General features: G+C 39.0%; 11 protein-coding genes across 22 annotated transcripts; 9 read left to right on the forward strand and 2 right to left on the reverse strand.

Moving 5' to 3' along the window:
* Positions 1-3,846: 3,846 nt before the first annotated feature.
* Positions 3,847-12,205, forward strand: atp6v0b (ATPase H+ transporting V0 subunit b). Of its 3 annotated transcripts, none has more exons than XR_010666351.1 (9): positions 3,847-4,108; positions 4,927-4,975; positions 6,128-6,211; positions 7,199-7,276; positions 7,941-8,010; positions 9,270-9,321; positions 9,721-9,911; positions 10,116-10,206; positions 11,993-12,205. XR_010666351.1 is itself a non-coding variant. In XM_020635233.3 (9 exons), the coding sequence occupies exons 1-8, from the start codon at positions 4,024-4,026 to the stop codon at positions 10,140-10,142; spliced, it is 636 nt and encodes a 211-aa protein (XP_020490889.1). In that variant the 5' UTR covers positions 3,847-4,023; the 3' UTR covers positions 10,143-10,145; positions 11,993-12,205. The 3 variants fall into 3 exon arrangements, 2 of the variants coding, with proteins under 2 accessions (XP_020490889.1, XP_020490888.1); XM_020635233.3 differs by having other exon boundaries at positions 10,116-10,145; XM_020635232.3 differs by having other exon boundaries at positions 3,848-4,108; positions 10,116-12,205.
* A 1,854-nt stretch (positions 12,206-14,059) lies between these two features.
* On the forward strand, positions 14,060-181,941 carry b4galt2 (UDP-Gal:betaGlcNAc beta 1,4- galactosyltransferase, polypeptide 2). The gene is made up of 8 exons (XM_020635224.3): positions 14,060-14,510; positions 35,399-36,438; positions 94,603-94,721; positions 96,547-96,663; positions 142,689-142,876; positions 148,350-148,472; positions 166,435-166,539; positions 176,886-181,941. The coding sequence occupies exons 2-8, from the start codon at positions 36,027-36,029 to the stop codon at positions 177,034-177,036; spliced, it is 1,215 nt and encodes a 404-aa protein (XP_020490880.1). The 5' UTR covers positions 14,060-14,510; positions 35,399-36,026; the 3' UTR covers positions 177,037-181,941.
* A 329-nt stretch (positions 181,942-182,270) lies between these two features.
* On the reverse strand, positions 182,271-186,833 carry zgc:113531 (uncharacterized protein LOC541359 homolog). Its single transcript, XM_020635244.3, has 3 exons — positions 186,263-186,833; positions 185,092-185,221; positions 182,271-184,926 (listed from the first exon to the last, which is right to left on the reverse strand). The coding sequence occupies exons 1-3, from the start codon at positions 186,656-186,658 to the stop codon at positions 184,736-184,738; spliced, it is 717 nt and encodes a 238-aa protein (XP_020490900.1). The 5' UTR covers positions 186,659-186,833; the 3' UTR covers positions 182,271-184,735.
* A 411-nt stretch (positions 186,834-187,244) lies between these two features.
* ccdc24 (coiled-coil domain containing 24) lies at positions 187,245-207,528 on the forward strand. Its single transcript, XM_065954436.1, has 9 exons — positions 187,245-187,250; positions 188,470-188,631; positions 193,498-193,682; positions 198,571-198,687; positions 198,815-198,919; positions 200,140-200,194; positions 204,687-204,744; positions 205,182-205,299; positions 205,731-207,528. Exons 1-9 carry the CDS (start codon positions 187,245-187,247, stop codon positions 206,605-206,607), a joined length of 1,683 nt encoding a protein of 560 aa, XP_065810508.1. The 3' UTR covers positions 206,608-207,528.
* Positions 207,529-208,048: 520 nt separating this feature from the next.
* Positions 208,049-229,721, forward strand: LOC109985007 (uncharacterized). Its single transcript, XM_020635213.3, has 25 exons — positions 208,049-208,068; positions 208,972-209,101; positions 209,235-209,402; positions 209,587-209,724; positions 211,648-211,799; positions 212,015-212,118; positions 212,215-212,404; positions 214,593-214,724; positions 214,824-214,967; positions 215,094-215,229; positions 217,648-217,798; positions 219,687-219,829; positions 220,215-220,326; positions 220,435-220,498; positions 221,949-222,152; positions 222,248-222,393; positions 222,542-222,660; positions 223,651-223,772; positions 223,899-223,996; positions 224,770-224,906; positions 225,693-225,817; positions 226,998-227,143; positions 228,735-228,837; positions 228,971-229,107; positions 229,238-229,721. Exons 2-25 carry the CDS (start codon positions 208,972-208,974, stop codon positions 229,350-229,352), a joined length of 3,216 nt encoding a protein of 1,071 aa, XP_020490869.2. The 5' UTR covers positions 208,049-208,068; the 3' UTR covers positions 229,353-229,721.
* Positions 229,722-236,161: 6,440 nt separating this feature from the next.
* Positions 236,162-253,122, forward strand: LOC136179075 (uncharacterized). Its single transcript, XM_065954222.1, has 25 exons — positions 236,162-236,186; positions 237,254-237,383; positions 237,655-237,822; positions 237,999-238,136; positions 238,727-238,878; positions 239,094-239,197; positions 239,294-239,483; positions 240,233-240,364; positions 240,462-240,605; positions 240,700-240,835; positions 241,679-241,829; positions 242,069-242,211; positions 242,572-242,683; positions 242,785-242,848; positions 245,320-245,523; positions 245,712-245,857; positions 246,012-246,130; positions 247,070-247,191; positions 247,317-247,414; positions 247,625-247,758; positions 249,308-249,432; positions 249,889-250,034; positions 250,570-250,672; positions 251,430-251,566; positions 251,697-253,122. The coding sequence occupies exons 2-25, from the start codon at positions 237,254-237,256 to the stop codon at positions 251,809-251,811; spliced, it is 3,213 nt and encodes a 1,070-aa protein (XP_065810294.1). The 5' UTR covers positions 236,162-236,186; the 3' UTR covers positions 251,812-253,122.
* Positions 253,123-253,725: 603 nt separating this feature from the next.
* LOC109985039 (protein THEM6) lies at positions 253,726-256,498 on the forward strand. 2 transcript variants are annotated; one of them, XM_020635265.3, is made up of 3 exons: positions 253,726-253,844; positions 255,559-256,066; positions 256,160-256,498. In XM_020635265.3, the coding sequence occupies exons 2-3, from the start codon at positions 255,563-255,565 to the stop codon at positions 256,265-256,267; spliced, it is 612 nt and encodes a 203-aa protein (XP_020490921.1). In that variant the 5' UTR covers positions 253,726-253,844; positions 255,559-255,562; the 3' UTR covers positions 256,268-256,498. The 2 variants fall into 2 exon arrangements, with proteins under 2 accessions (XP_020490921.1, XP_065810308.1); XM_065954236.1 differs by having other exon boundaries at positions 255,563-256,066.
* Positions 256,499-257,115: 617 nt separating this feature from the next.
* On the forward strand, positions 257,116-260,588 carry LOC109985015 (protein THEM6). Its single transcript, XM_020635225.3, has 3 exons — positions 257,116-257,239; positions 258,456-258,960; positions 259,281-260,588. Exons 2-3 carry the CDS (start codon positions 258,460-258,462, stop codon positions 259,386-259,388), a joined length of 609 nt encoding a protein of 202 aa, XP_020490881.1. The 5' UTR covers positions 257,116-257,239; positions 258,456-258,459; the 3' UTR covers positions 259,389-260,588.
* Positions 260,589-261,709: 1,121 nt separating this feature from the next.
* ftr67 (finTRIM family, member 67) lies at positions 261,710-267,963 on the forward strand. Its single transcript, XM_020635174.3, has 7 exons — positions 261,710-262,394; positions 263,429-263,524; positions 265,255-265,488; positions 265,589-265,748; positions 265,834-265,935; positions 266,636-266,734; positions 267,449-267,963. The coding sequence occupies exons 1-7, from the start codon at positions 261,807-261,809 to the stop codon at positions 267,514-267,516; spliced, it is 1,347 nt and encodes a 448-aa protein (XP_020490830.1). The 5' UTR covers positions 261,710-261,806; the 3' UTR covers positions 267,517-267,963.
* A 117-nt stretch (positions 267,964-268,080) lies between these two features.
* Positions 268,081-274,579, forward strand: LOC109984983 (E3 ubiquitin/ISG15 ligase TRIM25). Its single transcript, XM_020635168.3, has 7 exons — positions 268,081-268,807; positions 270,265-270,351; positions 270,468-270,701; positions 272,341-272,500; positions 272,604-272,654; positions 273,101-273,160; positions 273,244-274,579. Exons 1-7 carry the CDS (start codon positions 268,223-268,225, stop codon positions 273,771-273,773), a joined length of 1,707 nt encoding a protein of 568 aa, XP_020490824.2. The 5' UTR covers positions 268,081-268,222; the 3' UTR covers positions 273,774-274,579.
* Positions 273,862-284,068, reverse strand: eef1da (eukaryotic translation elongation factor 1 delta a (guanine nucleotide exchange protein)). Of its 9 annotated transcripts, XM_065954230.1 has the most exons (11): positions 283,913-283,996; positions 283,431-283,452; positions 282,743-282,778; positions 281,487-282,107; positions 280,343-280,466; positions 277,111-277,167; positions 276,120-276,198; positions 275,943-276,037; positions 275,311-275,511; positions 274,808-275,002; positions 273,862-273,991 (listed from the first exon to the last, which is right to left on the reverse strand). In XM_065954230.1, exons 4-11 carry the CDS (start codon positions 282,074-282,076, stop codon positions 273,953-273,955), a joined length of 1,380 nt encoding a protein of 459 aa, XP_065810302.1. In that variant the 5' UTR covers positions 282,077-282,107; positions 282,743-282,778; positions 283,431-283,452; positions 283,913-283,996; the 3' UTR covers positions 273,862-273,952. The 9 variants fall into 9 exon arrangements, with proteins under 9 accessions (XP_065810302.1, XP_065810301.1, XP_020490827.1 ...); XM_065954229.1 differs by lacking the exon at positions 282,743-282,778 and having other exon boundaries at positions 283,913-284,047; XM_020635171.3 differs by lacking the exon at positions 281,487-282,107 and having other exon boundaries at positions 283,913-283,993.
* Positions 284,069-288,358: the final 4,290 nt, after the last annotated feature.

The raw sequence follows: 288,358 nt of genomic DNA on the forward strand, positions 1-288,358 counted from the left end.
GTGAAAACAGACAGAGGAGACACATGTGAGAACACAACGTGCCTACTCATAATCCGAGGTGAAAGGCTACGTTTAGAGGACTGGGATAGTAGTGTTTATAAATGACTTGCTCATTGGTCACCAGTTGTTTTTTTTTCTTCAGCCTCCTCGTCTGGAAATGGAATGGGAAAGGAGAGAGAGAAGGGGACATATTCTTTCAAAATCCAGCTAATAGTCAGTATCCTCATGGAGCTCTGAACCCAGCTGTGAAAATCTTTAAAAAGTGATGGTATAAACATCATTTTAATTCATTGATTGATATACTTTATTAACCCCTGAGGGAAATTCTGGTTTACACTCTGTTATTAAGAGACACGCTTCTGCACACATAGACCCGAAATACACACACATGCACAAACAGGATCTGTGGACATGCAATACTGGAGAGATGTCAGAGCGTTGCTGCTACACACTGCTGCACAGATATGTGGGGGTTCTGTGCCTTGCTCAGGGCACCTCCGCGGTACCCGGGAAGTGCCCTGGCACCTCTCCAGCTGCCAGACCAACTTCCGTATTTTGGTCAGCAGCGGGGTTTGAACTGGCAGCCCTCCGGTTGGTTCTCAATCCAAGTCCCTACAGATTGAGCTACTGCTGCCTCATATTGTATAACCTGGGGCTGTGACACACGGGTGCACCTCATCCCGTACATGACTGTTTTCAAATATACAGGCTGTGTGTGCTGTTTCCATGGCAATGTTTATATTCTTCTTCTGCATTTGTACCATTTGTAAAGAATAAGACCTGACTTGGTTTAGGGCTATTTATCAGAACGCTATGTGTACGTAAACAGACTCCCTGCGTTTACCTCAACAGACGCTGAAATTAGATCTAATAAAACAGCAGAGTTGAACAGATTGATTCTTTGAAATTCAGCAGAAGCTTATGTGAGCACAGTTGATTAAGCCTGTAAGCAATGCAAAAACATTTCTTTCTGCTTATTCCTGCCTATTATTGGGACTCAATGTACTTTTGTGAAGACAGTTAATTTGTTTGGTTGGAGGTGGCTGGATGCGGTATATGTGTGGAGAAGCATATTAGGGAGCTTACGGATGCACACAGCACCATTTGTAAAGAATAACACCTCACTTGGTTTAGGGCTATTTATCAGAATGCTATATGTACGTAAACACATTCATTGATCCAAAGACCTAGAAGCTGTTGATGTGGCCTTGCATGACCTTGTGATCTAGCACAATAGAAAGTTATTTTTAAGCAGCATGCATTGATGTGAGTGCTGACAGAGTTAGTTAGGAAATAAGACTAATGTTCTGGCTTTATGTAATGTTCAGTCAGGCCTACACATTCATAGTAAGGTTTATGTGGTTGTGAAAAGGTGCCACTTTGTTTGCAGTTTTGTTGGAGGAATCATATAAGTTTGAGCAGTCATTCAGATTATTTACTCTCCAACAAGGGGACATTCGTTTTGCACCAGGAGAACACAGAAGACAACGCATACAAGGAACACATCAACAGTAAAATCAAATTATTAGAATTTTTTTAATCAGACAACACAATATCAAAGTCAAGTTTATATTATGGACATGGGCGAGATAACACTTCAAAATAAAAGTGTCTATAATGAAGAAGTGTTTACTACTTTTGGGAATAGTGTCACTTGTGGTTAAAAACTTTCTACTCCCCCAAAGCCTCTTGGAGCTTTTTATGGCACATGCAGTCCTTCCCAGCATTTTTTCAGCTGCAGCCAACAGCTGTTTTATAACTAAATGAAAATAAATGAATAAAGCTTTGATAAACTGACTGTAAACTACCTGCCAAGCACCACTCAAAACAAAGAATAAGTTAACAAACACAGTAGATAGTAATCGTTTTTGTCTTTTGAATTTGGAGGTAATTGGTTTTTCAAAAAGAGCAAAAGCAACACAAATATATAATATAAAATATATGCCGTCCTCTTTTTAAAGGTATTTGTTGGGCTGTTTTTGCCTTCATTTGAAAGACAGCTGAAGAGAGACAGGGACTGTTGGGAGGAGAGAGTGGGCGATGACATGCAACAAAGGGCTGAGGTCGGACTCGGCCGCTGTGACAAGGAATAGCCTCCGCACATGAGGCACGCAAAATAACCGGCTATCCGGCGTCCCAAATATAACCCATCTTTCATGAAGTGTGCTCTAAAATGAGTTACAAGCATGTTCAGCTAGTTATATATACAGTATCAAATGAGCAATACATCTAAGTAGCATATCATTAGCTAGCAACATGTTGTTGGACAACAGGTTTAGCAAAATATCATACATGCAGGGGTGAGAAAAATCTAATAATACTCGAGACTATAATGTTTTTGGATTACAAAATAGGCTACTGAATATATGGTATTCTAAACCGGTGTTAAAAAGCTGACTTCTGCACCTTCAGAGGCTTCAAGGTCTTGCTTAGTTATATCTGAACAATGAACTCCACAGATTGCTGAGGGTTTAGAATTTAGGATTGTGAAACTGTCCTTGTAGTTAAAAGGCACTTACATAAAGAGTATCATAAAATAAATGAAGTGTTGAAGTCAGATATCTGGTCGGAAGCTTTATGCTATCTGTTTCACAACAAAGACTGTGTGCTGTTTTGTATGTTGTCAATCTTTCATTTCTCCTTAAATACAAGTATGACCTGATATCCTGTGTTAAAAAAGATGGCACCTTTATTTTCTTATAAACATAAATGTATCCTTCAAGTAATAGCCTGCACACTTAGTTGATTTAAATGATTTCCTGATATATACCTGTCACAAATTGTAGTTTGAACATTCATTTGCAGTTTAGTGAGGAATATTAACTGGAAAACAAAAGTTATAAAAGGACGCCCCCTGGTGGATCTTCACTTCATTCACATATTTCCTGTAATACCACTTGATAACATCCACATGCAATGTAAATGTAAGAAAACTTCAAATCTCTGGGTTATGAAAGAGATTTCCGAAAAAAATGGGGGCGATGTCCAAACACAGTCACGATACAATGTTGGGTTATTTTTCAGACTTTCAAAATTTTGAAAATTTACCCTTAGAATTTTATGAAGGGTTTTAAATAGCCTTAGTACTAAAGGTAAGGTCTTATTGTAAAATTTTGAAATTTTACCCTTAGAATTTGATGAAGGTTTTAAATGAAGGTCTTATTGTAAAATTTTGGCTCTAAAATATATTTAGCTTTTACTAAAATAAATGAGGCTGTATTTGTGTGCATGTGCAACTTCGCTGACATGATAAAAAAAACAAAAAAACACGTTTTTTTATTGTGTAGATTTGTATCAACTGTGTAACATAGACTGTAAATAAACAGTATTTATTAATGACTTGTAAAGAATATTGGAAAACGATATTGTATTTGGTTGTTGAGATGTTTTACAAAAACATTTGTGGGGTAAAAATCTGTGATTGCATTAAAAGTCAGCAAAGTGATAGTAGCCTACCTGTGTGTTGAAACTGGTTTGACAGTTTGACTTTATCAACAGTGTGGTCTCCTGTCATTATACTGGAGTCGTGACTCAAACACCACTACGTCAGTGACATCTAGCGTCTAAAGTGTGCACTGTAGGTTGTTGAACGCAGCCTACTAGGACGCATTCGAGTACATTTCTCCTGTTTCTAAGAGGCCTTTAACCTATTTACTTTCTGTGTAAAGTCCAATGTCAGTCCTAAATCGTGTAAGAGTTACTACCTGTGACTTCACAAGGAGAATAAACCAGCGTTTTAGTCAACGCCACTCATGCAATAGATACAATACAATACAATAGTTTCAACAAGGTTGAGGAAATATATAACCGAACGCAGCCCCCGAGTTCCCCGGTCACATGCTCGTCAAGCCTGATCAGCTGACATCCTCCAGCTTCCCCCTCTTGGTGTTTCTTCATCTCCTCCATCGACCGACTGCGTTTCTTTTAACAGCATTATTTTCGTTATCTTGGCATCACTGGCGTCAAATATTAGATTTGAGCCAAAGAAATCTGTGTGATCCAGCAGGTTAGGCCGACAGGTAGATGCTTCTCGAGTGTATGATGAACGGACACGCTATTCTGTACACGGGGGTCACTTTGGCCTTCTGGAGTACCATACTAATCGTCGGTAAGATTCCAGTTTCCTTAATAATGGTCAGAATATTGTAAATAATGCTTGAAATCACCCATCACACAGACTCATGCAGCGGTGACCACGTCGTCAGTGATTCTCTCTTCTGGTGTTTGACAGATATGATCGGGACTAAATCATGGGACCAAAAGCTGATGCGGCTGTTTCCATTTTGTTTGCTATCCATTAATGCTAAGAAGCTCCTGTGTCGGAAGACACTGTTTTTAATGCAGTTTAGCAATTTGCACTTCCACAAAGTAAAATTTGTTTTGCTGTTTCTTGAGCATCATTTGTAATATGTATCTTAAGACCAACGACCTGGTCTAGTATCCAAGCCAGCAGTTCTCCAGCTGATATTAAGCTAATACTGTAGCTCTCCAGCTAAGCGCCTGCTGCAGTAAATGACTCTGGTGTCAGATGTTGGACATTGCTTTTTACGGTTCACGTTGGACTAGTCTCAGATATTCTTCGGTGGGAGATGTTTGAGGGAAATTGGTTGCCCCTCTCTCAGTTTAGAAATCAAATCATTCTGCAGAGCTAAGGTTAGCCATTTAGCTGTTAATGTCACTGAAAGATCCCAAACAGGAACTGCAGCAGTTTTCACGTGAGAGTGAGCGATCACACTAATGTGAGAACTTCTTTCCATGACTGTAGCACATATGTGTGACACTGTGTCACCCATGGGTCATTTATGAGGGAAGAGTTTATTAATGCTGTAACATACTGTGCATGCAAACAGGCTGTGTTAGACCATCAAAGCTTACTTCGGCCCTCCTCCACTTTCATATCTAATTTCTGTGTTTTTGTCTGCACAGGTATCTGCTATACTATATTTGACCTTGGATTCCGCTTTGATGTGGCATGGTAAGCAATCTTAGTATTCAAGTACTGTCATAAGGTCAATAAACACAATGGGAAACATTGGCAACATACTAGCACCCACTAAATCTGTTAAAGTCTGTCTGGTTAAAAGTTACATTTACATGTTGTTTTGTACTTGGATCAATGTAGAGCTGCTTAACTAGTGGAAAATATGTTCTACTGCCAACATTTTATTTCCGTTATTATTATAATCCTTTTTTGTTTTATGTTTGAATGTTTAACTTAAGGCAGTATGAATTTGTAACAAACGTTTTCTTATTGGCACGATATCAATAATATTAGACCATCACCAATAGGTTAATTAATATTGTAAATATCGAAAGGTAATTGTCCTATTTTGAAGTCAGTACATTTGTTTGGATAGAGCCATGAGCCTTCCTTAAAATGTTGTGTTGCCGAAAAGGAGATGTTGAAATTTGGGGCTTTTAGAATAAAGGATTTTGCTGAACATCGTTATTGTAACCAAATATCTTCCCAAGGATGAACAATTTTGAAACAATCACTGTCCTGCTTTGCATCAAATACTAGTTGTAGTCTATCGAAAAGAGCTCAGTGCTGGAAGGTGTTGCCTTTGATATAGTTGCTGTGGTTATAGTGCCTTGCTCTTTGAGAGGCTGTCTTCACATGACTGTTCAAAGTCAACTATTTTTATTTTATGCAAGAGTCAAAGGGATACAAAATGTATACATTTGCTTCACTGACTGATCTCAAAATTCAAAAACAAGATATGAATTTGATACAATGAGTGATGTAGTGCAGTTGTATTGTGGATTGACCTTTAAGGTAATTTAATCGCTGCAATCAACAGTGGAAGAGGGGCATATTTGAACTGAATCTGCATCTGGTTTGACAAAAACATTTGATTAGAGAAGCCGATTTTAATCTGTTTCATTGGTCTTTACCTAATGCATGTTTAAAACTATTCTTCTTAATGTTTCCAACACAGGAATTATGCAGTGTCCCAGTCTTTATATTTAAACTTTAAGCTGTCTACAAAAGCAAAACAAAAAGAACACAACAAGCAAATGAAGAAAGTCCTCTTTGCCATGTGAACAGACAAACTGATGTTTCTGCCTGTTAATATCACTCCTTCCCCCATAAAGTGTAGTCTTCAGCTGTACTTCTTCTTTTCAGGTTCCTGACAGAGACTTCTCCCTTTATGTGGGCCAGTCTGGGCATTGGCTTGGCCATCTCTCTGTCTGTGGTGGGAGCTGCCTGGTGAGTTCTTATTGTAAATGTGGTTCCCATGGTGATGGGTGTATGTGACTCCCTAAAGTGTGTTTCTATTTCATAGACCAACTTCCTGCTTTTTACAACTCTTAATGTGTGTTGGTCATGTGGAAATGTGGAACTGTTAGATGTTAGCCAAACAGAAACCTCTCTTAAATATAATTAAATCAGAAGCCACGATGTGAGCGACATCATAGCATATTGTAAAACAACAAAGACACAGTGTGTAAACAAAAACAAGCTAGTCAGCCCATTCCAAACTGACTTAGTGTGATTTTATGCTTGGTTGGAAATACTTATTCATATTTTAGATAGAGCAAAGTATGGCCCCTTAAGAGTGTGCCAAATGTCCCAACTTAGTCGTTTTGCTTGTGGAAAAGGTTAGAGTAAAAATAGTAGAAGACAGGACATGCACTAAATGTGGGAAATTCTTAATGTCACCATATGAACAGCAATCAAAGATCTCCCTCTAAATTCATTTTTTAACAACCAGAATTGGAAAGAAAAAGATCTAAATAAATTAGAGCCAGTTAAACTTCACATCCAGCAAAAAGTGGAGGGGACTAGGCTCACATATGTTTGATTTATTCAGTGATGGAATACATACAAACACATTAAAAAGGAACATCACATCTTTAAGGTATATGTTGTAATTATTTCCATTAATACATTGATTTTAATTTTCAGTTATGCTCCTGTAGGCTGCCTTTTGTTTTGCATCCTGTTGGATATTTATTCTTTAAGTTGTATCCATTTACTAGATTTAACTTGAGGGTGTTTGGTTGCTTTAAACTCATTTATCAGTTTATTATGATAATTGAATGATGTATTTAAAATCTCCGTCTGTTCGCAAAAATAATGAGTATTTCAAGCTAAAATTCACTGGAACTATTTTCTTCTTCTTAAACTTTTTAATCAGCAAATAGTTTGTTGTCACATGTTTATGTTTGTGCTGCTTGTTATTTTGCTTTCCAGGGGGATCTACATCACTGGCTCGAGCATCATTGGTGGTGGTGTTAAGGCTCCACGAATCAAAACCAAGAATCTGGTCAGGTAGGCTTATTCAGGTTTTTTTTTTTTAATCAAATCCTTGACTTTCCATCCATCCTTTCCATCCATCCTTCTTTCACGACTCCTTCCTGAAACCTGTTGGCTCATTATTATCCTCAGATAGTGAAATGAAATCCCTCTGCAGGTTGAGTTACTACACAGAATGTTTGTAATGGTGTTCACCTAGGGGGAATGTATAAGCAGTTCAAAACTAGATAGTAAATACTTCTTAAATGAGAACTTCAGCTTTAAGTGTTTTTAGTGTCAGGTCATACACTTTATAGGTAGAAAGCTTCACGGGGGGGGGGGGGGGGTCAGGTGTTAGGTGTTGCTAGAAAAAAGAGCACAAACACTTGACCTGTATGCCACACTACGGCAGATAAGGTAACGCAGAGTGTTCTGAGTCAATCTCTGTGTGGACAATGTTGGAATCTCACATAAAGATATTAGACTGTCTTATTTCACAAGACGTTCGAGAGTGAAGCCAAGACAAGCGCCTCAATTAATAAATTAGCTTGTCTGCGTAGCCCCTGAGTAGCTTTAAGTTTGGGCTTAGCTGCTTTAGTTATATTAGGTCCCCAGTAGCACTTTGTGGCAACATAGAAGAAAAAGCTGCCAATTTAAAACCCAATCTTTTAACGTTTTCTTTTTTTATGTCTCCCTCTAGCATCATCTTCTGTGAAGCTGTTGCAATTTATGGAATCATCATGGCTATTGTAATCAGCAACATGGCTGAGGTAAGCAGTGAGCATCTTTTGTTGATCATGATCCAGAAAAACGTGCAGATATCCATTTCACCTTTAAACAGGAGCACTGTACAGTAAGGCTGGGTATTTCCCACAACCCCACGATATGATACATATCACGATACGGAGGCCACGATACGATGCATATCGTGATATACGTCCAACACAGAATTCACTACAACAGCTGTTCTTTATTGTTGAGAATAGTAGCAGAGGCATGTTAAAGAGCTCATATTATGCCCTTGTTGGGGTTCGTATATTTAATCTATGTACCTACTTTTGTACGTTCACAATAGCTAAAGTCTGAAAAAAGTGTCTGTTTTCATGTACTGCTCCTCCTTGCTCCCTCTACGCTCTGAGTCCGTCAGCTACACTCTGCTGAGCCCACACTGTGAGACCCCACGTGGGCCAAGTCTGCTCTGATTGGTCTGCCGATCCGCTCTGTCGTTATTGGTCAGTTGCTCAGCACGGTTCTCGGAAATGTCCCGCCCCTTTTACCATATTGGGAATGCAGCCACTGGCTCCGTCCGAGGGGAGCATAAACATTAGCACCTTAGCACTACCGCAGGCTACGGCATATCGGGGGCGTGCTACAAAAGTTAACGGGCGTGCAACATGAACTGCTGGGCTTGCCACAACGAGCCAATGGGCTTAGATCAGTGATCTCACACTGACAATGACGTCGGACTGACACATTTTTATCGAGGGGGGCTAGAACCAAGCGTTACATGCGGCTAATGCTACAGCTAACAGGAGGAGGTAGGAGAAGCCGCGTTTCCGCGGACTTTGAATTTCTGCAAATAGATGTGTCTAAACATGCACAGGATACATGCAAAACACACTTAAGAGCATATAAAACCAGAAAAAGCATAATATGGGACCTTTAAGGATCCTACAACTTGAAACACTTCAATTCAGGTCCTCAGAATTACATTAAAAAATTTTAATCCCAAAGATATGGTGTGATTGTGAACTGCACCATAGGGCAACTGTCTTTACTGTCATGACAGATTTGCAGCCATATCGGTTCTGAAACATCTGCAGAGATATACTGTATGTATTTGCTAGGAGCACATGACGATATATTGCCGTATCGATTGTTTGAGCACAACCCTACTGTACAGTGAACAGCACAATCGTACATTAGAGTCTTATTCATATGGGACGAATATAGTTTAATATTGTTATATGAACAACAACAGAGCACAAGGGTGGTTATTTGGTTCTAAATATAATCTTTCATTTCATAGAGATTCACCGGAACGACCCCTGAGACCATCGGAGCAAGGAACTACCAAGCTGGTGAGACATTTGAAGAAAGCTTGTGCCCATTCCAAAGCGTGTGAAATGAATGTAGACAATCTTAACATTTTCTCTTCAAATGGTCTGGTGTAAGGGTAAACGTTTGAAACATTTTAGGTACTTTCTGTATTAAATCTATATTTGTATAAAATATTTATTGCTAATAAAATATACAAAATCAACTCAGATATGACAGAGTCCAATTTTAGACCCCAACTGTAATCCACCCTCAGAGAAAGATATCACCTACAAAGAGACTTTTTCCATGTTAGTGTTTTTAGATACTCCCAACACTTGACTAGTTTCCAAACGGACTGGGAAGTCAGATCTTTGTTTCCAGTTCTGCTGTGGATGACTCACCCTGGAGGTCTGACTCATTTGAATTTCTGCCTTGTCTAGGTTACTCCATGTTTGGAGCTGGTCTGACTGTGGGCTTTTCCAACCTCTTCTGTGGCATCTGCGTGGGCATCGTGGGTAGCGGAGCAGCTCTGGCAGACGCTCAGAACGCCAGCCTCTTCGTGAAGATCCTCATCGTGGAGATCTTTGGCAGTGCAATCGGCCTGTTTGGTGTCATCGTAGCCATTCTGCAGGTGAATCACTCAAGCTGATTTCTTTATGGCTTTTCCCTTTTCTCCTTAAGCCGTTTAGAAATGACTTTAGTCTTGAGATATGTCATTGCATAGATAACTTTAAACACAACAGTCGAAATGGATCTCTGCTGTGCACATGTGATGATTTTGTCCGTTTGTCTTCCTGATATTCTGTCGTGACTGGTTTCTATTTGTCTCCCGCAGACGTCAAAAGTAAAGATGGGCGACTAGAAGGTGCATCCACACTCTGACAAGATGAAAAGACACTGCTGGAAAAAATAAGATGGATTATTGTGTAAATACATCGTAAATTATTTAAATGTCTCTATTTGCCTGGGATTGTTTTTAGCCATTATTCATGCAAGAGTGGTTCCCTTACACCCTGCTGTCTTGTCTTGAGCGATACATTAATGTTGAATAAGAAAACTGGGAGGAAACAATCACCAGATGCCAGTGTTTTTCCATGCGATGTGTTTGCCTCAACAACAGATCAGCTTGATGTTTCAGAGCTGAATTGCTTTCCAGTTTTAGGGATACCGTCGCCTCATTGAAGTTGGGGACAGTTTTTTTCTGACATTTCATGTTTCCGACCACTCTTGGATAAATAATGAGTTAAAAACCTCACTAGACTATTTGAAAATATTTGTTCGTGTGTGTGTATGCTGGATATGTGATCTTTTTGTTTTCTTTTTTTTTCTTTCCTGTGAAGCATGAGGGTGTTTATTATTATAGCCTGGTCTGTCATTTTATCTGTTGTTTTTTGTTAATGTGCTTCGCTAATAAGCAAGTGGTCCTTAAGCCACACACTGTGGCCCAGACACAGTACTCATCAGACCTCCTAATGTAGAATCAGACGAGAAGTGTGACGTTTAGAATTAAAGTACTGAAGTGAAATAGTTATTGAGGTCCCTGGACAGTCGGCCGTGTTTTTTATTTAGGAGGAAGTGATGTCAGATCAGAGCTGAACCTCTGAGCTGAATACGTCATCCTGTCAATCATTGACCTTCCTCACAAAAATCTTATGGAACTAAGACATCAACATTTACCCTCCTGTGCAGCCACTCCTCCTTAATGTGTTTTCTTTTTCTAGTTTTAGACGTCTATTCTGGTTGTGATCAACTTTTCAAGTATTAACTTGACAAGAAAAGTGCATCATTAAGTTGGAAGCATCAAAAAAGTTGTTGATACCCAAAATCATTAGTTTGAGAGGATTTTATGTCGAGAGAGCGATCTTAGCATGAAGCTTTCTAGTTAGGAAAGCTGATGTGTTTTTAATGTAGCTTACATGAACAAATAAAGTATGGAGGATTCAATATGATAAGGCCATAGGCTTTCATTGGCTTAGATTGGATGTTTTCTCAGGTGGCTTCTAAACTCAACATAGAGATATACAAACAGCTTTATCTAAACAATATCATCTTATTTAAATATCAACAATAATCCCACTCTACACACTTCACATCTCCTTATTGGCTCATTGAAATGTATTTTTTGAATGTACATCTTTACATGTTAGCTGTGTTTCCACATGATTTTTTTCACATTCCTATAGAGAAGCTTAATGTGTGTTAAAAGCGGAGTCAGTGTTTTTTTTGTTGTTGTAAAGAGTACATTTTAAAATGACACAATAGACTCCAAAAAATCACGACAAAGCCATCCTTACATGTTTGACATTGTAGTTCTCATGTACTTTTTAGCACCTGGTAGCTATAAAGAGTTCCAGCTGTTTACATGTGATGCTGATTTGTAAATCTGGCTTAATTCAGTATTTTTCAGACTGTTTAATAAGGACGCTGGGCACTGATTCAAGAAGCTCGTATTGAAACATATAAGTTGACACTTTTTGTTTACTGAATCATTCCACACGGTAGGATGACAGACCATGGCAGATTGTGAATTGTCTAAAGTCTTTCCTGTATTTTTTTCTTCTGACCCTCTCGTGAAGTTGTGAATGAGTGTAAACATTGAATCTAAACTTGGGGGAACTGGATTGTCTTAAATGGACCCAGACCTGGTCTCCCAAAGGTGTCTGAGTAGCGTCTTTGCCCTGATGATGTTTTTTTTTTTGTGTGTTTAATCAGAGACGCTTCTCCCATGATTCCTTTGGTCAACCAGGCTGTGAACAATCCCTGGGCTTTCAGTGACTGTAGTTGGTACCGTGTGTGCATTATGTTGATGTGATGGTGATAAGAAAGTATCTCATTGTTTTGACATTGTGTATAATAATGACAAAAACAGATCCTCACTCCTGGCTTCATAAATGTCATTGAGAAAATAAAACTGTCCAATCAAGATCTTGCAATTTGTTCTTCATAATATTCAGGTAATTGTTTTGCCCCGTTTGTACTGCTCTTTGAAATGTATGCGCCCATGCCTACTTGTAGTGTTCAAATGCTTCCACTAGAGGGAGCAAAAATCCACAACATTTGACTCATGATGAAACAGGTGCTGGACACTGAGAAAGGGATTGTTAATATATGTTTACTGATGAAGCTGTAAACGCCTATAAGGAAAACGTTATAGCGTCAGTGCAGTATTATTTAAATCTTTATCTGCAGTATGAGACATTTTATTATGCTTATAAAAAACATGCAATTATTCATTTGACAGTAAACAATCACATCAAGTCATTAAAACTTTGCGTATATCATTGTGATGCAAGGAGGTTTACAACCATTTTCATTTGACTTTATTTCAGATTCCAAATTAAAAATATAGTCAACTTAATGTCTTCATTAAAGGCTTAATATGCAATTTTTTGATCCAGCAGTTGTCACCCTTGAGCACCAGCATGAAACCAAAACAATTTGCGCTGCATTGTTGTGTTAGCATGCTAATGCTAGCGATCTTTATAAGCTCGTATCTTCAAACTGCATGTAAATTTTTCACGAAATGACCGTGATCTAGTGCTTACATGACATTCAATTAAGCAGTGAGTACAGTATGTTATTATTCTTCTTTTCTCTAGTCCCTCAATTAAACAACTTTTATATGCGAGGGGAGTAGTCAGCCGGCTGTCCGGGCGATGTAAACAAAGTGAAGCTACGGCTAGAAAAGCTTGGAAAACATCACAGACAGCAGGACTCGGGTGTTACACCCATTGTAGACAGTCATTACTCACAGAGTTATTTTCAGAGGATATACTTGATTTCTATAATATTTAAATGTGAAAATCACATATAAAGCCTTTAAGTGGAACATTTCAAATCAAGGCTTATAAAGCATATAACCGTATGGGAATATTACCATGATTTAAGAATAAATCAATGGCGTAAAAGTGTCTTATTCTTCCACAAACTTAATGCTCAATTGTTAACGTATTCATTATAGCGCCTGTGAGAAACCTTTGGTTTGGGTTGACTTTGACGCCAGCTGTGGACAGAGTCCTCCTATCTCTCTGATCTAGTGTAATAAATGTTTTCTAATAAATCAGAATCAGAAACAGAAGTACTTAATTAACCCCAGGGGAAAATTTTGTTGTTACAGTGGCTCTTGAACACAACATAGTAGGGGGAATATAGAAATACATGTTAAGAATATAAACACAAAATATAAATATAAATAATACAATAAGAAATATGTACTACGTCTTATTGTCAAATATATCACCCACAGTGAATCTTTACTGTGGAAAATGTCAACAAAGACCTTTTCAACAGTGTATTCTCTTCTTCTCATACATACAGGGGTTGAAACATAAAAATGACTCTTTAGAAATAATCTTGTCGCTTATGGTCTTGTTTGCTTTTGTAGGTCATATATCAGTGTTTAAATAAACACATTTCATAACCAGCTTAAATTCCTCACAGGAGCTTTTTTAGGGGGAAATCATGCATCCCTTATAATATGGGCGTTATAGGCAAAAAAAAAACGACAACATTAGGGAAAAACTTTATTTGAGGTGAAACAAACAAGTTTTTTTTGTTCATTTAGACATTTTTAGCATATTTCTCAGATAATTTGACAAGTTCCTGTATGAATATATTTAATTATTCTTTTGTTAATATTATTTATCCTCTTGTGTCCGCATGTTGATGCCAGAGAAATGTAGGTTATCATATTACCAGACCGCCCTGTATCAGATGAGCTGAATAAAAAGAAGCGCATTTTTTTTTTTGGACAGACCGGGCTTCCGTAGGCAGCAGGAGCGAAAGGGACCTGCTCGCTGCCACAGCCTCAGAGCATCCTTTTCTTTGCTGTCCTATATCCTCCCCAAAAACACAGCGGAATGACGGAAAATCATGAGGATAGCATAGCTGTACCCACCGGATTTTCGATTAAATATCGACACGGGCTACGTTAGCCGCTTGGCTAGCGTAGTGCTGCATAACATGAGGCTGTTTTCCTGATGAAGCGCACAGAAAATAGCCTGAGAAGAACATAGTTACCCCTTGGAGAGCAAGCTGGGCTGAGCCTCAAGCTTTTACTGTTTTATTTATGCTTTTTTTTTCTTTTTTTTTAAAACAAATTTGCTCCTGAATTTGGTGCAGCTCAACGCTCTCGAGTTTAGTTTTTATCGTAATCTTAATTCTCGGCTGATGTTGCTGTAATCAGTGGGAGCTCCGGGTAAAGAAGATGCACACATAAGAAGTGGACAAGGTAGGTGCTCTGTCTGCTTTCTGGGGCGCATTGTTTCATTCAGCATCGCATGCATGCTCGCTTTTGTTTCCATCCAGTCTCCAAACATTTATCCTGCAGCCCCCCCCCCCCCCTTTTTTTTTTGCTTGTATTTGAACTGTTAATATTATAGTTAATGTGAGAGAATGCACTGCGCCCTACCCCCGTTTGTTATCATTGCACATTTCCTCAAACTAGCAGCATCTTTACAACCCGCCATACTTGGCTCCACTCAGCCTCCCTTGCACTGCTCTTCTCCACTAAATGAACCATCCCAGCATTGAGACTGCCAGGATGAATATTCTACCATGCATTTTTGCCTCAATTTGGAGCTGTTCAAATCCACTTTGTGCCACAGCACAAACCTGCTGGCTCCATACCCCCCCCCCCCCCCCCCCCCCCCAATTTTAAGGAAAGTATACACAGTGCACACAGACTACAGCCTCTCTTATCTCATGGTGTGACTAAAGCCAGGGTTACACTGGCTGAATAAAGGAGAAAGGAAGAAGAAGAGGAGGAGGCTTCTTCATCGTGACGCTTAACCTAACCAGGCGTTTACACAGAAGCTCTGTACCTAGACTGTAATTTAATCTGACATCTCTCTCATAAATGACACAGTATCTCTTTAGGGCTCCTGCTGTAGAGGCTATAGCAGCAAGTGGAGTGGAAGTATCTCACTTTTTTTTGTTGCTCTAACTAAGTTGTCCAGTGCAGACTTCGAGGCCTTTGGCGTCGTTGGTGTCATCATGATTAAGTGTTCTTTTATTGTACAAACATTTCATCTTGTTATTTTGAGCCATTGTTTTATATTCAGAGCTATTCAGTGAGGTTTGAATTGTAATTCAAGCTGAGTGCACTGGTTGTGGAGTTGCCCAAGATCTTCCAAGTTGGACGATATGCAACATACTTTAATTTTGTAATTCTTGATCTACCTGCTGATTACTTTATAGATTATTTCTATGTGTTACATTTTCTACAAGCCGAAATGGATGTGATCTAAATGCTTGCTTCGTCCAACCAAGTGTCCAGATTCCTAGATATATACTTTCCTATCACAAATCACAAAAGAAAAGCAGAAAATAATCATCATTTAGAAGCTCAATTAAGTGATTGTTTGGTTTTTTTACCCAAACATTGACTAAGGAGATGGATAACATACAAAAAATTGTTGAAATAGTAAATAACTTTTTACATAAATTAATTTAAATATTTCTTCTTTTTTTTTTTCAATACAACCTGAAGAAGGTTGTTTCCACTCATCACAACAATCTCAACTTTAGGACCGGTTGTGTCATTTTTCAGGAGCTTTTATGTCATTGTCTCCATCAGATAATGTCTGCAGTTTCCATTATGCACTGACACAACATTTTCACTAAAAATAGTTTTAACTCCTTCGAGTAGAAAATACAGGTGTCCTGGTGTTGGTAATGCTGGCTCACTGTTATGCTGTTGTGAATTAATTAAATGCTTAAATAGAACAGAGAGCAATGTTGATTTTATTATTGATACCTACCTCTCCCATGGCAATTCAACAACGGTCCAAAAGACCAAATTGATGTATTTTAGTGACTTAGTGAGACACTTGAAAAATCCAAAACAAACAAGCTACTGTCCCTCGAGTGGCCAATGTTTTGTTGAGGTCGTTTATTTTCGATCACTGAAGCATGAGCCAGTATCACTTGTATCTTAGGTCAGATAAGTTCACTCAGGTGCATGAGGATACAGCAGAGACATCTTCTGGCCATCTGCTGTGGAAACCTGTTTTATCTGTTATCTGACCTGAGGCTTATCAGAGAGGTGTCTGTGGCATCAGACGTGAAATTACAGAGGTGGCAGATTGTTTATTCACTTCTGCTGTATCAGCTTTTTTCATATATTTTTTTCATATATTTGTGTAAATGAAAGCTGATTTTGCTGTATCACACATTTATAGTTCTAGCTGTTCATAACTTCTGAACTTCTTTGTACGTTGCTTGCTGGAAAATAATAACCAAGTGCCAAAGCAAGTCATCAAACCATTTACTAATGATATGATTGTGTTTTTTAATGTAAATCCCTGCAGTTAAGAACGAGTGGAGAGCATATACGATCAAGCTAACAACCGGTGGTGCTTACAGTTAGACAGAGATCATTAGCATTGAATGATTAGCATGTTGCATAATGTAGGTACTATATAGCCTAATCAAATCATTCATTGTTGACAAAATGATAAAACTGCATTTTTGATCAAGCGTGGGCTTTCACTCTTTCACTCTTCAATCCACACAGTCCACACTATTAGCAAGCTAAAGCTAGCTTTTAGGTCAGGTCAGTTTGCTAACTATGCAACATTTACAGCATTTACTCGTTGTGAATATAAAGTAGCAGTTTGTCGAAGTAAATACTAGCTTGTATAATTCAATGTGTGTACACTTCGTGGTGTGTAATTTTCCATTTAGTTAAAACTATATATAATATCACAAAAGCTGGTGTCCTCATGGCTCTGTATTGTTAGAGACTCTTTCAGGAGTACATATTCCTTAGAAGAGACTTCTTCCAGTGGTATTTCATTAAGCCTTCATCGTCTCTTTGTGTTGCTCCATAACCTTTGACTAAGATGTAAATCATTATAATCAAATATTTTGACTTCTTTAGTTCGACTATAGCTTGTTGTTTCATGGCCTCTTCAGTTGTTACCATAGACTAGGGATGGGTACGAGTACTCAGGTGCAACAGTACCATGTACTATGGCAACAACTGCTTTACGCCGTCTACGGTTACTCTCAACACATTACTGCATTACTTTACATTAGAATAAACAGTAAAAAAATATAAAACCAGCGAGTACCCTAATGTTAAAGTAATGCGACTACTCGAACATTTAGATTACTGTAAGTGCCCATCTCTACCATAGACTGAATAAAACATGAATAGTCTCAGTGATCCCACAAACTGGTTTCTGAGGCAGAGATTTGAAGCCCATCGATGGTGATGCCATATTGTTATTGCAGTCTGAAACTGACTTAGAAGTGGAGCATAGGCAAGTCCCTATCCTCCTGGCAATCAGCTACAACGTGCAAGTCAACCACGCTCTTAACTAGCATACATGCTAGTTCTCAACACCTGTCCACAGGTGGCTTTTGAAAGGAAACAATTAAATATAGTAAGAAAAGCAACAAGACAGGCAGAAACAATAAAGAGAGAATGAATAAATGATACAGAAGTGATAGAAGAGCAGCAATATATTCAAAGTCAAATATACAGATGAACTGTAGAGCAAAGGTCGCAGGATCAGACAATAAACCAGTCACAAGCTATTCATGTGAGCACTTTTCTTTTGATTTTAGCAATTATATGTATGCATAACTATTCGCCTTATAATAAAACCGACATGTTTTCAAAAAAAGTCCCCCATCGCCATTCAGACCCAACCCCTTTTTTGAAATAGGCTGTAAAAATGTTTTTTTAATGTGTCACAAAATTGGCATTTTAACATGAGTGTTAATGGGACTTGCGGGGGTTTTCCAGGAAGCCTCAATTAGACACTTGAGGAAGTGCAGTTTTTTTCCACTTTCACACTGTTTTAATTTTTCCAACATCAGAGGTTGCGCTTTAGTCTGTACCCCTCTGCTTGGACTTGCACAATGAAAACGTACGCATATTGCTTTAGATGAATCTACCTCCATCTTTGATGAAGCTCAGTGGAGTCAAAACATTGAAGAGCAAATAGCATGCTTCACATTGGTTTCCTCAGATTCTGTGTGTTGCAGGTACTGAATGTTAGAGATGCAGCCGCTGCTACAGACTCATCTGATTGCTCTTTCGTGTTGGGATTTGTTGTCATGGGAACAGTGTGTGTTAAAGTGTCTTTTGTTCTCTACATCTGTTCACTTTATTCTTTCCTTATAGGCTCTTAAGTAAGAGTCAGACCACAAGCTAGATTTCGCTACTGTAGTATTCTACTCCTTTCTATTTATATTCCGCTTTATTGAAGAGATACAGTATCTGTGCCAACTCTGCAACCTATTCGTCAGTGTTCAGATAAGGGAGGTTCCTAGCATGTGGTCAATTGAACAAAAATACTAGTCTAAAGGTAAGAAACCACCCAGAAAAGTGGGCTCAGTGTAGTTCCATTTATCTGTGGGTAAACAGTGTTATTTGGCTTGCACTGCTAGAACCAGTACATATGGTGTGCATGGCCGTGCTAAATGTGGCTAAGCATTGCTCTGGTCTGGTGGATATGCAAGTTTAACCTGAGACCGCCTACACACCGTTTTTTATCTAGCTAGCTTTTTATTTAGCTACGGTTTCAGAACATAATTTGACCAGCATTAAGAGCCTCTAAATTAAAATATGTGTAATTAGTTTGACCGACGAGTAATTCTGGTGCCTGCTAGCAAGGGTGACTGAATGTCTTTCCCCGAGCCATTGAAGTCCACCTTGCTGCCTCTGTAGCTCTGCTTCCAGGATCTCTTTCTGCTCAGTTTCCTTCCATGTCTCCACTTTCACTAGCTTACAAAACGCTGAAAATGCCCCTCACTCCCATGGGGGGGAGACAGTGATGTTTCAAGAAATGCTTTGACATTCGGGGCTGGTTGCCTGGCAACCTCGCTGTAATGACAAGACTCCCAAGACGTTGCTGGTTAAAGCTAGTAAAATAACAACTCAAAACCAGAAACTGTGGTTTTTACCATTTTGTTTTGCACAGGAAAAATCTAATAAAAGTGATGTTACTTGTTAAGTAGGTAGCTGATCAGGGTTCTTCTCGAGATATTTTGTGTCTTATTTTGAAATCCTGATTATTAAAATTATAAATCAAAAGAGCTACCCTTCAGTCTCACCATGGGGAAACATTTCTTGTTTTATTTTTTTCAGCTAAAAGAAGAAACACTGCTATTTAATACTTCCAGCAGTGCACTCAATAGAATTACAAAAATATCACCCAAGGACACAGGTTGATTAACTCAACATCCATTGAAAGCATAATTGGACGGCAGTGGCCTCAAGCCTAATGTCCCACTGATGTATTAAGCCAACACAAAAAAGACACTCATTTAAATAAACTGTCTTTAAAACCCCCTCACCAAATCCTCATCTTGCTCCCTCTACCCACAATCCTTCTCCCAGCGCTTCAGCCTTCCTTCCGCTGGAGCACTTCATTTATTTCTTTGCTCCGGTGCCAAATGAGCAGCTGGATCAGAGAGAGAGAGAGGAAGAGAGGAAGAGAGGAAGAGAGAGAGAGAGGAAGAGAGAGAGGAAGAGAGAGAGGGAGAGAGAGAGAGAGAGAGAGAGAGAGAGAGAGAGAGAGAGAGAGAGAGAGAGAGAGAGAGAGAGAGAGAGAGAGAGAGAGAGAGAGAGAGAGAGAGAGAGAGAGAGAGAGAGAGAGAGAGAGAGAGAGAGAGAGAGAGAGAGAGAGAGAGAGAGAGAGAAATAAGATGTAGAGATGAGGATGTTTCAAATGTAGACTGTGGATTAAAGACGGGACTTTGTTTTATTTGCATAAGGCGAGCGCAAGCTACATGCTGAGAAACGGCGGACACAACACCGGAGGAGGATTCCTCGAATGACTTTCTGCATCTGACTAAACGAGATAATGCGTTCCCAGCGCCATCACACACCAAACATCCATGCTGAGATGTTTTTCTTCTTCTTTTTTTTTTTTTTGTTTCTTGTCAAATTTGTCTGAAAAGCAAATGTACCCAAAAGAAAGTGGGACCTTCAAAAGTAAGCAGTGCACTTGTTCTTGGAGAAGAAGAAGCCGAGAGAGGAGCAGTGAGGCACTGTGATATCAGACTTTTAAAACAGTCCAACCTCCTTCAGATCAGAGAAGGCTCAGAGGCAATTTAATATCCGCATGGGCAGAGCTGAATAGAGCAGGGTTGAGCACAGAGAACAACAGAGTTTTTTTTTTTCTGATTAGCTCTGCTTTTTACTCTCTTCTTCTTCTTCTTCTTCTTCTTCTTGTGTTCTGCTCAGCTCTTTTCATGTTGGCTCTTTTCTTTTCTGCTCTGTTCTGTTTTTAGCTTCACGTCTTTGTAGCTTCAGGAAAACGTACACACACACACACACACACACACACACACACACACACACACACACACACACACAAAGTCCACCGGCTTTAACGGTAACATGAACCTGTCAAAACGAATCTGATTAAAGTACTAATATTCCAATATCTCATTCAATATTCCTCACACAATCAAGTTTTCTCTTTAGTGAACAGAAAATGAAGACTTCAGGTCCGTTATAAATCATAGCCATTTTTCTCTGACAGGTGCACAGTCAGGCAACTGTAACTAGCTTTTGGAGAGATGGCAATTAAAGGCGCAGGGATTCATGTTCCCCTCAGGCTGAATGTAAATTAATAAAAACCCTAACTTGTGACTTTCCCCTCAGACTCAGCTGTACTTTTTTTGTATTATTCTAATTAGCAACTGTTATCAAGCTAATACTCCAAACCATCAGCGGTATATACAAATTAACAAAGTGTTCACATTTCTGGCTATTGTACAAAAATGAAGCCAAATTTGGCCGGTGGAGCAGCGGTGTTGATGTCCCTCCCCTTCCACTTATCCAAACACACATTTAACGTACCAATAAAGATCCCTCCAGTGGGAACATTCTACAGCAGAACTGATTGTTGTGTCGATTTGAAGCAGAGACTCATGGATATGGAAAGTTCAATGACTCTTGTGTTAGTGTTGGTTACATTTACTCTCACAATTCCTCCACTTCTCTGCTAATATGGTACACAGTGCTGCTTTAAGCTTGCAAGACACTTTGGGTTTTTTGGCCCGATTTTGTGTCTGATTTGCCTCATCCTTATTTGTTTTTATTCCGACGCCACATTTGGTCAAGAAGGTTTCTGTCAGATCTTGTGTCTGTTCAATCGTTAATACAAACGGCAGGTGTGTGGTCTCCTGGTCTGGTCGAGTTATCTAGTGTGTGTGCATTCTGAGGATTATAATATAAAACTCTCCCACTTAGAATGGGTTAAGATTTGGAAATGGTCCAGTGTGTGGCAAGCTTTAACCACATTTGTTAACACACGTCTCAGTCATGGTGTTAGACCTTGATTGTATAGACCTTTCAACATTAAATAACTAAAACCAATCTAATCAGAAACACTTTAGCATAAATCATCATAATAAGAACTAAGACATAAACTACGTATGTAAGATGTATTTGATGTGTATTTAATTTTCCAGTTAGACCCATGACCCGTCTGTTAACACAGAGGAGGCCAGCTTTATGACCTTTTACTGCAACCAGTCACCAGGGGGAATCAAGACATTTAGGTTTCACTTTTGGGAAGCTGTCATGTCGTTCATCTTTTCATACAGTCTATGCTCTAAACTGCACATAAGGAAAAGGTTTCTAACCTTTGGGAAAGTATTGCACCTATTTCATCATCGATGCTGAGAAATAAGAAAACCCTTTTGATCTATATGACAGAATAGTTCTGTTTTAATGTTTTTCCAGACTTGTGGATATTATTTAGCTACAGGTGATTACATTCTGTTTTGGTGAAAACAACAACCACTGACTTATGCTTACATCTCTCTGGGTGGTAAGGACAGAAGGATTTGGTAAACCACTTCCTGCAGCTTTCATTTTGAGATTTTGATTTTAAAAAAACAATACGTTTTCGGGCCCTAATAGAGACATGGATGGAGTTATTTCTGTCCTTTCTGTTTTTACAGAGAATGACAGTGGTGGACATAGGAGGTCACAGTCACTGTTATTTTTTTGCTCCACTACTTCCTTGATGTTTCTTACTTTCCATTATTCCTCCTCTCTTACAATGGCTGTTTGTGTACTTATATTTTGGTTTCAAATTAATTTGTTAATTTATTCCTATTTAGTGCATTGTCATCAACAAACATCCATCAGCAAGTCACACGCAGTAAAACTCATGAATATCTGTCAGTATAAACCTGGCTCAGCAGAAACAGGGTCGTCCCACTCCTACCTTCGGGCAGAACAGACACATGACTACGGTGTGACCATCTGACAGCAAGCGTAGACGTTTCTTATCGATCATGTAATCTACACTTTGTGTTGTCACAGTCATCTCGTGGGACAAATCAAAGGTTATCGTGGGAAGACTTTGTGCCTCAGGCTACTCTTTGACATTCCCCAAAGGTTCTTTCTGTGGCTTTGCTTCCCTCCTCTCCAGTCTGCCTGTCCATCCATCAGACAGATCAACAATATGAGATGTGGTGCAAACTAAGCTAGCGGATAGCTGCTCTTCTGCTGTACAGAGCGAAGCAGTAAGGCTAAGTCTTTCCAGTATGTTTTAAACCTGCAAGATTTCATTGATTTCTGATATACTCTATTTTCTGGATGAATGTAGAAGACATTTTTGATTAAGACAGTTACTAGTAGGAAAATGTTAAAAATAGATTTGAATTCAGACTAACAGCTACTCATACAAAACACAGTCATCAGTAAATAATCACATTTGCTAAGTTTGAACCAGTCAAAGTGTCTGGCAATTATCAACTAGACTTAAATGATTGTTTAATTTCCTAATTCTTATATTAGTGATGGCAAAGTAACCTCAGCCCTCAGAACACAACACAAACACGATGCAGAATGGAGGAATAATAAAATATGATATTGTTGTCCAGTTTGTACTTGATAAATGTCAATATAGAAATCCTCTAAGGCTACTCCTGTCCTGACCTTTGATCTATTAAAACAAATCCACTACATACAGACCCCCATCACTGAACAATCTTCAATCTGATCTGGGCAGCAGTTATCAAATGAACTTCTTAAACGGATAATATGTAGATTGTATTACAGTGTTTCCATTAAAAAATCCAAATTAATAAAAAATAGACTAAACCCATTTTTTTGTTGTTGAGTTAGTACTCATTAGTACTCATTACCTCAAATATTTCCAACAGTCAACAAAGCCAGAGAAATCTTTGGTTTTACAGTAGTAACGGGACGTGTCTTGTCAAGACGGCCGCCATGACAGACAGAATGTATGTCGTTGCCGTGGTAACACCAGGTTGCGTCAAAGACCGCTACGTGAGGAAGTGGGAATTGCTACTGAAAGCTGCCGTGCTGTTGTTGTTGTTGTATGTCCTTCTGTGATAAAAACTTAATGTGAAATAAATTTGGATGCATCGTCGGTAAACATTCTCTCGCTCAGGTCTGCGCTGCCCGTTCGTCTTTACTACGGTCACGCTAAGTTCGTTTTCACCGGGAGGGAGTAGCAGAGAGAATTCCCATGATTCCCCGCCAACCCCAACGTCATCTTTTGTTCTTGTATTGATTGAGAGCCCCCTGGCTGCGGACACTACATATTGTATCTTTAAATTAAAGTGTTAATGATGTTTAAATGCAACCTGAAATCCATAGAACAGCTTTGAAAACAGAAGTCTTTTCACTCACTTTAACAATCCTGTCAATATCTGCTCTACTTAACAGATATTGTTCTACGTCGTATGGTTGTTTTGTGTTCTGTTGTTTCATCAGTCAAAGGAAGGGTCACTGACATTTCTCTTTAAGAGTTAAGGATGAATTGCTGAATCCAGTCAGTTGACAAACACTGAAAGGTCAGTGTGTTTGGCTGGAGTGGAGTTGAGCGGCTGATTCATTCATGATGAGACTGAAACTCACTCACTGGAAGAAAAAAAAAAAAAAGGCCTGCCATCACTGCGGCACTGGTGCATTATGGGTCATGACTGACATACAGTATGGATCCTCATATAGATTTGGCCTTTCATGGGTCTATTGTTGTATATCAGCCTTGGGCGCCATGTTTCACTGAACTGGAGACATGGAAGTTGTTCAGACATTAAGCATATATATTTCTTTTGCAATTAACATCTCACGATATCTTCCATACTTAGGCCCTTGATTTCCATAATGTGACATTTTTATATCTGCTGTTTTGTCAGGCCATCAATGCAAGTATCCATTACCCCAAAATATAGTTTTAGATGCCAAAAAAAACCCTTAAAATATACAGATTTAGTGACTTAAAAACTTGTGAATATTTGCAATTAAATATGATAAACAGTTAATCAGTTGTTAGTTATTATTTCTGATGAATCATCTTTTTGTTGCTTGATTGATTAAGTGATTCTAAAAGTAATTGTTGCACCTTTCTATGCAGACAGAGAACGAGGCAGCCATACTGTTTTACATGTTAAACGTTGGGCTTAGGTTTCAGTATAAGATGAGATTTAATCATTTCCCCCCAGAGTCCATCCTGAAGCCCAGACAGTGGAATATGACAGGAGGTCATTTTCTTAACTCCTGCACAACATGTTGTATTGTAACCATCATGGCCTGCTTCTTACTGACGTGACCCAGATCCTTCCTAATGACATTGTGTGCTCTGTCTTTGTCACTGGGTTTCCATCCTTTCTCTCCCTCCCCCCCTTCTCTCTTCATTCTTTATTTTTTTTTATCATATTCCTCTTTCATTTGTGCTCCCAGCCAGAGATATAATCTTAAGAGCAGACAGGTCTTGTAGCTGTGAATGATTTCTTTATTTTTAAACGTATGATAGCCTCCAGTATGAAATCTGTAAATAAAGATAACTTAAAAAAAAAAAAGTGAGATTTTATTCTGCATGCTCTTTATAAAGCGACCTCGTTTTGTCTGCTGTAAATGTAGATTTTGCAACATTTCCTAAAACATTAGAAACAAATGGTGAACTGAAGCCAAGCTGTGGTTGACTTCTGTCCTTCCCACTGTGCTCTGGTTTGTTTGTGGGAGATGAACTTGCCTACAGCTAGATGTGCTGGCGCACTGAGAGAGCTCTGAGGCTTCATACTATCAAGTGTAGCATGGTTAATGCATTTTTGATAAGGCCGGGAGGGCTCTGGGCCCTGGGCTCGGGAGGCGAAGAGTGAGTGAGTGAGAGAGAGAGAGAGAGAGAGAGAGAGAGAGGAGTGAAAAAGGAAGAAGTGAGACAAGAGCTTTACTGGATGTGATCTTCATCTATTGCCTTTCCAGTCAAAATCATTTTTAATGATTTTACTAATACGTTCTTAACTTTCCAGTTACTTTTTCACTTGAAACACGAGGAAATATGATTTATTTACATAATGTTTATAGGCATATTAACCCATGTTGTTGTTCAGTGTTTCCTCCTTATACTCCCCCGGAGAAAAGAGAAACATTAGCATTGATGTGGAGAAGTGTTTCTGGCCAACAGGCAAATGTATTACTGATATTCACTCCCCATTTAAGCTTAGTTCCTACTTGCTAACAAGTTAAATGTCAAGCTCTTTTTCCGCTTAATGGTCCTAAAAAGCTCATAACTTGTTGCTAGCTGTGTGGAGCTTTTTGAATCGGAACAACTAGCAGCTGTTACCTAAAAATATAAATTTGTGCTTGTAGCAAAACAGTATAGTGATAGGCTGAGAAACAGCATTCCAACATGTTGAAAGAAACACATTGATATTTCTTACACAGACTCTTCCATAAGAGGGAAGCTATTGACAGCTACTGCTTAGCTTAGCTTAGCAAAGCGACTGAATACGAGGTAAACAGCTAATCTGGCTCTTTTCAAAGCTCTTAAACTCACAAAAAAATATATAAGACATTTTGTTAAATCTGTTTACTAACCAAAACTGTGAAAACAACATTTCTGAGTTTTTTTCCGAGACTTTATGTGTTTGTCATTTCTTTTACCTGACTCCAGGAAGTTTCTGTAACTTTCCAAGTGAGATGTTTAAGCTTCATTTTGACAGGATAGACATTTCAGAGTTACACATTTAATGTGCTATGACATTTTCTTCTGGCCTGATACTGATTTGGATGCCTTTGCTTGAGAATTGGCAGACTTATCTAATGCATCTACATATTGTAAGAACAGTACTGGTTGCTGCTAGCTTTGACAAACTAGAATTTCTGCTGCAGTGCATTGTTGTTATTTGTTATTGTCACATGATATTTTAACTCAAACCAGTAGATTTATTTTGGGTTTGATACATAATGAAAGTCCAATCTCTGCGATGACTTGTGTTTACTCAGAGGCCATTAAAACTCCTTTATCCTTCATGTGCATTTTTATTAAAGAACTAATGATGACATGCAGACTTGGCTGCTAATACAGCTGTGCATTGTCACTTGTCTCACAATTCTATTTGATTCTGATGATCCTGCCTCCCTTTTCTATATTACTGCACAGGGCTACGTTTCATCAATAAAGACGTGCAGTCAAGATAAATAGGAACTCTCTTTTTATTCATTTAGAAAGTCCTGTAGAAGTCAATGTCAACATAATTGTCTTTACATTCTTAACAAAAATAGATAAATGATAACTGGAAAATCTACAAGCAACGCCAGTAATCAATAATGTTCTGCCACTGCATCGACGCAGAATTGTCCAAGTCTGCTTCCCAATGCATTGTGTAGACACATTTCATTATAACACCCCTAGCTGCTAACTCTTCTTAGGACTGTTACTACATTTCTTACTTTACATGTTTTTACACAATTCACCCCATTTTTTAAAGCTGATTTAAAGACGGATCATTGTGAATGGCCAAAAAGGTGTCTTAACAGTAAGACCAAAAGAAGGTTTCCACATGAGTAAAATTGGGAGTCTGTTGTCTGTTGTCTTCCAGGTCAGTTGCTAAAGATGCGTATATAAACTAAACAAACACGTTTTTTTGCCTGAGGGCTCTGGTTAGAACATCTGCTGGCGAACCACACAGAGCTAAAGACTCAGGATGTAGAGGCGGGTGTGTCGATGTAGAGGGGTGTGTAGATGTGAGTAAATGGACAATGACTGTGTGTTTGTGTGCAGCGTAGTGCTGCTGGGAAAGGACGGACTTCTGCTCTGTTTGTATTAAACCTGATTACAAATGATCAATGATGATGTCACTGACGGGAAAATCAAGGCCTGCCTAATGCAGTCTCAAATCGTCAGCTTATTATTACACATGCTCAGCTCTCTGATGTTAAATGGATAGAAGTACAGTGTTTGGAGGAGGGGGTCCTGAATTATACTACTGTATTACTTTAAACAAGCCGTCTTTAGTGTCCCACTCCTCATCCTTCATTTGGAGACATGTACTTCGGAAGGGACTGGCATTGAAGTGTGTTAATGTGCTTTCGATCTACTGTGGTGCTTGAGCATCACACTGGACTTTTTAAACTGGGACCTTTTGGAGGTAATTAATAATCAGTATTCAAAAAGGGCTACATTTGGATGGTGAGTTGCTGGGGACTTAGTATGTCGACTTACAGTTACAGACCTCGCTAGTCGGTTAAACATGTTATTAATATTTTTACATGTAGGCCGTGGTTGCCAGGCAAATGTTATCCCCAAATTGCAACGCAGACAGCTGGGACTGTAGCCATAGACTGACATGCTCTCCCTGTTCTAAAACCAGGATGTAAACAAGTACAGTGAACAGATAGCATCTCATAGGAGCAATGTATGTGTTGGCTTTCTCAGATTAAACTTTCATATCTACCGGAACAGCTGTAGCCACATTTTGCACAGGCATGTGCCAGTCTTCAGTCCTCCCTCACTGGCGGCGCTAGCACTACTAACGTTAGCCAGACTCGGCAAACCAAATTACATCGTTACTCGATTGAACTTGAAATATGTGTAGAAGATGAAATTATTTTTGAATGAAGTGACTTTAAAGCAAAATTGGACTTTAATCTTTGGCTCTAGGAAATAGTGATAGACCCTTTTCATTATTTTCAGACATTTTTATGATCCATCAATAAAATAATAAAAGATAACATTTCAAAAATGAAAACGATCGCTTGACTGACCACGGCGCAGAATTCAATTTGAAATAATTGATGTTCTTCTTTTATGTTCCTGTCTTTATTGGGAATGGCTTTCGCTTCGGAAGTCAGATTCGCTTGTTTTAAAACGAGAGGCGAAACAGATGGGCACAGTGAAAGCAGACAGTGAAGAGAAAAACAGACAAACTTCTGAGCACTGTGACTCAAAGTGGAAGTTTTCATGTGCACTTCAAGATTCCTCAAACCTCACTGACAGTCACTGACATTTACTGAATCTGAGCTCTGCATGCAGACCGACTCGGACTGAACTTGAGGAACAAAAGGTTGCCGGATAAAATTCCCTCGGCTTGTTTTTTACCCTGCAGATACTGTTGCTTTAGCTGATCTCAGTCCACTAATGTGCCTGTGGAGATGACCAGTGGAGGATAAAAACGTCTCCAGAGCAGCACTTGAGGCTCTAACTTAAAGTTTAAAAATGTCTGACCAATGAAACACACACAAGGATCATTTCTATTTATTGCTGTACATAAAGACTCTGCATTGCAATTGTTGATGGTTAAAATAGTTTATATGACTGCATACAAGTTTTTTGTTTTTTTTCTCAGTTGTCCCTCAAATGAAAAGCCCCAGCTCAGTCACGGACCAGCTCTCCTTTCAGCATATGTTCGGCCTGCACTCGATGAATTATGCACCCTCGCAAATTACCAGTCTGGCCACCCGTCTGGCAAGCGATTAAAATTTTAACATACAGATGTTGTAGGCATTCTGCAAGCTTTAGTTGGCACTTTAACAGAATGTACATTTGATATGAGTTTGTGTGTGTGTGTGTGTGTGTGTGTGTGTGTGTGTGTGCAGCATCCATTACATTTATCTGACAAGAGAAGAAATTATGAAACAAGTGCAGTATCTTAATGAGTGTCTTTTAGTGTTTCATCTCCCCCCTATATGCTCCAGCTTCAGGCCTTGTTTGACTGACTGCACTTAGCGATGGGCATTGGCCAATTCATTTGCACACACACTCATGCACACACACACACACACACACACTCTATGTAACTGTCACTGTACATGTGTTATCCTTCCGTCTTACAATCTTGTTCTTGTATATCTGCTGTAGTGTTTCAGTGCTTAAAGGAACATTCAGTTCTTCTTAGGTCAGGAACTCAGATACTGTACGCTGTTGTTTGGCTCTGTCTGAGTCACATCTGTAAGTTTATGTACATGAACAATTCTCGAGCAAAGCCAGAACCACAGTACTACAACTAAGCCCTTGCACTGTTAATTAAAATGTAAATTTACAAAGCTGCACCTTAAAGGATAAACGTGGCTACGAAATTAAAAAGTTTAACAATCAGAAGAGCGTGTTTTATTCTTAAAGCAACCGTTACAACTTTTTAGATTCACGAGGAAAGAAGCTATTTAGCACATGCTCATCCTTTTCTTCTTTCAGTCGTGTATTCTAATGAGCGGCGTTTACATTATATGAATATTTATATTTGGCATTTGTATTTGATCATATTTACATGTATTAACACATGACATAAAAGGTTAAGATGCAACATTTCAATAAAAATATATGAATTCCTAAAAAGTAGAGTGAAGTCAAACTCCCTCTGGGTTTGTTGTTCTTAGCCCTGTGTTCACTCAGCTTGTTTATGCATGTCATTTAGGTTGTGTGTGTGTTTGAACCCCTCCCTTCCTAGCTGTTAGTTCTGCCCTCACTTTGTGGAAAAGAGAAGGCCCTGCCTCAGGGAAGATGTTTGAATGCGCAGAGTATCTTTGTAAGAGTACAACTGAAGGATGACCAACAGACTTTCCTGAAGAAAAAAGAAAATATTGAATCTAGTTTTCAGATGTTTATCAGCACTTGTCTGCCTCTCTCTGTCTCCCAGACACCTGCTGGTGAAACAGGAAGTGAGGTGTTTAGACAGGAGGGGAGGGGAGGGGAGGGGAGGGGATCTGAGGGATGAAGGTGTGTCCAAAGCAAGCGTTTGTTTTGGTCTGAAAATCCACTCTGAAAATTTCACAGTGAGCCTTTAAGGAGACCCAGTGTTTTTCCCCTTAAGCTCAAGATATCTCAAAAGTGAAAGTGAACTTTTTGATTGACCATTCTCATTGTTCCACCAGACAATGATAAAAACAGTCAGTCTCTATTTAAATGGAAACAGGTCATCTGATGCCCTTACAGCTAGGGATGTGTGCGTGATTAGTTGCTTCAACAAATACATTCTGCACCCTGGCTGTTCGGCACCGGAAGTCAGTTCAACTAATTATTCATATTTTGATCAATTCTGGCCTGCTGTGCTGGTGAAAGGTTATGTTTTAATTTAACACAGCTGTCCTCTACGAGCCAGGGGCTGTAGCTCCAAATAATTACTACTGCCATAATGCTCCACTACCCAGATGCACAGTCAACAGTTAACAAATTCTACATTGTTTCCTGCAGAGAGAAGGAGGGAGAGAGAGAGAGAGAGAGAGAGAGAGAGAGAGAGAAAATCCCCTTCCTTCCTGTCAAAGATGATTTCAACAAACCAGAAAAGGTGTCAAAGAGTTGTCATTTCTTTGACAACACATTTCAAAGAACGAATACTAAATTGCACATGTTAAGTGTCAGTAGTACCCAGGTGAGACGGGGAGAAAAGTTCCTGGCACTTACAAATGTGTCTGTCAATGCATTTCCCCTTCTGACTGCAGTATTGGGATTGTTGTATAAGTGTCGGATGGATTTAGCATTGAACTGCACTTTACATATGTTTGAATCTGTGTATGTAAAAGTTAAAAAGGACAAGTAGGTGTTTTGATTTTGAGTTCACGGAGATGATTTGACTTGCAGTTTTTCAAGAAAGAACACACATGAAAGAAAACATAAACATGTGTGATGTGCAAATCATTTGTTTCCATCTTTGAATTATCTTTCGACGTAGGTATGAATGCACATATTTGTCATAGCTGTTGAAAATGGTAATTAAAGGTGTTGCATGGATGTGACGCACCTCTTGATCCCACCAGCTCACTGTGACTACATCATCTTTCACAATCCCTCTCTCGCCGTATTATAATTAATCCCCAGCCCGTTGAACAATGAGTTAGCACGGTTGTTAACCTCTGTGAGGGAAGCTGCACTTTCTGCAGCTTTACCCTGAGATTAGTGAGGCCTGCGCTGGGGGAACACTGAAATCCTTACAAATTACAAAGACTGGCCTCCTGGGGACACGTGTCTATTTCAAATTTGAAGAAACTAGAATGCTTGATTGTGTCCTTGACTTAGTGAAGTTATACCTTCTACACTACAACTTTTTTACCATTATATTATTGTGCTATATTGTAATCTGCCTCTGATTTTCCTTTTTTTTCCCCTCGTTCAGAAACAGCTGCTAACTAAACGCTGATGGAAACAGGCAGCTGTAAACCGCTACACATATTTCCAGCATTTCTCTTGTGGTTTCCTTGGCAGACATGATATGATAGGGGGCTGTTATGAAATTTATTGCTGTTGTTAAAGAGGGAGTTACAGTGATCCTTGAATAAACTGGTTACATAAAAGGCTCTGTTTCTCTCTCTGTCACAGAGGCCATCTCTCTCTCTCTCTCGCCCTTTTCTTTCCTCCCTCCTTTGGTCATTCTCTCCATCTCTTAAAAGCTTCAGAGATTTCATAGACTCCTTCCTGACTCTGTTATATCTCCCTGGGTGACATTTGCATACTAAGTTGAGAGTGAACACTCTGCACTGCCTTGGATACAATCCCTGAGAGACGTCCCAGAGAGAGACAGAACTTTAAGGGACACAGGAGAAAGTGGACGAGTTAAAGAAAGAGATTTCTTTCAACCTGTTTTTACCGTCTTCATCGTGGTTTGCTGAACTTTTGTGACTGCTGGAATTGTTGTGTTTGAAAGAAGAGGAAAAGTCAGACAAACAAAATGTCAGCAAATACGAAAGCAGAGAAAAAGAAGTTGATTTAAGCTTTTTGGACAAGGCCAGCTGAAGCTATTTTGGGGCCCTGGGGTAGATTAGACTTTGGTGCCCCCTTAACACCCTTACTATACAAGTAGTACCCAACTCGTAGTGAAAGGTAATAGTTGAACATGTCTCCAAGGTAAACCACAAAATATCACACAATTATATCCACTTAAAGGTAAAGCAGCATTTGTTCTGTTTTCGTTAGGACATCTTTTTATTTATTTTTTTTTCTCGGGGGCTACCCTGGGGCGGTTTCCATGGCATCATCCCCTTGGCGAGCTTTTTGACAAACAAAAACAAACAAACTATTTTGATGCTGTTTGATGCATTCTGGTAACCTTGATGACAAATGAAAAGTACACATATTAGTCATCATTGAAAATCTGAAATATATACCTCGTATACGTGTTTACTGTAGAACTTCTAAGTGAAAAGACCAGAGTTGGAGACAAAATGAAATGTGGAAACGTGATTGTACTATTAAAATAGAAACACACATCTTTAGATATACAGTTCAGGCAGTGTGGTGCTGCGCTGTCCATCTCTTCATCTGCTGCTCTGTCTCTCTTCAGTCCTTCCTCGTCCGTCCGTCTGGACACAAAAGTATGCTGTAGGATCAGAAGTAGAGACAACCTCTCTTTCTAAGACACACTAGAGGCTTACATTCATCATTCATCCACCTTTTAATCATTCAGAATAGAACACAGTGTCTTTTAACAACCTCTGCGTCTGGTTATCTTGACCAAAGTAAGTTTTCCATCATTATCTGGTTCTCTTTCTTCTATATTTACACTGCGGTTTATTCAGCAGTGCCACAAACACCTGTTGGACACAGAGGGGAAGCCCACTCACCCTTGGGCTCTGTAGTTGAAGCAGAAAATAAGGCGGGACTCCTCTGTCTGTCTTACTGATTATCTGTCTGACTGCCTCCCTCTCTCCCCACATGCTTGAAAAAAAAGAAAAATCACCCCTGATACATTACAGACCAGCCTGTTCAGTCGCTGAAGAGCAGCACTGCTGGGAAATAAATCCTGACCTGCACAAGCATTATGCTGCCGCTGGCGTGCGGTGTCAGGGTCCTTCGGTCAGCAGAAATCTATCTCATTAAGCAGCAAGATGCACACACATCTACAAGCACGCCATTCATTCTCCAGCAAAACACACACACACGCACACACCATTGAGCCTCAGTCTTGGCAGTCTTGGCTTTTCTGCCCTCAGACAAAAGACCGGCATGGCAAGAGGTAGACAACTTTCTGAACAGACAGCAGCCATCAGCTCGGTTAACAAACACATGTTTCAATTTGCTTCTTTTTGCCTCCACCTGCCCCAAGACACAACAGAGACACTCACCTAATCAGTCCAGAACTGATCTGAATTCATGCATCATTTGCCTCACTGAGGTTCGATATCACTGAATTGTTTAAACAATAATAGGACGGGGTACATTATGTACATTTCTGTACTTCAAGAAATATTAGTTTAACTCAATATGTTATCAAGATTAACAAAACATCACCAGGTGTTTGTGGCTATCCAGCTTTTAACAGGTGACCTGTATGACTGGATTTGTGAGTGTTTTGTTTTGTTGAGTTGTGAAATGTATCTTTTAAAATGTTTCGTGCAATGTTCAAACCCAGAGAAACATGTGATTTCTCTTTAGGTAACCTTGCATTTAATTTAGTCCCATCTTCTGGTGACGCCAAATTGATGCACCAAAGAAAGAGGAGGGAAGGGAAGGTGGGCGCAGTTTCTTTAGAAAGACAACAAAGGGGCGCTGTCGGTGCGCGCGCCCCATGTATGGAGGCTGTAGTCCTCAAAGCGGGCGGCCCAGGTTCGAATCCAGCCTGTTCCTCCTTTCCTGCATGTCATTCCCTACTCTCTCTCTCCCTGATTTCCGACTCTATCCACTGTTCTATCGCTCCATTAAAGGCACAAAAAGCCCAAAAAATAAACCTTAGAAAGACATCAAAATGAATTAATGGGAACAAACATGAAGAAACGTTGGTAAATGTAAATACCTGGTAGGGCTGGTGAATTAATCTAGTTTCAGTTTCAATTGTGATTTTGTCTTCCCACGATCATGAAAACAAGACATAATCGAGCAGCTCTACTACCTGCTCAGTAACCTAGATTTCTGCCTGAGGCAGACATTTATTGCAAATGTTGGTAATCAACCAATTTGTTACCCAACTTTATTGAAGACATTTTTCTAAAACAATCAGCCATCTAGTATGTTTAAGAGTATCAGATATGTTTACACAAAAAGACCAGAAAAAGCAGATTGGGATTTTTTTTGCACAACTTTACCAAACACCAAGGTGCATGACGAGTTTTTGACCTCCACAAAAAGACCAGAAATTAGGTGTCAGCTTGAAGTTAAAGAGAGAGGAAAGCTTCTGGCTGATGGAACGGCCACGTTGCAGAAATTTTTATCATCGTCTAATGTTGGCAAAAGTCTGAGAGATTTGGTGCCATTGAAGGAAATCTGATCTATGCCCATACCTCATCAAACAATCAATGTGTAATTTCCTGCATTCAACACTTAGCTCTCCGCCTTTTTTTCATCTGACTGTTTCTTTTCATCAGAAATACTCGTGGCGGTTTATGGCTCGTATTGTCGACTTCAACCTCATATGCTTCTTCTTCTTCTTTCATTGATTGGAACGCCATAAAACTACAATAAGCGTAGCCTGTGGGAAATCTCTAAGTGCCCCTTCCTTCTCTCCTTTGCTCGTATGTTTGCTGCATTGTGTATTCCCTGCTGCCCGCTCATTCCATCATAAACGCTTTTTAAACCACTTGACTGGAAAATTGACTCGCTATGTCAATTCAGCTGCACAGCCCGAGTCAAAGCTTTTTGTTTGCCTGTTGATGCTTTTGTTGTTGATTCTGTTTCTGTCAGATTCTCCCGGGTATTTCTCTTTCTACCCAGAGTGAACTTCTGCATATATTTAGTCGCTGTTCAACCAGGCATAACGAATAATAACAGGGTCACGGATTACTCTTAAATTTTCAGGGAAAGATCAATAAAGTTGTGTTTGGTTTTTATGCAGCTGTCATTGATGACTCTTCACCTGCATTGGTTTAAGTAAACAGTTAAAAACATTCACAAAACGCCCAACCTTTTAGGTCAGTATGTGATGAATGAATGTCATTAAGTAGCTTTCTCTTTCATTTTCCTTCAGGTGCCTGAGACTTTCTTGGTTCAAGACTACCAGCAAAGAGATTATCAACCAACAAACACAGCCAGTCTGTCTGACCTGATGACATAATAAGAGGACGCCTGGACTGAAACGCCAGCTGACCCTCTGCTCTATACTGATGAATGTCTGTCTATGGGCAGCCTCCAGTTGCGCTCCGTCACTTGCACTATGTATTAATTGGAGGCTTTGAGTGTCAGTCTTTGGATTAACAGGACTGGCTTCTAACGCTGGGATTCTACATGACTGCAGAAGAATCTTTAATCAGAGAATAATTCATCACACCTGAAATCTGGGCTTTTTCTTTTTTTGGTTTTCATGAACTTATCATCAGTACTTTTTTGCAGTTTCTATACTTAAACTATTTCCTTGATTGATGTTAACATCACAAAGAGATTAGGGCTCGGGTATTTGAGTACTTTTGTCATGCTGGGAATCTGGGGAGGCGCCAGAAACAAGCAAAAAACTCCGACATTTGCTGACTGTGTAGCCTCCCTGTCCACATCAATGAGCCTATGATCTTTGCAGAAGTCAGATAGTCTCTCTCTCATCGAACCGTATGTCCTTATCAGAGATCTAACAGTACCTATCAAATGGCCGTCAGGATGAGCGCATGCCTGTAGCTGCGCCAGCGTCGTCGTGGCTGGCCGTCGCCGGACGGTCCTCTACCTCGGCCATGACCCGGCTGATGTTGGGCCGGACTCTGGAGCGCATCTGTAAAGGCGTCCTGCTGCTCTGCCTGCTCCACTTCCTCATCATGATGATCCTGTACTTCGACGTGTACACCCAGCGCTTCGACCTCTTCAGCCGCTTCAACAACGGCCGCAACGGATCCAGGAATAACATCAGCGGAGCAGCGGGAAACGGACATCACTTTTACTTTTACAACCTTTCCAGGCCCAACGCTACGTTAGCTAGCTACCTGGCCACCGGGGAGCAGCTGGTGCCGAGCACGCAGCCGGAGACGAACCAGACACCTTCGCCCAAACCGCTGCCACCCTGCCCTGAGATCCCACCCGGCCTTGGTGAGTGATGATGTTAAAGCTTGATCCTGTACTTTCACCACCATCTCCAGGTGCTATCATGACTCAGTCTTTAGATTTATTGATCTTTCTAGATCAGTAAAATGTCGACGTTGTGAATATAGAAGTATTTTGGGAAGGAACATTTAATTTCAAGATTCTATTTATTGTCGCTTCCATAAAATACTCTCCGCATAACATGGGAGTGAAATGTAATTTTCCTTAAATCAGGCACACTTAAAAAGCAGAGACACATAAAACCAGGACACCCATTCCTTCCCATTCAAATTGACAAAAATGTGAAGTGATTGGTTGATCCATTAGCTGTCTGGAGTCACAGCTTTGATGCGACTTACTGAAAACTGTACATATTTCTGGTATAAACAGCTCTGCTATCCTCTTGTTACTTTAATGTTAACATCCTAGAGAGCATCAACAAGGACTCCTCAGACTTGTAAGCACATGTGTTATGTCAGCTGATGAGGCCTCCTCCCTGGTAATGAGACGTGTGGACGTCGTGTTGCTGACTTCATCTTCTCTGTCCCTGCCTTGTACCCTTCACACTGAAGGCCAGCCAACAGTGTGCAGACATCAGGCCTGTGTCTTGTTGAAGCACTAATGGTGTGAGCAGATGTGAGGCTTCTCTGCTCTTTCTTTACCGTAATTGATCAGGGAAAGTGAATATCAGACTCTGCTTAAATGAGTTGTGATGCATTGGATTGGTTTTCCCATTGAAATATTTTTTGGCTCTTCTTTCATAAAAATAAAAACAAAAAAAAACATGGCAGCTATCATGCCTCTAATCTGTGCTGATTCAAAGCTCATTCAAGCTTTTAAAGTCATTTTTAAACTCCACAAGTTACTCTTCTATTTCAATCCCTTTCTATCGTGCCTTAATCCCCTTCGCTGACGCCCTATTTGCTTAATTGTTTACCCACTTTGCTCGTTGTATTTGTTGTTCTGATTGGAATGTACTGTACACCCGATAACGGAGGATTTGCATATCATCGATTAGTGTAATGAGTAGGTGAGACCTTGATCTGAGCTGCTAACTGGAGGTTCCTATTTTATATTCTGTAAATAGATGCGTCTCCAGTCTTACTCCAATTAGTGGGAGAGCAAACGTAGCCATCATTTTTTTTTTTTTTTTTTCCAGGTCGGCCTGCATCATAAAATAGATTTAACGTCAACGATTTACACTGTGGTGTTTCAACCTTATAGACTCGCAGAGGAGCTATTAGCAGAGATCCCTGCAGTCAGACACGTAAGCACAAGTCTGCAGAAACACACTCAACTGAACAGGTACAGACCACAGGCTTTAATTCCATTACTGTCTTTAGTTCAGTCATCTCTTAAACAAACACAGAAGCTGGACCACCAAAATGGAGCAGGGAGGGAGCTTATCTCTGAACTGTAGATGTTTCTGTAGGTCTATGTTACATTCTGAAGTTAAAGTGACTCATGGCTACTTGTTTTGCCTTCAAAGTTAAGTAATTAGCTGTAATCTGTATTACCTGCAGGAGCCCTTACTTTGCTTTAAAAAAAATTAAGTGAAGAAAAAATAGTAAAATGTGGTTGATTGCAGCGACATTTAGCTCGAAATGATCCACACATTCTCACTTTACATACATATGACATATTATTTTCCTTCATCTGCATACAAGTTCTAATTAACTTGCAGTGGCCGTACACACACAAAAACACAGAGAAACACCATGTTGGTGACGTGTTTACATTTGGTCTTGCATTTTATGGAAAAGTTGCATAACAATACTTCACGTGTTTAGGACCGTTACACACACACTTCAGTACAGAATCACACACACTTAGACACACGCAAACGACACACTTGTTTCCTTCAACCCATCAAATCAGCGGTTGATTGAGTCACACTAAGCAGGGGTTAACTGAATCTATAATGACATAGTGAACACACACACACACACACACACACACGCACACACTATAGAGCTCAGAAAGGATGTTAGCCTGTTAATAATCCAGGATCATGAATCTATCTTAACCAGTGAGGCCAAACAAACCTGCAGCAGTGTTTTTGAATTTAAAGGAACAGTTCAACTGTTTAAGGACTAAAAGTATTTGCCCTTTAGCCCAGAATTAGATGAGTGAATCCCTAACATTATCTGTGTGTGTTAAATGTAAGGCTATAGGGTCAGGAGCCAGTTAGTTTAAGATGAAGAGCACAACTTGTATTTTTTACACTGTCACATAAACTGACTGCTGTCTGTTGCTTCTTATACTTTGCTGACATCGGACTGATATCGATGTTCCTATCTTATTCTGGACAAGATGTTCCCAAACAATTCATAAAAAAGTAAAAACTTTGCCCCCCCCCCCCCCCCCAGTGAACTCCTTCCTCAGAGTTTTAAGTTAGCCGGCCTCACCCCGAGCTACCAAACTACTGTGTTGCATCGGATGTCATAATCCGACAGTCAAGAGATGACAGAAAGTGAGATGAGAGAGGAGTTTGGGAAAGACATGAAGCAAATATCTTTAGCTGGATGCAACCAGAGACTTTGGGTTCATGCACGGTATCTTTATAGCCTGCTGGATCCCCAGGAAGCGTGCACTTTGCCCTTTTCTGTAGTTTCATTCTGAAATTGTCCATGCAGTAATCAACTGTAAGAGGATGGCTCATGTTTGATCAGGCACAGCTCTGGCTCTCTAAAGACAGAGTTCCCTCGTCGTAGATGCTCTGATGCTTAAAGAGTAATGGCAAACAAATGTTCCGTCCACTTTCTTTTTGTCCGTCTGTCTGTCTTTCTTTCTCTCTGTCTTGAGTTCATTAAATAAAGGAGTTGTTCTCCCTCGTGTTCAGTATATAAACGCTGTCGTTGATATAATATCCGATTTATGTCCCTTTGTCAGCTAACACTCTGCAGCACTTTGTTGATGAAATGGAAATATGTTTCTTATTCTCCTCCACCTGTTCCATCTGTAAATGAGCTTTGTAAACTTAATCCCTCGCCGGCGCTGCTCTGGCACTGTCAACATATTCCTCTCTCTTTATTATTACGTTTTTTAACTGATTGCTTTCCCCGTTTGATAATGAGGTCTGTAACGTGCTCTGAAACGGCGAGGGGTAGATAAAGCTGTCAGCCTGATTTGTCTGAAGCCGAGGCTCGCTGATTCCATTATTTGGCCTGGAATTGGGCTGTCACTGAATCTGGATTTGGCATTCATACCGGGCACAGGTGTACTCTTGTAGCTTATCTCTGCCTTTTCTCTGTGATGGAGTGGCTGCCTGGAGGCTGTAATGAGCAGGAAGGCGGAGAAAGACTGAGCGAGTCTGTTTTTCATTCGCAGGTGCATAAAAGAGAGAGAGAGCGATAGAGAGAGAGCTCTAATAGGATGGTATTGTGATGGTTGGTTTGAAGTGAGACGGACAGGGAGGCGGGATGGAGCGAGGGACGGAGCAGCAGATGGAGAGGTGAGGGGTTGTGAGCGGGAAAAAAGGGGGAAAGACCTTGGATAGAGGTAGACACACACACATTGACAGAAAAAAAGAGAGAGAGAAGAGAGAGAGAGACATACAAACAAGCCCTTGGCTGTCCCAGAACACCAGCTGACAGGTGCAGCTTGTATGAGCGGCCAGCATCCACAGTTTATATCCTGGCTGCTGCGTGTGCGTGTGTGTGTGTGTGTGTGTGCGAGCCGGCATGTTGGATATGTAAATAGGCCGTTCATCAAAAAGATAACCTTGGCATTGAGCAGTTTTGCCCAAAGACATTTTTACCCTTTAAAAAACGGTTATTGTAAGATAGGAGTAAACAAAATGTTCCGTTTGCTTCCGTGTTTTTGGATTACTTTTATTCCTGTTTTTTTGTTTGTTTGTTTATTAAGATCCCCATTAGCCTCGGTGTTAAGGAGCTCCTCTTCCTTCGTTGACAAGATTTCATGAGTTAGATCACATGAAAACACATCCATGACGTTCATACTCACAGTACAATTAAACATATAATCATATAACCAGTACAACACAACAAACACAAACCTAAAAAAAGCTAATTTACTGAGTCTAATACAGCCTGTCCCAAACATAAGAGGGAAGGGAGGGAGGGAGTAGCAGAGAAAACCCCCATGGTTCCCCACTAGCCTCAACATCGTCTTTTGTTATTGTTTTGATTGAGAGCCCCCTGGCGGCAGATTTAACAGATAGTAAAATATCATCTGATATAATGTAGATGACTTACTAATCACATAAATGGTTGGGTCATGGTAACTCATCATTTATTGTGATATTTATTTTATTGTTGTGATTGGTGGAGGTTCTTTCACGGCCCACCTGCAGTACCCATATGACCCAACAGGGGGCCATGGCCAACACTTTGGGACGCGCTGGTCTAATTGTTGAATCATCCAATCATCTTTTCAGAATTTACGTTTTTGATGCATTAACAAATCATTCCTGACTTCTTTCTATTTCTTGACACATGACCTTCTGGAGCTACAGCTGCAGATACATTTCAGTCAAAGATTTTTTTACAGATGGAGTCCTTCTTTTGGTTTTCATGATGCCATTCATCACTTTCATTTCACTTGAACTTTCTTTGTTTTCTTCATTCGGTGACTCCGCTCGTGTTTGAAAACTGATGTGGGATCAGACACAAATTAAAAACAGGTGTTGCATGTCTTCCACACTGATAGGGGATGAGAGATTTAATATGTTCACTTCTCATTTGTGATTTTCTAATAAGCAATTTTCTGCTTGTAGCTATGAATTCTCAGACATCCACATGTGTGTGTGTGTGTGTTTGAATTCTTCTCAAGCCTGAACCTTATTATGTATTCATGCTATTAATCACTGATTCCTACACACACACAACAAGAATACACTTGAACACACACACACACACACGTACAAACAGCTCACTGGGAGGTTGAAAGCTATTTTCCAGGCCTTGTTTTAATTGGATGCTCTACAGGGGTTTTCCCAATCAAATGTGATTAGTAAGAATGAACTCTTCTTACTAAACTAGGGATGCTAGACACTGAGCAGGATGCACCTGAGCTCAATGCAAAAAAAAAAGAGCAGGGATATTATTATGTCTGAATAATAACAAATAATTATGTGCAAATATTCAATGTAAAAATCTACAAAGTCTGCATTTCATGCTCTCTCTTCTGTATTTACATGCTGTTAGGTGCTACACAGATGTCCTCTAAGCTGTCTAGAAAGCTGCTTTAAGACTTCATTCAGGAATAGTATTGCTTTATTGAACAGTTCTGATGTGGTTTAATCCGTGACTGAAGCTTTAATGAGGGCAGGAGGTCTGTAAAGGTCAGATACCTAAAATGTGACTGTGAGTTGTGAATGCAAACAAACAATTCCTGGAGTAGTTTGAGGGCATGAGGAAACAGCAGGGTTGAATAACTAAGACATCATTTAAACTACAGTGAGAATAGATTTTATTTGTCAAGTAAAACATGTAAACATTCTTAGACAACATGCACACCTTCCATCCTATCTGAGAGCACATGCATTTGTACATTTCTCACTTCTCCACAGCGTTGTCGTCGTGTTTTATTCATAGCCAGAGAGCAGCGTGAAAGGAACGACAAATCTCTCGTAGCCGTGAACTTTACACGTGTGTCGCCCTGAGGAGGAAAAAGCATCAGGAGAGCTTGTACCGTTTTAACATTTCAGCCTCCCTCCAAAAACCTGTTAATGCCTCTTTTCGAGCCGGGTGATATTCTGGGAGGCCGGCCCCCTCCTCAGAACCTTCACCTTCCCAAAACTCGGTGAACGGTGAATTTGTGGCACAGCATGCTTTATGACCTTTCTCCTAAGTTTTTAATAAAGGGCTTTAAAAGCAGCGCTGTGTTTGTTTAGAAGAATGTTCTGCGTTAGATCTGTGAGTGGAGTTCAAGGCACACAGGTAATATTTTTATTCAACTTTAAAAACTTGAAATACTTCAAATCTGATTGAACCAAAAGTAAAAAAACAGCTTGAAGACAGACAACGGATTGTTTGCTTTGAAGCTACCGTATGTAATTACAGATGGGCAATTAAAACAAGTCGGTGATTGATTTTTAAAAAGAGTTTTCATCTAAAATTCAGAAGAAGGTAACTCTGAAAATGTAATGGTGTGTGGATGAATGACTGCAGTTTTTAAATAACCTTCCAGACGGTGCCCCATTAAATTGTTATTTTGAAAGAGATCAGGATACAGGATGGCAACAAGCAGTTAGTTATGAACTAATGCGCTGATACTCATTGTGTATTACAAGCACTGTGTGGATGACACAAGTTACGTAACATTGTGTCGCACCTTTTATTTAATATTTCTCTTCTCTGGTGTCACAACGGGGCTGTCAAGACAGAATTGATTACAAGCAGCATGATTTTTAAGACTCCAGCTCATAAAAGGGGATAAAATAAACTGACCTGAGTCCATGCGAACGCTTTATGTTAAAGCAGGAAGAAGTGGGAACTTTTTCTAAGGGAGAATTCACAACGGTGTGAATTGAGCTATGGCCAGTCAGTCTTTCTTGCAGAAGATCAATCTCCTGTCACAGAAGGCTGTGGATCAGGAAGCAGAGCATGTCATCCACTGATCTCAGGTAGTGGTTTAACTCCTGTCCACATCTGGATTCAAATTAGCTCGACACTGAAACCCAGATGGTTGGTTGGCATCTTACATCAAAGCTCACTGCTAACGGTGTGTGTGTGTGTGTGTGTGTGTGTGTGTGTGTGTGTGTGTGTGTGTGTGTGTGTGTGTGTGTGTGTGTGTGTGTGTGTGTGTGTGTGTGTGTGTGTGTGTGTGTGTGTGTGTGTGTGTGTGTGTGTGTGTGTGTGTGTGTGTGTGTGTGTGTGTGTGTGTGTGTGTGTGTGTGTGTGTGTGTGTGTGTGTGTGTGTGTGAGAGATCAGGTTTCATCTGTAAAGATCAGATAAAAGGACAAACAATATGCAGTTCCTATAACAGGTATGCATTTTTAACCATTTCCATACTGTAGTCTACATACACATATACTCACATGCACAACAACACAAGAACATTTTATGTTGCCGAGGTATATGCACACAAGTTAAACATACAGCATACGCCATTATTATATATTTCTTTACTGATCTAGTGACCTTCTGCTCATTCAACATCTCTAATGATATAAAATTATATTATCAATTCCTCCAAGAGTTTTGTTCAAATATAATCATTCTCTGGATCAAGGAATGCCAACAACGTTACTCACTCACTGATATAATGCAGATATGAAAATAAGAAAGACAATCAGCCAAATATTGACCCCGAGTAAAGTAGCCAAACAGTCCTGCCTTGTGCCCGTGTTTCCTCACTTGTGTTTCCTGTTTATTGGCAAGAAACAGTCAGGTGAGAAAGCAAAAGAGAGCAGGTTTTTTTTCCCTCCACTGTTTTCAATCAAGCCAATAAACAAGGTAATCCCCTTCACAAACACATTGCTGTACACTCCCACACAGCGAGGAAGCTGACGCAGTCGCGACCGCCAAGGCAAAGGGCTCCTGACATTATAATGGCTGCCATAACTTCATTAAAATGGCCTTGCTCCCTCTCCTTACCGTTCCCATCCTTTAAGAGGGACAGTTCTGCTGTGTGTGTAAGTTTCCATCCACGTCTGGAGGCATAATTTACATTTTTTTTGTGGCCAATTATTTAGCCTGTCTTTTCATGAAACTGTGTGGATATTTTGGTTCTTGCCTTTTATTCTTTTAATAACTGAATGAAAACAGGCTTCTTTGCTGTTAGTGAAAAAGAAGCCAAAGTTTCCGCACTGAAAAAGGTGAGACAACATGTCCTTGACCGCCTCACGTTCCCGCCCGGGTGGCTGTGTCATTTAACAGTTCTACTGTATCATCTGTCCCAGCAGCCTCCCCATGTGTCCGTCATGAGTCCAAATTAGACCTTCACAAACACGCTGTGCTTTCAGGAAATGTGATTTGAGGCTAGAATGGACACCTTCAGGGCTCGTTTAGGAGTTGGTTATAGTCTGAGCTCAAGAGTTTGTGTCGTTATGGACAACGGAGCTGGTGTCTGAGTGTGTGGAGGAGGCTGTGTCCAATGCATTGGCCGCACATCATGTCCTGTGTGTGCTGCTAGACTGTCCTCCCAAGAAGAATGAAATATCCACTTGCAGTAGCTTCAGTTTTTATTATTATTTTTTTTTAGAAAGTGCCTGAATAGCGATATATTTTTCAATCCTCATGACAAAGTCCTCCAGTGGCTGTACAGATAAAGACTGGAGCAGAGGAGGGTGATGGATTGTCAAAAATATACTTGACAAGAGACTCCACTGTTTGTTTTAATCGTTTTTTTTTTTTTTGATGTTGTGCTTTATGTGGATGACTGCTAAAGGTTTGGGACAATCTTACAAAGTTTATTATATTATATTCTGCCTTTTCTCAAATCTCCTCCAACGTTAAAACAATCCTAGCTAATTTTAACCTAAACCATCAAGTAGAAAAAAGGTTGGAAACCACTGAGGGGACTTCCTGTAGTAGTTTGTAGATAATATTAGATTTTTGTGCAATAATTCCTGCACTCATACACTAGAGGTAAAACTAGTATAAAGAAAAATATATATTTTTAAAGTGTAGTATATTGAAATTGTTCCTAATACTATTATAAATAAAAATTGTTAATGTGGGGGAAAAAAACATTTCATGTAGAAAACTGTTTTTTTTGTTTTTTTAACCATCTTAGCTGCTCTGCTTCCAAATCCATTGTAGTGCTCAGAATGAGCCGTAGCTGATACAAAAACAAGTGTATCTTCATAATGACAGTGTATCAGCTGCTCCTACACATCCACATGTTTCTTCTGTTTTTCAGTGTGCATTCAGTCCTAAACATACAGCACAGTGTTTGGTGTGTCTGCACACACGTGGATGTGTTTACATCTGTTTCTGCGTGCGTGCGTGCGTGTTGGTAGCATGTTTGTCTGTCACACATTATTCTGTACACTGCATGTGTTTGTTGTCTCGATAAAACGCCCCATCTCATCGCAGCTCTCACACTTCACAGTGACTTTAAAGACGTGTGTGTGCGCTCTAACAAGCGGGCTCTCCAAATGATAAATGACCAAACACACTGCCTCCACACTGCTGTCAGCTGGCAGAACACACACACACACACACACACACACACACACACACACACACACACACACACACACACACACTCACACACACACACTCACACAGTGCACTCTCTCTGGCTATCTCACTCATTTCTTTCTCACCTACTTTAGTTTCATTTCCTCCCCTCGAGCTTGGATTTGTGTGTTTTTTTCACTCACACACACCGACAGATACTGACAATAAGAAAATAGAGGATTATGTGGAAACAGGAACGACTACTGTGGGCCCTGGGATGTAAAACACGACAACATTTTGAAGAAACAAATGCAAAAAAACACAACAGATAAGAGCATTTCACAAAACAAATAGAAATGATGGAAACACTGCTGCCGAATATGAAATGGGGTTGACATTTCCATACAGAGTACCCGGTGTGCAGTGAAGGTAACACTGTCTGAAACTCTTTTCAATTCATTCATGCAGTACCTCCTCCAGAATAGAAATAGATACATATTGGGTATAAACTTTTTAAATTTCCTAAATAAATATAAGAATTATAATGTCAAACCTGGAGCAGTTTCCCCTTGTAATGCCTTTCGTTGTGTTTTTGTTTGTGATGCTCTTAATTTGAAAAGGTAGAAGTGGGACGAGAGGGTTTAGAGCCCTTGTTGTTGAAAAAACAAAGTAGAACCCTGTCTCACAATAAGATTAAGCCAACGGTAGTGACACAGATGGTCTGATGGTTTGTGGAGAATTGGACAAACAAGCAACACTAAATAAAAAAAAAAGAAAGACAAAATGTGCTCTTTTATAATAACTCCCCGAGGGAGGGCAGGTGGGATTAAGTCAGTGGCTTCAAAGACACGGCCCTAATGAGTACACTCATTTATTCCTGTACATCAATCTGAGGTTTCCAATCAGAGCTTTTGTTTTGTGTCTTCATTTTTTAAGATGTTGTCTTTTTTTTGTTTGTTAATTTGTTTGTTTGAATGTCTTATGAGTTTTGTGTTTCATGTTTTATCTTTTTTTTCTCAGAAATGTTGCTTTCATTCCCGTCCTGTTGATATGCTTTCAGAATTTTGAGTCTCTGCACCTCAGGGCAGCCCTGAAACAAAAAGATTCAGATTTGTATGCTGGTACGTGTTGAACATAAAAATAATAATAATACAAACAAGATTGTTTTAGATTGAAAAGGCTTGTTTTCCTTTTAGCTCACTGAGTATTTGTATTTGTTGCAAGGAAGATTTGGTTCTCTTTTAGTGATGATTTATTATCTTTATTTGTCTGACTTATTGTTAGCTGCCTTCAAGCATGTGTACATTTGTGGCTTTGTCAAAAAGAATCTGTGTGTTTCTGTTCAGCTAACAATGGATGACATAAAAGTTATTTTAATGATGTCGTCAGGGGAATGATTGTTCGGCCTGTTAATGGAGGAGAGTCATCTGATGAAGAGAAGAATGGTGGCAGTATTAAATACAGTATGATTTGGTACTAGTTGTTGTGCACAGTTTGACTTTATGAGAAGAACTGTGAGGATTATCGGTGGAACGGAGGTCAGAGAGGTCAGCTGGCTCTCCCTAACTTCTGGGCTCCTTCCTGTTTTCTGAGTTGGTAAGGAGCTGTTGATTTGAACATTGCACTGACTGTCGGTCCCTAATGGGAACTCTGGGTAATTCAACATGACTTAAAAGATTTTCCCTGAAATAATGTAACTGGTTGCTTCCAGCAATTCAGTCAGTACTCTCGTGATGTGCATCAAGCGGTGATGCACGTAAATGGACAGTTCCCATCTTTTCTCCGTTTTACTGTAAATCTTTTCCACAAGTGATCCACAAGGGATCAACGCAATAAATGTTAATATCTATCTATCTATCTATCTATCTATCTATCTATCTATCTATCTATCTATCTATCTATCCATCTCTCAAGATCATACAGACAGAAAGATGTCAGCCGATTTATCTGTATTATCTTTTCTCTTCTCCTTATATCGATATCGGCCCACATGTTTCTCTTCTCCACTGAAACTTGTAGAAATATTCTGACACTACACCAGCCAGTGAGTGTCAGTCTAACAGATAAACACTGTATTCTTTAAAATATTGCAGCAGCTACCCTCTGATAAAGAAGATTAATTATAACTGACCTCTAGCCGCCATATTTAGTCTACGAAGTCTGTGCTGATGTTTAAGAGCTTTTTATGTTCATGTTGGAGCTGGGTGTTCCTGACTTTACTCATTGGGACAATAATGAGGGATGAGAATATCGCTTCAAGCAAGCAAAAAAGTAACCAAAATGTAATGTAGAAAGACACACAATAGATACTGAAGGTAATAAACTATTCAGCTGTTAAAGGATTTGTCGTGTGAGCACTTGTTTTTATCGCTTCAGTAATATTATTTTTATTTTGTGGGATCCAAAATGTTAGAATTTCTTAAGCACCAACTAAAGCACAGCTAGCAACGACAGCAAACCTTTACCTTTATACCGATACCTTTTATTTATGGCCTGTTTATCTTACTAATCTTGTGTTTTGATGAAGACTTAAAACGTTATTTGATTCATGTATTTGAAATAGGGACAGTGCACATTAATGTACTAAAAAATATAAAATATGCCAGATTAAAGCCATAAGATAATTTCCATCTGTAGTCCCCCAGGCAGGTTGATGGTGCACACATGTGCACAGAACCTCACAGGACAAACGACAACATGAACTGTACACTAGTTGACAAAGACAAATGCAGAATAAAACAAAAGGTGGCGATGGGATTTTGCTCAAAACCACCCAGGAATGAAGTGACCATCAAAGTTAAGCTGCTAAAGAGACGGGAGGTAAAGTTCTTAAAGTTTTAAAGTTGTGGTGATTTGCACAAAATTGTCACAATTACTTTTGCCACAGTAGAGTTTCCCTCTACTGGACATTTGAAAAAAGGGGCGTGTCCAGAGGGGTGGCATGGCCTCCTTTGAATTCTGTTTGGCCACATCCGAACCCCAGAATCCTTAACTGTGATTGGCTGATTGCCTTGTCAGGGGCAGTGCTTACTGTATACTCGTCTGTAGGGGCTTTGTTGCATTAGCTGCTAGGATGCTTTCTTTTATTAGTCAAGCTCATTTGGGAGAATGAAGAAGCTTAGGTATAGGTGACTTTATTTGTTCATAGAATAGATTTGTTTCACAGTGAGCGAGTCTGCTTCCTTTTAAGCTGACGGCACAAGACGTGACAGACAAAGTGTCGACAGTGCTCAAGACTAAAACGGTCACCCTTAGAAACACAACATACTGTAATAATGAGCCGTCAGTAGAGAGAATAAAGCTCAGCAGATTTAAATGTTGCCACTGTGTCGTGTTACTTTTTGAAGTTATACAATGCAGAATTGTTACATCCTTAGGAAACTTAAATGCTAATAGTTAAAGTAGATACAACTAGTGGAGAAAGAACGGGTTAAATAAATGTTTAGAACAAGTGTTTGCATGCACACATCCTTCTGCATAAGTCAGTACCTTAGTCGGGCCATCCGGGGCCAAAAGTCTAGATCTGCCCCCGAATAAAAAAGAAAGCATATCTGCCTCACCTGCAGATACACTGCAGCCATGGAATGACTTTATTTCTTTTTACATCGTCAGCCAAATTCTTTCATAAGCCCAACTAACGACCTCCCCCTGCATTAACTGTCCGTTGTGTTTGGTGCTAGTAAGCAAATGTTAGCATGCAAACACAGTAAAGATAGTAAACATCCTGCTCACTTTCCATCAGGATGTTTTATTTAATGTCAAAGCAGTTTTGCGTAGTACACAAAGTAAATCCTCAAAGAGCTGCCAGTACGGCTGTGGACTCTCTGTCTTGTTAAATTATGCTGCTTATCCTTTTTAATGTCAGAGGTTTGTTCGAGCGCTTTGACATGGAAATGTAGAGTGCTCACCCCTCTACATCCATCGCATCGGGTTGCCAGAGGCGCTGTATGACACATTACTACTCATACTGTAATATGCATATATATGCCTCTGCAAAAGGCACACACACACTCATGTATCACACACACATGTATATGTATAGTTTTATATAGGCACTAATGCTAACCTGGTTTGATTTGCATGCCCTTTAGAGCGGTCTCACTGCCCGAGCACCAGGAGGGAAGAAGGAACGCCTTCAAAAGTCTGAACTTGTGCTCAGATCAATCCCATCATGCCACGCAGCTGATCCCTCGGTGCTGTAAGGCCGTTACTGTAGTTTGGAGAGAGGATGAATGCTCTGAGTGGGCTGGTGTTTTGTCACGCTCACCAGCCTGTGAGGTTATCTTTTAATGTGTCTAAGTAGGTGGATCTCACTGTTTTCATGAGGGACTCGCCTTAGAACTAACGTTCATTCACAATGCTTTGCATATATTCATTAACCGTGCAGAGGACTGCTGCTGTATTATGCAGCAGCTGTGCAATGTAAAGCTCCCAGAGTAACAACCGAGGAATGTCCAGGTGGGTTACCTGCAGAAAATATCGGCCCTGCGAACATCTGCTGTGCACTGCTTACATAAGCCTGGGCGGGATAGATCTATATCTCCATTTAAAGGTCTATAACATCATATAAACTTAAGACGCACAGGAAAGTACATCATCATGTTAAAGAGATGAGAACTTTGATTAGAGGACCTAATACGACATAAAGTAAAGGAGCTGCAAGTGAGGCAGGTGTTGTCATTTGTTTTTATTGCTTCATAAAATTGGTTGGTTGGTTGGTTTTTATTCCATATGATTCACAATTTTTCATTTTTCAAAACAACATGAACATACAGGCTACACCAACATCTTAAAGGTCACATATTGAACTCCTTTTTAGCAAGTTTTAAGTAAGTCTCAACGGTCACCAAAACATGACTGTGGAGTTTCTTGCAGACACCTTTAAAGTCACTCCTTTATTCAGTGGAACTGTCACCTACGATTGTTTTCACCTGGATGCTTAAATGTAATCATTCACTATTTATTTAGCCTGTGGACAAAAGAAAAAGAAAAGAACAACCCATGTCCAAGGTTTGCGTTGAAATGTCAAGAAATATATCTTTGAACAATGGTGAACATGTATCATGACTATGATCATTTTTTCCCTAACTCAGTACGTTAATTGCCTAAAGGTAACCAGACTTTATTCATAAATGTAACAGGTTGGATAAGAAGGTGAACACTGACTAAAGATATTTTTTGTTGCTTTTGGGTACATTGTTTAGGTGTGCTTGTTTAATCATATACGCTAACCATGCCTTCTATAACACCTCTCCTTGCTGCCTCATGTAAAATATAGGGGATAATTGTTACATGTTAAGTAAACAATAACAGGCTTCTTTTATTTAGCTTGTTGCAGTTTTTTCTCCATCCTCAGTCACATCATGCTTTTCTTGTACATAATGCACAAAGCCACCACATCCCACCCCATTAAGAATAAGTGTGAACCCCTCAGCACATGAATAGTTAAGCCATGGCCAGGCACAGCAATACAACAATTTACCATGACAATTAAATGATGCATGCTGGAGCACTGTTTGAAGTGTTTCCAGATGAATGGCTGCCGTGGACCATCATGCCTGAAGGATTAGCATTGTGAGAGATTTGATGTGGATTAGTTAAAAGGATTATTACTAGTTTAGGTGCACCAGCCGACTACAAATGAGGGGTTTAGATATATTTGGTGTATGAATTGATCGGATGAACACTTGCTGCTGCATCAGGGGGAAAAAGGATCTACTAAAGAAATCACAATTGAATAGAAATGTCACCTCATCCTGTACTAACTCTATTTCGGTCATGTGGTGTTTCATTGTGTTACTACAACCCTACGTCAACTAACCCTAACCACTGTACTGAAGCTCCATTCATTTCTCCCCGGCCTTCATTACATCATTCTTTTTTGGCAAGTTGGCAACTTTTTCTTGCTTTGAAAGAATCCAGACATGGTCATCGTCAAGTATTTATTTAAAAAGTGTTACAATCAGGTAAAAGAAGCTGTGGTGGCCTAAGGGGATGGTTAGCTGATGGTTTGGCATGGCTATCACTTAAATCCAGCCTGAAATATCTCAGCTGGTGTTTTTGTTGTGCTTGTTTTAGCTGTCTTGTCAATCATTGTTGATTTGAAAAAGTGGAAGCTGGATCTGATTCTGAAATATTGTACTGTCATGACAGTTAGGTCAAATAATCATAAAGTCTGAAAAAAGTTGTAAAAATGATAACTATAATAAATGGTGTCCAGGCCACACACCTGCTAAACTATTGAGATTATTATCAGTCTCAGTGTTTGGTGTGAATGCTAATAAGATAAATTAGCATGCTGATCATGTTGAGTAATCAACTGTTAAACATCAACTTCAACAATCCAACAGGAACTTTTTCATAGTTCTAGGAACTGTTGGAACCCTTTTTTTATTCATTCTGCACCACCGAAACTATAAACTATTTTTGTTCCTAGAACCCCTTTAAGAGGAACCCTTTTTAGCTCCTGCTTCAGAGTAGGTACCATGGCGGTGTGAATGCAGACAGAATGTTGTGCAGTTTCTAAGGGAACTTCTTAGTGGATAGTTCCTCTTCAAAAAGTCCCCAGAACCGTTTGGTCCAAAAAAAAAACCTGAAAACAATTTCCCAATTAGCACCAGAAGCTCTAGAACTACGTGGACATTTAAAAACATGTATCTGTTACTTGATTGGATTTTACAAGTTAGAACCAGCTGAAAGGAGAACTGACATTGGCTGCAAAGGAGGACTATATGGGGACTGCAACATACTCAAAGAACACTGCAACAGCTGTTGTCATGGCAGCAAAACTGGGCTTATTTTTTCCTATGGGTTTTGTTGGAGCGCACAACTTTAAAACATTGCACAGTTCGTGAACCAGCCTCCTTAAAAATGTATTCTTCGTCAACCGCAAAACTGCACTTTTATGTTCAAGTTGCCGATGCATATATTTTTTTAACTTAACTGATCTCCATGTTGATGGAAGGCTGGTTTGTTAATTAATATATGAAAAAGAGACACATATTGTAAAAAACACCTGACATGTTTTTCAAGCCCATTACATCAGATAAACACGTCAAGACAAACAGTCGTGCTGTAGCAAAAATCAATCTCAACATATAAAAACAAAATCTCTGTAGAGTAGCTGTGATATGTGTCTGTGCTGCAAAGATCATCACGGCTACAGATTTGTGTCCATGTGCTGATTCTCCAAGACAACTGGGCTTGATACATGAGATCAGCGATCATATCGTAGCATTGGGCACTCCATCTCCCATGTTAAGGTGTAAGGAAGAGTAAAGACCTCTCAGGTTAATAATTCACCACAGAGGAATGGGAGATGGAGGAGGTAGAGATGGGGAAAAATTAGAACTGGGAGCAAAGAAATGAAAATGGGGACGTGAAAAGATAGGTGGAGGAGGGCTGGTTGGAGAGATGAGTGGATGATGAACAGATTGAAGATAGAGGAGGAGAGAGAGGAGTGGTGGCCGTGGGAAGAAGAAGGCAAAAAAACAAGAAGAAGAGGTTGGATTGAAGGAGAGTTTAGTATTCTAAAAGGAGCAGCGGGGAGTCTGTGCTCGAGCCACATCCTCTGTGGGAAGAATAGGTCCATTTAGAAGGCCAGGAGGACACACACACACTTTTTTTTAATGAAAAAGTAAAGACAGCGATAGATAAATAATTCTGCTGCACTCTTGATCTTCCTTTCTATTGTTTTCTAGTTAAACAGTTTCTGTCACTTTTCTCTCAGTTTTGAATATATTCATGTTTTACTTAACCTCTTCTGATGCCATGATTCATCAGGAGGCAAAATACTCGTGCTAACACCTCTGTTCAGGCTATTAGGTGACTCACACGACGCCCAGGCGAGAGAAAAAGGATGAAAAATTAGTTATTTAGTGGGGCCTTGCAAATATTTGGACAGAGAGGCCGTTGTTTGATGTGTCAGCCCCCGAACACTTTGAAAGTCTGAGATTTACTCAACAGGTCAACGGACGTCTGGCAAATTAGCTGGGTAGCGGCCAAAGTTGTTGTATGAGTCAAAGGCGGCGCAGGAGGTGAATAGACAGTTGACAGGTTTACTTGGGTTCATATAAGTGGGAGAGAAGGAGGAAGACGTTGGATTAAGACTAGTTCAGTTTGGTATCATAGGTTGTTACTCTGAAAATGTGTTGGATAATCTCAGCAAATAGATTTCCTGGTACTTTTGAAGACAAAACCATAGTTAATCGCATCAGTGAATATAAAATAATATATCAGATATATGTAGATATTTTATCTGTCCATTTATGGTTTTAAATGTTTGCTCTTTCTCATAAGATGTTGTCATTTGTCCAAACTGAGATTTAAGATGGATTTTGAAGACCATGTCCAGATTATACACAAAAGGTACTAAAAAGATTTCTGAGCATTCTTACTATCAGCTCTAATCATGTTGTGCAATGCTGTCATGCCATCATTTAAATAATACATTTTTGTCACAAAATAAAGAATGAAAAAGTGAAAGATGAATGAGGGTGCAGGGTGGGTAATCGTCCCTCCTCGTGACCTAATGTTCAGGTAAAAAAGCTGTGAAAGAGCCTTCTCAGATGCCCCTGTAGTAGATTCAAAAAAATGATGAAGTGTCCTCCAGGGTGCTCTTCCAGTGGACAAAGAGTGGTAACAAGCACTTTTTGTGCGCTGGTGCCCCACCCCATAGATCAGGTTCCCTTTTTATTATTTTGGCCCCTGCCCCTCAAACATTCTGAGTCCGCCAGTGGTCCAAATGTTCACTTTTATTAGTTTAATAGAGTCATTGTTTTGGATGCTTTTTTTATTTATTTTTTATCCCCAGGTATTTTAAATTTAGAAACGGTTAAGACATACACTGTTTTTGTGAAGCTGTGAGGGGCTCTTTAGGAAAAGGTCATGGAGTAGGGATGACCTGATACCATTCTGCAAAGTTGTTTCTGCACCATTACTGACCTCCTTTACCAGATTGCATATCATCTTTTTTTCACACAGTACATAAAGATGACTGAAATCAGTCGCATGTGGTGAGGTTCAACATATTCTGAGTTCTTGGAGAAAAAAGAGGAAGAGGAACTTGGAGAGCAAACGTTTGATTTGTGTATGATGATAATCAGAGCACTTTTAGCTTTCATTTACACTATAGCAGGGTGTGCAGTCTGAATTGATGTGTTGTTTTCAGCATAAAAGCAAATTACACTGTGGCAGTAAGGAGGCGATGGTTCAGATTGGTAATAAATGGTTGTGTAGTGATGATAAAGCCGACAAACAGTGAGCTACATAAAGTTAATGACACATTTTATTAGTCATTTAAAGTGATGCAGCCCTTTTTATTAAAGGATGATATTTTGTGGGGGGGGGGGGGGGGGGGGGGCTTGCATAGCCTTTTTTATTAATAGCCTCTCGTGTATATATTTATTTATGAGATATTTAGGAAAGAATGAGATCCCACACAGACATAAATGATTAAAATGCAGCAACATTTCTTGCTCTGCAGTGACTTACACCGCCGATAAACACCACTTTCTGCTCGATACCTCCACTTATCAAGTTCTTTTTTTTTAAGTCTTTTTATGTTTGAGTGTATCTTTGTAAGGATATAGCTGTGACTCCCCAGGATGCTAAATTACCAGGCTGCGCGCGGTGAGCATGATTAGCTGAAGCACATCAGATTGTGATTCATCAAACCTGCTTCCAGTCTGCGTGCTGCTGCTGCCGCCTAAGAGCCGAAAGGAGGACATGTAACGGTTCACGTGGCGTCCATGAAATGATCATCCATTAAAGAAACACCAGACACTTTCACCACTGGCACTTTATCATTACACAACCACAACTAAGCGCGTCAAACCAAAACATCAAACACGAGCATACCTGCACCTCTTTTTCACTTAAGTAGATTAGCCTGTCAACAGAAAATTTAATCTTTTAATTACCCATTTATCATTTTAACTTAGTCAAAGGTTGCAGCCTTTATTTTACTCACATCACTGTGACGTGAATACTTTTTGGGTTACGTGTAGGGCCCGACCGATATGAAATGTTTGGGGCCGATGTCGGTATAAGGGAGACAAAAAGTCTGATACCGATATATTGGTCGATATCTTTCTCACATCTATGACATACGCAGAGATAGATAGATATACACATTTATTGCTTGGCCACTCAAATGTGGATCAAACACTTGTGCAGTGACTTTCCAATTGAGTGACAATCTTGTCTCCATTATATATCTTTTCAACATGTACCTGCATCCCTGCTTGACGCTCAGGAGAGTGATAATGCTTGTTTTTATCCATACAGCGTATTCTGCTGGTGACAGCCACAAAGAGTACTGCTAGTGTAATACAATAAAACTCAAATGAAATGCTATTTGATAGGTAAATAACTTTAGATATATAGGAGTATATCTGCGATAAAATTAGCCGATACCGATAGTCACTGGATGAGCAAATAATTAATCGGCCGGGCTCTAGTTATGGACACCAAGATGCATATTTTTAAAAACAGCTATAGTCCTCCAGACAGATGGCCCATGTTATAGTCCAGTTCACGGCTCCTTTCCCACATGTCGGACTACTCTCGCTCACTGATTTACTTTATCCAGTGTATCCAATAAATGCATAACAGCCCCAAAATAAAAATAAAAATCAATAAATCATTCTCATACCACCTAAGGCGAAACAGTAGTTAGTTTGAATGAACACAAATGAAAACCTGAGTTTTTGTTGTCTTTGGCAGCCCCTGTGGTGATGTAGCTGTAATTGCAGTTGTGTTTTGCACCTCAGCCACTATAAATATTTTATCATAACAATAACAAAGACAGTGAAAAAATACACAGTTTTTCTTTCCCATTTTATTTCTTCACTTATATTTGTGGAGTTTTACACCTCACCAGTTGGAATAGAATTATTTGGCTCCCCGCTCAGCTCAATTACGCCAATGTGATGTGCACCCATAGCCACTCGAGTATTGGGATGCCTGTGGCTGCACACACAGAAGTGAGCTGAAGAGAGAGGTTGTTGTGTTCACCCTCACTTACCTTCTCTGGTGGCCATACCAGTCCACTGGTGTATGTGGTGGGGATTTTTCACTGGGAACGTAGCCCCCAACGCTCGGCTCTTCACTTTTAAATCAAACGCTTTTATCATTGCTAGAAAGTGACTTAACAGGCATTGTGTTATAATGTAAATCTTAAGATTATAACAATAAAACTGCTGTAATATTGTTCCCTGATGTTTATTTCATCATCAGCTGTAATCATCGTCAGAGAGAGAGAGAGAGGACTTCACAAGTGCCTTTACTGCACTGCCTCCTCACAGCGGCTCTTTATATAAGAGTACAGTCACTGCTTCTCTAGAGTGAAAGGCTCATTGACCGTGCTGTCAGTCACGCAAACACACACTAACACACACACACACACACACACACATCATCCTGCAGCAGCCTGATGTACTGTATGTTGTTGTCCGGAGGCACAAAACCACTCACATACTCCTAGACAAATACCAAACTAACATGCGCATTGTTGGCATATGTCATATTTACATATGCCCGCACGCACGCCCACACACAAACACACACACCCACACACACACAAACTTGCACCCTGCTTTCAGTTCACCTTCATTTAGAGAGATGTTTTGGAGCTGCTCACTTTCCAGACAAAAGTCGAAGCCCACAGAGACACACCTGAGACTGTTAACCCCTCACCTGACCGACGCTCAGTTCCAATTACATCTCCTCAATTTGGCTTCAATTACCTGTGAGGAGTCATGTAGGCCGTTAGTGAGACACAGGCTTCTTTTTCTCCCCAGACACACACTCACGCACACACACACACACACACACACACGCACTCACGCACACACATACTCATGCACAGTCTCTGGGAGATAAATCCACTGAACAATCTCTTGTGTCACAGTAGGATGCAGTTTCACAAGGTTTTTATAGAAAAGTTCTGTCTGTTGATTATAAAACTTGACATGTTTTGCTTTTTCCCCATTTACTTTAATTAGTTCCCATTTGGGCACTTAACTCTGGCACTTTTTTAAATTACAGCAGGAACGAGCAGCACTGTCTCGTCTTTTTCCGAACGCATGTGAAAGGTAGAGGAGCCGCATGTTTTACTAAGCTTAAATATTTACAGAAGCACCAGATTTAGCCATTTTCTGCTTCCAGAGACTTGTGACAATTCAAACTCTCTCGCCATCATATTATTCCACAAAAGAAAGATTCATGCCCCCCTGTTGTCACACATGGGCGACAAAATATGACACAAGCATAAAAAGTCTGCAATAAAACTCACTGATGTGGTTTCTTTTAGCTGCTGGCGCCCTGGCGAGTGGCACTCCTGCTGTTTATCATCACTGCTTGCCGCCTTTATCTCCCTCATTACTGATGTTTCTTCATGTCGCCTGAGTCTGTAGACTGTTATCTTCCACTAAATCATCTCCTCAGCTGTACATTCTGGCTTTTGACTGTGGCCTAAAGTGAACGAGTGCACCATATACAGCGCATGGCATGGCTTAATCCATGCTAGCAGCACGGCCCTCTGGATTGAAATGCCAATGTGTTGATCAACCACTTTGTTCCAGACTGGAATACATCACCAACTAAACTATCAGAGCTATTCATGTCCACCAGGATGATTTCAAACAGTGTTGCTAACCATTGTCAAAATGTTGTCCAGTACTTTCTTTGGAAAATATACTCCATATTTGTCTGCCTTTTTATATATTCATTATTCACATGACGGCCATTTAGCCCCACACTCACTACAGAATGCTCAAATGCTTTATGGCCAAAAGAATAATGTAGTGTTGCAGATAAAAAAAAAAAAACCTGTATAAACTCATGGAGAATGACACATTTTTATCATTAGTTTGTAGCTACTTTCTAGCAAAAGTTACAGCATGAAACATTACATGATAGCATTCAGAAGATGTAAACAGCTCGCTATTGGTTGTGTTGGCTAGAGTGTCGTAGCTAATGGGTTATCTAATGTTCTTGTGCTGGAAATATGGACCAATGTGCCTACAGATGTCCACTACCTGCTGTCTTTTCGATTGTCTGCTGATGATCAATCAAGTAGCAGTGAAATGATCCAAATGTGAAGATTCTATAGCAGCGTTTAAGCTGCCCATCCAGAGAGAAAAAAGCTGTCACTTGAGTTAATGACTAAAATGTCACAAATGTCAACAAAAGAGGACGAAGATGTAAAAAGAAAAAAACAATGTTTTTTTTTCTTAAATGGGGCGATAAGTACAAATGGTTCATCAAACAAATAACAGAGACATAAATGATCACATAATCAGTTTCTATAATGTTTCTCTGCTTCTGTAGTTGTCACCTGATGAGGCTCCGGGTTGTAATGAATGAATCAATAAAGCAGCTCTGCAAGTGAAACAACATATGCTCTCATGTCATCTTATCACACCTGACTTCCTAATGGGGGAAATGAAAACTGCCTCCGCCCTTCATTGCTCCAGGTTTGGAAAGAAGATCTGCACTGGCTGCTGCATTTCATCATGATGACATCATCTGATAGTACTTAGTATGGATGTGTCAGAGTGAATTAGAGGCCGCAGAACCAACCAGGGATGTCACAGATTAAAATCAGGAGGAAAGTGAGTTTCATGTGGCCTTCAGTGGCGCTCAAATCTGTGATCGGAAATGTGTCAGCATCAAGCGTTTAATCTCTTTCCATTTAGATACCATTGCTGTGCATACAAACACAGCTTGGCGACACACAGTTGTGTCACCATCTTACAATCCCCTGTCAGCTGTCAGAAAGTAGCTAGCTTGAGAGATTGCATCCCAACTGTCTCCTAAACCTCTTATGCCTTCTGTCCCCCTGCCGGCAAAATGCGGTTTCCCTCCTGCTGTGATTCATGCTTTTTTTTTCTCTCTCTCTCTCTTTTCTTGTTTTTTTTTGTTTTAAAGCCTTCATGTTCCCTGTGGATGATCAGCCGCTGTTGCCTGACAGTTGTGTCAGACATGTGCAACATTGTTTAATCTCAAATTAGCCTCTAACATGCTTGACAGCCGGGGGTTGTTGTTTTCGTTTTAAAATTTGCAGCATCCGGAACAGAGCAGGCTGGTTGGTGCACGAGGCAGCAGGTCCGGTCAGCCTGGCATTTGAGTTGATTAGAACTGATGAAGCTTAAAGCGTGCGATGCAGAAATAGCTTTCTAAAGCCTCGGATGACAGCAGAAACTTGAGTGAGATCTGACCTTTTTTCTTCAAGCTAAGAAAATATATTTGTACACTGTTGAGGCCACCATGTTATACAATGTGGAACATTCTCCTGAAACAGGAGGATCCATGTTTAGTCCCTTTTTAAATGATTGATACCAACTTTAGCAGATCTGTTGTGTCACTGGAAGAGGGACATGAGAGATTTCAAGGATAAAATTCACAATTTTGTTCATTTGAATTAATGTGAAGAACAGTTTCATCTTGAAAATGATGAAGATTGTGCATTACAGCTTTCCACAGCCAAAGCTTCATTCTACAAACTGAGTATTTAATTTATCTAACATCCTGAAACTCTTCACTTTAAACTGTAAAGAAGGCATAAAATCTTCTTCTGAGCATCTTCAATGAGCAAAATGTTGATATTCGCACTTGAAGAATTCACATTAAATGTCACATATTATATGAAATCCACTTTACCATGTTTTTTGAACACTAACATGTGTCCCTAATCAGAAAATGTGTGCTCAAACAGGCCGTTTGGAGACTTTCCCTTCATGACATCACAAAGGGCAGTAACCCCTCCCCCAGGTGAGTGACACTCCCACAGCTAGGTGTTAGTTCCGCGCTCTAAGTCTGCCTTCTCATTGTAAACAATTGAGCATGGAGCGAGAAAGCCAAAGCCACCCAGACTCTTCAGAAGAGGGGCATGGTCACAGATCACTTACATTTAAAGGTACAGACACAGAAACAGCCTGTTTTGAGCAGGACTGAAATAGAGGGGTTTATAGGCATGATCAAATACAGGATCAGAGTGCATTTTTACAAGACACGCCACAGACATGTTTTGTGGAGCTCTGAGACTTATTTAAACTTGTTAAAAAGTAGGATAATATGTGACCTTTAAATAATTATCCTGACAAACCATGTTTACTATGGTTTGTTTATCTGTGGCACTAATTAAGTTTGATCAGGATTATTTTACGCAAAGATTGCATTTCAAACTTGTTCTTTTGTTTTAACAAATGGATAGATAAATCAGAAGTCATTGATTATCTCACGTCAGGACTCGATTAATGCAGAGATGGCTCTCTTTAGAGTTCCTCCACAGCTCATCAGTTAAGACTTTATTTATGAGTAAACGTTACATTCACCGGGCATCTGTTAAACGAAGCACATTTAGAGGATTTGTTGGCTTCCTCCAGGCTCCCTGTTAGGCCCGTCTCTTCCAATGATCCTGTTAAAATTCAGCTGACTTGTGAGTGTGTGTGCGCGCGCTGAGGAGAACGCTGAGGAGAACGCTGAGGAGAAAAACAAGGTGCTTTGAAAAGGATCCATGAGAGATTTTATAGAGTGATTGTTACTTTTATTTGTCTTTTGCACTCTTCTTTTGAAAATCTAATTCTTTAGTGAAAACATTTCAACTTCTGTTTGGAACCAAAACTTAAAAAATATGTTCTGAGAAAGAAGTTTCACACAAAGCAAACAGTAATCATACCAAGCTGTGTGAAATAAACACAGGAGATGATTGGCATGGAAGTAATTGACAGAAAATGTGAAAACTGTCATTTTCAGACAATGTCTTGTGTATTTTTTTCACCGCTCCTTCTGTTTGTTTTGGCACAAAGTTCTTGAGTGTTTGTGTTGGTTTGCATATTTATTTGAGAGCTCAAAGCTGCGTTTGTTGGGTACACTCTCCTGTTTTTAGTACTTTAATCTAATTCAAAGAAGGAAGGAGATTTAAGAAGACACATAAACACCTACCCCACACACACACACACACACACACACACACACACACACACACTTGAAGATCTCACCTCTTAGCGCTGTGTTGCCAAAGCTTGTTAATTTCATCTTCAATTCAACAGTCAGGAGATAATTTCATTTAAAGGGCCAAACGTTAAACTTTTTTTCTTGCACTTCCCTGCACTGACTTTTTATTTACCTTCAGTGCACAATGTCTGCATTATTTCCTCCTATTATATCCTATTTTCTTTATTTTAAGGAGGATAAACTGGGTATAGGTCACATTTACTTTTGTATATACAGTTTAAGTGGCAGTAGCTCAATCTGTAGCGACTTGGGTCAGGAACTGAAGGGTCACAAGTTCAAGTCCCGGTGCAGACCAAGTCTGGAAATTGGTCTTGTAGCTTTAGAGGTGCTAGTTAACTTCCTGAGCACTGCTGAGGTCCCCTTGAGCAAGGTACCGAAACCCCACATCAATATTAATACCCACACTGATGCTGACCATGCGGTTTGCCTCAGTGAGTGGGAGACACTGGGTTAAGATATTGTCAGGCTTCAATTAGACTTAAGTGATTTACCTCATAACAGATGAAATGTTAGCCCATCAAGGTCAGAAATGTTCTTCACAACTGATTTCCTCGTCAGTCAAACAGAAATGTAAACCTGCCGAGGGACTACAGATGGAAGTTAGCCTAAGGTTACAATCTGGTATATTAACATGTTTATGTTCATTAAGGCTCTGTGTCCACCTAGTGTTTTTTTTTTTCTTTCAGTTGTTAACTGTGTTCATAGTGCAGTAGATTGAGAAGAGAAGGGTTAGGGTTTTTGCAGCAGAAATGAACATTTTTTACAGCCTGATACAAAAAACTGTATTGGGTCTGATTAGTTTTGTTTTGATGTTATGAATGATATGTGTTATCCATCGCTAGACGCGTAGCTGACATGTTGACAGGTGGGCTCGATGTCACGGTTCGCCAAGAGGCTTAAAACCCGCCTCAGCTTTAGCTCTCAGCCTGTCGTTAGATTGACTGAAAGTTAGGCTGAGACACAATTTCCAGCATGGCGGCTGCCAATGAGCCTCCAGCCTCCTGCTCTAAAAGATGGGTGATGTCACTCAGGCTTTGTCCATCAATATTTACAGTCTATGATTGTGATTTATTAATGTTTACTTCTCCTTATGATTTCTGTTTTTGACTGACTTTTGTTTGTACTTAATTACTTCCTTGCTGAATCCTTACAGTCACTATAGGGCTTTACACCTGAAGGGGACTTTATGTTCCTTTTGTGTATTTGCTGACAACCACTCAAGATGTTGTTCTTCCTCGTCTCAGTCTTAATGTTGAATCTGAAAGAAAAGGTCAGCGCTACAAGGATCAAGTCTGTTTCAGATATTCCACATTTATATTTCATGGCCTTGGCAACCATTTAAAAGGCACCATATTTCCCCCCACTGTTGTCATGGGTTTTTTTTTTTTCAGTGGTTTTTCACATATGGTCAGGTCTGTATTGTTTCACAGTGTGGGCAGCAGCAGAAGCTTAAGTGCTGATTTGTCACCTCATCCTACGTCTCTCATTGGGCTTTATATCTCCCGCTTTTGACAGAGGAGTTGGCAGGTTTATATTCACACATTATGCAAGTTAGAATCAGACCTGACAAACTGTTGTAAATCTTGTTTTTGTTTTATTTTAAGCCATAGTTTTTACATGCAAAGCGGGTTTTCTTCTAGGCACACATCCATCATCACACCTAAATGCAGCTTTTATGTAAGGCTTTTCTCTGATCTTAAAATAAAAATGCTGCAAATGAAAACCACTGTACTATGAAGTGTTTTTGAGAACATGCTGGTTCTACATAATACTCTAAAAAACCAAAGCGCTGTTGGTCTGAAAGGAGAAAGACTCCAAATGTGTTGCATTGGAGTGCCTGTTTTTCAGGCTATTGAGAGCAGATCCAGTATAGTACATTACCATGGTACCTGTATTTAGGTCATTGCTTTGAACTGTGGAATACCTTTATCTTTCTCTCTCTGTCTCACTCTGGCACATACACTCACGGGCACTGCATTGCGCTGTACAAAAAACGCTAACATGCATACACTTTCACATGTATTGGGTCCATGCCACAGGGGAAAAAAACTCCCCTGAAACGTCCCTGAACAATCAGTTTCTGCAGCAATCAGGAACGGCAGACTAGAAGAAGAGGCAATATGAAAGTGTTTCAATCATGGTTCAAAAGCTGCAACTTCTAACTTTCTCTTTTTGGCAAGCCTGTAAGTTCTGTAGCTTATCCGTAAGGAACGGATCGTGCCATAAATATCTGCTAAAAAAATAAAACACACATGGAGACACATATTTTGGTATGACATGTTCCTTCATCAAACATGGATGGTGTAGTGTTTTAGTTAGTTCTGTCCTGCTGCTGTATTATTATGTTGAAGTAGACTAACTGAGGTGTCTGTTAATGCCATGGTTGACTGTTGGATCTCTGGCTCATCCTGTCCACGTTGTGAAGAGTCATTGAGCAATACTCTGAACCAAATATTGCTGCAAATGTTCAAGTCAGTTCTTGCATGAAATCTCTGTCATTGTCAGTGTGTGAGCTTCCATTCCCTCTGTGAATATGAGGAAACATGTTAGAAATGTTCTGGAATAATTTCTTAGACAAAGGGGGTAGTTATTCACACATCACATAGGTGTAGGGCGGTGCAAAAACAGCAGACTGAGGAAGAAAACAACATGCTCATTAATAGCCCAGCTTGTGCATTTGTCACAAAAAGCTTAATTCCATCACAATCACAACGTTTCGACCAGAGGTCTTCATCAGGTGGTACATTTTGGTACACTTCAATGATATGATTTCTATCATCCCATCCCAGACTTGAATACTGGTCCATACTGAGCACCTGATCTGATACAGTGCAGAGAAAAAAAGAAAGTACACACTTTCTCCAAGCACCAAAATGTTTTTGTTTATTAGTGTCAAAACCTCAAACTGGTTCATTTTTTGGCTTATGTCCTGACGAAGACTCAGTTGAGTCGAAACAAGAAGACACTTCCCTGTTAATGAAGGATTTTTAAATTGAAACAGAACACCTCAAACTTTCAGTTAAGACTGCCTTTATTCACGACAAACTTTGTTTGTAGGGTTATGGTTAGATCTTTTATTTATTAGCTATTTGACTTCAGTCCCCTGTTCTTGAAGAGCGTATGATTCCTCCAGAATACTGGTTTTGTAAATGGCATTCACTGGCAAGAGAGAGACCTTAAACAGCGTTTTAGACAGTATTGAAAGATGAAACCGATTACGCTATCGATATCGGTACCAGAACAACTCTGGTTCTTTATAACTTTAGTCTACTAACCATTTTACATCAATTGTATATAACTCCAAGGCTAAAAACATTCCCATTGACATGCATGGTTCATTTAGCCTACTAAAAACTACAAAGTCCAGCTCTTTTTAATCACTGTTAGCACTGTTTATTTTTTACTAGTTTTTGAGAGATTTGCTGCCGCAGTAGAAACAAACAGACCGAGTGTCAAGAACAGGACAGGAATGACACATTTTTTTGTTGTGGTTGTTTTTGTTTACTTGCTTATAAGTCGTAAAGTTAAAAAGCTTTCTACACATGGGCAGTCGAAGCAGTCATTTATTTACACTGATAAGATCTCACCAGGAGCAGAGCACAACATTATGGGCTATTAAGTCATAATTGAATTGAATTTATGATATTTAACCGAGGCTGCAGACTGCAGGCTCAGACTTTTGGGTTTGGGACTTGCCGACACACGGGCCAAAGGCGTCTGGTTTGGAACCGATCCTGTTTTTCCTCCGCCCCAGTTGGGCAGAGATAGTGGATCAGCCTGGCAGCATTTGGACTGGGACTTCACCATCTGTGTGTTCAGAAGTGTTGTTCCTGTGCCACGACTCTGCTGTCAGAGGCGGCATGTTTCCTGCTCTGTTGTGTTTTTCTCTGTTGTGTTTGGTGATGCATGCTGTTCTCCTCTAATCCTTTATACAATCATTGTTAACATTTTCACATTCTTGATGAAATGTCTAATTGTTGGGCTGCACAATCAACCAATATGTAATTGAAATCACAAACTATGTTTGTGCAGTATCAATAGGCAGAATCTGATGGTTTTTAGATAAAACATGAGGAATGGACAGCCCAAAGTGTATCTCCCACCATGAGGATTAAAAGTTTTCTCAATGAAAACATCATACCCAATGTACAATTACTATTTCACATGTATCGTCACAATCATAACATTAGTCAAGATCTTATCAGAAGGCTTTTCCCCACATCCTGCAGCTCTGAAAGCTCATTTCCAGCTACAGCACTTTATTTAATTTATTTAATTATTTAATAATATTTATTTTTATAAGCACTTAAAGACACTCTACAAATTGTTAAAAAAACAGACAGACCAGCACAGTAAGGACAGACTAACAGACATTGCAACATTACACACAAATCATAAAGATAACAACAATAAAGGTAAAACAACAGAAAATAATTATACATTAAAAGCTTGTTTAAAGAGGTGAGTTTTGATAAGTGATTTGAAAGTAGGAGGGTCGGTGCAGTGTTGAATGTGTGTGGGGAGTGAGTTCCAGAGGGAGGGAGCAGCTATGGAGAAGGCTCTGGTCCCCCCAGGTTCAGTGCTTGGTTCTAAGAGGGGGAGATAGGAGGTTGGCTTTTGAAGAACAGAGGCTGCGTGCAGGAGTGTGAGGGTGAAGGAGAGCCGTGAGGTAGGAGGGGGCCTGGTGGTTAAGGGCTTTATGTGTGAGGAGAAGGATTTTGAATTGGATACGGTAAGGGACAGGGAGCCAGTGGAGATTTTGCAGGACAGGAGTGATGTGTTCACGTGTTCGGGTGTGGGTGAGGAGGCGTGCAGCAGAGTTTTGGATGTATTGAAGTTTATCAAGGACTTTGGATGATGTGCCGAAGAGGATGCTATTTGTCGTCTTGAGTGCTTCCATAATACGCTTTCGTTTGAAAGAAAGTTTGCAATAATTGGGTGATCTATTTAAAAAAAAAAAAAAAAAAAACGGAATGCCAAACCTTAACAGTTTCAGCTTCTTAAAAGTGACGGTTTGTAGTTTGTCCTTCTCATGAATGACAACAAACTTTATTGTTAGGGCGTTTTCTCATTAGGCACGATAGGTATGTTTTGTACCGTGCATGAGAACGATTGCTCCCCCCTCCCCCACCGGTCTAGGTTCACATTAGTAGCATTGTTCCGTGCTCGAGTACACTTGCGTATATACACAGTTTGATTCAGCAGGTGGCAGTATGAACATAGTTGATTTGCAAATCCGCCAGGAAGCAGAAATAAGATGAAGCAACCACGGCAACCACTCCCAGGATGAGTCCATCCCGCTAACTGTGGATGTTTTTCTTATTTCTGAGACGCTCTTCCTACTTCCACCTCTATCGTGCAGCTCAGAGGATGAATCGTGCCCATGCTGCGAGGATAAAAAGGTTTTTGAAGCAACAGGACCCATTTCGAATTACGTCATATAGCGGTCCACTTCCTTGTTTGAGCACGGTTACGTTCACATCTCCCTGGGACCGTACTCGAGTAGACATTAATCGTGTCTAAGACCACCTCTTCAAGCAGACTATGACACGGTACCCAAAGAACGGTACGTTTGTGTTCACACTGATCAAATGGACAGGACTTTGGGGCCAAGTCGGATCATGGGCCCCGATCCCAAATGTAAAACCACCCTTAGTCAGAAACTTAAATGAATGCTGGGGACATCACTCTGGTCTCTGACAAAATTGGGACTATGTTGTTTTCAAATCTGATCCTTGAAACCTCCCCACAACAGATCCAATACACAATAAGCCTCAGAAGTTGGCCAAAGAAGCAGAAAAATAGAAGATGACTTTTCCACCAACATTGCTGTCATCTATACAAAAACTTATGATAGTCAAGGTATCAGCCTCGTGTTTTAACGGGGTAAAAATATTATTCAGACCACAAGAATGCAACAAATTATGATAAATAGCCTTGCATTTGTATTGGGCTTTCATAGTAATGAAAGACTTTAAGGAGAACACACCAAATCGTCAAACAAAGCCCTTCTTCAGTGGCTTCATGCAAACAACATTTTGTATTATCCTGAAATACTTTCGATTATTATTTTTGGTTGAGGATTCAGCACCCATATCATTTCTTTAAAACATTTTTAGTGTGACAAACTGGTGGCATATACATGACGTATGAGGCACAGAAAAACAAAGAGAAGAGATCAGACGATACAAAACAGAAAACAGCGTAGGAGGACAGCAACGACAAAATGCAATCATAAAAAATTAAGATATAAGTTACCTGGTGTTTACTTTCTGGTTTTAGTCTTGTAAGACGATATTGAGGGTCTTTTTCTTTCAAACCATGGGCATGTAAGCATCTGATGCATTCATTTATTTCAATCTAAAAAAAAAAAAAAATGGAATGTGTTTTAAACTTTTCCAACTTTATGAAGATAGTTTTGTTTATGAAGATACTTCACAAATTATTAATAAGGTTTTAGCCTCGAGCTCCCGGGCATGAGCAGCCTTGGAACGCCTGGCGTGTGAGGCAGGAACGTGTGAGGGTACGGGGAAGGAAGGACAGGAAATAAACAAAGAAGATTGGAAATATAGAAAAGGAAGAAGGACAAACAGGAAGGGTTGTGAGTAAATGTTGGAGGCAGAGCAGAGACAGTAAAGGAAGAAACATGAGCGAGGGACAGAAAAGATGGGAAAGAAAAGCTTTAATTAAGGAGCGTTCAAAGACCTAAAGGAAGAAAGACTTTAGTGTTTCTGTCTCACCTTTGTGTCTTCAGTTGACTTAATTTCTGCTCTTTCTGCTCTTTTGTGTCGTGTGTGACAGTTATTTAGCCCCTTTGTGTTTGTACTTTATTTATCGTCGTAATGCTGTTTTCATGCTTTGTCGCCTTTTCTCTTTTAAAAAGCCGACGTATAATCTCAGTGAGCTGTTACGGAAAGGACTGGGAAAGACAATACAACCACAGAAATATACTTTGGTATGCACACAACATCTATTTACTGCTAGATATTTTAATGCATTTAAACGTATCTTCAGATTTTGACAGAAATACTCAATCATGTGTTCCAGTGGGAGCCTGGAGGACTCAAATCTACGAGTGGAAAACACTGAGTTCTGATGTTTTGTTTTTTTACCAGACTTCATTCAAATATGCATGAATATATATAATACAAAACTGCACAACATCATAACCCAATTTTATTGTGACAGGTTATTCAGACAGGGTTCTATAGGGGTGGGAATCGCAGGGTTACTCACAGTACAACTCTTGATATGAATAAAAATACTTAAAGACCACACAAGTCAGAAGGATGATATATAGCTGTGTCCATATGTTGTCCCAACCCTAGTGATTTCTCTGGTTATTTTCAGACATGCATACAGCGTCTATCTTACCAGACTTTTACATTTGAACAAATGTAGCAACAAAAGTATAGTGACCCTGGCCATTTGGAAAATGATCATCTAAATCATGCTGGTTCTGAAAGCGATCAATCCCCGCTGAGAGGAGGTGCAGTTTGTTTACTCCACCACAGACACACAGGGAACATAACAAAATGCTACCAGAGAGTTCAGTTGAATTTATTTTTGAAGCTGCAGAAATGTTTGATGAAATTCTATTTGAATACATGAAGCTCAGTCTGTGCTTTTTATTCATGAACAGTGTTCATTTACAATATCACAAGGCCAGATTTCCATTTATGACGGCTCACAGCCCAACAGACAGCTAGAAAAATGTCTCTCTTCCTCAGCGGATTGGTTTTGATATTGTAATAAAACTTGACCTCCAGAGAGCAGCTCTCCCATCACTGATCTGCATGAAGGGAGAAACATTAAAGCAGCACAGCAATTAAACACTTGAGCGTCTTTTTTTTTTTTTTTTTGACTGAAGCAGCATCACAAAGATGGACACCAGAGACTGTTCCTTCTTGCAGCGGGGACATGAAATCCCACAGCCAGATTTTCCCTGTGATAGAGCTGTCTCTTCTACCAGCATCTTTGGAAGGAAAGAAACGCTCGGTACGAAGCGGCTCAGAGACGGTATTTATCCTTTTACCAAATAGTTCTTAAACCAGGGTGTCAGGAAGCCATGGTGGCTTGTGGAGAAATCAATTTGCAGGACTTATGTTGCTGGCGAAAGTAAGTCTCCTTACATGCCATTTCTACAATACATGGTAATAAGACACCCAATATATTTTCACCTATTTTTTCACTAAACTATTCTGTTCTCTTATCTTCAGTTTGGACATTAAGACATGCAATATATGTATATTGTGTATGAATATTTTTGGGTCAAATTTCCTTCTAAATTATTCATATCTTCATCTCGATCATGCCTATAAAAAATCCTAAAAGATTCACACATATATTTAGGTTGGCCAGCTGTAAATGATTGTAAGGTAGGGCTGGGAGTCTTTCGGTATCTCACCATTCGATTTTGATTCTTTGGATCAGGACTCTCAAGTCCATCCACAAACTTCAACTGGTCCAGAATTCTGCCGCTCGCATCATCACCAGAACGCCCTCTGTTAATCACATCACCCCTGTCCTACAGCAGCTTCATTGGCTCCCGGTTAAACATCGCATCACCTTCAAAATTCTGCTTCTCACCTTCAAGGCCATCCACAACCTCGCTCCACTTTACCTCTCTGAACTCCTGCACATCAACATACCTACCCGCACTCTCAGGTCTTCTTCTTCCATTCAACTCACTGCACCACCTGCCTGCCTGTCCACCGTGGGGTCCAGGGCCTTCAGCCGCTCTGCCCCCAACCTCTGGAACTCCCTCCCACCACAAATCCGTAATATCGACACTCTCTCCATTTTCAAATCTCATCTCAAAACACATCTTTTTAAACTGGCATATTCAGTCTGATCATTCTCCACCTGTTCTCATAACTCCTTTACATCCTGTACATTTGTGTTTTTTAATGTTAATTTGTGTTGTTACTTTGTTGTTTTTTATCTCTGCTCTGTAAGGTGACCTTGAGAGTTTTGAAAGGCGCCTTTAAATAAAATGTATTATTATTATTATTATTATCATCACGATTCAATTCAGAATCTACTTTTGATTATAAACGATTCTGGACTCATGATTTAAAGTCTATTTTTGAATAAGTACATACTTCAGGATCTACTCCAGTCCTCTGTGAGACTGGCTGAATTTCTTTTGGCATTCTACAGAGTGAAAGAGCTAGCCTTTCAGAAAATTTCAGAAGATAAGATTTTAAATAAAACAAAATTTTCCCCCACCTCTATTGCAAGGCATTGCTTGTTTCGAAGGGTAAAATAGCTTTGGGAACCATTGCATTTTCTACTTCTGCTCTACTTAAAACTTGCTCATAAAAAGAGAGAAAAGTTAACGTGAAACTTTTAAAGGTGGTCAAAGAGCTCCAGCAACACTTGTAGTATGAAGATCATCTTTATTAACCTTACACGACCGACAAGTTTCAGCTTGTGACCCCGATGAAGGCCCACAAGCCGATACGTCTCAGTCTAATACAGTTGATCTTCGTACTGCAAGTGTGGCTGGAGCTTTTTGATCTCTTCAAGCCTTTCACTCTCCATGCACCTTAGTAGTTGGTGAAATTGTGACAGAAAACCATACTCTGTTTCTTTGTCTTTATTACAGGCGCCCTTTTTTGTTCTGTTGTAGAACAAATTGTTCTAGCAGCATCGGGTAAACCTTAAGTCACTCTTCTTTATTGTGTCATGAAAGGTGTTTTATGAGGAAGAATAACTTTCATTATCTCGCACTCAGACTTTATTTACAGCAACTTACAGCAACGTTCTTATTTTTATACTAAAATCCCAGCATGCATTTTACAGCTCCAAGCTGTCGCGACAGTTTTACTTGTTGCACTTAGCTCCTTTGAGAGAGAGCAACAGTCTTATAAGAAAACAGAAATATATATACATATATATATTTTTTTTTGTATGTGAATGCAAAGCCTTATAGCCCTCTGATGATGAGGTTGTGACAGTTTGTCTGATCTTCATCGTTAAAACTATCAACATAATAACAGATCTTTGTTCAATACAGTGCGAGAAAAAAATGTTTCAGTGTATTTAAGTGAAACTAAAAATATCCTGAAAGGAGAGACAGGCCTTTTCCAGCTCTTATTATTTGCTGGAAATTATGAAACGTTTCTTGGAACTGCTTAGCAACAGTTCAGCAACAGTTCCCTCCCTGCTGCACCCATGGGTCACAGGTGATGTTTACAAGAAAAGTACAAGAAACAAAATCTCCAACCTTGTTCTTTAGAGTCTATTTTTTCCTTTGCTGTACATTTTCCTTTCAGCTTCTCTCTCCTTTTTTATGTCCACACATTTTCACACAATCTATTGCTCTCTGCATAATTCCGCTGCTTGACGGTCTCATTTTCCACCCAACTGTCCATCCACCCATGCATATTTTTCTGCCCGTCCGTCATCTATGATTCAGCCTGCGTATGCCCATGTAGCTTATCAAGCCGCACAGAGCTCGGGCTATGCTAATGTGGCGCTTCTGCCGTCACAAACAGTCTGTATTCTGTGTTTGCACGGTTCAGCAGACAGAGACGGATGCCCCCTCTACCAACCCCTGCACATGTCTGGCATCTGTTCTCCTCAAACCGTACACTTGGGGTTGTGTTGTGTATTTTTCGTCGCATCAGTGGTTACATTTCCACACTGTATGCAGATGTTTCCCCGCTGATTGTTGATGCAGCGGTGAAATCCTCTCGGTTGTGTTTGTACTTTTCGATGAGCTGCAGAAGCTTTTATATCTGTGTCCTGCAAAAAGCCCTGTACTACTTTTCTCTTGACTTAGAAGCAGTAAGTGACCCAGTGCCCACATGCCGAAAAAGCTTTACAACAAACTACACATACTTGTACAAGACAACCAGAGATTGTGTGGATAAAACATTTTTGCAGCTTGATGTATTTCAGCAGAGGAAGTCTGTGGCAGGATGACATTTGAATATCGGCCCCATAACACCTGCGTCAGCGAATGTCTGGCAATACATCACATTCAAATACTGCTTCATACTCTGTTTTTTGCTTTCATGCATCTATAGCTGACATATTTTATTCTATCGAACAATGGAACGTCTTTTTCATTTAATCCCCAGCTGACCTGAGGCCTCTTGAGTCGGCAGAACGATAAAAACGACGCAAAATATGCAGAAAAACTATGACCCTAACTACTGGTGCGTTTGTTTCAAGCTGTCATTTCCTTTGATTAATGAAGTGCTTTTGGCTTGCACTAAATTCTTCTGAAATGTGATGTCCTTTTCCATCAATTTTACGTTGAAATAGCTTGCATGCATTCTAATGAAGTCAGTTTTTTCCACAAGTCCAAGATGCACTTTTAGTTTTTTTTAGCAAAATGCTAATTTGCAAAACCTGTCCAAGGGAGGCTTTTAGAAATAACTGATAGAAATAAAGACAAATAAAAAGAAGAGGAAAATGAAAACAATTCAGTTATAAATACAGTTCAGTTATGATTGCAACATGTTTAAAAATACAGTTACAAAGAGAATGCAGCAAAAATGATTTGATACCTTTGCCTGCATTTACAGAGCAAAGTATTGCATAGAGAACAGCACGAGACCATTTTAATGATTCACCAATATCGTGATCGAGTACAAGAAGAAACACAAGGAGGTAACGTCCCACATAGACAGACCCTCAAAATGCAGATCTGAATGCTGGTTTTGTGTAGTTCTTCAAGAGACCTGCAGGTCTTGTTGTTGATGAGAGGAGCGACTGCAGCTCGTAGCGTGGTGAGCAGAGAGTTGGGTTTTTTAAGAGATGTGCAGCTACTAAATCACCCTCCTCTCCTCCCAATATTTAACTTGTTTCTCACTCTCTGTCTCCCCCTCCCTCCTCTTGGTCTTCCTGTGAAAGCTTCATAGCTGCAGCACGATGATGATAAATATTTCAGACGCAGTCTCCAAATATATTCACAGTGATTTGATGCTTGATACAGGTTCAGTTATTTTTTAATACATCACTGAATGGCAGGTGAGAGCAGGGTGCAGGATATATAATGCAGATATACATTTAACCTGTCAGTCTGAATGGTAAAGAAGGGATGCAGTATAGATGAGCAAATAAGGACTCCATAGATTTATGAACTCTTTACGTACATTAAATCCTGGCGATGTCTGCAAAAAGAGAAGTCAGTTATGTCCTAAAGCTAAAGCTTAAATCTTTTGTCCTATTCCAACAATGCATCTGGTGACTACACAATAAAAGGTAAGCTTCTATTCATGAATCTACTCAGACCACAAAAAATCTCCTGCCTGCTGTTCTCACAACTTAACTCCGCCAAGCATGAGTAGCATAATTTATTCATTAAGATATTATATCTTTATTTAACCTCGGAGCACCACCTTAAAAAGTAAGGAAATTAATATTACCTGTAGTAATTAATTAATCAGTCAGTTTCATATCTTGAAGGAAGTAATTCTAGAGATGTTAAACCAGAAAAAACACAGACAAAGTTCTGAATTTTATGTGTAAAATTGAATAGGCTATAGAAATGGTAAGCTAAACAATAAAGTATATAGATGAAACAGGTGAAGAATATAATTCTTAGGATCGGGATAATACAATCATAACGTATGGTGACATTATATATTTAATAACGAGCTAAAGCGCGGTATTGTTTTGAATGACTTAATCAGCAAATTATCGAAGGAGAATAAGTTGATAAATGGATTTTGGGATTCTATTTGGATTTAAAGGAGCTCTGAATAGACATACTCACGACCTAATCTCTCAACACCCACTGCGGATCCAACGCTCCTACTGTGAGGTGGTTTCGATTGAACTCTGCCGACTGGTCCCGTTTCAGTCCCGACAAGTCGTCCTTTCCAGGGCTACCAGAGAGGTCCACGGGCCAGATTAGATGCCACAGCAGCTGGGTCGGAGTATGCAGCTTGGTCGGAGTATGGAATGGCAGTTCAGCCATCGTGGTTGTGTCGTCATCAGCTCCAAGTCGATCCAACAGGAAAAATATTAAAGAGTCTTTTGATGCTTCGATTTCCAATTTAAATGAACCTGATGGCCATCTCGATGAATCCAAATTAAAAGATTGGCGTTTAAAATTTTAGAGCAAAGACGTTTAAAAGCCTTGCTTGAGACAAAATAATTGAAGTTTCAAAATGTGCGCTCAGAATAAAAATTTAGCAGAGATTGGTCTCTCTACGGCGTAAAGTTAAGGTGATTCGAACTAAAGTCCGAAGAGAAGCGGAAGAAAAAGAACAAGAAGCAAGAACCAGAGATCTGAGCTGAGTCTGAACTTTTATCAGCTGCAAGAGAGGGGGGCTGCCCAAGGGTTACTCCCACTCTGACCGGAAGGTCAAGTTTACTCAATAAGATTAAGAATTAGAATCTAAAAATATATACGTCACCATACATTCATTTCAATATAATTTCTATCAGATTCATGTTGAGATGAAAATCACACCACCTGGGAACATCCTTAGTTAATCCCAGCCTGTAGGTGACATGTTATACAGTCAACATTCTTAATAAGATATATTAATAAAGTATGAAAAGAAATTGGTTTCTTTAAATAACACCTTCTATAGCTAATATCAAAGAGTATGCTTTATAACACGTCTAAATGTATAATTATGAAGGTTACGTATTCATGGATATTCTAACACTAGCTGGCAATAGCGCTCCACATGAAATTCCTATTAACACTATATTAACTCTTATTTGTTAACTAAACATCAGATTTTGAGTGTAAAAAGATGAATACAATACATTCAATGTGACGATTACGAATATCTAGTTGAAGAAAGACATAGATGTTCATTTGATGCAGAATTAAAAGCTCTGGTTTAATTCAGTTCTTCAGCAGTACTTCAATAGATGGTCAATTTCTACGACTTTGCAGAGACTGGTTTTGGTCACAGTTCATGTCTTTGGGGTCAATTTGTAGATAGCAGAGTGTTCTGTTTCCGCTTGGTTGTTTACTCCAGGCGTTGTAAATGTTTATAATATCCTGTCTTCCAGAGCCTGTCTGAGGGGGAGACTTAAATCATTAATCAGTTCCTTTGTTTCTTGGTAAAAAGTAACCGTTTCCAAAAACCCTTCCCCAACCATCACGTCTAAAATCAGAGCAAGTATCCGGCCACACAATTCTCCCTTCAGCACTGCCGGGACTGACGGCGCCAAACTGCAAACTCTTCCTGTGTTGATTTATTGTAAGATTATATTATTTTATTTTAACCATGATTTTTGGTTGGTTGGGGACTCTCGCTCTTTGTTAAGTAGTAGTAAAAAGATGTTAATCCACAGTCCTGAGTCCTGCAGTAAGAGGGGTTGTGATCCTTGGCTGCTAATATCGGCTACACGTGTTAGCATCTTTCTACTTTTTTTAACTTCTGATCTTTTTACAGTTGTAGTCTCATCTCATTCGTAGTCTCTGCATGCACATTTTTCCAGAATGAAAGCCTTGATAAACCTTCTTTACCCTTAAGGATTGACTAACACTTGTAGCTTCTACCATGGAGCCCGATAAAGAGCTTGACACAAAGTGAAAATCACACTTAATAATAATAATAATGATAATAATAATAAAAATACATTGTTTTTTTATAGCGCTAAAAACTCAATGACGCTTTGACAAAAACATAAAACAATAAAACGACAAGGACAGTACAATGAAGAGGTAATTTGGGCGAGGGGGGGGGAGAGTTAGTGGTTGTAGGCAGTGTTGAAGAGGTGAGTTTTGAGGGATTTCTTGAAGGAGGTGAGTGTGGGGGAGTCTCGGATGTTATTTGGGAGTGAGTCCCAGAGGGTGGGAGCAGCAATGGAGAAAGCCCTGTCCCCCCAGGACCGATAGTTAGGTTTGCATCTGCAGACCTGAGAGTGCGGGTGGGAGTGTGTCAGTGGAGCAGCTGAGACAGGTGGGGGGGGAGCCAGGTTGTGAAGGGCTTTGTCGGTGATGATGAGGAGCATTAAGTTGATACGCTGGGGGATGGGGAGCCAGTGGAGGTCATGAAGAACGTGGGTGATGTGGTCTCTGGTGCGGGGGTGAGTGAGGAGACGGGCAGCAGAGTTCTGAATGTGTTGGAGTTTCTTGAGTGAGTGTGATGGTGATCCGTAGAGGAGACTGTTGCAATAGTCTAATCTGAATTTAGGTGGCCACAAACATGGCTCCCAATGAATGCTGATGTTCATTAAGATGTGAACATATTGGTACATAAAAGGTGTTTGCTAACATGTTTGCTACAATAACTTTTAATGTGATAAAAATGAATTTTGGATGTGTAATCCATAGACTGTATAAAGCATGGACGTAGTCTCAGTGTCGTCACCCATTGGTTTCTGAAGCAAACTTTTGAAGCTCATCGATGGTGGTGGCCATGTTAGAAATGCAGTCCAAATCTTACTTACCTTAACCCATATAGTATGTGCCGATAAAGAAATGAGCGGTTCAGACCAAATTATTATTTTTAACCAGGCTGTAAACATGTTTATTTCTTAGGTGCAGTAAAGTCATTTCAGCTTCATTTTTCTTTACCGGAGGTTGCTGTGGCTTCGTTTAATCTCGATGTGCTGAACCCATGTGCTGAAAGAAAACATATTGCTGCCTATTACGCTGAAGAAGAATGTGAAGAAAAAGTAGACTTAAAAAGTAGTTTCATTTTTATGACCTTTTTCGTCTTTATGGATAAAATGAGGGGAAATGAGGGAGTGTGGGTAAGAGAGAGTGAGATTGTCGTCATCAAAAGATCGACAGTAACTCTTCTATTTCTACTGTTCCCAAAAAAATATATTTTATATCAATGGAAATGATTTCCAGCCACAAAATGTGACTTTATTTGTTGCCTCCATTCCTCCTCTGTCTGTATCCACACACGTGCATTGTCTTACCAAAATACCTTCCAGTATATAGCACTATGTTTGTCTAGACAGGTTCAGTGGGTGAGTAACATAACGGTATCATGGCAGCTGCAGCACGACTCAGCCAGGTATCCTCAGCAGAGAGGCCGAGAGGTAATGAAGACGGCAGAGAGGAGGCAGAGAGATCAAATTACTGTGAGAGTTGCTGATGATCAGGAGCTTTGTCCTCCTCTCCTGTCCTATCCGTTTCTCTCTCTCTTTATCTCTGCATGGCTGCAGATGAAAGAGCACGTTGAACAGAGGAGGAGAGGACAGCTGCTGATGGAGAGGAAACAAAAGAAGCCTTCTGTCCTCCTCCTCCTCTTTACATTCTCGCTCTATCTCTGTCTCCCTCGTTCTCCCTCTGTCCTGTGTATTCATTTCTCTCTCTCTCTCTCTCTCGTCTTCAGCAAACCCAACTTTTCTTGCTCTGCCTCACTCGATATCTTTCCCTGAGTTCATTATTCTCTTCAACTTTCCCCAGCATCTATTTCTCTTCCTTTCACCTCCTCCTCCATCTCCCCCTGTGTTCTCCTCTTCCCTTTCTTCTTTCAGGTCTTTCAGAGCACTCTGTTGAAATCCGATCTGTCACTGTGTCTTTGGAGACGGATAGAGTTTAGTTGCCAGGGGTTTTAACCTGACAGAAAAGCAAAACTGCAGTTACATCAGTTAAATCAGGTCTCATTTGAGCTGCTGCCAAGGGTCGTGTGTGTGTGTGTGTGTGTGTGTGTGTGTGTGTGTGTGTGTGTGTGTGTGTGTGTGTGTGTGTGTGTGTGTGTGTGTGTGTGTGTGTGTGTGTGTGTGTGTGTGTGTGTGTGTGTGTGTGTGTGTGTGTGTGTGTGTGTGTGTGTGTGTGTGTGTGTGTGTGTGTGTGTGTGTGTGTGTGTGTGTGTGTGTGTGTGTGTGTGGGCTCTATGCAATTTTGTCAATGTGGCTTCAACCTATATAATATTTGCCACATAATGTTCCTGAAAGACAGTTAATTAAAAAAGAGGATTTATTCCTGTAAGATCAGTTGAAAAATGCCTGATTAATACTTCATTTATTTCAAATCTTTGAGAAGAAAATTGTTTACATTTTGGTCTAATCGAAGCTCTTTCTTTTCTTGAGACGTATGAATGCCTTTTTGTAACTTCATTATCTTTAATTGCAGTGTTTTCCCTTCAGTTGGTCCTGTTAGAGTGCCCGGCTAGATTTCTTTCCTGCTACATTTTTTCTCTTGAATCAGTGACTGTTAAGAAAAAAGAACACCAAGAACACCAAGAACATGAGGTGAAAATACCCGATTTTCTTTTTTTATGCGTCTATAACTTGCCTCTGTGATTAAATTTGACAAAGTGAGTGTTTTGTCAAACATGAAAGAAATCTCACGCTGCTGTCTGCTCTCATGCCTTCTGATAGATATCATCATTTCGTCAGAACACACTTGCACACGCCATTGTGTGTGTGTGTGCGTGCTAGTATTTTCTCCTCACTTCTCACCTGCACACACAAGAGTTTACAGTAATGTGACTTAAAGGAAGATCCACATTATTAAAAAACAGAAAGACTCAAAATGGGCTGTCAGGTAGAATGCAGACGTCTTCAACAGCAGCTGCTGAGTGCTGATTTCAGCCCCAGCTCAAAGCATGAATCATTAACAAATGCAGGTATGCTGCAGCTGAATAACAGCAACACTGGAGTGTTTTCTCTGGACTGCACACCATGTTTCATCCCCGGTTTATAAATGGAGAGAGTAGAGCTCAGGTGTGGGGAATGTCTACACCAGCCTGTCAGGCTGCGAGCAGGACAAACACCAGCAGGCAGAGAGATGTAGAGCCTCTCTCTCTCTCTCTCTCTCTCTCTCTCTCTCTCTCTCTCTCTCTCTCTCTCTCTCTCTCTCTCTCTCTCTCTCTCTCTCTCTCTCTCTCTCTCTACCTCAGGGTATTTTCAGCTCACTCTGCCTGCTGGTATTTCTTTCTGTTTTTCTTACCTGCAATTGCTCTTTTATCCCAATTCCCAATTAGGTAGAATCCTGAAACTTTTTTTTGGTTTGATTTTTATCACTTTTTTTTTGCACCTGCCTAGAAACATTCTTTATATGTTACTGTATTGTTCAGTCAACCCAGTTGTTCACAAATTTGAATGAAAGTGTTTGTGATTGAAAAAGGAGAATATAAAGAGGCCGTTTAAGTGAAGCCACCCACAAAGAAAACACAGGTTAGCAAATACAGCCGGGCAAAATGTTGCATAAGTATCCCACTACCGTCTGGTCTGGATATCATCCTGTGAAATACAAGTAGAGCTGTAGATTAGAAAGGGCATGACTTCAGTTCATTTTTCATTCTTTGTTATGAACTGACATAAGGGCTGCTTCTTGATTTCAGACAAAATATGTGCACAAACATGTTTTCTTCACTCCACCTCTTTTGCCTATAATTCTATACTGTACATTTTAGTTTCCTGTATGGTTTACAGTAGAAGAAGAAGATTTGGATAGTTTTGTATTTGGCATCATGCCTGCCTGACAGTCGTACTACTGTAATATTTGAGTTTAGTAGGTTGCTTTAAAGCTTTAGTTCTCCATCTTTGTCTACAAGAGATGTGTTCAGGTACTGTTTGAAGTGTAGGTCACCCAGTTATAAAGCACCTCTAAGAGAAAAAATAGAATTGAAGCATAAAAATACGCTCTAGGTCCTTTTCATGGAGGGACTCTGGTTGGTTAAAATAGAGGTGTATCTGTTCTGCCAGATTCACATGAGATACACAACTGAAAAAAAGGAGGCTGGATCACCTTCTGTTTTCACATAAGAAATATAAGCCTTTAAAAAAGACAATCCATAGCTCAAAAAAACACTTTATTTCTAACTAGACAACTCCAAAAAGACAACAAGTATATTTAACTTTTGTATTGTCCACCCCGTAGTCTCAGACTCGATGTGAAATGACTTCACACAGTGCATACTAAAAACTGTCATTTCCTAACTATTGGCAGCAACACTCAGCTCTGCTTGTGTTTGAGAAGCTGTTTCGATGATAACGGAGCCCACACCGCTACTTTAAATGAAATGAAAATAAATAAATGAATATTAGCATGAAACCTTGGAAACCCGCTGCATACACAGCACAGCAAATACTTCATTTTTTTTCCTTTCATTTCTGCTATCATCTGTGAGCATACACCCATGACTCAGTGTGGCTCTTTATTATGGTGTAGCAGTTGGGAGTGAGTGAAGGTTTGTATTATTGAGCTGTTTCTGAATCTCTGCTGCTGCCACGATAGCGTCGTGTTTAAGACAGGAACGGATGACTCAGTTAAGTTTTTATTTTATTTTAAGATTCCCTTATTACGTTTAGTTACCAAAAAGTAACAATATAGCGCAGAATTGAAGAAAAAAACTAGCTGTCCTGTCTTGATGATATTGTATAAATGCAAGAATTTCTAATAGGGCTTTCACACTTGCAGAAAACTCCTCAAATACTCGTGATATTTGCTGGAGAAGCTGTATGTTTCACCTCGAGCAAATGGGAGAGGGGAGTGACATTTATTGTGACTGGAGTCAGTGCATTGTCTGCCCGTAAACAAATGATCTCCTTGCACGTAATTTAACGGCTGCATTATGTTTTCTATTCTCCAGCTTGTTCTTCTCTGCTCTCTTCTTATTATTGTGATTCCGTTGAACTGCACGTAGCATTGATATAAAGTAGGGATGGGAATCACCAGAGTCCCCACGATACGATATTATTGCAATACTCGAGACACGATACTACTGCGATTTTTAACTTTAACATGAATTCTTAACAATGCAACGTGTTCAACATGAATTGTGCAACCCCTTCAGCATTTCAAAATTAAAAAAGCACGTCTAAAATATCCTATTAAAAATATCGATACTTGGCTGCCATGAGACGATATAATCGCCACACAAAATATCGCGATACTATACTGTATCGATTTTTTACCCCACCTCTAATTTAAAGGCAGATATTCTCATTTTAGCATCGCATAGCAGACTCTGGTGCTTTGTCCGCTAATTCCGCATCGTTTATTTTTTACACCACGTCTTACCTTGGGAGACCCCGCCTCCTGTCTGACAGAGATAGTCTCCCACTGTGAGGTGTATTTGTATAAACCGCCAGGTCAGGAGGATATCTGGACTGCATATGTGAAAACGGCTCAGGATAGCCTGCAATTCTTTCCTCCTACAATCATAAAGGCATTTTTTCATTAAATACAACAAGCCCCTATGAAGCTCTTTAATAGTTCAAATGAAACTGTTTGCTGTAGTGCAGTAGTGTCTCATTTCTATTTAATTAAAGGTTACACCCGATTTAAGGATTTAGCTTCATTTTAAACATTTTTTAAAACTCTTTATTTCTTCCACAATTCTTATTCCAAGTTTAGTTTATCTCAATTCCTCTTTGTCTGTTTAAGATAGTTTACCTTGCTTTTATATCCATCCTCTTCAATCACTTTTACTCCTTTAGTTTTCATGTTCCCTGTTCTTTTGAGTCTCTTCTTCAGCTAGTCTAAAAAGCTCTTTGGAGGATATCGATAGTATTACGTCAGGTGTTAGCAATGTTTCCTACCTTCAATGAATGCCCCACCTTTATTTCAGCTTTTCCTTCTATATATAAACCTCAAGAAGCACTGTCTGTCAGGGCGTGTGTCTGATGTCCACATGAGTGTGTCAAGCTTTTTGCGCCCGCACATACACACGGATAGTTGGCAGTGTTTGGTTAGCCTTTAATGGTGACGGACAGAAGAAAGAATTTCCACGGAGAAAGGGAGAAAAGTAGATTAAAGCAGAGGAAGATGAAGACTGACGTGAACATGGGGACACTGATACTCTCAGATGGGCTTATGTGTGTCCCTGTAAAAGGTGTCTGTGCGTGTGCTGACACATGCAAATACACACATGATCGCCAAAGGGTGTCAAAGTACAGCCTTCAGAAATGTCAAATGTCAGATTCAGTTCAGCTGGAAATTTGTACTCAACATAGATCCTTAAAGAGTAACTTTTTTTTCCTTCTTCCTCTGAACCACTGCTAAGAGAAATCTTAATAGGTCAGACAAAAAAATACAGTTTTAATTTCACCCGGATTGATATAACTATCATAATGAGTACGGTCTAGACCTGCTCATTTTGTACACCGTGTTGAGTTTAAAAAAATGATGAATGGGCGCTATACAAATGATTGATTGATATTCAGTTCGAACCTGGAAAGAAGACTATAGAAAGGTTTGTAAGATCTAATTTAAAAGATTTAAATAAGTCTACCATTTCAACATTAACCAACATTAAGTCCTCATGAAATGAAAAATACATTTGCCTGGTTTGAAGCCAACGTTCCTTTGTTAAATGTTCATTTATCTGTGAAACATGTTTGAATAAAGTATTATGTGAGTGTTGTGAACACACATGTGTCTTAAACATCAACAAAGCAACCAATGCAAAAAATGGCTCAGCCTCAACATGATCCTGTTACCAGCAAACGTAACGGCTAACATCGATGACTTGTGAGTTTATCTTGAACCTTTTTTGCATTTCTTACATGAAGCGCCCTCTTTCTCTGTTTCTAGCCTGCTTCTTATCACTGTTCAATAGAGGCCAAATGCCAATAATAATCTTAACAATTATAAATTGACTTTCTGCTCGACAAGTTAGCGGCTAGTTGAACTGGTACTGTATCGTTATTATAGCTTACTATAGCATTTTTAGAGGACCTTCTCTCAGTCTAAGTACCTTGAGGAGAAAGTTTCAACTCACCTCAAATTGGGCCCCGATTATATTGACATTATTTGACATACTTAACTAACTAATAACATAACTAATTTCTAGATTAATTATGAACTATTTTCTGCTGTGTTATTCCTGGCTGAAATGTCCTGGCAGCACAACAAGCTGAGTCCAATGTTGTAATCCTCTGGCAGCCTGGAGCCAGCTCGCTGCATCATTCCATGTGTGTCCATCCTGAGCACTAAAGGCTTCACAGCACTCTGACAACAATGTGACCTTGGCCTCGTCTTGTGCCCCGCTCTGGCTGTTTCTTGACACTGATTCTTCTGAGAATAGTTTTTGTAAAATGTGTGTGTGTGTCGGCATATGTGCCAACCCCAACATCAATGCGGCCAGCTGGAGAGTGGCAGTGAAACCTGTAGCTGTGCTGCCAAACACACACATGCCTACACATACACACACACACACACACACACACACACACACACACACACACACACACACAGGCTGGCGTGCTTGTGTCGTCTCCTCTGCCAGTCATGCAGATTTGATATCATGTAATGGGGGAGAACAGTCCAAATCAAGCCAAAAACAACATCTAGGGAAATACACACTAGTTTGCATGGTCGACGGAGCCAGCAAATAACACAGCGTGACTGCTGTCCCTAGATTACTTGGAATAGGTTAATTCCAGATTAATAGGATAATTATAATCAAGTATCACGCTCACATAACTGTCTGTTTGAGGCAACAAAACAACAGGCTGTGTGATTAAAAACAAGTTCCTCTGTTCCTTCCTTTTCATGTGATCGAGGACGTTTTCTCCTCGGACTTGTTAATGAGACTCTTTATTTTATGATAGGCAATTTTAGAAGAAAAAAAAACAGCAATTTAGAGACATATATAACTTATTAGAGATATATCAATTGTCATCTGTTCGCTTTTCATAGTTTATTTGGTCTAGGTCATGATAAAATTAATTTCTGTACTGAATAGAGGTGGCTGTGGCTCAGTTGGTAGAGTTGTCATCTCTCAATCGCAAGGTAGAGGGTTCGATCCCCAACTCCTGCAGCAACATGTACAATGTGTCCTTGGGCAAGACACTTAACCCCTATGAATGAGGGTATGAATGGGATTTATTACTTCTCACTACTTAGCAACCTCTGCCATCAGTGTGTGAGTGGGTGTGAATGGATAGGTGTTACATGCAGGTGTAAAAGCTCTTTGAGTAATCGGAAGACTAGAAAAGTGCTTTATAAGCTCAAGTCCATGTAAGTCAATTCAGAGCTCAACAGTGACCGCCCACTTTTTTGATGGATCTGGTTCCAGAAGTAAAGTTCAAATCCTCCATTGAAATTTCACAAAGTCCTTATATCAAAAGATTGAAGCCTGGGAACAAGACAGCCAGCGACCCCAATACTCTTAAAAAAGTTCATTTGATTCAGCGCCAAAACAGCACGGAAAGTGGAGAAAAAAGGCAAAGGTACAAGACTGTGAACAGTTGTTTTCTTCAGGAGTCAAGGAACTACACATCCCACAATCCATTGCGAATGATATCCCTTTTTTTTTAAATGTAACTTTTTTCGTTGTTATAGTGCTCATACTGTTAATACAAGTGTTGTAATATCTTGTAGTTTGTGTTGTTGAATATATAAATGACATTCACTGCGGCAGAACGAGGTTATTGGTACATTTCGTGTTAGCTAACTAAGTAGCTAGCCTGCTAGCAAATCTTTCCGTTTGCATTGGGTGCCGATGGGCGAGAAACATTGCCATGGTAACAGCGAGTTTCACGAATCAGAGATGTTGCTGTGACACTCTGTGGTCGTGGGTAGTGTAGTGTAGTTCTTTTCTCATAAACATATTTTTCTTAAAATGAGGTTGATATCAAACGAACTTGTATCTCTGAGGAGTTTGTGCGATTGTTTCACACACAGGTAGCTCACGGAAAGTCTACCTTGGATGGCTAATAATCATATCCGCTTGGGAGAAAATGAATGAGATTTTTACTTCCGAACTACACTGTTGAGCCCTAAAGAGTTCAGCACTTGGACTCTTTAATAACTCGGTGATGCTATAGTGTGATATTAGTTAAATCAAGTATTGTTACTGCTTGGAAGTACTGAAAAACATGTTTATAGAAAGTTGTAAGTTTTATTGTCCGTGTTTGTCTGTCAATTATACATTCACACTTTGGCGGAGAGTAATTAAATAACTCTCTGTTTTATATCAAAACGCTCTTTAAAGCTCACTGAACCCTGTAAAACCTGAGTCATGGTTTGATGATACAGTAAATTCCGAGCTACTTTCACTGTGTGGAATTTGTGAAGTAATGAGGCCTATCTCGTTCTCATTTATTCTGCTCTGGTTTATTTGCAATATCGATATAAGATGTTCTGGGTCTTTTCATGGCTGACAGCCTGGGATACAAAGCAAATACCAAACTTGATAATTATAGCAAACACGACTGTGAAGAAGTGAAACCTTCATTTTGCTGGTGTTGCCATGGAATTATCCTCACCACCTCACACTATCTGTCACCCCGGTTCACATCTTCTGTTTGTCTTCTGCAGTTACATACCTCTCTTCATTTGTTCCCCCTCTGCTGTCCTTCTGTCTCTGAAGCCGTATCTCTTTTTCATCCTTCTTCACCATCAGTCCTTCCTTTTATTCTCTATACTGACTTTATCCGCGTCTTTATTCCCACACACACACACACACACACACACACACACACACACACACACACACACACACACACACACACACACACACACACACACACACACACACACACACACACACACACACACACACACACACACACACACACACACACACACACACACCCTGTTTCTTGTTCAAGGATGCAACATTGTGCTACATGAATTCTCCATCTGTTTCATGCCCCCCTACTTGTAGCCTCTTCCGTCTGAGAACAAAAACACATCAGCGAACATACTGTGTGCATGGATTGGAGCCATTAAGTGCTTTTTGCCCGACTTGTTTGGATAACGATCGACAACACTTGGTTTGAATGGAGCATTGAGCGGTCCTTCAATAAATGCTGATCAGAGCAGTGTTATTGATGTAAGAAACAGCACTATCTTTTCCACAATCAGGAGAGTGTTTCACGCTGTAATTACTTTCATCAGCACGCTTGAAACTCACACTCGTGAATGAAATCCTTGTTTGCTCTTGTGTGTCGTCTTGTTATTTTCCAAAAATTATTCTGATTATTTACCACTCCTTCAATGGATGCTAATGTTTTTGCACATGGGAACAAAAGTCCAAGGAATAACGGGGAACATCTTTGTGTTCCAGGTACCAGTGTTAGTCTTCACTGGCCCCAATCAAACAAATGAGAGGTTTTTTCATGCTTTAGCTGTTGTTCATGGCGGTACTGGAACAACAGTCGTTGCTTCTGTGTTAGCGTTGGGTTAGGGCTTTATTTGCCCCCCTTTAATACCCTTACAAAAGTTTTTTTAACCATTAAAACTGTACGCTATAGGTTTATTTTATCTCCAACATTGCCCATGAAATGAGGCTTTTCCTACAGTTTGGTCTCTCTAATGTCTCTCAACACAAAAAAAAAAACTGTGTTGACGAAAATGCAGGAAAAAAGGCTCAATTGTTTCAGTCGGTTTTGTAGCCGTTAGGGGAAATGCAACAGAATTTAAAGCTTTGTCAATGGATTTCCTTATACTGTAGAAGTGCGATTTGGGAATCATGGTTACATCTTCATCTTACACAATATGTTCCTTTCATTAGTTTGTCTATCTAATGATAATTAAGAACAACCTTGTATTCCTGTACAAGGTTGTATTCTCAACCTTGGGGATTTATTTATTTCTTACCTTTATTTAAGAGGAAAGAAACTCGTTGAGATTAAAAAAAAAATCACTTTTTCAAGAGTGTCATGGCCAAGACAGGCAGCAGCACAATAAGCAGAGATTCACACAATGAGCAGCCGAACATACAAAAAATATATTAGACATTGAAAAGTGTCCCAAAAGTTAAAACATGTTGATGCAAAAAAAAAAAAAAATCTCCTCATTTTGTGAAGCTTGACTCGTGGTATGTGTAGGCACTATTGTTTCTGATTGAAGGCATGACTTTGAACAATTTTCAATCCACTCTTAAAGTTTGTATTTCCTTCAAAAAATGATATCTGTTCGTTCCACTGCAGAAGATAAGCACGTCTTTGTTACCTTTTTGTCAAGGTTATTTTATTTATTCCTCAGAATCTGATGGTTCAGAACTCTAGTTGAAAGTCTTTCTCTTGCTCTCTAAAGGAAACCTCAAAGCAGCAACCTTTCTAATCCTTAGATAGACCAGTGTCACTTTATCCTCTTTCTACAGTCAGTGTTTCCCTTTATTGTCACCTTGATGTCATTTTCCTGCACACATTGTGACAACAGAGCTGCCAGTTCACGGATAAAGCCGCAGCCTTTTCTGTGAGGTCTTAGTGAGCCTTGAATGCACCACTGTTAACCCTTCATGCCTTCATTTCCAGCACACACAAACACACAGGGTGTTGTGCATCGATACGTGCACAAACAGATGACTGGATGCTTTGTGTGTCGAGCAGATTCTTCGATACCGATAATCCTCTGATCCAGTAAATTCACACATTGACATGCAGATAGGGAAAACAACACGCACACAAACAGGATTTCATAGTTGAACACAGCCTTTGACATGATGTATTCTTAGAGCCTAATCAGGAACCTTTCAATTGAAAGGAGAAGGCAAAGAAGAGAGAGGGCGACCGAGAGAGTGGGAGAAATTGAAGAAAAGAAGGTTGCTTGGCCTAAGGTCTTCATGTTCCTCACGCGCATTTGTCCTCTCTCACTCCCTTTCTCCATCACATGCCTCCTTTCTTTTCTCTCCATCGCTGGAAGAATAGCAATTACAGTCCACAGTTGGTAGAGACACTTGTACATGATTGAGAGAGAGAGAAAAGGAAAGAGAGAGGGAAGAAGGAGGGAGTGGACGGGCTAATAAGATTCAGAGGGCTGAAAGTCTCTTTTGTCACAGAGTCTGTGTCAGTGGGAGGCAGCAGGACAGGAACAGTCTCTCCCTCCCTCCTTTTTCCTCTCCCCTCTCCTCTACCCGTTCTCTCTCCTAAAGCAAAAGAAGTAAACTCAATTTTAAAACTCATACATTCTCACTGAAACTGGACCTTGGCCTGGCTCCAGTGGTTGCTTAAGTAACAGGAAAGCACAGGAGGTGTCAGAGCAGGATGTCTGATTAACAAGCAGCCTGCCGGGTGCTTCGTGAGCTCAGATGGCCAGACTGACCATGTGATATACGCAGAGTCCTGGTGCTCTGTGCATGGACTTTAATGGGGAAAAAAAGAAAAGTGTTTGCTTACTTTCACTGTCACAGATGGTCAAATGGAATCAAATTAAAAAGAAACTTTCGCTTGGAATTCAGATTTATTCCAAAACTCCTGCGCAGGAAGACCGATTTTTTTTGAGGGTGAAAACATTCAATTACTTAGCATTGAGATTTAACAGAGGTGACATACATATAATTAAAAGATTGCAAAGTTTTTCTTTGTTTGTTTGTGAGGCACATGACAAGAACCCCCCCCCCCCCCCCCCCTGAATAAATTACAAATGTGAGGGCTAGAATTGAAAAAGGTGTCTAATGACAAATGCAGTTTGTTTTGCCTTTATTGACAGGACAGCTGGAGAAAAGAAAAAGAAGACATATGGGGAGAAGTTTGCTATAGACATGTATCAGAGTGATAGTCATGTGACATGGCAGGCCAAAACACATCACCAGCAAGCCTCAGCAGCAACTCTCTGCTGTACCACTGACTGTGCATTTCACAGTTCCCTCTCATTTTCACCTTAAAAAAAAAACAAATTTCTCTCACATTTTTTCGAACACACAGAACGACCCGATATTTGCAGGAGTAGAACCGATGAGAGCGGATATCATGTGAACATGGGACTATGTAAGCCTCCGGTTATGTACCTGATAAAACGTCCACACAATGATCAAATATTCAGAAATGATGGCCTATAGTGGAGAGTGAGTGTAAGTGAACGTCATCAGTAATACTTCAGTAATGTTTAGGGTTTGTGTGGTTTGTGGGGAAACAAGCAAATTAACAAAAAGTGACAGAGAGACAGAGAGAGAGGAGGGGGTGGAGATAACGAAGAGGGCTCTGAAATACCTGTAAATGGATGCCTCTGGAGAAACACACACACCTGAGTGCTCCCTTTTTTCTCCTCACTCTGTTCCCTCGTTATCGAGTAAGACCGAAGGCTGAATTACAGCCCCACAGGTTTGAGCTCTCAGTGTACTGCGTCAGTACATGTACTACTAACCTGTTATCTCAGACATTTGGTTCATTACTGTGGCGGGAATTTGGGCGTTTATACATTAAGAACTGTAAGTGTATGTGTGTGTATTTGCAGTGTGGGTTGTCAATCATCCTGTCATGTATTACTGTAATATCACCACATAGATAAGCTTAGATAATATGTGTATGTGTATGTGTGTGATGTACATGCATTTTAATTGCTACCACTCATTACAGTTCTCATTAATCACTTGTCCTCCTCATCATTAGCTCAAAACCACATTACCTTTTTTTTTTTCTTACATGCACACACACACATATTTCTCTCTCTGTGTGTGTTTTTTCCTCAGTAACACACTCATACTCTCACTTTGTATTATTGATCTCTTGCTTGTCACAGTAATACAGGATGATCTTGGTGATGGTTTAAAAAGGTTCCTTCACTCACGTCAGCAGTCTATTTGGAAGCTGCCTGACCTCTGCCTGTCACCTTCACTTCTAATCAAAACAACAACAGTGTGTCTCTGAGTTCAGCGCCGACAATAATGCAGACATCGTGATGCAAGAGTGACGTGAGTCTCTTACCGTGCGGCTGATCACTTTTTGTCTCGTCATTTGCGCCAATCAACTTACCATCAACGTATCTAGATGGTGTAGTTTTTATCCCATACGATTTCTCAGCTGGCTCTAAAACATTAAACTAGTGTAATGTTGGAATCTTTTTGAATTGAAGTACTAGTTTGTTATCTGAGGCGATATGCTTTGTCAAATGAAGAAAAAAGTAAGTAGTAGATCCTCGTCTATCGAACTCCCATGATTCTCGGCCAGCCTCAACGTCATCTTCTGTTATTGCAGTATTGATTGAGAGCCGGGGCTGCACGGTGGTGTAGTGGTTAGCGCTGGTTGCCTCACAGCGGGGACGTTCCTGGTTCAAATCCCTGTCAGACATAAGCCTCTCTGTGTGGAGTTTGCATGTTCTATCCGTGCATGCGTGGGTTCTCTCCGGGTACTCCGGCTTCCTCCCACAGACCAAAGACATGCTGGTTAAGTCAATTTTTTGACTCTAAATTGCCTGTATGTGTGAATGTGAGTGTGGCTGGTTGTCTGTCTCTGCATGTCAGCCCTGTGATTGATTGGCGAACACACCACAGTGTACCCCGCCTCTCGCCCAGTGGCGGCTGGAATCGGCTCCAGCCTCCCTCGACCCCGAACACGGAAAGTGGTACAGATAATGGATGGATGGATGATTTAGAGTCCCCTGGTGGCGGAATCTATATTGATATATAAATGAATATACAGTATATAAAAGTAAAAAGAACTCTGACTTCTGATCTTTGATGAGACGTCCGTCTGTCTGTCATAGTACTGAGTGCTGGATCTGTTGGATTCACAGTTGAGCTTTGTATTAGACTTTACTGAGTCATGTTGCTCCATTCATGTTGGGACGGTTCTCTGCAAACATTAACCCTCAACATGACCTGTTTGAAAACTGCATACGGCACTGTGTTGGAACAGAAAGCTGAGTCTTTACAGCTACAAAATGAACACAGTGATGCTGCAGTTGTATTCATTTATTTATTGTTTCACACAAGAATCTAAAAATACAAAGCACATGAAGAAATTCTAAAAGCCCGTGTGTCGGTGTGGTGGGATCAGGCTGAAATGGAAACCACATCCAGAAGACGTATAATACCACCCAAACAACCTTGATATCATAAATCACATATTAAAGTATAGCCAGGTCGCCGTGTGTGCCGTAGATCCACCGTGCAGAAAACAACAACAAAGCTCTCATTGCCTTGAAATGAATTCCAGACTTGCCCTAAATAAAGCAATCCCTGAAGTGGGTTAGTTTTTCCACAGAAGACTTCACTGCACTATTTGCCTGATCCTCAAAGATTACTGCATCAATTAATTTTTGACAATATGGGTCGAACAACAACAAACAACCTACCGTATAAATCTAAAAATAGCATCATTTAGTGTGAGAACTTGTGTTTCCTGTCGGTGTGTCCTTTTTTTTTTTTCTGCACGAGCGCTGACTCACGTCATCCTGAGACGAGATGAAAACACTATGTTCCACTTACTGTCTCATTACTGTGAGAGGCGGAAAGAGAAAAATCAAACGGAGACACGAGAGAGGACGGAGAAGACTGTGGGTGACGGGCGGCGGAGGCAGCCAGTGGACGGGGCTGTGGGAATATTTTGCATTCAGCTCTTGTGGTTTGATAAAGAGGTGTGCTATGAACATGTAACCTTGTTGGCATCGATCACGCTCCTCGCATCAGCAGCGTTGATTGGAGGAGACCTCTCAGCACAAAGCCCATACATCAATGCTAAGAGGATTATTATCTCGTATACTTTTACTGAACTTGATCTCTGCTCTCTGCAGCTCTCACGCTGTGTGATCAAACATGTACCCCTACACATGACATGTATCACCTGTTATTTATATACAGTAGCTGCAACAGAATCATATATATCTTATTTTTGATAACCTATATGACTTCAAAAATATTTCATGATGTAGAATGTCGTTCTATAGCTTTACAAGTCTACAAATTCTATTAAATTTTTTTAAATGTTTTAAAGGTTTTCTCACATTTTCTCACATTTTATTGACAGACTGAGATTTTTCAGCTTTTTTGACCACATCCTGTGGCCCTAATGAAAAAGGCTGAATATCTGAGTCAGGTAAACGCAATAAATTGAGTCCTATTTTAGAAAATCTTGTGTTAGATTGAAGTTTCTGCTGTTTGTTGTGTATTTTTAGAATCCAGAGGCAGAGACAAGAAATCAAAGCTGAAATAGTCTGGAGTTCTTCTTTTGTTTTCAGTACAGTATGTTACTGTAAACGTGAAATAACTGTAATGGAGCCGCTCAAACCAGCTGTGGTCCAGATTAGGACTGCACGGTAATTTTCAATGTATGGGACTGTTCAAAATGAACAACATTGGAAAAGTCTAAATTTTTCTCAATAAAGAAGAAAAAATGTTTTTATTTACAATATGTTATATTTTCATATATATATATATATATATATATATATATATATATATATTTTTTTTTTCATTTTGATTGAGTCAGATGACGTTAAAGCTAGCTGTCAGATAGCCTCACATCATTTGTGCTAATACATTGGTGCTAATAAAACATTTTCAACAGGTATTTCATTCAGGAGGAACATGATGTAAACAGTTATTCTGTAAAACACAAAGAACAGAAAAAAGACTTAAAAAGTCTGAAAGAAGTTTTTATGCATTTTTTTTATTATTTATCACACTTCCTATTGTTATTGCAATATTGAACAAATCTTCAAAAACCAAAGGCATTTATCACAAGTATCCATAACTCAGATGAAAAGAGATCCAGTTGATCATTTGTTTCCGGTCCCTTCAGTGTTGACTTAAGACATTTCTAGAAGCACTACGGCCCAGCTTCTCTTTTCTTTTTTCGTCTTCTCTTGTTTGCTTTCTTACATTCTTGATTGCTACATTGAGTAATGCATTTTTACATTTTTAAAGGGACTAAGTTGTTATGTTAGTCTAAAACTTAAAATGAGGCGCAGGGAAGCCTGTAGCGGTTTATCGCGGACCCCCATGTGCAGAGGCTGTAGACCTTGTTGCATGTCATCCCCCACTCTCTCCAGCCAGAATGTCCTGTCTCTCTTCAGCTGTCCTATCTAATAAAGGCAACAGGGCCCAAAACATAACTCAAACGCACTTCAGCCTTTAGACATGGTGAAGCTACTCTTCTGCTGGACTGTAATATCTGCCAGCCTGTAGCAGCGAGCCCATTCTTTGCTAATGAAGAGCCTAATCTGTAAAAACAGGTCAGAAATATGTAACTTCATTATTCCAAAAAAACTAAAAATCAAAAAATCAAAATCATGAATAATGTCCTAATACATCTGTGCACTGTAGGTTGTTACAAATGCTACTCACAAAATGACTAAATCACGCAGTTTCCTGACACTTTTTCGAGCCCTGGGAGGATTCACAGAAAGGTGCTATTTTGAGCAGAAAAAAAAAATGATGAATTTGCGAATGACTCAAACATTGAGTCAACTGCTGTACCTTGATTTATTGTAGTGGAGGATAATGTAACTTGGTACAAACAGTGGTGCTCAGTGATGTATTTCTAACAAATTTTAACAGAAGGGAGTGCAGCTCTGCACAGCACAACAAGATGTGACAGGTTTTAGACACAGAACAAATCAAATAAATCCATAAAAAGTTGTTTTCAGTCATTTCGTTGGATTTTTGTCTCGTATCATGGTATCAAGCTCAGTTCAGTTAGTCTAAAATGTCAAAATAAAATGATTGATTGCACAAAATGGACAAATGTACCGAACCTTTTAAAGGTGTGCCGTCAGTTTAGTTTAAATCGAATGACTCCTCCACAGACAAGATTCTCTATTTTTTTAAGTAACCACCTATCAACGATCATTCTTTTCCTTTAAATTCGATGCTTTCTGAATTAACTAATGAGCCTTTTTTCTGACGCTGAAGAAAACACATTCACTAAGGAGTGACATTTCGCTGCAGAATGAGAGCTCAGAGTCTGCTTGTGCTTGCAGGACTTTGGTTTGGAGCCCAAACAGAGCTCGCTCATATATTTTAATGATCCTGGCTCCCTGAACGAGGCTCTGTATTTATGATCTGGGACAGAGATCCAAAGCCAACCCTTGTCTTTTTTGAAATGAGTCTTAATATCATTTGATCTGTCAGTACTCAAAGGGATGATGGATAGATTGGTAGAGATAGAACGTATGGTCGTTGTTGCTTCATCACTGAGCAGCGTAATTACCTTTCATGTTGTGTTTACTCTGACTGACTTCAAAGTCTTTGTTTATATTTTTTTCAGGAATATATGTTTTCCCAAGCCTGTGCTTCTTATTAAATGCTGCATTATGCATACTGTGTCCCCAGAAACTATTATTTCTGCACACATTGCTTTGAAACATGTACAGTGCTGCTTTGAAGCTTAAAGCTCCTTCATTCTGTCCCTCGCTCCCTCACTCCCTCACTCCCTCACTCCCTCTCCTTGCTTCCTCTCCGCCCGTCATCTTTTTTGTATCTCCTACTCGGTCTTCTCTTGTTATCCTCTTCATCTCACTAATTCTTTCTCTCTTTCTTTTTTGGACCTCAGTGGGTCGTTTGTTGATCGAGTTCAGCTCCCAGATGACGATGGAACGCGTGCAGAAAGAAAACCCCAACGTTACGGAGGGAGGCCGCTACACGCCGCCTGACTGTCGGCCCAGATGGAAGGTCTGTACATACGTCTGTCGCTCTGAATTTCACACATTTTTTTATCAATCCATGTAACTAAACTCAATATTTTTAAAATAGAAACACACCTCTAAAAGAAAGCAAAACATAACTGTAACACAAGAACTGTTTTTCTCAGTTTTCTTTAACGCATTCACTTTTTAATCACATTAATCAGGTGCTATTTTATCCCTTTAGGCGTACTGTAGGTAAGCCACCCCAGCTTCTGGGAACCACACAACTCTGCCTCTGATGTCTCTTTTACTTTGAAGAAACTCGGACAGCTCAGTTGACAAGTCAAAAGAAATATCCCCCTTGTGACACAAATCTTTCACTCTTTTAGCGTTCACTGTTTTCATTGACCTTTCAATCCTTAAAGTGTTCCTTTTTCTGTGGTTATGTTAATGCCATAACGTTCAAGCTACCCAAAGCTCATTTATTTCTTTCAAATTAAAAGCAGGTTTGTATCAAAATAGGAAGTAAAGTATCTCTAGCTTAAGACAGTTAAAAAAAACAGATTTGAAATGCAGAATAAAAGAATTTCAAACAGCCGATTAAAAGTGGGTTAATCGTGATTAACTATTGAAATTCAGCAATTAATCGTGATTAAAACATTTTCTTGTGTTTTTTTCTATCATGTTCAACTTATTTTCTTTTCTTTCTTTTTTGTACTTTTCCTGGCATGAATCTGCTTCCATATTATACATATAGGTACACCAGAAGCCATGCGCATGAAATGTTATCTAAAACAAAGTTTAAAGTGTTAAAAGTTTCACTACTCTTTTGTACCATCACTGAGATCCAGGTGCGTCCTTAAGCAGCAAAGATGAAAATGAAACAGGTGCACACATCACGACCCTGACCATGCACAAACTGCGGTCGGAGTGCTGCCTGTCTTCTTGTGAGTGTGTTATCATCATGAAGCCACACGGTAGATTAGAGCTCAGCCTTGGACTGTTTGGACAGCTGAGAATGAGTCACTTAGAGCGCAGAGATACGGGACGGACTCAAATCTGCCTCAAATCTGTGATGCCATTGAGAGCTCCATCCTTGAGCTGCTTCATTTATTATGAATGAACAGCAACTTGATGTGATGATGATGGGGGGTTTGTTATACAAAAAAGATGTTCTGCTGCAGAGCAGTTCAGTGCAAGGTGAGACAGAACTCATTGAGGCATAATCACTCAAATAAACACTCTGACACAGGAAGTCTGTCTCATCTTTGTCCTTGTATACAGAAAAGTTTCACCTGGTGCACCTTTACTAATACATAAGATTTGACAGGTTTTTTTTAATCACTTTATAAATTAGGGCCCGAGCACCAAAAGTTGTCTGACGTCCCTATTGGAATAAATAAACTCTTATTCATTTTCTTACCTACATGCCGAAAATAATTAGCACTTTTAGTGGGATGAATTTTGCATATTTGATGACAGAACAGCATGCAGAATTTAGTTCATAGTCACAACGCCACCTAGTGTTAAGGCGGTAAGTTTCCAAACAAACATCCACATCTACTACTCTGAACGTCATGTGCATCACCACAGTGCTTACTGTAATTACCGCTGGTCAACGTGGCCACATGAAGTCACACATTACTCCTTTTATCACGGTCCAATTCACATGAAAACTCAAGCCATGACGTACCCCACAGCTGTGACACATCCCGACGTGCAGATACGAGAGGGCCTATTCAATGCTGCTTGTGGCTTTGATTTTTTCATTGGAATTCTTCTACTGAAAGAAATGCAGAAAGGTTTACTGGTCAATATTTTTGATTTGATAGTGAGAAATCATAAACAAAAACCTTTCCCTTATTGCTCAGGTGGCCATCATCATCCCGTTCCGCCACAGAGAAAACCACCTAAAGTACTGGCTCCACTACCTCCACCCCATCCTCCGACGGCAGAGGATTGACTACGGCATCTACATCATCAACCAGGTAAGAGAAGGCCAAAGGACCTCAGGCCAAAAGAACATGTATACTGTGAAGCTTGGGAAGAAGTCACCTCAGCATCAGCTACTGTACTAGCTAATGTACAAGCTGTCCAGCCCAAGAAGTGGACGCCATTGCTACACGGCCCTTTGTGGTTGTTCAAAATAGTCCACAAAACTGCACAAAATCTGACTCCCCAATGTTCTGTCATGTTGCAAGGATGTTAGAGGTTTCATAGACTCCAAAGTTGAGGATCTCAGTGTTATAGCTTCAGCTGAAAAAAAACCCAAACATTTATTTGCTGATGAGGCGCTGATGTTTTTCCGCAGCGACTGACATATTGAGAATAAAGTTGGATATGTAGGAGTGTTCAGAAAAGATCTTGGTTTCTCATTCATGGTTGTGACTTGAAGGTGGATATGGATGATCTAAACACTATTTCAAGAGCCCAAGTTGATATTACCAAGACAAAATGTCAAACCTACAAAGGCAGTTTGGACAAAAAGCATGTTACAGGTAATATTGTTTATAATTGTCACTTGTAAAGACCTCTGTTTATTATCAACTATGTCACATTGCAAGTAGAAAGCTTGTAAACAATATCGTGTTGGTGTCTCAGAGCAGCCAGTTTAAACCAGATCTTTGAGCTCAGGTTAACCTCTGTGTATGGATTTATGAGAGAGAAGAATCAGAGCACTGTTTCCACCATCATTTACATTAATATTGTTGTCTGCATAAAGAGATTGAGAACTCATCAATAGGCAGGTTTTTTTAAGCCTGCTCTTCCTCCTTTCCCCACCTCTGATTGGTCTTTGTTGACCGTTTCTTCGTCTTCAGAATCACATCTGCAGTTTAAATCATATTTACTCGATTCAGCAAAAGGCAGCCTGATTATCGAAGCGGTTGAGAGCGTGTGTGAGACTAAAGGCTGTCGTGTAGGTGAGAGTTCTTCTTCTACATTATGGGTAATGAGCTCTTCTCTCTGCCCTTTCGCTCCCCTGTGGGTCGTGTGCAACGCCTTAATAACTCCCCCTGTGGAAGGGACCTTTGGTTCCGCCTGCCCTTCTGTGTTCTGCTGTTGATGTGGCTACGTTCCAGTGTCTTACCCTTTTTTTTTTCCGCTTTCACACAAACCCCCCAAACATAAACTCATCTTCTCAGTGAGACCTGTCTGAATCTTTCTTATCTTCAATGTGAAGCTGTTACAAGGCGGTGTGGAGAGCTGATAAGAGTGGTCACAGCATTCGGAGCAATTTTGAGAACCCAACCCTCTCTTTGTTTTTGTTTCTCAAAGAACAGACTTGGCTCATCTCAAATTAAAATGTATTTTTCTACCATAAGACTTTGAATGTTTTATATAAGGTGCTCTTATGACTGCTGTAACATTTATTCTATTTCTGTTTGTCTTAGATTGATCGGATCTTAGAGGTTCTGAAAACAACTTAAATATATAACAACACAATGTCCAAGTGCTTTACATGACAAACAAAATCATTCTGGACAGGTAACCTGGCCACTTCCTCTATGAGAGGCCCTTGCTGATCAACATCTCCTGTAGGTAATACACCAACTCTTGACAAGAACCTCATACAATCCCACTTAATAAAAAAATGAACTGTCCCTTTAAGGACAGTTTTGTAGAGGAAACACAGGAGTTAAAATCAGAAGTCTTCCTGGGGTAAAGTCACAATGATAAATAAGTCATTGGAACACACTGGAATAAATAACTTAAAATGCTCCATGATTGAGCAGTACTCACAACAAAAGATTTATTACATCAATTATTCATTTTTAGGTTCAGGTGAACGAGTGACCCCAAAGATTGTTGATGTTTAAGTTCGGTCTACTTACTTCTCTTCCTAAGATGTGCTGTTAGTTTTTACAGTGTATGAAAATCTACATCTTGAGCAAGCATCCCCCAACATCTTGAATTGTATGTTTCTGTTCTATCTCACAGAAGCCTTTATGTCTTGTCACAGCACCTGGTTATATCATTATGTTGTTGACAGTGATGTCAGTAGGGCTGCAGAATGATCTTCAGCTCATTTACCTGCTCTTCAAACACACACAGATCCACTGCCTGGCTGTATAATTATCTCTACAAACCATCACAATTTGTTCTCTTGTGATTGAAAAGTTTGGAGGGCTTTGTTTAAAGAGGAAATCACTCTGGTGTAATTTTAAAAATCTACTTGAACTTGTTGAGATTCTTAAAAATCAGATTATAGTCTCTCTTGAAAGCATTATGAGGTGCTTGTGTGATGAGGGTAATTTCTGCTTCTATTTGATGTAGATGAGTTTTACACTGACCCAAATATTACTCATAAATGAAATAGCACAGCTGGAGGTTTAAGCTTCACTATAACTAAAAGTTACTGCTGAGAGAGACCTCAACTAAAACCATAAATATATAAATGAAACAATGTTTTCATAAATACTGACTCATCATGAACAGCTGAAGGGTAAAAAAATGTTTTTGGTTTCTCCTCGATTCTAATTAAGATTTTATACTAATTGGCAATGAAGGGCATATTGAGGTTATATATTATTTTTTCCAGCAGTTGCTCATCTAATATTATCACTGAGAAATTCTACAATTAGCTCTTTGCACAAGTAGCAGTTTTATATTCAGGATTTATGTTAGAATTAAGCTCAGGCCAAAAGCCTCCTCCAAATCAAACTGAAAAGTAAATTTGTTGCCAGAATCAGCGTAAAATATCCTTACTATCCTAATTTATACCAGTGAATCTATGATCCTGTTGACAGCTGATCGTACTTAAGCTCAGTCTTATGTTCAAAGGTGTGATGGTTATGGCCTTACCCTAACACATCCGGAAAAAGGACTCCCAAACTCTTTCCACAAATAACACAGTACAAACAAACTGAAACACATAAACAGGCACAAAACGTAATCAGTTATCTTTGTATTCTGTCAACTGTTGATCAATGCTCCTGTCTTGCAAATGCTCAAACTTTCCCGGACCTCCCTTGTCGAGGTCAGACAGGAGTGGTGGACTTCAAACTGCCAGACGAGCTTGACCGTCCCCAGAACAGACAGCGAGGCGAGCAGACTATAACCAGGTTGAAAAGAGTAGATCCAAAAAGGACAGAGGAGGGGTTTTAATGACAAGAACATCGAGAGTGTCGATCACAGTGGCTAGTTAAAGCGCTACTATTACAAAAATAAGGTGAAGGGCAGTTTTCCATTGCACTCCAGTGGGTGGGAGGAAGATCCAGTAAATACTCTGGGCAAAAGAAATACTTTAAAAAAGATGTACCATACAGTATAATTTAAAAAAAAAAGACATCTAAAGGGCTGCATTTAATGATTTATATTAATCTGAGGTATATTTTCTTAATGGTTGATTTATTGTTTTTTCTTTTAAATGTCCAAAATTGATTTAATGTTCCTTCTGTCTTTGGAGCTCTTGACACTTTGTGTAGACCATGATACCCTAATTCTAAGGTTATCAAAAAGGGTCAGGCAGTTACATCCAAGTCCAAGCTACAAAAGGTTACCACAAACTGCTTTCAATTGACCCTAACAAACACTACTGCTAGCTACAGGTTTGCATCTTTACTTTTCTGCACCGGCTCCCTGCCGTTCTTTCTCATTTTTTAAGCAGCTATCATCTCGCTCTGAAACAGCGGCGAGCTGTTGAGGTATGGTGAGTAGGCGTTGCAGAGGGATCATGCGGAAAGTTATATTGCAACCTTGCTGTACTGCCCTGCTGTTCTGTGTCCTCTCTGCCGGACGGAAGAGCGGGGCCAATGTTTGTGTTGTTGGCCGTCGGCTCATTGTAAAAACTGGAGAGAAGCCCAGAGAGAGGGACAGAACACAAAGAAAAACAGGAGAGAGTGAGAGCGAGAGAGGTGAGTGACAGAAGTGATGAAGAAAGTAGAGCCATCTGCCGCTATGATTTTTTTAGCCAAGCTTAAGGTTGATCCAGGCTGGGTATCATTATTGATTTATGGCATCTAATGCCCTTCAACTTTAGTGGAAGTCTATAAGGTAAAAAAAATCACACACAAACACCTCCCTTTGCTTGTTTCTCCTTAAACATCTGCAGTGGTGGAAGATGTCCACAGATCATTTACTAATGAAAAAGTACCAGTGCAACATTGTAAATATACTCCAGCAAAGGTCCTTTAAAAGTACAGAAGCTCTATTAGAAAAATATCAAAATTAATAGTGTTTCTGCAGTCTATTACACAGTTCATTTAGATTTTAACAGCCCATTAAATGGCTGTCGGAAGTTGTAATTTGGAGCTTAGATACATAAAATAGAGCCCTACTACTAATTTTTGGACTCACCTGAGATGGAGTTATCAAAAATGAGTGAAGTGAAACCAGTCACAGTTACATAAGGACGGAGATGCAAATGGGTTAGTAATTAAGAAGAAGTTTAAAGAGTGAGAAAGTGGCCTTAAGAAGGGGGTGTTGTTGAACGGATGATGCACTGTATGCAGTAGATTGGGGTTTGTGTTATGAATGGGAACTAAGTGTTTGAGAAATAAAGCCATTGCCTATACTGTAAGTGCAAAAACCTGCAGTTCTGGCTGCCAAAAGCCAAAAAATCCCCATTAGAGCCAGTTTTAGAATGCCCATTTTTACAACAGACATCTACATGTTTACTGACTCCTTCAAAATAGGTTTTTTGGATCTAAATAGCTTTTTATGGTGAGAGGTGACTGATTTGACTGACAGGCGAGCTGTTTGCCAGGAGGCTAGCTTTCACTTCAGCTAAAACCCATTACTGACCTTGAACTTTCAGCTTTGTTTGTGATATTTTCATTGCTTTGAATATGTCAGCTAGATGATGAGCTAGGCTAGTTAGGTGGCAGTGTTTCAGCTATCAAGATATTCATTCAGCCTGCCTCTGTACCTGCTTCTCATTTTGACCAAGTTCGTTGGAGTCAGCAGCATTTCCAATATGGCAGCCGCCATTATTATTATTATTATTTTTACCTGAAGTAAGTTACGTTGTTCAAACATTACTTCACTTTGAATTTTCTAAACACCTTATCTTAATCCAAACCTCCCTCTTTACTCTTCCCCTAACCCAGTGGTTTGGTTTCCTGGTACAATTTCAACAAGTTGAGTGCGTGTCTACAGGTCTGCATGATATAGAAGTTTAAAGGCTTTTGTTGAGATGTGAATTTATTTTGTAAAGTGAGCACACTTATACATCTGAAGCCTGCTCCCCATCCCTGCTCCACGCTAAAGGCTAAAGGTTAAAGGCTAAAGGCTACATTAGCTTCTAGTAACATCAAAAGCTACTAGATTAACAAACCTGAATCTTTGACAGAGTGGAAGCATTAAGTAACATTAAATAGAAAAACTCAAGTGAAGACCCAATAGCTTTCAACTTAAATTGAAGAATGTGCTTATATGTTGCTCAGGCTGTACGTCTAACATTTTGAGGTGTTTTCAGCAGTAAAAACAATGTTAGTTTACATTTTATTAAGAGTGGCATTTTAGCACCAGAACAAAATCTGATGGATAAGATGCAACAAACTGACACGATCTGGTGTCAGCTCTTAACACTATGAGCCTCGGAAGGACCCCTTGCTCCACTAATCCACCAAGATCACCGAGGTCTGACCTGCTATCTCCTTTCTCCGCCTGCCTTCCTTTACACATGCACACACACAAACGCTCTTTCCAGTAACTCCGCTGTTCTTCGTATTCATGTCGACTCTTTAGCAGTGGACGCTGAAGGATCATGATGGATTATGTTCTGTGTGTGTCTGTCTGTATTTGTTCGGGCTTCAGGATGAAGGTCACTTTAAGGCGAACCACACAGTTTATTTGTCTAGAAATGACCAGACAAGAGGCAAGTGTGTGAGATGACAAAAACACTTGTGAATACTTCTGGTGCATATATCTCTTGAATTGCAATTTTGGTCATATAGATGCAAAGTTTCAACAAGGAAGAAGACTGTGTGGAAGAAAAAATACCTTTTTACTTTAAAAAACAACAACAACAACACATGGGGCACTGGTAGCCTAGTGGTCAGTGCGTGCAACCCATGTACAGAGGCTGTAATCCTCCAAGCGGGCAGCCCGGGTTCATATCCGACCTGTAGCTCTTTTCCCTCATGTCACTCCCCTCCTCTTCCGCCCTGATTTCTGACTCTACCCACCGCCCTTTCTCTAAAATAAAAGTATAAAAAGTCTCAAAATAAACCCTTAAACAAGAGCTGTCATCATCAGGCAGAAAAGGAAGAAAATCTTTGCAAGAATATAATAGAATTGTGAAACAGAATTTAATCAGCAAATGTCTATGAAACTGATAAATTGCAATATAGATTACATTAAAATTGCAATATACTGTACTTTATTTAAGAGGACAATATGACAGCATGATAAAAAAAATCTCTATAAGCATTTAAACATAATTTCCCAATTTTTGTTATCTTGCTTTTATTAATCAGAAGTGCAGTTATCAATTCAGCAGCTCAAGGCTGCATCTCTTGACTTCCTGGATCAGTTCAGAAATAGTGAGTGACTTAAGTGAAGAAGCCTTTGCAGATAAGTTAAACAATATAAGGACATCACTCTGCGACGGTGGTTAAATGAGTGACCCTTTGCCATAACACGTTGTGTGTGTCTCTGTGAAATGTGTGACGAGTTTCAGTTTGATATAATGAAAAGAGGGCGATAGCAGAATCCATTCAGCAGGAGAAATATTCAATCCATGCTACTCTTTATCTTTGATGAGTGTTAGCATTTTTGTCATGCAGGTGAAGGACAGTCACAGAATAAAGCCTATTTAATTATAAGATTCATTATGTTCTTATCGTCTCTATGAGGTTGCATGCCTGGGTGACATATTTAGATATAAACCTCTTAGAGGAAAAAGAGGTCAGACTTTTCTTTTTCCTCTGTTTCCAATGCCTCCATTTTTTTAACTATTAACCCCACTCTTACCCATGCATAGCTAAAGCACATTCATTCTTTCCCAACAAGAAAGTGAACATGTTAAGTGTGAAAAAACAAAAATAGGGATTTTTTGTGCAGTTGACCATGGAATAAGATATTGATCTGATGAGCAACAACTCTGTTCCTCTCCTACTCCTCCACCTGGCCCCCCTCTTCATCTTTATGTCTCTGTGTGCTGAGGCGTTGTTGCTGTTGTCTAAAAGGAACTATACAGTGAAATAATGTGCTCATTCGCTCTGTACCCCTAGACCCCATTCAGTCGCAGTTGCAAAGTGCTGCGTGTGATTGTGTTAGCTTGGGCAGTGATGAATTATAGATATACATGTAGCTGCAAACTTCTCATCGCTCCTCACAGCAGCTCAAATCTTTTTTCAAGCTGTGACTACTCTCAGTTTCTAATTTCATTTCACTTAATCATCAGACTTTTCAACAGCAACGTGTGAGATGTCTACATGACCTTATACTGTAGGTTCAGGTATCAGTTGACATCACCTTTCAGTGGAGCATGGTGAGATAAAACTGTTTGACCTTTTTAGATCAAAAAACTACATTTTATGTATTTATTGATTTATTTTAGTAGAAGCAGAGTAGAGCTTTCTGACACACCTTCACTTCCTCCTGAGGTGCACTGAGAGGCAAAAACAGTCTGAAGAGGTCAAACTCCTGCAACACTGTATGAACATAAAGTTGATCTGAGTGCTTAAAGATGATCCGACTTTTGTCCTTGTAAAAAAAAAACGCACTTTTGATGCCGTGTAAACATGGTATGATAAAATATTATTAGAAGTAATAACATTTATTATGCAGCACTTTGATTGACAAAGTTACAAAATGCTCCACAAACACCTCAATTTAAAATAATAAAATGTAGAATAACGATACATCAAAATGAAGAATTTAATCAGAAATCACAGCCTTTTAAAATAAGAATATTTTAAGACGAGATCTGTAGTTTATCAGCTGATCGGAGGGGGTGCCCAGGCTCATAAGGGGGCTAAAAGGGGAAATAAAATCAATACAAACGTGGACAGGAAGCCAAAGCAATGTCAGGATCAGAGTGTGGATGAAGACAGATATGAACCCCACATTCGTCAACATATTGAATCAAGCAGGATTTCTGCCACATCGGCTGGTTGAGGTTCAGTTGGAGGGGTCACAAGTCGTTCTATCTAACTAGTCTGATTTTAGCTGTGCATTTTTAGCATTTCCTTTTACTAATAATCCACAAGTTTTCATTTGATAGATCCTTAACCGGTGTTGAGCTTGTTTTAATATCAATGGAGTGGTTACATGTTGTGTCTAAACTAAACATTTTCCTATAGCAGAGGGAAGATATTGTCTTCATCTTTTAGATAACTGGTGCAAAATATAATAACCATATTTACATCCACAATCTTTTACACAAGGGAAAAAGGTACCAATGCCTTTCTCTGAATTTTTACAACTATGTCCAATCTAAAAGCAGCAAAAGCACAGATAAGGAAGATCAGAGGGCTTCATAAAAACGTTTGTGTGCATAAACACTCATAAATAACTTGGAAAAATAAATCTAGAGTGTCAATTAAAGAGTTTATGTTGCAACCTGTTTCAGACTTCTAGAGAAATCATGCTCCAAAACAGATCAGTTTTAAATCTGCAAAACTCAGAGGAAGGATTCATGTTTGGATTTAATACTTCCTTTCTTTGAGTGTCATTTTTCTTAGATTCGAATCCAAAGAAAATTGCTTCTACTAAGTCAATTTATCAGCTGGTCGAGCCAAAATATTGATGCCTGCCACACACATTTGACAAACCCAGTAAACACATGCTACTTCACATGCATTTTAGGAAAGTGCCTGTGGTCATAGCAATATAAATGCAAAACATTAGCTGTGTGTCTACTTGGATGGAGTGCACAGCTGTAATATGAAGCGCGGTACACCAGCGAATTGACATTTCAGGATTTAAGTGATGCATAATTTAACAAGCCTTTCGTTCCTCAGCCTCACTTTCACTCAAGCGTCCATTAACGCCAAGATTCTGAGACAATGAAGAGAAATATGGTCCTTACTCACACACAACATTATATTCACAATATATTTGTCCTTTTATTTTAGATATGGACGTTTGTCTCTCTTCTATTGGTAAAGTTTGAATCAACCTTTTGTTGCCCTAAATGTCAGAAAAGAGCAGCTCAAGCAAAGCAAAAAAGATTAAATACACACACCCGTCCACATGGACCCAAGAGTCAACACCATGTACAAACATGAAATGGAAAGCAACGTACTCAAACCAATATTATAGTATGGAGCAGCTTGTCTGAGTCAGGGTTAGAATCCATAAAGGCAAACCAACACTACAATAGATGTAAATATAGTGACCTATATCAATAAGGAATATATATGTTTGTGACATCATCATCTTTGTCTTCCTCATCTCTAGTAGCAGCATGTTAGTGTTCTATAATGGGAGCTGGATGATTTGGTCCAAAAACTCCTTCATATAAACCATTTTAAAGAAGATATTTCCTTAAAAGTCCATGATTCAATAATCATTTGAGAAGAACTTAAGTCAGTTTGCATTTTGTAAAAAAAAATTAAACTATACTTGTCTTTTTGTTGTGTCCTGTTTCATACTGTTCCATCTGTCACACACACACACACACACACACACACACACACACACACACACACACACACAGAATGCTGAAATCTCTCTCCCCCCTCAGTGTTGTCATATTTGGACTCAGGCCCTCCTCTGTTCACACTCACCTCTCGTGCTGTCAGCCAAACACTCCAAACTTGACGACCTTGGTATACAGATAGCTGAGAACAGCTGTATGAAACCCTCTAACCACCTTGACAAGCCCCCGTTCAAACGGCCTGGAAATGTCACTCTGATTCCAACCCACTCGTTCCTCTGCTGTTTTCCCCCTCATTCCAGCGTTCCCCTCCAGTCTCACACTGAAGCTGTTCGGTTACTTCTGCTGTGTTTCCCTCCTGAACACTTATCCAACAGGAAAAAAAAGCCAGACAAGTTAATGCTTTCTTTCTTCACTTCTCGCCCTTAAAGGTTACAGGGAAGGTAAATCTGACAAGTGTTCATATGAAACATCATATTTCATACCCCACTAGCTACTGTTAAAAAAAGTGCTAATACTAGCATTGAACCACTTGGTGTCAGCCAGGGATTGAAGCCCTTTCTGTTGTTACACAACTTAATGATATTAGCTTCCAACCACTTTAGCTAACATTTATATTGTCTTTCAAGTGGCTAAATGCTAATGTTAGCTACTATCTGACTTTAGCCAATGGGTATCAGATATGTTGTCTGAACTTAAAATATGACCTGAAGTCTCTCCACAAGTTTATTGTTATCTGTCTTTTTAGTTTGCTGAAAGAAAAGTGGTTAAATAACAAAGACTGTCTGTGAGTGAGCATTACCGTACTTCACTGTTCTAATCATTGTACTCAGCACCTTACAACATTTTTTAGTTTGAAGTCGAGGGAAAATGGCCGCCTGTGTTTCTAAAATTACCGCTTGTCATGATTGTTGAGAAAATTACCCCAAAATGCTTCACATTTGTTGCCGTTTCCCCCAATGGCTGTGCAGAATGACTCCACAGAGAGATATGGATGGATCAGTGAGACTTTTCTTTTCAATGCTCTGTTATAAGACAAAACCTTGGTTTTAGTTCTTATTTTATTAGCATTTTGCTTCTCCCCTTTCCCTCTAATGCCATTCCTGTCTTAACACTGTTGGAGTAAGGTGTGTTTGTTTGAGTGTGATACCTGTTCTTTAGCACTTTAAGCTCTGTAGATCACAGCATCACAGCATCACGTCTATGTAGCAGTGTTGTGCTTCCATATGCCAGATGCCCTGTAAGTAGTTATTTTCCCATGATGCATTTAACATATGGTGCTATTTATCATGATTTAATCCCCATTTAAATTTGATGAAAAGCCCTATACTGCAGAGGAACTTATGGTATATTATATGGATATACTTAAACACAGTGTATTTACTCAGTGTATTTTATTATGAAATATATGTTTGAAGTAAGACATTCTGACATTGTGTTATTAATCACCTCAATGCGACACTCAGTCACAGAGGTGCAGCCACTCTGCATGTGTTTCACTTTTGACAAATGTTTTAAGAACATTTGTTGAAATACATCAAAGCCAAGAAGAGATATATGAGGAGGTTATTTTTTTTGTCTCCTTCTAATATTTGCATCACAAACCTCCTGTGTTTTGCCAAGACTTTATATAACTCTAATAAACTATCACTATTTGGAGGTTAAACTGAAAGTGAATGCACCAGCCAAGTGTCACCTTAGATCCTTGTTGCTGGAATAAAACTACAGGAAGCTCTGGAGGTCAGCTAAACTGGAAAAGTTGTTTTCAAGTTTTGACAATTGCTTACAAAAGACTGTTTGAGAAATAACTTTACTGTTTCCTTTCTTATATTTATATTATATTTTATATTATATTTATTATATTTTAGCTAAGCTGCAGCTCAAGTACCTTCAGATGGGAACTGGAAGGGTTGCTGGTTCACAGAGGAGCTAATAGTAGTATACAGTACATGTTTTCAAGGTGAGAAAGTGAGGACCGAAAAGCAGGATCTCATAAAACATCTGTCTGTGCAGGTTCTCAGTCATCCAGGTCATGGTCAATTTGGAGCTCGATCCAAAGGCAACTGGACTGGTTGAAGATCTTAAAGACGTTTCACCTCTCCTCCAAAAAGCTTCTTCAGTTCTAAACTTTCTGGTGGACGTTATTAAATCAAAGTCTTTAATATTGTGTCTAATACCTCGGGCTGTCCATACATGAGACAGGTCTGTATTATACGTGGTGATTACATGTGACATGAGTAACTTCTGGTACCTTTGTATACATTAAAATTCTGGATATTAAGCCATATATTATAACATAACAACCCCGGCACTATGGCAACTTTCCTGCTGAACTACTTCCATAAAGCCATCAATAATGTAGTGTTGGTGCGATGGGCCATGTTGTATGTTAGCAGGTGTTATAACAAGCAATAGAGACTCATCTGTCCGAGTGGACTGACCTTCAACTTGTCTGTCTTTTGCCTTTGTGGCAGCAGCCAGAGAATCTGTGCAAAATGAGAAAAGGCCTTCGACATCTTGATGACAGCACACCCAGGAGGATAAGAGCTGGGATTCAGCCCAATATTAAATATGTAAGTGGGGGGGGGGGGGGGGGGGCTGTCAATAACAGCTAACACATCTTTGAATATAATACATATTGATTTGGGAGAATGGATCAGATATTGTTCTCTCAAGGTCTCAGTGGTAGCAGCCTGTTGTTCTCACAGCGAAAGCTTCCTTCTGAAAAATGAAACAGAGAGAGCTCTGTGGTTCAGGAGGAAGAGCATGCTGTCAGGATATTTGACATGAAAGTCTGCAATCTGTTATTTCTCAGTGGTCCGGTGTGAACTGAGAGAGTTCGACTAGAAGAGCCAAACAAGCAGACCGGAAAAACAAGGAAGTTTAACTAGATTTGAATTGTTGATGCTTGTGTTTCTGCTTTTGGTTTGTGTTTGAAAGAGAACATTGTGAGGCTGCTTTGCATACATTGTGAGTGTTGATGGTCAAGTTATTAAAAAGTGTTAACAGGACGACTTCTCTCCTCCAATATCTTAGATAATTGCCTTGCTTTCACATTCAATCTGTATGGTAAAAGGACTCGGGCTTGCACGGTGCTTTTCTAGTATTGTCACACCGACTCACACTGATGGCAGAGGCTGCTGTGTAAAGTGTCCATCAGCATTAAATAATCCCATTCATACACATTAATACGACATCGACGAAGCAGTGGGAGCAACTTGGGGTGAAGTTTTTGCGTTTCATAATTAACCATGGCAGGACATCGACATTATTACAGCATCAGTTTCACTTAAGAGAAGATTACAGTGGAGGATTTTGTGTTCCTCTAATTTCATGGAGGTGAAGTGTATCTCTGTTTTTTTCTTATGATAAAAGAACCTACGATTGAATCTCAAAAAGGAAAACGGGGTCGTAAAATTTCAAAAAATAAATGTTGTTTCTACTCTTTTTTTTTTTTTAAGTTTGCAGAATTCAAGTACACTTGAAAGACTGAGTTGAAAGAAATGAGATGCAGCTAGAAGACAACAAAGAGTTTACATTCAAGAAGAGAACATCAAATAAATACATTTTTATATGAACACCCAACCCCGTAAGAAAATAACCAGGAAATGCTTTGAGTATATATAGTGTAACACCATGATTTATATAAGTAAATAGGAAGTCACACATGGTTTAAAGGAAAGGTCTTAAAGTTCACATTTCATAATGATAGTGCGTAGCAACTCAGTTATTAGCGTTTCAAATTAGCGAGAAACTTCCGTTAATTTCCATTTCACAGTCACCAACACATGAACTGATAATTTAAAACCACAAATAAGTTACAAAAAGCTGGTCTGACAACGCCACTAAGTGTGTTTTCTACAAACGTGAGTGGCTTTAAAGAAAAAATAACCCTCCTTGATGTCACAAACGAATAACACAACGCACTGATGCACTGTGCAGTGTCAAAAGCTGTTAACGAGGACAGACATTCAGAATGACCCTCACTAATAATTGCAATATTTTATCTTTTCTCACCTGGACTTTGTTGGAAGATTTTTTTCATGGCTACAAATACACAAAATATTTTTAAATACACGCACAGGTTAGGCCTCGTCTGGAAGGTCAATACGGCTAATTGGAATAAATGTAGGGCAAAGACATTGACCTCACTGATAACATTTGATTAACCTGCAGGCTCACACAAACACTGACTGAAATGTTCTCTGAAGAATGCCCTAGAAGAGAAAACACCTTTTTATATACACAATGAACTAAAGCTCTTTTGTGCTTGTGTGTGAGCAAGTGTGGATTTGTGGGAGGATGTTTGTTTCAGCAACTTGCAGCAATTTGAGACGGTTTGTCTGTTGCTAAGGAAGCAGGCATTCAACCCTGACTGCTGTGTGTAATAGGCTAGTGTATCTCTGTCTCCCCTCTTCTTCCTCCTGCCTTTGTGTTTTTTTTTTTATTTTCTCTCTCTCTCTCTTTCTCTCTCTACACAAATCTCTCTGTGTCTCTGTCCTTCCTCGCCTCGTCTTCCTCCTCACTCTCCACCACCTGGCAGCTCCCACAGAGAGTGTGCTGGCCGCTGATGACTCAGAGAAATGTGTGTGCGTGTGTTGGAGGAGAGGTAATTCAGGGAATCATGGCCACTCTGCCTCATCCTCCTGCATGATGGATTACCTGGCTGAGGAGACACCTCACAGAGCCTCAACAACTACCTTACCGTAGCATGAGTCCATACAATCTGCTTCTTTTTTTTTTCTCTCTATAATTGTTGCTTTGTCTTCTGAAGTATGAACAGTGTGTTGTTGACTGACACATTACTGTATTAGTCCTGATAGAAATAATCCGGATGAAGCTTGAGTGCTGTGTTAGCAAAGTTTTTAAATAGTTGTCAAGCAAATATAATAGATTTGTCTTAGACTACTCCACCTCCAATATCACTTCTCTGTGTCAAGAATAAAATAGAGAGCTAGCAGTCTTCTTATCTGCTTTGTCTTTTTATTCACCACCAACAGTTGTGAAAGTTTTGACCTTAAGAGTCTTTTTAATTATTGTCAGTCTAATGGCAAAGCAATGGGTGATCAGTTATGGAGACAAAAGGATAATAATGATCCTCACTTTCCTCACTGACAGGATTTGTCATTTTCACTGGAGTCATTTCAATGCAGATGTTACAAAACCTTTAAGTGCAAGAGTAACCTCATTAAGCTCATTCCAACATCAGTCACACTGCTGAACAAGCTAACAGCTAAGCCTGACCCCGATGAACCAATCCATGCACAGTATTTATATCTTGTTTGAATTCCTTTCAGAAATATTTAGCCTTTAGTCTTACATGATACTTTATATATACATATATATATATATATATATATATATATATTTTTTTTTTTTTTTTTTAAATGTGCATATTGACAATCTATTTATTTTCTTGTATTTTCTGCGTTACTTGATTAGTTTTTTGGGTTGCCTGTCTTCTGTTATGTTATCTGTCATATGTAACTTGAACAGAGCTGCATGTTTTTTCTCTGCCCTTCTGCCCACAACAGATTTCCTCGCTGGATAAATACTTTATCTAATCTAATATCTGAATTTATGTAATCAAATCAGTGATCTGAGCCTGACCTTTCACGTGTGCATAATCCTGCGAAACCATTTTCTACAGACTTCAAGTCAAAGGAAATTACAGTGAGAACACGTTTGAATAAATATCAGTGTGAAAAAACGGGAAGGTCAACTCAGTTTGTTAAATGAAGCAATTTGTTCAACTAAACACAAAACTTATCGACACAGTCACTTTTATATGGAAGTCAAGAAAGGAATAATGAACTCACAACATGAATTACTAGCAAATACAAATATTTTACAAAGGATTTCATTAAATGCTGCTCCTCATAAATTGTGTATTGCACAATGGGGCATTAAAAACTAAATACAGAATGTTCATGTTAAAACCTGTGTAATTGTACAACTCCATGGATCTTATTCTGCATCATTGTGTCTTCTAATCATCAATAAAGATGCTTTAATTAGAAACACATGTCCTCATATACACATAAACATGATTGCTCTGAGCACAAATGGTTTCATTTCACAAATAAATTTCATGATCTCAAAATATAAAATACAAAGTCAGTAGAGAAGACTTTTTTTTTCCCAACTGACTTTCATATTCTTGAAGAAAGAAATTCTTTTACTTTTATGCACCAGCCGTCACCTTTCCAGACTCTCTAAAAGGTACCAAGCATAAAACGATGCAATATGTCACCATTGTCGGAGCTTCTTTTTTACCACTTTAAAAGCAAGTTGAAGGTCTTTAAAAGGCTCTCAGTGACATATTGTTGTCTAGACTTGTACATTAATGGTGTAGGCGACTTCTATATTGCAAATCAATTCAGCGGCTCCATAAAAGCCAGATAAACCGCACTCGAGGCTAAACCTCAAACATGGCTGAGGTTTATACACTGTTTTGTTGCACACACCCAAGTCTTCTCAATCTCAAACTGTTCTTTTATATCTAGTTTTAATCTCATTCAAACACAGTTTTAACTTGTATTTTCAAAGCAAGTAATGGTTTAAACGTGCAGTTTAAAATTAAATAAATGGAGCTGTATAGTGAAGGAAAAGTCAAACAGAATTACCAGATTAGAATAACACATTCAGAGTTAATTTAAGATATTGTCATCATGTTTCCTTACATTGCCCTGACCTCTCAGTGCTTGTACTGTACAATCCTTTGAAAGAGCTTAATTTGTGGTAAATGTGCACCAGGGAGAAGGAGGTCACATGCTGTGTGTGCTTACTCAGGAAGATATTTGCCATCCCTCTTTTTTCATTTATTCTCCCTGTTATATGTATGACCTTTCAAACATTACAGAATGGAGGGCAGCTTCTGTTGGGGTTTAATTATAAACTGACCCAAGGTCACATCATATCACTGAGGGGCCTTGCATATTGCTGAAGGATTTTTAAAAAACCAACAACGCCCTGTTCCCATGGTTCTGTGAGCAGACGGATGATGAAGCAAAACCGCTCAACAAAGAGGGAAAGGACGATCACATAAGATTGATTAAAAGTGCTTTTTTGAATCTTGCGGAGATGATTCATATGTGACTGTGCTTTGTAGGATTTCATTTTAAGCCTGTGTGCAGTAACGAAAGACATAAACATTCTCAGCATGTGGCTGCAAAGGTTCGACTACAAAGATGAACTAATTCACTCTAATCCCCTTATGATCAAACCCAATTTTATCCTCTAAATCCAAAACAAAGATATTAAATCAAATCCATTATAATCCACTGTGGCAAAGATTCTGCAGACCAAACATCAGCGTTGGATATGAAAAGGGATTTAACTTAGTTTGGATTCAATTTCTTGCTGAGTTTGTTTTGCATTACGGTTTTATGGCTAAAGCTAATTGATCTGCTAATGAGAAGTTATGGTGTCTCCAGTTATTAAACACATTGTACCCTGAGTATGATTACCCGGGCATGAATACACTCATTAAAGAAGTAATGTGTTCCTATTTAAGGTAGTACTTTAAATGAATTTGATCCCCCCCCAGTATCATATCTTTAATGTCATATATTTGACCAAAATGGATCTCCATTTGAAAGACTGTTCTTAATGTTATTCTGATTTTAATTTTATGCACCCTTTATTGCCACTCTTAAGTAGGATTATAGCTGTGATAGATTATCAGAAATAGCTGGTTAAAAGTCAAACTTCAGCCAACTATCTGTAAAGCTCGACCCGCCTCGGTAACTGTTGCTATGTTGTCAAGACTTCCATTCTAGTAGGTTCTACACTATAGTTTGCACTAAGAGTCGCCCCTGTAGCCATAGATATTGAGCAGTTATACATGTTGTTTACTAAAGTATACCACCTTAAGGTCACATCAATGTTTTGGTTCTTTGATTTCATTCTGCAGTAACAGTAAGGTTAGCAACCAATCAATGTTGTTGGCTGGCAACTGTGGAAAGCAGAGTTTATCGGATGAAGTTATCTTGCATACGACAATGTGGATAATTCCTCTTCGAGCCATCTTGTTTGATGTTTAAACCAATGTTTAAACTTTCCTTAAAAAAGAACAGCTTCGGTTTTTGACTCATTTAATTGTAGCAAGTTATGGGCCATCCAGTGTTTTATGTCTTCAAGGTAATGTGTAAGAGAGGTGAGTTCTGTGAGATTGTTTGGTTTGACCGGTAGATAAAGCTGAGTGTCATCTGCGTAGAAGTAGTAGTATTGTTAAGGATCTCTACAGGCCTGATTGGGTATCATTTCCTCAGTGCACATTATTGAACATATTGAGACAAGAGCAGGCAGATGGTCGCAAACTAATTTCTCATGGCTTCCTGATCACATTCCAAGACACCAACCCTACTGGGACCAGTGCTCTAATTTCTTGCACAGAGCTTAACAACAAGAACTTCTCATCAACCAATCACCAGGTGTAAAACTGGTTGAAAAACAAGGATGCGACTGACCTTAATGACTCAACAGTGAATTATTTATTGGATCACACATGGTGCATTTCAAACTGTGAAGGACAGGAATTTATAGCTGGGTGTAGGATGACAAAAAGCTCATACTTTTCGATCATGGTTTTGTGCATTGATTTTTTTTTCAATATTACATTTCAATCTGCCAATATTGGTTTTGTTTCCCTTTACTTTTCCCTCCTGGATACTGAGAACAAAATATTGAAGCTTAGTTGAATTGAATATTTGAGATATGCTTCTATATAACTCTCTGTCTCTTTCTCTTGTTAGTGGTATATGACAGGAAATTTGGACCCGATTTTCAAAGTCTACTACCAGCGGGTAGAAGTGACATTTATCTTAAAATAACCTTTTGTCAAATGGCCTTCAGTATCTGGCAGCAGTGGCTCAGTGCTATTTGGCTTATCATATAGAGAGGGTGTAATGAGGACAGCAGAAGGCGGAGGCTTAAGGAGAAACCTTAAAAAGCCAAAAAGCACGAAAGGCATTAAAGTAGCTCTCTCTGTTTATAACAAAGAGAAGCCGGGTGCATGAGGATAAAGGTTGGTTGTAAAATGGCTCAAATTTTTAACAGGGAAAAAGTTAGTCTACATTTAGTTTATTTTTCAATGGCAGAATTTGTATTTCGAGAAGCGTTTAATGGTTCACTCAGAGAGCTTGTGATGTGTTCAAGCACCTGTGTACCATTTCATACAAATGGTTTAACTGTATCATTACTTATATTAGGAATGTTTAAGCCTCTGTGTGGCTATTAGTTGATCAAATTTCCTCGAAAGATTATTGCAGATATCAATTGAATATTGTAGAAAGATAAGCCATTGGAAGACACAAGTTGTACTTTTTCAAGACATGTTGGTGGCCCAAAAAATGTTGATTTGTTGGTCCATATTGAGAAAAAGGCTACCCTTATGGGTTTGCTGCTGTTATTTGTACATTTGTGGAACCCAGAGGGGGATCATATCAACTGAAATAAAATCTGGTCATTCATGTCCATCTCATGGTAAGTTACATTAACCCTTTAATTAGCCCAATAATCAAGTTTCAGTTTGTCGCATGGCTTATTACTTACTTGCTAAACTGACGCCATGCATCAAAGTGCAATTTAGCAAAAGTTAGGATGCTCACATGTACAAGTAAAATGGTGAACATGATGAATAATGTCTGCTCCTGAGCATTTAGCACAACTGGGCCAATAAGTAAAACCTATAGAGCTGCTAGCATCACACTGTACATTTTGATGTTTGTTTCACAATTTGTAAAAGGAAATGTTTTCAAACAACCCAATATTAGCTGGGAAGATATTGACAAAATATGGTGTTAAATTCAGTAGTTTTTCCATCAAGAATATTTCTTGAACATCTGCTATGCAAATCTAAAAGTGTCAGTGAAAACCTTTCACGCAGTTTATGATAATAGCATGTGCATGTGCTGCTCATATTATTTCAACCAAATTTGAAATTTGAAAAAATTAAAGAGAAAGTAGCTAATTTCTCATGGCATTAGTAGTACCGGTATTTGTTTTGCATTGAATATGTTACATTGTGTTGGACAGTTTTAGTGTTTTACAACTCTCCCATAAGCCTTAACATTCATCTCATTGAAAAATATGGTATATTGTTCCCTGTTTGACATCTATGTGTATATGTTCTGAGGCAAATTTTGTATTCAGCGGCAATATACAAAACATACTGACTATGATTAAGTCAACCAATTTAAAGTATGGTGGAGCCTTGAAGGCACACCTACTGTTTACCTCCTTTCCCTTTCTCCCTGCATGGGTCACATTTCCTTCCACCACAGCCTCCACCATTCCGTCGGTTAACTGGCACTGACAGCTGGAGTTCAGACCCCAACCGAGGCACTTGACTGAACAATCCTGCAGGAACGTTTCGGCAGCCAAATGGAACCGCCAGCTGAAACAATTTAATCTTCACATGAGGCGTCTTAGTTGAAATTCAAAACATTACATTACAGTAGGTCCTGCGTGCAGCTGATTGCAGAGCACTCCTCTAACCAATCGGATCAGAGGGAGTTGCAATCCCTTTGGAGAACCATCACATCAGTCCAAGACAGAGGAGATGTGCTCTGCTGTCAAGGTCTGAAATACGTCCAGTCCTGCCAGTGTGCAGAATGCAGCGGCTGTACCAAGTTGTTTATGGTTCAGCAGACATGTTGGAGATTACATCCTCCAGTGTGTTGATTATCTTTCCATGAGTGAAGGTGAAGCTCCAACTCTCAGACCAATACTGCTGCCAACATGGTGGATGGCTCTCCCTTGCCAAGTTCAACCAATAGCAACAGGGGCTGACACAATGACACCAGCACACATATCACACATATCGTCCAGTCCAATACAACAGGGCTGCAAACAATTACTTTTTATTGAAACTGTGGCAGAGAAGTGTTGATTTGATCTTTTTGTTGGATCCAATGTATTTGCTCCCCGCCCAGGGATGAACAAACCTCTACTTTGATTGATTGTACAAGAAGAAAAGTAGACAAGAAGCTCTGTTAATGTCCTTCAATAGAAGAACCCTTATGCAGTACTTTGTCTGCAAATAAGCTAAAAATTAAGTGATCCCTTTTTGATTAAACATTTTTTATGATGGCTTTTATTCTCCAAACACTCCACGAAGATAGTTTTGATTGCATTTCTCATTGTGCTGTATAGCTCCTTTGAGCGTTTTTCTGCGAGGACATTATATTACATCTCCGCTGCGTTTGAGTCACAAATTATCCATCTGTCATTATAAACTGTGTAATCAAGCCTCAGAGCTCCAGCACTGGACAAAATGAAACTGATGAGCATTTTGTTCCTATGTAATTAAGTTCCATCAAGTGCAAAACACAGAGTGGGTAGTAGTGTATTTAGCATTTATGATTCTATAAAGCACAATGGAAAAAAGAAGGTGGGGGAATAAGTTTATTGGTCGCTTTGTTCTTTCATCAATTCTGCTGCAACGGCTGATTTTTCAAACAGTACTAGAGCCGTTGTAAACTGAACTCATGGCTATTTAACGCCCTTACACCAATCAGAAGCACCTCAGTCATCATTATTTAACATCAAAGGGATGATCAATGATTAAGTTTCTCACCTAACTTAAACTTCAGATCCACATCATGATATTTACCACAGCTTTCTCTAGGAAACACTGTCCTGGTCTGAGTGAAACATGGGGTGTGTATACAACAGTGTGTTCTCCATATTCACCAATTTCAGTGTAGGATATAATGCATGCACAGTTTTGATGAATAGGCATTATTTATACAACTGGCCCTGGAGCTTAAATGATTAAAACAAATAACAACAATTTAGATTCTAATAGCAATGTGGCTTTGGTATAAATAGCTTTTTTTCCTCAAATCACTCAGCTGCAACCAAGCAAGAAAGTGTGAGCCCGTCTCATGATGGTGTCATACTGTACATCAGCAGAGCAGACAGACAGCTCCACCTGTAAATCCACAGTGACAGCAGCTACCTGTATATATGGATAATCTGCATATTAATTATTTAGATAGTAACCGCATACTGGATGATTAAATACAATCACATATTGTCACATTAAATCAAAGTGTATGTAAATAAGTATAGATTCATTTCAGCCCATTTGGAAAGGTCTGTTCTCTGTTGTGTAATATGGTTGGTTTCCTCGTCACAGGTTCCTATCCTGAAGCAACCTCTCCTACAAACTCTGCATCACCAGCCTGTCATCTCTGAGCTGAGTGTGTTTTAGTCCTGTTTGAAAGGGTGGAGTGCCTCCTGGAGTGTGTTTTAGCATCAGTAATGGCTTTCAACCATCAGAATGTCTTTGAAGAGTTGCTGCGTTCCTTCTGCTTCTGTCCTGGAAAATCAGTTTTTGTGTGTGCATGTGTGGTGGGGGGGGGATCTATGAGATCATATGGTCCATATTCTGTGATCACTATAGGGCTAAGGGATGTGATGAACATCCACTGGTTATTACTATTTAATGTGACTGCAGTTATCTCATCTCCCTAATATCCTCATTTGATCATCTACAAATCTCCTTCATTAAACCACTGCTCTGTTACTGAATGATATGAGCTGATTATGTGAAGGTGGAAAAGAAATACGTCACATTTTCTTGCCAGCATGTGAAAAAGTAGAAAATCTGTAGCACTGGACTGCTTGGCAAACATTGATGGGTTTAAAGTGTAGTGTGTTTTGTCGTGAGATGTGCGAGTGTGCATACTTATCAGGCGCATTAAGGCACTTCAAAGGGAGCTAAGAGCAAGTCAGTTTCTTCTTGTGTATGTACAAAATGTCGAGACACGGAGAGGATTAAGGCAGAGTAGGTTCACTGTATAAAGATTCGTGTTACTCACAGAAACACTTTCATACTTTAGAATGATGTATGAATGACACATGCTGTGGTGTGGTTACATCAATGGACTGATAACTGTGTTGTGAAGCCCTCAAACTTTTACCTGGAAATCACCGAACATCTTGTTGATGTTAGAGGGGACAGTTAGAGTTATAGTATATATTATATATATTCACAAGTTATTCCTCTTCCAAGCAGTTTGTTTAGTCAAAAAAAAAATAAAGACTCTCTTGGGGACATTATGATAAATTAAAGAGCTTAATGAATGTTTTTAGTGCTGCCAGCAATATTTGTCTCACTCATACACACTCTCTCTCTCTCTCCTCTCTTTGTTTCATTGATGGAAATCCTGCTTGTTTGTTTTACAGTGATGGATTTCTTTGCAACTCAACTATCTCTTGTATCTTCTAGGAAAAGGTGGCTTGGTGCTCTGCTATTTTAAAGGTTAAACAATCCTCTTAAAGCAATAAAACCTAAAAACAAAATCACAATTATCATAGAAAAATAGATACTTTTATAAGTCCAGACAGGTAAGCTCACATGATGATGGATGATTGTTCTAATGTTCTTTCCTAGACTGGACTTAGGCATACATTTTATTAACTTGTGATCTATATGTGATTGATCTGTGTAATTGCATTAATGAGTGGTGTAAATGAATGCAGACCACACCTTTAAGTGGTCTGGATTGCAGCTTCAGCTGTCTAGAGAAAAATGAATTGTGACTTAAGGGTTTCTTCCTTGAAAGAGAAAAAACAATTTTTTAGAGGGTGTCTCTATTAACATGTCACTGTGTTGCCAAGTTTGTCATCTCTAGTAATAAATTCTGCCCAAAAAATCTGTAGGTACTGGATCAAATTTGGATGCACTTCATTTTATGATGTATTTAAGTAGTCGTTCCACTAGGGTTTCTGTGAGCTCTGGCTTTACGCACAGGCTGTGTGGTGCAGCTAAAGGAATGGAATGCACCTTCCAACAGGTCATCTAACAACTTTTTTTCATTAATTTAAATGCATCTCTATAATAAGCAGTCTGCACACTACCAACTCCATTTTCACCTCCCAAGTTGCTAGTCCTGTTAACGAAAGCAACACACAGAAAAGTATTTTCCATAATCCCTTTATCGCTTCTCACTGGTTACACCAGAGACCCCTAAAAGTTGGCTGTTGCTTTCAGAGACATATATCAATTTTGGATGCGGTGTGGATGGGTTCCAAGTTTGCTAAGTCTGTGATGTAACACTTTTTGGATAAAAGTACCATGTAACATTTTTTTTTACTAAATGAAAAATACATCTGTACAAAATTGTATTCTGCAGGGGTCTGTCTTAGAGAAATCTTACAACAGGAGAGATCCAGTTATTTTGTGTGTATAAATGAAGTTTTCCATTTTCTCAGTGGAATAATGTAATGCCTTTTGAAATGTATTACAATAAAGAGGCTCTACTTTTTACATATATTATGTATAATTTAGGAGGCCAGCCTCTGCAGCTGTTTGATGAAGCTTTTAGCATATTTATATCACAACTTTCTTCACGGCATTATTTATGAGAAACTCCTACAAGTAGCATCTTGAGTTTAATTGCATGAGTTCCTAACAGCAGCAGCAGCAGCAGCTTCCTGTTTATCCAGCTGTTCTTTTATTTCTCTGAGTTTAGCTGTTGTGTTTTATGGTTTGTTGTTACTGTAACCGTGTGATGATGGAACCCCTCTTTTTATTTCCACTGCATCATTACCCTTAATACACACATATATACACACACACACACACACACACACACACACACACACACACACACACACACACACACACACACACACACACACACACACACACACACACACACACACACACACACACACACACACACACACACACACACACACACACACACCAGCCCTGCTGTGCTGTAAGCTGGCTGTCCACATTCTGAGCTTACACGCCCCATGGGGCTCTATCCTCAAGTTCTCCGACTGAAAACTCCTGATCTCCTCTCAGCTCTGCACCCAGCCGCGGTGAGGGAAAACTGCAGGCGTCTTACTTTATTGGATGACAGAACAACATGCTTCCATCCAGTGGCGAGCAAAAGGTTTTGGCCTGCGATTCCGAACAAAACACATCATAGATAATTGCTCCTCTCCTCCTTCTGACTGCTTTTTTTGTCTGAAGTGTCTCTGCAAAAAGAACACAAAAATCCAACCTGTCTAGGTCATTTATTTTAATGTGAACATTAAGTCTGTTAACAGGCTTCATGAGGAGTCCAGAATCATCTTTTTAAAGTGGGTCTTATTTTGTTTGAGACACCAAAGAACCCACACTTACTATCAATAGACGGCTTCAATACAACAGTTAAATTGTAGAGCTTGAACCCATCTCTGAACCCATCAGCATCCTCTCTCTGAAATGATACTTACCTCATGGATGCCATTTTCTCAGTAACTCTCAGATTGCGTTCTTCCTGCCTTCGCTTTCCATACATACTGTTTTTACTGCATGCTCCTCAACCTGCTGATACTTATTTGGTCAATACAGCTCTTCAAAGAGGACTACAAACAAACTAAAAAGGGGAACAAGAAAACCTCCCAAATCCAGATTTTAAATTTGTGTTGAATCTGTATATCTATCTATCTATCTATAAGGTTGAACCTAAAAACATTACTTTAGGGGTTAGGGGTTAGATTTTTGATACTTCCATTACTATATTAGACAGCATTTATTTTACCACAGCAGCATTACAGCTTTACTGAGCAGCTAAAGTAGCCTCACTGTAGACTCCAAGGCTTTATTCAGGATGCAGGACCACCAAATGCTCCTCTCAAATCAGATCTAGAGGATGGATTTGTGTTTGTCCTAAATGGTTAGCACAGCAGTAGAGAAAACACAGTTATCTGCAAGAATGCGACTTGGATTAGATTTTTCAGCTTGAGCGGTCTTGTGTATAAAACTTTATCATCCACCATGCATGCCCCATATCTCTTTAAGCAGTATCCTCCAGATTGGGTACCAGATCCATGCCAACAAGGTTTATGTCCCTCCTGGCGCTCTGTAGACATCAGGTTAACATATGGCCCATAATTCTTGTAGGAGGGATGCAGCTAAAGGCTGTAAAATTTATCTAGAATGACACTGCGCTTTTAGACCTCTTATTCCCAGAGCGGCTATGTTGTTGACCTCCGCTACACATGGGTGTAAAAAATATGGAGCAGCTTTGACATCCCAGTATATCTTATATCTGCATAGGACACCTGCTGCACATTTTTTTTTCACTCATGAGGATCTTATTGATGTGATGATAATAAGTTAAGTTGGTGGTTTGATAATCACTAGATGGAAAGAAATAAAACAGGAAAAACCAAGGAGAAAAAATGGAAGAGGAGACAAATGATATCCCACCGACAGCTGCTGTGACTTAAGAAATTTTAATTAAAGCAGATTGGTATTCATACCACATTACACTGCAGACATGTTACCCAAAAACCTTGACAACTCCCAGGCTTTCCATGCCTCCCTCCTTTCACACCAACATACTAATTAACAAATCCTCTTTGGACAGCTATCGACTCTGATTAGATCGTCATACTCGTCCCCAACCCTCATGGTGGCAAGAACAGCCGATGTAAGCTTAATTTAATTTCCTAGAAGTGCTGCAAGTCGCACAATAGTAAAAAAAAAAAAAAAAAAAAAAAAAGACACTTAATTGTTTCAGAGAGATGTCCAAGCGTGGCCTAAACACGTTGTTGGAATGAGAAACAGTTTACATCTTTTAAGAAAGAATGTGTATTTAATGAAGACAGGAAACGTTTTATTGTCTGATCATTACCAGAAAAGGATTCTGCTCCTTTCACTCTGGACCCAAGACAAGTGTAAGCTAAAACTGCAAAAGAAAGAAGGAATGAAGGAGGGAAGGAAAGAGAGAACAAAAAAGAAAGAAGTTAAGTGAAGAAATAAGGGAAGGAAAAAAAAAAGAAGGAAACAAATCAAACAAAAGCAATGGTAAAATTTAAGAAAAGAAAGAACAAATGTTTGAATAGGAAGGAAGGACGGATGGACAAAACTATCGAAATGAAGGATAGAAATAAATGGAACAAAGAAACCAGGAAATTAAAAATAAACACTGACAGAAACAAGCAAATATGTAGAAAAGAAGGAAAGAAAGAAATGGAAAGAAGGAAGATGATTAAGAAACAGAGGAAAAGGAAAAAAATGTGATTCAAGCAGTAAAAACAGGATAAGAAAAGATATTTGTGGAGTGTTTTAGTGAATACATACGTCTTATACTCGTTTTCTTTGAGATAATAACACTTTTATTCCCTGCCTCGGTTTCAGTAAATTATGTGGTTTAGCTGTTTATGTCACAGAGCTTCTTCACATCAGTGATCCTCCGAGGTTCTTGGGATTTCTCTCTGTTGGGTCACCCTCCTCTCTGACAACAGGAACAGTGCATTTATGTGACAGAGTCTCCCAGAATGACGACTAAAGAGCTCTATAGCTGCAGACTCAGGGCAAGACTAAATTTGTAATGTTGGATCCTTTTGACTGACAGAAATAAAGAGCTTTGTGCTGCACAGGGTTTTCATCTCACTTGAGGGGTTTTCATCATGTGACTTTGTGAAAAACACAACAAAAGTTGAGGATGTGAGGGGAGAGAAGCCCCCAGTTAAACTTGTTTTCCTTTGTAATGCTTTGTTTTGGGGCCTGTATGCCTTCATTTAGTAGAAAGGATAGAAAAACCAGGGCGAGAGAAAGGGAGAGGGAATGACATGCAGGAGTCCGCTTCAAGGACTACAGCCTGGGGTGAGCCACCTAACCACCCGAGGTCAACTTTTTCCTGAGGGTCGAGAGAAGAAAGGGAGTTTAATTTTGTATTTCTGTAGTTCAGTCAACACCATCTTCAAGTTCAACCAATATGTAAAAGATCTTTATACAATTGTCATGTTGGGATCCAACTTCTTGAATAACCAGCCCTAATGCCCATCTCTGCCATGGGCACTTTTATGTGAAATGCTCTTGATCTACATGAAGGCACCTCCAGAGTGCTGCTGGTGTGAAGGTGATGGTGATATATTTTAAAGGTACACTATGGAGTTTTGGTGGTAAAATCTGAAAGTAGGAGAAGTGAAACAATTCTATGCTATATATTTGTAACTGAATACACAAACTTTACTCAAAGAAAGAATTTGTCCCTGGAACTCTGTTTGGAGCTTAAAAGCGACCAGGAGAGTTCGGGTTTCACTGTCACGGGCCCACCACCATAACTTCTTGCGAATCATTTTGTCTTCAAACAGTGTTACAGGGACAAAATCTTCCTCCGAGGACAGTTTGTGTATTGAGTTATGAACATATACCACAGAATCTGTACGTTTCTCCAACTTTCAAATTTCTCTCCCAAAACTACATAGTGCAGCTTTAAAGATTCTATTTGTAGTTTTTCAATTCGGACAAGTGTGTAATTTTGCGTGTTTGAAGTCAGCATGGCCTCTTAAGAACTCATGTCTACGTTGCAAAAAGGCTGATGTCTTTCTTGCTTTCTGACCAAATACTAAATTCTGTTAATTATTAATGGAGTTAACGGATTAGCTGTCATAATTAACATTTTTGATTAACTGTATGTCCTCTGCAAAGCTCTGGACATCAATCTAAACTTTTTCCCGGAAGCAAGGAAGCAAGGTATCGGAGTTAAGTCCTGAGTATACTTGCTTTTAACTACATACTGTACGCTAACTCAAGACATCAGCCTGGCGTGTCCTGCGTGGGTTGGAGTGTAGGTTGTGTGCGTCCTCAGAAATTAACTCCACTCGTCCGCGAGACGCAATAAGCGTATAACCACTAGGAGCAGTGTCGAGTTGTATGAGACCGTAAATGACAACATCAGAGACACCAGAGAGCCACTATAGCAATGGTGGAAAGTTTTGAAGAAAAGTTAATAGATCAAGTCTGCAACTACTCGCACTATGATGTGTCATTGCTGTTGCATAGCAACAAACATGTTTGCCAAAATAGCTGGCGACAGATCATTGTTTTACACCGTCTGATTTATGTGGTGCTCCCTCTAGAGGAATCCTCCAGTAGCACGCGTGGTACATAGGCAAGTATGTGAACATTGACGCTCACGCCGCAGCTGGTTGTCTCTGCGTACGCATGGTTCAAAAGCATGTACAGTATATTCAAGCCTTTACTCTTGAGGGAGTTAGAACTTGAGCTGAAAGAGACTTAAAGCCACTGAGGGGGAAATTGTGAAGCTACCGGGTGTTATGACAAAATCTGTGTCTCTTAAAAAGACAGCCGTTTTATGCTACAGAAGATTCCACTCCCTGGAAAAAAAAACAAGTCATGAGAAGAATTATGATATCATTATTAGCTTGTCATATTTCTGTCTCTCAGTCCATAAGCTAGTGAGGGGAATGTTTCCGGACTCTGGCCCGATTAGAAAATAACTCTAATAAAGCTAATTCTTCATTAGCTGGAGCTCCAACTCAAACACACTCTTATCTGCCACACAGGCCAAGCAATATGTCAAAGTGATAGGGAAATTGGAGAAGGCTCTGTCATTATTAGGGCGAGGCAGATGGTGTCCCATATTGCTCCTGATGGGAAAAGGGAAGGATGAGTCATCTGACAGCTCTGAGCTCCTCGTTTGAGGCGACCTGCAGCATGTAAACCCATCCTTTGTGTGTTTGTTTATAATGTGATTGTGTGTCTTACCTTGCATAAAGAGGAGGTGGGGAAAAAGGTAAAAAATTACTCCACAGCAGGAGAGAAAAAGTCGTGACAGAGGAGTGATAGCAGTTTTCTCTTCATACTGTGTGCTGGCATTTTACTGCTCAGTGGGATAACACTTGTGTTTTTTTAATAATACATGGGCCTTACACCTAAAGCCTAGTTTGGGCCTCGTTATCACTAAGGTGACACAGGACAGACCAATGAATCTGAGATGGTTAAATAAAAGTGATGCCATGGGTTTTTTTTGTATTAACTTGGTGTGGGTCCGTGCCTTTAGAGACCATATTTGTTTTTTCTCTTGGATTCCTGCTTCATATGTCCCATGTAGAATTGGAGATACATACACTAACAGTAAGTTCTACTTGACTTATGTGTATCTTTAAAACTTGCACAAAGACTACTTGTAAGGAGGAAAAGACAAGACAAAATACATTTCTCTTAAAATCGAACTTAAAATTCAACTTTCAATATGTCTAATCATCCATACGCCAACCTGGACTTCTGTTTTACAGGAAGGACGAGTATTTGCTGTCTCAAGCTTTGCAACCCTTTTGGATTTTCTTGTTAATTAAATGTTTGGCCTTTTGGTCATTTTTAGGACCCTTAAGATTGCCCTTATTCTCTGGGAACTTATTCTCAGGGAGTGTTTGCTGTTTTTTCTACATTTGTTTTTAAGTCGAAACCATTCAGCCAGCCAATTGGAACAGAATATTTCTGATTAGAACATTTGTAATCTACTTGCACAAATGATTGGTCTAGTAGAGTCAGCTTAAACATTTTCCACTTTTTTTTATTTATTTGAGAATATATCAATTTGGAGAACTTTGTTTTGTTTTTTTTACACATTTATTGAAAGTTTGCATAAATAAAGTGTTGGGTCAGCAGACTTGAAGAGGCGGGATTACATATGTATAAAGTTCTACGATCTGCTCTTCACCTTGGTAGTTGTCATGCTATTAACATTTTGCTTTTATCTCATGAATCCAAGTCGTATGTTATTAACCTATATATTAACCTATATAGCTGCTTCATCTAACCTGAATTCCCTGATTCCTGATGAAATGACTGTTGTGGCATGATACTAATGAGTCAGAGCTGCAAGATGCTTCATGTTTAACACTGCAAAAAAAAGAAAAAAGGAGGTGGTTTGGAGGAATTCACCCAGCTGGGGTGTTGGAGTAAGTGTTTGTTTGCCCTTGATACTGGAGAGGTTAGATGTGATGAGACACGCTATGATTGTGTTGCCTGAGAGAGTCAGCCACAGAGAGAGAGAGAGAAAGAGAAAGAGAAAGAGAGAGAGAGAGATTTCCCTCTCTCAGGAGAGCACCCCTCATTTGGTTTCTACAGCATCACAGTTGTTTTTGTCACAACCAGAGCCCCATATGTCTGTGAGAGCTGGTCTGGCACAGCAGGTCAAAGCAACAAGCCACAGCAACCATCTGGCACCATATTTGTCAAAATGTCAGGTGGGTTTGATTCCCTGCCCTTCACCTCCCCGACGCTCTCCTCTGGCATGTCAGCGTGCACATCAGGTGACAGCTTTTAAGTGTGTGTGTGCTTGTGTGTTTGTGTTCTGTTCTGTATGAGTCGGCTTTTTCTCTGAGTGACACATGCCGGCCACTTCCTGCAGGGCAGCTCTAACCTTTTCTGTCATTTCTCTTGGCAGCTATTCTGTCATCATCATCATCACTTTTTTTTTTTATTTTTTTTTTTTACTTTTTCTATCCATCTATTTTTCACTCCTGTTCCCTTTGTTCTCCATTCATCAGTCTTTTGTTCTTTCTGCCCATCTTTATTTTTTGACTCTCTTCGTCTTTGGTTTATGCTGTCATGTTGATGTATCTGGTTCAGCACCAGTCACTCTTTTCTCTCCTTTCTCTCCCTCTGTCCTCTCTCTCTCTCTCCCCCCTCTCTCTCTCTCGTTTGTTTCTCACGTTTGCTGTCATGTCGGTGCTCTGCTAACTGTCCTCTGCTTTGTCACTCTCTATTCTCTGCCTGTGTCTCTGCTACAGAGTTTCCACAGATGTGGAGTCTTCACCCTTTTTTTTTTTTTTTTTTTTTACTTAATATCGCTACAGCAAAGAAGAAAATCCAGCCCCTGAGGTTTGTAAAAATGCACACATGTACTCTGAGGGGAACTGTAGAGGGACCTGGTTTGCTGATGCAAAAAAGCAGGGGAAAGAAAAATAAATGTAACTAGAAGGGTTTCTGGAAAATGCAGACCAAAGCTGACAGTTCAGTCTACTCTGACCTGCAAATCTGCACGTACCAGCATCTTTATATGTCTGGATATACCATGTATGTAAGCACTCAACACAAGATTTCTACTTGGTCCTTAGTCTTGCTTGTTTGTTGGTCAAATCAGATTCCTCGCCATAAATGTATGGCTTCTTCCTTCCTGCTAAGTTTCATAACAAACTGGACAAGAAATATATCTTAATGCTCCGCAAACATAACATGAAATGAATAAGACAAAAAGCACTTTTACAATTCCGGAATTTACAACATACACATCTCATCTCATATACACTATAGGATACCATTAAGTCAATCCCAGATGCCATTGGTTATTTTCTGGTGACATAAATCCTGTGGGATCAACGATCGTCTTTCCTGGGCTTCCAGCGAAGCAATCAGTCAATGATAAAGGACTTCTGGTCAAGGCTTCCTTCCCCATGTGTCCCCTTTGTTTACAGTCAGAATCCAGATTGAAGTCACAGCTATCTATGCGTCCATATTTCAGATTAAATGCCTTGATTAATGCTAAATCATGACAATATGACAGCTGATGAGCAGGGTTCAGTCCCATATAGCTGTCACATATTCTGTAAACAGAGAATCCCCCAAAGGCTGCTGTAAGTACCTGTTGTGGATATTTCATAAAGAGACAACAGTTCAAAAATCCTACAGCAGCAGAAATGATTAACTGGAACACGTGAAAGCAGGTGAAAAATGTGATATAAGAATGAGAAAAAAAATGGATCTTCCCTCTCCTTCCTTTACCATGATTAATGTAACTATGTACAGAATATATTATATGTTGTGAAAAAATCTGATGGGGAATTAATTTGAAAAATGTTAATAAATAAAATTACCATATATAAATTGATGAAATTAGATATATGACATTTCATAAAATTTAAGCACGAAAAAAAAATAAAAATCCAATAAAGTTACTAAGCAGTGCTTGGCAAGAGCTGCTTAATTAATTTGAAACATTGCCCACAACGGCCTCATCTGCCCACAGAGGCTGCAGAGGTGACCATGTTTGAATGGAAAGTGGTTTTTTAAGGTGGTTTACTTACTGGTGCATTGTCTAATTCTAGTGTGATACTATGATTAAAAAAATAATTTTCTTAGAGCTCAAAGTTCATATTTAGTAGACCCTCTGTATGGGGCATTTGGGCATGACAGTTAGTAGTAGGTAGTTAGTTTTTAAACATGGCACCAATGGGAATTGAATTCCGGACTAAATATATCAAAAGGTTTGAGTAGTCCATGTGAATAAGGGCTGCACAGTAAATCTGCTCTATGCAAAGATTTACATTCCCAGTGTTATTTCAGCCTTGGTCTCTTGAGACTTTCTGGCCTTTTCAGTGAACTTTTCAAATCAGCGAAACCTTTAATTAGGAATAAAACCACAACATTTACTGTATATGTCAGTGTTCCATATAGAGGGAGGGATAATTATGAATCGCCTGACTCCTTTTGCTCTCTATATTAAATGTTAAGAAGCTCTTTTTAATGTTATTTCATCAGCAGTAACCCCCTTCACACAGTAACCCAGGATTAAAAGAGAACACCTTGGACTGTCTTTATTTCCATATGGACATGCTGGTGCAGATCGCTGCAATAAAACAAAAGTTACAGTACTGTTTTTATTGGAGGGCTGTCTTGTTCTTACAACAAATTACTTGCCTCATTGTTTCAGCACAGCAGAGTAGCATATCATCATCAGCTGGTGTGTTGACGTCGCCCTGATCCACGTCTTTTGACTTCGCTGAGGCGGAATAGTAATTGAACCGCCCGCCGCGGCCAGGCCTCTCGCTTTATTTGGGAGCTCCTCTGCGTCTGGTCTGCCAGAAAGTCATTACAGCAAATTAGTTATTCTGGCCTCACGCCAACCCCGTCACGCTCTCCCCTCCTCGCTCTTTGTGTTGTGTGCCAAGCTCTCATAAAGCAGGGAACATGCTGCTGCTGCTGCGAGGATGATTGAAGACTGTAAGGTTATGAATTAGATATACATAGGCGTGTGTGTGTTTGTGTTTGTGTGTGCACGCTTGACTGCAGTATCTAATCAAGCTTTGATGAGCCTGCTGTTTCCCAGGTGGTGCTGAAATGAAGGGATCATCATCTTTTATTAAGAAAGCATGGCCGAGTGGATTCAGTCACAAATGTCCATGCAGGTTTTTGATGAACACAATAGCTTTTCGTTCATTTGTAGTTTATCCCAGTTGACCATTTACTTACTTCCTGATGCTGTACAGTTTGGCTTTCTTTTCTTGCATCACATTTGTTCAGTTTACAGTGATAACTTTGGCAAATTGACTTTTGGAGATGTGTAACACTTAAAGGTCCTTAATGTCAGATAAAAGTAGACAAAAGCAACTTCTCATTTCTTGACAACCAAAGATTTTGCCATCTAAAGAGCCAACTGTTGCTGGCAGATTTGATCAGCTTTAGTTAGCTAGGTAATTGGACTACCGTGAAATTGCCAACCCTCACACTTTTGGCTCTTATACTGCCTTAACAAACCACTGCAAAAATAGAGGAATAGATTGAGGCCTGAATGCCACTTTAGACAATTTACATAGACTATATTACAGCTGGCCTTAAACGCCCTGTTTGCATGACATGGATTAATGTAGGCTTGCACACACCGGTCTCTCAAAAATCACAAAACCAGTTGGATATGATCTACATTGTCATATCTTTTACAAATTAAGTTTTTTAAACGTACTGTCCTGTGTCTTTGTCCAATTCAGTGTTTCCCCTACCATTATATTACTCTTTTTTTTTTTTTAAAGATATATTTTTGGGCTTTTTGTGCCTTTATTGTAGGGATAGGATAGTGGATAGAGTCGGAAATCAGGGAAAGAAGTCATTTCCGATAGAAAAGGACATCTGTCATTAAAAGTAACACGAGTAACACCAAGATTCCTTCAAGTGTTTATGTCGGCATGTCGGCTTGTCCCCTCCCCCCCAACGCTGTAAACCTAGGGGAAACACTGCAATTTTACTGTCTACCTCTTGCACATGTTTTCCAATGTGTTTTTTATGCTACAAATGGCAATAAACTGAACTGAAATTAACTGAATTCAAGGGTCTACAAAACATATTTGAGAGCAGGTTTAGTAGCGTCTTAGATGAATGAGCTCTGTGGCTTTTAATATAATCATGGTTCAACATGATAATAATCCTGCTGACTATTTATCCGCCCAGATAGTTGAGTTTTTATTGCTATGTCCAGGTCTCTAAATGAGAGCTATTTCATCCGTGAAAAATAAATTGATTGATCAGAATCATTTCCCAAAATGAAGGACCTGAATAGATAAGCCACAAAATTAACTTTATGACGAAGAGAGAATTGTCCTCCAAGAGTTTAATGAACTATTATATCATCAGCCAGTCATATGCAAAGGGATCTCTGAGGTGATTTGAGTGAGGAATACTGTATGAGGTTTGATGATCATTTGGTACATATAGCGGCATGAGTCACAAAACATCCCACGTCGGTCACCCTCAGAGACAAGTCGTTTTTAATTCACACACAGTATTCCTTTCATCTTTCTTCCTCGAGCTGATTCTTTCTCAGCCTCGGTTTCCTGAGAATTAAAAGTTTAAGGTCGAATCTCACAGTTGCTGATAGTTCGTATCACCTGTTGGGAACCAGCAGTCGAACATTTTCACGCAAGTAAGGAAAAGTTTCACACTGTGCCCTTAGCCATGAGGCATTGAACAAAATCATGAGACAAAAGAGTATACATTTCTATTTCACCATCTACGGTGATGTCTGCTGTAGAAACACCCTGTATATAAACGTGTGTCTGGAAAGGTTTCTCTTTAAGAAGTCAGAAGTGTTGTGCTTGACAGCATGTTGTCAATGCTCTCTTACAGTTTGGCATATAACTTGGAAATAATGATTGTTTTCTTTTGTAAGCTAGTAAGCTGGACATGTTAACAAGTGTAATGAACGTTTGAACGACGTTTATTTCACTTCATGTCTTGTATGTTTGGCTAAAGAACAAAATAAATACACAATTTCACCATACTAATGACATAATAATTGAAACAATTGGGCCTACTCTTTTGGGGAGGTCATTTTCAGTGTGTTCTAAACACCAATGCTCATACTGTATGGACACACACAATAGACCCAAATCACACACATTCAATTCAATGTCCAACCCATAGGAGATCTGACTGTACTTCGGTAATATTTCATAAAGTGAATCACTTTTCTCTGCTTCTGAGACATCAACATGGCGACCACACTCAAAGCTCTCAAATGACACCTCATCTGACCAATTAGAAGCTTCCATTCACTGTTATTCACATGAATAACCAATGAGAGCCTGAGTTGAAAGGTAGGTGTCTGCCCCTATTCTGACGTCTCTTCCCCCCAGCCAGTTGCTCGCGACAGTGCTGATGACTGATGTTTCTTGTAGCCAATGAGTTTCTGGTCATGAGAATATTATGCTGCTTCGATGAAGACCTCGCATCCTGAAAGCAGGAAGACGGTTTTTAAGCCAAACTGTGACAAAGCCCCACATTATATCATCTGCAGGTCGCAGGTTTTCATAATATTTGGAAGGGTTTCAACACATTCTGAAACTATAGATTGGTAGCTTTCAAAAGAGACCGTCTTTGTGCTTTGCAGTCCATACAGTTTGAGAATAGCCTGGACTTTTGTCACAATATGTCTGGATATGAATTTTTATGCCAATTTCCCAGGATGCTGAAGAATTAAGTCAGATAAGGTGAAATCTCTCTCCTCCTGTGGTCTCTCTCCCCCGGACTGACTGACCGGCAAAATGATAATATGAGAGGCCCCACCACCGCCTATCTGCAGGAGACTGATAAACCCTTTCACTCACACACACACACACACACACACACACACACACACACACACACACACACACACACACACACACACACACACACACACACAAACACACAGAACACGAGGACACTCAGACTTTCGCAAAAAAAAAAAAAAAAAAAAAAAAACACACACAGACTCGCTGTCGTGGTAACAATCATTCAGGTAGAGCACTGGCCAAATCCATCTCCAGAATGTGAATGTTTGTGTGTGTAGGCTGAGAACACTGGGACAAAGTCAGTCAGTCAGTCAGTCTCCCACACACAGTAGCTCACACACGCTGTCAGAGGGAGCAGCAAAGGATTTATCTGGTGATACTCAGATACGGCTGATAGGGTTAATTGGTTTTCAGAGGGCATGTAGAGAGAGAGAGGCTGACACTGACCAGATTACTGCAGAGACAGAAGGGGAAGAGCGAGAAGCATGAGAGGAGCAGAGACAAAAAAAAAAAAATGTAAGTGATGACATGAGAGCAGGAAGTGAAGGAAGGAGGCAAGGATGAAAGATGTGAGCGTAGAAGGGCAAAGAGGAGGCAAATTCAATTAGATCATGGAAATGTTTATTTCTTTGATACCGTGTTGCTGTAGGCCTTTTAAAGTTATTTCCTCTTCTCGTAATTCAACTACATTATTCCTCTCACATATTGATTATAGTTTGGTTGCAAAGTGTTTGAATTAGAGCCAAATTGATCAACCCAGGAAATGGCAGTACATCTCATCTAAGTCATTTAGTTGTTGTCCTGAGTTAGTTTTCAATCATATCATTTCATCCCTATCAGCACATGCTGTTTGCTAAGATATCTTGGAATTGTACATGTGTCTCACTCCCGCAATTTGATGTAATAAAAACTCCTGTAGAGCGAGATTGTTCTGTCAAAGGCCGTGTTCAGGGGCACCCTGGGAAGAGTCCCATATCACTCGTTCCCTTTTCTTTCATTCAAAAGAAGAAAATAAAAAACACATCCTCCTGAGTGTCTTGTCTTGAACATATTTATTGAAACATGTTTTTCTTATATTATGTGTTTATGTAAAAATACACTCTCATCTGAGTCAAGTGGAAAACACAGTCTCCTCACAGTAAGAATCTGAACCCCATGTTCTCTCTGTGTCTGCATGTGTTCACCCGCTTTCTCACACAGTCCAAAGTCATGCTAGTGAGGTTAACTAGCACGTCATAATGTCCTCAGATGTAAAAAAAAATGAGCATGGATGAGTGTCTGTATTAGAGCTCTAATATGAATATAAAAAGTACTTAAAATCTCCTCCTTTATTTCATTTTTTTTCCGCTCACATATCATCATATACCTTCACTGAAAAGATCTGAAATAGAAAGTATAACATACTGTGGCTCAGTGGTAGAGTTGGTCGTCTCTAAACCGGAAGGTCGGGGTTTGATCCCCAGCTCCTGCAGCTGCATGTCTGATGTGTCCTTGGGTAAGACACTTAACCCCAAATTGCTCCCACTGCTTCGTCTGCGGTGGTGACCGTAATGAGCGAGATTGCTCAAGAACGTATCAGCAATGGGTTTTTTTTGCAATAGTACAGTAGCTGATGCTTTACCAAAATAAATTCAATCTAACTTTGTAGAGTGTTGCCTTTAGGGTTTCCTGTTTTGTTGAAATAAAACTGGAAGTGTTGAAAGGTGCCTCTATTACCTTCAGGGTAAGTGAGCAACTGTTGTTTTCCAGACACATTAGACCAAATTTCTAAAGCAGGCGTGATTTCCACTCTCCATCACATTTGACAGATGTGTGCATAGGGATATTATCTCACACTCAGTCAGTGTATCTTTTTCAAAAAGTTTTGCATGCACCTCGAGCCGTAAAACAGAGCTGACATATTGGCTACATGCATATTTCAGAAGAACTCTGAAAACTCTGGTGGCAGTTCCTTTTTTTTTTTTTTTTTTTTTTTATTTGCAGAGTCACTTTTGTCTGCAGGCTTGTTTTGATGGTTAATTATCGATTTCATTGGTGTTGATAACAAGCTCCAGATGGTCCGGATCTCATTTCCAAATCTCACAACTCTTCCAGCGCCACCTTGCCTCACACACACTGTTGAACACATAACGGGGAGCTGCCAACAACCACAACAGGGAGTGTTCCCCACCGCAGTTTCCTGCTGTCAGTCAGTGAGCTGCAGTGGACTAACTGGACACCTTGATGGAAGATGATGAGCGTTTTCCATTCAATTACCCCCACTGTATTTTCCCCAGGAAGCCAGTGATTCACCCCAGCGGTTTTTTTAGTCAGAGGTCTCCTTTCCCAGCTGCTCTCTGCACTTGACCCCACTTATAAACTGCTGGTGGTGCAGTGGAGATCTGTGCTGGTGCAACAGTTTAACCAGTCGTAGACACATCTCCTTTTAAGGCTGCCTTTGTCAATATGTAAAATCAGCCATGAGTCAAAGGTGTGTGAAAGGAGATCCTTCATTTTAAGAGATTTTCGCCCATTGTTGGTCGGCATGCAAAACCAAATCTGCAATGGGGACATGTATGGTTTAAGAACAAATTATCTGACAAATGTGACAAGATGCATTATCAAAGTAAGGGCCGCTGTCAGACAATTTGATTAGTGCTGGAGTTTTCTACCAGTTGAACATCTTTGTCAGGAACTTGTTATCATTTTTTTTATTTTTGGATATGTCCTCCAAATATCGTGATGTTGAATAGGAAGAGGCCTGACTGGGAGGAAAACTATTTGTCACACACTTTCTTCTCACACTTGTCAGTAAACTCATTTATACAAGGCTGAGACCACACGCTCAAACGCATATGCACCCTGCATTTTGTACAGCCAGATAAAAAATTAATGGAGCAGAAATGTCCTTGAAAGCTAAAAGATGCCTGTGAAATTGCAAATGAGGAGCCAAAAAATCGCCCTCTGCTAAATTGGAGTCCCCTTTCTGCTTTTCACCCTGTCAACGTGTAATCTGTTTATTTGTCAAATATTCACACATGAACAGTTTCACTGTCCCCTGTGGGCCTCAGTAGGCAAATCGTGGCTGAACAGTCCTTTCCGGTGCATTCTGGGTGAAAAAGAAAATGGTAAAGGATTTTGGTCAGGAAGAAGGACAAATGCAGAGCCTGCAAGACCTGTCAACAAAATAAAAAAGATAATATTTGAAATAAAATAAAAACTCAACACTGTGGGGGTGGAAGATGGACTGATTTGAACATAGTGGAAGACGGCTCTATCCTCCTCCATGTAACCTCTGGTCACTTTATATTGTGAGACAAATAGCACTTTTATTTAAGTTTGAGAATATATTGAATATGTGTTATACATATTACATTAAGTCCACCAACTCCTATGCATGTATTGGTTTATTGCCACTAACTTCTTCTACAGCACAAAGATGCATTTCCTTAGAAAATGCCTCGTTGATGTCAGTAAACAGCTCCTCATATTGGTATAGTGAAAACTTGCTAAACATGAGGTAAATGTACTTCAAAGTTAGATTTGATCTAGGCACCAAAACTACTTGCTTAAGTTTAAAAATAAGATTGGTGTGTGTTAAATTTAGGTACGGTAGTTTCGTTAGTTTTTCGTTTGAAGCTGCATAAGTCACATTACATAAGTGATGTATGTTAGCGATGCTAATTGTGTTAAACTATTTAAGTGTCAGTGATGCTACAAAAATGTTTCAACAAAAGTGTTGAAATGATGATACACCTGTGTCATTACTAGAGATGCTATGCTACATAAGTCATGCTACGAAAACCACTCTTAAAAAGTGATGCTGGGGCTGGGAACCTTTGGTTGTCTCACGATTCAATTCGATTCTTGTGGTCATGATTCAATTCAGAGTCGATTTTTGATTCAAAACGATTCTGGATCCATTGATCAGTGGATTCAAAGTCTATTTACATTCTTCAAGGTCCACTCCAGTCATCTGTGATACTGGCTGAATTTATTTTGGCATCCTACTGAGTTAAAGAGCTAGCCTTAGCAATTAGAAGTGAGTGACTGATTAGCCAAAAAAAGTTTTCTGGAAGTTATGAATTGATTTTAAATCTAAGAAGAGAAGTATCTTGATTTTTACATAAATTGATTTTTTTCTCCCACCTCTACTGATTACGTATGTGACGCTACATACACACATAAACCAGATGGCCAGGTGTCAGTTACATCCTGCAAGTGATGTAAACTCCTTCGTGGCATCAGGTGATTATTAAAGATGTAGAGCCAAATAAAGTGGACATGCTGTGAGGTTCATACACAGATGTCTTATTAAAATAATGAACAATGGCCGCACTATAACTTAATGGGTTTAGGAGGCTTAATGGGTTTTGGAGAACAAAGAGGGCTTGCTTTTTTTGGAAAATTATATTGGCTTTCCCGCAGAGAGCTACGAAGCAGAGAATCTCATCTTCCTGTCCCCTGCAGTCCCTGACTCCTTGTTTCTGTCTCTCAAACACAAACAAATGCATATATTTAAAATTAAATTAGACTCTCCATCTGTATTGATTGTAGCTCGCAGCTCTAAAACAACAACAACTTCACTTCAGAAGTTAAACTTTGTGAACTTTTTGCAGAGGGCGGAAAAACAAATAATCTATAAAAAAAAAAAAAGTCTCACAAAATGATTATATTTAAAAAAAAAGAAATCGGATGAAAAACTGTATGTTTTGTTCTAGTATAAAATAACTTTGAAGAGCACTTTTTAAAAAACAATAACTGAGTTTAACAATTTGATAACTCTGGTTTAGGGAATTGTTGCCTTGCATTTGATTATTAGTAAAGAACAGCTGTCCTCCGTCCAACAAGTCTGATGTTGATCGTCCATGAACGCTGCCTTACTTCTTCTTGTGCTCCCGACAAAATGACTACGACTGTGTAGGAATCATCATGTATTCTGAAAAATGTTGGTATTCTTGCTGATGTTATACATGATGTTATATTCAATTCCTTTATTTTAACTCGAAATACAACTCTAAGCTGTTGTTAGAATGTATAAGATACAGATATTAAACAGATCTTGTAAATTAACATTTTTCATTTGACTTTTAGTATGGGCTTGTAAAGATTTGTGTCAAACACACAAAATACTCCAGACTGCAGCCAACTCTGAATCTGAATACACAATACATTTTTGAAGTAGAAAAACAAATTCCAAACCTACCATGATCAGCATGATGCAATTTCTATTTAAGCAACTAGGAAGTGGTAAAGGCGTAAAGCCTCAAGTTTCAACCAATCACATAATTTCTCTAATTTACAACATTTTAAATAATTGGTAAGGTTAACAAAAAAAAATCAGGATGCAAATCCATTAGACTTAAAATGTAAAAATTTGTCTTTCCCTTTGCGGGATCAATAAAGTAAATCTTAATCTTAATCTTAATCTTATCATTTGTAATATAAGTGGCTCATACTTATATCAACATATAAATTGTCCTAACATCTTTATTTTAGGAACATTTACTTACTATAGCCTCAAGATGATTTATTGGATTGCGTGTAAAAATTCATGATCAGAAGTAGTCCAGGATAATTAAAAACATGATGTGCAAAGATGCCATTAAATCGAAACACTGATTACTTTTAAACAAAAATGAATTATTTTCTTTCCAAAAAACAACTGAATGCTTTTGTCAAAAACTCAATTGTCCTTTCATATCAGTAGCTGAACTTTCTGCCCTGAAGTCAGAGCTTACATTGGTCATATTTTGCTTTTCTGACCTCATGATTTTTTTCTATCCTTATGATCTGACTGTTGTTCAAAAATAGACAGAGGACCACTTCAGCTGATATTTTCAGCCCCAGTGGATTTGTGACAATAGATTTTATTTTTGTTACCTGCACAGGGGATTATGCGCTCAAATCCCAGGTATTAGTGGGTTTACCAGGAGGATTACACATTGTACTTGATTTACGGTCAGTCCGAGCTGATAATGCACATGTATGGATGCAAGTGTACCTCCAGAAAGACAGATAAATTAACTCTATTGTGAGCAGTGAGAGTGAGAGGCAGCGGATGCATTAATCACCTCTTAGATTGTTTTTTTTATGCTCTCATAAGTGGGAGGTTTTCCCTAATGACAAAAGCATATGTGACTGCAGCAAACCCTGTACCCGTGGTTCATTGTTCTGCTGATGGTACTCAGGCATTCATCCAACTGGGGAGTCCTTTTTTATCACGATATGAGGGATGAAGCTTTGCACTGGGACCAATTCTCATTTACATAAACAAATGTAATCTTGTCATGTGGGACCGCTCACATCTCAGAGATTTTTACATAAGTACTTAACAGTGCCACACTAGTCAGATTTACATGAAACTCCACATCACAGTCATCATAAATGGAGGCTTATTTCCCGTGTAAATACAGTACATTTCTTGGTTGCTCACTGTGAGGGTTAATTTTACGACAGGAAAGTGAACTCTTACTTAGTTCAATGAATTTAGGAATGTCATGTATACACGTGTATCCAGTCTGCAGTTGCTTCTGAGACATCTATAAATCATTTTATCCATCAAACAACAATAAGAAGTAGTAAATCAAAGGTGTAAAGAATTTTGCCACTCTACTTTTAAACCTTATTTCAGTACTGAGAGTGTGCTTACTAGTTTTTCACTTGGATATCTAATTTCCAACCCTGCATACAAACAGTATTTTCTTTACCCATTGTGTTAAATGTAGTTCCTTAGATTTTGCCTCATTAAAAACCTTTTTTGTTCACAGTTAAAGGCAGATTGTGCAACATTTTACACATATTGTAAATACCGTAACTGAGACCTGCCTTTATTTGGGAAAACGTTCAGCAACACCAGGCTAGTAAAAGAGACTGGGCCTTAATTTGGGATCAGCTTTTCTTTGAAGTTTTACGGTATATCTAATTTGCCTCTAAATAATCCAGGAAAAAGTTTTGATTTCAATTTCAACCATTCTGCTTTTTTGCTGATTATTTGTCTCAATATTTTGCTTCTAAGTGTTCTGACATTAACGATTTCATTTTGATTTAATAATTTCAGTTGATAGTGTGTTTTTTTTTTTCTTTTAACCATATTAGTACATTTAATTTCTCTGCTGCTTTTTTTAAACAATATACAGAAGCAGCCGCTGACCCCATAGGAGCTTCCATTGTTGTGCTGGCTGATGCTACAGTGCATATAAGATTATACTTGTATACTTGCTCAGGGACTTGAGCCCCTTTGTGCTAAGATAAATGGAATCACATTTACTAAGTGAATTAAATTGTGCCCCGAGGGAAAATCTTCCTGATGATTCAGTATGTTAACGCATGTACCAGGTACTGAAAGTACAAAGGCTTTGAATTTTTATCTTCCCCCTGGACAGCACATCCATTTCTCTCTGTCCTCTTCCTGGCTTTATTCACTGTTCTCACTAGAATATTCTCAGAGAACATATGATGAGCATGGACTGCCACGGTCTGTGCCATAGAGTGTCATGCTGCACAGTAGCTTCACTTCCTTCTTGCTGACCTCCCTGCAGTTTGACATGGACTTGGCTTCGAATGAGCCAGCGGTTTCAGAAAGTCTCTACAGAGAGAGACATAAAGTACAGTGACTTTTGCATTATGGAATTTATATCTGTCATATGAATTAACTTCAGCTATCTTCCATTGCTGTGCTGCTCTGCAATAATGCATTTATCTTAGCCATAGTGTTGAACCTGGGCCATGCAGGGACAGAAAAACAGATGCATTTCGCTGCAGCAGTCGACTCTCTTGGGGTCAACACACATATAATTTCATGCTGCATGAAGAGATAAAAACTGACCTCCAAGGAAATTCTCTTCCATTTCAGCCTGGAGCTTATTTTAAACAATTTTGGCCGTTATGAACCCTTTTCCTCTTTGTTATCATGTGTGTCTTTCTCAGATACAGATACTTGTGTTACTGTAGGGTTCTGGTGTTGCCTAGGTTCTTATGATAGGTCCTATGATGATCCTGTGATGTGTGGTTTAATTACACTGGTTGGGTATTTTGTTGTTTGGGTTCTTTTGCTGCTTGGTTCATTTGTTGTCTTTGTTTTTTGGGTTTCTTTGGTTCTTTTGTGTTTGGGTCCTTCTGCTTTGTTCTAATGTTGCTTCCGCTTTTGTGTCAAAGCACTTTTTTAAACCTGTGTTTTTGAACATGTTCTTTTTTTTATGTGTAGGTAGCATGTTGTTAGTGTTAGAATGTGAATTTCAATGTGAATTTTAATTTATCATTTAAGATGTGATATAATCTACATCACCTTATTTGCATGCAATCCAAATAAATAAAATCCTCTTCAGTCAGATGTGTCGTCATGCCAGAGATGTTTAAATGTATTAAGGGCCATTAGCCGGCTGTTTAGTTGGCTAGCTAGCAAGCTAACATCTGCAGTCAGCAGTAATTACAGACATTGAGTGTTTAAAATACAGCATGAATCTACGTCAACAGATGAACTAATGGTTGGCTAAATGTTTTTTGGCTGTGTTACAGGGACTTTATGGTATTTTTTTTTATCTATTATTATCTTTATGAATAGAAGCTGTTGGACTACATCATCATGCTAACACTTAATTTGTGGTAACGGTTAGGGATTAAGACTATGAAACATTTTTGAGACAGAAACTGCTAAACTTCTTGTAGAAGTTTATTATTGTCTTGCGCAAATCAAATCAAACATAAACACAGAAAGTAGCCCCGCTGATAACTGTTTTTTAACACAGGTCGTAGCCTGTGAGGCAGCTAGCCAGCCATGTAAGCTGTTAGCTGCCTTCTGCAGTAATTATAACCTAGAGTTGATTACATTTTCATACACAGCCCAATTCTACTTCTATAGGAGTAAACAAAAAAAATGTTGAAATAGACTTGAACTTTTCTTTAATGTGCAACAGACCCAAAAGCAGATATATTTCTGTTTGAGGAAAGCAATCTTTTCTCAGAAAAAAAAAAACCTTTGATCTGAACCTGACCTCTTTTGGCTTGGTCTGACTCATTCTCTCTGTTTATTCTAACAGTGCCTTTAGCATTTTTATATCTGCTTTCTATACATTCATAATTTACAAATGCCGGTAGCTTCTGCACCATATCACACAGCATCCAGATTTACTCAAAACAGCCTTTTTATAGTTCTTGGCAGAAATTATTTTCTCTTTTTCATTTAGATACCTTGTTCTAGCAAGCAATGTGGTTCTTTCTTCGGAATAGCCACAGTTTCTTGCAGTTTCTTTTCAGGGTGCTGATATTTTATGACAATGTGAAGATGATGATGTGCCAAAAGCATGTGTAGTTTCATATCTGCATAAGTAAAGCCCCAACACAACTATTTGTGTCTGTTATCGGTCTCCCTTGTTGAAGTGTCTCATGTGCAGAGCCAGTTTGTGTCCTGTTCATCATTTTACAGATAAACAAGGTCTTACAAGTTGAAGTGAAAACTTCTCTTGAACCAACTGTTTTTACCGACTACACAAGGAAGTAGCCTATTTCCTTATTAGTGAAACCGTTAGGACAAGACGCTGCATGTTTGTCATTTGAGAACAGGATGCTGCTGCTCTTATATAGACTAATGATATAGACTAAAATAACGACTTTATTCTTTTATTCTTTAAAGACTTTAAGAGTTCTACTTTAATAATTTTTGCGCAGGCTGGTCTCGAACCTCATTTACGAGATTAAACTCAGAAATTTACGACTTTAATCTCGTAAATTTAAATTATTATTTTTTTGTAACGTGGCCCTAATCCTCCGTTGTATATTGCACATCCTGATTTGTTTTTCAGATTACGCCAATTTTTCAAACAAATAACACACTCCTCGTCCGTGTGTGAACAATGAACTGATGAACTATTTTGTGTTGTTTTGTTTTTTTTACAGTTGGGTGAGGAAACCTTCAACCGAGCTAAACTGTTGAATGTTGGCTACACGGAGGCTCTGAAGGAGGCAGAGTACGACTGCTTCATCTTCAGCGACGTAGACCTGATCCCAATGGACGACCGCAACCTCTACCACTGCTACGACCAGCCGAGACACTTTGCCATTGCTATGGACAAGTTTGGCTTCAGGTGAGGGATTCTGATCTTCACTCTGGATTGAAGTGCTATGAGGGAGCTAAGCACCCAAATTCAGAGCACAAGTGTCTATTTGTACTAACCTATAAAGTCTCAATACAGTTGAAACTATTTGAATGCCTTAAGGATTCTAATATTAAAAATATTCTAATTTATTTATACCATTCAGTACATCTGAATTTATCCCCCTTAATGGTGAAATAAATTAAGTTTAAAATGTACACAGACACATTTCCCCATACACAAACTCATAAATCAGGACATCTCTGGCTTTGCGGAGAGTTGCACCTTGACGGATGTACTTGCCAGTGGTTTCCCTTCCTGTCTGTTTAAATTCTGATTATACTGTATTATATCAGTGTCAGTTAATTACACTCTGCAAATGGTAGACATGTAAAATTAGAATACCCATTTGCAGCAAACAAAAACGACCCACAGTCTTTGTTGTGACAGACAATTGGCAGTACAAATTTTTCTTGACCCTCATTCTAATCTAATATTATTTCCTGTTGCTAAATAAGCATGAAAATGCACTGCATGTCACAGCTCACAACTTCCATTTGGTCAGACTTCTGTAGTCCCAAACAAAGAGCTTATGATACAGAGCTTGACTAACAAGTGAAGACTTCCCCTCAGAAAAGAGGTGCTAAATGTAACCTGGTCATTGTTGTCTGAATACTTGACATGCTAGATCAACTGGTGTGAAGCAAAAGTTACTGAGCAGTCTTCTGCAATTACTGTTAGTGTTGCATAAAGGAGAAGTTCAAGATAACCAAAAAAATGGTTGTCTACAACAAAGCTTTGAGTAAAGACTCACAGTGCACTTGATGAATTTCAAGAAATGCAAAACATTATATAGTTTAAGCTTCTCAAATTTCAAGAAATCTTGCATTTTGTTTCTGCTAAAAAATGTTCATTCCTTGATAAAGTTTAAATGTATTTTTTTTAGTGAGACAAAGGGTCACTTTCATCCGCTTCTTGTACACTGGCAGCGTTTTATATGGGAACTTACAAAGAAGTCTGCTTTACACAGAGAGATGATCAATGAATATTTTTACAGCCAGAAAATGCGAGAAACCTCACTGCTGCATATCAAACTAATCAATAGCTTGAAGCAGAATGATGAAGCAGGGACTTCTAAAAACAGAAGCCTTCACAAGAACCATGTACCTCAGACTTTTCTAAGGGGGAAAAAAAACTACAAAGGAAACCATCATCAGAGAGAAAAACCTCACCTGGAGCCGTCATGGACCAATTTTTTCAATGAAACTCAATATTAAGGTGCAATGAGGGACCCCGCATGCAATGAGGGAGGACACAGTATTTCCACTTTGTATGCCAGCAAGCTCCATAGTTTCGTCTTACAACATCTGCAACGTTATTGTTCAGAGTTGTGGTGAAAGCACTGCACAGTTTAAAACAAGCAACAGCTAAACTACTTACCCATTTAAAAACCAACCGGCTCTAACAAATATCAAGAGCTCAGGTATTGTACAGATATGGGCACTGAAAATTAGTTTTATGTAACAAGTTCATTATTATTGGGATAATAATGATAGCAGTGGGACTCATTGCAATTTACAGTACAAAGTGTTAGTCTGTAAACTCTTTGATTAGGGAAAGTCCATTCTGGTCTTTTAATCAAAATGCTGCTGCGTAGTAGAAAAGTCCTCCAGAGTTTCGAGCCAGTACTGAATGTTTAGGTCCGGTTTTATATGTGCGTCTTTGCATTATGACAACACCTGCCCTTAATTATCTAAAAGCACTGAAAGCATTGATTAATGGACTAAACATGGCCAGAAAATGTGATCTACTCATCCAAGAGCTGTCAGTCCACAAGATTTATCCAGCTGAAAACACCTCAGGGGCTTCAGCAGGTCCCTGATATAGAGCTCAATAAGCTAATGCTATCTGGCAAAAGTGAGCGAGACTGCTAACATTTCTTAATAGCAGTGGATCAGTTCAGACTTTCACCTGTTTTTTTTTTTTTTGCTGTTAGAATTTAATAGAAAAGGGGGTAAAAGTAAAGCCATGTGGTTTGATTGACTGGAAGGACACAGAATTGATAGCAGTTAATTGCTGATGTAAAAATCTGATCTTTGGAGTCAATTGTTTCCCAAAGGTCAAAGCTGTCTGAGTCAGCAAGTTTTCTTTGACCCTCCCCGGCTGTTTTAGTTCTGCAGTAAAGGGAGCAAACAAGAAAGAAACAACGACAACATGATGATACAAAGTGTGTTTTAAGGATTTATTAAGTGACGTTTCCATACTTTCTTGGTGTGCGGATCTCGTTTTGCTTTCCTTACCTATGCACCTTCTTTTTTGGGGGGATCCAGCACCCACTGAGCAATGTGCGTGTCTTTTTTGTTTTTTCATAAAGTGTGTTTGTGGCATGTTGTTGAATCGCATCAGAGGGTAAATTGAGCATTTTTAGCTGAGTCACGTTAAACGACTCAGCTAAAAAAAAAGCTCTAAAGCCTTGATGAATGTTGGAAATATTGCAGTTGAAAGTCAGGCCATGTTAAGTGCTATTCCATTACCTTAACACCTCACGGCACCTATAGCAGCTCTCTGAGCAGAAGAGGTCACCCTGAAGCCCATTTCACAACACGGCTCATTCAATAACATATTCTTACGGCCTCTTGAAGGACCTTTTGCAATGTTTGAAATTGTATCAACATTATATCATACAGGATTTTGAGGGTAAAAGTATGTGCACTCTGAGGCTGTGTACATGTATGCGTTTGCGTGTGAGTGCTGCGGTCCATTTATAATAGTTACAGAGGGCAGTTTTTTATGCTCAATCATATTGGCCATGTTGACAACACAGTGACTTTATGAGTGAGTCGACTGGGATTAAAAACAGCCAGTTTGTGAGGTTATCAAGTCAGTACAAGATAACTGTATAACAATGAAAAAGGAGAGGGAGGCCTTTATAAGTCTTTATGACGTTTCTGTACGCTGCCACAAATACATTCAACTATAGTGTGATAGTTTAACAAGGACATTTTAAGTACAAATGTTTCTTCCCATGCGACAACATCACAGACTAAAGAGCCTAGAGATTCTTTGTTTTTACAAATGAAGTATCATTGTTTTCATAATAATCACACATTTCCATATAAGTGAATCAGACAGATATCAAGTTTCTGGAAACAAGAATGGTAAAGATAAGAGCTGCTACTTAAGGAAAGTGATGTATTTAGGATATAATATATTATTACAACTTATTTTCTTAGCCACCTACAACCATATAAACAGCTTTTTTTTTACATTTTTGATCACTACTTTCTCTCTTCAATTGAACATGCCATTCTCAATTAACTGGGTTTTTAATTTGATGCATCCCTTAAAATTAGGTTAAGTCTGACCCAGACACACACACACACACACACACACACACACACACACACACACACACACACTGTATCCTAAATGTATTGCTGGGAGAAAAACTTGATTAGTTTCTGCTTGTCATCCTCCAAAAGCATACTGTCAAATATTTGACAGCACTTGCTGTACAGAATATATTTACTCACACGCACACACACACACACACACACACACACACACACACACACACACACACACACACACACACACACACACACACACACACACACACACACACACATGTCCACACATGCATCAGCCTCTGGTGAGACTCCAGGCGCTTGACCTCTGTACCACTCAGCTGGTCTCTCCACTTTTGAGGAAAAATTATACAACTGTCTGCCCTTCTGCACACACAAAGTCAAACACACAAGATTACAGACAGGGTGTGTTGTCATGAGCAGGATACAAGCCCATAATAATCATTTTATTATCTAATTCTGGCTGATTGTCCATCTATATAGGCTACATTTGAATTTGCCTCATTGTAAAATGTTCCTTATTGTTTATCTTCTCTGAATCTCAGGTTCATCCCTTCTTTACCTCCATATTGCTTTAGTTTCCCTTTCTCTGGTGTTGTTTGTCAATGTTCATGGTCATTACTGCATCAAATGAACTCTATCTGTATCCAACATTACTACTGAAATGTGCAAAAAAAAACATGTCCTTAAAGATATTCTCAAGCTAACAAGGTAATGAGGTCACACGCAGCCAGTGCTTGTTCAGCTGCTTAAACAGCATCAGAGGTCAGCATCAGAGGTCTACTACTGTATACGCAGCACTTAAGCCTCACTGTACAGCAGGCCAATCCATTTGTACTGAGTGGATTATATATGGAAATGGCTCAGTGTTATTGTTTATAATCGACCATGTGTTTATCCATTTGAAATGCATCATTCACTCGACACATTAGGACGAGATCTGATCGCATGAAACACTTCAGGTTTTCATTCTAATGTAAATTCTGTCGTCTCTTTAAGCCATGTGAAAAAATAAATACAAGATAACGCATCGCAGTATCGCACGGTGAGAAGCTGCAGTTCATGATTCATTTTCAATTAACACACACTGACATCATTATATGAGTGTGAGGCTGTTAGGGATGTAAAATGCAAAGAATTCATATTGTTATTATTTTCATTCATAATTAAATCTGGATAAAAAATTATATCTACTTAACAAACAAACATGGCTTCTTGTATGTAGAGAGCCATGTCATCTCTGCATCCTTTCTCTTCTTCATCATAATGCTGACCAGTCACACATTTGATTCATTGAATACTCGCAGCTCTTCGATTAAGCTTTTGCATTTGTCAATATTCCATTTTGATGGTATTATTATGAGGTGCGATCATGGTAGAGCATGTGTATGTTATGTCATGAACTAAGACTTACCTATATCTAAACACAGATGTAGACAAACGCACAATTATTCTGCAATAAGCTTGAAAAAGTGATCTCAACGTCCTTGAAAGGGTTTTTTACCAAATTAATTGACTTTATGTTAAATAAGTTCCAACTTTAGCATTATTGATTATCACTCCTATTAACTTTCAAAAACAAACAAGATGCAGCGATTAGAAGGATTGTTTCTTCCTGTTTGTTTGCTCGCTTTGCTAATAAACTGGTGTTTCCTTTAGTTTCTCTTTGGCTTGACAAATGACGCTGTTAAAGGTTAAATACGGCTCTTTGTGCATGGATCAGACACTGACAGTGATTTCCTCTTAGCGCCATAAAGAAATACAGAAAATACTCTGAAGTTTATTATTTCTGACAGAAAAGGTAAGAAGCAGCAGAGAGTTAATGGCACCAATATCCTGTCTGTATTTGTTTTTTGTGTTGAGGTAAAACTAAGTTCATTTGTAATGGTATACATCTCAAAGTTATTTGATCTTTATTGTCATTGTCATATAAAAACAACACAAAACAGTTTGGCAGTTCTTGTCAGTGGCAGCACAGAGCGGAGAAATGATCATGTAAAGACAAACATCGCTCTGCGTCCTCTGAACTTCTTCCCCCTCTCACCGTTTCTCTTTCCCTTTTCTAACCTTATTGCGTCTTCTATCTTCACCTGCAGGCTGCCGTACGCAGGCTACTTTGGAGGAGTGTCAGGCCTCAGTAAAAAACAGTTTCTGAAAATCAACGGCTTCCCCAACGAGTACTGGGGCTGGGGAGGAGAGGACGACGACATCTACAACAGGTAATTGGACATTTGCTTTGTTTATTCCCCCAGATGGAGTTTTAGCATTTTATTTGAAGTGCAGCCAACATGAATTCACTGGAAAATGGTCTATTATGGACTATTTTGCTTTCTACTCAGTCTGGAAAAAAGTTCTTTGTCAGAACACCAACTGCAACAGAGTCCATCCCATTGATGTGCGCAAAGATATTCACATCATTTCAGCCTCAAATGGAGACTGTTGCATCAAATGTGCTGAAATCAAGTCTCTGAATGAAAGTTCCGCTGAGGGGGTGATGAACAGGACTTCTTTTTCCCCAGAGAATCGGAGTAATTAGCAAATAAATGAACCTTTTGAAGCACTTCACTCAGAGCTTAATGACACGCTCAAGTTCACCAGGAATGTTGGTGTGGAAGTGAACTGAAGTCGACTGTGGAGTTCCTCTCTATTTGAGAGGAAGACAGACACGTGACTTCTACCTGCCTGATTATCTTCAACTCCTTCCACCGTTTTGTCTTTAATTTTCAGCCTCAGACTCAGACAGTTGTTTGGACTGGAAACTGTTGATTTGCCGGGTGAATTGCTGATCTAACTCATTAATGAATGAGCTATCAAGGACTAATGGGACTAGCTTTGCGTTGCGCTTTAATCACAGCTAACAATGTTCATGTATTGTACTGAAACTGATCTGTTTTCCTTCAGTATTCTTTATAATACATTATATTTTTTTTGATTCCTACTTCTGAAATAGGTGATTCAGTCTGGTTAGATTATCATAACTGGAGATGCTGCCGGTTGCTTATTTGTTGAATAGGCTTGAAAAGACATTTTAAATTCAGTCACACTTGCCTTGGAAGAATCTGGATTGATTTGTAATTAAAAACACACACAGCAGGACATGACAGACCTCCATCTTTATTCAGTCTCTTTTATTTGTTTGTCTGTCTGTGCCTCTTTCCGTCTCACTCTCTGAAGCTTTTCGTTCTTCTTTCAGCGTAATAGCATCACAAGGATAAAAAAACCTGAGCTTTTTTCAAAGTTGCTGTTTTTGAGAGTGAACTGTGTCGGTCAGCATTGTTCAGGAGATTGCAGGAGGTGATAAAAGAGATCTATGTGTAGTTAACTGGATAACCATGTTCAGTGTATGTGTGTCACGGAATGTGTTTGTGCTCCATTATGTGTCAGAGGATGACAGATAAAGCTCAACCTCTAAGTTCTTTTTTTATTGGAGAATAGCTGCAGTCGGCCATTAGATGCTGAAGATTTCCCTCAGGATATTTTCTGCACTTCAACTGAAGCTTCTTCAGCTTTTATGGAATGCGAGGTGACATGCGGGGAGATGATTAAAGTCCACATTTTTAAAGGAAAAACTGTAAATCGCTCAAACATTTTGCCATCAAAATGAACGCTCATGCACTCTGTCTATACAGCCATAAAACTATTTACAGTTTAATGTTGTTCAAACTGAACTTAGAATATACCTGCTTATTTTTAAGTGTTTTTGAACAAGTTGCTGTACACTGTCCCTGTAACTAATCAGACCTATGTTGTTTTTTTAACCAGGCTGTAAACATGTTAATTCATGTTGTAAAAACAGCTTTTTTTAGCCTGTTGTGTGTATGTGACTTCCTGTGTTCCTGTAGCCAGCCTCAAGCGGACACTCAGTGAACTGCAGGATTTTTTTCACTTCTGCATTGGCTTCATTTTCAAGACTGGAGGTTGCCGCTTGGATAAAACCACTGAAATATATTCTTTGACATGGGAAAATCTAGTGTACTGTAAACATGTCAGTTCATAGTTTTGCAGCTACAGCCTTACTTAGGCTGTTATTGTCATTACAGTTAAAGTAAGATAGCTTAAGGTAGCATCCTTTGCATTAATATTTCTGCTTTTAAACAGGCAGTAATGGATGACAAGGCATTTAATATCTTATTCATTAGACTATACATTATATGAGGAAGAGTTTGTGCTTTAGTTCGCTCAGGGTACTGATAGGTCTCTAACCTCAATGGAGCAGCAGTTTTAAAGGTTTTGGAAAATATTTTCTTTTTCAGCATGAATCTGGGTCACCGCAGGACTCCACTCTAAGATTGAGCCGACTATAGGTGGAGTAGCATGTAGGAGAAGGCTGTAGGCCCACGTGCAAATGATGATAAGGTGTCTGGTGCCATATAAGGTGGCAATTTGCCTCCATGCCGTCTGGATGTGCAAGTTATCAGTTCACCATTATTTTTTTAAGAATTCGCTTCGAAGGGATGACAAATGTCCGTTTTGAATGCAAGGATAAATAGAGATTTTTCAATAAAACTTAGTTTTAACCCTCAAACTTGATTAGTTTTCTAAATCGTTGTATCTATGTCTTGTGTTTTTCTTTGCAGCTGTCGATAAAACTGAAGAGATTCAAGGATAGAACATAGAAGTAGATATGTTAGCAGGGTTTGGCATCAAATTCAGGTACAGGATGATAGAAAAAGTAGTAACTAAAACTGCAGGGTTATATTATTGTACTGTTCTTTTCCCTCTCTGTTTCCCTCTCTTTGTTTTTTATAGCAAAAGTTGATCTCTTAACAGAACAAAGCTTCTTTTCATTTATTATACATGAAGGATTAAAAGTAACATTACAAAAGTCAATCGGGCCTGACTCAGTGAAAACTGGTTTACAGCAGGTTCCTGTTCTGCGGCACATCGGAAACAAAGATCACATCAGACAAATGACACAACCAACAATCAGACTAAACTGACTAAACAGCAACACAGACAATCACAGAGGGGGTTTAGGGTTTAGGGTTAGGGTTAAATCAATGGTTTGCCAGTTTGTCCATTCATCAGGAGATGTTTATATTCGTGCTTGAATTGCCTGACTGAAGTTGTTTTTCTTGATATAAACAGATAAAAAGCTTGGCATAAAGTGTTCGTCTTGCTTCTCTCTGAGGCACTCCCTCCCTCTCTCCCTCCACCTTCACATGTCAGGGCTGGCTTGTTTTTAAGCTTTTCACAGAGCAATCAAAAAGATATATGCCCTTGACAACACAAGAGTACAAGCTGTGGGGGGGGGGGGGGGTGGGGGGGGGGGGTGCACTGGGCTCTGTGTAGATGTAGCTGAGGCTGTCAAAGTCAGTTAATAAGTCGACCACTCACTTTCCTCCTGTAAAATCTTTCTTTATGAAAATCTCTGTCATTCTATGCACAATCTCTGTGTGCAGGACAAGATCTCTCGTACCTGAAGCGTTCTGTTGTCTGTTTGATTTTGAGTAGTGCTGTTCAATTTTTGTGTCATCAGTTATTTGGTTGCGTACAAAAAAACAACACAAGTAGAAGTCATTGGTCTTTATGAAATCCTGTAAGCAATGTCTTCAAGAACTAATGAAGAGTTGGGGACTCCTCAACTTTCCATCCTACGTCAGATGACAGCAAAAATGTCATCCAGAGTAAGTCAGTATGCTGGCGTTAGCTAGAGATGGCCCGATACCATTTTTCATTTCCAATTCCCATTCTTGAGAATGTGCTGATACCGGGTGTGTATCCAACAGCAGCAGGACTGAAAATGCACACATTATTTGTGGAAGAAATGCAAATTGCTGACATTTTACAAGCTTTGACAAACATTCACTTTCTGCTACTTATACCCCTTTTTTTTGTTTTGTTTGTAGAGATGGAAATATAAAAGAACAGCAGTATAGATGAGAGAGTGTGGTGTTTTTCTCTGCGCTGAGAAGGTACCAAAGTTCACAGGTTTGAACTCCACAAGCAGCCGATATGCCAATCAGTTGGCGTCCAGTCGGGGTGTCCTTGAGTGCGACACTGACCCTCCATCTGCTCGCTCTGTAAGAAATCAACCAAATGACTAAACTGCTCTTTACACCACTCCTCTCTCTTTCTATTCCTCCTTTCCTCTGCCCCTCTAACTCTCCACGTCTGCTTTCTCATCTCCCCACTCTCGCTCGCCTGCAGCACTTTCCTTTTTTATGCTGGTCGATGCCACAGACCGCGCCACTGCCACTGCCTGAAATGGGTCCTGCTAGTGTAAGGCCGGCCCGAGGGAGCTAGCTGTCTGTGCCGCTCAGTGTGGCCCGTGCCTGTGGCGGGGAGGACACATGCCACTTCCACAGCTGCCAGTGCAACTTCCCCCCTCCCACCCCTGTTAAAACAAAAAGATCGGTGTTACTGCGAGAGGAAGGGTTTTTACTCTCACCCACTCAGAACATGGAGTGATAGCCTCGGGCAAAGATCGTACCTGTCCCAAAGGATTCCATGACAGACCCACCTCTCAGTGCTTCTGGCTTTCTTCCTGGTCCTCTTCCCCTCCTGCCCAGCCATGGTTTTCATCAGAGCCTCGGCAGGGGTCATGTCCTCCCATAGCCAGCGCAGAGCGAGGATTGCGTGGATGTGTTTCTGTGAAGGCTTGAAAATGCTGTAAGAGTCACGATATTCTGAGAGTGCCATGCCTTGATAAGTTCAATCACACTTCCGGGTTGTGGAACAGTCTCCACCCTTGGGTCCGGCCTGCAAATACTGTCATGTACTTTAAATATCAAGTTTAATCTTTATTTGCTTGTTTTCCTCTAATTAACGGTCTTTCTGGCCTTTAATGGGCCTGGGGGCTCATCGTTTTCTAAGTTTCATCAAGTTAGTTTCTCTTTTCATTTCTTCAACGACTTTGACAAGGGCTTTAAGGCCTTATTCAAACAGAGAAATGCATACTCACCAATAAGCTTGCATTTGGCGGGTCGATACTGAGAATCATTACAGCACTTTATTCCATCTGTAGTATATTGAGAAGGGATCATAAGAGAATTGGTACATGAATATACAATTTTATTGCACTATTCGATTGTCTCCTGCAGCTTTGTGCATTCATGTTGGCCATGATAGCATCACTATATGAAGGAATGTACACACCAACACTTTTTTGAGTTTGCTGAAAAGTTTAATATCACTAAACCTTTGAATTAAATTGAGGTAAAAAAGAAAACCCCAAGGTTCTCCATTACACTCAGTAGTAACAGAAATGTACCAGAAGCCTTTTAATAAAGCATCAAATAGGACAAAAGATCAGCCCCTTTGATAATAAAAAACACTGGTAATAGTGATCCTTGCTCTTACTTGACTTGGTATCATATTAGAACTTAATTTTCCACCTCACAAAACTGACTTGATCCCTACTTTGCCCCCGCCTGCACGTGTGAGAATCTTACTTTCTGTCACTCTACTATGAATGCCTCTTAGCATCATTTGTACAAATGTGAGTGTGTTATAATTTCAGTTGGTATTACCTGGCCTCGCTTTATAACAGAAGGCCTGTTCTCCACTTGAGTGTGGCTTCTCAGAACAGCTGTTCTCACTTTTGTCTTTGAAGTATGCAAGAATACAGATTTCGTACACAATTGTCCTCCATTCGTTGATTTAAGTTCCTCGATAATCAAACTGATTTGATGATACATTTTGCACTCCTTGACTAAATTAAATTGTAGCTAAAGTTAAATTCTTACACTGAATTTGTACATATGGTTCATTTGACTTCCTGTAAACAGACTGAAGAGGCAAATTCATGTATTTTCTTCCTTTAAAAGTCCAGTATTTAATAAGGTTAAAGTACTGGATCAGAGACATTTGCCGCACCCAGACAGTCACACACACTAGCAAGCTTCACCAAGTGAATCTGTATCAAGCAGTGAATGATTCATATCCATCATTAAAGTCTTTGTATTCTAAAGGTTGGACAAATACCAAGCGTCCACAAGACCTGGCAAGAAGAAGCAAAGAGACATAGAACATAGTTCTTTGATGACATAATGTTTCAAATGTGTTCGTCACAGAAAATAAATGAAGAGACACAGTAGAGAGGACCTCCTAAATGTTGGAGTAGAATCAATGTGAATGTGAAGATGAGGGAATCCGCAGACACACATTTTTAGGTTATTCAAATGAATGGTTACCATGAGCATTTCTAACTCTACAAACTTCAAAAAAGGTTGATAATGATTGTCAAACCTGTTTTAGTTGGAAATTACTGTAGAAAAAGAAAGAAAAGGGTGTGTGTAGATGGCTGAAGCATGAAGGTGGTGCTCCTCTGCTTCACTGTTATTCTGAAATATTAGTGCAAAGTGCAAAGGCGACGAACCAACGCTTCCCAATCCCCAGCACCATAGACCAATTCAGAACTCAAGGACTTTTAGCTGATGCTGACCTGAATTTTGATTCACTAATCAGCCGCATCACCAAACTAACCCTCAAACCTCTCAGGAATTCTTCAGAAATACAAAGCTCTCTATCCCACACTGAGGACACATCTGTGCCCTATAAAAGCTTTTCACCAGCTCCTGTTTATTGGAAATGCAGCGGACAGCATCCTGGAGCCAAGAAATTGAAAATTTGGTCATATAAAGCCAGACATCTACACTGGCTACCTGAAGTATTGATTCCAAGGTTTATACTCCTGGACCTTATAGGATCTGCTTGTCTGGGTCCAGAAGAGATTTCTGTTTTACAAACCTGAAGGACCTCAGGTCTGGAGGTTGTGGACCCCCTATTGAACACTTCAACTAAAGGTCACCTTAGACAAGTTCCAAATATGTTATCATATGTAACCTAAAACCATGATCTGTCCCTGAACTTGAACCTTTTTGACACAATGAACTTCTATTTAAATGTATTGTATTTCATCTAAATCTAAACCTGCACACTACAAATGTGCAACTGTGGAAGATTTCAGAGAAGGTGTTTACACAACTTAAAATGTAGCTGGAGCTGTGCTGTATGTGACTTACCTAGTCTTCTGATATGTGTACTTGTACTGTGTGTGACCTTCATAGTAAGGGTTTGATCCTGTTTGAGGTTTTTGAATTGAATACATTCAGCTGCCTTCCTTCTTCTACACCCTCTGTGTAAAATGGCACCAAAGGGCACAAATAATAAAGGATGCACTGGATAAAAACATGGTGAGGTAGTTTAGAGGGGTGGAGGATGCTCAGGAAGAAAATAAGAAGCAAGTACAGGGAATAAAGTGGAGGGGGGAAGGAATATGAAGGGTGTGAGGCGAAGAGAAATGAAGCATTGAGCAGGAGTTTTGGTCGGAGAGAACAGCCTCCGTCAGCAGCTGCTAGTGCAGGACATAAACATGCAAGAAAGCAGCAAAGCAGGAAATAACCACACGTCATCTTGTTCACCTTCATATTTGCAGAAAATGTGAGCATGCAATGGTATGGGTTGAGGATTGTTTTTAGGATTGTGTCTTTTAAGGAACAGATCAAAGATAAACTGCTGTGCTTACATTCAGTGTAAACTTTGTGTGCACACTTTAAGTTGACCTACGGTTCTAGCTTAATCAGGCCAATTAACTGGACTACTGTCCTTGTCCCAGTATTCATGCACCGAGGGAGAAACACTTTATGGATAGAAGTGTTTCCGACTCCGCTGTTGTAGGTGGCGAGATGCCTCTTTCAGCTTGCTACTGTTGGACCTTTGTCCGGTTGACTTATTGTGTCACATAACAAACAACCACCAAATGCCTTTCCATCCATGGTCCTTCATCTGGCACAACATAAACAGCATCTTCTCTCCATGTAAAAATGCATAGTTCTCGCTCTTGCACTCGCCATTTGATGTCTCCTGGCTTTCTTCTATGGATTTATGATGTTCCACTTCCTGGTCAAGGCCCAGGACGGGAACTGTGGAGCATGTGCAGAACGCCTGGGCCAGTACGGGTGTGATTGAGGTGTATACATGCGAGTATGAAACGATCCCCAACCGCATTAACCGCACATTATTCTCTGTCAGTGGGGGAATTCACCTTTCACCTTTTCCGCTGTAATGTGTTAATCCAGGATGTTGCAGTCTCTGTCAGACATTGGCAAAACAGTTACATTTCCAGATTTCAGATTTCCTGACACTGTGCAAGCTTGAGTCTTTTTTATGTAACACCTTTAAGGCCAGGCATCACAAAGAGCTTCACAATAAACAGATTGATAAAACATGAAACATATCAACATCTGTAAATCTTAACAAGGGGACGGGGGAGGTGTTTTTTAAAGGTGTACACACAGACAAATCAAAGAAATTGTATCAAATAGGCTTGAAAAAACGAATTTATACTTTTTCTTGAAACCGTGTTTTACCCCCTTCAATGAAATATATCTGCTCTCCAATGTGAATAGCCTTTCTGATATAACAGATTCTTCATTCTTAGCTATCAGATTGATGAGGTTCTGATTCATTTACTGTTAGGTGGGGTTTGTTTCTAATGTATAAATCCAATGAAGAAATCGGCCGAGGTCAGACAACTTCATCAAACAAGCATGCGTCCAAATCACTTGACTGAAAAAGTGCTGACAAAGTAACAGTGTTCACAGTGCTGCTTATATTCTGTCAAAAAGGTGCAACCCACAAATTCCTTTCAATTTGGGTGCATCACTATAAAACAATAAAAATGACATGACACTGATTTGTATACGTAACAGATGTAGACGCTCTGTCTAGCAAACAGTTGTTGACAACATATAGTTGGCTCCTCTCCATATATAGATCTGCTACTACTTAGGTGCTTCACCCATATAAGGTTACAGCTTCAGACACCTAAAGGTAGGAGTGTTAACGAGTGGTAGACAGACTTGAATAATACATTTCACAAAGTTACCAAGATGAATGAATTTCATGAAAATTCGTACTAACATTTACCTACATCACAAAAGTTGTTTTTTATGAATAAAATGATTATATTTCAGTTGTACTAATGGGCTACATTGTCAAAAGCAGCCCTTTTTGAAAACAACTTTCAATCTATTAACATGCAAGAGACAAAAGGCATTTGAAAGTCGTCCCCTCCTGCATCACCCAGATGTGTTCCTGCAGAGATTATATCGTTACTCTGTTTCCTGTTTGCACCAACACACCTTCTTACTTTTCTATTACCTTTACTCTGCTGTGCATCTTTCAACCCTGAACACACCACCATCACCACCACCCGCTCCTCCTCCACCTTCACCTCATTGTCTTCCCCCATCTCATTTCTCTGCAGTCAGAGAAAACTGAGGCATCAGACTTAGCTCCCAGTTCTCCTACACTCCATTGCTCTGATGTAATTAACTCCACTGGTGGGAATAAAAGAGGAGAGCTGGAGAAATTCCTGATTAATCCAATCAAAGGGTCCATGCTCTGCAAGTGTGTATGTGAGTGTTTGTGTGTTTGTTCAGACCTCTGTCCAAACTTCTTTAATGCACACATGCACACACTGGCAGTCCTTCTCTGACCCAGGCTACAAATTAAACTTTTCATGGAGAATCATATTAGCAGGAAGATATTATTTTAAGGTAAGAAGAACTGGGAAGGTCCCCTTTCTTTACAAAGTTTGAAGTGCCTATGTAAATTAAGTAAGAATATAAAATGGATTCAACCCAGTAGGTCATATTCATACAGCTTCCTAGTATAAAGAGTTGCTCCTAGTGTCCACATTTACCAGTAATTCTTAGAACCATGATGTTTTCTAAGGATTTCCCCTTAAAGTTAAGGCTAGATCCTGCAAGAGATAAAAAGTTATGCACAATGCATCTTAGCCCTTAAGAGTTCTCTTAAGGTGAGAGACTGTAAGGAGTAGTGAGGAGACCTTTTAAGAGGCTTTAGAATTTCTCAAGCAGAGGAGAAAATGTTGAAAAGACGGAGAGATAGAAGAAATTTTGTCCAAACACAATGACAGTGAGTTAATTATTGTATCGAGTTTGTGGTAGATCTCATTACAGATGTGCTTACATCTCCCACCCAATGCAACGCCTAGTTAATAAATGTGAGTAAATAAATGTAACTATCATCTAATGTGCAAATGGGAATGTGTTTTCAAACATTTTTTAGGCTATATAGTTGTTTGTGGCTATTTTTGATCTTTTTGCCTTTATTTGAACACAGCAGGAAATGTGGGAAGTGAGAGTGGGATATGACGCCTACCAAACATGATCAGGATTGAGAGTTGAACCTGTGACTAGTGTGCCAGAGCCTCTGTTCATGGGGTGCCTGATCGAACCAACTGAGCTAAACCAGCTCCTCAGGCTATACTTTAAAACAGCGGCTTACAATGTAATCAACTGAGATAGTCATTACATTAAAGCGTTAACAATGTCTGATTCTGTGATTCGGTCCATCAATTTCCCGGTCCTTCTATGCCAATTATCACTAAGAGAGCTTTTTGAGCATACTTTTTTTTCTCTTTTAATTTGGATCACCCAATCACAGCTTTTGAAAGAATGTGTCATACCCATAGACTGTAAATATTAAAGGACAAAGCCTTAATGACGTCAACCATCTAGGGCAGGGGGGCTCCGGAGGCTCATCCCGCAGCAGCCGCCATGATGGAAATGCTGCTTCAGCCTAATTTTCAGTCAACCTAACGACAGGCTTAGAGCTGAGGTGGGTTTTTGAGCCTCTTGACAAACCGTTACACCGTGCCTACCTGTCAATCAGATCAGCTAATCGTCTAACTACTCTCAAAATGTTTGTGACTACAGGCACGTGACTCCATGAAGATGTTTTAACATAGAGCCTTTTATTCCTAAATGACTGATGACTGTACATTTTAGATATCAGTACTGACAAATCAACAGTGTCCTGTTTGAATAACACTCAATATTATGAAACTGTACAATATAATGTTGTTTTGACTTGTTAACGTGTCTGCTGTCTGCATGGACCGTTTTCCTCCTCACTACCAACCAGTGCAGAAATGCATATGGACGTATCCGACTAAAAAAACGAATATGAGAACTTTTCCGACACCAGAAAGTTTGTTATTTAAATGCAGAATCTGTTCAAGGAGATGTTGCATGAAAACATTGTGTCATACATCTTTTTAAAGCTGCTCTAGTGTGGAGTTTAACAAGATTAAAAGGATGATTTTTAAGCGGTCTTGATGTGGATTTGAACTTATCTGTAAAGAGTTTGAAATTCACAGGTGAATGCATAATGTTGCAATAAGTTGCTTTGTGGCTTGAATTTGTTTGGGGTTTTTTTCTTACTTTTTAAGTATTCTTTAAGGTGGAAAGATCTTGTTTGATTCACTGTTTGTCAGGAGAGACCCACAAGGCTCAAAAAAGATCCCAAATTTAGAGGCGTTTTTTTTTTTTCATCTTGGATCAATCATCTTATTCTGTCTCCATTTTTGTTATCCCACTTCTCCCATGGATTTGACTAGCTTCCCCTCAAAAAAAAGTCAAAAATGCTCAAAGGGTCTTGCACAGTGGGGGGATTTCACAGCAGCCACCCACCTGCTGTGATTCTGTGGAGGTGGCTGTCAAATGTGTCGTCTCTGGATTATATACATCACAGGGGAGGAGGGGACGCTGAAGCTTTCCATCCTGCAGCTCCCCTGTGTCCTACGTGTCCCGTCTCTTACATAACATTCACACAATGCTGTCATGCTATCTCACTGCCTACTGCCTGTCACAGCGGTGGAAAATAATGACTGCACTGGAGCGTTTGTGTGCTCCGGCTGCAGTTTTTTTTTTTCTTTTTGTCAAGGACACTATTCTGTGTAGTGTCACAACCTGGCTCAACAGTATGTGACAAAAGAGGGAGACCACACATAGCCTGAGGCCGTCACAGTAGCCTAGAAGAAATTCAGAAGAAGAAGAATGAAGGTTGATTGGTTTCTAAAAAGTTCATTACAAAACACACATGCAAACACACACACACACACACAAGGTCACAGGCTGGATGTTTTGCTCGCAATACCGCTCTGAAACCAAACTTAGGGCACACTCACACTAGCAAAGTTGTGCCATACTGTGCACAATTACACCCCCCCCCGCCATGTGAGTGATTGCGTGAGTGCACCCGAACACTTGAGAAACAACAACCCTGAGCTTTATATATTTAAAAATGTGTGAGTGTATTCATTCATGCTTATGTGTGGAATAATAAGTGTTTTTTTTCTCTTGCATCTCTGTGTGTGTTCTCTTTGTGAACAATAAACTTGGAAGGGTGTTTAATCACCATGCACGGTTTGGTATTGACAGATGACGAGACGGAGACAAAACCCACCCTCGCAGAGACTTTCTAAGAGCGAGTTTGAAGGGAAAGGAAAAGAGAGAGACGCAACATGGAAGAACAATATTTCAAACGAGCTCTGATGATGTTTCACTATAAAGTAAACACTCTGATCAACTCGTGTTCGAGAAGGCAGAAAACTGCTTCTGCTTTCCTTCGAGGATTATTTACAATAACTTAAAACTGCTTCCAATCATTTAACCACACACACAGATTACTCATTTGAGATGATTGCTTCATCTCCATATTTGTATTAGAAGTCTTCCTAGTCACACTGATGCCCATCAATGCTGTGATTTTAATGGAATCCAGTTAATACAATAAAGAAGTTGGATTGAGTAAACAAAAGAGCTGTTCAAACACTGTGGCTCATCTGTAATTAAACCTCCTCACAACGTGCAAGTACAAATATTTGGGTACTTCATGTGAATGATATTTACTTTGAATAAGTACTTAATCAAATGGTTTAAACTCAGATTCATGTATTTATTTTGGGCACTAGCGGGCAATGAAACAAGCTGTAAGGACCATGTTTTTATTTGATTACCTTCAATTTTGTTGTAAATATTTATCTTATGTAGACATTGATGCCACCTTAAGTCTGATTTTTACTCTCCATTAAAATCTGTTTTGGTCCCCACCCACTACAGCTCTTAAGATGCTTAAAACCTCACTTCATGGCGTTCTGCAGCTCAGTTGGCAGAGCAGACGGCCCTCGGCAGAGACTACAGTCCTCTCCTGGTTTTGACGCTATTTAGTGCATGACAGCCCCCGCTCTCTCTCCCCTAATCTAGAGGCCATCACATTCTTGAAATGGTTAATGAGACTAGTGACAGTAAAGTTTTGGTCCATAAACAATAGACACTATAAGATGCTTCAACTTTTAGTTTTGTTGAGGAAAAATGCGGAGCAGACACATTATTTTGTTGTGACGATCAGGGACCCATTTCATACAACACACAGTCACATGATCCGCTGTTGATATAAACAATGTCCATGAGAGCAGCTACGAATACTGAACTGAACTAAACTAAACGCCTAATGGTCGCCGCTCATTTTTTTGAGTCCATTGGTTATGTAAATTGTAAATTGTGATTAAATTTTCCATATATCTGATTTTAAAAGCACAAAGTAAGATGCATGTTAAAGAACAAGGGCCATGTCTTCCACAATATTTGTCTTGTGGCCAAAAGAGTTGTGTCAATGCTTCCCATGTGTTATCTTACTTTACAGCTCATGTGGTAAACTTAGATTTTAACACAGCCTGTTACAAATGGAACTTTACAGCCAACTTATTGTTTTCATACCCTAAAGATAATGTTATTAATTAGAACTGAATTATATAAAAAAATAGCATATTATCATTCATTCAGAATAAGTTAAAAAAGAAAGAAGCTATTAGCTATTATCACCACAGTCAAAGCTCACACGCTGCAGGGATCTGGCACAGAGAAGATTATTTTAAAGATGCAGAACTGTGCATAATGTATCGCCGGGCTCACTGCACTGCTGAAAAGCTGTAGAGCAAGTGGAGAGGAGTGCATTGCTCTCACCCTCACACTCATATTATTTGCACCATAATAAATCTCTGAATTATGCAAATGCATGCATGCTCATAGTGTGCGCACTGACACACTGACAAAGGCAATCATGAATGCATGTGTGCCAAGTCAGCAAAGTCACTGAGAGAGAGAGAGATGGGTTATTTGGTTTTTCTACTGAATTTATTTATGGGAGGGCTGTTTGGTGTTTTCTGCCTCTTACTGGTTTGACATGCCTTTGATGGCGCATAACTTTATTCTGAGGTTTTTTTTTGTTTTTTTTGCTGGCCTGAGTAGGAGAAGAGGAGGGGGGGATGAAAGGTGAAGATGAAGAGAAAGGAGAGATGAGGAAGTGGGGGTTGAGAAAGGCAGGCCAAGAGATAAAGAACAGGTATGGAGGATTAAGAAGGTGAAAAGAAGCAAGCGATGAAAAGAGCAGTATCAGAAAAGAGGGGAGGTGAAAGGACCAGAGGATGTGATAGAAAGGATGACGAAGCTAAAAGAGGGCCTGAAAGAGAAGAAGAAGAGAAAGAAGATGTGAAAAGCAGAATACTAATTTCTAGAACAGCAAACTAAAACGGTCCAGCTTAGTAGAAATGCTAGGGTGTAAAATAAATGTGCCCATATAGAACAAATACATTAGGAAATACACCCATTTACCCTATAATACCCTTCTTACTCCAAGCAGGGGAAGATAAGAAAACAGCCAGGACGCAGTTAGATAAGCCTATAACATAATGTCAGGATGGAAACTCAGCAGCCTGAAGCAGGATGTTACGTTCAGTATATTCTGCCTACACTACTGTAGAGTCGGTCTGGCTAAAGTGCTGGTTGCCACATACATGTAGGCCAGATCATAGTTTGACATCACAAACGTATGGAACTGTCCTCCAGATTGACACGAAAGGTTTCCTACTGCTGCATGTGATGGAGAAGTTGCCAATGTCAGTTACCACCTATGTGTTTAACAAATTAAATTCCATTTTTTATTTCAAAAGAAAGACAGTTGTTGTTCACTTGGATGCATAACCCGACGAGGGGACAAGCACATGTGGTACGTTTGAAGAATCCCATCTGAGAAAGAAAACCAAAGAGAGGTAGGATCGTGGATTAAAGACTTCTCCTGATCCTGCAAACGTCAGCTAAATTTGACTGGCTTTTTAACAAACACGACCGAAAGTGAGCGCTGACGGTTATCCTGACAATATGGTTAGCTAATGCTAACTTGCTTTTTGTGTAGGCTTTTGTCTTGGTGGCAGTTTAAGGAAAAGCATTCTTAAATCTATCTAAACATCACCGGAGTAAAGTTCTGGCAAATACTACTGATCGATGCAGGGTCGCTAGTTTTTTCTGCGGTTTTCAGGTGCTGTTAGCATGCCTCTTTTGGAAGAGATGGGAAATTAACGAGCCTGTGCTGCAGGTCCACAGAGTGTTCAATGATGGCCAACACTCTCCAAAGCTCTGTTTGCCCTCCAGGCATCCGCACCAGTCACATGCCTGAAAACTATGAATAGTAAACACATTTCAGCTTTGGTCTCTATTAGACTTACAGTAAGAAAAATAATTTTTCATGTTATGTGTTCTCACTTCTTTGCTACGTATATCCCCTATTAACTCCATGTATTAATATTATTTTGGTAGGGGGAGGGGGAGGCAAGATTTTTAACATTTCCTTTAAATAATGAAGTAAGGCAACAGGGGCTAAACACCGACGTTAGCTAAGAAGATGTATAGTAAGTTAGAATTTAACTTTAAGTTGTATCATCTATTAATTAAAACATGGTCAATTAGAATAACCATTAATAGCACTTTTTACAGAAATACATTCTTTATCTTTTCATTTTCTATGGATGGTTTTATTGCCAGATGATATACCTTCAATATATATGGCTATATATGGCTTTTCACTTTTTTTCCAGAAGAGTTCCCTGGTGTTTCACCCTTTCATACACCTTTATTGCAGCTGCAGAGAGGTCGTTTTTTTGTGCCATGATGAAAAACATTTGACAATACTTGGCCTGTGAGGTCAGATTAAAGTAGTGGCTTTCAACCTTTAGCATACATGCACTTCACAAATATCGCTGTCAGTCTTTTAAAGCCATAGATTGGAAAAGTGGAGCCCGAGATTATGGAGAGATGGAACCAAGAAAATTAGAAAAGTGGAAAGCAGGAACAAGAGGAGATGAAAATAGGCAGCTAGGAGAGGGTGGGGGAGAAGATGAGACAGAGAAAGGAGGAGGCACTAGAAGTGTGGAGTAGTCGAGCAGTTGTTGAGGAGCAATATCAGGCTTGGATGCTTTTTAAGACAGCAGGACTGCATGAATCAGAGCGTTGCGACAAACAATACTTGCTCATTCAGAACGCACATACACAGTCCTTTATATCACTGCAGGTATGAATATCAATGCCTCTGTCAACCTCTGGGTTTTAGCCGGGCTTTATGTGGAACAAATCTGCTCTTTGTGTTGCCTGCACTCCATTTCTTGTTGCATTAGATATAAATCTCTGTGCACATTTGCCCTTGCATTGCCTCTTAGAGGTATTACTACATTACCACTCTGTCTAAAAATTCTGATCTCATGCTTTATTTAACTGGAACACACTGTAAATCTGTTTATTTTTCCCCACCTGGCGCCCAGCTAAGTTCACAGCACCTGAGGTTGAACAATTTGTTTCTTTGTCTGACCAGTTGTTCTTTCCACTGAGGTCGTTCAGTACGAGCCAGGAGGTCTCTGTTTGTTTCTGTGCAACACTGTTTGCAATGTGCTGTGTTAACGGGGAATTATTAGACTGAGTATAAAGAGCCCTGGGAGCGCTGTTGGAAAGCATGCAGTGTGTGATCATACACCATTAGCCAGCAGTGAAAGTTGAGTAAGCATATTCTGGTGTAGATAAGATGGGTTTTTTTTTTTTTTTCGTTTCAGTGTACCCACACTTGTGAATCTGCAAGGTAAAGGTTTGTATTTATTTTAAGTAAAAGTCTTGTTTTATCAAATATTCACCAGTCAATAAGGTTGAAGAAACGAGGACATTTAGTATGAATACTTTTTGGACTTCAGAAGACCAAAATGCTTTCACCATTTAATCTTCCTGACACTTACGTATAAAATAACTTGCCAACCTAAGTTGAAATACCCCTGACACAAACACTGGTCTGCTGGGTTAAAGTCCACTCTTGACCTTTGTCCTGAGTAATTCATAACCAGTGGGTTACTGCTGGCATTCACTTCAAGGGAATGCTGTTTCGTTTGACGCATGTGGCTGGTTATATTGATCTGTCGTTTAATTTTTCATATTCTGTCTGCCCTGTCTGTCTGCCCGGAACCTGGGTGTCATGATTGATGACCAGCGAACATTTAAGGTTCAAGTGTCTTCGATTGCCCGGTTATGTCGATTCGCCCAGTACAACATCACAAACATCAGACCTTACCTGCCAGAACATGCAACACAGCTCCCGGTACAGGCTCTTGTGATATCACACATCGACTATTGCAACTCTCTACTGGCAGGTCTTCCTACATGCACTATCAAACCTCTACAAATGATACAAAATGCAGCAGTACGACTGGTCTTCAACCTTCCTAAAAGTGCTCATGTCACTCCGCTGTTCATCTCCCTCGACTGGCTCCCAGTTACTGCTCACATCAAATTTAAAACAAGCTTCAAGCTATACTATTTGTGAGCATTTATTGGGCATTCTTTTATTTGTTGAATCGGCAAACCAGTAATCTAAAAGTTGACTGACCTAAAACTATTTTTCATAATACCCTGACCCTGATGAAGGCTCTGATGAGCTGAAACCATAGACTGTAAGGCTGAAACATGTCGGTCTGCCATTCATTTTTAACTTTACCTGTAGCCATGAATTCATAAAGGCTTTTTAACTTTTGAAACAGAACAGAGAGCCTTGGATACTTTTTAGTGTTTACCTACTTTACTCTTCAGGGGACTTTTTTCACTCAAGTGATAAAATACATCTAGCATATTGTTTTCACTATTTTGATAATAATTGAATCTTCAAGTATTTTTTAGGCAAAAAATCACCTAAGCACTCTTATCTTGGATGTAATGCTCTGTGGGTTTTTTATGTTTTCTTGTTTCTGGGTTGCTTTTTTGATAAAAAAAAACGTTAGTCTTTTATTTTGGTAAATTTAATCTAAACTAAATACATTTTTGATAATGAATCACTTGTATTGAAAAAACGGATTATAAGACAATGAAAATGCTAATTATATCCCGCTCTGCTTCATCTTCATGTAAACTGAAGGTGCACGCCCTCTCTTTATTTCCCTCTTCAGTTGGTTAGTATTATCTTTCAATCTGCTGCGTTCCTCTCTTGTCTCTCTCTTTGTCTCTGTCTCTTTTTGTTTCCCTTTCTTCCCTCTAATAGATATTGTATCTGTGTGTTTTGCAGGATCACTCTGAATGGGATGAAGGTGTCCAGGCCAGACGTTCGCATCGGCCGCTACAGAATGATTAAACACGAGAGAGACAAACACAACGAGCCCAACCCACAGAGGTACTGCATCATTGTCCAAACTCGCTCGCCGGCTTCACATTTGTATCGATTGCGCCGCTTTTGTCTCATAGTTACACAAACCTGATCTTTCTTTCCAAACTTTTTCATCTGAGTTCAAGAGACTTACAACTATGTGGCTCTGCAAAGGGCGTAATATCAGTAACAGATTCTTATAATTACTTTCTGTTGGATACAGAAACACATGTAGGGCAAGAGGTGAGAGGTAAAACAGCCCAGCATGATTCCCTTTGTATTTTATCTTCAACTTGAACTGCTTTAATTCTATCCACTTTTACTGGATTCACATGCCATGCCAAGACATTTAACCTTTTTAACCAGTGATGTCTTAAAGAGAAACCTTGCCATTAAAAAAATAAAATAAAATCCATGTCCTAGCTGATGCTGTTCACAAACATACCTGCCTAATGTTCAATCAGCACTCCTGGAAGAGAAAGAAATATCTACTCCCAATATAAACTACATGTTACTCTCTGAGGGAGATTTTGTGTTTGGAAGCCATAATAGGAGTGATGTATTGGATAATAAATCCTTGTTCAACAATCAATACGATGAGCCCTCCTTATGAGTCAGTTGTGATTCTGAGTGATGAAAGAACAATAGTAAAATCACTTTGACTGTTTCGGAATCTATACCATTTCATCTGTTTCAGTCACTTAGCGTCCACTAAAAATCTTGCATAGACTGACCTGAAGTGATTCACTTCCTCATTTTAAAGAGGTCATGGAGAAGAACAATATACACCAGCACATAGTGACTTGTTGGAAGTGGTCACAAGTGCAACAAAACAAAGGCTGAATCAACAAATGTGAATTCTCTACCTTCAATCGATTAATTCATTCTTATTTGTCGAGAGCTAATTCTTGACGCATATTATCCTAGTACACTTTGCAAAAGGAGCAGGTCCATATTATACTTTTTATGTTCTTAACAGAGACTCAACATCAATCTAGCTTGTATTGGTGAGAAAAAGCTTCTTTTAACAGCCAGAAACCTTGAGCAGATCCAGACATGATCATAAACAGCCTTCTGTTGTTGGCTCAGAAAGTAGGATGGAGATTCCCCCCATTGGTTGGTGAACTGTTTCAATGTCTCGAGTTTTGCCTTATTTCTGTCGCCTTACTGTGTTGCTTATTGAAGGCAGTAATGACCATATTTTGATGTATAAAGTGGATACGTATTGATACGTCTCTTCTGTTGAGTGATGAAATGTTGTGGTAGTGAAGAAGCCAAGGCCTTTAAGATACTCTTTACTGTAAATTACTGTAAATTACCATTATTTACAAAATGAAGACTTGAAACCAGTGTTTGTGACTATAAACTCAATGGGAACATTTTTCCTGAGGTCATAAATCAAAGTGAGATGTCAGGTCTTTTTCTCTTAGAATTGGAAATATTTTTTTGAACCTGTTAAAGTCAAACCTGCTGGCTATTTGAAAGAATGCACGTGTAATTAAGGTCCCAATATGGTCTACTTTTGAATCCAAGAGGCTAAGTCCACTTCTTATTCACAGTTCACAAGTCAGATCTGAAACCGAAGAGTGCAGCCACATATTTCTATTCACTCTTAATACCCTTTGCTTTTACTCTATTTCTGCACACAAGCCGTTCTTTTATCAATAACAGTTTTCATGTATCTAAACTATTTCTTTGTCCGTTCTTTTTTGCATCCCTGCTGTCACGGTTACAGTTGTTGTTAGGTAAAGAGGAAACATGAAAGATACATGAATCCTTTAACATGCCCCCAAGCCTACAGACATGCAGACAACATCCAACATTATACATTATTTAGCGTTTTCATGATTTATTTATTCAACTAAGTGTTCAATTATAGTTTATGGAAATTTTATTTCCCATGTTTCATTGTTTTCTCCACACTGCCAGGACATTTTTTCTGCAGGAGATTTCCTGAAATTTTACATTTTTAATTTTTGATGCCTGTACATTTGGTTTACTCAATCTGTAATACTAAAAACACAGCATCAAATACGCACCATGTGTAAGTTCAGCATCAAGTCAACTCCCCAGGTCGCTTAAACCCTAATCTCCCTAATAATGCTACTACTATATTTGTGACTAAATAAAGGAAAAATGAAGCATCAGCAAGAAAAGAGTACAGCCATCAGATATATATGTTATCTTTGAGGAGTTACTGACCTGAGGGAGGATCATTTTTCTGTTGACTGATTAACCATTTTCAGTCATAACAGGATATTTAAAGAAAAGCCTTTGTTAATAAAAAAAGATGAAATTGAAATGCTTGACTAAACGAGGTCATGTTCAATAAATAAAACAAGTGCATTTCAAAGACTCCTTAGCAATATCTGGCAATCACACTGTTGATTGTGTGCAAATGTGCATCAACAAGTCTGCTGTAAATCCAGTGCCGTTTTCCAACATTACCTGCAGAAAAGTATCAGAAGGAGAAAAATGTCAGGAATGTCTCCTAAGATTGGAACATTTCTAATAACCCAGGACAACATGTTTCCTTTCAATAAACCAACGTTTGCTTTTCAGATATACAGCTCAGGGTCTTAAAGTGTGCTTTAGGCCACACCGTTTAAATAGCTTTTCAGACAAAATGCTTCCCCTATAAACCTGTTATTTTATGGTTTGATGAATGACACCCAATATGCAGAGATGAGCCCTTCTAGACACATTAATCACCAGGAGTATAGCACCTCACATTAAGCTGCTTAAATGTGGATTATCACTGTTTATTCTCCTCCGTTTTCACGCCTGGGTGGGCCGGCCAGCGATGGCTCGTTACAGAACAAATCGATAGCTGCTGAAGCCGGCTCAGTCTGAAGATAGAGTGAGTTCTGTTCCCTCTCCTAAAATAGTTTGAGTTTAAGACCATATGATATGTTCGTATGACAGCGTTTTGACATGGAGGTGTCAGGGTCCACACACACACACACACACACACACACACACACACACACACACACACACACACACACACACACACACCCCTCCACACACAAGTCTAGGACAGTTGTGATCTCTAAACAGGTTTATAAGAAGATTAAAAAATGCAGGCAACAGGAGTCATGTGCTTCATAGCGTTTTTGACAGCATTTTTATTCCAAGGCACACATTCAGGACCCACTGACAACGGCTCCATGACCCACTTTTGGGTCCAGACCCACCAGTTGAGAACCACTGCTCTAGAGACAAAGCACATGCATTCATTACTTCTAAAGTAAGAAAGATTTCCTCTTGAGTACAGGTGTGGGCTTTTGACATCTACTGAAAAGAAATGTGCCTTTAACCTGAATCAAGCACCTGCTGAGTCTCACAGGAACCTGAAACCTGCGTGTGAAAGGAGAATGAGTAATACTGTCAGAACAAATCCTTCCTTTCTCACTTTCTGATGTTGCTTTTATCCACCTGTCATTGACCTATTACCAGTTTGATGAGCACAAAACAACTCTCATGTTCCCTTTTCAGTTAAAAAAAAATCAAATCTACTCCTTATATAGATCGTGAAGTGAAGGCAAATGAGCCAAAAGTAGAAGTTCTGAACCAAATGAAATGAAAGAAATTTGATTCACCTGTCAAGAGCTCCCGCTGAAATGTTTGAGACGTCAGACATCCATCTTGAAATGATTTTACTTTAAAAAAACAACAACAATCTATACACTGTAATAGCTGCAATAACTTACATTTGAAGATGTCTTGAGTAACCAGGTCTTTGTAATATGTCATCCATCTTTGTTTTGTGTGTGCGTGTGTCTGTGTCTGTGTCTGTGTCTGTGTCTGTGTGTGTGTGTGTGTGTGTGTTATAAAGACAGAAAAATATTCAACAATCCCTCAGTAATTGGCTGCTGAAATGACACCAATAGAGACGGGAGACGGCTGGGTCAGACTGGTCTAGTTGCCTTCATCAAAATCAATAAATCAGCCAGTAGACTAAAAGAAAGTGTGTGTGTGTGTGTGTGTGTGTGTGTGTGTGTGTGTGTGTGTGTGTGTGTGTGTGTGTGTGTGTGTGTGTGTGTGTGTGTGTGTGTGTGTGTGTGTGTGTGTGTGTGTGTGTGTGTGTGTGTGTGTGTGTGTGTGTGTGTGTGTGTGTGTGTGTGTGTGTGTGTGTGTGTGTGTGTGTGTGTGCGCCTGCCTGCGTGTGTGACACTCAGCTCCCATTCCCCCATGCTTGTCGATCTGCTCTTTATCTCTCTCTCTCTCTCTCTCTCTCTCTCTCTCTCTCTGGTCAGTGGAGCAGACTTCCTCAATAAAACGTGACACCAACAGGGACCCTTCTTATTTGGGGCCGATACATTATTCATAAATCCAGAGAGGAGCACAAAATAGCTGCCTATTAGTCGCCACAAACCTCATTTCTATACGGCCCCTTCTGGACATTCGTTATAATGCCTCGGAAATCTCGGCTTAAAGGATCTCCTGAATAGAAGTGGCGTTTGGGCTCCACTGGAGCGTGGCGGCTCAGAATGATCAGGAGGTTGTGTTCGGAGAGAACAGCCTCCTCATGGCAGGATTCAGGCAGTGTGGGTGGAAAGGAGAGGTGTTTGTTTTTTTTCTCTGATGTTCTCTGCCCAGACTGATAGTTTCATTCATCAACTCTCATCAGCTGACGGACGTCTTTTTTCCTCTGTCAGACACTTTTACCCCCTCAGTGTCATTTGGTCTTCCATACGATTAAAATAGCTGTAACCAAAAAAAGGAGGAAATTTGGTGCAGAAGAAATAATTATTTTGATACCTTGTTCTCCGAGATGTAATTGAGGTTTATTGACTGGTCTTGTTTGTTAACTATGGTCAGAATAACGTCGGTTTGATGTTCATAATGGTCATAACTATTAATTGTGTTGGCATGATTGTTTAGGAATTCCACATTTTGAAGATCTATGGTCATCACCTGAATTGAAATATTGGGCCTGATGATGATATTTATGATATATATGATATGAGAGAATATGTCAGGGGATCTTTGAAGTTAATAAATCTAACTCTGTGAAGGACATGAATTTATCCAGGAGCCATGTAATAGTTGTTAAAAAATGTCAGTCACAATCACAATCATTATCATCAACCTCATGGTGGTCCAAGAGGAAATGTCAGGAGGTCGTTAAATTCACAATGATTCATCTTCTGGGGGACATGGACGTCTATGCAAAAGTTCATAGCAATCCATCAGTATTGGTTCAGATGTTTCAGGCTGGAGGAAAGCTGAGGACAGGCAGAAGGAAAGTGGCCTCCAACATTGAGCCATGCTAACAAAAGATATAAAAGAATAAAAGAAACAAATGTGTTTAAAAAGCTGTCCCGAAAACCTTAAAGCTCTAAAGAGTGAGGGTGTTTAGATATCTTCCAGGACTTTGCCAAGTTGGACTTCTGATAATAAAATGTGTTTTAATCGCTTTTATTTCCCCAGAGAAACTACATGTTCAGGTCTATTTTTAGTTGTTTGGTTATTTTCTTTGAGATAATTATTAATGGAGCCATTCACCTTGACTCATTAAGAGGCATTGCTGCGTACCAGACCTTCATCTAATTGCTGTTAATGTCTTGATTAACACCTCGACCTCAGCAAATGAATGGCAGTCAAACTGAAACCACACACTATATCCACTGACAAAAAAGACTACAACATTTCTTCTTCAATTCTTTTAGAAATACCTCCAACAAAACAAATGAATAAATTCTGAGGCTGTCACTCAATAACACAGATGAATTAGCCTTTTGTCTTTAGGTTCAAGTTTTCCATCTGTTAAGACTCAGATTAATGATTGAACCTTTTGGGAGAGTTTATCTGGAGAACCTGCGTAATGTCCAACATTTACCCAGGGAAGCATTGTCTCGACCATCTGATGAATGTTTACTATCTCTTCTGCATTTTCTCTCTCTCTCTCTCTCTCTCTCTCTCTCTCTCTCTCTCTCTCTCTCTCTCTCTCTCTCTCTCTCACAAACACACACACTTAAAAATGCACAAACTCTCACACAGCAGTCCATTCTCTCTCCGCTCCTTTCCGAGACGCGGGTTAGGCATAGCAATGAGATATCGGGCCAGCGGAAGTAAGAAAGAGGCACATTCATCACCAGCCTCGAGTATCAGTTTGCACACACACACACACACACACACACACACACACACACACACACACACACACACACACACACACACACACACACACACACACACACACACACACACACACACACACACACACATTTTGTCTAGCAAGCTTCGCCTCATGCATTGCAAATGAATCAGTCACTCAGTAACATTGTTCAATATTCTATTCATATGTTATCATCCTGGGACAGTGCAGATACAGCGTGTGTGTGTGGTGTGTTTGTTTGTGTGTGTTTGTGTGTGTGTGTGTGTGTGTGTGTGTGTGTGTGTGTGTGTGTGTGTGTGTGTGTGTGTGTGTGTGTGTGTGTGTGTGTGTGTGTGTGTGTGTGTGTGTGTGTGTGTGTAAAATTGTATTTGCTTTGAAAACAAGTTAAGTTAACCGGCTTATTTAGAATCCCTTAAAGGAATAGTTCAAACCTTTGGGAATTTGCTTTCGTGCTGAGGCTTAGATGTGCGGATTGATACCAGTCTCATGTCTTTACAGTAATTAAAGTGATGCTGCCATGAGCAACTTGATAGCATAGCTAAGCATATATATTGGCAGCAGGAAAACGGCCAGTCTGGCTCTATCCAGCTGTAACAATTACCTCCACTTCTAGCTTCCCAGTTATTGACACATATTGTCTAATTTGTTAATTATGTACAGAAAAGCCTAAACTAAGGGTTGGTTGCTGGATTATTATATTTGCTTCTCAAATCCCAGGCAACCAGCAGAGACTACAGGGAAGTTAGAGGTCCAAGGCAGGAAATGACTGCTCATGTCAGGCTACCTGAAACAATCAGGAGTTACTACACAACTGCTAATGCAATAGCCACCTGACAAACTAGCACCTCCACCTGCTAGCTTAGCCTGTTTTCTCCCAATTCACCATAATTAGTGCAGTCTTTACTCTATAGCGTCTCTCATAAGACACAATGACAAGCTAGCAACACAAAGCTAGCCAACTTAACTCTTTCGCTGTATTTCTCAGTCATTTGCCCCAAAAACAGCTAATTGTGTTTTAAATGTTATAACTGATAAAACCTACAATCTAAACTAATGAATGGAATTTCTTAAGTATGTCGCTAAAAATGTAATAGCAACCTTTTGACACATTTTTATACAAGTTCAAGTGGGCCAGTTTAAAATATGTATCACCAGAACCCTCAGTAGCTGGTATATGAAGCTATTGTTGAGATCCTAAACCAGATTTTTTTTTTCTGTGACACTCGCTGGAATTAAAATAGAGCTTTATTTAGCCCAGTTAAGACTCAGTCTGGAAATCAGGCTAATGAATATTTAAGGAGTCTGTCTTTGCGTCGCCCTCCAACTCTGGAATAAAACTATGTGTAGGCTCACATACGAACTGAAGCCTGCAGATTGCATCTGAAATCCTCTGAATGTATGTGTGGGGATTAGTTTATTGCTTTTTAATCTCCGCTGCTTTATAGATTCATCCAAAGATTTCTCTTTTTTTCCCTCTGCATTTCATTCTCTTAATGTTTTGGTATCAGTATATCATGCCCCTTCCATCTGTCACTCTCTCTTCATGATATATATTTATCTCTCTGCTTGTCCATCCTCCATTTTTCTCCCCATGCAATGCATACAGTTTTTTTCCCCTCTTCTTCCCCATTTTTTTCCTTTCCTTGCACTCTCTTCCTTAAACTAATATCCTGTTCTCTTAGGTAGAGCTGCCAATCCTTTTCAGAAGTCAAAGAACACCTAATTCTTTTGATACACTATTGTATTATATCGTTCAAGGGAAATATGCTTGACAACATTTTCCCTGTTTCCATTCATGCCAATAACAGCTCTTTTTGATTTGGTTTGGGAGAGACAGAGGCAGAGAGCAGTGCAGGGAGAGAAGAGAGATCCTCACTAGTCAGTTCTGACAGGGCCGTGCAGACTCAGTGGTCCGTGTCGGACTGAAGTGTCAACTCCAGTTTTACGTCCAAGCATATCGTTAGAAAGACGTCTTTTGTTGCAGTCAGTCATCGATGTGTTTTGATAAGTGAATGTGCACGGCAGCCAGCAGGGCATTTGCACACATCAGCCTTTTTTTCTGTTCCCAGACTAAAGAGAGGCATTTTAAGAGTGGAGTAAACATGCTGTTAGACACTGGCACACTGCAGCAGCCTCATTTCCACCCTGTAAGGCAGCAGAAGCTGGTTCTAGTGGGGGGACAGGGGAGAGTTTACGTTAGGAGTCGTTGTTGTTTTTTAGATAGTGGTTGCATCACAATTCACATTTCAGCACAGCAGCAGAGCTGTGCAACTGTCTGATACACTCTGTGAATGACTTTCCCATCTTTATTGCTAATATCAGAGCATATTCCAACGTAAGAGCAGATTCTGATGTAAGAGTTGTATTACAGCCAATGGGGAGGGAGATTCCAGCATAACTCAGACAAGCTGAGGTGGCTGTGATGGGATAACGCTGCTCACTGAGTCTCAGAGCAATGCAATAGCACCACCTGTTGGTCAGTATGTTCACAACAAAGGGAACAAGCGGCTCACTTCATTGTAATCAAATTAACAGGACAGTTACCTTTAGCTGCGTTCTGGTTATTGAACATTTACAATTACCTGCTGGGGGGCCAGAGGCTGTTCTTATAGAATCAAATAAAACCTGCTGGGGGGCCAGAGGCTGTTCTTATAGAATCAAATAAAAGCATAATAACACTCCTGCAACCTGTTGATTTTGACAGTTCATTCATGCTGTCAATAAAGTTGTGTTGTATGTGTTACACAGTGGAGCTGCTCTTCTCTGCTATAACTTAATATGCATATGAATAACCATCATTTTGATGTCCTAAATGCTGTACTGCATTATTTATTCAAGGCTGATAATTAATTATTTTTTGTTCCTGTTAGGGCCTCTTCTGTAAAATCCTCTTGTCCCTGATTGAAAAAAAAAACAAGAGTGCTCTATTTCTGTGGTTCCCATCAGGACTCCAAAAAAGATGTTGCAAATCAATTTAAGGGGGTCGCCAGATAATTAACGAAGGAGGACAAAAGAAAATAAGTTCAATCTGTATTGAGGTTATTGTAAAGTAGGTTTTCTTTACACCAGAGAATATTCTTGGTATTCAGCTGCATAAAGATAAGTCAAGAATAGGGGAATAAACAGGTCTGCAGGTTAATATATTTCATATAAAATCAATATTTACAGGATTCTTTTTTTTTCATTTAAACAAATTCAGTGTTTAATAAAGATTGGGTATGCCAAATATTGACTAAGGGATGTCCAAAGCTTAAAATATAAAAAAACAATCCATAAAGTGGATTTTAGGTGAATGTAATGTGTCACTTTCATTTCTGCCATGCGTCTGCGACTAGAATGTCATAGTTCATCAAAAACAAAGAGGAGGACCCATACGCAGAAACCAAAAATATTTAACAAACAAAAGGCAAAACAAGGCGACTTCTTTAAAGACCAACGGAAATCCACAGAAGATGTATGAACAGACAACAAGAGGGAATGAACACTGACTAAATAGACACAGGTAATTAAACACAAGCGAAACTAACAACACAGTTGAGGACAATCAGAGTGATCAAACAGAGGGAAACCCGACAAAGGGAGGAAGTAAGACAAGACAAGAAACACTGGGGACAACAACTATAAAATAAAACAGGAAACACTACAGACTAACCTAGGAAATAATACACTATGGAAAAATACACAGCAGGGAACCAAGCAACACTATGATAGATAGAAAACGCCCAAATAAGACACAAAATGACAACTAAGCAACAAAACAAGGAATAAACTAACGAAACAAGAGTAGACTATAACATAGAAGGCTGAAAAAGTTTCTCTTCTTTTCTTTTAGCTTTGAGTTGACCTTGTCACAACTAGTAGACACATTCAACAACTGTTGATTTGAGGGGACATAAAAGGCCAAAGTTGCGCTCGTCATTATAGCATATTTTCCCCCATGAGACAGTCACCTTGGCTTTGTCACTTTGTCACAGAATTACAAGCCTATTCATTTTGTTGTTGTTGTTGTTGTTACATTGTTGCATTTTCACATTAGCTTGTTAAAGACATGAACCTCTGAAAGTACAACAAATCCAAAAAAAAAAAAATTCACAGTATATTATGCATTAACAACTTTAAATCTTTGTCTGTATTATTTTTAATCACATTTACTTCATTGTTTCCCCCCCTTCTCGTTTCCTCTCCACCATCTTCCCCTTCTCCTCTCTACCTCTTTTCTTTCTTCTCCATCTTGTCTCTCCCCCTGCAGATTTAATAAGATACAGAACACTAAGAACACAATGAAGAAGGATGGCATCAGCTCTCTGACCTACAGACTGGTTCAGGTCAAGAAGTACCCGCTGTACACAAACATCTCAGTGGAGATCGGCAAACCACCGCCTAGGCCTTTCAAGGGCTAGAGACCGACGGAGAGTCAGGAGGGTTGGCATCCATTGACTGGAGGGAAAAGATGTGAAGAAAACAAAGAGAATGCATATCCTTGACTTAAAAAAGACTGAAAAGATTAGGGGGTGAAAGAAAAAGGAAAAGTCACAAGCACATCATAGTCTCTTTCTCCCTCTTAATCCTCTTTCTTCCTTTTTTTTTTTAAAGATTTCAGCTCTCTATTTCTGGAAGAAAAAAGGACTCGATTCCTTTCCTCCTACAACTTTTTTCAAGCAGAAATGGCTTCACACCCCTCCCTTTACCAATCAGTGACTTCAGAATTAAAGAGTGGACCAAAGCTGGAGTATCAGTGGCTGACCGAAAGTTGGCGTCAAACCAGGAAACTGAAACTTGGAGTGTTTCCCTTAACAATCTTTCGACGACTGGAGGGTGTCCAGTGGCATATCGACAGAGGGGACTATACTTTAGGAGATCAGTGGGATGGTTTTCATGGCCAATTCTTGAATACAGGACAGCATCGAGGGGTATTTCTTGGAATATCTGACAGGGTTCATTGACAGAAAATGGAAAAAATGGGTCTTTTGACATGGATACAAAGACAGGAAAACGAAGGACACAAGATACTGAAAGGCCTGTTTGGAAATGACAAACCTGGTGGACAACAAACACTACATTTACACCAACAAAAATGTTACTTTTCAAGCATGTAAATGTTGAAGATAATGGGGAATCCCATATTTAATATGGTTAAGTTTAGGCCTATGGAATCGTATCTGATGTATTGCATATCAGCTGACTTTTACCTCAACGAATGATGCTAACAGACTCTTGAATATTAACGTCTCCGTCAGGGAGTCTCCTGTCTGGATCGAACTACTCAATCAAATCCTCCGGTATCAATTATTGAATGTGTATTGTGCCTGCATCTACAGCAGAAGACTCAAAAACAGTGCTGGGACACGCTGATAAGAAACCTGTTCTTCACGAGAACTTTCTTTTGGTTCTCCTTTTTTTATAAATATAAACTCAAACTTTGGAAACAGAGACGGACTCAGTGGAGTGACTGGAAAGTTTGGCAACAAAAAGTAAACATATTGAAGTTATGAACGTTTTTTTACTGTGTTGAATGCAGTGTGGTGGAACTACCCATGGGAATACATTTGGAATCATATCGAGGAACAGAAGACAATAAGGCAGGTTTATGCTGACAGCCCAGTCATGATTTGACCCCCATGTGGCACATGATGGATGTTAGCTTTCTGGACACTTTGTTTTTTTCAATCCGCTTTAAGAAAGGTTTATTGTGATAATCTGAATTTAACAGGTCCATTTTTTTCTCTACAAGATGCTAATCCCTTGAGACACAATAACATTCGTAAATGTACACATTCGATCATGTACAAACTAGGGATGGGCATGTCAAGCAGAGATACTATTGGATATTCTCTGGGAATTATTGCAAACCATTCAACCATTTTTTCTTATTTTGTTATTTAATAGCGGTTAGCAAACAGCTTTTAGATGTGCTACAGTCACAGTCTGGCACTATCAATCAATGAACCAATCTTCATTTGTATAGCGCCAATTCATAACTAATGTAATCTCAAGACACTTTACAAAAAGCAGGTAAAATACCTTACTCATTGCTATATTACAAAGGCCCAACATTAATGAGTCATGAACATTAAGCAACATTTAGCAACGTTGCAGCAGCAAGAAAAAACTTTCTTTTAAGAGGGTGAAATCTTGGGCAAGACCTGACAGCCACCTGCTGAAACTGTGCTGGGCTTACAGTACTAGTAAAGCATTCAAACCTGGTGCCGGCAAATACATTGGAAAAACTATGTTTTTTGATGATATGGTAAATGCATGAACTCTATGATTCTTCTGGATTATCAACAATCATGGCCCATCCCTAGTGGAAACATGCATTTTCTGAACATACTGTATATGAGGAACAAAAAAGGGTTCAACAGCAAACATGAGCTGGATATGTTCTCAAAGGCTCCACAGACATCAAGAGTAATCTATTTTGAGGGTCATATTTCAGCTGACAATATAACCATTATGTCAATATCATAACTCTACTGATACTGTTATTATGCCACTTGTCTTTCTGTTACCATTTTCTGTCCATCTTTGAGGAAGAAGACCATCACATCCAGAAAGAGGAAATGACAGAGATCGTCTTCTGTTGATGGAAATAGTTGATTTAAAGGTCGCTATTAGAAGTTATATGTTGTTACTTTAATTGACGTTTCTCTTGCTGCTTCTGATTTTATCACCAGGTCTGTAATGGCATCATTTTAACACATTTCAGATATCATAAATGATGGGTTTCAAACAGCCAGGATCACGTTTTTTATTGAAATTGTGTTGATTTTGAAACCTTTTTGGTTTCATATGAGTTTCATAACTTTCCTTCTGTAAAAAAACAAACACTCTGATCAGGATTTCCTTCATCAGAGCACAAAGCCTTTTACTTTTTTTTTATGTTTTCATATGTAACTTTTTCTTTCTTTGTTTTTGTTTTTCCTTGTCTCTACTGTTGATGCTGTTACTGCTGACGCCTAAACACCAAACAGATGCCTTCAGTAGTTTACAAAGGGACTGGAAAGGTTGTTTATTTTCCTTTAAAGGTAATTTGGCTGACACAATCCATGGAGGAATATGCGACATATGACATTTGAAATGTCAAAATGCCATGTGATTTTCATGCGCAATCTGCCGAACAGTTCAAATTCTGCATCGTTTAGAGCAACATGGGGCGTACAATGTTTGCCTCGTTTGGACAGCCTTGAGGCGAAAAATGTTCCCATCTGTTTGGCTCTCCGTTATCTTCACCTAAAGCCTGTTGGAAGGAATGATCGCTTCTCTCTAACACACACACGCATTCATACTGTCTTCCCTTTTTCCTTTGCATTATCTCCTCTTTCATTGCCTCCTCTTTCTTACTCTGCCAGTCCACGCTGTGTGTGTCAATGGCGCTCTGTTGTGCTTTGTGCCGAGCCCACTTCAGGCACAGCTGTGTCTCACGAGCGCTTCTTCGTTCAATAGATATCGACAGGGCCCCTCTTTGTGTCCCTGAATCTGTCCCACTTTACTTTATCTTTAGTTCTCGTTGTACTCACTCCCTCCCCGTACATGACTCCTACCTGCCTCACCCCATTTTCCCCTCTCTCCCCCGCTGAATCTGACTCAACTATTCCTTTTTTTATCCTCTTTCTTCTCTGAATTTTGAAATTAGACCGTACAGAAATCTCCTGGTGAGCTTCTGTTTCCTCAGCGGGCAGACTACATGTGGGGAGATCAATACAAGCCTCTCCCTGTACTGATTAAAGGCTCACCCTGTGCAATATTACAGAACTGTTCAGATCTATCTTATAACCTGCTTTGAAGTCATTGTGTTCATGTAGGATATAAAGTTAGAGCATTTTTAACGGTCTTTCAGCTCAGTTTGTTATGCAGTCATGTTATTTTTGTATACATGTTTTCATTTCATTGATTTCAAATCTGTATAAGCAGTAAACAGATAATATGACAGCTATTGCTTTGATTTCCACCTTGCAGTATTAAAGGGTATTCCAGAGATTACGCATTTTACCTCCATAAAGTTAGGCGACTTCGGAAACACAGATGAAGTAAAGAAGTTTGTAAATTTAAAGCAGCAGGGACTGAAATGTCTAGACTTAAAGTCCTTAGAATGAGTAAAGATCCAAAAACACTACATTTCCCATAACACAACAGGATAGTAACTTAGCGTTGTAAGGGTGAGGGCCGCATTTTGGGTCCCCTTGATTAGTGTTATTCTTTTTTCCACAGATGATATTACATGATTCACAGTCAGAACCCATCTACAAAATTCACAAAACATTATCAACTATTGGAAAACAATATTAGCATCAATATTACATTTTTTAGACATGAGGTTCTGTGCTTCTAAACACTGTAGGAGAAAATAACCACGACTCAAAACTTCCGCTACAGGCTGATTTTACTTTCTGTAGCATGAACAAATGCACTTGGCTTTTTGGGGAGCTACAATGGTCAAATTGACCATTTATGTCACCTTGTTGGGTTCACTCTATAAAAATATGATGAAGCATAAACTGATAGTTTTAAGAGTCTGTCTTTATTAACCCTGAGGATGATGTTTAAAAATCTGTTTAAATGGATACACATATCTGTTGGAACCTCCTTTCCTCCTAAACCCTCACTTTCAATCCCCGCACCTCCACTAACAACGGAAGGCTTCTGTTTGAGATTTGAAGTCTAAATGCTCGAGCTACGCAAGACATTATGAAGCTGTTTTCACTGGTTGAGTCACACTCTTCATGACAACTTAAGCACTCGTCTTCATACCTAAATTGTTTGAGTGCCCTTTTAAATTATATCTTTGTCAAGCTTATTCTTACAAATTACAGCAATTCCTTTTCTAAGGTTGGTTCCATGTAGAAAGAACAAGCTGAGGAGAGTGACAGTTATTGGAAAAATGAAGGATAAAGCAAGAGAGTCGTGGCCCCCAGTGTGTATAAGCAGTAACATGGGATGCAGATGTAAAGATCAGAAACTTCAGCGAGAATAGTGTTTGAAGCGTCTCCTTTACTCGAGCATTGAAACGACTGTGAGCAGCACTTGATATTTCTTAAATTACTTTTGACTCTTAAAGCTGTTCCAGTTGTCAAGCACACCTCAGGTGGTTGAGTAATGGAGACGGTTTTTCAGATACTTTTTTGGCTCATCTGCAGTGGAGAGCAGACAGGACTTAGAGGCCTGCGGGCATTTTTAAACATTTACTGTATCTCTAGCTATGTTTTTTTGTACATTGAATGTTGAAAATGTTATATCTTATATAGAATGCATTATGTCATATCAAACCTACTTTTTCTATACAATCAATAAATCTGATGGTTAAAGATCGTGTTGTGTCGGACTGTCTGTGTCAGTGGCCTGTGCGTGTGTATGTGTGTGTATATATATATATTTGTTTTTATGATGGGATAAAGTAGACCGCTCACCTTCTGCAAAGTTTTTATTTTCTCAGTATAAAAAGTTCACTGAGAAAGAAAGTAAAGCTTCTTTTACTGTCTTCTTCTTTCCTTCTATTGTTTTACAGGAAGCAGTGATCGCAAACTTTCAGCAGAAACACTCTCAAGGGAAAGGCTCTATCACAGAGGCTGTTAACAAAATAGCTTATTTTTCACATTAAGAAAGAATAGATGCAACACAAAGGAAACACAAAGACACATTTTTAACCGATATAAAAAGGTTGTTTAATTTTTCATATTTTTACAGGGTGATTTGCTGTATACCAGCATAAAACACTAAATTATGCTAGTGTGCTAATATCAGTTCCCTTTTATTCAGGCAGTCAGTTGTAACTCCACCAAGTCAAAGAAGATTGACACTACTCTTGTGTTTGTACAGTGGGCCTAAATGTACTGCTACAGCAGAGCAGTAAGCTAACCTAGCTTAGCTAAAAGACTTAACATGGGGAAATAGCTGGCCTGGCTCTGTATAATGGTAACAATATCCTAAAGCCAACCCTTCTCAAGCTCACTTTATGTTGTGTTACATCTTCTTTGTTTAAAACTTACAAGCCAAAGTGTAAAAGCCAGTGGAGACTCTAAGAAGCTAAAAGTCTATGCCTACAAAATATGCAAACAAAGGCACCTTTTCATTATAACACTTTGGGCCGTTAAAAAAAACACAGATAAATAAAGAATTAAACATTGAGCTCTAGAGGTGTTTGTATATTTTGTTACCTTTTGACGAACCTAGCCAGCTGTTTAACCCATTTTTGTATGCTAAACTAAGCTAACTGGTTGCTGGCTTTAGCTTCAAACTAACCATATCAAATTGGTATCAAATTTAAGATTGTACCCTAAGAATACATTCTCAAGTATTTTCCACAAATTGTCAGACTATGCCTTTTTTAAGGACGAACAAAGAAACGGTTTTCATATCTTGTTTGATCTTATCTCTGCACTGTTTGGTGCATTTACCAGTCCCCTCAAGGAAATGCAGCGAAGAGAACAAGAGAATATTCTCTAAAAAAGAAAAAGTCTGTTCATAAAATAAGATTCAAGAGGTGTCCATAACTGTAAAAGTTTTAACTTGATCACACATCCTGCTTCAAGAAGTCTCTCGTGGAGAATTAAGGCAGTGAAACTTGTCGTTTTTAATTATATACTTCATGCAGTACCAGCTTGGGAGTCTTATACAGTAAAGTTAATACCTGCTCCGACTCAGCACATAAACATATAAGTAGACAAGATTATTTTTGGTTTTCATCCAAAGGTCCCTCGTGACTACAGAAGTAGATACTAACAAATAACTGTAAGATCTGCTGCATATAAACGTATAAAATGACATGTCATGCTACATTTCATCATACACTGAAGGTTAATGTTAACAGTACACTTTGAGAACATGGAAAATACCAGAGTAGCTGGCTAATGCTGCACATTCATCCTTGTGATAAATGAAGAAAGCCGAACATTTCAAATGCATATTCCTGCTCTACAGTTTACAAATAACATTCCATATAATGAAACTCATGTCTACAACTGCTGTATTACTACATATTTTAAGCCAGAGTCCCATACATTAGATTTCAATAAGTATGGAAATTGACCTGCAGAATTTACAGAGCATTACAACTTGTTAATTGCTTTGCTTAGGCGTTTCCTACTCTAATTTACATCACAGTTGAGCATACATTTGGGTGCTGCATCAAACCGTGACAGGTCAATTACAATTTCTCGTTATCCAATAATCTCATAGGTTTTGTTATGGAGCTTGTTGCCAAAGCAGGTGTATAGAGATATTTCTAAAAATCAAGGGGAAGTAGCTGTTATAAAAGCTATCTAATGTCTCCCTCTCACAATGTAAGGGATTGGTCCAAATTTAGCAGATGCTGTTTATAGCCACAAAAATATTAAAAGGTAACTATAGTGGTTGTGTTCACCTCTTAGAGGTCAAGTTTGTTTATTTTTTGATTACTGTCAGATTTAAATATGTTTTGTTGAGATACAGAAATCAAGAAAGGTTTGCCCCAAAGGTATGTGTGTTTAAAGCCTTGTAATTCAAAGATCACAGCAGGCCTTAAAATGTACTTGTTTTAGGGATTTAATCTTGTTTTTGTTAATAATTTCACCAATTTAGTTTATTTTCAAGGACTACAATTCATCTTCTCAGCTCATCTGTTTTCCCATACACAAAGCAGGGAAAGGGGGCCATGTGTTGAAACATCTGCATAACCACCCTGAATAGTGTGTCTGTACCAACCAGTTCTTCTTTGCTGGAATGGTACTGCCTGTTCATGATGTTTCCATGCCTCAGCTGGTTTGTGGTTATCTCAAAGGTCATACGTCCATTTTTTAAAATATATGTTACTTTAGCTTGGCAATATTTTTCACAAAATTTCAGTTGAATTGCCAAAAAGTACTGACCAAGCAGCATCGTTTCAGCTTTGACCAACCAGCCTTGAATTTAGACCTTGCTTGAAATATGCTGCAAAGGCCCGATAAAGGTCCAGCCTTGTCCTTGCAGGAATCTTGATGAATCCCCGAAACTAACATTTTTGAAGAAGCATATCATCCACTATGTCTGGCTTTACTGGCTGCCCAGGAGCTTTCAGCATGTTCTTAAGAGATGGAGCATTTATAGGATGATTCAGGGTAACTGTTGGCTCTCTGATGAGCGACTGAATCACTCTTTCTGGGTGGACGGCTGTTCAGGTGTGCAGTTTTTGAGGCGAGAACAGGTGGCGAGACGGTTTCCTTCCCAGTAGCCTGCGTCCTGGCCATCATGACAACGACACTTGGTGCAGGAGTCCACCCAGATGGGCTCTCCTGCTGGGATCACCTGGCTGCGTGATGCATTAACATAGCAGTTAGGACCTGGAGGGAGATGAGGAACAGAGGTAAGTAAAACTGCAGCATTAGATGCATTATATCAACATTTTACAGTACTACATCTACAATATTGTTTGTTCCATCTGTCTGTTTTATTTATTTATTTATTTGTTACTTGCTACTTTTTTCTTGTACATATTTTTGACTTACCCTCCTTGCATTCAGGGCAGCATTTCCCTGGCTGGTAGATGGGGTTGACACATGGTGGCGGTGCACAATCTGCAACCAGACAGCGGGCGATGCCATCACTGTCACAGGTGCATTGCTCACATTCTGATGGCTAAGAAAACACAGGCACACATGTAGTGTCCACATACAGCTTAATACTCAACATGGCTCATATTACTGACCAGCAACTCTCAGCAAGCCCTGCTCATGCCACCTCAAAAGAGGGCGCCATTTACCTCCAATTCCCTGCTGTGTACTCAAGTTTCATACCAACATGCCAAACTGTAACTCAATGATACAGAGTTCAGGAAAGACATACACAGAGAAAGATGGGTATTGGCTTTTTCTTGTACAGTTATAACACAAATGTCTAGGAATCTGCGTCACTGGTACAAGATGTAGTTTAAAAACTACGGGCATATTATGGGCATAGTAACACATTTAATGACAGGGAACAGTGGTGTTGGGTGAAACCTGGAAGAAGTTTTCAAAATCAATACTGACTTGATGTTCAGTTTTGTTTTAGGATAGTGTGGCAGTTCCTACTTATTTATAATATTATGGATTTTTTTAGAAAATGATAAATGATAGCCTTCATTCCTCTACAAATTGAGTATCGGGTGAGGTGAATATCCTTTATATTCTCCATTACTTGTGGTATGCTTTGTGGTAGTCTTTCAAATATATTTCGTACACTATACTCCTTAATCACGCATATTCTTCAAATTTTAGCTTAAAAATATATCGTATTGACTTCTCATTATTTCTAAAAACAATGACATTGTTTCTGAACATTACATATTACATCAACAGTTTTTAAAGTTTTTGACCCCTTACAATGAAACAATGTTTACCTTTAACTTGTGGACATGACTAGTTCAGCTTCTTAGCTTCTCACTTTTTGAAGTAAAACTTTACCAGTTTGAAATAAGGGAGAATAAGGTAGTTCATCTCTTACACTCTTACAGGTTACTTGGTTTTTGACCCTTAAGATGACAACCACTTCTTTTTAAAAAAAAAGGGGTTTTTGTGATTTATATATTTTGCTCATCTCTAAAAATTGAAATGCAATGCAATCATCCATAGACTACGCTATTTGAAAACATCAGTGGGACCAATCCTTGCTGCAACCTATCATCGCTCCAAGACTTACCTGGAAGTTCTGCCCCAGTTCGTACACTACTCCTCGGTACTCACAGCCGATCTTCTCGCACCTGGGGCAGCAGTCGGTGGGGTAGTGGCTGACATGGATGCATGCGGCCGGCAGAGAGGTGCACTCGGTGCGGGAACATGCGGAGCCCTCGGAAGTGCATTCACATTGAGTGCAGTGATCAGAGTCCAGAAAATACCATTCCCCGACAAAGTATAAGCTGCCGTTGGCCTCGCAGGTGCCTTCCTGCTGTCCGGCAACTGAGAAGCCCAAACCGGCCTGTGCGCAAAGAAGTGCCAAAACGGCTGTGCGTATTCTGCTCTCCATGTTGAAAACCATCATGCTATAATCCTTGAAACAAAACTGTAAATGAATAAAATCGTGAGTGAATTGAAACATCCACGGTAGTCCAGATGGGATTTGGTAGACGGATTACCAAAGTTTACAAAAAAATATGCAGTTTATCACATTGCTATAATACTTCTTAAGCAAAACTTCTAAGAGTACCTCAGTCCCCCGTCCAAGCGGTCTAACCTACTGGGGCTGCGCTACTCCCACAAAGAGCCCGGAAGAGGGTGGAGGGTTGGGGCATAAAGAGGGAAAATTTGTCACTGCCTCTTTGAGGGTTCACACGCCAGTCTTACCTAAAGTATCTCTGTCCCCTCTTTCAATGTTAGTATAGGCTACGTATAGCCTAAATCCAAAGCTTTTAAAGACCTACAAGTCTGCAAAACAAACAATTGAACAGGCTATTCAGTCTGTTTGGAAACATTTATCATTTGGCACGTTTTTAACTTGATCAGCAACTATAATAGAATAAAAATCTGACGTGAATGGTGTGAAGTTAAACATGTAGGCAATTTTTATGACAGGTATTTGTGTAGGGATCACACAGGCTGACAGGTCTAACTGATCTCGCGATATCTTCCCTTAGCAACAGAAAAGTTTGCTTGGATACCACAGTCTCGCTAGATACGAGGAGCCAATGAAGGTGAGCGTTTGTTTCTGAATAGCAACACAAACAAAACGTATTTTTATTAACTTTGGACGATTATAAGGCCAACATAACTTGTTTTTGTTTACCGATATTTTTTAAATAGCCTACACTATTTAAACACTTGTTTCTTGTCAATTGTTAAATGTTTGGTCTACGTTCAGGTAGGTAAGCTCACTGGCTATCTAACGTCACCCTTAACTAACGACAACTAAACAAGCTTAAATAGTTTATTTCTTTTCTACTGTCTTCTATCAACCATTCCTCAAATTGTTATTTAATCTGTTTTTTTTATTATAATGTTGTAAGTAACTATTTAGATGGGTCTGTTTTAAAAAGGTTATTTGATTAGTCTAGCTACAGAATGTAAAGAGGTTGTGGTATCAAATAAATCACTAGTTTTGTTTCTTGCTGGATCCAGGTTCTTAAAGGTGATTTTCTTTTTAAATAATGTGTAATAATATACCGAGTTTCTTTATGTTTTGGACAAAACAAACTGTCTGGAGACATCACTAAGGCAACAAGAAAATGTAGCTGGTATGATTTACATGTTTCTACCTGATTAAACACACACACAAAAAACGTTCTAATAAAATAATAACTCGAGCATAGTTTATAAGTATATTAATAAGAATAGAATAAAATAGAATATAATTACTTTATTGAAATTGTGGCGTTACAGCAGCAGGTTATCCAACACACAATATGAGTAAAAAAACACAGTGTTAGTAAATCTAAACATAATATAATATTAAATACAAAGTAAATAAGTACTAAAAATATCAAAACTAAGAATGTGAATATATACAACCAGGATTTAACTAAGCATTACTAGTCTTAAATAGGGAGATTAAAAATGGAAGATTGAATGTAAATGTGAAAAAAACAGAGTCGTAAATGGTTATAAATTAAATATGAAAGATTAAATGTAAATGTGCAAAACAGAGTTGTAAATGGGCAGTATTGACATAAGTTAAAGTGCATGAGTGTAGTCATATTATAAGCAGAAACTATACAATATAACTTAGATAGTAGACTTAAATAGTTGAAGGCTACCATATCATAACATATCTCAGTTATTTACTTTAGTAAATGCACTTGATGACAATGATGTCATTAATCATAGTGGCTCTTAATACTGGTCAGCTTCTCCTAATTATGGTTTAATTTATGTGTTGTTGTTGTTTTTTTGTTTCCCTACCTTCCTCACTCCTAGAATGCCATTTGTATTCAGTCTCCTTATGGAAACCAGCTGTGGTGCCCTAGCCAGTCTCTATGGAGCTTGATCACTGATCATGTTCCTGGGTCGGAGCTGCTGAAGGTCTGTACAGCACTGGGCCACTCCCTGGTTGACATGTACAAAGATGTGCACATTGAGGTAAGAGGGTCTTCTTGAGTTGTTGAAATATTACCTTCCTTCTATTTCCACTCTGCGGCTTTCTTGGCTTTCATTAGGGATTTCACTGCAGAGTGGCCAGCAAAGATTTTTTTCATCATTCTTCCTTCTAAGAATACAGATTATGTGCTGATATCTTGTACATCAAAAAAAATCCCATTATCCATAAGACTTTCTTGGTTTCAGGGTGAATTATAAAAATGCAAGGCCAAGAATTCCTGGCCAAACAATTTATGAGTTTGGCGTTAGGTTTTGTAAGTAGGTTAGTTTGGCTGCATACTCTCATTAATACGAATTCCCAGACTCCCTCATAAAAGAGTAATGTGGGTAATCTGGCACTGTTCTGTCCAAATGTGAGCCAGACAGACATCAATATTTACTCAAGGGCAACTCTACTGCCTCAAATCACTTCATGGAAATCCCTCAGCTCTGAAAAAATGAACTCACCCAAGAAATACATGCAGGTTTGATTAGTAACACATCCATTTTCAAGCTCAATCAATCTAGCTTTATTTATATACCCCCCGGTCATACAGACCAAATGCAATCTACGGTTTGAATCTAAGTTGGAATGGCACACACCTTGTTGAATATGCCACTTTGAGCCGAGGTTGATGTTGAAGAATCACAATCACAAGTGTGAAAGGACACGCATTTTATGAAAAGTCAGAGTGACATATAACTCTTTTAACTCCCTGACTCCTTCTCTCACAAATTATCTGTACAAAAAATTATCATTTCAATAAAATAATCATGTTTTAAGACCAATACAGTTCTCCTGGCTTTGTTGAAACAAGTCTAAAGCTGTATTGCATCTTATCATAATTCAACATCTTTGGCTTTGTCAACCAAATTTTAAAAAAATTCCCCAGTTATTCTATGTATGCCATACATAGAAGAACTCCAATAGCCAGTCATAAGTTACAAGAACTTGTGATTGATTAATTTTATTTTATTATTGTGTCATGCATAAACAATATGCCCAGCTGAACTGCCTTACTAGAAACCATAATTAATACAAAGCGACTAGAGACCAAAAGTAGACACTTAATAATAATAATACCAACGTAATAAACCATCCTTAAGTTTCTTCCAGGCTTAAGAGACAAACATGGCCGACTTATGAACATTGAAATTAAACAACTGTTCCATCCTGTCATCATCATTGCTCTAAAACATTTCAGGATTCTTACCGACATTTCATTAATGGAAGGTGTTCTCAACTCATCATAAAAATGTATTTTCTTGTCATTGAATGTTTTTATTCACAATGATATTTCAAACTAATATTTCAAACATAAAAACATAGAAAAATGAAGACTATCAAAATAGTGGCAGGTGAACTTTTTTAGACTTAAATATTATTTTACCAAAATAATTTAAGTTGTTAATGAAAGTATTACAAAATAGGACTCAAAGTATTTTAGAGCATTGCAAATGCTGGTGGTCTTTGGTTGACCTAATATCTTACATGCTATGTGAAGAAATGCAGCCTCGTCTACTGAGGGAACATTCCTGCCAAGCTGAATTACATAACAGAGGTCATGCCATGTGCACCTCAGAACAAGTCTGGAGCTGGAGATCTCACTCAGACACAAAGAATTCCTGTCATCAGCACGTTCTGTGGAGTATAAAAATCAATCTATTGACTTTTGTCTTTTTCATATGGTATGATTTTATATGCTTTTCGTCTCTCTCATCTTCTGCCATCGTTTCTCTTTTCCTGCTGTTATGTGTTGAAATGTCTCCATCTGTAGATGTTATCAGCCAACAGGCCTGTCGCTGTTTGCAAAAAAGCCACACATGGACATAGTCTGTCTCAGCTTTCAGGCAGCGCCATTTAGACGCTGACAACACTTTTATTAATTTGTATTATTTTAACCTTTAAAAATCACAGCCGACAGCACACACGCACAGGTAATAACACAGTCTACTGCAATCAACCATATTCAATACACTGATAAATCGTGAAATTAAATTTGTTTTTATGTACAAAAACTGGATTTAAAGTACAATTCAAAAGGGAAACAAACCTCAAATCAAACTTCAGTGATGCTGAGTAATTCAGTCCATATACAGAAACACACACACACACACACACACACACACACACACACACACACACACACACACAAAGCTTAGTGAGTCAGGGGGTCGGTATAACAGGGTTAAATAGGCTAATCCTCAACTGTTGATAAGACTGTTAGCAACGCATGTACTTAAACTTAATTTTGTGTGTGTCTGTATACATCAAATAGATGTGCACATGTGTGTGTATGTGTGTGTGTGTGTGTACTGTGTACTGCCTGTGTGACTTTCATTATAGTCACACACACAGGTGTTTTTTCACCTAAGGCCAGTTCAGCCTCAGTGGATCTGGGTAAAGCCCTTCAGACGGAAAGAAATTCTTAGGCTTAGAGCTTTGAGAAATTTCCAAAGGAAAAAAACAACGAGGGACAGAGCACCTTATTGAACTCCTGGGCTACTTCATGAAGGTTCCTTACAGTTATTCCATCTACAGCAAGACGAATCATTTCCTTTTTTCCCCCCATGTGGCTGTTTGCCTACCTCCATGTCTTTCACTTTTTGTGTTTTTTTCTGTACCCGTCTTTTCCTCTGTACCCGTCTTTTTCTCTTAGAACCATGTTATGAATTTTACCCCTCAGTAAGCTACTGTGAATAGCAATAGTTGATCTGCAGGTGACTCCTCCATTCCTCAGCACTGCCGCTTCTCCCTCCATCAAGGTCTCCATTGTCTCAGGCGGTTAGATCAGAGGGAATATTAGCCTCTCTTTTCAAGTCTCTCTACAAGGCCAATCTATCTGTTCCTTCCTCCACACTCTCACTCTATCTCTCCTCTCTTCCCTGAATGAAAGGCCCTCTAAGTTAAACATATTCTTAAGTCCAATTTAAATAATTTAACATAATAGCACCTAGTACTGTAAGTGTTTTTAGCTGACAGGTCTCAGCAGAGTTCCTGTAAAATAACTCCTAGATGAGATCAGCAGTCTCACAGCAGAAGGAAGGAGAGAAAAAAAAGACCATTGAACTACTTTTTAGCTGGTGGTGAGCCATGAATCCTGAAACATAAACACCTCAACACCCAAATACAGACAGAGGAGACCAGTGTGAGTGTGAAAACTGTGTGTGTGTGTAAAATACTGAGTGAATTCTGTTATGTATGTGGACGGGCACAAACCCCCACACTCTTAAAAACACACACAGCAGTGTTTTTATAGTATCCTCCAGTGTATTCGTTTGATGTGAAGTCCTTGACTGCAATGTGACAGTAATGATTGGCAAGCAACAGGTGTGGAGGCGTTTAATAGTATCCAGACTTCTCTTAGACGTGTGTGCACATAAGCACATGTTTCTTTTTACCTCTCTTTTTTAACCCAAAATATGTATTTTATGTTGTTTCTTTTCTGTGCTTCACTGTGGCTATATTACGTTGACATTTAAGCAGAGGTTTGTGTGCAGTTGTAGAAAACGAATGCTGGTTGAAAAAGTACACCAATAATCATGGGCCCTCACCCTTTCTACCAGCTCACAGAGGAAGCCAAGCATGAAAAGTGGCCTTTTACTACATTTTTTTACATAAATCCTTGATCTGCAGTGATAAGCTCTGCAAAAGTACAAAGGCTAGAAAGCTGCTTGCTAATGCTGCAGACAGAGCTGCTTGTCTAGTGACATGGACAACCTGGAATTCCTCATGCTCCTCAGTGTGTGCTATATGAATTGATATGGTCCTATACTGATACAAAGATAAGATACAATATGCATTAGTGTTAACATGGGAGCATGTTTTGGGTTATAAAAGGTATGGCACTACATGAAAACTGAGCATATGATACACATTATGAGGGCTCACAGTATACAGATGTCTTTTCCGTGTAACAAATATATTTGTTGAAAGAAGGTGTCGCCCATACAGTATGTTATATCTTTCTGCAAAAATAAGTTGTATTGCTTCCTGTTGCAAGAAGATAGCGTTCAGTGTTTCTATCAGTTTACAAAAAAAAAACAATGTCTGCTTGTGCCAAGGACAGCCCTGAAAATGTTTTCACAAAAAGCAGATAAAGAGAGAAATAGAGATGTGTTGCAGTTTAGTAACCTACAGTAAAAGTAAAAAAAGGAAAAAACATTTGAACAGACAAGGATGGATCCACAAGTTTCTTCGTTTTGGAGAAATGAAATAAGAAAATTGAGCTTAATTTCTCGCGTGCAGAATAACTAACTGTAGCTATAGTCTCTCTGACTGATAGTACAACTCGTGTAGTGTTCCCACTACTGTGTATGCACTGGTAGACTCATTGTATATTTTTCTTTTAGTACAGATTATAGACAGGTTTTTCATTCACTGAGACTTGATAGAAATAAGATAATTCTCCTTTCCACTTTGCTTTAAATGAGTGCTTTGCTAAATCATTGAGAAAGTCAGCACCATCACTTAAATCAGAAGCTGTCACCTGTGAGCGTCACTTGGACTGTTAAACATCTTGAAATCACCTCCTGTACTGTAAAAAAAACCATGTCACTATGACACCCAGCCACCACCATCGAACTGTGTCATCCCCACAACCACCGCCGTCCTCATTCATGCACGGCCTGCTCCGACCTCCACCTCCGCGGCAAGGAAGTGTGGACAACAGAAACGCAAGGAATACGAAGGAGAAATCCTTCCTGCGTCCTATCCCATATGCTCTTTTGTAAAGCGTCTAGAGATCAAACTTGTTATGAATTGGAGCTATACAAATAATGATTGATTGATTGATTGATTGATTGATTGATTGATTGATGAGACATTAAATATAGCTGTTTTTTTAACCATTACAATTGTGTTTGTAGGCGGAGATGTGGTACAAGATGTGGCAGGAGAGCCATCAGGGAAACATTGGCAGCAGGGCGGGGACCCCACTACAACATCCAAGGGGATCCTTTCTCCCAGACCCGCCTGCAGTCAAAGAGCTGCTGAGAGCAGAGGTCAAGATGTTACTGCAGACTCTCAGTGAGAGGGCTGGCAAGGAGGGAATGTAGGTGCACGTAAATTAACTCTACTGCACATTATCGGTGAATTATTTAAAAGGCTGTGTTTATGACCTCTAGACATTCTGGCCAAAAACATTACAACATAAAAGGCATGAGGTTTCTCAAAAACAAACATTATAAATAACTGACAGTGCTGGGAATAGATAATAAGAAACAATTTACAGGAATATTTTAATATTTACTGCCATATTGGAATGTTTAACCACAGTGAAAATAAATTCCTGAAAGACCTATAACACATACCAACTATCTTCTGTTTCTCATAATAACACACTGAGCAGCTGGTAAAACAATGTGTAGAACACTGTGGGGTTGAATATGTTATCATGGTGGAAAGGTCCCTTTTTAAAACATGTGTCCATATTGTGTTTCGTTTTGTTTTTGCACTGGCTTCTTCTATACTATTTAACTGATTCCTTTAAGGTCTTAAAGTTTAAAATCTTTGAACATTTCAGAGGGGCCTGGTGTGTCACTGTCCAACTTTTCAGGCAGCTTTTGCAAGGGGAAACGTGTCGACCTGGTAAACAAGAAAAATGGAAGGAGAGGCCCTGACCTCAAACAGCATCCACATGTTGTTGCTTATTGCAAAATGAACAAAGTAAAAAAAAAAAAGACATAGAAAATATAAAATATCAATTATGCAAGTTTATCAAATGCTAAGGTTTATACCCTTCTGTTATATAGCAGTACTTGTCAAGGTGGTGTGTTCATAGAAACAAATCCCACATGCACATGTTTTATTTCTCTCACTAAATATATTTCTGCACAAGTGCATCATCTTGGTGTTCCCCACCTACCTGCCAGTTCTTACACTATAAAATACACTAAATGTATACTATGGCTCAAGAAATATCTCTTAATCTACAATATTAAAATAATTGATGGCATTGAAGCATATCAAGCATCTTTAGTTTCCTGTCCTACTCTATTGCAGCTTACACTTCTTTTAAAGCTTAACAGAATTGATTAGTCCATGGGCTCCTAGATTCACTTCTTCAACATTCTGTTTAAACTAAAACTCAATTCATATTTGTGATGACTACATGCTTTATATATCAGTTTAGTGTAAGATATAGTACGAGCTTTGCATGATTTGAATCCGTAATATTAAAGAATACACAATTTATTCTACTCTTGCTTTAAATGATAGCTTAGCAGATAGCAGCTTAGCAAAATGTGGGGCAGAACACAATTTCTATCTTGATCTACTTTGTTAGTTAGATTGTTTTTCTATCAAGAGAAGCAACACATAAAGTAGGTATGGGAAAGTATAGGTCAAGACCCTCCTCTCTCACTCCCTGCGTCTTTTCTTCCCCTGACAAAGAGTGCCATAAAACACTATATTGTGCTCACATGTCACTTACAAATGGGATGGGAGGAAGGGGAACAAAGGTTTTTGGGGTAGGGAAGTTGCAAACTGGTTTGCAAATGTGCAACAATAGGACAATTAAAGGAGGGAGACTTCCACACATTCCACGGCAAATTCCATCCAACACTGGCCTGGATTTTAAAGGCCCCATCATTCCTAGCTTAATCTGATGAAATGTTTGTTTTTGTTTTGTTTTTAAAATAGGTAATAGTCACTTTAATCGGGCTGGTTGTTTGCTTGTGTTCTTGAGTAACTTTGACCTTTATCAGTCAGTTACTTGTCTAAAGCAAGAACACATAAAGCTTGGTTCTCTGTTTTCATGAGGCACAGTCTTCAGGGAGTTATATGCTCCTCTTTAAGAGGTTCTATTTTATAAATGCTTTTGAGTTTCAATTTTTACAATTAATCTTCTGACTCAGGCCAGCAATGAGCTTGTAGCAACGGCCAAGTGAATGATATTAAGATGTCATATAAACAGTTTGAAGGATGCTATAATTATTAGTAAGACTTTGATAATACATTATACTTTAAAATAGCCGTTTATTTGTGATGATGTACAGGCATGTGAGTGTGTGAGAGCCACAGTAAGTGTGAGCCTGTAACTATCCTAGCAACAAGCTCGCTGCTGCCAGGAATGCTGCCCCGTGTCACCTCACAGATTTAGCTCAGGCCTTTTAGGAAAAGCACAACGTAAGATGGATTGTTCTGCATTTCTGTGACAAACTTTTTATTGCCTGTCAGTTTGTCAACATCCTTTTGACTGTGTTTTTCTTTTTATCTGCGTCCATGTTTGTGCTTGGTCAGCATGGTCTTGTTTTTGTAGTTGTTAATTTCATTATTCTAAATCCTCTCTTAGCAGCCACATATATAGACAGAATGAACCGCTTCTACATTTTTTCCCCAAAAAACTCAATCAGTGAATTTTGTGATAGCTCCTTTGATCCATTCCATCCCATTCCCAAAATAAAATAACGCTAACTTATTACTAAGTGGAAGCAAGTCAGTTTTATTCAATGAAGATGTCCTAACCTTAAATCAGAATCCACACCAAAAAAAACAATAATACCTTTGTTAAACTGTGATGTCACTGATGATGCAGATTTTCACTTTCTACTCGCTTTAGCTGCTGGAATGCCATACTGAGATGTAAGAGTCTATGCCAGCCTCTCTACCAGACTCTACTTACAGTCAGCATTATAACTACATTCTTCTACATACTTATATGTATGTATGTTTGCATGTATGAGTATTTTATTTAGCCATTAAACATATAGCCTACAATCATTTTATACAGATAGTTCAAACAAGGTCAACAGTTCGTCGACAAGTAATTCGAATCAATCAAATTGATTTCTTCCAATGGTTTTTAAAACAATTCACTTAAAACCAGAAAAGTGACCCTTGTGATGGTGCAACATTGGAAGTAAAATTCACTTGGAAACATGGCTTTCTGTACTGTCAATCAATAAATCTCAACCTTTATTTGTATGGCGCTAATTCACAAAAAAAGTTATCTCAAGACACTTTACGAACAGAGCAGGTCTATAGACCTTACTCTTTGTTATACTATTTACAGAGAACAGAAATGAATCCACCATGAGCACAGCACTATGTAACATTTAGCAAAGTTACAGTGGTAGGAAAAAACTGCCTTTAACAGGCAGAAACCTCAAGCAGAATGCAGAACTCCCAAAACTTCAAGAAATCCATCCAGTATAATTGTTTGATTATTAAGCAAGGATTAAAGTGGGGATACATCCCCTGACCGACAGCGCAGGAGATGGTTTGTTCTCACAATGGGCGCAAACAGTTGTTATAATTCTCAGTGTGGTCCACTGACTTGCGAAAAAATGATTCATCCGTCAAAAGAAATACAAAATGTATAATGTCACCTCTGGTGCTTGTTTTAACTGCCAAGTGGACAGGGATTTATTCTGAAGAGTATCTTGTAAATTGGGATGACAGTTAGGCCCAAGGTTTCAGCTTCCAATATCCAAAAGAGCCACAGGTCTGATGCCCCAACAGCACCGTGTCTTATTAAAGTGTCACTGAGCAAGACATGAACTGATGCCTTACTTGCTCACACATCAAGTCACTCTTGTAGAGTGCTCCGGCTAGGATTATAAAAAGCTCAATTCAGAGGGAGAAATACAGCCTATTGTTGTCTGCTGAAAAATGACCAACAAGTATTGGTGGCACACAAAACAGTGCCAGCACAAATCTCTTTTCCTCTTTGAAGTTGGCTTTAGTATACTTGTTAACCTTAATGCACAATGTGTGTGTGTGTGTGTGTGTGTGTGTGTGTTATAGGCCTTTGATCATTCAATTAGGATAAGTCCCAAGTGTAAAGCAGCTGAATGGCTTTAGAAATAAAGCACACACAATGTTTCCTTAATAACACTTCCACTCAATAATGCTCTACAACCCTTTGTTTGCTATCTTGGTTCAATTAATTATGCTTTGTTGGCATAGAAATAGAGAACATATTTCCAAAGAATCACAATAGAGATTATCCCCTTTTCTCTCTTTATCATACACTTGCTGGGAATTGTGTGTGTTTTTAGTAAGCTAATTTACCAGGCATGATAGCCAAGAGCACCCTTCTGTCTTCACAGCAAAGTTCTCACTGACTTAATTGCTTAAAGACACACAAAGAGTAAAAGTAGCTCTTACCCCAAGCATTTGTATGTGGGAATGAGGGTGTGTGAGTGGGTGTGTACCTTGTAAAAGTCAACTGATTTTTATATTGGCCTCCTCCTGTGTGGTCCTGATGCGCACGCCTTTACCCCCCTCCACACACACACACACACACACACACACACACACACACACACACACACACACACACACACACACACACACACACACACACACACACACACACACACACACACACACACACACACACACACACACACACACACACACACACACACACACACACACACACACACAGCTCCATTTAATTGTCTGAATGGCTGGAACGAGTACTTTTCTCCTCAAGCCAAGATAACATTAAGAACAGACCACAATGTCACACCACCTGCTGCTGCCTACACCATCTGTCTGCTCCTTTTTCTCCAAAGGATCATTCAGAAAATATAATGTTCCTGCTGCTTATCTTGGCCTTTCTGGAATCACTATTGCATATTGTAAAATGAGCCCAGCTCTAATAATAGAGTCCTAGTAAGTGCACACTTTGTACAGCCTTTTTGCATACACCACCAGATATGTCTGCATAAAATAATGCAAATAATTTTTTCAAAAAGCCACAAAAAATAAAAATAAAAATCAAGAAACCAAAAATAAATAAATGAATAGATTAAATTACTTAGAATCTAAAGCAAAACTGAAGAAGCAGATTTTTAGGCTTATGTTTAGAGATATTAATTCATATTCCACCACAGCTTAAGACTTATATATAGCAGCACTGGCAGGGCTTTTGAAGCAATAAACTAACTTGTGTAAAGATACTTTCCTTGTCTTCACTGTTGTTGCCATAGAGACGATGAAGAGCTCTTGTTTCGGTACAAACCTGAGACGGTGGACTACGCCCTGGGTCACCTTAACAGCTGTCAAACACTCTGTATCGACTCTGCAGATTCTGATTGTGGAAGCAGGTATGTAATCCAAACACTGATCTTGTATATTTTGATGAGGTGCTGAATGGTGCAGTGCTTTTAGTAATGCACATAATCTTTATCTCTTTCACTTAACTTCTTACAAAATTCACCCCCTCTCTTTCAGACCGAGCTCTCATTGTTCGGTCCGGTCCAGTGCTGCTGATGAGGTCCAGTCCATGAGAGACAAGCTGAATGTCACTGACATTGACCAAGTGGTGGATCGACTCAGGTAGGTCAAATCAAGTCAAAGAAATACTTCCCAAACTATATTTTGATGAAGAATTAGCAAAGTCTTATTATCAATAAGACTTTAAGTGTGGCCTATGAGTTTGTCCATCACTACATTTAACCCTCTTAATGAAAGCTATATCTGCCTGCAGCCTGTACATTCATACATTATGTGACATCCAAGTATCTTGTTTGAAATAAGAACAACAGACATGCTTAACAAACATTGTTTTGATACAAAAAAAACATGGAGAAATCCTTGCTTTATTGTGGTGAAATTCCTTAAAAAACAAAGTATCAACAGCATAAACAGTGTGTGCAGAATGGGTAAACAACACATGAAACTGGTACATTACAACAAGCAAGGTTTCATTTTCTGTTTGTACCACTAGAAGAGACAAATCACATTTGGTATCAATTAGTTTGGTGTAAATTTTGTTCTATGTCTTATTGTAATTCATGCTTGTTCTTCAAGTCTGGAAGTGAGTTTCTCTCTTCTTTAATTTCCTCTCTCCTTGGCTGCTTCTGTTTCTGCCGTGCCTCCTTCACCCTCCATCCCTCCTTTCCTTCCTTCATCCCTCATTCTTTGAGGCCCACAGGGCAGTACAGTCACTGGAGCCACCTCTCTTTCTCTCTCCCCCCCCTCTCTTTTTGCGCCTGCTCTCGCCCATTTCCTGACTGGACCAGAACAAAAGGCTCCATTGTCAGAAAAAAATGGATCTCAGGGCAGGCAGAAGTTTCCTTTTTCCCTTTTAAATAAGTGAAGAAAGTCAAGTTTGGTTATGTAACCGGAGGAGCAGAAAGTAAACGTGGGGGCAGAAAGAAAGATAAATAGGACACTGTATCCTCAGTATGAAAACTGCAAAGGATAGACTCATAGCAGACACCGAGTGCACCTCTATTGATGACGGTGACTTACTGTATACTATTGAGTTTGCTCATCAATCTGCTACATTGATTCTGACAAACATGTAAACACTGAAAATCCCAAAACATTAAAACGTCACATCAGACTGTTTCATTTAATGTTAAATATGTTGATTCATTTGAACTATTTCCATTAACTACTTTTCCGCACATTGTATTTTTGGTTCACTGCATCTGATACTAAACCATACACTTACTTTTTTCATGTTTCATTATATCTCTCCATTATATTTGATATCTGTCTGGTTTCTCTTTCTATCTGGCCATTTATTTTCTGTCTCTCTGTTCTTCCAGGTCTGTCCTAATGGAGGAGTGTGGAGAGTTGAAAAGACTGGTAAAGTATTTGAAGGTAAGAAGAACATGATAGAAAACGTTTAAAAAAATGCTAACGACATTTTTAATCTTCATTCGATCAAAAAAAAAAAAAAAAACTTTGTTAGCATCCTCTGATTTGTGTTGTTGAGTTTCACATGAAATCTGGATAGTCTTTCCATTTTATTGTAAATGCACAGTAGGATATTTTACCCCTTAATCTGTATTGTATCCTAATACTTATAAGTCTCTTAACATTGAAAATCCATACTGGACATTACTCGAGTTAGTACTGTACTGTAAAGTCATTGTCATTCTAGTTTTCATTGCATTCATCACATACCACTAAAGGAGAGATTGAACCTGACTTAAGCCTAGTTTTGTAAACACAAAAACACTCAGCCTGACTTAATGTTTGATGAAATTTTATAAGAATATTCCAATTTCATTAAAATATATTCCAGTTGTTAGATGCCATCATATCTTTTTACTTAAAACCTGTTAATGATGTATCAAACACAATGCAGATTATATCAATTACAGAAAGATATTGACTTTCTTGACCAGGGGCAGTCTTCTAATTTTTCTGAAGTTTGAATTTGAAAAGATGGACTTCCTCAGTTAGAAATATTTTTGCACACGACTTTGCACAGGTTTGAGTTTACACTTACAAACACATACACGCATACAAACAGAGGCTTGCACAAGAAACCTGCACAGGCTCTGTCTAAGCCTGTTTTGTTTTCCTTCTGTCTGGCCAAAAGCTCTGCAGTGCTGCGAAAAATCGATCTGCTCTCAATCACTCCAATTACTTTCTAAATGCTTACACAAACACACACATTGACCAACAAACGTGCATGCATGCTCTGCTACACTGATTTGCTTGTCTGGCATTGTGAGAGTGAGTTAGTTAGAACCCAGATGTAGGGTTTCGCTGCAGACCAGATGTGTAACTTATCTCTCTCGATCCCTGTGTGTACTTGTGTGTGTGTGTTCATGTCTTCCTGGAAATGTTTCACTGCCAGTTTGTCTGGAAACAAGACAAGTTGAAAAATAGGACAACCGTATCGAGGGATAAAATGCTGATTGTTTAAGACTCTTGAAGTTTATGTGCTTCAGATGTTCGTTAAAAACCCAAAGGGAAAATGGTGTGTGACCCTTTCCTTTTATTTATTTTTTTACTTTTATTTTACCAGGTAGTCTCATTGACATTTTGTAATCTCTTTTTCAAGAGAGACTTAGGTACATCAGTGGCAATATAAATAAATAATAAAAAAACATTGAAGTAACAGATATCAAAACACAAAGTAGATGCATAGCCAATACACACTGTTAAAATAATTAGAATAGTAAAGAGAAGATGCCTTTGCAAAATGAAATCAAACAGCCAGGGAATTGTTCCTGCAAGACTCCATCAGGATTAGTGAAGTATAACAGAGGCCGAGAGGATGGCATAAACATTATGTCTGTTTTTTGAGTCTTAAAGACCCATAGGTGTGAAGTTTATTGTATAGAGTCATCCCCTTGTCGAGTCTTGTAGAGGCAGTCAATGTTGTACTTAAGAGAACCTGGGGCAAAGCAGAAATGTGCCTGTGAAGAAACCTCCTCAAGTGAAGGGTTGCTGCCTGGAATGTGAGCAGGTGGGATGAAGCTGTGGCTTTAAATGTGCTGTGCCCTTCGAGCATGAGATTACTGTGCATTCTCATTTATTTGCTGCTGTAGGGGATGATGTTAATGCTGTGCTGTGCAAAGCATCACTGGCCATGATAACTTACCATCGCTGCGAGGATGGATACTGATATCAGCCCTTAGGATCTCCTGTGTGAGTTTTAGTGTATTCTGTAAACACAGAAGGTTTTATGGTGTCAGTTGAATGTTTTATTAAGCCTTGTCCAGTTAAACAATCATGCAGGAACATACCAATAAGGATGCTTAGTAAATGAAAACCTAACAGCCTTGGTTTGTATGTCTAGCATTTTTCTAAATTAAATGTATATACTGAAAGAGAAATCTTAACCGTCCTGAATCCTAAATTTGAGGATTTTAGTCAGCCTAAAGAATATGCAGGAAACATTTAAACCTTCCAACTCAGATGACTTGTTTTACTTTATGATCATGAATATCTGTGTTGTGTTTCATGGCCTGCTGTAATTAGGAATGTGTCAAAGAAAATGGGATGAAAAAACATCTTCAGTGTCACATCTGACTCTATATTTTTTTTCCTGTGACCATTAATATAGCCAAGCTAGTGTAAGTGCCCTCTCCAGGATTGTCATGAGTTTATCAACATTGCACCAAGCAGTTTTTTGTATAGTTTTTATGCATTTGGAGGATCGATACAGTATGACCAAATTTCTATTTAATGCAATGTGTAACAGCTAATCAGACTTTGATCCCAAACACCCATCTGAAACAACCCATTTTCTCTTAGCTGGAGTGAACTTTACACTACATCATGTCCAACAGCAGTCCAGGAGTAACTTTCTGAAACATACAATACAGGCTCGATGTGTTGAATGTAAAAAAAAAGCCATTTGAGGAAATTATAGTGTCTCATCATCCTCAAGAAGTGGAAACTGTGAGGAAATCCTTCTTCAAATATCCTCCCCTCTAAAGCATTGGCTGCACATTTTACACTATCATTCTCTAGTTAATAACTGAACATTTTCCAATTAGTTTGGCCAGAAGTCTATATCTGCTGGGGAGTGTTATCAAATTCACTGCAAAAAACTCAAATCTAAACAATCATGTTTGTCTATCTAAATAGTGAGCAGTACATAAGATAAGATGAGCCTGCATTGCTTGTAACAAGTAAAAAATATATGCTTTTACTGAAGTAAAGTCTTGAAAAGCGACGTACTATTTATAGTTAGTATATCTTATTTCAAGACACTCAAAAAGTCAAATGTGCTTGCCTCATTAACAGATATTTTTACTTATTACAATCAATGCAGGCCTTGCTTTCACATTAGTGCAAGAGCTAAAAGAAGTGGGACTAGATGTTTCTGACCAATAATTAGATGAATACACTTGCTTGGATTCGATTTTTTGCAGTTTATTTTTCTGAGGTATTTTCTGTAACTGAAGTTTTAATTTGGGGACCTGTTTACATTTTTTGTAGCAATGAGTTGGTGTTGTAGGTAGGTTGGTTAGAGTTGCCATTTTTGTTTCTTTAGCCAATAATAGGGCACTAAGTGGGGCTTTTGTCCCTCAAGGCTTCCTGTATGCTCTCAGAGCAACTTGACGATAGGCGATGGGCCATGTCTGCACGCTGCAAGAGACAGAGGATTCCTTTTCCCTCAGTTGGTGATAAAAATCATTTTATGGGCTCTGTCAGTGTTTTAGTGGTCTGAATTGGGGAGAGTTGATGTGATGGCGAATAAGTGAAAATGTAGATGATTATGTTTCCCAAGAGCTCAGAGCATGACCCCTGACCTGTATCTGTCCATACTGACTTAAATAGATAATCCATCATATTGTTGTAATCATGGGAGCAGCTGTAGAAACCTACTTGTGGTAGATTTTCCTTCAGGATGTTGAAGTTATTTACTGGTAGACATACTAGAACAAGTTTGGCCAACATCTTCCCACTATACATCAGAACCATCACCTCAGATAATGAAAGGTGGCAGCCATAAAAAGCCAGATGCAGTTAGATTCTGTGGCAGGAATGATGATCCTTGTTCTCCTGTTTGTGTGTCTGCATCAGCTCAGGGGAGAGGAGGATTTGGGTTTCAGAGTTTCATGTATGAGAATAATAACAGTAACACACAGTACCAGCTTTTCCCTAAAATACCAGAAAGTCAGCACCATGGTAATGGGTTCAAACCCAACTAAGACCACAAAGCCTATTTTTGGAGTGTGTATATGTGTATATGCACAGCCTTCAGCGTTGTTTTGGATTTCAGCCACATTACTGTCAGAGGCACCGCAGAAACTCCGTCTGCAGTCCAGAAAGAAAACACTGCAAGGTTTGGGTTTGAATCCCACCGAGAAAAAGGACCAAAAAAACATTTTAACTGTCAGTCTTCAGGCATCTGTGTGTACAGTATTTATGTATGTGTACTTGTGCATGTGTATGTTTTTAGAACATGGATGCTTTAAAAACTATAAGTGTGTATGCTGATGTTAAATTAGTAGTCACTCATAACTAACAAACTTTTAAATCAGGCCTTTGGTTTAGTAAGTGATACGCACCCTCATACACAGCGCTATGGTTTCATGTGCTCTGTATAAGGATATTTGAGGCCAAATCATGATGGAACACTTCTGCTCAGTCGTTTAGTGGTCAACACTCACATTCTTCTCCTCTTTTCTCCTGTTGTGAATTTTATCCCTTTTCCTTGTTCCTTTGCCTTTTCTAAAGACTCCGGCTTTTTTGAACATGTTGTATACATTTATCTTCTGTTATTTCTCCACTTACTGTCACAAATGACAGCTGGATGTGTTTTTCTATGACATTATTATATCAAGTGCATGAATCAAAATTGATGCTTTTTTTACCTAGCCTGTTTTTTTTTCTCTCACAGGGAAATATTAAACAAAAATGTCGGAGTCAATTAGAGAAACCTGAACCTACACTTGCAGGTAAATCCATGAAACAACGTTTTGGTATTTGCTGCCACCTGGTGTCACAGTATTGCTTAACACTTGATGGGTCATTGCTTTATTTCGTACTATCCATTTCAGCTTTATTTCTGTGATACATTTCCAGCTGAAATGGTGATGATGAAAATATCGCCCACCTACATTAGCTGGAAAAACATTTTTATGAATAAAAAAAAGGACAAATTAAGCACTTCAGCCAAATCTATCCACTCTGGGCCAAATGTTGGAGAAACTAATTCGAGTCCATCAATAGAGAGTCGTTTGAGCAAAACCAACATTAAGCGAGTGCTTTCTTGTGCACTTGGTGATTGTTGTCTTTTGATGGCTTTTTGTGCTCAATTATCCAACAGCAAGTTTCAAGGACACGTCTGAGACTTTTTTCAAATCTCAATGCCGTATCATTTGTGTGTGCGTAGAGCTGAGAGAGCTAAGAGGAGCTGTACAAATGGACTTGGAGCTCTTCCCTACTTCTCTGACTGTTTCACCTTCAAGATCCTCGCCTCTGCCTTTGAAGGGTTTGAAAAACACCTCCAGGTTTGAACCTTTTACTCTTTTGACTCCCAAAAAGACACATTTTTAAAAGATGGGAATATAATTATTTACAGATGGAAGAGAAGAATACAAATGTATTGGATTTGTATTTAGATTTTATAGTTTGTTCTGTGTCAAATCTGTTAACATGGGAGAGATGGAGCTTATAAAGAGAACTGCAACTAGTCCATAGGGGGACCTCCAAATACTTTTTTTTTTTCACTTAAGCAGTGCTCAAGTGTCCACACAGAAACACTCACTGCTGATACATAAAGAAGCTGCTTTAAAAAAATTTAATCTGTTTCTTTTTCCTTTCAAGCTTTCTCAAACTAAGCCAATGCTACTAATAATGTAATAATGTTTTTACTGCACATCTTTTTGTTGTCTTCTTGTAAGAAAATGTTCCTTGATCTTATTGCTTTTTTTTCCTTTAGGCTGACTGCAGGACAAAAGGTTTCTGATGAGACTCCACTTGATTTAGGCAGCAGAGCGTCCCTAAGACCACATCCACCTCCTCTGCAGTGCCAGACCAAACCCAAGCCACCGCTCAGAGCTTCTTCTAGCAAGACATCTGCATCAGTTAAAGTCATTAATAGTCCTTCACCATCGAGGACTCAGGGGCAGCTCAAAAGCACGTTAGCCTCCTCTGGACGTAGAAAAATTCAAATACCTATCTGCACAAGGATCTCTACTTCTGGGCATGTGGACAGCCACAGCAACACTTCACTTCCAGGGCCTGGCAGGAACCAGATAATGGATCAGACCAGATGTGACGACCACAGTGTTTCTCTCTTTACATCAAGTCCTGGTTTGCACATAGAAACATCAAAAAACTCACCCATCCCTGACACTCATCAGTCATCCCATTACAGGATTCATAGCACCAGCTTAGAATGTGATTCATCACCACACAGAGAGAGAAGAAGTCCTTCCTGGAGGAGCAATTGTACTGACCATTCAGTGCCAACCACAGGGAGCACAAAGACAAAAAATAAGGGACAGACTAAAACCTGTGGAGGTGGTATAGTGTCAGCAACAGTGAAGACGAGCAACATTCATTCTAGTAACTGTCATCCACAGACTGGCCCCAGAGAAAGCAACAACAGTATGGACAGAAATAGAAATGGTGTTTTGAGAGGGGACACCACCAGGCCAGGACCTAAACAGTTAAATAAACAATACTTCACTTCCCATAAAATACCACCTGAGGGAACCACAAGTCAGCAGAAAAAAGTCCAAGAGGCAAAGAGGGAGCTGGAGTTTATTGGCAAGTTACACCAGCCGGTCCCTCCTCCAAGAGTGCCAACTTGAAGTCAGACACTGACAAGATAAAAACAAGAAGATAGTCTGTAAGGCTTGTTGCAGAGAGATACAAGTGAGGTTCGTGCTTCACTTTTTTGTGTCAAAAACAAAACAATGAAAAGAAAGGGAATAATGTCAAAGCTGTGTTTGGTCATTGTGTTGTTTTTTTGCACTGAAACATTTCACAGTCGCAACTCTGCTTCAAAATGTGTGTTGTGAGAAAAAGACCTTTATGTTACAGAAGTTGTGGCGTTTGATTGAACAAATACTTGATAGTGACAAAATTTAAATAAATGCTGTACTTCTCTTTCCATCAGTCAAAAAAAATAAAATACTGTGTTGACTACCAAAATAGAATATTAAATATATTACTGTGCAAAGTCATTTAAATATTGTCAATAAGACAGATATACACCTTGAACATCTTTAACAACGTTAGGGTAGACTTTCTGTGATAATAAAAGTCATGGAGTTGTTTGTACCCTGCTACTAATAGATGCACAAAAAATAGTAGTCAGGGAAGTTTCAATCAGTATCAATACACCCACACTTCTAATAGGAGGTAATCATCATCAGATAATCTAAAGTAAGCTGTAGTTCAGCTGTGCAGTAGGTGTGTATGTTGCGGTTGTGTGCTCTACTCTCTTGGGTTGTGTGATGAATCAGACATAAACTTTCACTTTTGGCCTCAGCACGCACTGTTTATTCTGATAACAAAAAAAGCATAAGGTCTCTCACAGCCAATCTTGCATTAATAAGCTCCAACATACAATATAGAAACAAATAATTGAGCTAACTGTTGTTAAGCAACCTACACACGAGTAGGCTACATTTTTAGGGGAGCTTAGTGTGAATATGGGTTAAGTTTGTGTTTTAAGCAAACTCATATCAAAGATGTAGGTATGTTTCAGGTACAGCTGAAAGAGTAACATTTAAAGACATATATAAAAAAATTGTAGATGGCAAATACTTAGGCTATACATATACCATGACTTAAACTTCAGGGTTATGACCTCAAATTGATAAGGATTTTATCACGTGACTGACTTTGGATGCTCTCTTCTCTCTCGAATCATAGCCTAAGACATATGTTTAGATTTATAGATGTGGTTATGCAAGACAGATTTTTGTCACAGTGAAAACCCTGTACCTCTAATATGGCCAAAATTGGACGTATTCTAATTTTTCTGGACAAATAAAACCATATTCTCTGTGTCTTATAAAATCAAAGCGATAAAAGCCGTTTTTATTGTGTACAATGAATAATAAGCAAATTAACACAGCGTCCATCGAATTAGGCCTATACTTCTGCATTTCTGCAACAGATTTCTTAAACTTTTTAGGCTGGGTTTGCGTTCCTTATATGGTTGCCTGTGACATTTTCTTTTCGTTTTCAGGCAAATTCTCAAGTAAATCGAAAGCGAAAGTTAACGGAGTTTTAATGTCATAAGATCGCTGACAATTGCCAAGGTAAGATCGTTCCCTTTACTCTGTCAACTTTTAACTATCGATTAGTTTGCACTTTATCGTCAGAACTCCAAACTCCAAGAAAAGTGAACTTATCCCACAGTACCTTAATAGTCTTTTTGGCAAGGTTGCTGTAAAGTTTGTGTTTTTAAAAAAATCGGTACTTTTTTTGCTGTCACTTAGGCTACATGGGCCTAATTTGAAAATACGTTTTGGTTGATAAAGAAAATAGCACTATCTTTATTAATCCCTGATTTCATATAGCCTATTACCAACCGACGTGATAATAGAAATTGATATAGGGCTACTTGTGCGCATAACTGTATTTTTTCATTTATTTATTTATTTATTTATCATTTTTCTGAGTGTGTTAACATTGTAAAATAAGAAGATCATGCATAGACTATAGGCCACTGTAAAGAGCATTTGCATATTACTATAGTCATAAACCTCAGAAGAATGATTCTGGTTAGCACGCTTATATGAGCACATCACTAAAGTTCTAAAGACTTTGTACTCATGTTGGCCATTTTTGTTTAAATAGGCCTATCTGTTTTTTTCCCACCATGTCTTAGATATTGTAGAGCTACACTCACTGTTGTATTTAAGTAAGGAAAATGGGCTTGCTACATTTGATAAAGCAAAACAAACGTATGTTTTAACACTTCCTTGTCTTCATCACTCCTTAAAAGACACATATTTAAGACAGCCATTTATAATCAAATCAGAACATTTGCACTGCACAATTTCTTCCCAAATCCCCATTATCTATTGAGTATGTGATACTGATGTAATCTATGTGTACTGTGGATGTTTTTTCAAGCTGTAACAGACACAACATTATAACTTGAAAAAGGACTATGTCATTATTTAATTATATGTTGTCTTTTTTATATCATTGTTCAGATGGGTGCGATATTTAACATGCTTGAGAAGTTCAGACTGGAAACTTACTACAACCAGTTTTTCCAGTTGGGTGTGAAGGATGAGAGAGATTTCCTTGACGGTGTCACAGATGAAGATCTAACCAGCATGGGTATGGTGAACCTCAACCTAAAGACAAACATGACGTGATAACTGTGGATTTTCTTTCTGCATTATGGCATAATAACAATGAACAAGAACCTGCATAGTTACTGAAAGACAATTTTTTGTATTCATTCTTTAAGGTTTAAGTCAAGTAGAGAAGAACCGTTTTTCAGCAATGAAAAACAACATTCGAAGACTCAGAGCTCCAGAGCGGCAAGTTCAAACTGTGACCCCTGTGCAGAAATCATTGGAGCCATTCTGTCTGAAGTACACATATCCCAAATGTCCTCAACTAAAAGAAATTAAAGGTTGGAGTAAAACATCATTTTTATAAACTATTTATGACCACTGGATAAACTTTGACACGCCACTGAGTTGTTAATCACATAATGTGTTGTGTTGTTTGAAAAAGGACGTGGTTACAGTGGTCATAGTGCAGACTTTGCAGACAACCAGAGAACATTGTAACAAAGGTCATCTTTGATATTACAGATATGGATCCATTGCAAAACACTGTGGAGGACCTGATGTTAAGGATCAGCCATCTTGAAAAGGTCGGCAATGCAAAAGGAGTCTGTCTCTACACAATCGACGGGATGCCCCTGACAGACGATCCCTTCTTCAACACTTGTGAGCAGACCTGAACACTTTAAACAGTCAAGAATTAAACAAGTTTTATTTTATTTTTATTTGACTTTACACACATGTACAAAAATTATATATACATACAGTATGTACTGTAAGAAATACCTGCTGGACATAGTGAATCTTTTAGATGTTTAAAGCTACATCTTTCCATCCAAAGTCAGTTTTTACCAAACAGTGAGCTAGAATTTAAAGGGATACTTCACGCATTTGCATTAAGCTTTGTATCATTAGAAACCTGGTAGTATTTTTGAATAGTCATGCATCCTGCCCTCATTTTCCCCTGAGATGGGAAATCTTTGTATTTCTTGTCTGCAAAAGACACCACCGATGATGACGCAAAAATCGTCATTTTGCGCCATCAGTGGCTGTTGTGGTTAGCAGGGGTGAAACTACAACGCTAGTTCCTCATATTTTCGACCACTGAAGCTACAGACCTATCACAGATCAATGGGTGGGACCTCACTCCCAGAATCTAAAACTTAACGTCCGCCATATTGCTTGGTAGCTATGCTGACAGGCTCTATGGAGAAAGCTGATAAGAACCGACAACGGCGAAAAAATTATGTTTCAACTTTAAAGGTCCCATATTATGCTTTTTCTGGTTTTATATGCCCTTTAGTGTGTTTTCCATGTATCTTGTGCATGTTTAGGCACATCTATGTGCAAAAATTCAAAGTCTGCAGAAACGCGGCTTCTCCTACGTCCTCCTGTTAGCCGCATGTAACGCTCTGTTCTAGTCCCCCTCGATAAAAATGTGTCAGTGCGGCGTCATTGTCAGTGTGAGATCACTGATCTAAGCCTATTGGCTCATTGTGGCAAGCCCAGCATTTCATGTTGAAATTTCTGAGACGCGTGCTGAGCAACTGACCAATAACGACAGAGCAGATCGGCAGACCAATCAGAGCAGACTTGGCCCACGTGGGGTCTAACAGTGTGGGCTCAGCAGAGCGTAGCTGACGGACAGCAGTACATGAACAGACACTTTTTTCTGACTTTATCTATTGTGAACGTACAAAAGTAGGTACATAGATTAAATATACGAACCACAACAAGGGCATAATATGAGCTCTTTAAACTGATGTGGAAGGCACCAACTTCAAAATTTATTTCACATTTCTACTACATATATGACCCAATGTCAATACAGATTCATGTTTCAATCCGTAAAGTATCCCTTTAAGTGATCACTGGATTTTAGAGCAGGGGTGGGCAACTGGCGGCCCGGGGGCCACATGCGGACCCCATCAACCCTCAATGTGGCCCTCAGGTCAATTTTTACATATCAATTAATTGGAAACATGAAGAAAACATGACTAACTCCGCCGTGAAATCATGAAAACCAGAAAAAAATATTTGATCACTGGTATATGTTGAGTTACATTTGAGCCATAATTGACTGTAATCGTTGTTATGTACCACAATTTGGCCCCCTGGCAGTGAGAATTAAATGAATGTGGCCCTTGCTTTTACCAAAGTTGCCCATCCCTGCTTTAGAGGTTCTTAGTCATTCAATAAATCACATCATCTTTCATCTTCTGCCTTCGGGAAAAGGTGAATACTATCCAAAAGATATATGTATAAGCTGAAGATCGGTTCTTCTAGTTGACATAAAATATATTTTTGAATTTAAAGTCAGCCTCCTATCTCATAATGCACATAGCAAGTAATAATACTTTTGAACACACCTGTAATATTTACCATTAAAAACCTTTCTTTGAAATAAAAAACCCTGTAAATAGTAGGCTATTTATTTTTTAAATGTTTTTTTTGTTTTTTATTAAATATATATTGTGTTTTTGTCATGTTGGATTGAAAAGATTAGTTGATACAATGGGCTGTATCTGTTGGATTTACAAATAGAAACAAGTTCAGTATATTAGCATAAATGTTTATGTCTTCATGCAGGGTCTTTAAAGGAGAGACATATTCAAAATGGATCTATTATTTACGCCATCTTTACACCAAAAGAAAACCTGAGACAGGCTCCACGGCAGCCAAAGCGAGAGATTGCTAAAACCAATGGAGATGATGTGGTGCGCTGCCACATAATGCTCAAGGTGAGATTTAACTCAGATTATATTAAACCATGATTGATGGATATCTTTAATGTATTACTCAATCTATTGACATTATCTCCTAAAATATTTAGGGGATCACAAATTACTTAAGTAATTTCCCTTATTGATGTCTTATCTTCTGATCATTTTTCATACTGGGATTAAACCAAATCTTTTTGTTGTTGTTTTGTTGTTGTGTTTCTATTTTCATGCAGGGAGATTTTGAGGTGTCTGTGAACTTAGAAAGTGACACCATCACCAGCCTGCGACTCAAGTTGGCAAATGAAAGTGGAATCCCAGCACACGTCCTTTGTTACAAGTAATTTAGACTTATTACTTCAAGTATTGATATTATTGCTAAAACTGTGATTTTATTTATCTAAATGTACTTTTCCTTCTTCTCTTGTGTTTACAGAGGTGCACATGCTGGTGGTGACACCCTGCAGAGTTTCGAAATCTCAGAGAAGTCCACAGTTTACTTCTCTTTGTCCTCCTTTTCGGATGACACTCCACAGGATGAGACATTCTTCATTAATGACGTTGTGCCTTCAGTACAACAAACACAGAAAGGAATCAGTGTGTTGCTGTCTTCACTTTATGTTCTGGTAAGTTACTTTTTAATACATAAACAGTGCTACTGTGCACAATTTGATGACCCCTTACTTCTTCATATGTTTTTTCATACAATAGGGCACAGACACTACAGCCACTATCAGCTAGCCTTTTTGTTGGATGCATTGTTGGATTTAGTTGAATACTACATTGATTCTTTTGTAATAACTCGGGATAATCAACTTTTTATTTTTATACACATGATATACAGTATTGTAATAGGGTAGTCACGATTCCAGAATTTTAAACTTTGAAGAAACATCTAAGATGTGCTGGGACACATCATCAATATGTATGCTTAGTTCATCGGGTGTTTTGGGTCTCACCCTCCCTCAAGCGACCCAGCCAGGGTTGATTAGGCCCTGGCTTGTGTCCCAGCAGCATTGGCCCACTGGTCTGACCTCTTCATCCAAAGCCACCTAGAGGCTTTCTCTGAAGCCTCAATAGTGGTCTTGATGGCGCTCCTTTTGGCAGCTCCTGTTATGCCAAGCAGTGTAAAGACCTTGCTCAACATGTGGCCTGAAAAGCCTCCCACCTCAACTGGCGAGCTTTCCAGCCCCTTGTCTGGCACTGCTCTACCAGCTCGTGGTATTTGAGCTGCTTGCGCTCATTCGCCTCCTCCATGCGGTCTTCCCAGGGAACCGTCAGCTCTATTAGGAGCACCTGCTTGGAAGAGACGGAATACAAGCACCATGTCTGGCCTCAATGAAGTTGAGGTAACATGGTCTGGGAACTTGAGATGCCTGCCCAAGTCAACTCGGAGCTCCCAGTCCGATGCTCATGTGAGCAGGCCGGCTGATGGTGTTGTCTTTGGCTGTTGTTGCTCTCCAGCTCTGACAAAGTTGATGTATCTCTTTGTTTGGATATACTTGTTGTTAGCAACTGCCCTGGAAATGGCTTCTGCTACTGCTTTGAGCACCTGGTCATGCCTCCAGCAGTAGCGACCATCTCAAAGAGCTCTTGGACAGCTGCTCAGGATGTGCTCCTGTGAACCCTTGTCAGGGCAAAGAGGACATGCAGGACACTCACTCTTGCCCCTATTCATTGGGGCTAGGCAACACGTCATAAACCGCTTTGAACATGAACATGATTACCTTCCAGGTTACCTTCCTCTCCAGCGCTCCCTCCCAACTTTTCCATGCTCCTTGCTGCCGCATGCCCGCTATTCAGTTGGTCTGCTCTTCCTCCACACCTGCCCCCACCTCCTCCAGGACCAGCTGGCGTCTTTCCTTGACAGATCCATTTACTCTACGTTAGTAATCCATTAACCAAGGTCGTCATTGTTTGGTCCGTCCTGATGGGGTGCTCATCCTCCCCCACTCTCTGGCTCACCTGGGGGTATTTATCTGTGGGTCAATCTGTAGCTTGCTTGGGTTCTTCCTCTTGGAAGATGCAGGTTGGGCTACTACCCCTTCCTGCCCCAATTGCCTTCTTTCCATGCTGTCCACTGTCTCACCAGTTGTCACCAATCTATTCTTGGTGGTCAACCAGCCTGATCCTGAGTGTCACTGGCATTTGAATATACGAATTGCAAAGTCCTGCACACAACACCAAAACGTTGGCAAAAAGTATTTTTGCAATATAGACAGTGTCACCTTCTCTGCTCTCTGTCTCGTTATAAGACATAAACATAATTTTAACACCATGTCAGTCAGAGGTCAGAGGTCAGTATACCGACCTGTGAATCTGTAGGGTTTTTTTTTAAAGCTTTTGTACTTTTTCACTAATATCAAGCATTAAAAGAACAGAGAAGGGTATGCCAATTTCTTAGTGGTTTGTCTGTGCCCCATGTACAGAGGCTGTTGTCCTCAAAGCTGGTGGCCCAGATTCAAACTTGGCCTCTGGTTCCTTTCCCGCATGTCATTCCCCACTCTCTCTCTCCCTGATTTCGGACTCTATCCACCGTCCTATCTCTCTGGTTTAAAAAGCCCCAATATATATATATAAATAGAAATAGTATGGTTTACATGTGGTATTGAATAAAGAATTAAAGTAACATCTTTCATTCAGATCAAAGACCTGCTTGCATGGCTATAGTCTCATATATTTGTCTGCTCAAGAATTCATCGCACTGGTCTGAAAAGATGGCAAATCTAGCAAAATATTTGCTTTATTTATTAAATCGCTATACTCTGCCCTCTGGACTAAGATGATGTGAAATGCATTTTTTTTGTCTTCTAGAAAGGTCATTTTGGAACAGAAGATCTGAAGGAGCTGATTTCCTGCGTACGTAAACTGACTGGATGTAACCCTCTCGCCCAAAGTTTGCATCAGTTACTTTGCAGAAACGAAATAATTACCAGGAATCAGAAGGTAAACAATAAGGAGTTAGAATTGTTATTTTTATTCTTATTCTTTCTGTGTGTGCTTCACCAGTAGCTGTTTCTCCAGATGTTCTTATTTTTGTTGTAGATTGCAGTTGTTGAAGGCTTGTACGTGCTCTTCAGGGAGCTTTTGCCTCAACTCGGAACACAACGAGGGGAGAAAATCATTGAGGACCTGGATGTCTTTGAGAATTCTCTGTACTGCTGGGCACATCTCAGATCAGAAGCTCAGGTATGATGATAGAAATGTTTCATATGGGTAAGAATTGTAATTTTAGAGATTTTCCATTTAACAGAAAAAATCTATGGCTTTCCTCTAGTCAACTTATGACTTTGTCTGTTGGCCTTATTTTGACAGAAACTGACATCAGACCATGAGAACTTTGCCCCCATCACTCTTAAGTCTGAAGATGGCAGCCGTTTCTGTGAACCAGTCCGAGTGCCTGGAGTACCTGATGCCCTTGAACGGGAAAATGTTCTCAAGAAAATCAAAGGTAAAATGAAAAGTGTGACAGTTCATCAACCTTTTTTAAGCGCAGACACAAATATGAAATTATGAGAGGATTCACAGCACAGGTAAAGGGAGAAAACGCAGATAGCAGCCCCAATACAATACAGTACAATACAATACTTTACTTTATTGTCCCCCAGGAGGGAAATTTGTTTCCACAGCTTTGCATGGTTGGTACACATGAAGAAAACATATAACATTAAGTCGAAACATATAGCACAGGTGGAAAACACATACCGGTAACATGAAGGGACCAGTCAGCGTGGAAGCTTGTTTAGAGCTTCAATCGCTGAGGGGACAAAGCTCTTTTTGAAGTGTGCCCTCTTCCAGGTCAGGGTTCTGTATCTCCGACCCGATGGCAAAAAAGAAAAGAGTGGATTGAGTGGGTGAGAGGGGTCCTGGGCTATGGTGAGTGCTCTGTGAGTCAGGGCTCTGTAGTTTAGCTGTGAGAGGTTTTGGATAGGTAGGCCTACGATTTTTGAAGCAATATTTGTGATACTGGTGAGTTTATTTTTGTTTGTAACAGCGAGCATGTTGAAGAAAAAGGGTGAGCAGTTGAGGAGGATGCGTTGGATGATGCTTTTATACAGAAGTGATAGGAGGTGAGGTGAGACAGACAGGGCTCTGAGTTTTCGTGTGGCCGAAAGTCTTTGCTGTATTTGAAGGAATTGACCATTTCCACAGTTTCATTGTTAATGTATGTGGGGTTCCGGACTGTATGTGAGGAACCAGGGTTAGTGATGGCCATTTCTTTTGTATTTGTGACGTTTAGTTGGAGATAGTTGTCTGTGCACCACTGTGTGAAGTGAGAGATGGTGCATTTTATATTATTGTGAATCAACAATGGAAATGAAGGAGGTGCTGGCTCAAAACTGTTGTTGTTTAATGAGCTGCTACATTTTCAATACTGTTAAGAACATAAGACAGGGCTGCAGTGAGCTTTATAGATGACATACAGGCATAGATGACCACCTACGAGCCCCCATGCAACCTGAGATCCTCCGGAAGGTCATTGCTTACCATACCTCGTACCAACCTCAAAACTAAAGGTGACCGAGCCTTCTCTGGCTGGGCCCCTAGACTGTGGAGTGACCTGCCGGAGAAGATCAGGGAAGCAAACACACTGTCTTCTTTTAAGTCACTTTTAAAAAAACTCATTATTTTAGACTTGCTTTTTATTTATTTTATGGTTTTATTGTTGTTTTATCTCGATGTTATATCTTACAAACTGCTGCCTATTGGCTTTTAATTCTATGTAAAGTGCTTAGTAACTTGTTTTGAAAAGCGCTATACAAATAAAGGTATTATTATTATTATTTGTGTGAAATATGAAACATCATTACAGTAAAGTCAAACACCAAGTTTGGCCAGAGATATACTTGTTTTCAACTAAGCGAACAAATGCGCACAATAGCTGCCTTGTATCCTCAGCATCTGTTAACTCCTAAAAAATTAAAGCTTTGCAATCCCAAGATGCAGTATGCACATGAACGAAGGGGCAGTGTAGAGTCAGAGGGGATGTAAGGGGACAACAATGGCAGAAAGTTTTGCAGACAAGCTGATAGACTACGTGCAGAATGATCCACATCTGTATGACATTTTAATTGCCACTCAACATGTCGGTTAAACTAGAAACAATTGAGTGGCATTTAAGAAATTAATGTGAAAACCTGCACAATTAAATGGAAAAAAGTGAATTATATAACGTTAATGGACGGTAAAAACATTTTGGAGACATGGAGTCAGGCCCGCAGGAAGTAGGGGTGCTGAGGGTGTTGCAGCAACCCCTGGCATGGAGCCCAAGAATTACATCAGTCCAAATGGTGCAAAAATACATTTCTGACTTTTGTGGAAAGCCCAAAAACGACAAAAGGAGATTGATCCGCCAACTCACGCGTCAATCTTGGCTAAACTATTTTTTTTTTTTTCTGTCACCCATGCTCAAAATACATTCCCAGTTTAGTGGGAAAAGTGCTGACGCTGTGTTCTGACCACCGATCATTATATTAGTCACTGCTGGTCTGATGTTACTTTTGATTATTGATATGTTACTATTATGTTATTCCGGATCTTATGTTAACATATTAATAACCTCCTCGAATGTTGTCATGTCTGTCGCTTACATCACACATATCAAGTAGTTGCATATGGCCTGAGCTCTCTGGTGTGCCCTCTAGAGGAATCCTCTACTAAAGTGTTTAGTACATAGTGAATATGTGAACAATCGCGCTCATTATGCAGTTGATGTTGTACCCAAACGCAAGGTCAAAAAACAAGTACTGTTTATCACCAGCCTAAGGTGTCATCCTGTTGTTCTGATAACCACTTAACAGTAGTTTAACCATACAGTCATCTTCACTTTATTTATTTTCTGTTTGTTCTGATTCTTCTCTCCTCTCAGATGGGGAGAAAATTCCAAATTGCACTGAAGAGATTTTGCGAGAAACATCTTTACAGAGAGCCAATGACATTGAGAGAATTTTGCTGAGTTTGCCACCATTCATCAAAACATACCCTCTTTGGATCAACGAGAACGAGAAGATTGGCCAGAAGTTTGTACCATCAGATTTTTTACTTTTCTCTTTTAAATTAGAATATTTTTAAGATTTCAAAGTGTTTTTCCAGATCCTAATCAGATACTGTGGCATACTTAGTATACATTAATATATGCTACATCTTATACCAAGAGACTCCATATTTATCAGCAGATTGATATGTTTTTTATACATGAAAGGGATATCAGCAATCAACACTGGCAACTCGCATGTGCTATAACCAGAGGAGGGGGACTCAAGTCACATGACTTGACTTGAGTCAGACTCGAGTCGCAAATTTGAGGACTTGAGACTTGCTTGACTGACAGTGATAAAAGACTTGACTTAGACTTGAGACAGATGACTTGAAATGACTTTACTTTTAGAACTTAAATTAAAAAAATTTCGAGGAAGCTAGGATTTTTTTTTTGGGGGGGGGCATGATAAGTGCAATGCGGAGGAGCGCACACAGCATACCAGCAGCAGAGGCCAGGCCAATGCAACAAGCACTCAGGGCGCGATCACACTGGCAATCCATACCGTGCCTATAGGCACACTTCACCCCTAAAGTCCATTTCATTTGACCAGTGTGATCGCTCCACCTGGCACGCTTCGGAGAGGTGTGCTTCGGCACGGTACAGTTCATGCACGAGCACAGGCACGCAGGTACACAACGTTGACAGCCTTCATTATGAAGAGATCCGGGAGTGTTCTGTCTGTATCTGACTAACATGACTCAAAAAAGCCACAATGTAGCTGTCATGTTCTCTGGTTCTCCGATGTGTGGATGCGGACCCGGCCGCGCATTATTTTTAATTTTATTTATTTATGGCTGTATCTGATTAAAATGACTCAAAACAAGACACAAAGTCAGTGAAGTAACTGTCATGCTCTCTGTGTTGTTCTCCGATGTGCAGACGTGGACTCGCTGCGCATCCCTTCTTTTCTTTTCTTTTTTCTCGAGTCCGCCTGTTTGTAAAATGAGCACTCTTCATAGTAAGATAAAGCTATGCATGTGCTGTATTACAACGTTATGCACAAGAGGTAACCGTACTTGTACGTGTTTTTTGTATTTACAATAATTGAGGATTATTGCATTCTATTGGCAATGTTTTTAGAGGCTTTAGCATCCGATTTTAAGTCAGATAAATAATGCTACAAATGTACAAATAAACTAATTAGGTAAAATAGATAGTCACATCATAATGAGAAACCGTTTGTTCACCTTTTTTTACTGCTTTGAATTACTGTTTTACCTGGTCGCACCTCCTGACAACATGAGTTATAAAAGAAAGAAATTGTCGTACAAGAAACAGAAGGGTATTAGGTGTTAGTGGTGGGCGATATAGCGATGTTAGATCGTGAAGGATTTTGGCGTGCTGACGATCTGCCAAAGCAGAGAGATCATAGAACCGGGCTTATGTGTTTATTTTATCATGCTGCAGTTTATGCTCCGACACACCTCTCCCACCTCTCCTCTTTTGCTCTGCAGCGGTGAAAACGAAACTTAAAGTCTGCAAAAACAACTCCATCCCGGTTATATGCAACTGTTCTGATATTTTTCCAAACCGACACGGCGTGATCAACAGTTAACTTATCCGCATAGTTTGCACAGTTAAGTTTACATCTCAGATAGCGACACAAGAAACCGTTTGATCGGCCGAAGAGACGTTAATTATTTATTTTGGGATCCTGTGGCCTTTCTTTTACTGCCACACTGGAGGTTTGAATCTTACTGACCTCCATAAATTCCTCACAAAGATTGCACATCCTTGACCCTGAAAGGATCAAGCCTCTGAAAAATAGCAAAAGTTTTTAATATGAAATCTTGCAGACATTTGTTTTTAAACTTTGGATTTAGACTTGAGCCTTTATTCAGATCTATCTTTGTACAATTAAATGACAGCTTTCAGATAAATATGGAGAAGACTTTTGGATGCATGGTGGAAGAATTAAACACTCCCTCCAATCAGTGGCTCAATGTGACCCCACCTCTACAGTTGAAGGAGCTGGGACAGTGTGAGAATCGCCTTGTTCTGCTGACGAAAGGTACTCCATAAAATCTCTATCAGGATGGGGTATTTCAAACCGTGTTTAAGTATTTTTCGAATGTATTTGCACTTTCGTAAAGTACATTTGAATAATTTGAGGCACTAAATACTTCTTTATTAGCCCATTAAGAGGGAAATACTTTTTTACTTCAGTACAGATTATATTAATGTAATCACAGTTGGTAGTTTTTACATTTTTGAAGTTTCTTCATGAAGTAGATTATTATTGAGGATCAACAAAGAAAATGATGAAGTGTTTATGTCAATGAATCTGAATCTTAACCAATCTGAAAGACAATACCTATTACTTTAATTCACTACCTTTGATATATAGTGCCATGATGTTTTAATATGTCATTTAAAATTTTCTTTTTCTTTGATAGACAACCTTGGGGTTTGTCTGGAGAAAGACAAATTATCCCCTGATATGATACAAGTGCGTGATTGTTTTAATGGCAAAGTCAGAAAAGAAGATGTGAATCAGTTGGCAGCCAGGTAAAGTATCTCAGTGTCTCATATCCACCTGATGTTTCCCAGAATCAAGGGAGCACTCTGATGCAATATGCTGATTGCTGATTGATGTGTATTCAACGTTAAACACAGGACTGGTGATCACAGAGATGACGGAACATTTGTCACAACCAGGACTCCAACAGAGGCTATACTGGTAACACTTTGACTGTCTCATGTCTTATCATGTGAATGAAATAGTAGTGATGTGCAGTTCGGCACTTTAAGTAGCAGACTCTCAATGTGTGAATGTGAGTCCAAGTCCATTTACCATTTACATAAAAAGACCATTGAACATCCGATTGTCTTTCAGAAATATAAAGACGACTGATATTCAAAGGAATTTCTGCCAAATGATCAGCTGGACACACCTCTTTTTATAATGCAATCAACAGAATATGTACAATATATTTATGTATATAACATAAAAAACAACAACCCTCATATAGAACATGTGGCAGTATATAAAAACACAAAGAATAAAAAAAAGACTTCTTACAATAATTATACATAAATATGAACACTAACAATTAAAAGTAAAATGAGTTATCTAGACACCCAGATATTTAAAAAAAATGGCATTAAGAAATGGTTGTAGCTTCACTGGCTTTCTTCTCTCTTGTTATTTAAAAAATGAAGTAGGATTTAGTTTGGTTCACTTTAAAGCCAGAGAAGGTACCAGTTTTGAAAGAGATTGTATAGATTGATTTAGATCAGTAAGGAACAAGATAGCGTCATCTGCATATAATTCAATACGTTCCTCCGGTTTCCCCATCCCAGTGCCAACCATTAGAGTGTTTGCCCTCGTGGCAAGTACAAAAAGTGTCAGAGAAAGTGGCAACTCTTGCTGAAATCTGTGAAAAAGCTCAAATGGTTGTAAAATCAAGTTATTGGTGGAAGCTTCAGCAGATGAATAAACAAACAAAATGTAATACCTTCCATAAAAGTAATCTCATAACCAATACATTTAAGCATTTCCAATAGAGAAGGCTACGAGGTTGAATGACTTCTCAGCATCGAGTGAAAAAATGGCGAAAGCCTTTGTAATAATCTTGGCATCAGAGTGAAGGAGTGAGATTGGTCTGTGTGTCACACCTTCGGTTGAGAGTTTGTCAGGTTTTAAAATAAGTGTAATAATGGAACTTCCTAGCAATGAGGGCAGAAAGCACTGTTCAAAGGATTCCACATAAATATTCAACAATGGGGACCTTAGTTTTTCTTTAGTTTATAAATACCTATCATGTCCTGCTGCCTTAACCACTCTCATGTTTATAATAGTATTGGAGATTACCTTCAAATTCAGTTCCTTATCAACTCCCATTTTGCCTCTTCATTAATACAGACAATAGCAAGCGTACACCATGTCTTCTTAATTCTTGGGGTGTTCTAATTGATAGAAGAGAGGGCTTTGTAACTTCACAAACAACAACAAAAGTTAGATTGATTTAATCTAAACGTTTTTTATCTCCTCCTGTACATTCCTGATTGCATTAATGGCTGTCTGCGTTCATTTTCTTAATTTGCCAGAATAGTAATTTATTGTGTTTTTCACCCATGGTCGGCTGGGCACACTTACAGTATGATACTTTTGACTTGAACTTTGTTAGGTGCTGATCGACACAAGCTCCTCTATGGGGGAGGAGTGCTATGAGAGGGCTGAAATACAGAAGATTCATGCTGTAAAAGAGCTCTTTGACAACTTTGCAACAAGGACCATGGCTTATGATTTTCATCATATCATTGGCCTCGTAGAATTCAACTCTGTGGTCAAGACTCTCAACACATTCACTGAAAATCTGGAAAAGTTCAAGGTGAATTCAGTTATTTCTTAACTCATTCATTTTTATTTTATTGAAATTTGCATTAGGGTGTCATGCAATAGTAAACCCTAATAACTTTTATGTAGGAGCACATTCGTAAAATCGAGGCAAGTGGCTGTACTCTGCTGTATGACGCCCTGAGCCATGGGGCATCTGAGCTGGAAAAGGTCAAGGCGAGATTCCCAGATTGTAGACTCCGCATTATATGTCTCACAGATGGAAATGATGTGGGGTAAATGTCATTTTTTCTAATCATCTTACATGTCTTGTTAATGCATGCTTTGTGAGTACATGCATTTTGACTCCCTTAGTGCTCACAGTTTAATGACTTCACAATGATTTTAAGGGAGCTGATATTGTAGCCTGAATACTTTCCATAGATCCTCCAAGAAGCCAGTCCCTGTTACAGTCGAAATGCTAAAATCTGACATTGTTGTGGATTCGATCCTCCTTGGAAAAGTGACGAACTACATGCTGCATGGAATCAGCAATGCCACAGGTATGACATCTCTGAAAGTCAGCTTCATTCATTGAGTCTATTTTATTTTATTTATTTAAAAATAGGTACTGTGTCCATTTATGAACATGTTAGTATGCCAAATTAAAGCTTTAGGCTAACTTTTATGTGTAGTCCCTTGGCAGGTTGGTAGTTCACACATTTACAAATTTACATATAACTGTTAACTGTAATAAATACAACGTTAATTTAGTGTTGAAACTTTATTCACCTCCCGGTGGACATACACAGCAGCATCCAGCTAGTCTCCCTGCACAACATCCTGCCTATGCGCCACCCCAGTTCAAGGTTCACATTGAAAAACATGTTTTCCGTAAGTAACATGTAACAAGTTGACAATAACCACAATGACAAGCAAAAAACAAACAACAAGTAATGACCAAGCAACAACATAAACTGTACACTAGTTGACACATTTATACAAGCATAAAAGTGGCTGTGCCTGAGTCTTATAAGTAAAAGTGCTGTAACTGTAACTGCCTGTGACTTTAAAGTGCTGGTGGGATTGCACATAGCCCTATTGCATAGGGTTGAGTTTGCATATACAGACATGTGTAGGCAGATACTATTGCACAGGCTAAGATAGTCAGTGTAAAAACAGAGAGAAGATCAGGAGGACCCTTTGACATTAGCTGTTATCTTCAGGGGTTATGAAGAATACGTTTTAGTGTGTGCATCTGTGTTTTTTCAGCCATCACAACCTTTTGAAACAAATTTGCCTGGCATTTTTAACATCTCAATTGGCAGGCGAAACAACGCTCTTGATGAATTTGTGATAGAATTAAAGGTGTGGTTGTGTGAAATCAAATTCTGTCCCATTTCTTCCATTACTCCGACAACCCCACTAACCATGATAGAAATCGTTCAGCATCCTGAACCACCAGAGCCAAGGACTCATGACACAACTTCTTTGATTATGCAGTTACTCAAACACTTGTTTATCTCTCTTCCACACATGCCCATGGCTTCCAGGTGGCTGCTGTTTCAAACCACAGTCAACCAAAGATGGTCTGAAGCTCTTTGAGATTGAGACGGTTCTGTCTTTGGAGCTGAGGAAATTGAAGAAGAAACTCCACCCGTCCTCCATCACTGAGGTTTGTATTTGTTAATTATTGTCCTCTATTCAGTGTAAAGTGGTATGAAAATGAAAGGCATCAGTTCAATACAGGTTTAAAGACTTCACATCAAGTTAACTTGCTTATTAATGTATCCTCTTGTAGAGTTCTTTGTCAAGCATCTTCCTTACTCATGGGTATGATGAAAGTCCAGAGACTTTGTTGCCAAGTCAGATAAACAGCAAAGTGACAGTGACTGAGAGGTGAGTAATTCAAATGACCACCACTAGAGTTGGATAGCAAACTCTGAACTCTAAGGGTATATAAACAAACAGAAGCCATTTTAACAGATAAGATATATGGTACGAATAAACTAAATGAAAATGGCGACTACAAAGTCGTTACAGCACATTTTGCCAGATCACCTCCTGAGCACTGCCGAGGTGCCCTCGAGCAAGGCACCAAACCCCCTCCCCACCACCAGCTCAAGAGCGCCCACTGTGGGCCGCTCCGTCACTCTGACATCTCTCCCTTAGTGCATGTCCATAGGATCCTGTTTGTGTGCATGTGTGTATATACTTCAGCCTATGTGTGTGTTGCATGACTTCAGAGTGTAAAAACTGAAATTTCCCCTTGCGGGGATCAATAAAAGTTAATCTCTTAAATTAATCTTAATCTTTTACAAAGGCCGACAAAATTTCAGACACTCTGATACAAAGTCGAAACAATTTTAATACAGAAATAATTTGGTTTTAATGCCATTTTGGTGTAGGTCAATTCCGTGGCACAACCAACACTCATTGTTAAATTCAATGTAGCTAGAAAATTAAAGTAACTCTAACCAAATATTTTTCAATCATTTCAAACCCATTATGTAAGCAAGTAACATGAATGTAATTTACAAATGATTAAACCCTTATTTATTTTTGATTGTAACAAACCGCTGAGTCCCAGGTAAAGAGTCAGGTGGTAATCACATATTCTGCCTTTACAATGTTTGCACTACATCTGAATTATTCATAATCTCTCTTATTAGTGCTCTGAAGAAGAGGATTAAGGAGACAAAGCAGGGTTGGGTTCTGGAGAAAGACAAACGTATACTGGAGGAGCTGAAGAGTCTGCACTGTGATCCACATCCCTTCTTCAAAGTTTTCCCCTCAGAGTCAGACTTCAGTGAGTGACATGCTTTTTTGAATTGTTCACTTTTATTTTGTGGGCCAAACGACTGGTAAAGTTTTTCCACTTCTGTCATACTCTACAATAGCCAACAATAGTCTGCTGATAGATTTTTATTTTTTATTTTTTTTTATTTTTTTTGGGGGGGGGGGCATAACACCAACAGAAATAACAGAAAACTGCTCCTTTTAACATTTTAAAACTTAAATCTCTAAAAACAGGTGTAATCTCACTCAAATATTAGATATTTCTAAGTTGGGTATAGACAGCACATTTTGAATGTACATGTTTATAATAAGTATTTACTGTGCAGTACGTCTTGCTTTCAGTTACGCTGTTTCTTATTCATGAAATCTTTACAGTTTTGCTGTTCTATGATCAGATATATTTTGGCGTTTGCTAAGTCGGTGTTTCCCAAAGTGGGGCACAAAACCCCTAGTTGTTCAATGTTTTGCTCTGCCAGAAAAGCATGGAACAGCATCTCTTTTAATTGCTTCCTCTTTAAAGTGATTAGTTATTTTTCTCAGCTTGTTGTCAGACACTGAAGTTGCTTTTCTGTACTTCTTCCAGCCAATGTTTGAGATACATTCTAAAAAACGTAGGAATTTGTTCGCAAAGATTGTCACTGACGCTGTGTTTAGTGTATGTTGATATATGTTAATGTGTATGGTGAGGGGTGAGGGGGCTTGAAAATATTTTCATCGGCCGGCATAAAACTTTTGGAACCACTGGACTAAGGGCTTCTAAAATCAACAAGGCTGACTCTTTGTTTATAATCTTCAGCTTTCTGGAAGATTCTCATGCAAGGTCCTCCGGACACACCATATGAGAAAGGAGTGTTTGAGCTGTACTGCCAGTTTGGTCCTGACTACCCAGTGAAGCCTCCACTCGTCCGCTTTGTCACCAAAGTATCCTTTCAAACTACGACTAATATTTTTGATAGAACTACAATTGTTGTTTGGTGCTTGTCTTTTCAGAGCCAAAGGAGGGTCAAAACTTAAAGTATTAGCTGAGATATAAGTGGTACAGGGCAGCTGTGGCTAAGTTGGTAGAGTTGTTGCCTCTCATCCGGAAGGTCGAGGGCTCGATCCCCAGCTGGGCAACATGTCTGCAAGACACTTAACTCTCAAGACAACTTTGCTCCCACTGCTTTGGTGGTGGTGGATGAATGGGATAAGTTACTTCTGTTGGATGATACTACATAGTGTGTGAATGGGTGGGTGTGACATGCAATATAAAAGTGCTTTAAGTAGTCGGGAGACTAGAAAAGCGCTATATAAGCTGAAGTCCATTTACCATTTACATTTTATAGACTTAAAATTACTCCTACAATTTCCCTGATTTTTTCAAATGAATTTACAACTCTTAGAGTACCCCCTCTTATTTGACTTGGAAAATCCTCTCTCTGTACCTTTATTATTATTTTTATTATTGTAGAAGCTATTTATTTGTTGTTAGAATTAGTTTGGTATTTAGTTATTAATATTTGGGTGGTGTTGTTTATTTTGTTATTTTTCACGTTTTCTTTAGTTAGAATAGATTTTGGGGTAATATTTTTTTTTTGTTAGTAAGTAAATTTAGTTTTGCCTTAGTATTTTTGTTAGGTATTTGGGTAACACTGTGGGCACCTGAGGTTATATAGGTAAGAGGCAGGTAGAGGACCAGCATGCACCTGGGTGGGTCTATGTTTTTTTTTACCAGCACAAGAGAGGCAGCAGGATCCACGATTTTCTTTGTTCTTTTGTTTGCTTGCTTGCTTTTGACCAAATAAACCATCAGAAATGCAGATTTATTGCTAAGACAATGGCCCTTTTTTGCCTGTGTAGACCACATCATTTAATTATGTTTGATATAAGTTTATTTTGATTTTTTCGGACAAATAGCCACCACATAAAGTAAAAAACCCACACTTGGACTCAAAGGAAGGATTCCTTTTTTAGGATATTATTATTTATTTGTTTTAAAAAATTGGGCCTAATAAGCATTTAGAGAATCACACAAACATTTAATTTTTAAAAAAATTGTCATTACTTCTGAGGTAATATTCTCTGTTTGCACTTGAGTTGTTTTCTTTAAATGTGAGAACAGGTCTACCACTGCAACGTCAACAGTGTGGGACGCATCTGCCACAACATATTTGACCGCAACTACAACGCCCACATCACCATGAGAGAAATCCTGGAAGCTGTGTATGGACTGCTCATCGTCCCTGAACCTGAGGATCCTCTGGACAGGTGAGATTACACACATGCTTAATCAAGTCGCACTTTGAAGTATGGTAAGTGGAAAACAAAGCTGATTATTAACCCAGAAATATTTTTAGTGATGAGGATGTTATTTATCTATTTGGATTTACTTCTGTTCTTTTAATTAGCAGTTTTACCTCCTCTAGAAATCGTAAGTTACATTTCTAGGGTCGTTTAGTGAATTGGATGATGGCAATTTACCAATTTATTCATTGAACAAACAGGAGCCTCAGTGTGAAAGAACCATACATAGCCTGCCATAACAGCTTGGCACTTCCTCCTCATGCTGGTCACCAGCCTGGTCACACACCGCTGTGGGATGGCATCCCATTCTTCAACCAGCATTTGTCACAAGTCAGCCAATGTGGTTTTATTATTATTAATAATAATAATAATAATAATAATAATAATAATAATAATAATAACTTTATTTATATAGCACCTTTTAAAAACACAGGTTTACAAAGTGCTTTGACAAACAGCAAAAACAAGAACAAACTAAACCAAACACAGAAGAACATTAACAACAGCAAGAACATAACAAATGCAAAATACTAAAAATAATTGAATACAATTCAACAGAAAAGAACCCAAAGTGCACGATACCCAACAGACATATATAACCCGACCATCACAAGAACCATTATAAGAACCCAGGCAACACAAGAACCCAACAACACGAGCTGAGACCAAGAGGACCAAAGATTTAAAAAGATGTTAGAAACTAAAAGAGCTAAAACCAAATAAAAAGATAACAACAATAAGAAGGTAAGAGCAGTAAAAGAAATAAAAACAAGTGGCTAAAGGATCAAAAAACCCAAAACTATAATAATAATAAAAATAAAAAGTAAATATAAATATGAAAGATAAATAGACAAAGTAAGTAAGATAAGAAATTACCAAGTTAAAACACAAGAGGAGTTAAGATATGAGCAAAAGTACGAGATAAGAGCATCAATAAAAGAACAGTAAGAAGTAAAAGAAGTAAAAGAAGATAAAAATAGTGAAACCAGTTAAGAAAAGACATTAAGAAGACAACATCACATAAAAGCAAGTCTGTAAAAGTATGTTTTAAGAAGGGATTTAAAAGAATTAAGGGAATCTGCGAGTCTTGCCTCCTCAGGGAGGTCGTTCCAAAGTCGAGGGGCCTTGACTGAAAAGGCCCGGTCACTTTTAGTTTTAAGTCTCGACTTTGGAACGACCAGGAGGCCCCCACCTGAGGATCTAAGACTGCGGGCTGGCTCATATTGGTCACTCTGGCATGAACAGTACTCCCAAGCTGATCCCACAAGTGTTCAATGGGTTTGAGGTCAAGACTGCAGGCAGGCCATACCATCCTCTCCACTCCCAAATTCTGGAGGTAGGGTGCGTCAGAATTGTCATTTTTGCTTAGGAAGGTTCCTAACTGAGTGAAATGACCCGGAAGCAGGGTACACTGGACCATCCTTTACGAAAGGATATGAGATATGCTGCACTCAGCAGCCTCAATTGTACAAAAAACGTGAACAACCATATTGTAAAATATAACATCAAATAGTGTGTATCTCTTCAATATTATTATTTTTTATTTCTATGGAAGCATTTTGGCAGAGGAATTCATGACGAGCCATGCGGAGTATGAACGAGAAGCCAAGAAGCACACAGAGGAAACTGCAGGGATCTCAATGGATGACATGGAAAAAGTAAACGGTCTCCTATAAAAGTGTCACTGTGTGATAGACTTTGTCTTTTTTGTGTTGACACATTAAAATTTTCTTTCAGGTTTTAAGTTACCATGTCATCTTGTAATGTCTATTTCCTTTATTTTATTTAAAGAAAATGGATGTTCCGGTGGCACAGTTCATACCCGAACATCTGATCTGTCCACTCACCAAGAAGATGTTTGTTGATCCTGTGAAAACTGTCTACGGCACGGTGTATGAACGCCAGGCCATCGAGGAACACCTGAAACAGTGAGTTTGTTTACAGCTGTTGACATGAATGTAATGTGAGTTAGCTAAAAGTTACAAAAACTACACATTTGCTTATGAAACCATTAAAGAAGGCATTTCCTCAGATGACTTGGCTAAACACTCTTTGCAGACACCAGCATGACCCAAAAGCCGGACCAGAATGCAAGCTTGAGATGGGCAACATCAGAGCAGACCAGGACATGAAGAAAATGGTGATGGATCATCGAACACGTCAAATCAAATAATTCTGAATAAATAAAAACTTGAAGGTGAAAGAGGTTTGATCCGCCTCAGTACTTAAATGCTGAGATGTCAAATAATTGATGTCTGTTCACACTCAGTTTTCTTAATGTTTCTTAAAATATCATAACAAAGTTTATATTCAACCTATATACTTCCATTATAGGAGTTTGAAAAGTGTAATAATCATAATAAAGCATATGCATTACAGGTGTTTTAGTTGTTAAACAAGAAAAGGTTTGGATGGGAAAACCTTTGTCTTTTTTTTATTCAAGGGACTTTTTTGAGTTAGCTGTTTATCTAAGCTCAATGTTTTTCTATCAAATTTCATTGTTCTCTATTTTACCAATAGAAAAATACTTTTCATGACTACATTTTGTGATAACTTTCTTGGAGTGAAACAAATCAAGATTTTGGCTCATTGCATTCGACCTACTTGCATTTGTAAAATAATAAAGACTGAAAGTGGACAAATAACATGTTTTTTCTTTGGTCTTTAGTGTGATTTCTCTGCAGGTGTATAAGAACTTTCTTTCATGACAGGTCATCTATTGGTCACTGTAAGGCTAACACAGTAGAATTTTACTCAATAACATGGTTACCAACAAGACTCTTCTAGTAGTGAGACATCTTTTATTGTGTTTTTGCTTTGTACTTACTTTACTATATTTCAGACCCATAGGTCCATATCGTTATTAAAAAAAAGCACAGATATATAGATACAGGACATTAACAAAGGGATATCATCACTACATGTGATTACAATACAAAGAGACATTTACACCAGTGTTTCCAGAAACACGAGGTATACCTTGTGTTGCTTAGTCTGGGCTGGGTCATTGACATTATAATGACATTTTCTGAGTTATTTAATCGACACATCAATTTGAACATAACATTTCTCAGCAGAGCATGAAATGTGGTCACATTATTAAAAACAAACATCTGACTTGCACTCGTCCATCTTAGTAGCTTCAGAAATATTCTGAATGCATCATTATATGCCACCTGCAGCTTTTTCATTTTAGCTTTACTATAATTGCACCACAAGTGGGCAGTATATAGGGGAGTACAGTAAGCTCTGAACAGCTCAGTTTTAACATTGTCTGAGCACATTGAAAATTTACGTGCCAGCATATTAGCTTGAGAATACAGTTTGCAGCACTGACGCTGCACATCATCACTCAAGTCATTCCTGATAATATGTCCCAGATATTTGACTTTATCTACCACACTCAGGGCTTGATCAGAGATAAAGAAAGAAGGAAAATTCTGCTTTCGATCGTCCTTTGCTTTTATATCATGACAACGGTCTTCTTACTATTATACTTTATGTCACACTGCACTCCATAACTCAGGCAGATTTTTAGAAGTTGCTGTAGGCCAGCACTATAAGGTGACAAGATTACTAAGTCATCAGCATACATCAAATGGTTAACAATTCTATCTCCCACCATACAACCAGTCTTACAAGCTTTAAGCTGTTCAGAGAGATCGTCCATATACATAGAATTCCAACTTGTCGGACCCAACTGGTCACTGAAAAGGTACTGATATACTCCTGCCCCATCGGGCGCATATAGATTGATGCAAATACCAGGAATGCAATATTCTTATCAACTAAGGGGGGCCCCTCTGTTATGTAATTTCATAAATAATTTACCGTGATTTATTCTATCAAAGGCTTTGGACCCATCCAGAAAACATAAATGTAGTCAAGTTTTTCCTCCTGTACATGTTAACAACTTCCTTCAGAGCATATATACACATATCTGTACAGTGTTTATTCTTAAAACCGAATTGGTGGTCTGTTGTCGCAATGTATTCCTGAAGGCGATCCAAGAGAACTAGTTCTAATACTTTTGAGAGTATACTAGCCAGGGCAATTGGTCTGTAGTTCTCACTGCTGGATATTTTACCAGTTTTGTCTTTGACTACTACTGGTTACTTATTACTGAAGTAAAGTCTTGAAAAGCGACGTACTATTTATAGTTAGTATATCTTATTTCAAGACACTCAAAAAGTCAAATGTGCTTGCCTCATTAACAGATATTCTTTACTTATTACAATCAATGCAGGCCTTGCTTTGACATTAGTGCAAGAGCTAAAAGAAGTGGGTGATAAAAATCATTTTATGGGCTCTGTCAGTGTTTTAGTGGTCTGAATTGGGGAGAGTTGATGTGATGGCGAATAAGTGAAAATGTAGATGATTATGTTTCCCAAGAGCTCAGAGCATGACCCCTGACCTGTATCTGTCCATACTGACTTAAATAGATAATCCATCATATTGTTGTAATCATGGGAGCAGCTGTAGAAACCTACTTGTGGTAGATTTTCCTTCAGGATGTTGAAGTTATTTACTGGTAGACATACTAGAACAAGTTTGGCCAACATCTTCCCACTATACATCAGAACCATCACCTCAGATAATGAAAGGTGGCAGCCATAAAAAGCCAGATGCTGTTAGATTCTGTGGCAGGAATGATGATCCTTGTTCTCCTGTTTGTGTGTCTGCATCAGCTCAGGGGAGAGGAGGATTTGGGTTTCAGAGTTTCATGTATGAGAATAATAACAGTAACACACAGTACCAGCTTTTCCCTAAAATACCAGAAAGTCAGCACCATGGTAATGGGTTCAAACCCAACTAAGACCACAAAGCCTATTTTTGGAGTGTGTATATGTGTATATGCACAGCCTTCAGCGTTGTTTTGGATTTCAGCCACATTACTGTCAGAGGCACCGCAGAAACTCCGTCTGCAGTCCAGAAAGAAAACAATCCATTTCAGCTTTATTTCTGTGATACATTTCCAGCTGAAATGGTGATGATGAAAATATCGCCCACCTACATTAGCTGGAAAAACATTTTTATGAATAAAAAAAAGGACAAATTAAGCACTTCAGCCAAATCTATCCACTCTGGGCCAAATGTTGGAGAAACTAATTCGAGTCCATCAATAGAGAGTCGTTTGAGCAAAACCAACATTAAGCGAGTGCTTTCTTGTGCACTTGGTGATTGTTGTCTTTTGATGGCTTTTTGTGCTCAATTATCCAACAGCAAGTTTCAAGGACACGTCTGAGACTTTTTTCAAATCTCAATGCCGTATCATTTGTGTGTGCGTAGAGCTGAGAGAGCTAAGAGGAGCTGTACAAATGGACTTGGAGCTCTTCCCTACTTCTCTGACTGTTTCACCTTCAAGATCCTCGCCTCTGCCTTTGAAGGGTTTGAAAAACACCTCCAGGTTTGAACCTTTTACTCTTTTGACTCCCAAAAAGACACATTTTTAAAAGATGGGAATATAATTATTTACAGATGGAAGAGAAGAAGAAAAATGTATTGGATTTGTATTTAGATTTTATAGTTTGTTCTGTGTCAAATCTGTTAACATGGGAGAGATGGAGCTTATAAAGAGAACTGCAACTAGTCCATAGGGGGACCTCCAAATACTTTTTTTTTGTCCACACAGAAACACTCACTGCTGATACATAAAGAAGCTGCTTTAAAAAAATGTAATCTGTTTCTTTTTCCTTTCAAGCTTTCTCAGACTAAGCCAATGCTACTAATAATGTAATAATGTTTTTACTGCACATCTTTTTGTTGTCTTCTTGTAAGAAAATGTTCCTTGATCTTATTGCTTTTTTTCCTTTAGGCTGACTGCAGGACAAAAGGTTTCTGATGAGACTCCACTTGATTTAGGCAGCAGAGTGTCCCTAAGACCACATCCACCTCCTCTGCAGTGCCAGACCAAACCCAAGCCACCGTTCAGAGCTTCTCCTAGCAAGACATCTGCATCAGTTAAAGTCATTAATAGTCCTTCACCATCGAGGACTCAGGGGCAGCTCAAAAGCACGTTAGCCTCCTCTGGACGTAGAAAAATTCAAATACCTATCTGCACAAGGATCTCTACTTCTGGGCATGAGGACAGCCACAGCAACACTTCACTTCCAGGGCCTGGCAGGAACCAGATAATGGATCAGACCAGATGTGACGACCACAGTGTTTCTCTCTTTACATCAAGTCCTGGTTTGCACATAGAAACATCAAAAAACTCACCCATCCCTGACACTCATCAGTCATCCCATTACAGGATTCATAGCACCAGCTTAGAATGTGATTCATCACCACACAGAGAGAGAAGAAGTCCTTCCTGGAGGAGCAATTGTACTGACCATTCAGTGCCAACCACAGGGAGCACAAAGACAAAAAATAAGGGACAGACTAAAACCTGTGGAGGTGGTATAGTGTCAGCAACAGTGAAGACGAGCAACATTCATTCTAGTAACTGTCATCCACAGACTGGCCCCAGAGAAAGCAACAACAGTATGGACAGAAATAGAAATGGTGTTTTGAGAGGGGACACCACCAGGCCAGGACCTAAACAGTTAAATAAACAATACTTCACTTCCCATAAAATACCACCTGAGGGAACCACAAGTCAGCAGAAAAAAGTCCAAGAGGCAAAGAGGGAGCTGGAGTTTATTGGCAAGTTACACCAGCCGGTCCCTCCTCCAAGAGTGCCAACTTGAAGTCAGACACTGACTAGATAAAAACAAGAAGATAGTCTGTAAGGCTTGTTGCAGAGAGATACAAGTGAGGTTCGTGCTTCACTTTTTTGTGTCAAAAACAAAACAATGAAAAGAAAGGGAATAATGTCAAAGCTGTGTTTGGTCATTGTGTTGTTTTTTTGCACTGAAACATTTCACAGTCGCAACTCTGCTTCAAAATGTGTGTTGTGAGAAAAAGACCTTTATGTTACAGAAGTTGTGGCGTTTGATTGAACAAATACTTGATAGTGACAAAATTTAAATAAATGCTGAAATAAAGTTTCCATCAGTCAAAAAAAATAAAATACTGTGTTGACTACCAAAATAGAATATTAAATATATTACTGTGCAAAGTCATTTAAATATTGTCAATAAGACAGATATACACCTTGAACATCTTTAACAACGTTAGGGTAGACTTTCTGTGATAATAAAAGTCATGGAGTTGTTTGTACCCTGCTACTAATAGATGCACAAAAAATAGTAGTCAGGGAAGTTTCAATCAGTATCAATACACCCACACTTCTAATAGGAGGTAATCATCATCAGATAATCTAAAGTAAGCTGTAGTTCAGCTGTGCAGTAGGTGTGTATGTTGCGGTTGTGTGCTCTACTCTCTTGGGTTGTGTGATGAATCAGACATAAACTTTCACTTTTGGCCTCAGCACGCACTGTTTATTCTGATAACAAAAGAAGCATAAGGTCTCTCACAGCCAATCTTGCATTAATAAGCTCCAACATACAATATAGAAACAAATAATTGAGCTAACTGTTGTTGAGCAAGCTACACCGTGTACATTTTACAGTACAACCACATGGAGAGCTCATTACCTCATTACTCAATAACAAATCAATCTAGTCAGAAAAGTTTTATATTAATTTCGGAGATTCTCCAAAACATATTACATGGAAGAATAGTACTTTTTTATCAAGAATAACAAACTTACTTCAGAGCATCTTTAGCGTACCTTATGCTTATTCCACATTAACTTAACACGGGGACAGCATCATTGGCAACGATACACTTGCTGCACCGGTGAAGTCTGCATGGGCCCCAGTAGAGGGCGCTCATGATACAGAAAACATCAGTACCAGTGGCTTCTCATAAGAATACATCATAAAATAGTAAAATAGGGGCAAATTATGACAAGTGATGGCAATTGAAATCATTCGCACTGTTATATCTAGCGGATGTAGGTAGCCTATGTTTCAGGTACAACTGAAAGAGTCAAATGTAACCTTCAGGCATCAGTTTAATTTACTACCCTCTTAAGTCACTAAGGACAAAAATGTTGACGTCCAAAAAACTGCTATAAAAATAGAACAGATTGATATTTTGCTCTGCTTTTTTCTGCATACATCTCTTAAAAAACGTCAGCCCTGCGCAAAACTAATAAACATTCAATTATTTGTTAGGAATTTAACCCTTTAAACGCCAGTTTGATTACTTGATGTCATTGTTGTTATTTATGAAAAAAACCAACAAAAATTAGTTATTTTCCATATAACAAATATTTGGTGGCTGGGGGATTTTTTTTTTTTTTTAAATCAGTCTTGGATATGTCAAAGTTTGATTACATGATTCTGGCATATAAAGGGTTAAATTCCTGATAATTATTAAATATTGGATAGTTTTGAGCAGGGCTGGAGTTGTTTAAGAGATTATGCAAAAAATGGTAGATACAAATATGAATCTGTTCTATTTTTATAGCAGTTTTTTGGAAGTGGACATTTTTTGTCCTTAGTGACTTAAGAGGGTAAACATGTTTCATAGTGTTCTATTGCATAGAATTGGAATTGCATTCCAAAATGCATTCCAAGTTTTTCATGGGCGCAACTCACATACTCAGCTCTGTTGCTTATCCCAAAAATGCATGTTCCTTACAAATGTTGCACCATTTAAAAGGGAAATAAGGATTTCCAGATGTATTGCCAAGAAGCATTGTTGCAACAAATAAATAATCTCTCAAACACAAATGTCCTTACTTTTTGTGTGATGTTTACTTTTAAGTACTTATACATATACCTAGACTTATATGCAATGGTTATGACCAAAAACTGACGTGACCCAGATATTTGTTTAGCGTTAGAGATGAGGAATTTCACAGTGAAAAACCCTGTGCCCTGTAGCCTACAATGAACAGTAAGCAAATTAACCCAGCGTCCATTAAATTAGGCTGGGGCTGTGTACATAAGGCTGCCTCTGACATTTCATTTTCATTCTCAGTCACAGCCTCAACTAAATCGAAAGGAATAGTTAAACAGGTTTAGTGTCACCAGATCGCTGACATGACAAGGTAAGATTGTTCCTTTTTACTCTTTCAATCTTTAATTATGGATTAGTTTGCACTTTACCGTCAGAACTCCAAAAAAAGTGAGCGTCAACATAAAGTAGCCTAACTTAATAGTTTTATTTCAAGGTTGTTTCAATGGTAACCTATTTTTTTTTTTTACTTTCCCTTACATGGACCTCATTTGACAACACATTTTGGTAGATAAAAAAACAACACTATCTTTATGAATCCCTGATTTGATATAGCTTACCAACCGACGTGATAATAGCAATCGATATTAGGCTACTTGGGCCCTAACTGGATTTTGTAAGTGCCATTATATTTTTGACATTAACACCTGGCAGAGATCACCTCTCTGTGTGCTTATCGAACACACCCAATGTGACATTGCATGACGTGCGTCACCAACAGCAGGTGCATAAAAAATATGCTTGCTGGTGCACCTCAAAGATCTAAAACAAGGATTGTGTTAGTTATTCGTATTGTTTTTAATGTTGGGAAATTCTGAGGATCTCGATAGGCCCATTAAATTCAGAGAAGCAGAGTTGATTGGTTACATTCAAATCTGACAGAAAAACAAGCTAAATAGCTATAACTACTCTTAGTAGATTCAGGCAGAGGATTTGTGAGCATACATATTTGAGCAACATTGATGTTGCCCTTCAAGATGATTTGTAATGTTTTTGGTGATCCCTTTACTTTTAACAAAGTTACAATTTGTTCACTATTTCCGGGTTTTGACTGAACGTGGCATTTTGATCATCTAACTTTTCTTTGAGTGTTCTGAGTTTTTCTAGTAGAGCAACACAGTCTTTGATAATGCAAACAAACTAATGTTTCAACACTTTCTTGACTTTGTCACTCCATAAAAAGACACATACACAAACATTTATAATCAACCCAGAACATTTTCCTACATTGTTTCTTCCCAAAGGTAGACTACGTGATACTGATGTAATCTATGTGTACTGTGAATGTTTTTTCAAGCTGTAACAGACACAACATTGTAACTTGAAAAAGGACTATGTCATTATTTAATTATATGTTGTCTTTTTTATATCATTGTTCAGATGGGTGCGGTATTTAATGTACTTGAGAAGTTCAGACTGCAAACTTACTACAACCAGTTTTTCCAGTTGGGTGTGAAGGATGAGAGAGATTTCCTTGACGGTGTCACAGATGAAGATCTAACCAGCATGGGTATGGTGAACCTCAACCTAAAGACAAACACTGTCATTATTTTTCCACCTAGTGAGGAAAGAAAAGAACCATGATCTATTTAACATTAATATGATAAATAGAAAAGAAAATGTGAATGGAATGATATATATATATATATATATATATATATATATATATTTCTTTCTGCTGTGTACTGTGAAACTATTGGTTTAAAGGTCTGATTTATAATAACAATAATCAAGAACCTGCATAGTTACTGAAAGACAATTTTTTGTATGCATTCTTTAAGGTTTAAGTCAAGTAGAGAAGAACCGTTTTTCAGCAATGAAAAACTACATTCGAAGACTCAGAGCTCCAGAGCACCAAGTTCAAACTGTGACCCCTGTGCAGAAATCATTGGAGCCATTCTGTCTGAAGTACACATATCCCAAATGTCCTCAACTAAAAGAAATTAAAGGTATGAGTACAACATCTTTTGATAAACTATTTATGGATAAACTTTGACACGCCACTGAGTTGTTAATCACATAATGTGTTGTGTTGTTTGAAAAAGGACGTGGTTACAGTGATCATAGTGCAGACTTTGCAGACAACCAGAGAACATTGTAACAAAAGTCATCTTTGATATTACAGATATGGATCCATTGCAAAACACTGTGGAGGACCTGATGTTAAGGATCAGCCATCTTGAAAAGGTCGGCAATGCAAAAGGAGTCTGTCTCTACACAATCGATGGGATGCCCCTGACAGACGATCCCTTCTTCAACACTTGTGAGCAAAGGGCAGGGGGTCGACATACTTAAAAAAAAAATACATATATATATATTATCTTAGGCTATATTTTAATATTAGGTTTGTATTTATATCAAAAGTGTTAAGTGTTGTTAATCTGCTCCACTTATCCAGGCACGTGCACAGACACAAACACCAGGAGTATACCTAACCCTAACCCAATTTTGAAAAGTTCCACTCGATAGTCCGTTATTTAATATCACTCAATCGGTGAGGGATGTAGGGATATCTTTCCCTTTCTCTCTCTCTCTGTCTGAAGCCGATGTTATTCTGCTCTCTTAGCTTTGCTGCATCTTGCCTTTCCGCAGGAGTCTAGAGGTATTTCGTTATCTAAATGGTCAAGAGGGTACCCCATGCACAACCTAAACACGCTCCCAGGTGCTCACAGTGGCAGGAACATACCATGAATAAAAAATCAGAAGTCTGTGGCACACTGAAAATAACTTTACTATATTTTTGGTGTGCGCAAACAACGTGTTTCATCTGTCTGTATCTGTTGGATTTACAAATAGAAAACTGTCTGCTAACAAGTTCAATATATTAACATAAATGTTTATGTCTTCATGCAGGGTCTTTAAAGGAGAGACATATTCAAAATGGATCTATTATTTATGCCATCTTTACACCAAAAGAAAACCTGAGACAGGCTCCATGGCAGCCAAAGCGAGAGATTGCTAAAACCAATGGAGATGATGTGGTGCGCTGCCACATAATGCTCAAGGTGAGATTTAACTCAGATTATATTAAACCATGATTGATGGATATCTTTAATGTATTACTCAATCTATTGACATTATCTCCTAAAATATTTAGGGGATCACAAATTACTTAAGTAATTTCCCTTATTGATGTCTTATCTTCTGATCATTTTTCATACTGGGATTAAACCAAATCTTTTTGTTGTTGTTTTGTTGTTGTGTTTCTATTGTCATGCAGGGAGATTTTGAGTTGTCGGTGAACTTAGAAAGTGACACCATCACCAGCCTGCGACTCAAGTTGGCAAATGAAAGTGGAATCCCAGCACACGTCCTTTGTTACAAGTAATTTAGACTTATTACTTCAAGTATTGATATTATTGCTAAAACTGTGATTTTATTTATCTAAATGTACTTTTCCTTCTTCTCTTGTGTTTACAGAGGTGCACATGCTGGTGGTGACACCCTGCAGAGTTGTGAAATCTCAGAGAAGTCCACAGTTTACTTCTCTTTGTCTTCCTTTTCGGATGACACTCCACATAATGAGACATTCTTCATTGACGACGTTGTGCCTTCAGTAAAACAAACCCAGAAAGGAATCAGTGTGTTCTTGTCTTCACTTCATGTTCTAGTAAGTTTTACTTTTTGATACATGAGCAGTACTACTGTGCACTATTTGATGACTCACTACTTTCATACAAAATGGCACAGACACTACAGGCACTATCAACATGTTATCATCAATACTAACAGAGTAACTTCAGGAATGGCAATGTTGGACAGTTCGTTGGTTCACCACCAATATCTAAACAGTTATTTGTGATGCTAAAAAAATCAATATAATTCTTGTAAAAGTCAAATGATATTAATACCTGTTTTCACAGCAACAAAAATAGAAGTCTTCGGCACCCAATTTTGCGTGATTCCTTGCTTTTTATTACCAAAATTGCAAAGTCCTACACATTATCCCAAAACGTTGCTAACGCATTAGTGCAATGTAGACGACTCCTCCTCCTGCTCTCTGTCGGTTTGTAAGAGACATAAACATAACTTTAACACCATGTCAGCCATAGGTCAGTATACTGACCTCTTAATCTGTAGGTTTTCTAAAGCTTCTGTACTTTTTCCATTACTTTTGATCATTTAAAAAACTGATTGTTTTAAAACATGGTATTGAAAAGGTATCGAAGGAACAATTTTGAGAACCCTTATGGTTAACATGCTGGTATGTTCCTTCAGCTCAAAGATCTGCAAGCATGGCTCTAGAAGTCATAACACTGGTCTGAAAAGATGGCAAAACTAGCAAAACATTTGCTATAATTCATTATACTCTGCCCTCTGGACTAAATGATGATGTGAAATAATTTTTTTGTCACATAGAAACCTAATTGTGGAACAGAAGAGCTGAAGAAGCTGATTTCCTGCGTACGAAAACTGACTGGATGTAACCCTCTCGCCCAAAGTTTGCATCAGTTACTTTGCAGAAATGAAACTATTACCAGGACTCAGAAGGTAAACAATAAGGGTTTGTAATTGTTATTATTATTATTATTCTTTGTGTGTGCTTCACCAGTAGCTGTTTCTCTAGATGTTCTTATTTTTGTTGTAGATTGCAGTTGTTGAAGGCTTGTACGTGCTCTTCAGGGAGCTTTTGCCTCAACTCGGAACACAACGAGGGGAGAAAATCATTGAGGACCTGGATGTCTTTGAGAATTCTCTGTACTGCTGGGCACATCTCAGATCAGAAGCTCAGGTATGATGATAGAAATGTTTGATATGAACTTGTCAAGGGTAAGAAAAGTAATTCTAGAGATTTTTGACATAAGCTGTTTGCCTTATTTTGACAGAAACTGACATCAGACCACGAGAACTACGCACTCATCACTCTTAAGTCTGAAGATGGCAGCCGTTTCTGTGAACCAGTCAGAGTGCCTGGAGTACCTGATGCCCTTGAACAGGCAAACGTTCTCCAGAAAATCAAAGGTAAAATAAAAAGTATGACAGGTCATCAACCTTTTCTAAGTGCAGACTAATTTATATTTATAGTCAATATGAGAGGCTTTACAGTACAAGTAGCATTTTATATCATTGTGAATCAGCAACGGAAATGTAGGAGGTGCGAGGTCAAAATTGTTGTTTTTTTAAATGCAGTCTGGTCTATGCAGCTAGATGTTTACGTTTTCATCACTTTTAATGAACTGCTATATTTTGAATACTGTGAAGAACATAGGACAGGGCTGCAGTGAGCTTTATAGATGAGCATTCACTGGCACCTAAAGACATTCATGTATAATATGAAACCTCATTAATGTCAAACACCCTATAAGGCCGGAGATATACTTGCTTTTAACTACGCGTACGAATTTGAACGATAGCGGCCTCGCGACCCCATCTTCTGTTTGCAGTGTTGGCTTTGCACGTCCTGAAAAATGTAAGCTTTGCAGTCACAAGATGTAGAACGCACATGAACTGTAGGGGCAGACAGAGGGGATGTAAGTGTTTGACACAGCAGCGGAGACAACAATGGCAGAAAGTTTTTTAGACTAGTTGATAGACCAAAATAATCCACATCTGCATCATGTAGTTCCATACGGCCTGAGCTCTCTGGTGTGCCCTCTAGAGGAATCCTCTACTAACTTGTTTAGTGCATAATGAAGTATGTGAACAATCACACTCATTATGCAGCTGGTGTTGTACCCCAAGCAAGTATATCTCCAGCCTAAGGTGTCGTCCTGTTGTTCTGAAAACCACTTAACAGTAATTTAACCATACAGTCATCTTCACTTTATATATTTTCTGTTTGTTCTGATTCTTCTCTCCTCTCAGACGGGGAGAAAATTCCAAATTGCACTGAAGAGATTTTGCGAGAAACATCTTTACAGAGAGCCAGTGACATCAAAAAAATCTTGCTCAGTTTGCCACCATACATCAAAACCTATCCTCTTTGGATCGACCATAACAAGACGATTGGCCAGAAGTTTGTACCATCAAATTTGTACTTTTCTCTGTTAAATTAGAATATCTTTAAGATTTCTGTGTGTTTTTCCAGGTCCTTATCAGATTCTGTGGCATACTTAGTATACATGTACAAATATATACTACATCTTATACCAAGAGACTCAATATTTATCAGAAGGTTGATAAAAGTATTTTTCTTAAACCCCGAATTAAGACTTGAGCCTTGACTCAGATCTATCTTTTGCAATTAAATGATAGCTTTCAGATAAATATGGAGAAGACTTTTGGATGCATGGTGGAAGAATTAAAAACTCCCTCCAATCAGTGGCTCAATGTGACCCCGCCTCTTCATTTGAAGGAGCTGGGACAGTGTGGGAATCGCCTTGTTCTGCTGACTAAAGGTACTCCATAACATCTCTGTGTTTCGAATGTATTTGCACTTTTCGCACTTTTGTAAAGTACATTGGAATAATTTGAGGCACTAACTACTTCTTTATTAGCCCATTCAGAGGGAAATACTTTTTTACTTCAGTACGGATTATATTAATGTAATCAGAGTTGGTAGTTTTTACATTTTTTTTAAGTTTCTTCATGAAGTAGATTATTATTGAGGATCAACTAAGAAAATGATGAAATGTTTGTTAATGATTCTGAATCTTGACCAATATGAAAGACAATACCATTACTTTTATTTACTACCTTTGATATTTAATACCATAATGTTTGAATTTGTCATTTAAAATTTGATTTTTCTTTGATAGACAACCTTGGGGTGTGTCTGTACAAAGGCAAAGGATCCTCTGATATGATACAAGTGCGTGATTGTTTGAATGGCAAAGTCAGAAAAGAAGATGTGAATCAGTTGGCAGCCAGGTAAAGTATCTCAGTGTCTCATATCCACCTGATGTTTCCCAGAATCAAGGGAGCACTTTGATACAATGAGCTGATTGTTGTGTATTTGACGTTTAACACAGGACTGGTGATCACAGAGATGACGGAACATTGGTCACAACCAGGAATCCAACAGAGGCTATACTGGTAACACTTTGACTGTTTCATGTCTTATTTCAAATTTCTTTTGCTTGATTATTTCATTACAGCTCAATTTTTTTTCAGAGCTCCTGTTCCTGTAGTAGTTAAAAAGATGTCACAAGACACTGAACCCCAAAATGCTCCTGCTGCTAGGGGTGGGAGATATGGGAAAAATATCATATCACAATTCTTTTTTGCCAAAATCTCAATCATGATTTTATCACCATTTTTTTCATACTGATCTTTAGGCAAATTTGTTAGTTACTGACCAGTTCAACCAAACTTATTTCCCTGTATAATGTTTTTAAATGCACAAAAACTGTGCTGACAAGTTTAATCTATTTGAAAAACGTCTTTGTAGGCGGTCTGGAGGTCTCACCCAGAACATCTTTAGCAACAGAAACGTCTTTCCCTCAATTTGATCAATATTTATGCACAATTTGAAGGTTTTCCTCACCACTTTGAAATTATGATTTAGTTATGTGTCCTCTTTTTATGTTCATCAGGAACATTTTTACACAGTGATGCATTCATTTAAAAACATGTAGACTTCAAGTTCTTGTGTTTCTGTTCTATTTTAGTCCTGCAGAGTTCCTACATTTGTAGCTTCATATACCTGCAGCCTTTGTTTATAGGCTTTGTTGTTTTTTATGACATCAATGGCGAATTGGTCAATTGGTCATTTTATGACAGTTTAGGATTAACTTTAGTTTGGTTTATATATAATCAAACATAATACAGAATGTGTTCATTCTGTGACACATGATCAAAGTAAGTTTACTGACAGAAGAGTTTAATTCATAGAGGGGGCGGGACATTGTTGATTGACAGACAGACAGTCACCATGGTTACTCACTCTCAATGTGTAACGTCGTTAAACTTAATCCCTATAAATTTGGTAATCACAACAGGTGAGCTTCAGGTGGAGAAGCTTGAAAGTAACTTTTAAAAACCAGACCAGAAAGAGACCAGAAAACACCGACAACAACATTTTAAACACCGGGGTTATATCTCCACTGACTGACTGTCTGAGCTCCACTCTGTCTCTCTGCAGACTGTTTACGTCTCTCTGGCTCGTTAAACGGTTTCTTGTGTCGCTATCTGAGATGTAAACTTAACTGTGCAAACTATGCAGATAAGTTAACTGCTCACGGCGTGTCAATTTGGAAAAATATCAGAACATTTGCATATAACCGGGATGGAGTTGTTTTTGCAGACTTTACTTTTAAGTTTCGTTTTTGTTTTCTCCGCTGCAGAGCAAAAAAGGGGGAGACGCGTCTGTGTAAGAGAATAAACTGCAGCATGATGGAATAAACACATAAGCCCAGTTCTATGATCTCTCTGCTTTGGCAGATCGTCAGCACGTTAAAATCCTTCACGATCTAAGATCGTTATATCGCCCACCACTACCTGCTGCTATGCCAGTTTTCTGTGAATACATGTGTACTTTATGTAGCAGCCTCTGCCATCCCTGGGTGAACGTGTGGCCCGGGGCCCATTCAAATATTAACACTGTATTGTTTTAATTGATCTCACTCTTGGTTTGATTTGTATTCAAATTCAATTCAACTAAATCACCACTTACAGTTTAACAAGGTAAAACCTTGTGAAAAAAAATGACATGATACAATGTGATCATCACGAAGATATTCATTTATCATGTGTATGTAAACCTGCACATACAACAAGACGCTGAACAGGGTAACAATTCATGGAACAAATCAAGCTTCAAGAACAAATTTAAAGGCTCAAGTCAAGCTAATTAACAGAAAAATAACTAATCATTTGATTTTACTACAGCAAAAAAGGAGGGACTTTCAAAAAAAACTGATGAGAAAAATAGGAAATTTGGTAAATAAAATTATGTTACCTCCGTTCACAAAGCCGTACTTAATGAAGTCAGGATTATACTTGCGCAATAATCTAGCCTTTTGGGGGGGGCACCACTTTTGTCAACATTTTTTTGTTTCAGATACCTCTCCATAACTTTCATTACAAGCCAGCGGCTGGCTGAGTGTCTTCTTCTGCTTATTGTAGCTTGTTAAACAACTGACTGACGCATTAGCGCCACCAAGTGGTGGGAAGCGGTATTATAACTGAGCATCTCATGGATAACAGTAATATCTCTCTGGTCAATTGATAACCTATGCAGTCCCGCGGCCCACAGGTGCAAAACTGAAAGTTTTTTGCAGCCCTCTAGGTGGCGCTTGGGCCGTGGCCCCATGGTTAAGAGTCCATGGTTTAAAAGACTAGAAAAGTGCTACAGGAGTCCAAGTCCATTTACATAAACAGACTGATGGACATCAGATTATCACTGCCCCCACTCTCTTGAACAACCCTCCCTTTAGACATCTCCATTTGTTTACCACAGCCTACAACCTCTCGTAACTATTTTTGTTTCTGTTTTGTCTTGTATTCTAATTGTTGCTCTATGAATTCAATTTATTATCAAATACTTTTGACTTGAACTTTGTTAGGTGCTGATCGACACAAGCTCCTCTATGGAGGAAGAGTGCTATGAGAGTGCCGAAATAAAGAAGATTCATGCTGTAAAAGAGCTCTTTGACAACTTTGCAACAAGGACCATGGCTTATGATTTTCATCATATCATTGGCCTCGTGAAATTCGACTCCATGGTGAAGACTCTCCACACATTCACTGAAAATCTGGAAAAGTTCAAGGTAAATTCAGTTTTGTCTTCGATTGTTCTGCACTACATATCTGAACAGAGTCTCATATTAAGTGATTCTCAAAACACTGTATCACATCTAAAATATAAAGAAATTACTATGTGGTCAATATATCACAGGTGTGATAAAAAATTTGAATCCCAATGGAAATGAAAAGTTAAGTTGTTAACTTTATGTAGGAGCACATTCGTAACATCGAGGCAAGTGGCTGTACTCTGCTGTATGACGCCCTGAGACGTGGGGCATCTGAGCTTGAAAAGGTCAAGGCGAGATTCCCAGATTGTAGACTCCGCATCATGTGTCTCACTGATGGAAATGATTCTGGGTAAATGTAATTTTTTTCTTACCTATCTTGTTATTGCCAACCTTATGTTACATGCATTTTGACTCCTGCTTTTTTATTTTCTCAGTGCTCACAGTTTAATGACTTCACAATGATTTCAAGGGAGCTGATATTGTAGCCTCAAAACTTTCCGTAGATCCTCAATGGAGCCAGTCCCTATTACAGTCAAACTGCTGAAATTGGACATTATTGTGGATTCGATCCTCCTTGGAAATGTGGAGAACAACATTCTGCATGGAATCAGCAATGGAACAGGTATGACATCTCTGAAACACAGCTTCAATTATGGAGTTAGTGAGAAAACTAAGAATACTAAGACAAAATCAGAAGGACCCTTTATCAGATGATTAGATAATGTTTTCAGGGGTTGTAAAGAAGATTTGGTGTGTCCAACTGTGTTTTTTAGCCATTACAACTTGTTGAAACAAATTAGCCTTACATTTTTTTTAATCTCAATTGGCAGGCCAAACAATGACTTTAAAGGATTAATATGTAAGATATCTACTGAATTAAATGACAAAAGGACCTTATTATATCATCAGACATTAAGAAAACATGCTACATTAAAGTGCTGGCTTTTCTGATAACAATGCAGCAACAACCAGTAAGTTTTGATTCCGGTCCGGAATGGTCTGTATTTGTTTTGACCAGAGAAGGTAGGTGGTTTTATTAAGGCAATCCCACACAGCAGTTTCGGATGCCCCTCGGTTTGCCAGATATGAGACCAGTTATCACAGCAAACCAACAGGTGTTGCAACGATAGAAGCAGGCAGGAGAACTGGTTCAGATATAACTGATTCTATCCGACCTAAAGAGCCTCAGCATTTTTCTAATAAGCTCCACGAGCAGAAATGTGGTTAAACTAGAATAAATATTGGAGATGCTTTTTAAAATGGATAGAAGTTAGAGCGCAGAAACATTTCAAGACTAATGCAGAGCTGGCTAAACACTGAAGCTTCCATGTCCGCAACATGGCAACCCGCGACTTGGCAACCCGCTTGCGCATCGGCTTTAAGGAGGAGGGGCTAGGGGGAAAACGGCTCTCTCCAATGTTTTGAATTTGGACTGAAGTACCAATTTTAAACATTTCGTGTCAGCATAATGCTCCTTTAAAAAAGTTGTGTTAGATATAATATGACGGCAGTTATTTAAACACTTGTTTATCTCTCTTCCACACATGCTCATCGCTTCAAGGTGGCTGCTGTTTCAAACCAGAGACAACCAAAGACAGTCTGAAGCTCTTTGAGATTGAGACGGTTCTGTCTTTGGAGCAGAGGAAACTGAAGGAGAAACTCGACCCGTCCTCCATCACTGAGGTTGGTATTTATTAATTATGGTATTATTAACCTTTCAGTAGACATGGAAATGAAAGGAATCGTTTTAACACAGGTTTAAACACTTGACATCAAGTTAACTTGCTTATTAATGTATCCTCTTATAGAGTTCTTTGTCAAGCATCTTCCTTACTCATGGGTATGATGAAAGTCCAGAGACTTTGTTGCCAAGTCAGATAAACAGCAAAGTGACAGTGACTGAGAGGTGAGTAATTCAAATGACTAATTCAAAAATAGACTTTGAATCATGAATCCAGATTTTTTAAAATTGAAAATAGATTCTTAATCCAATTGTTACACCAAGAATCAAAATCAAAATCGTGAGACACTCAAATATTCCCAGCCCTAATATTTTCTGCCTTTACAATGTTTGCACATCATCTGATTCTAAATTATTCATAATCTCTTTTATTAGTGCTCTGAAGAAGAGGAAGGAGACAAAGCAGGGTTGGTTTCTGGAGAAGGACAAACGTATACTGGAGGAGCTGAAGAGTCTGCACTGTGATCCACATCCCTTCTTCAAAGTTTTCCCCTCAGAGTCAGACTTCAGTGAGTGACATGCTTTTTTAATTTTTCACTTTTTATGGGGCAAACGACTGGTAAAAATGTTGGCACTTAATTTCATACTCTACAATAGCCAACAGTTGTAGTCTGCTGGCCATGAGGAAGTTGGTTTTCTAAATTGATAGATTTTTTGGAGAGGGGGAGGTGGGGGGGGGGGGGGCTGTACTGATGTACTGTGCAGTACATGTTGTTTTCAGTATACACTGTTCCTTATTCATGAAATCTATACACAATTTTGCTGTTCTATGATCAGATATATTTTAGCATATTCACATATGCACACATACTTTGTGCGCGCCGCGGTCCGTCAGTGCCGCACACTACGTTGTACTTAGCTTCCACTCTAGTCAATCATTGTGTTCACACAGGGCGCGCTGCGGTCCGTCTCCGGCACGTGCCACCAACGACACTGCTCTCTGCTCCGTTTCAAATACGCTATTTTCGCCGGAGTATGCTGCAGGCACGCGTCAAGATGGACAGAATATGACAGCCCGGACAGGAAGTCAGACAAGGAAACGCACAGAGCATCCGGTTAATTTCAAAATAAAACACAATATACAGACTCACGATCGTATTTTTCATCACTTTATCAACATTACGTCAAAACAGGCACTGAATGAACAACAATACATCCTCAGAAAGACAAAGCAACATGTTGTTTGCATGTTTTTCTCTTTATTCCCGCGGGATCTTGTAGTTCTCCTGTGATGTGTCATGGATGCGCTGACGTCCCAGAAACGGATCCAATGTGAATGGGCGCGAGCCGTCCGACGGAGCAAAACCATGGCGCTGACGGACCGCGGCGCGCACAGAGTATGTGTGAATTGGGGGTGAGGCAGTGATTACTGAAGTGGGTCACAGGACCCCTAGGGACGACCCAGAGTTGTCAATGGGGCCACGGCAATGCGTAAGAAAACAGCTGCCTCCTGTCCTCGTACTGCATGCAGGTAGACAACGCCTTGCCATTCACTTAAGTCCTGCGAACAGAGATCAAGCAATCTCTCAGCAGTGGGTCATGCCCAGTGGCCAAACCCACAGCTGAAGGCAACAAGGGTGCCAGACCCCCATCTGAGACAGGAGGTCCACGTGTGAAATAAGGGTTGCGGTGTCCTGGGCTACCTGTGGCTGAGAGGGCAAGGTGGGACATAGAGTTCCCTATCTGCCCAATGCGAGCTGTTGCCTCATAAGCTATGTATTGGAGGTCGTCCTTTACTCTACATTGAGGACAGTGACACCGTGCATCCTGCATAAGGGCCTCTTCGGGAGACACAATAGGAGCAGCAATGTTGTTTGTTGTCACACACACACTTTTCTGTACGTTTTGCAGCCAATGTTTGAGATACATTCAAAAAAATATAGGAATTTGTCAGCAAAGATTGTCAGCGACGCTGTGTTTACTGTATGTTGATGTGTATGGTGAGGGGGCTTGAAAATATTTTCACTGCTAAAGGGGAGGCGGCCTAAAAACGTTTGGAACCACTGGACTAAGGGCTTCTAAAATCAACAAGGCTGACTCTTTGTTTATAATCTTCAGCTTTCTGGAAGATTCTCATGCAAGGTCCTCCGGACACACCATATGAGAAAGGAGTGTTTGAGCTGTACTGCCAGTTTGGTCCTGACTACCCAGTGAAGCCTCCACTCGTCCGCTTTGTCACACATGTATCCTTATAAAATGACTATTATATATTTTAGCCAATTTTTTATTTAAGGCTTATTTTGGTAATTTTATGCTTTTATTTTAGAGACAGTACAGGATAGTCTTAGAAATCAGGGAGAGAGTGGGGAATGACACAGGTTGGATTTGAACCCCGACAGCCTACTACAGCCTCCCCGTACATGGGGAGCGCGTACTAACCACTAGGCTACTGGTGCCCCTTTTTGCTTAATTTTGTTATTGTTTTTTATTTCTTTTGTTTTTACAGAATCACAACTGTTATTTGGGCTTGTGGGTTTTTCTCATATTTTAAGACGTCAGACTTGGAAAAGGATCTCCCTGTATTATAATATTTATAATAATTGGGGAATGAGGAACAACACTTTTCGTTGAAAAAAAAAAACTTCTGAGGTAATATTATCTGTTTGCACTTGAGTTGTTTTCTTTAAATGTGAGAACAGGTCTACCACTGCAACGTCAACAGTGTGGGACGCATCTGCCACAACATATTTGACCGCAACTACAACGCCCACATCACCATGAGAGAAATCCTGGAAGCTGTGTATGGACTGCTCATCGTCCCTGAACCTGAGGATCCTCTGGACAGGTGAGATTACACACATGCTTAATCGCACTTTGAGGTGACTGGTAGGTGGATAACAAAGCCGATTATTAACCCAGAAATACTGTATATTTAGTGATGAGGATGTTATTTATCTATTTGGATTTCCGTCTGTTCTTATAATTACCAGTTTTACCTCCTCTAGAAATCTGTAGTTACATTTCATCAGTTGTTATTTGATTTGGATATCATCTTATCAGAATGTTTTTATTAATCCTTGCGTTTGATGATGGTAGTTTGACACTTACTGTTAGAAAGTTATGATATATATATATATATATATATATACATACACACACAGTATATATATAATATATGGGTTTGTCAAAAAGTGAAACTCAATCACAGCCCCAATTGTACAAATAATTTGGTTTTGTACTGTGGCTCATTAAAAAAGTTAATTTAATGCCATTCGTCTGGTTTTGCAGAGGTGTTGATACAAGACCGTAGAACAATCATATTGTAAAATATAACATCACAACTGTGTATAACTTCAAAATGTTTTTGTTCTTTTTCCTAGCATTTTGGCAGAGGAATTCATGACGAGCCGTGCAGAGTATGAACGAGAAGCCAGGAAGCACACAGAGGAAACTGCAGGGATCTCAATGGATGACATGGAAAAAGTAAATGGTCTCCTATAAAATTGTCAATGTCTAAGAGGCATTGTCTTTTTGTATGGCTGTATGGTACACATTAAAGTGCGTCTTTCAGGTTTTAAATTAACATTGTTACGAGCTAGCACCAGCTACACATACAGTATTCATACAACAAAACTAGCCCTAACCTAAAGTGTGACAGAGAGGTCAAGTGATGACAGGTACGGAGAGGACTGATTCTCACACAGGGAAAACATAAGGTTAGGTCAGCTCACCTATACGCGGGTCTGCCAGGCCACCGGCGGCCTGATCGCACCGGACGGCTTTTAGAGCAACGAGCCCAAGCTTTGTGTTTGAGTTCAGTTTTGTTTGTTGTAGTTAGTTCACAAGTTATGGCTGGTTTCAATAACTAGTTTGTGGGAGTGGGTCAGCTGTCAAGTCCGACAGCTTCAAAGTCGGCGTCCATAAGGGTCCTCCGTCAGCTACCATTTCACCTGTCTTATTACGTCATTTAAAGTGACAGAGCACCGCTCTGAGCGCACCTCAGGAATGGTGCCTTTAAGACTATCGTACAATCCAGTAAACACAGCTTAAACCCATTCTCTATTCTCCCCATGAAAACCAGTCCAAAGTGATTTACAAAATAGACAGATAAGGATGAAGAAGAAGAACCTTACTGTTTCCTAACAACATATTGTCTTGTAATGTTTATTTCCTCTCATTTCTTTTAAAAAATGGAATTTCCCCTTGTGGGATTGATAAAGTAAATCTTCTTCTTCTAAAGAAAATGGTGGATCCGGTGGCACAGTTCATACCCCAACATCTGATCTGTCCACTCACCAAGAAGATGTTTGTTGATCCTGTGAAAACTGTCTACGGCACGGTGTATGAACGCCAGGCCATCGAGGAACACCTGAAACAGTGAGTTTGTTTACAGCTGTTGACATGAATGCAATGTGCGTTAGCTAAAAGGTACAAAAACTACACATTTGCTTATGAAACCATTTAAGAAGGAATTTTCTCAGATGACTTGGCTAAACGCTCTTTGCAGACACCAGTATGAGCCTCTAGCTGGACAAGGACACGAACTTGAAATGGGCGACATCAGCACAGACCAGGACATGAAGAAAATGGTGATGGAGCATCGAACACGTCAAATTAAATAGTTCTGAATAAAAAAAAAACAACAAAGCGGATCCGCCTTAGTACTTAAATGCAAACTCTGCTTTGTGAAGAGATGTTCATTAAATAACTGATGTCTGTTCATACTCAGTTTTCTTAATGTTTCCTACAATCATGTCAACGTTTATGTTCAACTTCCCTTTTAGAGTTTAAAAAGATACTTCAATTATAGGAGTTGGAAATAGTAATAATGATAATAAAGCATGAAAGGTTTTTTAAAAAGGAGGAGGTTTGGATGGGACAACCTTTGTCTTTTTTTTATTCAAGGCACTTTTTTGAATTAGTTGTTGCTTTAAGTTCGATGTTTTTCTCTCAAATTTCATTGTTCTCTATTTTACCTATAAAAATGACTTTTCATGACTACATTTTGTGATAACTTTCTTGGAGAGAAACAAATCAAGATTCTGGTTCATTGCATGCGACCTACTTGCATTTGCAAAATAATAAAGAGTGAAAGTGGACAACTAACATGTTTTTTCTTTGGTCAGTTTCTTGAAGTATTCATAATGATGAAGTTTATGTAGTATTCAGACCATCCAATGACATACAGTAAGTGTGATTTTTCTGCAGGTGTATAACAGTAAGAACTTTCTTTCATGACAGGTCATCTATTGGTCACTGTAAGGCTAACACAGTAGAATTTTACTCAATAACATGGTTACCAGCAAGACTGGAGAGTTTTCTAGTCGTGAGACATCTTTTATTGTGTTTTTGCTTTATACAATTACGTTTAATACCTGTCCCGTGCAACTACATTTTTGAGTGGTTATGTAAATGTGTGAAAATATTGAATACATAGTTTTGACTTTGAACAATACAAATAAAACATAAAAGTAAAAGTCTTAAAGACATTATTTTTCACTAAGGGTAGATTAATAGTTGACCACTGATGTAGGAAGTGTTCTGATCCTTAAATAAACAAACTGCTTTAAAAATGTTACTTAAATAAAGTCTGCGAGTTTCTCAGTAATTAAATGATTAAATGTATAAGATTTGACATTCTTGCTCATGCATTCATGGTTTGGCTACATTTGACTTTTGTAGAGCTCACTTGAACTTTTTCACTTATTTCTGAGGAGGTGTTGACACTTGTGATTTATTGGTGGAGAGACCTGTTAATAAGAATGTTTAATAAAATATGTCACGTGTTTAAACCTCAGGGCATGTTTGGCCGTCCTCCTGTACACTGTTTTGGCCTTGATTGAATTATATGTTTCCGCCACAAACTATCCTTTCCTCAAAACCTTGTGAAATAAAACCTTCCACAATAAACATGGAGTTCAGTGTTCACAGCAGTATGTGTATAAACCCTGCTATAATTAAAAGGCTGTGTGCATTACACAACACAACGGGTATATCAAAGCACTACCAACTTTTTACATTTAAAACATTTTTATTTTGTTTTTTTAGAGCTCAATACACCTTTGATGGCGCTTAATTAATGCAAACCTTGGCTTTCCATAGGCTATATTATGAGAGTTTAGTGACCTAAAAGAATTACAAGTGGTGCCAATAGACTGTAAATAATATTTATAGTAAATACAATAAATAATATTTACAGTCTAACCCTATGTCTAATTTACCCTAGCCCTAATCTTTATACAGTCTATGATGGCGCCCCACAGGTGACCAATAAACGACAGGTAAGTTGTGATTAGTTTTGATCCTCTTGCCTTTCCATATAATGACCCGGTGTACACAAAAAAAGAGGAAGTGAATGAATCTTGTCACAACATTCTTGAAAGGAATAATAATTTGAAATCATTATATGCCTTAATATAACTCTAAAGTATGAATTTGCAATATATTACGCTTTGTTTTCATTTGACAACTTGCGTGTCAGTAATGTATCGACCAAAAGCACACTCACTTGTGCTTTTATTCTGAAGGCTTCGTCCGGAAGTGTTATATCGATATTAATTACGCGTGCTCTACTCGCTGGTAGTAAATGGGTCTAGTGCCTGGTCGGGTGAGGTTTGGGTAAATTCAAGAGGAAACACGAGGATTTAGAAGGCAGGTGAGTGTTTGTGAATTTTAGCCGGTAATTTCAAAGTGATATGTTTTTAACCTTTTCATATTTTCACCGCTGCACGTGAAGTTAAACTCAAACCCGCGAGCACAGTATACGTCACCCACAGTTACCTCAACAGGTATTTTTTTTTACTGCAGAGTTACCACAGGTAATGATTACGTTAGCTTACATTTCATATCACAGTGTGTCTCATTACCTTTAATTTAAGTGTATGAAATTACATACAGTTAAAAAAAAAAAAAAGTCTTTTTAAACAATTCCAGCGTTTGCATGGCTTTGGGAACAGTTTAAAAGCATTGGGATTTTTTATAGTTTTACATTTTCTCATCATTAAACTTGCTTTAAATAAGCTTGAAAATGTAATTCACTGAAGTAATGCAAGTGTAATTTACTGCTCTACTTGAATATGGTCTTTTTTGACACTTTTTACGTCTTCTGCATGGAGTTTAGGGGACTCTTATGACTTTTCTTATTTTCTTTTATTATTCGATGGTACTACTTTCTGGTTACAAAATATTTGATTTGCTTCTAAAACATGAGCTGATTAATATATTGGTTGCTTGACATGCTTATTTGGCAACTCGTTTGACAGCAATTTGAGGAATTTCTAAAGTACATTCACTCACTTCATGTTACGATTGGTTGGACAAACTTGTGAAATCGTGTTAGTATCTTCAGGGTGTGTAGGTAGTCATGTCAAGATTTGTTATCATTTCTTTTTACAGACTAAACAATCCGTCTATTAAGCAGCAGATAAATCAGGTTGTAGTCACAGAAAAGGTTGCACAAACTTAGCTCCTCATCAGTCCACAATACAGGAACATTATTTTTCTATTTCTTCTGCATCTCGCCCTTTTACGTTAACCTGAATAACATTTTCAATTTAGATCTTTAAACACAATGTTTTAACAGTAGACCTATAATGTTTATGTTTTTAGTTCAGGAAAGGATCTGAATGCTTCTTTCACCTCACCTCTGCTGCACACTATTCAACTTGCGACATGCAGTTTTTTGGAGAGGTAACCTGCATTTCCTGCAGAGCCTGTTTACACCCTCATGTTTCGTAAATCAGTGCACAGCCATCCTGAGAGTTGTAACACCAAAACCCTTTTTAAAATTCTTACATTGAATCACAGTAGGTCTGCTGTCTTTATCTTTAAGAGATAATGGAAGAATAACCTCTAAGTTTCAGGTCAACATATTTATGTATGTGAGAGAAACAGTGTTAGGATTAAACCTGTTGAATTACAGATAGTGCAGGTTTTGGTGGTTGAATGATTTAATCTTCTACATTTGTTGAAAGATGAAGCTGCAATCATTGGCCTTACAATTATTTAATAATGAACTGTAATTATTTTTTATTTTTGAGACTTTATTGAATTCAGTTTTGATTCTAAACACATCTGAATGTTTTTAAAAATGCAACTTTGGAAACTGCAAATTAAGTCAAAATAAAATTTATTTTTTTCCTGCATATTTTATTATTTAACACACATTTTTGAATAATTATTGTCCCTCATTCTATGAGACTTTCCAGGAAAAGTAGACTTTGTTTATTATCAAACAAGTTATTCTTTGACATTCATGAATGTAAGTCTATTCCCTAATTTTGTTACATAATTAAAATAAAAGTGTCTTTTTGTTCTGCACGTAATAGTAACCCCTTCCTGTGCTTCTGTATTGTACATTTGCTCTATAGGGAGATGTGGTGGGTGCTGTGGGTGCTCGCCGCCTTGCTGGCTCTCTTCTGCTGTCTGGATGTGTGGTACTTCTTGCGGGCAGCCGCTGTGATTCTGCGGGCCTGGTTCCAGCCTCCAATCCGGGACATCACAGCAGAGCAGACCCTCACAGGCCGGGTCACTACACATGACATCGACATGTGTCACATGAACAATGCTCGCTACCTCCGGGAGTGTGACTTTGCCCGCTTCTCTCTCTACACACGTAACGGTGTGTTCAAGGCCCTGCGAGCACTGCGAGCTTCAATGGTCGTTGGGGCCACCACCATTCGTTACCGCAGAGCTCTGTATATAGGGGAGGGCTACGAGCTGCGGAGTCGCATCGTCACTTGGGATGACAAAGCCTTTTTCCTGGAGCAGAGATTTGTGTCGACAAAAGACGGGTTGGTGTGTGCCGTCATGTACTGTAAGCAGAGCATCATACGCAGCAGCCCGGACAAGATCATGCAGCACCTCTGTAAGCGAAAGGTAAGAAATGTGCTTAAATTCATACAGGTTTTACCGCAAAGTGTAAATTACAAAGTGCTTTAGGATGATACGTTTATTCTGTGGTCCTAACAGGTGGAGTGTCCTGAGTTTCCAGAGGATCTTCAACACTGGGTTAACTTCATCTCCGCCAGCAGCCAGGCTCTCAGGGCAGAGAGCGGGCTGGAGGAGAAGGACAAATGAGGTGTTGCATGGGCAACTGTTGAGACTAACTTATGTATGTCTTCTGTTCTTGATTACTCGACTTGAACACACTCGTGCCTATACCTCTGATAACAAGACACAACATAACACTCACCTGTGTCAACACTGGAACAAGATTTTGAAGATAACTTCCTCCTTTAGGAAAGTAATATGAATGTGTAAGGTGTGTCCTCTTGTGCTATGAAAGCAATAAAACACATCCGTTTTGAAGTCGTATTGGTGCACTTTTATTCCCTCACCAAACGTTTAAAGGGACTTTTTATTACTGGCTAAAAAGTGGAATTGTTGCATCAAACACAATCGTCCAAAGAAAACAGAAAAACACATGAACACATCCAGAAAATGAATATTAGTCTTTAATAACAACCATCCATTGTCTGTACAGCTTTTTCCCTAAAAATATATATATATTTTAAACATTGTTTAATCTGAATTTATCTGAGTACTTAAGTTTTTTCATTAACTACATTAAAACTGCCTTTTACACAAGGCTGGCTTATCAAGAATATGTGCATTAACAAAAAACTTTCAGTGCATCAATTATACATCAATTGTTGACTAAGAATTCATGGCCCATGAAGACAATGCCGCCAGTAAGAAAATTTATATTCAGCTGTGAGAAATTACATTTTTGAAACTATAAGTAAATGGATATGAGGGATCGTGGAGAAGCTTGGTCGCAGTGCTGTGATCATGCGAAGACATTTGCATTGAATTTTCAAATAAAGTATTCACTGTGAGAAAAGAGGACTCAAGTGACTGTAGGGCTGAACTGAGTCCACCATGTGGCGCTAGCAGATAACACAGCAGCGCCCAATGCCGTTAAACCTCAAGAGAAGAAGAAAGAGAAAATTCACATGTCGTCACAAACCCGGAAGTCACACTCATTCATTCTACCGGTTTCTTCAAGTTATAGCGCATCTCATGGTAGCGCTATCTTCTGGACGCACAGTAAGTTTTACAGGCATATACATAATGAATAACGCTACAGTATTTATGATATAATACAATTTTAGAATATGCGAAAACTTAAAGTAACGACTTTGCCTTTAAAGACAATGGTTTCAATTCTGCCAAGGCCACCAGCTGCTGGCAGCTAGCAGCTAAGCTAACAGATTTTGGCTGTCACAGCAGTTGCGCCGCGTTCATTTGAATGCTGCAGCGTTTCGCTTCCTGATTAACTCAAGGTTGAAATAAATGAATATAGGACTTCCGTATGTGTAAATTAAATACAATGACAGCGAGCGAATAAACACTGTTCTCTTGTTTTTCTATAAACCTACACTGACATTGAAGAGGTCAAAGTAGCATTTTATTTTATACTGTGTTGAGATTAATTTAGAAAACTCTATACAAGCACATGTCTAAAATGACTTAGGTGTAGGATGTCATCGATTCTGCTCTTAAAGTCACATGATATTGCTATTTGTATTGTGTAGTATTTTATTTACACCTAAATTATTTATTACCTTATTTTACTTTATTTTATTTTACCTTATTTTACCTAATTTTATTTTATCTATTTTACCTTATCTTATTTTATCTTATTTTATTTTATCTATTTTACCTTATCTTATTTTACCTTATTTTATTTTATCTATTTTACCTTATCTTATTTTATCTTATTTTATTTTATCTTATTTTACCTTATTTTATTTTATCTATTTTACCTTATCTTATTTTATCTTATTTTACCTTATTTTATTTTATCTATTTTACCTTATCTTATTTTATCTTATTTTATTTTATCTTATTTTACCTTATTTTATTTTATCTATTTTACCTTATCTTATTTTATCTTATTTTACCTTATTTTATTTTATCTATTTTACCTTATCTTATTTTACCTTATTTTATTTTATCTATTTTACCTTATCTTATTTTACCTTATTTTATTTTATCTATTTTACCTTATCTTATTTTATCTTATTTTACCTTATTTTATTTTATCTATTTTACCTTATCTTATTTTATCTTATTTTATTTTATCTATTTTACCTTATCTTATTTTACCTTATTTTGGTTGTATTGGACCGTGGGACAGAGACAAACGCAATTTCGATTCCACTGTATGTCTGGCGTATTTTGAAATTGACAATAAAATTGACTTTGAAATCAATTGGATGAGGATGGCTTTTTATCACTTACACTGGGACTGTTGTTTCAGAGAGATGCTGCTGCTGGTCCTGGGTGCCCTCCTCCTGCTCTTCTGCAGTCTGGATGTGTGGTACTTCCTGCGTGGTGTCCATGTCTTTGTAGAGGCATGGTTCCAACCCAGAATATGGGACATTCTAGCTGAGCAAAGCATTGAAGGAATGGTCCTCCCACATGATTTGGACTATATGGGCCACATGAACAACTCCCGATATCTTAGGGAGTGTGACTTTGCACGCTTCCACCATTACATGCGCAACGGGCTGTTCATGGCCTCACGCAAACTGGGGGCCAAAATGGTGGTTGGGGCCTCCACTATACGATACCGGCGCTCCCTGGCTTTCCGAGAGGCTTTTGAGATCCGGACCAAAATACTGGGATGGGACGAGAAAGCATTTTATTTGGAGCAGCGCTTTGTGTCCAAGAGAGATGGTTTTGTCTCTGCGGTTATGCTCTGCAGGCAGAATGTGGTTCGCTCCAGCCCAGAGATCATCATCGAGTATATCTGCAAAAGGAAGGTGAGTAAGAATAAGACAAAAAGCATGTATTAACCATAGTAAGCAAAATTGATTTAAATTACGTTTTACCCTGATTATTTTATGAAGTAGTGAGAAAATATCAATCAAACTAAACTTAAGTCTTAAGTTATGTCAGTTACAATGCAAAGTCTAAAATCAAAATATTCATGAGGTCTAGAAAAGCATCCAATACTTAAGCTGTCTCATAGTCCTTTTCTACCCTTTACTTTAAAATCACTCTTAATTGATGATCAGAATTGTATCATATTGTATTGGCTTTATTCTACTAAACCCTATTCTGAATTTGTGTTTGTGTGCAGATCGAGTGCCCTAAGCTTCCTGAGGACCTGAAACACTGGATCAACTACATCTCAGCCAGCAGCCAGGCTCTGAGAGCCGAGAGCGGACTGGAAGAGAAGAACAAGTGAAGCCGCACCATGAGTGTAGACCCATATCTTTTGAATTGCACGTACACATATGAAATACATACACCCACACGAACAGTTAAAACATCGTAGAGAGTGTTTAGTTGACTTACCAGATTCCATTTATCTCAGTTTTACCTGCTGTGTATTTTTGTATGACGTGAACAGAAATACTGAACTTAGGACAGCTGAATATAAAAAAACTTGAACTTGAATTTATTCCATGTTTTAAAACGCTCCATATGAATGCACTGGGATCATTTTGAAAGTTGTTTTCACTGAAACAAGCGAGCGATACTGTAGTTTTATCCGTGAAGCTTATTTGGCAGTTGACTGTGAATAGACCGGCTTTCATTCTCATTTAGCAAAATCTTCTAACTTTAGACTAGCATGTAGAGCAGAACTTAACCTTCCACTGACATCGATGCATGTTTTAAAACAGAGGTATATTTTTGTGCCTGTTTACCTTTTATTAGCCGTAGATTCCAATTTCAAAGAATTATAACTTTCTATGGAAAAATAGAAGGCGCAACGCAATACCTGAATGAAAACCATGGACATGTACTGACTTTTGTTTTAATATACCAATCGCATTCCGCACAAAAGCAGCCCAACTAAGTACACACAATGAATTCCTGTCAACAATCTAAATGGGAATATTTGAATTAAAGGGATTATTTATCAGTTCAGTATTGTTCTTTTACTGACTTTATGATAGATGCAGTTAAAGGGGAGGCTTCTTGATTGGAATTGGGTGTAAATAGTAGAGAAAGTCCTTGATTCCTGACATGACAGGAAAATGATCATAAGAGGTTTGCTGGCTACTATTTTGGACCTTCAACGCACAATAAACGCTTATGCTGGAATTATTTATTGAGAGAGCCTTTTTAGATCTAGAAGCTTCCCTTTAATGCTTCAAAAGCATTAGGTTGTGACCAAAGTAATGTATTGTTCTGAATGAAGATGGAAAGAAATCAATTCCTAAAACATGTACCGGTATGTCTTGCCTGTTATTTATGTTTTGAATGGCACTTATAAAAACATCCTGTTCAGTTATTTTTGTTTACTGACAGCTGCTGTCCTTTTATTTTACACTTAACTTATTTATGTTTTATTGAAAAGGGTTAATGTACCAAATAATATTTATTGTGTCTGTTAATTATTTAAAAGCATTTTAAATTAAAAATGTATTTAAAACTGTGACTCATCAATGGGTTTTTTTAAGTGCTTGTTTTTAAGTGTTAACCTCAGCTACTAATGAACTGTAGTTTGTAGGCCTGATGACCAATATTTGTATCCACAGCTCACTGATGCTGCAGGATATTTATTTTTTTGTTAAGTATGTTAACATCCCTCTACAAACTGAGACATGTTTACTCTCAACAAACCGCTGAAAGAGATCAAAAAACAAACTAATACTTAATTAGTGTAAGAGTGACATTTTCTTTGTTTCTCAATGTTCTTCAAACTAGAACTCAGTTGTGCTTACTATGCCATATCCTGTACCTATATATATATATATATATATATATATATATATAATTGTTGAAATTAGAGGTTTGAAAGGAGCGTGGATATACATTACTCACATAGGTGCAGTTAAACAACAGCAGCAATAAAAAGCCTGCACATTAATAAGCCACACTCATGCTACAAAAAGTTGAATGATGGCCTTCAAGGTTTGAACCAAAAGTTAGTCTGCCAAACAAAATTTGGTCAAACTGTTGTGGAATTGGGTAAAGTGTATAGACTTGTCCCCCTTTTCTTTAATTGGGGACTTTGCATTATCTTAAGGTTTGTACTTTTACCTTGCTTTCTAAGTTCTACTTTACTATCTTACAGAGGAAATGTATCTGACAGCTACAAAAACAGTGTGCACACTTAAAGAGTATTAGTGAATAGAATATCATCGTTTTATAAAATGTATCTAACAAAGAGTATGATTAGCAGTACCTTGATCAGCTACTTTGGTGTGGAGATCATTAAATCTACAACCATGGCTGACAGGAGTATTACTGTTTAAATGACCGGTTTACCTCTGTGCAGTGATGTTATTTTGAACCTGTAAGTGGAATATTCACGCCATTGTTTTGTTATTCTTTAAAGAATTGCCCAAAATAAAAAAAATATTCACTCATATTCATTAATTCCCCACTGTAATTATGTTACAAAGGACATTTCCACTATTAATAGATAAAATATAAGGCCTACATTTTTTTTTTTTTTTGTCATTCTGGAGATTATCTATCTTTAGACACTTTATTCTGAAATGTAGTGTTTTAAAAATTAAACCCCTGCCAGCGTTTCCGGTGACGCGTCACTGACCACGCCCCCACACTTTACTTCCCGTAAACAAAACAGCAGCTGTCTGTCAATAGCATTCCTGTGTTTTCGGTCGTTTTTCTTTGTCCCTTTTCGACCATGGCTCATGCCGGACTGGTTCTGGACAAGGACCAGTTTAACTGCTCGATATGTCTGGACGTGCTGAAGGACCCAGTGACCATCCCATGCGGACACAGTTACTGCTCGGGCTGTATTCGGAACTACTGGGACCAGGATGACTACTTGGGGATCTTCGTCTGCCCACAGTGCAGGCAGAACTTTAACCCGAGGCCGCTGCTCGCTAGGAACACTATGCTGGCCGACGTGGTGGATAAGTTCAAAAAGACTGGACTACAAGAGGCCGTCAGCCAAAGCTTTGCCGAGGCGGACGACGTGGAGTGCGACGTGTGCACCGGGAGGAAAAACAAAGCTGTGAAGTCCTGTCTGGTGTGTCTGGCCTCCTACTGCGACGTCCACCTCCAGCCCCATTACGAGTCTGCTGCTTTCAAGAAACACAAGCTGGTGTCGGCCTCCAAAAGACTCCAGGAGACCATTTGTGCCCGACACGACAAACTACTAGAGGTTTACTGTCGCACAGACAAACAGTGCATATGTTACCTGTGTCTGACGGACGAGCACAGAGGACATGACACAGTGCTGGCTGAGACTGAGATACAACAGAGACAGGTAATCACATCATCTGATACCTTCAAAACCAGGCTGCTGATCAAAGGCACCACACAGCTATCAGTTTTACTCAACACTCAATACAACTCTGTGGTACTTCTTGACTCTTTCCGTGCTCTAACTCTATCCTTCTTCCACTACATTTCAGAGACTAAGTATTTTTTGTTTCACACAGTTACATGGAAAATATATGATTTAAAAATGATCCCATGAAGTGCTTACAAAATGCATTTTGTATTAAGATGACAGATCACATGTGTCTGATGTATCTATCTCCTTGATTTAATTAAGTCAGTTTTGACTTGTGGTTGGTAAAGGAAAGTACTGACAATGTGTCCCTTTTAACTCTGGTAAATTTAGCTTTCTTAAAGTTGTTCTGTTGCCACCATTGAAACCGGCCTCCAGTACTGCCTAAACAATAGTAAGGGTTATCATGACTGTGCTGGTCAACTCCCCAGTCTGATAGCTTGATGTCAGGTAAATTATAATGTAACAAGAACAGCCTGATGCTAACTAAAACTGTAGTGTGAATTAAAGCTGGCAAAAGAGCAGCGATCATTGTTATTACACTATTATGTATATGTTTTTTTTTTAACCAAACTGGTATCGTTTTGGAACTTTGGTCTTGAACAATACTCAAGTCTAGGTATTTACATTTTTATAAATGTAATATCTGTTATTACACAAGTCAAGCATAACACAAAGTCTTGTTCTCTAGGCTCTATGGGAGATATACACATAGTGCAGACACAGACACAGTGAAAGCAACACTCACAAGACTGTTTGAACTTAGAATTTAAAAAACTAGATCAGTAAATAAAGATGTAAAGGTCATTATTAGTAGCATGAAGTCATAGGTATATACACAGAGCCCGCAAACATTTTCATTACTGCACATTCTGAAATAAGGCTTAGTTCAAGGTGTGTGAGTTCACTGGCTTCTAGAAATACCCTTTAGTTTCTGTCAGATTCTCAGATCCCTATGATGTGATTTAAGTGACTGTAATTGACCTTCTTATGATGTGATCCCTCAGAAACAGCTTGATGACATGAAGCAGAACTCTCAGCTGAAAATTCATCAAAGGGAAAAGGAGGCACAGGACCTGAGACAAGCCATATTCTCCCTCATTGTAAGTACAAAACACCCACTACGGTGTGATACATAAATACAACAGATCTATACCCTAAGTCAATCACTCAATCAATCAGTTTTTATTTGTATAGTGCCAATTCATAACAAGTGTTATCCCAAGACACAGAGCAGGCAAAAGACCTTACTGTTTGTTATATTATTCACAAAGATCCAACATGAAACCTAACAGACAAGGGAGCACAGGGGCCACCCTGTAAGTGCAACTTACATGTAGGCTTAGGGTGCGTTCGAATTGTCCCTCCTATCTCCTTTCACTATCCACTTTACCTTAACCCCGGGGGAAAATGTCATGAGGTTAGGGAAAGATGTTAGGAGAATTCATAAAGGATTTAGGGAAAGGCGATCTCGTTGCGGAGGTTAATGACGTGGGTCTGCCGTGGTGAAACTACAATGTTACACTCAAAAAATGGACTACAAAAAACGCATCTAAAACACTTTCCCCTGTGCCTTCCTACCGGTGAAATAATCCTAATCACCACAAGGTTGGGATTGAAATAAAAGCAATATAGAATAAGTAACAAAAGTGAAACCATCACCTTCCTGTCCACTCATAAATCAACATCAAAATAAATATGAAATTAATTGTTTCATTTATGCAAGACAAGAATGTACAACTGAAGAAATGCATAAAACATTCTGAATTGAATGAAATATGTTGAATAAAACATCATCTGGCTCAAAATGTCTCTGATCCCTTTTCACCTGAAAGACAGGGTGATGTTTTTTTATGGTGATTATAATCTGATTATATAGCTTTGCATAATATCCCAAGAACCTTAATCAAGGCAAGGGTTTCAGCATCTGTGACTGAAGGAAAGTTTAACGTTATTTATGATATTGCTTACGGCTGCCAGAACACTCAAAGTGGATAAATAACGAATGCAAACTGAGCACAGGCTGCAATAAAAGTTAAACTCACTTTGATCGTTTTACAACATCAGCATAATGTTCATAGTTCGCCTATGGGTTAAAGATTGAAAGTTGTTCAAGGCATATTATTGCAAATGGTAACTTATGATCTCCCTTTTCTGTCATCATTAATGTTCGTGAACAGTCAGATGCGCGGTTCGGTATCCGGGGTTAAGGAAAGTGGATACTGAAAGGAGATAGGAGGAACAATTCAAATGCACCCTTAGACTGCTGGGGGACCTGGCTAAGACTATAGCAGCATAACTCAGAGGCGGTCCATACCTGAGCCAGCCCTAACTATAAGCTTTATAGAAAAATAAAAGTTTTAAGCCTACTCTTCAAAGTACAGAGGGTGTCTGCCTCCCGGACCCTGACTAGTAGATGATTCCAGAGGAGAGGGGTCTGATAACTGAAGGCTTTACCTCCCATAGTACATTTAGAGACTGTAGGTACCACGAGCAGGCCTGCACTCTGGGAGCGTAATGTTCTCAAAGGGTAGTACGGTGCTATTAGCTCTTAAAGATAAGAAGGCGCCTAGCCAGCTAGAGCTTTGTAAGTGAGAAAAAGGATTTTAAAATCTATTTTATAGGGAGTCAGTGCAGAGAAGCCGATAGAGGAGTAATGTGATCTGTCTCCTAGATCTAGTCCAGTACACAAGCTGCAGTATTCTGGACCAGCCAAAGAGTCTTTCGAGACTTACTAGGGTCTCTCTTATTTCACTGTACATCATAGTTGATAATAAACCATTTAATCACCCATACGGTCCCCCGCTATTTGCTTCTTTGTGTCTCCCTACAGCGTTCCGCCCGGGCAGCATCAGAGGAGAGCGATGCCGTCTTCACCGAACTGATCCGCTCGATTGAGCTGAAGCGGTTCGAGGTGAGAGAGCTGATCAAAGCCCAGGAGAAGACGGCTGTCAGTCAAGCTGAGCAGCTGCTGGAGAAGATCCAGAAGGAGATTGCTGAGCTGAAGAAGAACAAGGCAGAACTGGACAAACTTTCCCACAGTGATGACCAAATCCATTTCCTCCAGGTAATAACCCCCTCAGATTGTTGTTTTTTTTTTGTTCCCCCTCGAGGGAAGTATCACCATAAACATTTAAAACTCTTGGTCACTGTGTTTTTCCCTCCAGAGTTGTCAGTCTCTCCTTGCTCCACCTATGCTGTCAGCTCTTCCTTCAGTCAGCGTTGACCCCGGCCTCACCTTCGGCCCGGTCATGACAGCTGTGTCGGACTTTAAAGGGCTGCTGCAGGAGGTCTGCCAGGGAGGATTTGTGAGCATCTACGAGAGAGGTACGTACAAATGTTAATATCATGTTTTATTCTGGCTGTACTGTCAACTCTTGTTCATGTGACTCTGTGTTTGTGTCTTTTGTAGTGAGAGATGTAGTAATAGTAGGTCCTCAGAGTCCTGCTGTGCAGCTCGACACAACACAGCCCACTGACGGTGCATTATCTGTACAAATGGAAGCAACAGAAGGTGAGTTTATAAAAACCTGTTTGTGCTCAACTTTGATAAAAACAAGTGGATGAGACACTCACAAAATGACAGCTTTAAATACAGTCTTTGTCACTGTTTAAGTAAATAAAAGAATAATAGAAAGAATTGATATCTGTTTAATCAAACAGGACATTTAAGTATACTGTTTAGATTGACATTGTATTTTAGATGTTCAGCTAAAATGTTGTACGTGTCTATCGCTAAGCCTGAAGGGAAGGTCTGTGGTACAGGTACAGAAATCTGACCTATTATGAAATACCTTAAACTTATCATTTGAATCATTGAATCCATGTCTCTTTATTTATCTATCCATTTTCTGCTGACCGCCTGTTTCCAGGCTGTGTTTAAGGATTCATCTATGATATGGACAAACCTGTTCTCACTACTTAATACACTCTTTTTAAAAATGTGCAGGCCTCTTCATGTGTGCTGGTTAACATTGAAGTTTATTCTATTTTTATTGTCTATTATGTGACATTGTAGAAAGTCTATCACATTATTCGTTTGATTGCTTTTGACTCCCATCAGTCCACATTCCCACGCAGCACAAACACCTGTGTCAACTTGTTTGTTTTTAGTGAAGCCTGCTGATTGTGCACAAGTGGAGATGTGACAGTGCTGCAGTTTCTGGAGCGCAGAGACTCTGCAGTAACTGTGTTTGTTGTCTTTGTGTTTCCAGTGATCCCTCCAACTGGCTTAGACCAAAGTCCCGTCAACCTTTTCAACCCTTTACTCAACCCAGGACCCTCTGCGCCCACCTTCAACTTCTCACCGTTTGGTAAATGAATTTACTAAATAAATGTATGTCTGCAGGAAACCGTCTGCAGGTATCTGTGGTAACACACTAACTGATATTTTAGAGAAACCCACAACATTGCAACTACTTAAATGGTTCTAGTATTGATCTGTTGTTTGAGATGACAGTGATGGGAAGATTTCAAGTTGCGGGGCTAAAGACATTACAAACACAGTGACATCTGGTGGCGTCTAAAAGGAACAGCATCCCTTTAGGACTGTGGTCAAAGCACTACAAACCCACAACAAACAAACATGTTACATATTATTACAGAAACAAAGTGTTACATTTCTGCATTAAAAATAACTAGACTTGTTTTAAAGATTTATTTGAGTTGTGAAGTTACAGTTTCCCAGTTGTTTCCCACAATATTCAAAGCCAAAGAATGATTTCATTATTTTTTAACGCCTGTCCTCCAAAGAAACGAGGGAATCACCTGAGTTATGTGCAAGAAAGCAAAGAAGGAATTCAGTCAACTGTTTATAACAGCAAACAGCTAGTCTGAAGGACTGGACAAAATGTTATTAAATTGAATATATATATTCCCAGTGAATAAAGTTGATACACCTCCCCCCCATGAACATGATGTCTGCCTGAGTCCCATCAGATAAATGATGGTTGTTTAAAACATCTATTAATCTTTGACCTTTTATTGCTGCATCAGGGCTGTAATAATTCATTTTTTCTGTTCCCCAGGCTCAAAGTTCTCTACAGGGGCCAGACAGAGACACATGCAGAGACGTGCTCACCCCAGGAGGAAATAGACATTTAGTGGACATCAACATCAACACAAGCTGAATGTCTTTATAGCGCCGTGCTGTCTGCAGCTTTTCCTCTCAGAGAACTGAACACTGAGGAGTAGTTAATTTTTTAATTCACCTTTTGCTATTAATTCAAATGCTTTGTTTTCGGCTATCCTCTTTGCTTGCACAATGGTGCAGATGGACAAGTGATGAGGCATTTGTAAGAGCCACTGCAGATCCCATTAACAGTACATCAACTTAAAGTATTAAGCAGCTCAAAGCAGGACTCTACACATCTTATTCCAATATTTTGAAGGACCTTGCCTTGAAGTTTTGTATTGTTTTAGTTCTTTTTAAAAAGTCTTGTCATATCATTTTTAACCAAACCTACAGAACAATTTGCTGAACAGATGTGTGCTAATATATTGTGATTTGTGAAATGCAGACATAAAAAAGAAATCAAATGTTTCTCAGTCGTGGAGTTTATGTGCATGAGGGTTGGTTCATATTTCATTGTACTATGAATAAATACTGGTATGTATACTTAGGAGAGGTGTATCAATAGGGGCTTGTTTGCACCTCTTCTGGAACAGCCTATTTCCTGGTTTGCTGGCTGTGATTGGAGGCCTCAGGGTGCAGCAGGTGAAACCAGAGAAGCTGTTATGAGCACACCTGAGAGACACGCCCATCTTTGTTCCTGCCAGTTTCTGTTGGGAGTGTGTAAGAAATGGCAGCAGCAACTATTTCTATAGAACAAGACCAGTTTTGTTGTTCGGTGTGCCTTGAGATTTTGAGAGACCCAGTGACGATCCCGTGTGGACACAGCTACTGCCTGGACTGCATTGAAGACTACTGGAACAGAGCCAAGCAGAAGGGCCAATACAGCTGCCCTCAGTGTAGACAGGAGTTCAGTCCCAGACCTCTGCTGAGCAGAAACACTGTCCTGGGTGAAGTGGTGGAGAAGTTACAGCACTCCGGATTTCAAGTTCCACCTCAAAACGTGTCCAAAGCAGAAGAGGTGAAGTGCGGCGAGTGCACAGTGAGGAAAACCAAAGCTGTTAAGTCATGCCTTGTGTGTTTGGAGTCGTACTGTGGGGCTCACCTGAGAGTCCATGAGGATCGCTTTCATGGGAAGGCCCACATGTTGATCCCAGCTTCAGACCAGCTGAGGGAGAAGCTGTGCCCGCAGCATGATAAGGTACTGAGGCTGTACTGCCGCACTGACCAGCAGTGTGTGTGTTCACAGTGTCTTAAAGGGAGACATAAGGGCCACGATGCAGTCACTATAGTGGACGAGAGAGCAGCACAACAGGTGAGTTTGATTATTTTTGAAGCTTTTTAAATGGTTAATATTCAGCTAGAAACACTCAGGAATGTGCCTACAATTTTATAAGTGTTTTACAATGACAAATATAAAGTATAAATAAAATATAAACACTGTTTGGCACCAAACGTCAAAGAATTTACCCAAACTACTTAATTTTACAGGTCAAAGTCAGGTTACTGGTTTACGTTTTTGTTATGGGGCTGATGTCTTCCGCGGATCTAGAGAGCTTCATTAAGATTGGCAAAATAACCTTCATGACACCATTGTGACGTCATCATGGGTTTTTATTGTTGCAGATTGGGCTTGTTTCAACGTTAAATAAGATTGATAGGGATTAAAAAAAAGAGTCCCATATTGATGACATTTAAACATATTACATACGTACATTGCAAGCATAACAACAGATCATATTGTGCTTTGAAAATAAAACTGTACGCTAAATATGTGTTTGATTGTGTTTAAATCACTGACTTGCTGAATTGAAGCATTTGAGTTTGGTTTTCAGGCCCCTTTGTTTTATTCAAAGAATGGTTTGATATTTTTTTTGTGAAAATGTTTATTCACTTTCTCTCAGAGACTTCAATAAAATTCAACACCAGTCTTGTGTTTTTCTATAAATAATAAGACTGAGTGGATACGGCCTGCAACCATGAGGCTAGATCAGCAAAAAAAAGTTGAAAACAGGGAAAAAAAATGAGTGCAAGGAAACGAGCAGTGACTCCTGGAAGTTCACTGTTCCCAGCGACTTTACAAGTCCAAACCTCTGCAGTATGTTTTCCAGTTCGTGTGTTTAGATTAGACTGTAATGACCCTGAAAAGTAGTGCCAATTGTGGTTCAAAATTCTGCCTTCAAAAGTCCCTTTATTAAAGTACTTAAAAGCCTTTATTATCTGTGTCCCAGCATGTGCTCAGGGTCCAAATGCTGACTGTGTTGATAATCCAGGGACGAATCAGCAAACCAAATAATTGAATAGAAGACTGACCTCTTAATGCTTTACATATTATCAGTATTCAGGCATGCAAATGTCCCCTGCACCTCACGCTGACTCTCACCTGAAACTAGATTTTCCGGACTATTGACTCGTTTTCTGCACTTCACAAAATAAATGTAAGATACATTGCTGGAATAACTTGCTGTAGTACCAGAAGATAGATTATTAAAGCATAGAGCAGCAACACAAAACAGACCCATAAATGATGTTTCTGGTATTCTTATAAAGTGGCCTTAAGGCTTCAATACTTCAAATATTGAAAAGAAAGTATAAAACCTGGTCTTGTACTGGTATGTTGGGCTCTGATGTCACTGTGTTAAAAGTTTGGACTGAAAGAGCAAAGCCTTCCAGTGCAATCCGACCCTTTGATTGTAAAATCAAAACTTTCCGCTTGAAATTTGAAGCCCGAGGGAGCGCACTGTGTGATATTCATCTTTTGTACTCTCCTAGAAAAACCTCCAGGAATCATCTTTGAAGTCGCTGCAGAAAATGAAGGATGCAGAGAAGGAAATCAGATATGTTGTCAGATACATAAAGGTGAGTTGGTTTTCAATTTACTAGCAACTGTGTATATATTGTTGTTACAAAGTCAAAGTTGGATGTGAGTGATTGCTTCCAAAAGGAGAGGGGGAAAAAAACGTTATCTTCCACAGCACTCCACAGAGGCAGTGGTGGAGGAGAGCGAGAGGATTTTCTCGAAGCTGATCCGCTCCATAGAGAAGCAGAGCGGCGAGGTGAAGGAGCAGATCAGAGGGCAGCAGAGAGCGGCTGTCAGTCAGGCTGAGGAGCTGCTGGAGAAGATCCAGAGGGAGACAGTGGAGCTGAGGAGGAGCGACGCTGAGCTGGAGAAGCTCTGTCGCACCGAGGACCACCTCCACTTCCTGCAGGCATGGAACAAAAGATAACTGAGCCAGCTCAAATGACTTGTGTTGAAGGAAGGTTAAATCAAATAAAATCAAGCAGTAATCAAATCCACCAAAAAACATCATCTGCTTCAAATCTGACTCCAAGTACATCTCCAGTTTTTTATCAGAAGCATGATTAAAAAAACGTGTAACTTTTTGGAAGGCAAATCTTAAAATGTAATATTTCTGTTACATTCTCGTGTTCATATAATAATACATTTTATTTCTAAAGCGCTTTTCAAGAACTCAAAGACTCTGAACATTAGTAATGATAGAAAGAACAGGACAACATAGTAAGAACAAATACCACAACAACACACACAGGTCATGTAAACAACACACAGCACAATCACACATTTAAAGCTGATGTGGGGTGAAAAAGAAGTATAATTTAAAAAAACAAGTATGGATGAAATGATAGGACTACTTTATGGAATGGAAAATAACTAAATAAGAAGAAAAAATAGGTATGAAATGATTCAAATGAAAGCAAACACTTAACTATGAATTGGCTTTTTTTTTGTAAGATTTATTTTTTGGCTTTTTGCCTTCATGGATAGAGTAGGAAACCATAGAGATAGAGAGGGGAATGACATGCAGGAAAGGAGCCACAGGCCAGACTCGAACCCCGAGTGGACTATAGCCTTCGTAAATTGGGTGCGACTTAACCGCTTGGCCATCTGTGCCCCAAAACTGAACTGTTCAACATTATCAGGAACATTTTAAACCATAAGTCTATGCTTCAGAAGGGGTTTACCAACCTTTTCAGTTTTCACTGTACTGCAGTTTCCTGGATCTACAAAATGACAAAAGTTATTTTAAGATGAGTTTTAAACAAACAATTTATCTCTCAGTTCATGAACCGAAATAAAAGTAAAGGGAAAGATAAAAGAAGAAAAGACCTTGGCCATTGCCAAAGCCTGTCACAATGCTCTATTGGCTTTCGAAGTCCCACTGTAAAGAGGGAGGGGAGGGGGAGGGGTTGGCCTAATCCAGCACATTATCTCAAACTTCCCATTAGGTAGTCTTAATTCCCCTTTTTTTATGTAACTAGAACTGTGAAAACTTTGTGAATTCTGAGTGCAAATAATGATGAATTGAGATTGAAAACAATTAGTGGTGTCTGATTTTAACTTTGACCCCACACTAGTTTATCAAGCCAAATAATTTTGTTTTACAATTGTATAATGACAATAAAGACATTCTATTCTATCATGATAATTGCATTATATTGATTGATTAGAAAATATTGGCATTAAAAAGTTTCCAATAAATATCAAGATTTAAAAGTTCTCAAACATAAAAGTTCTTAATTATAATTAATTTGTCATTTCAGTCAATTTTCTAACTTTTTGAGCTTTTGTTCATTGAACTGTTTTTAAATGTTTCCTGACGTGGTGGACAGTCTAGGCTTGTTAAGTTAATCACTGAACTGTAACACTCTGCAAAGTAATCTTATATCGTGCATGTTTCCCTAACAGATCCAGTTAACAGGATTTTTAAATACAGTGAACTTCTGATGTTTTCACCTTGCACAGTGATTCCTTCATGCTGGTCACAGTTGTTGCCCTTACTTTTAAATCCTGCTGGCTGATTTGTTTTTTGTTGTCCATCACTACAGAAGTGCAAGTCTCTTCACTTCCCTGTAAAGTCTGTGGAGATGCCCGACACTGACGCTCTTCAGTATCTCATGTATAAAACCATGAGAGGAGCTCTGGCTGACCTCAAAGACAGTCTGGATGAAACACTTGAGAAAGACTTTGACAGAATCTCTGAGAAAGGTCCGTTGGTTTGGTTTTTTTTAACCTTAAAGACGATTACATTCAGTTTGTTTTTGAAAGTGTTGACAATATTTACTTACTAGTTGCTCTTTCGTATTTCCAGTCATGTCACTGAAGGAAACAAGCAATCAAATAACCTCTGAAAAAGCTAAAGGTATGCAAGCTTTCACATCTGACTTCAGATCCTAGTTTTTAGTTTTTTTAAATGTAAAACATCACTTTTTTGCTCTTCACTAGTGCTCTAGATAGATTGAAAATAATAGTTTTTTATTTTATTGAAGCTAAGATTTGGTTTTAAGTTTAGCATCAACAATGTCACATTTAGTCTCCACCTGCCATTAGCAGGGCCTGAAGCATAATTTTAAGCTTGGTCATTGCACCTTTAATATAAAATGAGCCTTATGAGTTGTGTGTCTCTTCGTCTTGATCAAGATATTTTCAGCACATTTCTTAACTTTGTAATCTCAATTACACTGTGAGCTTCATTCAAAGTGATGAAGCTTTTATTTCATGAAACAAAGAGCGTATGATAATCACACAACTTCGATCCTCTTACCTTTTCTGGTGTGTTTAATGTCTGTCATCTCATCTTTCAAACAGCCAAAAACACCGATCATTCCTACAACTCAGAACCGAAGACAAGAGCTGATTTCCTACAATGTGAGCACATTTTTGATGAACCTAACATCTGTCTTTTAGAACCCCTGCCTCAGTGTTTGACAATGTGCATCTACTCTCTCCAGATTACAATGAAGTCACCCTCGACCCGACCACAGCCAACCCGTATCTCTCCTTCTTCAATGGTCATAGAGGAGTGACCACACGTTTAGAGCCTCAGACGTACCCGGACAACCCGCAGCGCTTCACCAGCTGGGCTCAAGTGCTGTGCAAAGCCGGGATGGCTGGACGCTGCTACTGGGAGGTGGAATGGGCCGGTAATGGAGGGGTTTCTATCGGCGTCTGCTACAAAAACATGAACCGGAGCGGAGGAGGGAGTGACTGCAAGCTTGGACACAACTCCAAATCCTGGAGCCTGGACTGCTCCCCCTCATCATGTTCGTTTCAGCACAAAAAGGAGAGTGTGACCATCACTGATACTAAATGCAGCAGCAGGATAGGATTGTTTCTGGACTTCAGGGCTGGGACTTTGGCAGTATATAATGTTTCTGATACAATGGTTTTGCTCCATAAAGTCAAGGCGACATTCACGCAGCCCGTATACCCAGGATTCTGGGTGGGGTTGGGCTCTACGCTGCAGCTGTGCTCTCTTTAAAATGTAAAAATTATCTCCACTCCATCAGAGGGAAAAGTCCTTAAGATACCTTTAAAGCACTGGGTTAAAAAAAACAATGACACAGAGCCAGGTTTTTGTGCTCAAAACGTTGCATTTTATTAACCATGCAAGCAGAGAACAGCAACACTTTGGTGGAGCAGGTAAAGAGGCGGGGGAGCTTAGATCTTATTGAAGGCAGCAACATCTACACTCTGGACCTGCAGAGACAGAAAAGAATAACACAAATATTTATGATGTTACAATGTGAATTATTGATCACTCTATTTTAATTATAAATCTTTAATTAATAAAGTATTCACAACCTACAAATTCAGAAATATTTCCTTTCTCAAGTATTTAAGGCAAATGTTTTGGAAACTGGCGTTCTGCTAAGATTCAGATAACGATATGAATCTCAGTTGACTTTGGGCTTAGTTAAGACTGGTCCTGTTTAAAGTACCTTAACTGATTTCACCAACCAACATCTCTGAAGCCATTTCATTCAATCGCCTTATATTGTTTTAGTAATCAATTAAAAACATTTAAACAAAAAAACAATCCCTTGTTCTGCAGGGAATGCTTAGGCAGTAGTTGTGAGAACCATGACTCAGGTTCTCCAAGGTGGATCTGTACTTACTGTTCCTTTTCAACGTGAGACAGATATCAGTGATATCCACGTTACTGAACTCTGAACTTTAACCGATTTATCAACATTTGTGGGACATGATATCTAATCCTGAAAGGACAATTATGTTCTCTTAACCATAAAGGCTTGGTTTAAAAAATAAAAGATTATTTGAATCATCCTGCGAGGGAAATATTTTTTGCCTTCATATCAAATTCAGTAAGAGACTGGGACTTCATTAGTACTGCTGGCTGCATTGGAAAATTACTCTTAATAGAAAAGAGGAACTCAGATGTGTTCAAAATTCAGCAGATATAAATCAGAGCTATCTCCCCGTGAGGTTGAGTGAAAAACTGTTTTCCTGTTAGCGCAAACCAAGCCTTAAATTATGCATCCTGTCATTACTCACAAAGTCCTCAAACTTGGTGATCTCCTCCTCCAGGATGTCTGTGCCAACTTTGTCGTCCTCAACCACACAGTTGATCTGCAGCTTCTTGATGCCGTAGCCGACTGGCACCAGTTTGGATGCTCCCCACAGGAGCCCGTCCATCTGCACCGTGCGCACACACTCCTCCAGCTTCGCCATGTCAGTCTCGTCGTCCCACTGAAGAAAGAGAGAGGAAGACAAAAAAAACGTTAAAGGATCATTGAGTTTACAGCAAGACTTTGACATTTGTTTTCAATCAGATATTACAGCAAACTACATACAAATGCACGGTTGAATCCTTATTCTTGGAACACACACATTGGGTTTCTTATTGAGTAATGAAGAGACATTTGAAGGCTCTGAAAGATACATTTCCTGCTTCTATTCAAGTTTGACACAACCGTAGTTTCCTTATTTGTGAAGAGCCATAATGAAACCAGCATATTACATGAATGCTAAATGATACTGTTTTAAAAGACACGTACAGGCTTGACGTCCAACAGGATGGATGACTTAGCGATGAGTGTGGGTTTCTTGGCCTTCTTGGCTGTGTAGGCATCGATGCGTTCCTGTTTGAGGCGTTCTGCCTCCGCATCGTCATCATCACTGCCGAATAAGTCCACGTCGTCATCGTCGTCGTCGTCATCATCAGCATCATTGCCGTTCACCTGTTTGACTGGAGCAGCCTGCTCAAAACAATAGAAAAGGACAGGATTCAACAGATGTGTGAGAATGAAGGAGGCCAAAAGGTGTGTATGGAGATTCAGATGTTAATAAAACTGAAAGATTATTTCAATTTTTTTGTTGAGGTCGATTTGAAGTCACATCTAAATCTGTAAACATTAAATACAATTTCCTAGGGTGCAGAAATTAACTCTAGAGTTGTTAAAAATCCTTTTTTTTTGTCTTCAAGGGTCATTATAAAGGTTTTTGTTAAGAATGTTAGCGTTATACTTTCTATATTGTGATATTTAAATACAAACAAAGGAAAAGGCATACACTTTCCAATAACCCCCCCCAAGACAAGTGTGCCACGCCCCTTTTTAAAATATGTTAGGTATAATGAAAGAATCTTTAGTAATGGACTGTATCTAAAATGTTATTCCTTATTATTCACCTTGGCAGATGGGACGGCTGCTGCTGCGGGCGTCTTTTCAAGCATAGCCACTCTGGACTCCAGCTTCTGCAGGGCTGCTCTCATGCTCTCCACCACTGATGGAAAGTGAAGTAAAGGATGATTACTACTGTGCAACAAGAAGCAGCAGCTTTGGAAGGCATGAAAAACTCAACACACCTTTGTGCAGGGCCTGGTTCTCTAGCTCCATGCTCTTCATACGTGTGACCAGCTCCTGGTCTCCTCCGTGTGAGGACGACTGTGAAAAGATCAACACGTTTATTAAGCAATAGTCCGGCTGCTGGTCAGGGTTCAAATGTAAATGTAAAGGAGGATCACTCCAAGCCTAAAGGGAGGAAGCAGGCAAAAAAACAAAAGAACATGCAGAGCTATAATCCATTACAAGAAACAATTATTTGGATACACTTCACTCACACACACAATGCTGGTGTTAAAATTAACACCATTTTGGGTTTAAATGCTAGCATGCAGACAAACTGAGATTACTTTAAACAACAATCAAAATCAATTTGTCCCACCACAATTATGTGGAGAATTGAGTATCATACTCAAATTAATGTCTAAATAAAAAGTATTAAAGTTTGAAAAGGTAACAAGTGAAAAAAAAATGGTTTAGATTAGACATAAACTGTTGATTAGTCAGCTTCAGGAACTTTTCTTGTGGCATTTCCACTTGATTCCAGTCTTTGTGCAAAGCTGGGCAAATTATGACAGTTGAATTGATCCTCTCTCTGGAAAGCTGATTTGAGTATTTCCCAAACCATTTCTTTGTAGGGCGATCAGTGAATTACATCTTGTAGAAATAACACGAGAATTATATGAAGAAGTAGATGTCAAAAATTAGCCTTCAAGATTAAAAACAGGGAAGGAAATATTTCATGATAGCCTTTGATAACCAGAACATAATTTCCAGCAAAAACCATACTCAGATTAGAATTTACGCTCCAAAATTAAGAACAGTTAGTGGCATTGACCCCTCAAAAACAAAACAAAAACACAGAAGCCGGGTGGTGCAAACTGAGACATCTAAGTGCTGTGTTATCAGTAGCACACTTCACTTCAGGTAGCAGCAGTCACAGACAGCACACCCAGAATCTCTGTCTCGGCCATGCAGTGTTTCCAGGTCTGATGATGGATGAGGAACACTTACATTTCTGTGCTGCCGTTTTGGCTGGCGCCCTTTGGCCTGCTGCAGGGTCGTTTTCACCTACACCCAGCGACACATGCGATGAAGGTAAAGGTGGAAAACCACAAAGACAAAGAAAAGCAGTGGTTGCAGGTGGAAATTCAAATACTACATAATGCACGGCTTCAGGGTCGTCAGTTACAAGGATAGAAAATAAGGTTAATAATTCAAAAGGCACTTGCAGTGTCAAAAGAAAAGATATCAGCCAATGTTACAGGTCTACGGAGCCTGTAAAACCGTCTGAGCACCTGTTTGCAGGGTGTACCAGAAAACCACTGGTATCTTACTTGAGTCTTGCACATAAATTTATAAACCTCTTAAGACAGCTATTTTGGGTGTACAAGTCCATGTATAGTGTTGTGAATGAGTATCTCCCTGTGGTTTGATGAAGTCAGGCTGCACTTTGAAAAGTTGATGTAAAAAAAAAAAAAAAAAAAAGGAAAGATGAACATTATACAAGTCCACTCTAACACAATACTTATGGTTAGAAAGACATTAGCCACAGTAATTGTTCCTCCTGTTCTGGCCAAAAACATCATAAAGAAAATCTAAATGATGGGGAATGACTCTATCATACTCTTCTTTTTTTTTTTAATTGTTTCCCAGAGCGAATGTTAGTTAGGTTTATAAGTTATCTCTTGCAGAGAAGAACTTCATCCTTCAATATAAAAGCTTTTGCTCGTTGTGCCAAGGCAGAGCAGTAGTAATTAAAAGATCAACTTTGATACAAAAATACACAGCGCATTTCGAAGAGAACCCTCTTAGATTGTCAAATTTTGGTGTCAAGTGTCAAGTATTATATTTGCAAGAAGCGAGGACTGAGTCATTTTTGGGCTTTTTATGCCTTCATTAGAGAGATACAACAGTGGATAGAGTCAGAAATCGGGCTGAAAAGAAAAAGAAACAACATGCAGGAAAGGAGCCACAGGTCAGTTTCGAACCCAGGCCGCCGGCTTGGAGAACTATAACCTCCATACATGGGGTGTCGCACTAACCACTAGACTACTAGACTAATGGCGCCCCCAGACTGCGCTGTTTTACTCGATTTCTGTTCATCTATCTTCAGCCACTTAAGAAGGAACAATAATAGTTATGGACAGGTCTGTTTTCTGTGTGTGTATGCAAGATTACCACACTCATACTGCTAGCAATTTGGCATATAGAGTATGACCAATTTATCAGTAGGCAGATATGGACCAATCACTAAAATATTGATATATAATTTTTCTGAGACAAATTCAAATTTTAGCCCACCATACTGGTAATTGGTAAAGAACCTATTATTGGTCAGGCTCTAATAGCAAATACCATTAATGTCATGACAAACACAGCGAAGCTTAGAGAGAGATTGCAATGGAGATTATGGGAGAAGCAAGCAGAGGTAAAGGATGGAAAAAGTGTTTCCTGACAGAAATGAAAACTCAAATCTAATTTCAAGCACTGACTAAACAACAGACTCAGTATCTCCTGAAGGACCTGCTGTCTATACTTTCATCATATGTAGTAAAAACAGCTCTTCCCCTGTTTAAAGGCTGGTACATGAACATTAGTGAGTACAGTCCTGCCAGCACAGGGGATGTCCCTGCAAATCATTTGTAGTACAGTACTCACTCCATTTATGGACTGCAGGATATTCTTTCTGGATAAAGCCATGTCCTGCAGGATGGTACTAACTTCTCTATCCTGCAGGTAAATATGTGGGTAAAGTGGTGATGAAGTGGAAGCAGTGAGAAGGCAGAGCAGAATGCAGACACACAAAAGCAGGACGGCTCATACACCCTCATATAGGATGATTGGTTATGTAGTGGGAGGATCTGAAAGGAATCCTTGTTCCAAAACATGTAGTTAAGATAATTTTCATGGATTCATTTACATCCAACATTTATAAAAAAAAATAATAATAAAAATTAAAAAAAAATACCTCCAGTCAAACAACAGAGAACATACTTTCCATAATGTATTTTTTTTTCTTTTTGAACTACTCCATGTTCGATCCTTACTGTTTTTGGAACATAAATATTAATCTGAGATTGTGTTTACTTTCCTTCTGCTGAAAAAAACCTTTGGAGACTGTTCAGTAACTGATCATTTTTTACTCTGTACATGATTTAAATGGTTTTGAAGTCGACCACTTCATATATATTATTTATGTACAGAATAAATATTAATGGCCCCAACATTAACCCTTGGGGAACTCCACACTTTACCTTCAGCAGTTCTGATTTAACCTATTTGATTTGTACATATTGATATATATTGTGTAAGTAACTGATGAGCCAAGTGAGTGCTACTCTTATTCCATATTTCTGTAGTTTTGTTTATAATAAGTTAATGTAGTCCTTATACATTCAGACTATGAGCAGAAAAATAAGAGCATATCAAGTGGGAGCTATGGGATTATGTACTTGGCCCTCATATTGCAATAGAAAGGTTACACACATTCTGGCAGCAGGCAGAAAGCACACCGACCTAGTATCATGACCTGACCTGCAACTCGTGGTGCAGCTGTCCTTTTCCCATGTCAGTACATTTTGTACTGATAAGTGAACAAATTTGATTTAAACTACTTCTAATCAAAGACAAAAGCCCAGTAAAATTGAAAAACTATACAGCATAGTCAGTCATTTATTTTGGACAACAAATAGTTTGTTTGTGCAAAAGCAGACACCTATCCAAAAAAAACTCAGCACATTAAGTCTTAACTATCTATTTCACCTGAAAACAAAAGGGTTAAATAGGTGTCGCCTTTTTTTAGCGATTTGCCTGAAATGACTTATTTAAACTGAAGTTTATCTTAGTCTTTTCCTTCTCCATTGTTTCTCAGATCTCTGTAAGAAAAACAAACTCCACTACCGCCCTGAGTAGTCTGAGAAGCAGAGACAGCTGCCAAACCACCTGACCCCTCTCACTGGGACGAGTCACTTCTAAATCGAGTGGCTTAACTCGCATGTACACAGCTGCTCCGGGCTGGGCCTGAGGGTGATGTAACTGTTACTTAATCTAACCAGGCCACTGACTGACAAGGTGGCATGAGCTGATCAGGCGTCAATAACTTGAAAGACAGCAGCAAGACACACAAAAAAGTGTCTGAATTAAAGGTCAACTGGAAAAACCAATTTCCCTTTTTTCTAAGAACGGTCAGGTTGACAAATGAATCCAGCTCCAGACTTTGAAACACATTGCTGGATTGTTCTACCTGCTGCTGCTGTGTGGAGGGTCCGTTAGCTCCCTCGTAGAAGCACTTCTCTGCTTCATCGTAGCGGTGTTTGTCGAACCAGATGTTCTCTGAGGCGAGGCACTGAAGTCCACTCATTTTGGTACTGAAGGAAGAAGTCAGAAGTTTAGCAAAACAAAAAAAACTTGACATTGATCTACACCCAAAAAGACCATCTACCAAAAGCAATATGAAGTTGTAACAGCCGCCACAAATAGTGACATGAAAAGTGTGACAGAACTTCATTACATGCTTGACCACGACAACTTATTTTACTGGTTAAAACATCATGCAGAGCCACAGATGAAGCTTTGGATGGAATGATATGAGACAATACAAAGCAGAAAAGTTAAAAAAACAAAAACAAATAAAATACACTGTAAATTAATGGCAGAATAACAGGTAACAGTTTCTGTCAACTCAAAGTTGACATTAAATACAGAGACTATTGCTTATGTGCTTCACCTCCCTTCTCAATATGCTGACTGGTTACTGCAGCTGACAGGCATCTACACATTCCTCAGTCAGTGAAACACAGTTGCCTGGTCTGCAAAATCTGGATTAGAGAACAAAAGGTTGGCTGGTGCAAACTAACAACACTCTCTTAGTGACAGCAGAGTTCAACCTTGTCGTATGATTATAAACACTGACCTGTTATAGTAGACATTACATTGCTCTATCTTAGCAGTCAAAGGGAGGTGTTTTTGCAGCTACCAAAAACACAACTGTAAGACTTATCAAAAGCCAAAACACTTCATTATAATTCATTTTTTTTAAGCAATCGTTCCACAACAATTGCAAAATATCAGAGATTCAGCTTACTTTTTCGCAAAATCCCTATAAGCTGCATTGCAAGTTCATTTTAATGAATAAAGGTCCTACATTTATTTCCTGATTGCTTTAGTTATTCCAAATGCAGTCTTAATTACAATAAAAAGGTCGATCTACAAACCTACTTTTCAAATATATCAAACATAGAAGTTAGATAACTGAAAAAGCCAAACAACAATGCAGACAGACAACAAATACAAACAAAATACATAAAAAAAAAAAAGAAATTGTGGTAGTTTAAATACACCAAAAAACACACGTCAAGTCTCTCCCATTCCCTGTGAGGTTGCCATACTTGTCCCATTTGGGCCTGATTTCCGTCTCAGAGAGGCCTCTCTTCCTCTGGTGAGGCCCCCTGCTGCCTTTGCCCCCCTGTTCAGTCTCAGAGGAGGTACGATTGCGGCCTCTACTGTACTGGCGATGGGGGGTGCCTGAGGCCTTCACAGTGACCGGGTGGCCTTCTTGTTGCTGACCACGATTGCGGCTGGACTGGAAGGTCATGTAGCCCCTAGTGTTAGGACTTCTGGGAGAGGAAGACAGTGGTCCGTTGCCATTAGAGGAAATTCGGCGTGGGTAGTTGTTCCCAGCCTGTTCGTAGCTGCTGCGGTGGTGCCGGATTCCCTCAGCCTGCATGCCCTGATGGACAGGGCTTTCACCATAGGAGCCACTTCCCTCCATCGACCTGTTCAACCACTCCTCTCCAGAGCTCTGGACCTCAGAATGAGACAAACGTGTGTGTCGCTGCGGTCTACCAAACTGGACTTTGTCCCCACTGATGACGCCTCTCTCCAGTGTGGGAACATTTCCCTGCCTGAACGCCCCCACCGATGCAGCAGCACGCTGAGGGGCTCTCCCTTGATGAGGGTTTGGCAAAGACTGATCCATTTCTCGATCAAAGGGGTCTCTCCTCTATTCACTTGTGTTTCAAATTATTGAGGAGAGAAAAGAAGCAACAGGTGGAAGCTAGAGGCATTAGTTCAGTGTCAAGTGAGCTAATAACAGCAACTGTGCTTGTTAGATGCATCAAAGGAAGCTTATAAAAAAAGATGACAACGCCAATGTGATCAGGCGAGCAAACAGACAGTGGATTGATCAAAAAGCTTAGTATTTTCAAAAATACATTTTCCTTTAAAATAAGTGTTCGGAATGAACCTATCCTGAATGTGAACAGAAGAACAAACTCAATGCAATGGACCTCTTGTGTTTATGCTTTCAGGATATAGAAAAATGTTACCAAAAACATAAAGCAGTTAATTGATCAATCTCACATTGGACTTTAATAAAACAAAAATGTGGCTAACTATTTGGTTAGGGTGTGATGCAGTGTTTCTTTCAAAGTCATTTCAAGTATGAAATTCAATGCAGATTTCCCTTTTTTTTTTTAAATACATTTTTTTTACCTAAAAGACACAAGGTGAAATACACCCAGTGCATGGTTTGGTATATAAGTAGCGAGGTACTTTGCCCAATCAATGAAGAAACACTGTATTTAATTATAAGTGAATATGTTCTTTTTAAAGCATCCAAAAACCGAACCTCTCAATGTCTCACCTTTGTTTTGGCATGCTGGAGGATAATGTTCACTCCCTATTGTGGAATGGGATATTCAAAATAATTCATGTGTAACCACATAAACCAAAACAGTTTCATTGAAGACAGTCTTTAAAAAAAAAAAAAAGTGTTGCAAGCAGAAAAACACATCCAAAAATACTATTTATATTTTGATGCATAAAACACACAAAAACGAACCATTTCATAAAATACCAACAAAACAAGCATACACTTTAATCAAACTCACTTAAAAACACAAGTGATGCTTAATGTACTGTTGGTACAGGTTTAAATACCTATATTTCATTTGCCAGTTTATTGGTAGTACCTTTACAAAAATTGAATGCATATTGATCCTCTGTAATAAATGCCACATTTACTAGGAACTGTTATTTAAGTCATGTTGTGCACATTTTAGAGGCTGTTGCTTTCATCTGTTGGATTGCATTGTGCTAATCTGAGAGGAGTTTAAAATGTGTGGGCCTTATCAAACGACAGCCTCAAATAATAAATCTCATCAACATCTCTATGAAGATATTTCTATAAATAAACCTTTAAGTGAGTTGCTGTACCCTATAAACTGGCAACTGCGTGATTAATACTTTTATTGCAGAACAACATAGGACTGCAATAAATTACAACAGTGCATGCGTTAGAGCATCAGCTGAAAGGCAGCATCAACACTCACCTCTGAAAACTGGGATGGGAAGCTAATGCCCAAAAGACAAATAAGAGATAATGCAAAAATAAAAATACTCGTAGAAATACAAACTCAACCAACCACATGACAATAAAGTATACAGTTTGAAGGAAGCTTGTATTAACTATAAAGCAGACCTACAGTCAGGAGAAGAAAATGACATTGAAAGACGACGGGAAATTCAATGTCCATTTCACAAAAAACTAACAGTCAAGCAAAGGCACAACTTAAGTGATATCAAATAAAGTCGAAATCTATAAGTTCTGTTGATTTGTTTACATCCCACTAGCTGAAGTTAGGTTTTGTAACAGGAGTTTCTTTTTTTTTTTTTCTGACAGCCACAGTAACTTTGAAGTTAGTTGACCACGTGGCGACTGAAAACTTCCAAAATTTACAAAACTTCACGAGCTTTCACAAACATTACACTTGCTATGTTCGAGGTTCAACCAATACATCTTTACAAAACTTACTTTTGGCTTTACTCGACGTTTTACGACTTGATAACCGTTCTTTGGCGTGCTGCCTTGGCCGTAATCCGACGGGAGAAGAAGGACCGGTAGCTAGGCGACGCCTGTATTCTTCAGTAACAGAGGGGGGGAGCGAGACGTAAACTTTTCGATTATTTTTGACGATTTGTGCCTTTATCTAACATCAATGAAATAAAATGTAACATAGAAAGACACAAAAATGTTCTTTGTATCGCGGACATATGTTGTTCTGTGTTTTTGTTACTATTTTCACCTTGTCTTCAGATTGGTTTGATCCATTTTGGTTAAAGACTACATTTCCCAGAGTTTCAGGAAGCCGGCAACGGCTGGATGAAGTGAGGAGTTGTTTTCTTGTAGTTGTTTTGACAAGCTGTGGCTGTAAACTCAACCTTGATTGTAGGCCTCTATATTTGGTTTGATTTAAAACGCCATGATTTATCATGATTTATACGATTTCGACTAACCGGACGTCCATTATTTATCCTCTCGAAATTGAGCTTGTGTAAAGAGTTTTGACCGTAGCTTGAATTCAAGTTGCGCGTGAATTAAATCGGCTTCTTTTTCTCTATTTGTCCTGTAGATGGCTGCAGTGGCGCTTATTCTAACATACACACGTGTGTGGCCTTTCACAGAGCAAGTTATTTCGCTTGATATGTTTTTATTCGCCATATAGGCTTTATCAACTTTTCCTTATGGCAGAACTATTTTAATTACCGGTAACATATATGTGTAAATGTACACATGACTTATGAATTAAAGTTGAATTTTCAACCACAGCTTTCATACAGACATGAATGCATTTTTTAAGATGTTCAGTAGCCTAATATGCCTTCCTAGATCTACTTGTGTAAAATTGACTTAAATAATTGAACATTGGGCATTGAGAACAGCCTAACATTGGCATTTTTTATGATTATTATTATTTTTTACAAAAGTGTGAGCCAATTAAAAAAGTGACTCCAGCATGCTATTTTGAGTGCTTTCCCCACAAAACACAGACAAATTTAACACATGCGTACAATGTGAAAACACAAAGGGAAATATTATGCTTACAAGTTTTAAAATGAGTGGCATGAGGTCTTCCTGAGAAATGTGATTACATTTCAAGATATCTGACATACTTCAGTAAGTTGGCCTCAAAAAGACAAAGTTTTAAACAGTTTTTTAAATAAGAGGGATTTAAGAAAGTAGGACAAGTGTTTAAGCATGAGTGCAGTTCAGACAGTGATAAATGATTTATCTTTCTTAGGGGGTAAAAGGACAAATTAATTCCTTTAAATATCTCCAACATCCTTCTTTGACTGTAAGTTGTTCTTGGAAGTAGTTCAACAAAACTGCATTCACTGATGGGCTGATTTATTCCTCCATCACTCAGCCCATTCCTGCCCTAGTTTACACAGTACAGGTATAATGGTGTTTCTTTTATATATATATATATATATTTTCATTATGTGTGTCTAATATCTGAATGATTTTTGTGTCTGCTTTTTTCTTTCTTTACAGCTTATTTTGCTTGAGATTTAACATCTTTATTATAGTGCCATATTTCATGCCTTTTATGGGAAAAATAATTGCACATAGACTTATAAATAGTCTTAAATGCTGAGGCTTGCACCGTGCAAATTCTGCACATCACTCTGCACACTTTCTTATGTGGGAGAAACCTTAAATTTGTTTCGTCTTTGGGCTGTAAAGGAAGCATTTGCTTCAGCGACTACCGATTAGATGTTTTCTTTCTGGACCTATCAGATGCTGAGCTTAGTTGTCATATTAAATACTGTTCATACACAGTCATTGCTAAAGGGTAAAAAAAACAAAACTTTGGCCCAAAAAGATTTGGCTTCACAAACTGACAAAGGAAATATTGCTAAGTGACTGAATTATTTTCACAGAGCAGAGCTACACTTTACACTCTACTAAAAAATAAAATAAAATGAGCGAGGAAAATTTTAATTAAGGAATAAAATCACTGCAAATTAAACTGATGAGGTGTGCAAGTGTCTGCAAATCCATGTTCACAAAGATATCATAATTCAGTTTGTGTGTAGACAAAAATAGCACAGTGCTGCCTGCGTTAGTGCCAACTGGATTCCAAACTGGGTTAAATATTCATATTGATTTTTACTGAGGGAGGTATATCATGAATGAAAACCTATCAGCAAATGCAAAGATCCTCACAGACCCTCTGTCTGTCTCTCTCTTCTTTGTCTTTCATCAAAAAAAGCAATCACAGGCCTGAGTGGGTTGTCTGAGAGAGGAATCCCTTTGCAGGTTATGGATGTCATGTTACAGGAAGTGTGGGAGTAAGATTTACCATTTCAAATGATATATTTTTGGAACAGTTCAAGGCGGAGTAAAACCGATGTGTACAAGGTTTGGAGAAATGCCTACTAAAATAAAAAATAAAAAATAATTTCTTGAAGGACGGATTTTTCTGGATAGTTAGCTGAATGCAGTCTATTTATCAGTTTTATGATGGCCAGATGTATCTATAACATTTTCATTATCAAGAAGTTTTAAAGCAAAATGGCACACAAAATAATAATAATAATTGTTCAAACTTCTCTAATGTGAATATGTTCTGGGTTTTGAAGTCTTTAAAGGTGTTTTATGACAAATCTCTTTTGAGGGATCCCTGAGAGGAACTGCCCACTCGTGGGCTCATCAGAAAACTTCATACCTATAAGGCTGTTTAACCATTCACATTCACATCCAAAAATAGGTATGCTGGCAGTGCATGATGTAAGCTGATCTGTGACAAAGAAAACAAAATAACAGCTTTGGATTTAGGAAGGCAGTGGACAACTTCAAGATAAAGGTTATATAGCAATGTGGCGTGCAATGATTACGAGTTAAAGGTTTTTGAAGCTGTAGCAATGAGGCTAACAACCTCAAGTTCACGTTTGTAGGTAAAGTAATAATGCTATTATTAAGGGCTTTTATCATGCTTTGAAATAATACAATTTTTGGTGCTTCATCATCTGAAGTTTTGGATCAATCAACATGTAAACAGGTGTGGACCACTGAACGTTTTTCTGGTGCTGTGAATAGTGACCGGAATACCAAAGTTAAGAGCTGAAACAGTCCCTCTAATAGTGTGCTATATTATTCCTTTCTTTCAGTGTAAACAAACCTTAAAGGGGTGAGTCCTCAAATATTTATTTGACAGGGAAGTTGAATGTCTTTCTGGTTCCCAACTATCACTCAATTATTTAAAAAAAAAGATTGGTAGAATAAAAAAGTATTGAAACTAATCACTAGTTGCTGCCCTGCTTCAGTTTTACTTACAGTATAACACCCACTCTGCGGATAAGTGGGCCTCCCTGCTCCTTAAGATTGAAACCAGTAATTAATCACAATGCGCAGCTTTGTTTTGATGCAAACAACCTCTGTGTTTGAAATACAAGCCATTAGACAGATGGTCTCACATGGTATCACACAAACCTTTGTTAACATTTGTTGGTAAATGCATACATTTTTTGGGGGGGTCATCTTCGTAAGACGACACTGGTGATCATAACCTGATTCTTCATATACCAAGAGGTGTGTTTTGAATTATTTTTGAGGCAACACGGACACAGACTAATATCTGGATTGTCTATATACAGTCATAGACACTTGCTTTTTTTGTGAGGAGAATAAGTTTAGAACCTGCCTGTAAATGTTTCTACAGATAAATCACTCTTGGGCTCAAGATGACTCTATGTCCAGTTGAAGGTTAATTCCTCTGTTCTTGTTCTTTTATTCTGGAGGGACAGAGTCTTGCTTATTTAGCAACAACATGCTCCACATTTACATGACCTTGTTTGTAAGTCGCTCGGCCCAAAAACTTTTACAGCTAGACACGCAATTATGACATGAAACAAGAATACACATTTAGCAAATGCTTTTATAAGGGATGCATGTAGCAATTACTTCTACTGATTACACAACAGCTATAGTTCAATCAAGAGAGACAAGTAAATGAATAAATGATAAATATTTTTTTTACATGTGTGATATTGAATGATTGTCGGAGAATCTTATGCTGCTTGTACTCGACAGGGATAGGGTGATTGAAGATGTCTGCCCTAAGCGGCAGCAAGATTTATGTAAGCTGGAAATGCAAAGCTACCTTCATGTTTATGCCACTGATATCATAATAGGTTTCATTGTAGCAGCTGCTTGCTGAAGGTGAGGAATGGGAGCTGATCATCTGTCTCAATTTTATGTATTTGTTTGCTCTGAGGTTGTAAAATCAGTTAACCAAACCACACATTTATGCCTGAGTTTCTTTTGAAGTTCCGATGAATCTTGTTCAGTAGATGATTTCCTGTGGTGCATAACCTTGTTTTCCTGAGAAATTAGATTTTGCTTTACAAAGACGAAGAAACAAATTGAGTAGTACTCTGAATATAATAATACAAATTTATGTGAGCACAACTTTTT

This window comes from Labrus bergylta, chromosome 4 (genome assembly GCF_963930695.1).
Source record: "Labrus bergylta chromosome 4, fLabBer1.1, whole genome shotgun sequence".
Classification (NCBI taxonomy): Eukaryota; Metazoa; Chordata; class Actinopteri; order Labriformes; family Labridae; genus Labrus; species Labrus bergylta.

Bases quoted from the DNA above. Each gene is read 5' to 3' on its own strand.
- b4galt2 (XM_020635224.3), top strand. From the start codon at position 36,027: ATGCCTGTAGCTGCGCCAGCGTCGTCGTGGCTGGCCGTCGCCGGACGG. The intron at 36,439-94,602 runs GTGAGTGATGAT...TTTGGACCTCAG, and splicing joins TGAGATCCCACCCGGCCTTG to TGGGTCGTTTGTTGATCGAG. The intron at 142,877-148,349 runs GTGAGGGATTCT...CTTCACCTGCAG, and splicing joins ATGGACAAGTTTGGCTTCAG to GCTGCCGTACGCAGGCTACT.
- eef1da (XM_065954229.1), bottom strand. From the start codon at position 282,076: ATGGATCAGTCTTTGCCAAACCCTCATCAAGGGAGAGCCCCTCAGCGT. The intron at 275,003-275,310 runs GTACGTGTCTTT...CTCTTTCTTCAG, and splicing joins TCCTGTTGGACGTCAAGCCT to TGGGACGACGAGACTGACAT. The intron at 273,992-274,807 runs GTGAGTAATGAC...CTGTCTCTGCAG, and splicing joins TCACCAAGTTTGAGGACTTT to GTCCAGAGTGTAGATGTTGC.
- LOC109984983 (XM_020635168.3), top strand. From the start codon at position 268,223: ATGGCAGCAGCAACTATTTCTATAGAACAAGACCAGTTTTGTTGTTCG. The intron at 270,352-270,467 runs GTGAGTTGGTTT...TATCTTCCACAG, and splicing joins ATGTTGTCAGATACATAAAG to CACTCCACAGAGGCAGTGGT. The intron at 272,655-273,100 runs GTATGCAAGCTT...TCTTTCAAACAG, and splicing joins AACCTCTGAAAAAGCTAAAG to CCAAAAACACCGATCATTCC.
- ccdc24 (XM_065954436.1), top strand. The intron at 188,632-193,497 runs GTAAGAGGGTCT...TTGTGTTTGTAG, and splicing joins ACAAAGATGTGCACATTGAG to GCGGAGATGTGGTACAAGAT. The intron at 200,195-204,686 runs GTAAGAAGAACA...TTTCTCTCACAG, and splicing joins GACTGGTAAAGTATTTGAAG to GGAAATATTAAACAAAAATG.
- zgc:113531 (XM_020635244.3), bottom strand. From the start codon at position 186,658: ATGTTTCAATTCACTCACGATTTTATTCATTTACAGTTTTGTTTCAAG. The intron at 185,222-186,262 runs GTAAGTCTTGGA...GTGTTTTCTTAG, and splicing joins AACTGGGGCAGAACTTCCAG to CCATCAGAATGTGAGCAATG. The intron at 184,927-185,091 runs GTAAGTCAAAAA...ATCTCCCTCCAG, and splicing joins CTGCCCTGAATGCAAGGAGG to GTCCTAACTGCTATGTTAAT.
- ftr67 (XM_020635174.3), top strand. From the start codon at position 261,807: ATGGCTCATGCCGGACTGGTTCTGGACAAGGACCAGTTTAACTGCTCG. The intron at 262,395-263,428 runs GTAATCACATCA...GTGATCCCTCAG, and splicing joins CTGAGATACAACAGAGACAG to AAACAGCTTGATGACATGAA. The intron at 265,749-265,833 runs GTACGTACAAAT...TGTCTTTTGTAG, and splicing joins TGTGAGCATCTACGAGAGAG to TGAGAGATGTAGTAATAGTA.
- atp6v0b (XM_020635233.3), top strand. From the start codon at position 4,024: ATGCTTCTCGAGTGTATGATGAACGGACACGCTATTCTGTACACGGGG. The intron at 8,011-9,269 runs GTAAGCAGTGAG...TTCATTTCATAG, and splicing joins TAATCAGCAACATGGCTGAG to AGATTCACCGGAACGACCCC. The intron at 9,912-10,115 runs GTGAATCACTCA...TGTCTCCCGCAG, and splicing joins TCATCGTAGCCATTCTGCAG to ACGTCAAAAGTAAAGATGGG.
- LOC109985015 (XM_020635225.3), top strand. From the start codon at position 258,460: ATGCTGCTGCTGGTCCTGGGTGCCCTCCTCCTGCTCTTCTGCAGTCTG. The intron at 258,961-259,280 runs GTGAGTAAGAAT...GTTTGTGTGCAG, and splicing joins AGTATATCTGCAAAAGGAAG to ATCGAGTGCCCTAAGCTTCC.
- LOC109985039 (XM_020635265.3), top strand. From the start codon at position 255,563: ATGTGGTGGGTGCTGTGGGTGCTCGCCGCCTTGCTGGCTCTCTTCTGC. The intron at 256,067-256,159 runs GTAAGAAATGTG...TGGTCCTAACAG, and splicing joins AGCACCTCTGTAAGCGAAAG to GTGGAGTGTCCTGAGTTTCC.
- LOC136179075 (XM_065954222.1), top strand. From the start codon at position 237,254: ATGGGTGCGGTATTTAATGTACTTGAGAAGTTCAGACTGCAAACTTAC. The intron at 246,131-247,069 runs GTATGACATCTC...CATCGCTTCAAG, and splicing joins TGGAATCAGCAATGGAACAG to GTGGCTGCTGTTTCAAACCA. The intron at 251,567-251,696 runs GTGAGTTTGTTT...CGCTCTTTGCAG, and splicing joins ATCGAGGAACACCTGAAACA to ACACCAGTATGAGCCTCTAG.
- LOC109985007 (XM_020635213.3), top strand. From the start codon at position 208,972: ATGGGTGCGATATTTAACATGCTTGAGAAGTTCAGACTGGAAACTTAC. The intron at 212,405-214,592 runs GTAAGTTACTTT...TTTGTCTTCTAG, and splicing joins TGTCTTCACTTTATGTTCTG to AAAGGTCATTTTGGAACAGA. The intron at 220,327-220,434 runs GTAAAGTATCTC...CGTTAAACACAG, and splicing joins GTGAATCAGTTGGCAGCCAG to GACTGGTGATCACAGAGATG.